This window comes from Papio anubis, chromosome 12 (assembly GCF_008728515.1).
Source record: "Papio anubis isolate 15944 chromosome 12, Panubis1.0, whole genome shotgun sequence".
Taxonomy (NCBI): domain Eukaryota; kingdom Metazoa; phylum Chordata; class Mammalia; order Primates; family Cercopithecidae; genus Papio; species Papio anubis.
Window position 1 is genome coordinate 51,151,983 of NC_044987.1, and position 288,358 is coordinate 51,440,340.

At 40.0% G+C, this 288,358-nt stretch overlaps 3 protein-coding genes, 1 non-coding gene and 1 pseudogene across 8 annotated transcripts; 2 read left to right on the forward strand and 3 right to left on the reverse strand.

Annotated features, from left to right (window-relative positions):
* Positions 1 to 25,098: 25,098 nt before the first annotated feature.
* On the reverse strand, positions 25,099 to 58,725 carry DDIAS (DNA damage induced apoptosis suppressor). Of its 2 annotated transcripts, none has more exons than XM_009187014.3 (5): positions 58,639 to 58,725; positions 45,407 to 45,535; positions 30,829 to 30,990; positions 29,792 to 29,909; positions 25,099 to 28,047 (listed from the first exon to the last, which is right to left on the reverse strand). In XM_009187014.3, exons 2-5 carry the CDS (start codon positions 45,517 to 45,519, stop codon positions 25,426 to 25,428), a joined length of 3,015 nt encoding a protein of 1,004 aa, XP_009185278.1. In that variant the 5' UTR covers positions 45,520 to 45,535; positions 58,639 to 58,725; the 3' UTR covers positions 25,099 to 25,425. The 2 variants fall into 2 exon arrangements, with proteins under 2 accessions (XP_009185278.1, XP_021782053.1); XM_021926361.1 differs by lacking the exon at positions 58,639 to 58,725 and adding an exon at positions 46,862 to 46,960.
* Positions 58,725 to 141,108, forward strand: PRCP (prolylcarboxypeptidase). Of its 4 annotated transcripts, none has more exons than XM_009187016.4 (9): positions 58,725 to 58,867; positions 105,750 to 105,890; positions 112,286 to 112,387; positions 115,104 to 115,285; positions 115,538 to 115,695; positions 116,378 to 116,547; positions 126,203 to 126,367; positions 127,059 to 127,246; positions 140,353 to 141,108. In XM_009187016.4, the coding sequence occupies exons 3-9, from the start codon at positions 112,292 to 112,294 to the stop codon at positions 140,567 to 140,569; spliced, it is 1,176 nt and encodes a 391-aa protein (XP_009185280.1). In that variant the 5' UTR covers positions 58,725 to 58,867; positions 105,750 to 105,890; positions 112,286 to 112,291; the 3' UTR covers positions 140,570 to 141,108. The 4 variants fall into 4 exon arrangements, with proteins under 4 accessions (XP_009185280.1, XP_009185279.1, XP_003910532.1 ...); XM_009187015.2 differs by lacking the exon at positions 58,725 to 58,867 and adding an exon at positions 59,619 to 59,793; XM_003910483.3 differs by lacking the exon at positions 58,725 to 58,867 and adding an exon at positions 59,846 to 60,207.
* On the reverse strand, positions 121,598 to 121,698 carry LOC116269933. Its single transcript, XR_004177739.1, has one exon. It is a non-coding gene; the product is annotated as a small nucleolar RNA U13 (small nucleolar RNA).
* LOC103877776 lies at positions 129,600 to 130,098 on the reverse strand (annotated as a pseudogene).
* A 95,372-nt stretch (positions 141,109 to 236,480) lies between the features above and the next one.
* On the forward strand, positions 236,481 to 238,476 carry FAM181B (family with sequence similarity 181 member B). The gene has a single exon (XM_003910482.4). The coding sequence runs from the start codon at positions 236,759 to 236,761 to the stop codon at positions 238,040 to 238,042; it is 1,284 nt and encodes a 427-aa protein (XP_003910531.3). The 5' UTR covers positions 236,481 to 236,758; the 3' UTR covers positions 238,043 to 238,476.
* Positions 238,477 to 288,358: the final 49,882 nt, after the last annotated feature.

Below are 288,358 nucleotides of genomic sequence, written 5' to 3' on the forward strand. Positions count from 1 at the left end.
TCATTTCCACTCCAATCCTTGCCTCTCACCCTCTGCCTTGAGCGTGCATTTCAGAGTTGAATGTCCTAGATTAAGAGTACAGGAGGTCATGGAACATGATAGAGTTAACAGGATGACAAAGGTGTCAAACCTTTGACCTTGGGCTCTCTAGCATAGTGTTCTTTAGTTGATTGAACACAGACAATCTGTAACCCTTTCTGCCACTATTATTTAATATTTATAAAGTATTGAGCTTTGAAAACCATCTGCTATAATTTTATGTTATTGTCCTGTGGCAGCTTATCTGCAGTTGGTAAGAGGCTCTTAATTTTGCTATTTTACCACCTTCACTAAAAGGATATGTTTGCAGAAATTTCTTTTCTAAATTTGCATGTGTCATGGTTTTTAAGCGTTCTATTATTAATATTAGTTTGAGCCACATGGAATTGGTATTCTTGTAAGTCAAAACCAGCCAGATATTGGCAATTTTATATCATTCTCATATGATCTTGTAAGTCATAGCAGCAAAGACTGGCAGGCAAATGCCACTAGCTGTAGAAAAAAATTAAAACTCTTAAGTTTTTTCATTCTGCTTTGTTTTTACCACTAAGGGAATTTAGACAAGTTAGTTCGCCTTGCACGTTGGTTTTTCCACTAGTTAAATGGGACAAATTGCAAACTTGCATAGAATTTTAAAATGCTCATTCATATAAAAATCATTACAGATCACTGAAGAAAAACATAAATACAGTTTATTCCTAAAATATCAAAATGTTTAGATCATTGTGCTTCTCACATGGGCAGTGTAATGATACAGATACACAATTCTTTGGCAAATTGGAAATCAGTATTTTAAAAACCATTGAGGATCAGTATTATTAATTGACTCGATTATTCCATGTCTGTTACCTGGCAGACTATAATTGACATATACTGTCTATATACCTCAAAATGTATCTGTAACTGAGAGATGAAACCTGGAGCTATAGTTAAACCATAACCACATGGGTGTACTTTCGGCCAGGTGCTCACATCTGAATATTTCAAGACCTGTAGTACATTTCAGGAACTGAAATACCTTATTTCTATTACTTGCAAGAAACCACATGTTTAATAATATAAGACATCTTATCTGTATTTTCATGCCTGGACTTTATTCTGGCCATAGAATGGTTGCATTTTCACATCTAGATCAAAATAAGCTTGAAGACACAGTCTTTCTGACTTTGTTCTTAGAGATGAACCCACAAGAATTAACAACTGTATGAGGCCTAACATTCTACAAAGTTTACTGATGCTCATATTTATATTTAATCTTCATTGTAACCCTGTGAAGTACTTTCAGTTCCTGAAGTACAAGGCATACAGATTTTGAGGCAAGGCAAAGATTAAGACGCTGCTTTGAACATGGAAATATTCTGGGCAAAAGGAATGAAGAGTACAAAGGCTTTAGGCCAAAGAACCTATATTACTTTGGACAAGTTATTTAACCTGTTTTCACCTCGGTTTCCTCATTTATTAAATGAGGATCTCAATGCTTGTCTTCATTTATTTGTCAGTTACCTGTCATGTGCCAGGTAGTGTTCTAGTCACTGGAACTACAGCAGTGAACAAAATTTTAAAAAGGTACTTTTGTGGAATTTGCATCATAGCATGGGAGGGGTAGAAAATAAAGAAATGTGTAGTGCATCAAGTGGTGATCATTACTATGAAGAAAATAAGGCCAGGCATGGTGGCTCACACCTATAATCCCAGCATTTTTGGAGGCCAAGGTAGGCCGATTGCTTGGGCCCAGGAGTTCGAGACCAGCTTGGGCAACATGGTGAAATCCCTTCTATACAAAATACAAAAAATTAGATGGCATGCTGGTGTACACCTGCAGTCCCAGCTACTCAGGAGGCTGAGGTGGAAGGATCGCTTCAGGAGGAGGTCTAGGCTGCAGTGAGCTGTGATCGTGCCATGGCACTCCAGCCTAAGTGAGGGTAAGAAAGAATAAACAAACCAGGGAAAGGCCATGATGGTGGAGTGTTGCTAATTTATGTAGGGTGGTCAAGGGAAGGCTTCATTGATAATGTGTCATTTGAAAATAGACCTGAAAGAAGTGAGGGAGGGAATAGTATACACATCTTGAGGAAATGTGTTCTAGGCAGAGGGAACAGAATGTGCACAGGCATTAAGGCAAAAGAATTCCTGGATCTCTAGGAGCATCAGTGATTCTGGTATGGGTGAAATAAAATCAATGAGTAGGGGCAAGGATAGATGAGATTTGAGAGGGATACTGGCATAGATCACAGCACCTTGGAGGCCATTGCAAGGACTTTGGTTTTCACTTAGAGTAAAATGGCAGCCCTTGGAGGGTTTTGAGTAGAAGAGCAATTTGGATTTATATTTTAGCATGGTCACTCTGCTGTCCTGTGAGGATAGATTATAAAGGGCCAAAGGCAGAAGAAATGAAACCATCTAGGGAGACTGCTGCTACAATGCAGGTGAGGAAAGGTGACTTGTACTATAGGAGTAAGTGTGGAGATTGTAGAAAGTGCTCATGATCCTGGCTATATCTTATTTAACTTTGTATTATATTACAGAAAATGTCAACATAAATAAAAGCAAAATAGTGTAATGATACTTTATGTACACATAATTATCAACTCATGGTCAATTTTATTCTATCTATATTCCCTCCATTTTCTCCATTCTGTACTATTTTGAAGCAAGGCCCATACATCATACAATTTGTTTCTTAATTTTTAAATTTCAATTTAATTTAATAACTTTTTTTTAGAGATGGGGGTCTTGCTTTGTTGCCCAGGCTGGTCTAGAACTCCTGGCTTCAAGCAATCCTCCCACCTTGGTCTCCAAAAGTGCTGGGATTAAAAATGTGAGCCCCTGCACCTGGCTCATCACACGATTTCATCCAGAAATATTTCAGTATATATCATTAAAGGACAAGAGTTTTAAAAACAACCATAATATCATTATTGTATCTGAAAAGTTTTGAATATATCTTTGATATCCTCAAGCATGGATTCTGCATTTTTAAAAAAGATAGAACCTATAGGTCTATTTATTTATTTTTTTTTTAGAAACAGGATGTCTCTCTGTTGCCCAGGTTGGAATGCGGTGGTGCAATCACAGCTCACTGCAGCCCTGAACTCCTACGCTCAAGCAATTCTGCTACCTCAGCCTCCTGAAGTGCTGGGATTACAGACATGAGGTACTGTGCCAGGCCTGGGCTTATTTTTTTCTAAGATAATGCTAATAATTTGGACACTGACAGCTGTTTTACTAATCAATGTGTCATTAAGAGCAGAATTATTTGGCTTTAGAAAATCGTGCAAGGACAGCACTTTGGGAGGCCGAGACGGGCGGATCACGAGGTCAGGAGATCAAGACCATCCTGGCTAACACGGTGAAACCCCGTCTCTACTAAAAAATACAAAAAACTAGCCGGGCGAAGTGGCGGGCGCCTGTGGTCCCAGCTACTCGGGAGGCTGAGGCAGGAGAATGGCGTAAACCCGGGAGGCGGAGCTTGCAGTGAGCTCAGATCCGGCCACTGCACTCCAGCCCGGGCGACAGAGCCAGACTCCCTCTCAAAAAAAAAAAAAAAAAAGAAAAAGAAAATCGTGCAAGGCAAAAACAAAAACAAACACCCAACCATGTGGTGGCTGGGCACAGTGGCACATGCCTGTCATCTCAGCATTTTGGGAGGCCGAGGCAGGCGGATCTCTTGAGCCCAGGAGTTTGAAACCAGCCTGGGTCACATGGTGGAACTCCATTTCTTAAAAAAAAAAACAAAAAAACAAAAAAAAGAGCCTGGCATGGTGGTGTGCGCCTATTGTCCCAGCTACTCAAGAGGCTGTGGTGGGAGGATCACTTGAGCCTGGGAAGTCAAGGCTGCAGTGAACTGTGATTGCACTACTGCACTACAGCCTGGGCAATAGAGTGAAATTGTCTCAAAAACAACAACAAAAAACACATGGTGAGGGCTAGGCATGGTGGCGTGTGCCTATAATCCCAGCACTTTGGGAGGCCGAGTCGGGAGGGTCACTTGAGACCAAGAGTTCAAGACCAGAAGACCAGACTGGGCTACATAGTGGGGCCCCATCTCTACAAAATAAAAAACCCCACAACTTTTTAATTAACCAGGAATGGCAGCATGTGCCTGTAGTCCCAGCTACTTGGAAGGCTAAGGTAGGAGGATCACTTGAGCCCAGAAGTTTTTACCTGTAGTGAGCTATGATTGTGCTACTGTGCTTCAACCTGAGCAACAGAGCAAGATCCTATCTCGAAAACAAAATGTGGTGGAATGTTGGTTAGGATTATTTGGCTATATATAATTTTTGAAACCTGAGACAACAAAATACGGTTTTTGTTTGTTTGCTTGTTTTTTGTCATCATGTGAAAGTCTAGAGGTTGGTAGCCTGGGACTAGTATTGTGGTTTCATGATATTGTCCACTCAACATTTCCATTTTTATCTCTCTGGCCAGGACTTGGCCTGCAAGGGAGCATGGAAAATATATTCTTTCAATAGGGAATAATGCTACCCTAAGTAAAATAGGTGTTTTTTACAGAGAAGGAAGCAGAGAATGAATATTTGAGTAGGCAGTTAACAATTTTTGCCTTAACATTTGTGGGAAGAACATGGTTTTATAGACAAGACTGAATTCTAATTCGACCATATACTGATTGTGACCTTGAACAAGTTATTTTGCCTCTGTCCCTCAGTTTTTTCTCCTGTAAGATTGAGCTAATACCACTGACCATGCAGTGTTCAGAGGATTAAATGAAATGATACAGGGCATTCCCAGTGTGTGCAGTGGAAGTGGGAAGCCTGTAGGGTATGGTCCAGCTGTGCCGCACAGAGGCACGCAGCACCAGCGAACAGTTATAAAGTAAATTCTTACTTAAACTTCAGCTAGCCATTCAAATTGATGTTTAAAATGACAGAATTTCTGCCCAGCCACTGAGTGTCAATATTTGTACATGCAAAATCATCTTTAGGGGTGGGCAAGATGGCTGACTAGACACAGCTAGGTGGAACAGCTCCCACTGAGGGACTGAGATGACTGGCATGCTCCTAACAGATCTTCAGAGGGAAGGCACCAAGAGTGAACTTTGGGAAGACACAGAAGCTGAGCTGAAGGAGGAGAATGGTGGGAACCCTGCATGGTCTACTGTGCACTGGAACTTGTTCCTGGCCCACAATGGCTCCAGAGGAATGGGTGAGTTGAATTGATAAGGAGCAACTCACACCCTCACTACAGGCCTCTGGAACCCTGGCAGGAGGAGACCCCTCAACCACCATGGACACTTGAGTTGGCAGAAAGAGCTGCTTAGAGAGGTAGTAGGAGCAGCAAGCCAGCTGATGTGGAGCCCAGAGAGTTTAGTGCCAGATGGTCTGTAGCAGAGGACATCCAGGGACACCCATTCCCCTAGGCTTAACTTTTTCTCACAGGAGACTTTATCTCTAGGGAGACTGTTGGACCTGATCTCTGCAGGGTTGTCTTGTTTATCAGATGTGGCTGGTCTGACCTGAGCACCCCTTGGTCTGTTGACCTCTCCTGAGGCCTTAGACTGGCCATACCTACTTATAGGGCATTCTCAGGTGCCCTGGGGGCCTGCACCATAGCTTCTGCACTGGCAGACTGTGCCTGACCAGTGGAGATCCCCAGCAGGGCAGCCCCCATGGCCATGCACCACTGGTGCCAACACTAAAATTCAGAAAACGCAGAGAACCCTAGTAAGATACTTTACAAGAAGATCATTCTGAAGACACATAATCATCAGATTCTTCAGGGTCAAAATAAAAGAAAATAATGTTAAAGGCAGATAGAGAGAAAGGCCAAGTCACCCACAAAAGGAAGCCCATCAGACTAAGAGTGGAACTCTCAGCAGAAACCCTACAAGCCAGAAGAGATTAGGGGCCAATATTTGACCATCTTAAGGAAAAGATATTTAACCCAAAATTTCCTATCTGGCCATACTAAGCTTCATAAGCAAAGGAGAAAGAAGTTCCTTTTCAGTCAAGCAAATGCCAAGGGAATTTGTTACTACTAGACTTGCCTTGCAAGAGCTCCTTAAGTAAGCACTAGATATGGAAAGGAAAGAACCTTACCAGCCACTACAAAAACACAATGAAGTACACAGACCAGTGACCCTATAAAGCAACCTCATAAACAAGTCTGCAAAATAACCAGCTAGCATCATGATGCCAAGATCAAATCCACATATTTCAATACTAACTTTGAATGTAAATGGGCTAAATGCCCCAGTTAAAAGGCACAGAGTGGCAAGCTAGATAATGAACCAAGACCCATTGCTGTGCTGTCTTCAAGAGATGCATCTCACATGCAATGATGCACATTATAGGGATGGAGAAAAATCTACTAAGCAAATGAAAAACAGAAAAAAGCAGGGGTTGCAATCCTAGTTTCTCACAAAACAGACTTTAAACCAACAAAGATCAAAGATTGTATCACGTCCTTTGCAGGAACATGGATGGAGCTGGAGGCCATTATACTTAACAAACTAATTCAGGAACAGTAAACCAAATATGGCATGTTCCCACTTGTAAGTGGGAGCTAAATGATAAGAACACATGGACTCACAGAGGTTAACAACACATACTGGGGCCTATTGGAGGATGGAAGGTGGGAGGAGGGAGAGGATCAGGAAAAATAACTGATGGATATTAGGCTTAATACCTGGGTGACAAAATAATCTGTACAGCAAACCCCCATGACACAAGTTTACCTATGTAAAGAACCTGCACATGTGACCCTGAACTTAAAATAAAAGTTAAATTAAAAAAATACAGGGTAAATGCCATAGCGTCTGGAACATGATAGACATACAGTAAATGATGAGTAATATTACATGTATAAAATAAAACATTAATTATCTAGCAGGCCATTGAGAGATGGTGTCTAGTTAATTAGCCCAAATGGCTACTCAGTTACAGGTTTAATATTAGAGTCACCATATCCACTTTCCCTGTGTTATATAAGAAAGAAATACTCTAAGATAAAGGAAGAGTTATAACATATTGTCAATGGCATTTATCAACTCTAATTAACTTAATCATGTCCATTCAGCTTGTTTGAATTAATATTTGTTCAAATGCTTTCGATCAATCTGCCTTCATCTGTTACCAGCCAAACTGAAAATCCTGAGACAAGTTATCTCTTTAAGGCCTGCTGAAATATAGCTATTTTGCCAAACATACAATACCCTAAGCTTAGATCTTGAAAAGGGTGATAAACACTTCTCTAGCAACTGCTGGTTATGGGGCCTCTGTTTAGACATCTTGAGTAATTTTTTTTTCATGATTATTTTGGTTGGTTGATTTTGCAATTATTGAAGTCATAATCAATAACAAGTATATACAGCACCTGGATCTGCTTACAGGCACTGTTGTATCTATTAACCCAGCTCTGAGCCCTTGCAGTTACTTTCACCAAATGAAAGGCTGCTGGTCAGCCCTGTGTTTTACAATATCATGTTATCATTTCCCACTCAAGGCAGGCAAGGGAGGGACAAACACTTGTCTTGGCACAGCTGATGCCTCTAGTTAGCAGAAAATGCTTCAGACTGTGAAGAAGCTGTGCGGAAGGGCCAAGTGGTCATGCACTTTGGCTTGGCACATAAAGGGAACTGCAGGAAATAAACTGGGTCCTATTAGAGGAAAGGTGTGATATTTTTACAGGTGAATTTATGTTTCTCTCTTGGAGGCAACTTTCTTTAATCACATCACAAATTACTTTAGGCTGAAAAGCAAGTGGTGGATCAGAGAAAACCATTGCAGAATACCTAACCTATGCTTGACCTTAAGTTATTCAAGTAGTGGCAGACATTGATCAACAGGAAGGAAGGTGTTTCACAGAGAAATGCCTAGATTGAGAGATGAGGGTTCATGCAGCATTCTCCTTTACAAGAAAAAAAAAAAAAAACCCATCAAAAAGTGGGTGAAGGATATGAACAGACACTTCTCAAAAGAAGACATTTATGCAGCCAACAGACATACGAAAAAATGGTCATCATGACTGGTTATCAGATAAATGCAAATCGAAACCACAATGAGATACTGTCTCATGTCAGTTAGAATGGTGATCATTAAAAAGTCAGGAAACAACAGATGCTGGAGAGGATGTGGAGAAATAGGAATGCTTTTACACTGTTGGTGGGAGTGTACATTAGTTCAACCACTGTGGAAGACAGTGTGGTGATTCCTCAAGGATCTAGAACTAGAAATGCCATTTGACCCAGCAATCCCATTACTGGGTATATGCCCAAAGGATTATAAATCATTCTATTATAAAGACACACGCACACGTGTGTTTATTGCGGCACTACTCACAATAGCAAAGGCTTGGAACCAATTGAAATGTCCATCAATAATAGACTGGATAAAGAAAATGTGGCACATATACACCATGGAATACTATGCAGCCATAAAAAAGGATGAGTTTGTGTCCTTTGCAGGGACATGGATGAAGCTGGAAACCATCATTGTCAGCAAAATACCACAAAAACAGAAAATCAAACACCACATGTTCTCACTCATAAGTGGGAGTTGAAAAATGAGAACACATGGACACATAGAGGGGAACATCATACAGTGGGTCCTGTTAGGGGGTGGGGGCCTGGGGGAGGAATAGCATTAGGAGAAATACCTAATGTAAACGACGAGTTGATGGGTGCAGCAAACCAACATGGCTCATGTATACATATGTAACAAACCTGTACATTGTGCACATGTACCCTAGAGCTTAAAGTATGATAATAATTTAAAAAAGAAAAAAATAGAAACCTGCCAAGACTTTAATTACTAGAATTGTCATACACAAGTATAAAACAGCTATGTTTACTTTGCTTAAAGCAGTAACAGATAAACTTGAAAATGTCTGCATGAAATAGCAAACTTTAAGATACAGCAGATTTGAAAAAGAATATATCCAACTTTTAGAAATAAAATATATAATTTTTAAAATATACACAATGAAAAATCAAATATATAGAAATTACATATATAATTTCTTTTGAAAAAGAGATTTGCTCTGTTGCCCAGGCTGGAGGACAGTGGCGCAATCTTAACTCACTGCAACTTCTGCCTCCTAGGCTCAAGTCATCCTCCCACCTCAGCCTCTCATGTAGTTGGGACCACAGGCATGCATCTCCATGCCTAGCTAATTTTTGTATTTTTTGTAGAGACTGGGTTTCACCATTTTGCCCAGGCTAGTCTGAAGCTCCTGGGGTCAAGCAATCCACCTGCCTCAGCCCCCCAAACTGCTGGGATTACAGGCATGAGCCAATGCACCTGACCTAAGACATATAATTTTACATATAAAATAAAAAATACAAGAAAATATTTAAAACAAAAACTCAATGTATAGGTAGAAAAGTAAATTAGACATACCTGAAGAGATGAAAAGAAATCACATAGAATGAAGCATAAACAGATATAAAGATGAAAAATATCAAGGGAATGCTAAAGAGACATGAAAGATAGAGTGAAAACGTATAATATTTACTTGTAATTCTAGAATGAGAGAAAAGAGAGAATGGGGTAGATGCAATATTTTTAAAGATTATGGATAAGAATTTTTCAGAATTGATGAAAGGTGCTAATCTACAAATTCAGTAAACAATGAATTTCAAGAAAGATGAATGAAAAGAAATCCATATCACAACACTTGATTAGTAGAACTAAGGAACACTAAAAAAAATTCAGCTCACTTTCAAAAGCAAAAAGCAGTTAGATAGAAAGCTGGCTTCCTAACAGCAATGAGAGTCAGAGGACAGGGGATTGGCATTGTGGTTGGAAAGAAGATAACTCCCAACCTAGACTTCCGCATCCAGATAAAATATATTTTAAGACTGAAGGCCAAATAAAAATATTTTCAGACAAATGAATAAGCAAGCAAGCAAAGAAACAAAAATTGAGTTTGTCACTAAGAGAACTTCAACAAAAGAAATTCTAAAAGATATATTTCAGGCCAAAGGAAAATGATATAAGGTCTGAAATGAAAGATACATTAAAGAGTAAAGAAAATAGTAAATATGTGGGTAAATCTAAAAGAGAGAAAAAGAAAAATGGTAGAAATTGGTATTCTTTGAAGCTAAAAAAATATAGAATTACATGACAAACATAATTCAAGAGAAGAGTAAATGGAATAAAATAATTTAAGGTCTTTGGGAAAAGACTGTAAGTATTGATTAGCTTTATACCTTGATAAGCTAAGTTTACATGTTGTAATTCCTAAGGTAAAACCAAAAGAAATAGCATTTGACTTTTCAACCTAGGAGAAAAACCAATAATAAATAATAAAAGTAACAGAAAAAGAAAAGAAGAAAGAAGAAACATTGAATAGGCAGGACAAATAGAAAATATGAAATAAGGCTGGGCGCGGTGGCTCATGCCTGTAATCCCAGCACTTTGGGAGGCCGAGGCGGGCGGATCACGAGGTCAGGAGATCGAGACCATCCTGGCTAACATGGTGAAACCCCGTCTCTACTAAAAATACAAAGAAGTTTAGCCGGGCATGGTGGTGGGTGCCTGTAGTCCCAGCTACTCTTGAGGCTGAGGTAGAAGAATGGCGTGAACCCGGGAGGCGGAGCTTGCAGTGAACCGAGATCGCGCCACTGTACTCCAGCCTGGGTGACAGAGCGAGACTCTGTGTCAAAAAAAAAAAAAAAAAATGAAATAAGATAATAAACATAAACACAAATATATTTTAATTATTACATTGTTAATGGACTAAATGTTCCAGTTAGAGGACAAAGATTGTCAAACTGGACAATAAAACAAAGCCCAACTATAGGTTTACAAAATAAACATTGAAGACATAAAGATATAGAAAGATTGAAAAAAGAGTAGTGGGACCTCTTACAAACACTAACTAAAATAAAGCACTTTCTCCTCTCTGAAGTCCATAAAAACCCTGTACTCAGTCCTCTAGTACAGTCATAATAATTAGATTTTAGGACAAAAAGCATTAGTAGTGATGGAAAAGAACTTTTATGATGAAATCAGGAAGACATAAGATTGAATCTGTGCCTAATAATATAACCTCAAAATAAATTAAAATGGACAGAACTAAAAGGATAAATAAACACATTCACAGTCATAGAGAGAGAGTTTATTTGATGTGTGTGTGTGTGTGTTTGCAGAACAATTGTTGCCTAGAGACGGAGATTTTAACATCTTTCAGTAATTGATAGAACAAGGGGAAAAATCAGTACAGACATAGATGATTTGAACAGTATAATTAATATATCTAACATATGCCAAAAAAATACTCTGGCCATAATGTAATTTAGGTACAAAGCGTTCCCAAAAACATAACTAGAAAAAAATCCTTTCTGTTTAGAAATTAAGAAACACATTTTTAAATAATTCATGTGTCAAAGAAACCACAGGAAAATTATAAAACATTTTGAACTGAATGAAAATAAACAAATTAACATACAAGTTTGGTCTCAGAAAAAAATTTCGATAGAAGACAGACTTTGGATTAAACAGCCTACAGGTGGTAACTGTAAATAAGCAGATGAATTCAACCAGCGAGTACTTGTAGAAAAAGGCCAATTCTAGAACATTAAAAGGCACCATCTTTTACTTCTCTTTCTTTAAAATTGATGCATAATAGATGTACTTTTTTGGGCAACATGTGGCAATTTAATACATTCATATAATTTGTAAAGATCAAATTAATATACTTGGGATATCCATCACCTTAAATATTTGTCTTTTCTTTATGCTAGAACAATTCCAATCCTTCTCTTCTAGCTGTTTTGAAATATACAATGGATTACTATAAACTATAGTCACTCTGCTGATCTAACACTAGGTCTTACTTCTTCTATCAAGCTGTATATTTGTACCCATTAACTAACTTCTATTCATCCTCCTTCCCCCTTACCCCTCTCAGCCTCTGGTAACCACCAATCTATTCTCCATTTTCATGAGATCCACTTTTTAAGCTATTACATATGGATGAGATATTTGTCTTTCTGTGCTTGGGTTATTTCACTGAACATAATGGCCTTCAATTCCATCCATGTTGCTGCAAATGACATCATTTCATTCTTTTTTTTATAGCTGAATAGTAGTCCATTATGTATATGTACCACATTTTCTTTATCCATTCATCCATTGATGGGCCCTTAGGTTCATTCCATATTTTGGCTACCGTGAATAGTGCTGCAAACATGGGAGTGCAGATGTCTTTTGGACACACTGATTTCTTATTTATTTATTTATTTTTGGCTATATAGCAAGTAGTGGTATTGCTGGATCATATGGTAGTTGTATTTTCAGTTTTTTGAGGCACCTCTATAGTGTTCTCCATAGCTGTGGTACTGATTTACATTCCCACCAACAGTGTATGAGGGCTCCCCTTTCTCCAGATCCTTGCTGGCACCTGTTATTGCCTGTCTTTTAGATAAAAGCCATTTTAACTGGGGTGAGCTATCTCCTTATAGTTTTAATTTGCATTTCTCTAAGATTAGTGATGTTGAGCATGTTTTCATATACCTGTTAGCCATTTATAGGTCTTCTTTTGAGTAGTCTACTCAGATCTTTTGCCTTTTTTTTTTTTTTTTTTTTTTTTGCTGAGTTGTTTGAGCTCCTTATATAATCTGATTACTAATCCCTTGTCAGATGGGTAGTTTGCAAAAATTTTTTTCCTATTCTGTGGATTGTCTCTTCACTTTGTTAATTGTTTTTTTGTTTTTGTTTTTGTTTTGCTCTGTGGAAGCTTTTCAGCTTGATGTAATCCCATTAATCTATTTTTGCTTTGGCTGCCTGTGATTTTGAGGTCTTACCCCAAAAATCTTTGCCAAGACCAATTTTCTGGAGCATTTCTCCAATGTTTTCTTCTAGTATTTTCATAGTTTGAGGTCTTAAGTTTATGTCTTTAATCCATTTTTATATTTTTGTGGTATGGTGAGAAATTAGGTGTCTAATTTCTTTCTTCTGCATCTGTTATCCAGTTTTCCCAGCACCATATATTGATGAGACTGCCCTTTTCCAATTGTATGTTCTTGGTGTCTTTGTTGAAAATGAGCTACTGTAAATGCATAGATTTATATCTGGATTCTCTATTCTGTTCTATTGGTCTACATGTCTGTTTTTATGTCAGTACTGATGACAGTGGTGGCCTGTCTAGAGTGACCACTGCCATGACACTGGCTGCAGTGAGGGAGGCACGGCTGGAGCTGCATGCTCCATGGAGCTGCAGGAGCTGGGAATAGGCAGAAGCCCCACCCACTTCTGAGTTGACAGGGCAGGAGCTTCATGCTCCCAGGGTGCAGCTGCAGCTGCCCAGCTGTAGCTATGGACCCAGGCATCCCTGTGCTTTTGGGGGCTAGAAGCAGGCAGGAACCCTGCCCTCCCAGGTGCAGCTGCAGCCACCCAAACTGCAGCTGTGCACCTGGGCATCCCTGTGCTCTTGGGGGCCCAGGAAAGTCCCCCTGTCCCTGAAAGCTCAGAAATCCTGCTTCTGCTGCCTGGCCTCTCCCTGCTCCTGGTGCCTGCTCAAATTTTGGAGCAAAGTTAAAGCTAAGCCCAGGGGCTGTCATAACCCAGCTGGGTATTTGCATACTTGGGGCAGTGCCGACCTGCTAGCTCCCTGCCACCTTGGCCCCCTCTGGACTTTGGGCACCAATGAGCATGGGAGGGAGGCTGAGGGGGAGCTGAGGGCAGCTCAGCACTGATTTGCAGGTACCCCCTGGCCTGAACAGCCTGGGTGCCATGAACAGTGGCAGGAGGCAGACAGGGCCTGGGGCAGAAAGGGATGGGTCCCCAGTGAAGCCTCACTTTCGAGCTGGGGAAGGCCTGAAGCCTGGGGGTCAGGCTGCCAGTCCCACAGACCAAAGTGGGAACTTACGGTGCTTTTTCCAGACCTTCCCATGGCCGCCTATGGACTATTCAGCATGCACTTTCTCCTCTCTGAAGTCCATAAAATCCCTGTAGTCAGCAGCCTCAGGGAGATGACAGGATGACTAGTCACAGAGAGGAGTTACCCACCCCGGGGGCTCCTCTCTGCTGACAGCTGAAGACTCGTCAGGACAACCAGCTGTAGAGAGGAGCTATGATAAGGTTTGGTTGTGTCCCCACCCAAATCTCATCTTGAATTGTAGCTCTCATACTGTGGGAAGGACCCAGTGGGAGATTAGTGAATCATACTGTTTTTGTGGCAACATACTGTTTTTGTGGCAGTGAATACGTCTCATGAGATCTGATGGTTTTATAAGGGGAAACCCCTTTCACTTGGCTCTCATTCTGTCTTGCCACCACCATCTTCCCACCATGATTGTGAGGCCTCCCCAGCCACGTGGAACTGTGAGTCCATTAAACCTATTTTTTCTTTATAAATTACTTTATAAATTACTCAGTCTGGGGTATGTCTTTATCAGTAATGTGAGAACAGATGAATACAGTAAGTTGGTACTGGGAGTGGGGTGCTGCTGTAAAGATATCCCAAAATGTGGAAGCGACTTTGGAACTGGGTAACAGGCAGAGGTTGGAACAGTTTGGAGGGCTCAGAAGAAGACAGGAAAATGTGGGAAAGTTTGGAACCTCCTAGAGACTTGTTGAATGGCTTTGTCCAAAATGCTGATAATGATATAGACAATGAAATCCAGGCTGGGGTGGTCTCAGACAGAGATGAGGAACTTTTTGGGAACTGGAGTAGAGGTGACTCTTGCTATGTTTTAGCAAAGAGACTGGCAGCATTTTGCCCCTGCCCTAGAGATTTGTGGAACTTTGAACTTGAGAGAGATGATTTAGGGTATCTGGAAGAATAAATTTCTAAGCAGCAAAGCACTCAAGTGGTGATTTGGGTGTTGTTAAAAGCATTCAGTTTTAAAAGAGAAACAAAGCATAGAAGTTCAGAAAATTTGCAGCCTGACAATGCGATAGAAAAGAAAAACCCATTTTCTGAGGATAAAGTCAAGCTGGCTCCAGAAATTTGCAAAATTAACAAGGAGCCAAATGTTAATCCCCAAGACAATGGGAAAAATATCTCTAAGGCATGTCCGAGGTCTTCACGGCAGCCCCTCCCATCACAGAATCGGAGGCCTAGGAGGGAAAAAATAGTTTTGTGGACAGTGCCCTGTGTTACAGCTACTCTAGCCATGGCTAAAAGTGATGAAGGTACAGCTTGGGCCATGGCTTCAGACAGTGCAAACCCCAAGCCTTGGCAGCTTCCATGTGGTGTTGAGCCTGTGGGTGCACAGAAGTCATAATCGTGGTTTGAGAACTTCCACTTAAATTTCAGAGGATGTATGGAAACGCTTGGATGTCCAGGCCAGAGGTGTGCTGCAGGGTGGAGCCCTCATGGGGAACCTCTGCTACGGCAGTGCAGAAGGGAAATGTGGGGTTGAAGTCCCCACACAGAGTCCTCACTGGGGCACTTCCTAGTGGAGCTGTGAGAAGAGGGCTACCATCCTCCAGACCCCAGAATTGTGGATCCACCAATAGCTTGCACTGTGTGCCTGGAAGGGTCACAGACACTCAGCACAAGCCTGTGAAAGCAGCCAGGAGGCCTGCTGTACCCTGAAAAGCCACAGGGGTGGAGCTGCTCAACACCATGGAACCCACCTCTTGCATTAGCATGACCTGAATGTGAGACATGGAGTCAAAGGTGATCATTTCAGAGCTTTAAGATTTGACTGCCCCATTGAATTTTGGACTTGCATGGGGCCTGTAGCCCTTTGTTTTTGCCAATTTCTCCCATTTGGAATGGCTGTATTTACCCAATGCCTGTACTCTCATTGTATCTAGGAAGTAACATGCTTTGGGATTTTATAGGCTCATAGGTGGAAGGGACTTGCCTTGTCTCAGATCAAACTTTGGACTATGGACTTTTAGATTAATGCTGAAATGAGTTAAGACTTTGGGGTACTGTTGGGAAGGTATGATTGGTTTCGAAATGTGATAACATGAGATTTGGAAAGGGCCAGGTATGGAATGATATGGTTTGGGTGTGTCCCCACCCAAATGTCATCTTTAATTGTATCTCCCAGAATTCCCACATATTGTGGGAGGGACTTGGTGGGAGATAATTGAATAATGGGGGCAGTTTCCCCATACTGTTCTCTCATGGTTTTATAAGGGAAAATCCCTTTCACCTGACTCTCATTCTGTCTTGCTGCTGCCATGTAAGACATGCCTTTAGCCTTCCACCATGATTGTGAGGCCTCCCCAGCCATGTGGAACTGTGATTCCATTAAATCTCTTTTTCTGTATAAATTACCCAGTCTTGGGTATGCCTTTATCAGCAGTGTGAGAACAGACTAACATAGCTACCCACTCCAGGATCTCCTCTCTGCTGAGAGCTGAGCAGACGTTGGGGCAACCAATTGCAGAGAGGAACTACCCATTCCAGGGTCTCCTCTCTGCTGAGAGCCGAACACTCATCAGGACACCATGGCTGTGGAGAGAAGCTATCTACTGTGAGTCACTTCTGGGCTGTTCTATCACTCAGTAAAGCTCCTATTCACCTTGCCCACCCTCTGCTTGTCTGTGTACCTTGTTCTTCCTGGGCGCAGGACAAGAACTCAGGACCCACCAAATGGCGGGGATGAAAGAGCTCTAACACAAACAGGGCTGATACATGCCCTTTGCTCAGCATATTGCAGGCATCAAAAAGGAAAGAAAAGCTGCAGCCCTTTGGGGATCCCAGACCTAGTAGCTCCTTCAACCAGGGCTGTGACATCCTCTTTGGGGCTCTGCGGTTCCTGGCATCTCCAAGCTTCTGGGCCCCACCACATTCCCCAATGTCAGCTGTGGAAGTAGCTTGTGGGATGCCTGGTCCAGCCACAGCCTTGCAGGGAGCTGGTGCTTTTGCTGGTTCCTGGAGCTGCCCATCCTGCTGCAGTTAGCATGCCTGGCTGTGCGCAGTGGCTGGACCTCATGCTCACTCGCTCACTCACACAGCCCCTGCTGCTCCTTTCACCCTTGACAGGCATGGGATCCAGGCTGGGTAGCGTGAACCAAGTGCAGTCTGCCAAGCTGAGTGGGCCCAGTGGGCCTGAGAAAAACTCTGGTAAAGGCACCATTGGCCACAGAGGTTTCTGGTTGGTGAAGCAACACCCCAAGGATCCCATACGAGTACCATGCTGATTTGGTTACTATAGCTTTGCAGTAAATTTTGAAGTCAGGAAGTGTGATAAGCTGAAAAGTTTTTTTTTTTTTTTTTTTTTTTGGTTCAGTATTGCTTTGGCTATTTGGGGTCTTCCATGGTTCCATATAAATTTTAGGATTTTTTTTCTATTTCTTTGAAGAATGTCATTGGTATTTTGATAGGGATTGCATTGAATCTGTAAATTGCATTGGGCAGTATTGTCAGTTTAACAACATTAATTCTTCCAACCCATGAGCATGGAATATCTTTCCTTTTTTTTGTGGTCTCTTCAATTTTTTTCATCAATGTTTTATAGTTTTCCTTGTATGGATTGTTAGCTTCTTTGTTTAAATTGATTCCTAGGTATTTTCTATTCCTTGTAGCTACTGTAAAAGGGATTGCTTTCTTGATTTCTATTTCAGATTGTTTGCTCTTGACATACATAAATCCTATTGATTTTTGTATATTGATTTTGTATCCTGCAACTTTACTGAATGTTTATCAGCTCGAATAGTTGTTGTTTTTTTTTTTTTTTTTTTTTTGGTAAGTCTTTAGGTTTTATTTCTTTCTGTTGCCTTAGTGTTGTGGTCAGGACTTCCAGTACTATGTTGAGTGAAAATGGTGAAAATTGGCATCCTCTTCTTGTTATAGACTTTAGAGGAAAGGCCTTTACTTTTCCCCCTTTTAGTACAATGTTAGCTGTGGGTTTGTCATATGTGGCCTTTATTTTGAGGTATGTTCCTTCTATACTCAGTTTGATGAGGATTTTTTTTATCATAAAGGACATGAATTTTATCAAATGCTTTTTGACATCTATTGAAATAATCATGGTTTTTGTTCTTGGTTCTATTAATGTGATGTGTTATGTTTATTGATTTGTGTATATTGAGCCATACTTAAATCCCTGTGATAAATTCTACTTGAATGGTGAATGATCTTTCAAATGTGGTGAATGATCTTTCAAATGTATTCTTAAATTAGGTTTGCTAGTATTTTGTTGAGGAGTTTTGCATCTATGTTCATCAGTGATATTGGCCTGGAGTTTTATCTTTGTGTCCTTATCTGGTTTGGTATTGGGGTAACACTGGCCTTGTAGAATGACTTTGGAAGTATTTCCTTTTCTTCAATCTTTATTTTTTTTGAAGAGTTTGAGTAGAATTTGTATTTGTTCTTTTTAAAATGCTTGGTAGAATTCAGCAATGAAGCTCTTGGTTCTGGGCTTTTCTTTGATGGTAGACTTTTTATTACAGCTTTGATCTCATTACTTTTTATTGGTTTGTTGAGGTTTTCTATTTTTTCATGACTCAGTCTTGGTAGGTTATATATGTCCAGGAATTTACCCATTTCTTCTTGGTTTTTCAGTTTGTTAGTGTGTAGTTGTTCATAATAGTCTGATCCTCTGTATTTCTGTGGTCTCCGTTGTCTTCTGTTTCTAATATTATTTGTCTGGTTCTTCTTTCTCTCTCTTTTTTGTTGTTAGTGATATGATATGGATCCATGTCCCACCAAATCTCATGTTGAATTGTAATCTCCAGTATTGGAGATAGGGACTGCTGGAAGGTGATTGGATCATGGGGGTGGATCCTTCATGAGTGGTTTACCAGCATCCGCTTGGTGCTGTTCTCATGATGGTGAGTTATCATGAGATCTGGTTGTTTAAAAGTGTGTAGCACTCCTGCCCCCTACTCTTGCTCCTGCTTCCACCGTGTCTGCCTTCTGCCATAAGCAAAAGCTCCCTAAGGCCTCCCTAGAAGCAGATGCTGCCATGCTTCCTGTAAAGTCTGAGAACCATGAGCCAATTAAGCCTCTTTTCTTACAAATTACCCAGGCTCAGGTATTTCTTTACAGCAGTGTAAGAACGGACTAATACAATTAGTCTAGCTAAAGGTTTGTCAGTTTTGTTTCTTTTCAACAAACCAATTTTTTTTCATTGATCTTTTGGGCTTTCTTTAAGTCTCAATTTCATTTATTTCTGCTCTGATCTTTATTATTTCTTTCTTCTACTAATTTCGGGTTTGTTCTTGCTTTCCTAGTTCCTTGAGGTACATCATTGGGTCATTTATTTGAAGTCTTTTGACTTTTTTTTATACAGGTGTTTATTGCTATGAACTTTTTAGTACTGCTTTTGCTATGTCCCATAGATTTTCATATATTGTATACCCACTTCCATTTGTTTAAAAAAATTTTTAAGTTTCTTTCTTCTTTTTTTTTTTTTTTTTGAGACAGAGTCTTACTCTATTGCCCAGGATGGAGTGCAATGGCATGATCTTGGCTCGCTGCAACCTCTGCCTCCCGGGTCCAAGCAATTCTCCTGCCTCAGCCTCCTGAGTAGCTGGGATTACAGGCATGTGCCACCACACCTGGCTAATTTTTGTATTTTTAGTAGAGACAACGTTTCACCGTGTTGGCCAGGCTGGTCTTGAACTCCTGACCTCGTGATCTGCCCACCTTGGTCTCCCAAAGTGCTGGGAAATTACAGGCATGAGCCACCATGCCTGGCCTAAAGCTTCTTTCTTAATTTCTTTATTGACCTGTTGGCTGTTCAGGAGAATGTTTAATTTCCATGGAAATTAATTTTGTAAAGTTTCTGAGGTTCCTCTGATACTGGTTTCTTGTTTTATTCCATAGTGGTGAGAAAAGATACTTAATATGGTTTTTACCTTCTTTTGAATTTGTTCAGACTTGTTTTGTGGCTTAAGATATGGTCTGTTCTTGAAAATGTTTTATGTGATGTTGAAAAGTATGTGTATTCTGCAGCACCTGGGTGAAATGTTCAGTATGTGTCAGATAGGCCTTATTAGGTGTTTTCTGTCTAGATGATCTGTTCATTCCTGAGAATGGGGCATTAAAGTCCTCTACTATTATTATTTTTAGAGACAGGGTTTCACTCTGTTGCCCAGGCTGGAGTGCAGTGGTGTGGTAGCTCACAGTAACCGTGAACTCCAGTGGTAGCTCATTGTAACCATGAACTCCTGGGCTCAAGTGATCCTCCCACCTTATCCTACAGGTGCACACCACCATGCCCAGCTAACTTTTACAATTTTTTTGTGGAGATGGGGTCTTCTTATGTTGACCAGGCTGGTCATGAACTCCTGGCTTCAGGTGATCCTCTACTTCAGCCTCCCAAAGCACTGAGATTGTAGGCATAAGCCACTGTGCCCAGCCCCCTACTATTATTGCATTACAGTTTATCTTTCCTTTAGCTGTATTAGTGTTTGCTTTATATACTTGAAAGTTCTGGTGTTGGGTGCATACATATTTTTAAAGGTTATATCCTCTGGCTGAATTGACCTATTCATTGTTTTATAGTGACTTTTTTGGGTCTCTTTTCACATTCCTTGATTTGTATTCTATTTTATCTGATGTAAATACAGCTACTCTTGTTCTTTTTTTGGCTTTCAGTTGCATGGAATATCTTTTTCCACCCATTCACTTTTAATCTACATATGTCTTTATAGGTGAAGTGGGTTTCCTGTAGTTAGCCCTTGTTTCTCTATCCATTCACTCTATAAGAGGCACCATCATTGGACTGGGCATGGCAGCTTGGCCCTCTAATCCTGGCATGTTGGGAGGTTGCGGTGGGAGGCTTACTTGAGCCCAGGAGTTCGAGAGCAGCCTAGACAACATAGGGAGACCCTGGCTCCAACAAAATATTTTTAAAATTGGCCAGGAACGGTGGCTCATGCCTGTAATCTCAGCACTTTGGGTGGCCGAGGCGGGGAGATCACTTGAGCTCAGGAGTTTGAGACCAGCCTGGGCAATACAGTGAGACTCTGTCTCTACAAATAATAAAAAAAAATTAGTTGGGTATGGTGGTGCACGCTTGTAGTCCCAGCTACTCAAGAGGCTGAGGTGGGAGGATTGCTTGAGCCGGGGAGGTGGAGGTTGCAGTAAGCCAGGACCGCACCACTGCACTCCAGCCTGGGTAACAGAGCGAGATCCTGCCTAAAAAAAAAGAGGCACTATTTTTTTAAAACAGGCAAATAAGGAGGCACAAAAGGACAATAAGGAGGGATGATAAGAAAGTACCTCTGAGGCCTGGGTGAGTGGGGATCCTGTCACAGCCCCTACGCTTCAGGGAGACTAAGGCTTTGGAATGCCTCCCTCAAGGTTCCTTCTAAATGCTTTAGCGCCTGGTAGAGGTGCACCCTGAGCCTGGACCTGGTCCCATGTGGGAGCTAGTTGCCAGAAGTGCCTCCCTTGAAATTTTCTAAGTCTCACTTTTGTGCTTGTGACAGTGCCATTTAACCAACCCTCTACATCGTGTTTGGTGTGTACCAAATGTCCTGAGGAGCTTGGGACTTGCACCTATGAAATCAAACCTGGGTCTTAAGAGAATGGGTCATTCCCATTGGCTGAGGCAAGAGTGCTTTCATAAGATAGTACAAGATTGGGTTGCCAGAATGGTGCTGACATATTTTTAGGTGACTCTCATATTCATTTAGGTGACTCTCACAAGTTCAGGGTTGTGGCTACCAAAGGTCACCACTGGTCCTCGGGACTGAGTTGTGTGTGTAGGCCCATGCAGTGGGTCTCCCTGGTCTGCGAGGGTAGTGGCAGCTGTTATTTACCCTGCCTGCCTCCAGCCACTGACACCAGGAAGGTTACCTTTCCCACTTCTGCAGGCCATGCCTATCTCCTCTGAGGCCTTTAAGACTGTTGGTCCCCAATGCCAGTGGGCAATTCCAATCAATGTCCTCTCATTTCCAATTGATAGTTACACTGTGCTTTCCAGATCAGGCATTAAGCCATACTGATGGAGGAATAGACATTCTTTGCACAAATGGAACCGCTCTTCTTGCTCCAACCACGGAGCAAGGATAGGCTCTTGCCTATCCTTCCAGGGTGCAGCCAACATTGAAAGAGATCACAGTATAGGAATGCAGTAACTGCAGCCTAAAATGTTCAAAAGACTGCATGGTTGGAAAGCAATATTTAGTCCAAATGGTAAATAGGACCAAAAAATGGATTGTTATTTATTTTCCTGTACACTCTGGGTAGGATTTGCTTGCTTTTCGGTAATCGCCAGTGAAGTACGGTAACAACCTTTGAGAGATCATTGGAAACCAGTATTCACAGTAGCACAACGAATGCTGCATCATAAAGGAGGAAGTAGCATTAAACAAATGACATTAGGGAACTGCTGAGGCAAGATCTATACAGCTCAACACAAAACAGTTTCTGAAGTCATGACATTGTAAATCCTAACAGCATCATTACTCTTTTATCACAGAGGGAGATAAGAAATTAGCCAGGAATAGCACATCTGACAAAAAGAACACAGACTATTTCCTAGTCCCAAAGACTAGGGAAGAGTCTAGAAAGAATTAAGAATCTTTGTATGAACTGATTGGACAATAAATATGCACCAGTTTTTTTGAGACAGGGTCACCCAGGCTGCAATGCAGTGGCACAATCTCAGTTCACTGCAAGCTGCACCTCCTGGGTGCACCTTAGCCTCCCAAGTAGCTGGGACTACAGGCTGTGCCACTACACTTGGCTACTTTTTTGTAGAGGTGAGATTTTGCCATGTTGCCCAGGCTGGTCTTGAATTCCTAGACTCAAGGAAGCCTCCTGCCTTGGCCTCCCAAAGTGCTGGGATTACAGGCACAAGCTACTGGGTTTGGCTGATTGTTCTTTTCATAGGAAAAATAAACATTCTTGAGTCTGTAGTGATAGAAGGAAAAGCAAACTCATTTACCATCACTGACTCTTTATTCTTAAAAATGAAAAATAGGCCGGGCGCGGTGGCTCAAGCTTGTAATTCCAGCACTTTGGGAGGCTGAGACGGGAGGATCACGAGGTCAGTAGATCGAGACCATCCTGGCTAACACGGTGAAACCCCGTCTCTACTAAAAAAAATACAAGGAACTAGCTGGGCGAGGTGGCGGGCGCCTGTAGTCCCAGCTACTCGGGAAGCTGAGGCAGGAGAATGGCGTAAACCCGGGAGGCGGAGCTTGCAGTGAGCTGAGATCCGGCCACTGCACTCCAGCCTGGGCGACAGAGCGAGACTCCGTCTCAAAAAAAAAAAAAAAAGAAAAAAAAGAAAAATAAAGTATATTTAACATCGAGATCTGGTGGGCAACATTTTAACCAAGCAATCTAACTTAGCATTACTAGTAGTGGAATAACTTGATATTGTGTCTCCTCGTGTTACAACATAAAGTACACAACATGAGCCATGCAATATCCCTGCCAAAACCTGAATCGCATCTAGTCTTTAGGCCTAATTTTCAGGAAATGTGGGGACTGGGGTGGGGTAGAGGAACAAGGTACTGATAGTATAAGGAAGCAAACATACCAGTCAAGAATGTGGGACATTCTACAGAACACTGGTTTGATTTTTTTTCTCATAAAGTTACTATTATGTGAAATAAGAGGTGAGGTTCTAGAAAAAGAGACAAGCAAACACTGTGGATGAACCATGATGAAATTCTGGTTAAATAACAATTATAATTTGGGGACAAGTAGAAAAAATTGATTATGGGCTGAATATTAGATGATATTGGGGAATTACTGTTATTTTTCCTTGGTGTGATGACACTGTGGCTATGTAGAAAGAAGCTTTTAAGAAAATTTACACTGAAGAATTTAGGGGTGAAATGTCCTGTCTGCAGCTTTTAAAATGGTTTAGCAAAGCAAAACTGTATCTATATAGACACACAGAAACCAAACACACACACACAAGGCAAAATCTTTAAAATGACTGAATCTAAATGGTATGTACAGATACCGTATCATTGTGCTATTCTTTCAACTTTTTTTTTTTTTTTTGAGACAGAGCCTTGATCTGTCGCCCAGGCTGGAGTGGAGTGGCGCAATCTTGACTCACTGCAACTTCCGCCTCCAGGGTTCAAGTGATTCTCGTGTCTCAGCTTCCTGGGTAGCTGGGATTACAGGCATGCACCACTATGCCTGGCTAATTTTTGTATTTTTAGTAGAGACAGAATTTCACCATGTTGGCCAGGTTGGTCTTGAACTACTGACCTTAGGTAATTTGCCCACCTCGGCCTCCCAAAGTGTTGGGATTACAGGCGTGAGACACCACGTCTGGCTGCTTTCAACTTTTCTGTTTGCAAATTTTCAAAATAAAAAATTGGAGAGAGGGGAAGACAGGTAAAAATATAGGGGGAATATTTGGTATAAGACTTCAAAGATGGGTGTAATAGATCAATAGTCTAAATGGAAAGATTAGCACTTAGATGGTGTGTATCATTTTCTGAGACTAGAGGAGTACAGGTAGTCATGTGGGTAGGTATGGGTGTGGGAATTTGAGAAAATATCAAGTGATCTCAATATTCTTCAAGAGACAGGAGGCAAGGAGAGTAGCAGTTGCTTTGTGGCATGAAGAAAGTATTGTTTTGGAATGGTTGCTGTGGGGAATGGCAAAGGAAGCTGACCAGGGATATGCGAAAGATTTCACAGGGTGCAGCAGAGCTGCTGCTAAGACTTGAGTGTCTGAAAATTGCTTCTCATTTTTGTTCCTATTAGCATACCAAGCTTAGCGCCTATCATAGAACCCACCAGATTCTAATTGCCTGATTACTCCAATAGATCATGAGTTTGAGGGAAGGAGCTTGATTTTTATCTTCAGTTTCCAGCACTAAGCACAGCCCTTGGCATGTAGAGTAGGCATTCAATGTATACATATTAAATAAAATAGCAAGAGTTTCACACATAACTTGTAAATCTTTTTTTTTTTTTTTTTTTTTAAACGTTTCTTCTTACCCTCAGCTCACTGATGGGTTAGCTGCTTTTCTTCCATGCTCCCACAGCAACATAAATGTTTGTCATGCCCATTACAAACCCATATCATTGCATTTTCTGCACTGTATGAAATTACCTGTTTATCTGTCTGTCTTCTCCAGCAGACTAAAATATTTTGAGATCAGTGATCTTGTAGCTTTCTATCCCAAACTCAGCACACTTATTGGCCTATAATATAACAGGCATTTTCTGGTCTGAGCTGAACAATTAAAAAAGATTAAGTTTTGGTTTGCAAAGGCTTTATTTCTGGATGTATAGGTGATTTTAACAAATATTAATACTTTCAAAAACAATCTTAACAATATTATTAAAGTAAAATAAACAGTATAAGATAAAGTGCTCAATTACCTAATCATAGTATTCTAGATAAAACCTGGGGAAAACAATGGCTTTATATTTTAAAAGGCACAGTAGCACCCAGCACAGTCCTCTTTTTCAATTTGCTTCTCTCCAAGTGTTCAAAATGTAAGGAATGCTTTCCATACCCCTGAAGGCAAACATTTCCAAACAGATTTAAAAGTTCAGGAATTGGGTTCAGGTGACTTTTTGTTAAAACAATTCAGGTGACCAAGCACTTTGAGTATCACACACTGAAGGTGGGCCTTTTTCTGAAAATGGAAGGCAACATTCTAAACAAGAATCAGGTCCAAGAATAGGGTGCAGCTGAGGTGCTGCTAAGACTTGAATGTCTGGACATTTGGAAATCCAGCCTGAACTTTTACAGTTATATTTAGGAGTTTTCTCTTTCATAACAACTGCTGTAAGCATATTCTTTAATTTCTTCTTAATTAAACCTTTATTGGTTCCTTGTCTAATATGTTTCAGTTTCTTTCTTGGTAACTCTTGATCAGGGAAATGATGGGCAGCAAGGCATTTCCCTAGACCTATGACTTGGAATCCAAGCATATCTGAAGGAAATATTTTTTGTGTGGTAGGAGGGACCCATTCATCACTATCAGTTTCATGGCACTCAGCAAAAGGAGAGGGATTGAAAACTTCTGGTTGTGAAATACCAGATACAATAGGGCTTCTGATTTTCTGGCTAGGTGTTTTTATATTTTTTGGACAGCTTGGGCTAGCTTGCTGTTTGTCATTTTCCGGGAAAATCCTTATTTTTTCATAGTTAGCATCAAGATCTGAATAAAATACAGGTTTTTTAAAAGCTCTGTTTATCCCATGAATTCTTGTTTGGTGGAATCCTGAAATTGGAGTTGACTGTGAACATGGAACAAAGTCTTGACTATTTTCAACATTATATTCTGAATCTGATTGAAATTGAGGTGTTGGAGAGCATGTTCTTGAACGCCTAGAGCCAGAAATGCTTTGCAAGGATAATTTTTGTGAAGGCTGGATGAAGTCTTCAGAAAGTGATCTCAGTGAAAAATCAGACTCCGAAGGATGACTTTCTGCCAAAGACGTTCCCTGTTGTAACAAAATTTCCTGTGATTTTTTGGTAATCTCTGTTGCAATGTCCATTTCTTTAGCAATATCATCAAAGAGATCAGCAGAGGCATCATAGCTACCTTCATAACCAATAGAATAGCTCTGCGTTAAGTTGTTATTGATATGTCCCCAAGGCATTTCTTTCAATGTATTTGTACTTCTATTTGGACTATTGCAAAGAGTTTCTAAAGGATATGTAAGTTTCCTGCAGATTGTAAAACTGTCATCTTGGTTCTTGGACCACCTATAATATTGTTTATTTTCTAATTTGCAAAGATCAGAGACATCATTGTACTTCCTAGAACATAGAGTTGTCAACTTTTCATTCATTACTGAAAGTGATTTTTCTCCACATCCATTCAAATATTTGTTATTTAGACTAAAATGGTCACTCTCTGAAGTACTGGGCCTAAACAGAATTTCATCCCTGGGTGGTGAGATTCTGATAGTCTTCTTAAGAGTAACTATTGTTTCTGAATCTTTTGAAGATGAAAACAGAGCTGACAGGCAAGGATTTGGTAGAAAATACTCTGACATACCTCTTCCACTATGATTTACAGAGACAGCCTCTACTTTGTTATCTGGTTGTGACTCCTTTTCAACACTAGGACTTAGATTTACTTTACAGTTGAAAAGGAAGTCATCTTTGCTACAGTTTGCTTTGACTATTGCTTGTGATGATCTTAAAGCTATAGGTGGTGTATGCAGGGCTCCAGTAGTTCTCTGGGGAGTCACAGATAACCTGCTGTGGTCTGCATGAAATGTATCAATGTCGTTATCTACATGATGCTTCCTACTACTGACATCTGCCTGGGTTATAGCAATCTCACTTTCAAGAACTGCCAGAAACTTGTTCAAGCTTTCAGAGAATGGCAGATCATCCCAAATTTGAGGGTCGCCATCCTGGGAATTGCTGGCTGTCACTTCAAGTCTGACTAACGAAGGTGGACAACATGTAGACCTCTTTTGAAGGCTAGTGGGGGTATCTATACCATGATGCTGGAAACATGGTGGCTCATGCTGGGACCTATTTTTAATTTCCACTGCACTGTGGAAGGATTTTGTATTACTTGACTCAAGGGGCTCTCGCATTTCCAAAGAGAATAAATTAGAGTCATTAACTCCAATTTCATGATGACTGCTGTGAACTGCACTCAGCTCCTTAGCTTGTAAGCCAAGTTCTTTACCCAACTTTTCTGCTGTACTCTTTTTATCCATATATGAAACAAGGCTCCATGAATGCTGAATGGGATCATGGCAGCTACTGGAACCAGTGGCCTCTGCAATGGAGATGGAATTTCTGTTCTGCTGAAGAGTACCAAAGGCCTTACTTTGTTCTGAAGCTGAAAAATCATCATTATCTGTTAGCTTTGAAACAATGGAAGTGAACTCAAGTGATGGCTGCCAGAATTTTGAAAAAGTATCCTTGCTGCAGGACTTGAAAAAATAAGAAGTGCTGTCAGAAGTATATATGCTGCTGAGATCACTATTTGAGTGATCTAAAGAAAGTAAGTGATTGTTAGGTGCGTGAGAGTCACACTGAAGTTTCCTGAAATTAAAAGTCTGCAAAAGTTGACAGAAGTAGTCAATGACAGTAAAGCCTGCAACACCTGGGTCCGGTAGAACAATCTGGCAAGCCACTAGTGATCTGGCTTTTCTTTTGTGGTCAGAGCATTGCTGTAAGAAGTTACTGGCATCTGCACCTTGTCCAGGGTGGCTTTCAAAATTCTGTGAAAGAAGTAAAGAAATTTAAGTAAGAATAAAATTGTCTTCCTTTTACTTAAAACATGAAACAGAGATTTAGCCAGGCACAGTGGTTCATGCCTGTAATCCCAGCACTTTGAGAGGCCGAGGCAGGCAGATCACTTGAGCCTTAGGAATTTGAGACCAGACTGGGCAACATGGTAAAACCCCGTCTCCACAAAAAAATACCCCCACAAAAATTAGCTGGGCATGGTGGTGTATGCCATGCTACTCAGGAGGCGGAGGTGGCAGGATCTCCAGAGCCTAGGGAGGTCAAGGCTGCAGTGAGCCATGATCTTGCTACTGCACTCCACCCTGGGTGACAGAGTGCGACCCTGTCTCAAAAATAAAATAAACAAACAGATTTAAAAGGTTAAAACAGACACAACTATTACCCCCACCCCCCAATTCCAATTCTGATTCTGTTAGAGTTATAGGCAAAGTAGCGTATGTAAGAGAATATAAACCTTAGAGTAAAGAGCTTGTTTAAACTGATTTGAAGAAATCCTAGTTCCAGCATTTACTAATAGTGTTGAGACTGGACAATTTATTTAACCTCTCGGGGTCTTAGTTTTCTCATTTATAAAATAAAAATAAAAATGCAGATTACTGTTTAGTAATAAAATGGAAAACTGCACAGTGCCTAGAAAATAGTAGTGGCTCAATAAATGGCAACGATCATAGTTCTCATTAAATAAGGAAAGAGAGGAAGGGAGAGGAGGGGAAAAAAGGGGAGGGGGAAGAAGAAGAGAGGAGAGAAAAGGATTGTCTATGATTTTCACAAAGTAAAGCTCTGTAGCCGCTGATTCTACTTTCCCTTTGGATTTTTCTCACTCTTCTGTTGTGGAGTGCTCTATTTCCTCTTTTAAAACCCTGATTTCAGTGTGGAAAAAAATGTCTCTTTGTTCCCTTTAGCATAGATGAGACAGAAAACTGTTACTCCTTCAAAGTCAATACATTTTTTAACTTCTTCTACAGTCACTTTTATAATTATTTAAGACCATATTTCTTAATCTAGTTTTAGTATTCCTATCAATACTCAGATAATTTGCCTTCAGTGTTCCATTATTCTCTTTTTATAGATGACAGAATTAAAAAGCTAGAGAATCGATGGAAGTTTTACTATATAATTTGAACAAAATCTGGAGGGCAAAATAAATACTAACAACCAAAAACAAATATCTAACATTTCTTTTTTTTTTTTTTTTGAGACGGAGTCTTGCTCTGCCGCCCACACTGGAGCGCAGTGGCCGGATCTCAGCTCACTGCAAGCTCCGCCTCCCGGGTTTACGCCATTCTCCTGCCTCAGCCTCCCGAGTAGCTGGGACTACAGGCGCCCGCCACCTCGCCCAGCTAGTATTTTTTTGTACTATTTAGTAGAGACGAGGTTTCACCGTGTTAGCCAGGATGGTCTCGATCTCCTGACCTCGTGATCCGCCCGTCTCCGCCTCCCAAAGTGCTGGGATTACAGGCTTGAGCCACCGCGATATAATAAATGTATATTTTTAAGCTCTGAAAGCATTTGAAGTAGGCTCCCCTGACTTTTGAAAGAGGAAGTTGTTACACATGGTGTTTTAACAGACCACCTATAGGCTATTTTTAAGTAGTTTAAAGTGTTTCCACAGGCCTTCACATTTATAGAACTCCTAACAACTATTTAGAAAATTCACATAATTCATTATAATGGAAATGTTAACAGATTATTAAAAAGAAAGTTAGTCTCAATTACCGTCACTCCAAAAATAAAGCTTTGTCCAACAAAGCAAGTTTCAACTGCTTTAGTTAATAGATTCTGAGTTGTATCATTGTCGAGTGTTTCTGGAATTTTATTAGGATCCTGAATGTACCTTGATTGGGAAAAAAAAAAAAAATGTGAAGAAATAAACTTTGAAATTTTAACTTGCCATAAAGTCAGAGACACGATTAATTTGAAAATGCAGCATGAATCTTTTATAGAGGAAAAAAAAGTGACTTTAAGAGTCAGGCAGTTTGTTCTCTCTAGTTTCTCACAGCACAGAAAAACCAAGAAAACCAATTGATCAAGTGTGAGTAAAGTAGTTACCTGACTAACCATCAGGCCCAGCAATAATTATAGGGAAAAATAAAAGTGGCAGTGCAAATAGTGGTGGGATCTCTAGTCCTTCACTTCAAAGCAGGAAAAAGTCTTCCCTTTTCTCTGATAATCCTGGTTGTGGTCCCTTTATTGTCTCAAGCACAAAAACGTGGACATAGATTTCTTGTAAGTGATTAGGGGAGGAGGGCAGAAGATTGAAGGGGAAGAAAAGCTTTAATTGTTTATCCTTATATTCTCAGGACAATGTCATAAAGGGTCAAACTATGCAAATAAAGTTGCAATACAGATAAAAAAATAACAAAACTTCAATTTCTGATATGCAAATATTCCCTCAAATAGATTCTCCTGCCTTAGGGGGAACTTAACTGTTTGAATGCTAACCTCAATTTGGATAATCCTTCAATCTGAAATTATGTTACTTTCTTAGCCTCTATTTCTGTAACTTGGATTAGAGATTTATAATTTAATATTGTAATTACAGATTAATTACCCTAAATAAAAGGAGACTGTTTTAACATCATCATAATATGTATTCAGGGAATAAACATCTTTCTTACTTGCTTGTCCTTTAAAGGAATTGACGATCTGGGGTTGAATGATCATCTTTTTACAAAAATGCATATTGCCTTATAAACTTGTATCTTCAAATTCTAAGGGCAGTCAGGAAAAAAGGATGTTTTAAGTATTCTTACCTGTACAAACCAGAGGCAGTAAGACCAAAAAATGTATCTAAGCAACTTCCAAATACAGTAATAACAGACAATTTGTTTGATTCTGCAACTTTTAAGGAAAGTTTGTATCTGTAATTGGCATTTCCAGATTCACCAGTACAGCCACATTTCGGACACTTAGACCTAGAAAAGTGGTGGGAAAAAGTGTGGAGATGTTCATTAAATGTTTTTCATATGATGAAAACTCCAGAAGAGTAAAAATTTAAAATAATATTTTGTGTATAAACGCTCCTACACAACTCAAATTCTTCTTAAACTCTTTCAGATCAACTTCTTTTAAATTTCTCTATTCAGAATAGTCAGCTTTACTGATTTAAATTAAATAGCCCCAAGTTGATAGAAATACATACCAAATTGATAGAAAACTAAAGGAGAACTGTGCATGAAAGAGAGGACAAAAAGGCCGGGCGCGGTGGCTCATGCCTGTAATTCCAGCACTTTGGGAGGCCGAGGTGGGTGGATCATGAGGATAGGAGATTTAGACCATCCTGGCTAACACGGTAAAACCCCGTCTCTACTAAAAATACAAAAAAATTAGCCAGGCGTGGTGGTGGGCGCCTGTAATCCCAGCTACTCAGGAGGCTGAGGCAGAAGAATGATGTGAACCTGGGAGGCGGATCTTGCAGTGAGCCAAGATCGCACCACTGCACTCCAGCCTGGGGAACAGTTCCACTCCATCTCAAAAAAAAAAAAAAAAAAAGAGAGAGGACAAACAATAAATAATCTCAAAATATTTAATATCTATTTATACACAAAGCACTTAATTGCATTTTTCTCACCATAATGAAAATTACTTTCTTTAATTCATTAGAATATGTTGATAACTTACCAGATTATAAAACTGGATATGAAAACCATGCAATTTAACTTGTTTTTTTAAAGACAATATGTAATGGTGGCTAAAGGCTTTCTAGTAGAAAAAGTACACATCTACATGGCAGTGTAACTCTATTGCCATGTACTCATTGTCTGACAGTTACTAAATTCTTGAGTTCCTCATCTATAAAGTCCAGGGCTGAAGAAGGATTAAAATAGACAAATAAAGGGTCTAGTGCAAATACTGTGAAATTAGTGTTAGTCTGCTTCGCCCTCATAATTATATTAAGTATTGTGATAATTACTGTCACTTGTACTGTTTCCTTCTTTTCTAGTTTGTAATGTATTATAACTCTGCTTTCTATCTTTCATGTTAATTTCCACCCCCTCAGTTATGTTAACTTTATTTAATAGACAGAATAGTCTAAAAATTTTTTTGAAATACAACAAGCACCTAAAAACATTTTACGGTAATGGCTAATACTAGAATTTTGTTTTTTCTTCAGGTTGCTAAAGATCTTAAAAAAGAGTGGCAAAAGGCAAACAGAAAGCAAGGTGAAAGATGGTTGTATAAATTTGATTGTTGCCAGATAGCCACTAGGGGGAGTCTAAAATCTGTAGCTCTCAATGTGACTCACCATTATTAGATCTGTGCTATGATTCTTCTGCCATACTGAGGATGGATCTATACCAACCCATTCATATAATCCTACACAAATCTGCTGGAGTTTGTGCTGTAGGTTAGCCATAGAATGAATTAAAGGTAATTGACTCACTAGGGGAAAAAACTCCATTAGTACCAAACTCTAGTGAAATGAACTGTTTAAAATATTTATTGGAATTTCTTTAAAGGCTATGCAATAATAACGCATACATGTCTAATGTAAAATTCCTAGCAAAACTTAGACTAATTAATATGCATTAGCATTAAGCTTACAAATGTTTTCAACATACATTATTTCATTTTTATAGGTAAAATTTACAAATAGAGAAATTAGTTTGAATTTTTATCTGAGATGACAAAGTTGGTAAATATATGACCCAAACCCAAGGCTGCGAACTCATATCATGAAGTTCTGATATTATGATATGATAACAGTGGGACCAAATGGTTAAAATAAAGAATTGCTTGCAATGACAATATCAATAATAGCCTCAAAAGACTATGTCTATTAGTGTTAATGCATTTACATATTAAACTATATATTTTTTTATAAAGTACATATGTATAATGAAGATATTTATTTATATAGTTTCCTTTCATCCTTTTAGGAACGATGCTGGATTGAAATAAATGTTAGTGGGATGTAATATAGATTAGAGCTTCTCAAACATTAATATGTATACAAATCATCCAGAGACCTTGTTAAAATGAAGATTCTGATTCAGGAAGTCTGGGATGAGGCCCAAGATCCTGCATTTTTAATAAGCTCCCAGGTGATGCTGATGCAGATGTACCTTAGGCCATACTTCGAGAAACAAGGACATAGACAACATATTCACATCACTGTCCCCTAACTCCTAGAGGCACCCCTATTTCTAAAATGTCATTTGATACAGAATAGCAGTTTTCAAACTTTCTGATTTCGCACTCCTTTATACTCTTAAAAAATTATAGAGAATATCAAAGAGCTTTTGTTTATGTGAATAATAGCTATCTTTTTTTATTCAAAAATATTTACTTGGGCCAGGTGTGATGGCTCACACCTGTAATCCCAGCACTTTGGGAGGCTGTGGCGGGCAGACTGCTCAAGCTCAGGAGCTCGAGTCCAGTCTGGGAAACATGGCAAAACTGCGTCTCTACAAAAAATACAAAAATTAACGAGCGTGGTGGCATGCGCCTGTAGCCCCAGCTACTTGGGATTGCTTGAGCTAAGGAGGCAGAGGTTGTGGTGAGCTGAGATTGTGCCACTGAACTCCAGTCTGGAGGTGAGAGTGTCAGACCTTGTCTCAAAAAAATAAAATAAAATAAAATAAAATAAAATAATTTACTTGCCAAAGATTGAATATATTCAAGGTATACAACATGACGATTTGAAATATGTATACACTGTATAATGATTACCATAGTCAATTTTTTTTTTTTTTTTTCTGAGACAGAGTCTTGCTATTGGTCAGGCTGGAGTGCAGTGGTGTGATCTCGGCTCACTGCAGCCTCCGCCTCTTGGGTTCAAGTGATTCTCCTGCCTCAGCCTCCCGAGTAGCTGAGACTACAGGCGCCCGCCACCACACCCAGCTAATTTTTTGTATTTTTAGTAGAGACAGGGTTTCACCGTGTTAGCCAGGATGGTCTCACTCTCCTGACCTCATGATCTGCCTGCCTCAGCCTCCCAAAGTGCTGGGATTTTGGGAGTGAGCCACTGCACCCGGCTACTATAGTCAAATTATTTAACACATCATACATTACCACTCATGCTGTACATTAGATCCACAGAACTTGTTCATCTTGTATCTGTCTATATTTCTTTTTTGGTTTGTTTTGAGACAGGGTCTCACTCTGCTGCCCAGGCTGGAGTGCAGTGGTACTATCATGGCTTACTGTAACCTCAAACTCCTGGGCTCAAGAGATCCTCCTGCCTCAGTCTTCTGAGTAGCTGGGACCACAGGCACATGCCACCATGTGTGGCTAATTTAAAATTTTTTTTAGAGATGGGGGGGTCTCACTGTGTTGCCCAGACTACTCTTGAACTCCTAGGCTTAAGTGATTCTCTTGTCTCAGCCTCCCAGAGTGTTGGGATTACAGGCGTGAGCCATCACACCTGGCCTCTATTTATATTTCTCATGAAATGAGAAATTAAATGAAAGTGAGAAATTAAAACTGAGAAATCAAAAAAATATTAATTCATTAAAAACAGACCCATTACATGGTTAACACAGAAAACATACTTTTATGAAAAAGTTACGTTTTTCAAATTTTAAAAATTAGTAAGAAGAGACCAGCATTTTTTCACATTTTGCAAATCTCTTTAATGTCTGGTTTCATAAAAAGACAGCTGGATTCTCATATCTGCTTCTCTGCTCAATCTGTTGTGATAGTACATGTTATGTAGCCTCTGGGAAACTCCATTATGCACTCATGAGAGACTGAGAGTGAAAAGGCAAATAATGCCTTAGAATTACGAAAACAGATTTGAGTTCAAGGAGCCTCTGAAAGGATCTATCTGAAATAATGGCTGTAATTTGCTATCTTTTTTGTTTGATCCCAGTTAAAACACTGAGTTTCATTTGTTTATTTTTTATTTTTATTCATTTTTGAGACAGGGTCTTGCTTTGTTGCCCAGGCTGGAGTGCAATGGTATGATCTCAGCTCACTGCAGCCTTGACCCCTCAGGCTCAAGTGATCCTCCCACCTCAGAATCCTGAGCAGCTGGGACTACAGGCACATGCCATGATGTCTGGTTAATTTTGTTTATTTTTGGTAGAGGAAAGGTCTCACTATGTTGACTAGGCTGGTCTCAAAATCCTGGACTCAAGCCTATCTTGGCCTCCCAAAGTGCTGGGATTATAGTTGTGAGACACTGAGCCCAGCCTAATTTTAATTTTTTTTTTTTTTGTAGAGATGGGGTCTCACTACATTGCCCAGACTGGTCTCAAACTCCTGGACTCAAGCAATCCTCCCATCTTGGCCTCCCAAATGCTGGGATTACAGGCATGAGCTACTACGCCCAGCCTGATTTATTTTTCTAGTGTCCTGATATTTAGCCCAGATGTAGAAGAACTGGATTAATGTTTTCTTAGTCTTGAAAACCTTAAAAAATCAGATGAAAGCAATGGACTCACTCTCTCCCCCCAAAAAAACATATATGAACACAATATTCTACATATTTTAGGGACTGGAGGAGTCATACACACCTATAATGTATCCACAGATTCCAGTTTAAGAATATCCTGACTATATGATTATATAATATCCTTTTCCAAGTTTATAGACCCAGATTAAATATACACAAAGTAATGAGACATATTTTAAAAAACATATCTCTTAATGCTTCCACATATCACTTCTCCCACAAAATAAGAAAACTATGATCTATATGTGTGAAATTAAATTTGACTTGCTTAAGTAAATGATATAAGCTCTTTGGGTACTTGGGAATGGGGGAGAGGATAGTAGTCTCTGAGCGATGAGTCCTATTTTAAGACAGGAAAAAAAAGTTATTAGTGTTAGAGACGGATTTCTAGGCTAAAAGGGATTATGGGTCCCATTAGTCACCCAGAAGGGCAATTTCTCTCTGTTTGGGCTGGATGGATAGCTTGCCTGGATAAACAAATCCCTTCTCCAGCTTATAATTTTGGGGAGAGTATAGACATACACTGTTGTGTGTGTATGTGTAGTTACTGCTTCTCATGAAGGACCGAACTAACTTTGTACACTTTTTTTTATAGATGTATGTCTATGTTTGTATATTTATATAATGACACCCCCTTTTGAATGAAATTTAACTTGGAACACTAATATAAGTATGAGAATAGAGATCTTGTTGAAACTAACCTGGGGGCCTGGAGTCCTTCCTACTACTCAGCACTACGCACTATTACTACTCTAATCCCATCTCCCTCCAGAAGCACTTCCATGGAGCGCCAAGGCTCTGCAGAATACCTATAGATTGAAAACTACTTTCAATCTACTGATCTTATCTTGGAGGTTAAGAAAAGAAAAAAGTTAATTCCATAAAGCACAAAATACTTATTATGATTACAGTCACTAAAAATTTCAGGTTCGAAGAAAATATTTAGGGAGGCCTCTCTGTTCTTCAGCATCTCTAAGATCTTCTGCAAAGGCAAGAGCATGGAACTCCTCTGTCATATACTTGCTGTGCTATAGCAATGGGGAAATGAACATGAAGAATTTCTATTTCCTATGTTGGCGTACAACTGATTTCAAGTAAGAAAAGGGGAAAGCAAAAACAACAGTAGAAAAGATAAGTACCAGGATTTAGATCATCATGGCGAATGGGAGGCAGGATTAGATTGCAGCCCAACTCGGACGGACAGAGCAGCATGTAGGGGCTCGCGTCATGAATTTTAGCTCCAGAACAACTGCAAGAACAAACAGGAATCCCAAGAGGACCCACAGACCCTCTGAAGGAAGTGGACTGCTCCTGCAGGACCTGGGAGACACCCCAAATACTGCGTGGTATTCGTGGCTGAGAGACCCATAGACAATTCACATCACAGGACTCTGTGCAGACAAACCCTGAGTCCCACCCTGGAGCCAGATAGACTTGCTGGATGGCTAGACCCAGAAAAGAGACAATCACTGCAGCTCGGCTCACAGGAAGCCACATCCATAGGAAAAGGCGGAGAGTATTACATCAAGGAAACATCCTGTGGGACAAAAGAATCTGAACAACAGCCTTCAGCCCTAGACTTTGCCTCTGACAGAGCCTACCCAAATGAGAAGGAACCAGAAAACCAACTCTGGTAATATGACAAAACAAGGCTCTTTAACACCTCCAAAAAAAAAAAATCACACTAGCTCACCAGCAATGGATCCAAACCAATAAGAAATCCATGATTTACCTGAAAAAGAATTCAGCGAGGCACCAGAGAAAAGCGAAGCCCAGTGGAAGGAAATCCAAAAAACAATACAAGAATCGAAGGGAGAAACATTCAAGGAAATAGAGAGCATAAAGAAAAACAATAAAAACTTGAGGAAACATTGGACACACTTACAGAAATGCAAAATGCTCTGGAAAGTCTCAGCAATAGAATTGAACAAGCAGAAGAAAGAAATTCAGAGCTTGGGGCTGGTCGCGGTGGCTCAAGCCTGTAATCCCAGCACTTTGAGAGGCCGAGACGGGCGGATCACAAGGTCATGAGATCGAGACCATCCTGGCTAACACGGTGAAACCCCGTCTCTACTAAAAAGTACAAAAAACTAGCCGGGCGAGGTGGTGGGCGCCTGTAGTCCCAGCTACTCGGGAGGCTGAGGCAGGAGAATGGCATAAACCCGGGAGGCGGAGCTTGCAGTGAGCTGAGATCCGGCCACTGCACTCCAGCCTGGGCGACAGAGCAAGACTCCGTCTCAAAAAAAAAAAAAAAAAAAAAAAAGAAATTCAGAGCTTGAAGACGAGGTCTTCGAATTAACCCAATCCAACAAACACAAAGACAAAGGAATAAGAAATTACGAACTAAGCCTCCAAGAAGTCTGGGATTATGTTAAACAGCCAAACCTAAGAATAATCAGTGTTCCTGAGGAAGGAGAGAAATCTAAAAGTTTAGAAAACATATTTGGGTGAATAATTGAGGAAAACTTCCCTGGCTTTGCTAGAGACCTAGGCATCTAAATATAAGAAGCACAAGAGCATCTGGGAAATTCATCACAAAAAGATCATCACCTAGGCACACTGTCATCAGGTTATCTAAAGTAAAGACAAAGGAAAGAATCTTTAAGAGTTGTGAGACAGAAGCACCAGGTAATCTGTAAAGGAAAACCTATCAGATTAATAGCAGATTTCTCAGCAGAAACCCTGCAAGCTAGAAGGGATAAGGGTCCTATCTTAAGCCTCCTCAAACAAAGCAATTATCAGCCAAGAATTTTGTACCCAGTGAAACTAAACATCATATGCGAAGGAAACATAACAATCTTTCTCAGACAAACAAATGCTGAGAGAATTTGCTACTACCAAGCCACCATCACAAGAACTGCTAGGCCGGGCACAGTGGCTCACGCCTGTAATCCTAGCCCTTTGGAAGGCCGAGGTGGGTGGATCATCTGAGGTCAGGAGTTTGAGACCAGCCTGGCCAACATGGCAAAACCTCACCTCTACTAAAAATATAAAAATTAGCCAGATGTCGTGGCGGGTGCCTGTAATCCCAGCTACTCGGGAGGCTGAGATAGGAGAATTGCCTGACCCCGGGGGACGGAGGGTGCAATGAGCCGAGATTGCGTCATTTCACTCCAGCCCAGGCAAAGAGCGAAACTCTGTCTCAAAAAAAAAAAAAAAGAAAAAGAAAAACTGTGAAAAGGAGCTCTAAATCTTGAAACAAATCCTGAAAACACATCAAAAACAGAATCTCTTTAAAGCATAAATCATGAGGGGCCTATAAAACAAAAATACAATTTAAAAAGCAAAAACAAAAAAAACCCAAGATACACAGGCAACAAATACCACGATGAATGCAATGCTACCTCAAATCTTAATACTAACATGGAATGTAAATGGCATAAATGTTCCACTTAAAAGATAAAGAATAGCAGAATGGATAAGAACTCACCAACCAACTATCTGCTGCCTTCAGAAGACTCACCTAACACATAAGGACTCACATAAACTTCAAGTAAAGGAGTGGAAAAAGGCAGTTCATGCAAATGGACACCAAAAGCAAGCAGGGGTAGCTATTTTTATATCAGACAAAAACAAACTTTAAAGCAACAGCAGTTAAAAGAGACAAAGGACATTATATAATGATAAAAGGCATTGTCCAACAGAAAAATATCACAATCCTAAACATTTATGCACCTAACACTGGAGCTCCCAAATTTATAAAACAATTACTAATAGACTTAAGAAATGAGATAGACAGCAACACAATAATAGTGGAGGACTTCAATACTACACTGATAGCACTAGACAGGTCATCAAGATAGAAAGTCAACAAAGAAAAAATGGATTTAAACTATGCCTTGGAACAAATGAACTTAACAGATATATACAGAACATTTCATCCAACAACTGCAGATTACACATTCTATTCAACAGCACATGGAACTTTCTCCAAGATAGACCATATGATAGGCCACAAAATGAGCCTCAATAAATTTAAGAAAATTGAAATCATATCAAGTACTCTCTCAGGCCACAGTGGAATAAACTGGAAATCAACTCCAAAAGGAACCTTTCAAAAACCATGCCAATACACAGAAATTAAATAACCTGCTCCTGAATGATCATTGGATCAAAAATGAAATCAAGATGGAAATTAAAAAATTCTTCTAACTGAATGGCAATAATGACACAACCTATCAAAACCTCTGGGATACAGCAAAGGCAATGCTAAAAGGAAGTTTATAGTCCCAAATGCCTACATCAAATAGACTGAAAGAACACAAACTGACATTCTAAGGTCACACCTCAAGGAACTAGAGAAACAAGAACAAACCAAACCGAAACCCAGCAGAAGAAAGGAAATAACCAAGATTAAAGCAGAACTAAATGAAATTGAAACAAAAACAAATACAAAAGATATATGAAACCAAAAGCTGGCTCTTTGAAAAGATAAATAAAGTTGATAGACAATTAGCAAGATTAACCAAGAATAGAGAAAATCCAAATAACCTCATTAAGAAACAAAACGGGAGATATTACAACTGACACCACTGAGATACAAAAGATCATTCAAGACTACTATAAACACCTTTACACAAGCTAGAAAACCTAGAAGAGATGGATAAATTCCTGGAAAAATACAACCCTTCTAGCTTAAATCAGGAAGAATCAGATACCCTGAACAGACCAATAATAAGCAGCAAGACTGAAATGGCAATTAAAAAATTACCAACAAAAGGCTGGGCGCGGTGCCTCATGCCTGTAATCCCAGCACTTTGGGAGGCTGAGGTGGGTGGATCACGAGGTCAGGAGATCGAGACCATCCTGGCTGACACTGTGAAATCCTGTCTCTACTAAAAATACAAAAACAAAATTAGCCGGGCATGGTGGCGGGCACCTGTAGTACCAGCTACTCAGGAGGCTGAGGCGGGAGAATGGCAAGGGAGGTGGAGCTTGCAGTGAGCCGAGATCGTGCCACTGCACTCCAGCCTGGGCGACAGAGTGAGACTCCGTCTCAAAAAAAAAAAAAAAAAAAATTACCAACAAAAAAAAGTCCAGGACCAGATGGATTCACAGCAGAATTCTACCAGACATTCAAAGAATTGGTACCAATCCTTTTGACGCTATTCCACGAGATAAAGAGGGAATCCTCCCTAATTCATTCTATGAAGGCAGCATCACCCTAATACCCAAATCAGGAAAGGACATAAGCAAAAAAGAAAACTACTGCCCGATATCCTTGATGAACACAGACGCTAAAATTCTTAACAAAATACTAGTTAACTGAATCAAACAACATATCAAAAAGATAATCCACCATGATTAAGTGGGTTTCATACCAGGGATGCAGGGACAGTTTAGCATACATAAGTCAATAAATTTGATATACCACATAAACAGAATTTTAAAAACGAAAATCACATGATCATCTAAATAGATGCAGAAAAAGCATTCAACAAAAGCCAGCATCCCTTTATGATTAAAACTCTTAGCAAAAGTGGCATACAAGGGACATACCTCAATGTAATAAAAGCCATCTATAACAAACCCACAGCAAACATAACAATGAACGGGGAAAAATGGAAAGCATTCCCTCTGAGAACTGGAACGAGACAAGGATGCTCACTCTCACCATTCTTCTTCAACATACTACTGGAAGTCCTAGCCAATGCAATCAGACAAGAGAAAGAAAGAAAGGGCATCTAAATCAGTAAAGAGGAAGTCAAACTGTCACTGTTTGCTGACGATATGATTGTTTACCTTGAAAACCCTGAAGAGTCCTCCAGAAAGCTGCTAGAACTGATAAAAGAATTCAGCAAAGTTTCTGGATACAAGATTAATGTACACAAATCAGCAGCTCTTCTATACACCAACAGCGACCAAGCAGAGAGTCAAATCAAGAATTTAACTCCTTTTACAATAGCTGCAAAAAAACAAAAACAAAGACAAAAAACCAGACAAATAAACAAATTTAGGAATATACCTAACCAAGGAGGCAAAAGACCTCTACAAGAAAAACTGCAAAACACTGCTGAAAGAAATCATGGACAGCACAAACGAATGGAAACACATCCCAGCTTGTGGATAGGTAGAATCAATATTGTGAAAATGACCATGCTGCCAAAAGCAATCTACAAATTCAGTGCAATTCCTACCACCACTATTCTTCAAAGAATTAGAAAAAAACAATTTTAAAATGCATATGGAACCAAGACATAGCCGGCATAGCCAAAGAAAGACTAAGCAAAAAGAACAAACCTGGAGGCATCACATTACCTGATTTCAAACTATACTATAAGGCCATAGTCACCAAAACACCATGGTACTGGTATAAAAATAGGCACACAGGCCAATGGAACAGAATAGAGAACCCAGAAATAAACTCAAATACTTACAGCCAACTGATCTTTGACAAAGCAAACAATAGTGGGGAAAGGACACCCTTTTCAACAAATGGTGCTGGGATCATTGGTTAGCCACATGTAGGAGAATGAACCTTATACAAAAGCAACTCAAGATGGATTAAGGACTTAAATCTAAGACCTGAAACTATAGAAATTCCAGAAGATAACATTCTAAAAACCCTTCTAGACACTGGCATATCCAAAAGCAAACGCAATAAAAACAAAGATAAATAGCTGGGACTTAATTAAACTAAAGAGCTTTTGCATGGCCAAAGAACAGTCAGCAGAGTAAACAGACAACCCACAGAGTGGGAGAAAATCTTCACAATCTATACGTCTGACAAAGGACTAATATCCAGAATCTACAATGAACTCAAACAAATCAGTAAGAAAAAAACAAACAATCCCATCAAACAGTGGGCTAAGGACATAAATAGACAATTCTCAAATGGCCAACAAAACATGAAAAAATGCTCAACATCACTAATGACCAGGGAAATGCAAATCAAAATCACAATGCAATACTGCCTATTCCTGCAAGAATGGCCATAATCAAAAAATCAAAAAACAGTAGATGCTGGTGTGGATGCAGCAATCAGGGAACACTTCTACATTGCTGGCAGAAATGTAAACTAGTACAGCCACTATGGCAAACACTGTGGAGATTCCTTAAAGAACTAAAAGTAGAACTATCATTTGATCCAGCAATCCCATTACTGGGTATCTACCCAGAGGAAAATAAGTCATTATGTGAAGAAGATACTTGCACATGCATGTTTATAGCAGCACAGTTCAGAATTGCAAAATCGTGGAACCAACCCAAATGTCCATCAATCAATGAGTAGATAAAGAAACTGTGGGGTGTGTGTGTGTGTGTGTGTGTGTGTGTGTGTGTATATATGATGAACTACTACTCAGTCATAAAAAGGAATGAATTAATGGCATTTGCAGTGACCTGGATGAGACTAGACACTATTATTCTAAATGAAGTAACTCAGGAATGGAAAACCAAACACCATATGTTCTCACTGATATGTGGGAGCTACGCTATGAGGACACAAAAGCATAAGAATGATACAATGGACTTTGGGGACTTGGGGGAAAGGGTGGGAGGGGGTGAGGGATAAAAGACTACAAATAGGGTGCAGTGTATACTGCTCGGGTGATGGGTGCACCAAAATCTCACAAAGCACCACTGAAGAACTTACTCATGTAGCCAAATACCACCTGTACCCCAATAACCTATGGGGAAAAAAAGATAAGCACCAGAAATTATGGATATAGTTTAAAAAAATTTTTGTGTCAATGTAGTATATGCAGAAAACAGGTTATATTTCCATGGACTATGTTTCCACAGGCAAGGACTATGTGCAAGGACTCTCCAAAAGAGTCCCGTCACAAGTCCGTTCCCAGGGCATTTTAAGCTCTAAGAAAGAGAGAGGAAGATGTCATTCTGAATACAAATTTCGCTGCCAATTTGGAAGTAATATGGTGATTATGAAGATAGACAGAATTCAGATTGTGTAGGCTTGAATATGTTTCTGCCCCTAACTAGCTGGCTGTGTGATGATTTGCGGTAGGTTACTTAACTTTTCCAAGCTTCAGTTGTCTCCTTTAAAGGCTGGCATTAACAACAGCATTCACTTCATAGGGCTGTTGTATTAAAAGATATAATGCCCACAAAGCTCCTAGCACAGTGCCTACTGTACAGTAAACACTCACTAATGTTATCTATTGGTATTACCAGTCTAAATAAGTAACAATGGCATTATTGTTCAACCTAAATTTTTGTTGCAGATTATCTTTAAAATAAATGACTGGAAAGACTTTTAAAAATATTTTATATCTATATATTACTGATAATGTATCAGACAATGTTCTAGGCATGTTATGTATATTAACCTATTTGATCCTTACAAGAACCTTATGAGGCAGATATCACTTTCCCCATTTTGAGGCTCAGATAATTACAGTGACTTGCCCAAGGCCACACAGCTGTAACGGCAGGGTTGTGATTTGAATCCAGGCAGTCAGCTCCAGAGAATTATGCTTTTAATCATGATAACATACTGCAATAAGGTAAAGTATACTTATAATAGATTATAATAATAATAGCTACCACTTTGGAAATTCTAATATGTTATGTATTCTACTAGAACATTTCTGTGCATTATCTCTAATTTACAATGATCCCATATTGTGGGTACCATGATCCCACCTTACAAATGAGTAATTAGACTCACAGAAGTTAAATATCTTGCCCTAGGTCACATAGTTAATGAGAGCCAGAGCCTACATGCAACTCTGTTGTGTTCTCTGAAGCTTGAAATTGTTCCATTACAGTAAGTCCTCATTTAACGTTAGTGATAGGTTCTTGGATACTATGACTTTAAGCAAAACTACTTATAGCAGGTTCTCAAATAACATCATTATAATGTTGATGAGAAAAAAATCTGTTTCACTATACATCATTTTGCTTAAAGTTGCGGTGTCTTAGAATCCGACAACATTAAGTAAGGACTGTATACCACACTGCTTCTAAGTATAGATTCTGATGAAAGGCAAATAGCCCATGGGTTTTAGTTGTTTCAAATGACAGGCAGGAACCTGAAAATGGGTGACCCTAAGACAATCTAAACACTATCATGCTATCACTTATTCATTCATCTAACGAACACTTGTTGAACATTTTCTATGAACTAAGCCTGAAGATGGATGCCAAGGATTTAATGATGAATAACACAAACAGGGTCTTTCTCTCAGAGTTTACAAACGAGTACTTGAGAGACTGGCTTAATAAAGGAACAGTGTGATAACTACTTCAAGGATTACTTAGAGTCTAGATATGAGTTAGAACTGCCCATCTCCCTTTGTGCCTCCCCATTCAATGCTAACTAGACAAAAAGACTAGTTAAGAATATTGCTGGCACACTACTCTTTCTTACATAGTTCTAGCTACTTACTAGTAATTCTCATCCTCTCTTCCATGCAGAGAGACAGTGTTCTGGAGAAACTTCAAACCTAACCTCTCATTTCTACTCTATAAAGATCAGAGGAGGACCTTAGGCTCTCAGGTATAGTTGGCTTGCATCTGAGCACATAATAAAGAATTATATGCCAAACACCTTTCTAGTTGCTAAAGGATAGAAATTACTATAACATAGTCCCTGGTCTCAAGGAGTTTATTTATTTACATTATAAACTATTCTAAGGATCATGCAAAAATAAACAAACAATAAACAAAAGCCTCCTGTATTATTCCCGGGGATATCCCAGAAATGGGTTAAGTTTTGTACCCAGTATTGGGACTTACTGAGAAGTTATTTTTCTTCAATGAGGCAAGCATTTAGCAAAGGACTTGACAGTAACTTAAAACTTTTCTCTAGTAATAGATGATTAGCAGTAAAATCTGTTCTGGGATTTACAGAAGAACCAACTCCTGAGAGTTGTCCTGGTTTGGTAAATCTGGTCCTTGCCCTTGAGCCATAGGAAATCTACAGTGTGCACTTGTATTTCCTCTCTCACCCGTACAGACTTTACTTTTACCTTTTGGAGACCAGGATTATCCTAGAGAAGCACTTCTGACATGATGGATATATAAAACTCGAATTCTGGAGAGCAAGTACTGAGGCTAGAAGAAATTTTCTTCTTCTATTCATGTGTTCACACCGTGGCCTGCAAAACAAAATAGCCATTGGGATGACTGGCAAATCTTTCATTACAGTGCAAATTCATTTCTTAGGAAAATCACAACCTCTATTGCAAAGCTAATAGATGTCATGTGTTTCACTTTCAAAGTGAAGGTAGTGTCAATGTATTGGAAAATTAATTCTTTTTCTACTTAAAATATTAACAGGAAGAAAATCAGATTTAAAACAGTGTGGTTTAAGCAAATTCTTGTATCCTGTTTCTTAATAAATGCTCTATCCCAGTAATTCAGGAAAGATATCATTTAGCTTCTTCACAGCTTTACAAGAAGATACAAAACTTGTGTCTGCCATCAATACAAAGGAAACTACAGGTTGAGCATCTTGAATCTGAAAGTCCAAAACCCAAAATCTGAAATGTTTTGAGTGCCACCATGATGGCACAAATCAAAATTCCACATGTAAGTACTTAACACAAACTTTGTTTCATGCACTAAATTATTAAAATAATTGTGGCTGCGCGGTGGCTCATGCCTATAATCCCAGCACTTTGGGAGGCCGAGGCGGGTGGATCACTGGAGGTCAGGAGTTCGAGACCAGCCTGGCCAACATGTTTTCTCTACGAAAAATAAAAAAATTAGCCGGGCATGGTGGTGAGTGCCTGTAATCCCAGCTACTCAGGAGGTTGCAGCAGGAGAATTGCTTGAACCTAGGAGGCGGAGGTTGCAGTGAGCCGAGATTGCATCATGGCACTCCAGCCTGTGCGACAAGAGCAAAACTCCATCTTAAAAAAAAAAAAAAAAGTATTGTATAAAATTACCTTCAGGCTATGTGTAAAAGATGTATATAAAACATAAACAAATTTTATGTTTAGACTTGGGTCTCATTCCTGTATCTCATTAATTGTATGCAAATATTAAAAAATGCAAAATTCACAAGACTTCTGGACCCAAACATTTCAGATAAGGTATATTCAATCTGTACACGAACTTACATGAATCTTTTAAAGAACCTAAATTGGTGGAAATGGTTCTTTTTTAGCTGAAATATCGTTTTATTAGATTCCAGTGTGCTCATTTTATACATCTTGAAGAGAAAAGAAGACTTCAGATTTTGTAAACAGAAAAAGTAAAATGTTACATGTCAAACGATAGCTCAAAGTGTTTTAATATCCTTGTATAAAACACACCAAGAAGGCCAAGGGTGGTGGCTCATGTCTGCAATCTCAGCACTTTGGGAGATTGAGGTGGGGGGATCACTTGAGCCCAGGAGTTTGAGACCAGCCTGGGAAACATAGGGAGACACTGTCTCTACAAAAAATATAAGAGAATTAGCTGAGTGTGGTGGCACATACCTGTAGTACCAGCTGCTTGGGAGGCTAAGGCAGGAGGATCAAGGCCATAGTGAGCTATGATGATGCTATGGCACTCCAGCCTGGGTGACAGAGCAAGACCCTATCTCCAAATAAACAAACAAAAAAATCAGAGGAGTAAAATAATAAAATACAGACATACCTCATTTTATTATGCTTCACTTTATTAAGCTTCACAGATATTGCATTTCTTTTTTTTTTTTTTTTTTTTTTTTACAAATTGAAGGTTTATGGTAACCCTGTCTCAAGCAAGTCAATTTTTCCAGCGGCATGTGCTCACTTTCCACCTGTCACATTTTGGTAATTCTCACAATATTTCAAAAGTTTTCATTTTTATTGTATCTGATGGTGACTTGTGATCAGTGATCTTTGATGCTACTACTGTAATTGTTTTGGGGCACTACAAACTGCACCTGTATAAGACGAATTTAATCTATAAATGTGTATCCGACTGCCCCACCGTCTCTCTCCCTCTTGTTGGGTCTCCCTATTCTGAGATACAACAATATTGAAATTAGGCCAATTATTAACCCTACAATGACCTCTAAGTGTTTAGGTGAAAGGAAGAGTCACATGTCTCTCACTTTAAAACAAAAGACAGAAATAAAAATTAAGGTTAGTGAGGAAAGCATGTTGATAGCCGAGATAGACCAAAAGTTAGGTTTCTTGTGCCAAACAGCCAAGTTGGGAATGCAAAGGAAATGTTACTGAAGGAAATTAAAAGTGCTACTCCAGTGAACACATAAGTAAGAATGTAAAATAGCCTTTTTGTTGATATGGAGAAAATTTTAGTGGTCTGGATAGAAGATCAAACGAGCCACAACGTTCCCTTAAATGAAAGCCTAATCCAGAGTAATAATCTAATGCTCTTCAATTCTATGAAGGCTGAGAGAGGTGAGGAAGCTGCAGAAAAAAATGCTTGAAGCTAGCAGAGGCTGGCTCTTGAAGTTTAGGAAAAGAAGCCATCTCCAAAACATAAAACATAACTTGCTGCAAGGTAAAGCAGCAAGCGCTGATGTAGAAGCTGCAGAAAGTTATCCAAAAGATCTAGCTAAGATAACTAGATCTTAACTAGTTGATGATGGCGGCTACACTAAACAACAGATTTTAAATGTAGACACAACAGCCTTATATGGGAGGAAAATGACATCTAGGACTTTCATAGCTAGAGAAGTCAGCGCCTGGCTTCAAGGCTTGTCAGCACCTGGCTGCAAGGCTTCAAAGAACAGGCTAACTCTCTTGTTAGGGGCAAATGCAGCTGGTGACCTGATATTGATGCCAGTGCTCATTTGCCATTCCAAAAATCCTGCAGCCCTTAAGGATTATGCTGAATCTACCCTGCTTGTGCTCTAGAAATGGAAGAATAAAGCCTGGATGACAGCACATCTGTTTATAGCATGATTTACTGAATATTTTAAGCCCACTGTTGAGACCTATTGCTCAGAAAAAAAGATTTCTTTCAAAATATTAATGCTCATTGACAACGCACCTGGTCACCCAAGAGCTCTGATGGAGATGCACAAGGAGACTGATATTATTTTCATGCCTATTAACACATCCATTCTCTACCCATGGATCAAGGAGTCATTTTGACTTTCAAGTCTTATTATTTCAGAAATACATTTCCTAAGGCCATAGCTGCCATAGATAATGCTTCTTCTGATGGATCTGGGCAAAGTAAGTTGAAAATCTTCTGGAAAGGTTTCACTATGCTAGATGCTAATAAGAACATTCATGATTTATGGGAGGAAGTCAAAATATCAACACTAATTGGAGTTTGGAAGAAGCTGATTCCAGTCCTCATGGATGACTTTGAGGGGTTCAAGCTTTCAATGGAGGAAGTGACTATAGATGTGGTGGAACAGCAAGAAATCTAGAATTAAAAAGTGGAGCCTGAAGATGTGACTTAATTGCTGCAATCTCATGATAAGGCATGAACTTATGAGGAGTTGCTTTTTATGGATAAACAAGAGAGTAGTTTCTTGATATGGAACCTACTCCTGGTGAGGGTGCTGTGAACATTGTTGAAATGACAACAAAGGATTTAGAATATTCCATAAGCTTAGTTGATAAGCAGTGGCAGGGTTTGAGAAGACTGACTCCAATTCTGAAAGAAGTTCTACTGTGGTTAAAACGCTATCAAACAGCACTACATGGTATAGAAAACTCTTTTGTGAAAGGAAGAGTCAATGCAGCAAACTTCAATGTTGTCTTATTTTAAGAAATTGCCTCTGCAACCCCAACCTTCAGCAACCACCACCCCAAGCAGTCAGCAACCATCAACACTGAGGCAAGACCCTCCACCACAAAAAATTATGACTCATTGAAGGCTCAGATGATCATTAACATTTTTCAATAATAAAGTGTTTTTAAATTAAGATATGTATTTTTTAGACATAATGCTATCGCATACTTATAGTATAGTGTAAACATAACTTTTATTAATATATGCACTGGGAAACCAAAAAATTTGTGACTCACTTTACTGCAATATTTGCTTTATTGCAGGGGTCAGAAACCCAACCCACAATATCTCCGAGGTATGCCTGTAGCGATGTTCTCTTTATACTTTCTTTTTAAAAATTCAGCCTGGGCAACATGGTGAGACCTCATCTCTCCAAAAAACAAAAAAAAGGTTAGTCGGGCATGGTGGTATGAGCTTGGGGTCCCTGCTACTTGGGAGGCTGAGCTGGGAGGATCGCTTGAGCCCAGGAGGTGAAGACTGCAGTGAGCTGTATTCATGGCATTGCACTCCAGTCTGAGTGACATAGTGAGACTTTTCCTCAAAAAAAAGAAAAAGAAAAAAAGAAAAAAAAAATTAAAAGGTTGATATGTGGCAGAGTGTGGTGGCTCACGCTTATAATCCCAGCACTTTGGGAGGCCAAGGTGGGCACATCAACTGAGGTCAAGAGTTTGAGCCAGCCTCGCCAAAATGGTGAAACCCCGTTTCTACCAAAAATATAAAAAATTAGCCCGGTGTGGTGGTGTGCACCTGTAATCCCAGCTACTCAGGAGGCTGAGGCAGAATTGCTTGAACCTGGGAGGCGGAGGTTGTAGTGAGCCAAGATCATGCCACTGCACTCCAGCCTGGGCGATAGATCTCTTTGAGGCTCTGTCTCAAAAAAAAAAAAAAAAAGGTTGGTTGGTTTACTAATTTTTTAAATGGATTAGCTTATTTATAACATAAAATACATGCCTTACAACAAAGGTCTTTGTAACTGTTTGAGATAAAGCTGTATTAAGAAACTTTCATTTTTAAGCACATGGCAAAAACTTTCAATTCTGAAATGGGTGATACTGTTTTTGACACTGGCATCAGCAAACTGACAAAGTGGAGGTCACTCGTTTTAAAAGAGTAGAATCTTTTTGGTATAGTACTCCATAAAGATGATCACAAACATAGAAATGTGGTGACTATGTAAGGGAGATGTTAAAGTGATACTAATCCTGTTAGTCAATCAAAATAACATGTCTATAAAAATAAAATCTTGCCACCTAAGATAATAAGATGGAAATTTGCAAAGATGAAAGATAAATAATTTACATAAGTCACTGATCTGTATAAATTAAAGCGAGCGTAGAAAAGAGAAGGCTAATCCTAATTTTTTGCTATCCTTGTTGGGATTCTTAGGTATACATTAGTAAGGTTCTGCCAAAAGCCGATTATGTATTCCTAGATTTGGTTATCACCTTAGGCTACATGGCAATCTCAAAGGACACGGTAGGGTAGGGAATATAGGATACAAATGAAAGGCAGAAAGAAAGGTCAAAGAAAAGTGCCATTATGAATGCTAAAATCTCAAATTCCTTGCCATTGCAACTGTCAAAAGACAAAATTACAACAATTTTGCGAAAGATCTTAATTGGCTTTATTTATGATTCTGTCAGAGGTGTTTGAACAAAAGCAACTCCATCTTGTCTAGAGGGCGGGAAGCTGAGACACACTGGGCTGAATTCCCAGACGCTTAAGGCATTCTAAGTCATAGGATGAGATATGAGGTCGACACAAAATACAGGTTATAAAGACCTTGCCGGTAAAACAGGTTGCAGTAAAGAAGCCAGCTAAAACCCACCAAAACCAAGATGGTGACGAGGGTGACCTCTGGTTGTCCTCATTGCTACACAGCCACCAGCGCCATGACAGTTCACAAACACCATGGCAACATCAGGAAGTTACCATATATGGTCTAAAAGGAGGAGGCACAAATAATCCCATCTTGTTTAGCATACCATCAAGAAATAACCATAAAAATGGGCAGCCAGCAGCCCTCGGGACTGTTCTATGTCTTTTATTCCTTTACTTTCCTAGTAAACTTGCTCTCACTTTATGGACTCGCCCTGAATTCTTTCTTGCGCGAGATTGAAGAACCCTCTCTGGGGGTCTGGATTGGGACCTCTTTCCTGTAACAGTTCTAGAATCGGGAAATACTTTATTCCATAAAATACAGTAAGTGTCCCAAGGGGCAGAACAGAGAAGTTTGGTTTTATAGACAGAGAAGGGCTGAAGAAAGTAGAAACAAAGAACAAAAAGCAGCTTAGTCATTTCAGAGGTACTTTCCTCCTAAAGTGGGAACAGAGGGACAGAAAAATACAGGAATAATTGGTTGACATAAGCCTACTTTTTGTTGTAAGCATCAAAGGCAGAGCGAACTTCATTGTCATGACAACTGAAACTGGCATGTGTGGGAAATTTGGTTATTTCTCTCTACTGAGTTCTAGGAAGATCAGATAACAATGTAGTTTTGATTTGGTGAGGTGGAACTTTAAGTATAAATGTCTCTATTTTGATTTTTAGTCAGGTCTACTGGGGCCTAGTGCACGAGCTTAGTCCAAAACAAAGGCCTCCTATAACTTTTAGTTAACACAACAATGGTGTAATGTCAACAAGGGCATCATCCCTCCACATTCTAAAATCCAATTTAGCGTAGGGTTTAGTATAGAGGTATACCTACCTGTGAGTTAGAGGAGCTAAAATAGCATAAAGCTCACTCCTGAACATGCTGTCTCTTACCTGCTTAAAATCCTGTTATTTAGAATGAAGCCTCAATATCTCACAATGGTCTGTGCAGCCCTGGGTTAGCTAGATCTTGCCAATCCCTGACCTCACTTAATACCACTCTCCTTCTTAATCACTGTATTTCAAGCCATGCTGGCCTTCTTTCTGCTCCTCAAGCATACCAAACAATTCCCTTCTCAGGCTTTTGTGCTTACTGTTCTCTTTGGCTAGGATATTCTTCCCTTAGGTCTTGGAATAGTCGTCCTTCAATCTATAACTCTGTTATCCCCTCAGAGAGCCCCACTTTAGCTCAAGTAGAATCCTCCTTCCTCTTAGTTTCTATGGCATCACCTGTTTTATCCTTCATGGTACTAATCGTGCTGGATAGTCATCCTGTATATGTCTTTGCTTACTTATTTTTGTTCGTTCTACCCATCACTAGCCTAAGTTTCATAAAGATGGGGACCTAGTCTACCCTGTTTTCTACTGTAACCCCAGTGCTTAGAACAGTGCTCAGCACACAGTAAGTTCACAATAAATATTTATTGAATAGGGCCAGGTGTGGTGGATCAGGCCTATAATTCCAGCACTTTGGGAGGCCAAGCTGGGAGGATTGCTTGAGCCCACCAGTTTGAGACCAGCCTGGGCAACACGGTAAGAACTCTGCAAGTAATAAAAAATATTAGCTGGGCATGGTGGTGCACTCTTGTATTCCAGCTACTCAGGAGGCGGAGGTGGGAGGGTCACTTGAGCCTGGGAGATTGAGGCTGCAGTGCACAGTGATTGTGCCACTGCACTCCAGCCTGAGCAACAGAGACTAGTCTTAAAACAAAATTTATTGCATGAATGAAGAACTATAAGCAGAATTTTGCAATTCAAGAAAATTTTTATAACAGAGTAGGCATATGCCATATGATACCATAATTTTCTTCCTATTTCATTTGAAGTTCCCCTAAAAAATCTTTCTTTATTAACAAAGAGAATGGCTTTTCTTTTTTTCTACACCATATACTATTGTACCTCTGTAGTCCTACCATTTGTTTTGTCTATTGTAGTGTATTGTCTATTTGGTTTTATTCTCCCTAATGCCTATTCTCTTAACTTTCTTTTTGCTCTTTATGTGCTAGTAATTTATGCCAAGGGAAACAATCTGAGTTGTGTTCCTTGCTTCCCCACTCCCACAGTATGTTTCACATTTCTATGCCTTTGTTTTTTTCCATTCTTCTCTTTAAAATGCTCTTTCATTCTCCTGGTAATGCTTATTCTTCTTTAAGATCCTTCTTAGAAGTCTTCTTTTCTAGAACGTTTTCCCAGAAGTTAAATTACTCTTTAATTCATCACATGCCACATTATATTAAATTTATCTGTTCAATATGGTTTGTTTTTCCTGGACCCAGAGTAAGATCTTAGAAGGACTATCTGTTTATATCTTCAGTGCCAAGCTCAGAAATTGTTAATCTGAACTTCAGATATTAATCTTCTTCATGAGTTGCAGTTCCTCTTCCTAAGCCACAATTTTGTCACTTAGCGTTAAAAACACAATTTTACCAAATCATAAAATTATCTTATATTTGTATACGAAGTACACAGACTAGTTTCATATATAGTACCTTATTTAATACTTATTTTAATCATTACTTATGTCTTCTCCTCACTTCTAATATTTTTACTTGTGTTCATATTGTGAGCAGAGACTATTTTCTTTAGGGCTCTAAAACAGAATTATATATGGTACCACAACAATATGGGCATTCATCAAATCATATTCTTTACACAATTGCTATTCAAACTTTAGGAAATGGAATAAACTTGTAATATGACTCGTACACTGGGCTAAGTGAAAATAACATACTGTCTGTCCTAAAAAAATTTGTTAACTGGGCAGACAACTCATCAATAAGTGAAAAACTTAAATAAGCAGGAAATTTTGGATTCATTTCTAAATTAATTGTGCCAGCACTTATTACTATACTTTTAAAGGAAGGTTGGTTACATTGTTTTTATTTAAGGGTTTATTGCCCTCTAGTGGATCAAATGAGTAAGTCTAAAAATCTATAAAAACAGCAAATTTGAGAACTGTAATGAAAGGGGTCATTAGTATTTTTACTATTTGTATTTCACCTGGTGAACCCCAGAAATTGGCGAAAAGGCTTCCCATTTATTGTCTGTTGGACAATAACAGAATAAGATTCTTTCAGACAGTTAATATTAATTAATTTCCTTTGGTGTTTTCATAGTATTTCCTTCATACTTGCCACCTAGTTTATTATTGTATTTATTTATTTATTTATTTGCCTAGGCTCTGGGGTGTTTTTAGAGTTTGTTTTATTTTTCTGTCTCTCTCTACTGCATGACTTGCAGTATAGTGGATGCATGTCTGATGAATAATTGAATGAAACACCAGGAATAAGTAAACACTAAAATTAGGAAGACAGGATGACACACTTGGGAACAATTTCATATGTGGTATCTTTTGGAGTTTATCTTTCTTCTAATATTTATTGGGAAGGATGGTGATATCGTATTACATTTCTTTCAGCTCCATCACAGCAAACCATATCCCAATTTAATATGCTAACATATTTATTTATTCATCAGTTATTAATTGTGCAGCTGCTAAATGCTGGGGGGAAGAGCGTGACTGATGGACAAACAGACAAGGTCCCTACCTAGTCAGTAGACTTACTGTCTAGTGTAAAAGACAGACATTAAATAATCACACAAAAAATTTACCTGCAATTCTGGCAAATTCTATTTCGGAAATGCATAGTGCCATGAGAAGATATAACAGGGGGACTAATTTAGTTTTTGATGGGAGGAATGGGGAAAGAGAAGAGGATACTTAGGAAAATACATAATCTTATTTTTAAAAAGTATTTTCTCAGGGTAGTAGTGTTAAGAGCGATTTTTATTTCCTTTATATATTTAAGATATTTTCTAAGTGTATGGCTTTCATAATTAGAAAAAATCAATAAATACAATAAAAATACTGGAGAGGGACATTAGCAATAATATACAAAGAAAAGCTTGCTTTCTTTAAATCTCTCACACATAAAAGTAGAAATAAGGAGGGTAGAAAGGGACAAAAGTATAAGTGTTGGGGCAGAACTAATTAAGGCCTCAGTTGGCCTTTGTTTTGAAAGCCCAGGGATAACCCAGGTCAATGTCCAGGAATGAAGGCTCTGATAGACTTATGCTTATTAAAATATGTGGGGTCCATGTGGACACACTATAGTACATATCTAATTTACCATGGAATATTCTGGAATACTTTCTCTCCTTTTAGACAAGCCATTATGGGGAGCTGAACCGTAATCCAAAGATGTTTTACTAATTTACCATGAAAAATTACCATCACAGGGAAGGGACATATCAGAAGCCTGTATTTAAATATTTGGTATAACTACATATTATACTCAAATTACAAACAGAAAGTTGCTTGAAGAAGAGCTGTGTGGTGAATCGACTATTTAATGGAATCAAGCTAATGCCTGATGCATCTTTCATTCTAGAGATGATTTTTTCAGTGGTACCAGATATATAAACTCACTGATTACAACCTCTGCATCCCATTTTCATACTAGACAAGTATTTCTCAACCTTTATCATACATCAAAATCACCCAGAAGGCTTGATAAAACAGATTGCTGGACTCCAACTCCAGAGTTTGATTCAGTAAGTCTGGGATAAGTGTCTGAGAATCTGCATTTTCATAAGTTCCCAGGTAATGGCCAAATTGTCCACACTGGAAAACCAGTAGCTTAGTCATTGAGACTATCTCATGGTGAATAACACTTGTGATAAATATGGTTATAGTTAAATTCCCAAGGCCTGACAGCATCTCAGTCTCGTTTAAATTATTTTGCAATTCTTTGCTCTAATCCATTATTTGGTGACCTTTCAGCTTAACTACTTCATAATCAAGTTCTCAGAAGGCATCTTAATCATTTATGGAAAACTGTGCCCATACATGCACATACCAACACAACTTTTTTTCTTCTTTGGGCTAGACTAGAAGATCTAGAATAACTGGGTTAGATTAGAAAATCTAAACTAAATCTTATTCTATGTTAGATCCTAGAGAAAAAGTTCAGTGAAGTATTTAGTGTAAATTGGCATCTGGGGATGGGGCTGAAGAGAACATAAAAGTATAAGATATGAATCCTATCTTAAAGTTCATAATCCAGTTTGAGTTCATTTGACTGCTTTACAGTTTGCAAAGTGCTTTTGCATCATTATCTGATCCACTTAGAGAAGTTAAATAACGAATTAAAGAATAGGAATTAGGAGAAATCAGGTCTGGAACTCATGCCTTCTGATGAGTAGCTTACTAGTCTTTCTAGTACATCACTCTCTTTGTTCAAGCTTCACACTTGAAAGAAACTATGTGTATTTGCTTCAAGACTGTGCCCAAAGGATGAAATTACTCCTTTAAAAAACTAGTCTTAGTTCTAATGGCATAAAGAAAAGAAAGTATGACTAACTTTTCTCCCTTTCTTCATTCCTCTCCAAACTGTTCTTGCCTTGCATGAAAATCTTTGTCACCTTGTAATTATCCAATTTTCTATTTCATAATTTACAGGCCAAGAGGCCTCAGTTATGGGAAGGGTGGCTATTTTGAACTGTTTTCTTAACACTATCTAATGGTTTCCTCCAAGGGCACATACTTGTTTAATTTTTCTAAAGGCAGTCATAATTAGTCTCTAAAACATAATTTAGTGACATTAACACGAAAACTCTAGAAAAGTAAGAGAGGCAGGCAGGACAGTGAAAATTAAGTAAGCAAAAAAACAAAGAGACAAAACCCAGTGAAAGGAGAAATACTGATGAAAAATACTTTAAAAACATGAACCAGGAAAATTTTAGTACAATACGGTTTTTCCGTTGACTGTCATTTATGGGATATTTATTACAGGGATGGAGAAGGTAATAGGGTTAAAGAGAGAAAAAACAGGCTCTTGTGTTCAAGGAATTTATAATCTATTGGCTAAGACAGACAATATATAACTATCAACGAAATAATATATGCAAGCTCCAGACTTCTATACCTTAACTGCTTACCTGAGAGCCAACTGTATTTGATGTCTCATAGGGATCTCACAGTTTAATAGTTAAAAAACCTGAATTCTTAGTTTCCTCTCAAACCTCTTTTTTTGCAATTTTGCTCCATCTCAGTAAATGGTACCACTCACTAACCAGTAACTCAGGCCAGTACCTGGGAGTCATTTGTCATTCCTCCCTTTCTTTCACATCCCACATCACACTCATCAGAAGGTACTTGAATTTACTTCCATACTTAGAAACCATCATTCACCTTTCCCTTATATATTCTGCTATCATCTTAATCCAAACCACCATTATCTCCAGTTTATAGTGCTGGATTAACCTCCTTATCATGATTCGGTCTCTGCCCATCTTTCCAGATTCATCTCATACAACTGTCCTTTCTGAATATATTCCAGCAATACTGGTCTTTCCTTAGATTCTTGAACATTAACATGTCAAGCTCTTTCCTGCCTCAGGACCTTTGCACAACCTGTTCACTCTGTTTAGAATGTTGTTCTTTTCCTCTCTTGCACAGTTGGATCATGCTCATCTTTTAGGCATCAATATCAACTCCTCGGAAAGGTCTTACACCAGTCTAATTCACATAGTTTCCTTGTAAATTCTCCTTAATTCTATCCATACAAGGTAAGTTCCATTAGAACAGGAATCTACCTTGTTCATCATCGGATCTCAGTACCTAGCAGTTCTTGGCACAGACCAAAGCAGCACTTAACTATCTGCAGAATAAACAAATAATTACTTGTTGCTCTGTGATCCAGTCTTGTGGGGTCAGGAAAGGGTTTCTGATTTAAAAGGCTTTGCAAACTGGGTAAGAATTAGCCAGGTCACGGACAGGGTCAGAAGACGGTTTGGGGTGAGAAAGAGGATAGTACACTTCAGGAACACAGAAGACATTCTATATGGCTGGAGCGGTGGAAAACCACTGGGGCTGAAGAGGCAGGCAAAAGTCAGACAGGAAAGAGCCTGTAAGCCATGTTAAAGAGTTTGGGCTTAAACCTGAGGGCAAATAGGAGGGACTGAAAGGTTTTCAATGGGGAGTGCCTCCAGCAATTATCTTTATCAGCCCAGCAATGTGGAGACTGGACTGGAATGTGGCAAGATTGAAAGCAGGAGAACCAGCTGGGGCAGGTGGGGGTACTGCCACAGCTATGTAGCAGTCATAGGGTCGAACCAAAATAATGTCAGTAAAAAACGGAGAGACGTGAACAGATCTGAGATATTCAAGAGGCTGTTAGGGACTGGCTGGATGCGAAAAGGAAGAAAACTTTCAAGTTCTGGTTTAAGCACCTGGCTCAGTTAAAGTATGTTCCCTCTAAGCCATGATACCAGTTTGGCAGATCCCCTTTCAGCACGTACTACTCTGCACAGTGGCCCGCTGAATACGTATTTGCACATCACAGAAGCAAGAGTCGCGCCTTTTCCACTCTATCTCTGATTCTAAAAGCTCACTCGGAGTCTAGCTCGATGCCACTGTAAGCGTTCAATAAACGTTCGTTAGGTGATTGCAACTGCACTGAGTCTAAAATAAAATAACTGACGTTTATATCTTTTACCCTCATGTCCGCCCATTTACAGAGAATAACTCGTGAAAAAACAAGTGCCGGGCTCTGGGTGGGTCTCATTCATAATGAAGTTAAGAGCCTCCTTGGGAGTCTCCGGCCCTTAGGCTTCCCGAGAACCCCTTTACCCAGCTCACCTGAGGGAGAAGACCAGTAGCGGGCCCAGGCGACACACAGTAACTCAGACCGGCCGGATCAGTAGTTCGCCGGGAGCCTTCCAATCGAATCTCCCGCGTCCTTTTCCGCCGGAAGTAACGCTTTGGCTGGGTTCACTCAGAGCCAATCAGAAGAAAGCGCCGCAGAGGGTGGCGCTTAGCCAAGAAATCCTACAAGCTTGTGGGAACGACCATTTTCTTCAAACTGCGGGTAGAGTCGGTGGATCAGTAGTACAGTCCGTAAAGTTGGTTTTGGCTGCGCTGAGCCTCCTGGGCGTAGGGATCCCCGGAAAGTGTGGAGCAGGCCTGGGCGACCTGGGGTCTGGCGGGGTGACTGAAAGAGGGAATGGAAGCCGGATGAAGAGGGTTGAGGGAGCTTTGGAAGCCAGACCCGGCGCTGTCCTAGGGGCTAGCACTACCCAGGGGCGGAGAGGGGAAGGGGGCTTTGGCAGGATGCAGGAGGGAGGTGGAGCGCGGAGTGGGTTTTCGGGTGCCGAAGAAGAAAGGGGGCGTTACTTGAAAGAAGGGACCGGGACCTGGCGGGATTTAGGGACGATGTGGACCCGGGGCGACCTCTGTAATGGATGGGTTGTGCAAGCAACACAGTTTTGGGGTTACCAAAGAACGGAGTATCATAGGGAGTGGTTAGGCTCCATGATGGAGGTGGGTGCAAGGAGCACAGTCTTTGGAGCTGGACCCAGCGGTCTGCGACGACGTGCTCCGCTTACTGCTGAGTGATCTAGTGCAAGTTCCCGCACCTCTCTGAGCCTCCGTTTCCACATCTGTAGATGGGAATAACAATCGAATACGACGCACAAGATTGCTGTGACGATTGAGTTAGAGGAGATGATGCCTGTGCCTCCCTGCCTCCTGATATACTGGCCTGTAGTGAACCTTCAATAAATTGTCATGGAAGCTGTTATTGCCTTTATGTGGGATTTGCGGAGGGCAGGAGGTGTAGCAATGGAATTGAGGCAGCCAGGGCAGAGTTTGGCGGTGATTATAATGGTGGGGATATAGGGTGACCTGAAGGACAGGTGGGCTTCGGGGGTGCTATAGATAAAGCATGGCTACAGCGATGAGGTAGGAAGAGGCCCTAGCATGATAAAGCAGACTTGGGATGTGACCGCAATGAAGGTGAGTGCTAAGAAGCAGACGGCACGAGAGTAAAGTGGAGTGGAGGCGGTGCCCTCGGGGATGGGGGCGGAGTGGCTGTGGTGACCTGGTTTGGGCGGTGTCTGAGGAGCTGACTGGCTTTGGGTTTCCCCCGGGAGGAGCCGTTTTGCGGCGGGCGGAGCTGCAGACTGGGCAGGGCTTAGCCCGTGCGCTGCTGCTGGCCTCCTTTTCGCCCTCCCACCCGCACTGCAGCCGCCAGCCTGAGCCATGGGCCGCCGAGCCCTCCTGCTCCTGCTTCTGTCTTTTCTGGCGCCCTGGGCCACCAAGGCCCTCCGGCCGGCCTTAAGGGCCCTCGGCAGCCTACACTTGCCAACAAACCCCACATCCCTCCCGGCTGTAGCCAAGAACTATTCGGTTCTCTACTTCCAACAGAAGGTAAGGGGGAGTGGGGGCTTCGCCGTCCCCGGCCCAACCGCCGGGAACCCTCAGAGCCCGGGCAACGGAGCCCACCTCGAAATTCACACCCCTTGATGCCTGGGATCTCTTCGGTCTTGGGCTCATGTCTTCCAGAAGGTGGTCTCAAATCCCAGTTTTGTTTAATTTTTCTCCTCCCATTACCAATAATTTGGTAGTAGTTCTGGCTCCGTACTCTTTATTCAGGCTGTTCTGCAATTGGACACGGCAGTCACTTCAACTCCGCCTGCTCCCATAGGGTGCCCCAATCCGAACTCCCTTGACCTTCCCTCAAATTCAAATTATTAAATACCAGCTCTGCTACCTAGTCTGCGGTGATAGTCATCCTTTGCCCCAAGGCAGCCCTAAATACAAATTCTAGTATCTTTACCTATTAGATAATATTGGATAGTTATCCATCCTAAAAACCAGCCTCTCATAAGGGGTCAGCTCAGAGCTGATTTTGTAGCCCTATTATTAAGAATTGTTGAAATCCCTATTCCCCATAAGACTGAACGTGTGTAGCCTATGGTTGTAAAAGGAGTTGTAGGAGCTTGTGGTGGGGTTGGGGATTGGCCTTTCTATGGTTTGTAACATCATTTTAGAGCTTTTTAGGCTTGATGCCTTTGTGCTTGGCTACAGCATGAGGCATTCCCCCACAGGTCTTGATGGAAAAGTACATCCTCTGTGAAATGACGAGGAATCCTTACAGTTCAGCATTTCTGAAAGCCTGTGTAAAAATAGGAAAAGATTTGGAAAGAGTTGGGATTAGAAAGAGTGCAAGGGTCTGAAGCTTGGCTTTAGGAGTCAGGTAGAACCAGATTCTACCCTGCTAGCTCTATGACCTTGGGCAGGTTACAGTACTTCTCTGAGCCTAGTTTCTTGATCTCTTGGGGTTTGTGGTGATGGTTAAGTGAGAGCAGATAACGTATTCCTAGCAGAGTATCTGGCCTCAAGTAGGCACTCATATAATATGTGGTTATAGACCTACGTGAAATTTTGTTGTTGTTGATTGTATAGAGACAAGGCTCACTATGTTGCCCAGGCTAGTCTTAAACTTGTGGACTCAATAATCCTTCTGCATCAGCCTCCCAAAGTGTTGGGATTACAGGCTTGAGCCACTGAGCCCAGCCCTTATATGAATTTTGAATGGGAATTTGTGGTAGAGGGATGTCATAGACTTCCAGAATAACTTAGAAATAATTTAAAATTTTTTTTTATTTTTAAAAATAGAGATGGGGTTTTGCCATGTTGCCTAGGCTGGTCTTGAACTCCTGGGCTCAAGCGATGTCCCAAAGGGCTGGGATTGCAGGCGTGTGCCACTGTGTGCAGCCAAGAAACAATTTTTAACTCAGACATTTGAGTTCAAGTTTATGAGGAAGATAAAACATTTTAATTTTACCAGGGATACCAGGAAATAGTCTTTTTTCTCAGGCAACTCCCTTAAATTAATTCTCTAGGCATAATTCCCTCATTTGTAAATTGGGAGGGTTGGGACAAAGACCAATGTGTTTCACACTTTACTGAGGAAAATTAAGGGCTCTTTGGGGAGCTGTTTCAGAGGGAAAGTGGGTGAAGGCTGAAGTGGAGGCCAAATTAGGTGCTCCAATACCCCCCTCTTGGATCTCTTTCAGCTTTTATCTGTTTTATATGCTGGGATTTTATATACAACTATTTGCAGAGCTCAACTGCTAAAGTAAAATGGGGAGAGGACTATTGGAATGGAAGATCTCTAAAATCCCATTGGGATCGATGAAAAAGAGAACTATCAGCAGAAAAGGAGAGAGTGAAAGAGTGAAAGGGTGGAAGGGAACAAATTATTTGTTAGTACCTTAGTTCCTACTTTATGTTCCTTTATTGTAGATTCCTTTCTTGGCCACTACACTCCTTAGAAATACAATTCAAACACCTTGGCATGGGAATCCATTGTTCCTTACTATGAAACCCTAGCTGGTCGTTCCAACTTTACATTCTGCCATAATCCCCCATCCCAGCTCCCACTTTTAGCAACCTAACAGACTCAGATGACTTTTACTGTGTCAGAAATTCTGTCTGGAATAACATCCCTCTTCTCCACTATTTAAACTCATACTTCTATTCCTGCAGAAATGTCACCTCTTCTGTGAATCTGACTTTTTTAAGGCAATTTATTTGGTCTTTTTTCATCCTGCTCATTTCTATATTGTACGTGTCCCTCTAGCTAGTTAGTACTCTACAATACCTAGAAGAGCCTATAAAAAAGTATAAAACACAAAATAGCTGTTGAGAGAGTGAATGCATGATTATCCAAAAAGAACCTAAACAAAGGCTACCATCATTTAATTGTCACAAATCATTTTTTATTTTTCTTTTTATCTTTTACTTTAGTTCTTTATTAATTATTTTTTCCTCCTTTTTCAAAGCCTTCAAATATTGATTTAGGTAGGAATATTTGATTTCTTTTACCTGAAATAACTGAATTAGGAGACCAGAGAAAGGATAGTACATCACTTGGGCACATCAAGGCTCTGGGTACATGTGTAGTATGTGTGGTATCAGTGTCATAAAGGGCTCTCTGGAATGTGTGGCTTGTGGTTACAGTGTTGCATGCTTATTACCGTGTACCTCCCACCTGAGTCCCTCAGGCTAGAATGTGAGTCCCGAATCACACATTTTAGTGTGTGATATAGTCAAGAGGGAGAATGGGTCCTTGTCAGGCCATCATTTTTCTCAGTGGTAAAATTGGGAGCAATATCTATTATATTGTCAGGGTGTGTGTCTGTGTGTTTCTCTCTCTACAAGAGAGATTTTTATTAAGGAATTGGCTCATGCAGTTGTGGAGGCTTAGTAAGTCCAAAATCTTCAGGGAAGGTTGGTAGGCTGGAAACCCAGGGGAGAGTTTGCAGTTTGGATGCACAGGCATTCTGCTGGCAGAATTTCTTGTTGCTTAGGAGAAGTCAGTCTTTTTTTTTCTTTGAGTTGGAGTTTTGCTCTGTTGCCCAGGCTGGGGTGCAGTGGCGAGATCTCGGCTCACTGCAGCCTCTGCCTCCCGGGTTCAAGCAATTCTCCTGCCTTAGCCTCCCGAGTAGCTAGGATTACAGGTGCTTGCCACCACGGCTGGCTAATTTTTGCAGTTTTAAAAATACAGACAGGGTTTTACCATGTTGGCCAGGCTGGTCTTGACCCTCTGACCTCAAGTGATCCACCTGCCTTGGCCTCCCAAAGTCAGGGGAAGTCAAACTTTGTTCTGTTAAAGCCTTAAACTGATTAGATAAGGCCCACTCAAATTATGGAGGGTAAAGTCCATTGATTTAAAGTCCGCTGATTTAAATGTTAATCTCATCCTCATACCTTCACTAAAACATCTAGAATGATGGTTGACCAAATAGCCGGGCACCATGGCCTATAAAGTTGGCATGTAAAATTAATCATCACATCCACCAAGGCTGTTGTCAGAGTTCAGTGTGATAACACATGAAAGCCACATGGATGGTGCATAGAACATGGTAGGAATTTAAACAACTTAATGGAACAAATGCTAGTTCCTTTACAACTCTGTCCTGAAAATTCACTCTCATCCAAATGCATGGCGATAGTGGTAAAGGCTCTTCTGAAAACTTAGTACCCCACCATTCCTATTTAACTGCTGATCATTGTTTCTGTTAGAAGTCTGTGTTTTGGCCCAGCATTGAGCTCATGGTCACTGGCTCCTGCAGCTCCTTCCTCATCTGCTATGAGGGAATCACATCAGTGGGCTAAGCTATTTAAATTTACATACGTCCTTTATAGTTCTGCTTTCAATTCCTGTTCTAGGTTCCCCTTTCCCACTTTTGTCACAGTGGTCCTGATGTCTAGTAAAATGTTATGTCTAGCTATGTTAGGCACCTTGGAAGGCCATGTTGATAAAGATCTTGTTCCTCCTTCTTTAAATTTTTCTTCCCGTTTCTCCTCTTCGTATCTGTTCATCTACTGATGGCCTTCCCCTTAGGCCTGGAGTATCCTGTCAGAAATATTATGTGAATTCAGAACCGATTTATGTGTTTGGTGATACAGAATCATTTTTAGAAGGGGACTTGGTGATCATGTAGCCTCCCCCTTAGATATGATGGATTGACCTTGATCTAAATTATAGAGCATCAGAAACTTGATAGAGCTTGAATAGGAGGGTGGTTCAAAGCACAGCTTTTAGTGTTGGGTGTGGTGGCTCACCCCTGAAATCCTAGCATTTTGAGAGGCTGGGAGGATCACATGAGGCCAGGAGCTAGCGACCAGGTTGGGCAACATAGTGAGACCCTATCTCTACAAAAAAATAAACAACAACAACAAAATTCAAAGCATATCACTTAGAGGCAAACAGGTTTGAGAACAAGTTCTGTTTCTGCTACTACCTGAGTAAGTTACTCAGAGGCAGCTCCTATTTTCATAATCAGCAAAATGGAGATAATTGTATTACCTATCCCATAAGTTTGTTGTAAAAAGAGGTGGTATGTGTAAAGTGCTTATTTAGCACAGTGCATAACACTTAGTAAACTATAAATGATAAACATTTTTATCTTGCCGTTTCCTAATGTACATGGTTTTAATTAACCCCTTCACTTTTTTTAAATCAATAGGATTAAAATAATCAATACTTTAACAGACTTGTGGCCTAGGAATTAACCTTTTTTCTTGCTTGAAATCATTCTTTTCACACAAAATTCTGTACATAAAAAGAAGCACATGAAACTATTTCAATCTTTCTTTCTATGCTATTTTAAGTGTTGATAAAGTGTTGGGGGGAAATGTGGTAATGAATTTACCCTTTCAGGTTTTTGGAAGTAGCTTCTTCTCTTGATGATAATAGTAAATCTAACACTGTCTTTCCGATAGCTGAGTTTTAAATTTCTTACTAACTAATGCTAAAATCTAAGTTCAGTAAAAATTAACTTTAAGTTTTTCACTGTCTTGTTTATATTCCTCTGTCAGCACATTGCAAGGACTTTGTGCTTTAGAGAATTTAGACTTTTAAAACATTTTCAAAGTTTGGGTTCTAGGATCAGCCCTGCCAGTAATTCACATCATACTCTTGGGCAAGTTGCTTAACCCTCTAGATCTCATTGTACTAATTTGTAAGATAAATGGATTGGATCTGCTAATCTCTGATATACCTAGTATTCTGTTCACTGAGTGCCTCCTGTTTATTGGGCACTGCATTAGGAGCAGTGGCAATGCGGGTACAAGTTTTGTTTTTTGCCAGAACATTAATTGTCTTTGGTGAATTGGACCTAAACAACTTTACTATCTTGACTTTGAATAGGACACAGACCCATAACATATAAAGTATTTTTAAATTAAAAAGTAGTCACCTCTTAAATTGCTACAATATTTATAACACTGCATAGTTGATCTATTTTATAATATAATAGAACATTGTGTTTATGATTTTGAAGTTTGCTTGGTTGTGGGTCTATTGGAGAAGAAAGGAGCATCACAGGTAAGGAGAATACCTTGATGGTAGATATTGTTTGTCTTCGTTCCTAGTGCCTTGGATGGTACTTCTTTTTACTTTTTTTTATGTGGTTCTGACAGAATATGGTACTTCTTAATAAAGATATTATGAATTGAAAAAATTGACTGTAAATTAAAATGAATAAGGAGTAAGAGATGAAAGTAAAATGACATATGTAGTGTAAATGTGTCTAATGCATTATTAATGATAATAATTTACTACAATTTATTGAAAGCTTCAAATACCCTAAATATTATCCTAAGTACCTAATAGACATTCACTTATTTAATCCCTATTACTGTTCTGTGAGGTAGATGCTATTATTCCATTTTGTAGGCAAGAGAACTATCCTTTTTGTTTATTTGTTTTTAGACAGGATCTTGCTCTGTCACTCAGGATGGAGTGCAGCCATGCGATCATAGCTCACTACAGCCTTGAACCTCTGGGCTCAAGTGATCCTTCCACTTCAGCATCCTGGGTAGCTGGGACTACAGGTGTACACCGCAATGCCTGGCTAATTTTTGAATCTTTTTGTAGAGATGGGATCTCGTTATGTTGCCCAGGCTGGTCTTGAACTCTTGTTCTCAAGCTGTCCTCCTAGCTTGGTGTCCCAAAGTGCTAGGATTACAGGCATGTGCCATCAAATTCAGTGAGCAAGAGAACTATCATATAGAGAGGTTAAATTATTTTACTGAGCTATACTGCTTATCTGTACCATTTTGTTTTTCTGAAATTAAACTCTGATGAATTTCTAGTTCTGAAATGAATGTCATTACCTTGCTTGCATTATCCAGGATAGGTTAGGTTTTGCTGCTATAGTAAAATGTATGAATTTTGGTCACTTAACCTAACAAAGTATATGAACCTTACTGTCATAAACTTCCAATTGAATGAGCAGGGGCTGTGCTCCTGCTTTCACTCAGGGACTAAGTGGTTGTTCAGGGTTTCCTTTTTAGCAGATGCTTTCATGAACATTTAACAGTGGAAAAAGAACATGGAAGATCTCATATAAATGCTCCAAAATGGAAATTAAATTACTTATGTCACTTCTCACAATTCCTTGGCTAGAACTGGTTAAATGACTGTACCCAATCACAGGATAAGGAGACAAAAAGTCTTGGCTTTGTAGTGCCTAGACAGACAGGACTAATGACTACCATACTCAATCAGTCACTTACCCACCCACCTACCCACCCACCCACCTACCTACTCAGTGCTGATCCGGTATCTTTTATATGTCAGGCACTGGGCTAGGTCCTGGCCAGGCAGAGATGACTATATCCTGAAGGAGCTCAAATTGTACCTGTTGACCATTCCAATCGCATATACTCCAACTTATATCTAGCACTGAAGATTTTGTAATGTCTTAGCATTCATCTGACTCCAACACACAGATTGCTTCAAGAAATAGCCCTGAAGTGAGGTGAATTTTTAAAATGTTTTCTTGCTTAACTTATCATCATTATAATAGTTTACTGACCTGTTGTGTATATACATTAAAGCACATGATAAAAAGGAACTTATTTATTAATACCATCATTCAGTAATTAAAAATAATTATTTTGCCTATCTTTATTATAATAAAAGAAACAAAATTGATTTAGAGATTTTTGTAATCTTAAGTGTGCTTTGGTAAGTGTGCCAATCCAGCATCTTTTATATGTCAGGCACTGGGCTAGGTCCTGGCCAGGCAGAGATGACTATATCCTGAAGGAGCTCAAATTGTACTTGTTGACCATTCCAGTTGCATATACTCAAACTTACATCTAGCACTGAAAATTTTGGTAAGGGTTGAGTAATTGTTAATTGAAAAGAATAATTCTATGTTGAAAATTTTTATTATGTATTTAAAATCTGTTTAAAAATATGTATGTAATTGGATAATTTATAATTATAATTTTGTAAAAATATTTTTTCTTTCTGGTTCATAATTTAAAAAATCCTAGGTATTGTTTATGAGAAGTGAATGAATGAGCATTTATTGATTATCTACTCTGAGCTCAATATTATGCTAAACTCTTTTACATCTTTTTAAAATTATGATTAATATAATTGCTTTTTGAAATAGATGGTTTAATTGAAGCTCATAGAGGTTAAGTGTCTTAATTAAGCTATTAAACAACAATATTGTGAGTCACGTTTTTGTCTGTTACTTTCAAGATCTATAATCTTCATTGACATCATGATGCCTCTGTAATCTAAGCAGTAGTAACAAAACTGATATCTCTGTGTCCACTTATTAGTTCATATTCAGCCTTTACAGCAATCCTGTGAGGTGTATATCCTTACAGAAATATCAAAGGAAGAAACATCCAAAAATACCCATTTGTAAATATCCTGGTTTTTCAGTCCCAAACTGTAAATAACTTGTGGTATGTCTGTAAAATGGAATATTGTTAGCCCAAAAAATTATGGTCTTAAAGTATTTTGACAATGTGATAAAATGTTTATGCATTAATAATAAATGAAAAAAGCAAAATAGAAAATGAATGTTCAATGTGTGTCTAAATTCATTTACCAAATTTTTTATTAGGTGCCTACTATATTCGAGGCATTGGGGAAAGAGCATTCTAGGCATGGGGAAAAACATTCTAGGCACAGGAAATGTCTAGGCAGGGAAGATCAAGTGCAAAAACCCTGAGGTAGGTGTGCGCCCAGTGGGAGGAACTGTAGGGAGGACGGTATGTCTGGAGGGACATGCCCAAGGGAGAAAGTAATAGAGGAGCACAGAAAGGAGGTTCAGGGAGCCAGATAATGCGAGGACATCTGGGCCATTGTAAGGAATTTGGCCACAAATCAGAATGAGATGAGAAGCCTTTGGAGCTTTAGGGGCAGAAGAATGACATACTCTGATTAATAAGTCTTAAGAAACTTATGAAACTTTGGCTATTGTGTTGAGACTAGACTATGGAGGAGAAAGGGGGAAAACAGAAAGACCAGGTTGTTGGAAAAGTTCAGATTAGAGACGATGGTGGTTTGGATTAGTGTGGTAGCGGTGGAGGCTGAGAAGTGCTCAGATTCTGGATATTTTTGAAGGTGTAGCTGAGGTGTAGTTGATGAAGTAGATGTAGGGTGTGAGATAAAGAGTCGAAGATGACTCCAAGGTTTTTGTCCTGAGCAGTTAGAAGGTTGGAGTTGTCATTTACTAAGATGGGGAAGGCTGCAGAAGGAGTAGGTTTGGGGAAGCAAGGAGAAGAGGAACTTGGTTTCAGAAATGATACTGAATGAAGAATTTAAAAAAAAGGTGGGGCAAGTAATATAAATTTGAAGCTGTCAGTATACAGATGATATGTAAAACCATGAGATTGAAGAGAGCAACAAAGGAGTTAATGAAGATGGTCTTTTCTTTTAAAGGTGATCTTCTCAACACTGCATATTTAGAAGTCAGGGAAATGGGGAACCAGTTAAGGAGACTGAGAAGGAACAGTTGGAGGAGGAAAACCAGGAGGCTATGATACCCTGATTACTTAATGAAGAGAGCATTTCAATAAGAAGGTAACCAATAGTGCCTAAATAAATGACTGGGAATTGGCCACTTGATTTAGCAATGTGGAGGTTATGGTGACCTTGACAGCAATTTCCTTGGAGGGTGGGTGGAGGCGAAAGCCTCATTGGAGTGCATGCAAGAGAGAGTGGGAGAAGCTGTATTGAGACCACGGGTGTGGTAATCTTTTGAGGAATTTTGCTGCGAAGGGGAGCAGAAATATGGTGTGGTAGATGGAGGGGAAGAGGGTTCCCATTTTTAAGATGGGAGAAATAATGGAATGTATGCTAAGGGAAATGAGCCGAGAGAGTGAGAAAGTGATGGAACAAGAAAGAATTGCTAGTGGGAGATCTTAGGCAAGAGGAAATGGGATCTAGTTGAAAAAACAAGAGCATGAACAGTTTGACCATAGTCAAACTGGGTTAGGCACATCATATATGCACAGATGAAGGTAAGAAAGTGGTATGGTAGTGAGAGCTTGTGTGCTGTTTTTCAGAATGCTTCTCTTTTCCCAGTGAAATAAGATGGAAGGTCATCAGCCGAGAATGAGAAAGGGAGAGAACAAAAATGCTCCTCTAGCAGAGAAGGAAAGTAAATGCACTAGGGACATACGGTTTGATTGCAGGGCAGCTTTTGTAACTTTGTAAGGCCATTTGATGTAACTGTCATGTAAGTTAGTAAGGCCATTTGATGTGGCTGTATGTTTCTCTAGCTACATTCAGTTTCTTGGGTATGGTTGTGGAGTTGGTGAATTTCACTTTTGCCAAGTGGAGAACAAGGTGAGAGAGGCCTGGATAGTGAGAATTGCATGCAAGGGAGTGATTAAAGCCCCTTGTTGTAGCCCCTGTTACTGCCTCCCCTGACAGCTAGAAGAGTAAACCAGTTGGTCCTCCTAGCTTCCTGCAGTTCCCCCTCCAGTACAGCTCCCATGGGTTGTCACATAAATCACCTCTCCTCCAGTTGAATCACTGTTCTGTTCAGAAACTGCAACAACTTTTTATTGTTTGCTTTATTAAGAACAAAATACTGTAGCATTTAAGGCCTTTCAATCTATGGCCCTAACTGCCTTTCCATTTTGCTAATCTATTCACCACATATGCCCATTTCTTTCCTGTCTATGAGTTAATCCACATTGTTCCCTTTGCCTGGAATCTCTCTCTCTCCCATGGGTCTTACCTCTTTTATCAACCCCATTCCATTTTTTAACCCCTGCCTCTAACACTGCCTCCTTCAGGAGCTGTTTTTTTTTTTTTTTCTTCTGCTTCTGCTGCTCCTGCTGCTGCGTCGTCTTTGGCTGCTTCTGCAGCTTCCTCTGCTGCTTCTGCCTCTGCTTATGCCTCTGCCTCCTCCAGGAGCTGGCGTCATTCTCCTTCTCCTTCTCCTCCTCCTCCTCCTTCTTCTTCTCACTTCCTCTTCTTTCTTTCTCTTCCTCTCCGTCCTTCCTCCTTCCCTCCTCCTCCCTCTCCTTCTTCCTCTTTTTTTTTTTTTTTGAGACAGAGTCTTGCTCTGTCACCCAGGCTGCAGTGCAGTGGTGTGATCATAGCTCATTGCAGACTTGGCCTGAAACTCCTGGGCTCAGGTGAACCTTCTGCCTCAGGCTCTTGAGTAGCTGAGACTAAAGGCATGTGCCACCATGCCTGGCTATTTTTTTTTTTTTTTTTTAAAGAAATGGGGTCTTGCTATGTTGCCCAGGCTGGTCTTGAACTTCCGGCCTCAAGTGATCTTTCCACCTCTACCTCACAAAGTGTTGGGATTACAGGTGGGAGCCACTGCATCCAGCCCGTTTTTAAATCTCCTGGACAGTGTATGATAGGTCAAATCTTTTTTTTATACTTTTATGGCACAGGTCTTATTCTAGCCTTGTGTTATATATCATCTTTTATACTCCTCTCTTATTCTACATTTAAAGCAGGAATCCTGTCTTGTAAACATCCATACTTCTCCATAGCACATGTGACATTGTTTTTCCTAGAGTATTGTTTTCACAAATCTGATTAATCTCTGTCTTTCCCCCTCCTTCTCTCCCACTTTTCTACGCACTGAGGTAAGGAAGGTATGTGTATATGGAGGAGGGGAAGGGTAAGGAAACTTGAATCCTAGCTGTCTCACATCCTTTGGAGAACACGATAGAATGTCAGATAAAGACAGACCTACCTGTTTTAATTTTCTTATTTTGGTGGTCTGGAAGCTGTGGCTAGAAGTTTGTGCTTTTCCTTCTTCCAACATATATACAGAGACAGGATTAAGGGAGGGAATGCTGCCTATCTTGCTTTTTCTTTGTTTTGTGTATGGGTGAGGGCTGGGATGAAGAATGAACACAATGAGAAAAATGTTCCTTACAGGCCACTTTTGTGGTAATTGTGTACCACCTGTATTTATTATTAGAGTATTACAGTTAGCTTTTTATGATTTCGGTTTTTCATTTGCAAATGGAAGCCACTTAACTGTGTATATTTGTAAATCCTTACTTTTATGGCATACATGTTAGTTCAAGTTGCCCTGTGGTGCTGCGGCTGGAGAGAAGCAGCAGCTGTGTCTCTGTCAAGCCCACGATGCTATCTTCCCTGCTGCTCATGTTGTGCAGATTGCCCATATGGGTTAGGAGAAAACAGATTTGTTAAAGGCAGATTTCCTTGGAAGCTTTCTCTGAGCAGCCCTGCAATTTTGGTTGTATGATATGTATGGGCAGAAAGGTGCAATACTTTTTCTCACCCATCATAAGGGTCATAGTCAACATTCCTATAATAAAATACAGGTTAACAAGAGAAAAGCATAACAAGTTTATTTAAGCACAATTTTATGTGACATGGGAGTCTTCAGAAATGAAGACCCAAAAAACTCAGGGAAAAATCTTCATTTTTAGGCTTACGTTTGATGAAGAATGGACAGTCCTGTAGAAATGTGATGGAACAAAAAGGGAATGATCCTAGTGGTAATAGTCTGAATGGGGAAACTCAGCAAGGTCTATCTGTTCTGATTCTTCTTGGTCTCTCTGTGTGGCATTCTTTCTCCCTGGATGTAGTGTCAGACCCCTTTTGGAATGAAGGTCTTAAGATCAACTATGAGACAAGGTAGGTCAGATAATTTCTTTTTAGCTAGCTCTTACACAGAAAGGAAGGGGAAGGTTAAATTTAATATTTCTAGGCTTCATGACTGGCTTTCGGGAAGAAGGGTCCTAGTTTCCATTACCTGCCTTGGTGGAGAAAGAGGAGCAGGAGAGAGAAAGACAGAAGAGGGCCAGAAGAAGACTGCTTCTGAGACTCTTCCAGTGTTCTTCAGTTCAAAGTACTCCCAAGGAACAATACTTTGATAACAATGAAGTATCACCCTATGATAGTTGACATAATATCAATACTTTGGGGTATTGTTTTCTGAGCCCCAACACATAACAATGAAGTATTACTCTATGATAGTTGATATAACAGTTACACAGTGAAACAGCACAGTCATACATTCATTTAAAAATATTTGTTGAACTCTTCCTTTGTGCCATACTCCGAGTTAATAGCTAGGGATAAATGGAAAGCAAACATAGGCCTCATGCGGCTTACAGTTTATTGAGAAAGAAGATAGTCATAAGTAATTATAAGTGTGATGTATGCTTTAAGTAATTATAAGTGAGATGTCTATAATGAGGTCCTGAGTCTGGAGTATTAGGGAATCCTGTAGATGGCAATGATGTTAAAAGAGACCATAAAGATGATTAGGAGTGAACTAGAAGAAGGGAGATGATAAAGATTTCTGTCAAGGTAGAAGGTATATCATGTACAAGATCCTAAGGTAGGAAAGACCAGGCTGTGTTGGAGGAACTGAAAAGAGATCAGTAAGACCGAGATGGGGGCGTCAAAGATGATGACCTTGGAGGTGGGCTTCCAACACTGTGAGGTCAGTATTGTCATTATGTTCATTTACATACACGCGGTGTGGATATTCCTTCTCTGCAGCTTTCATTGACTTTAAGAGCATAGCTTGGTGTTGAGATGGTGTGGGATAGAACACAGTTGATCAGAGTATGGTTGTTTTGTATTCATCTTGTGATGGCACTGAATAAATGCACGTTTATCTTTTACCCTGTAGGGAGTTACTACAATTTTATAGAGGAAAAAGGGCTCAGAGGCTGAAGTGATTTATGCATGATTGCATAGCTGATAAGTGATAGAGCCAGGATTTAAACCTGTCTCTGTCAACATCACAGCCCTTGTACCATGTTGCCTCTATATTTCAGAAATAGAAGGTTTTACAGTTCATGGCTTATATTTAATTCATGTAGTTCAACCAAGCGTGATGGTTCACACCTGTAATTACAGCACTTTGAGAGGCTGAACTAGGAGGATAACTTGAGACCAGGAGTTTGAGACTAGCATGAGGAAGAAAGCAAGACCCTGTCTTTAAAAAAAATACAAAAATTAGCCAGGCATGGTGGTGTGCACCTGTGGTCTCAGCTACTTGGGAGGCTGGGGCAGGAGGATCACTTGAGCTTTGGAGGTCAAGGCTGCAGTGAGCTGATTGCACCACTATACTCCAGCATGGGCGACAGAAGGAGACCCTGTCAAAAAATTTAAGAATTAAAAAAATTCAGGTAGTTCATGGCTGATTTAGAGATATTAACCCATATTAGACAGTAATAAAGTTGAAGAATAAGCAGAATTTTAATTCTTCTAATACCGGGTTGGGTAATTTTGGACAGCAAAAATATAATGGAGATTTCAATTATACAGAACTTTCTTCTGACTTTGACTTTGTGTTACAGAAAGAAGAGGTTTAAATTAATGGGAACTATGTTAGCATCAGAAGGGACTATGAAAACTTCTAAAATAACACTATGAGTTATTTTGGGTAGCTCTATAAATTCATTGAGTAAAGGATGTTAAGAGACCTCCATTGACTATCACAAAAAGGTCCTATTCAAGGGAATAAAGGAGGATGCATCATTGGTGAGGCAGGAGTGAAGTCACTACTATCGAACTTTGTCTCCTGAAGCTTGGTGCTCAGTCCATGAGCAAATTATCCATTTTAAGCTTTCCCAACAGTTTGTGTATGAAATTTGGTTTGGAATAAGTTGTAGAGTTTGTGTAAAAGTCTCTAATTCAAGCTGCTGGACTGGTCACTGACATGTATTCATCTTTCACTCTTGGAAGAGTGGAAGGTCCTTGCATGTCCCTCTCTTGCATTCTGCTTTTGAAAGTCTACCAGCTCTTAGATTAGGGAGTCAAATCTAGTAAACTGTACCTAAGCATTTTATTTTCTTTAAAAGCCTGGAGACTGGTCTTATTTTTAGCATGTTGTTTAGAATAAAAATATATTATTCTATTTAATAAAGTATATAATTTAAAGGGATATTAGACTGAAAATTTAAGCTAGTCTCCTTAACCACATTTATGAGAAGACTGGCTGTTTGGACCATGATTGTAGTTGTATTATTCTGCCATCTAAGGGGAAATAAATAGTCCCTTGAGAAGTGGATTTATAATCTTCAGTAATATGGAACAATGAAAGTGATGTCACACATTATTTAAAAAATAAAATATCCAAAGCACTCATGTTATATTTCTGCAATATGTACCATTCCTCATAGCTCAGTTATTTATACAATGATAAATGTATATATGAAGGGGTGGCCTGCCCCTCCACACCTGTGGGCGTTTCTCATCAGGTGTGAAATGAGAAACTTGAGAAAAGAAAGAGACACAGAGACAAAGTATAGAGAAAGAAAAGTGGGCCCCAGGGACTGGCGCTCAGCATACGGAGGACCTGCGTCAGCACCGGTCACTGAGTTCCCTCAGTATTTATTGATCATTGTCTTTACCATCTCAGAGATGGGGAAGTGGCAGGACAATAGGGTCATAGTAGGGAGAAGGTCAGCAAGAAGACATATGAATAAAGATCTCTGTGTCATGAATAAGTTTAAGGAAAAGTGCTGTGCTTTGATGTACATATATGCAAACATCTCCATAAACATTTTCAGTGCATAAAGAGCTGAATTGCCGCTAGCATGTCCCACCTCCCTCTCCTATCTCAGTAAATAGAACATACAATCGGGTTTTACACCAAGACATTCCATTGCCCAGAGATGGGCAGGAGACAGATGCCTTCCTCTATCTCAACTGCAAAGAAGCCTTCCTTCCTCTTTTACTAATCCTCCTCAGCACAGACCCTTTAGGGGTGTCGGGCTAGGGGATGATCAGGTCTTTCCTTTCCCACGAGGCCATATTTCAGACTATCACATGGGGAGAAACCTTGGACAATACCTAGCTTTCCTAGGCAGAGGTCTCTGTGGCCTTCCGCAGTGTTTGTGTCCCTGGATACTTGAGATTAGAGAATGGTGATGACTTTTATTTATTTATTTATTTTTTATTATTATTATACTTTAAGTTCTAGAGTACATGTGCATAACATGCAGGTTTGTTACATATGTATACTTGTGCCATGTTGCTGTGCTGCACCCATCAACTCGTCAGCACCCAACTATAACAAGCATACTGCCTTCAGGCACTTGTTTAACAAAGCACATGCTGCACAGCCCTGAATCCATTAAACCTTGAGTAGACACAGCACATGTCTCTTCAAGGACAGGGTTGGGGGTAGGGTTACAGATTAACAGCATGTCAAGGCAGAGGAATTCTTAGTACAGAATGAAATGGAGTCTCTTATGTCTACTTCTTTCAACATAGACAAAGTAACAGTCTGATCTCTCTTTTCCCCACAGTATTAAATATATATTACACATGTCACAGCATTGGTGACTGTAACTGAACAGAAAGGAAAAAGAAAAGCATGTCATTTACCAGGCTACATCATATTTGGTGTATAAGAGGTTCTTACTGTCACCAAGACACTACCCTGTTTCTGTTATCTGTTCTAAGATAGCCGCCATTAAAAAAGTAATTTTACTTTGCAAGTCATAGTTTCTTAAGTGACCACTCAGAACAAATTGCTGAAGTTTTATATCATATTTTTTCTTTCACATGACAATATTGGGCACTGATGACATACATTGTTTGAACTGGGAGGTGTGTGCTAGTAATACCTTGCAAAATATATTAGTAATAAATCAAGCCCTTACTTCTTGCAGGCCCTTGCTGGGCACTTGCACATATGTATTTTCCAACTAAATCATTACAAGACTCCTCTGGTAGGTGTTAATTTTTTCATTCTGCATTTGAGAAAGGAAGCCCAAAGCCATGAGCTTGGTTAAGTAGCTAATAAATGGCCAAGATGGCACCGAAAGTTAGATCTGTCTGCAAATTCCCTTCTCTTCCCACTACATCAGAACATTTGTGATCTTCAGAAGGAGGAAAAACAGGGTTTTAAAAGGTGTCCTTGGTACAGATTAAATTTTATTAGTGCAAAAGTTTGTGTGTTTATGTGCTTAAGACTTGATACAACTGGATTTTTTGTAGTTGTTGTTGAGACAGGGTCTCACTGTGTCTCCCAGGTGGGAGTGCAGTGGTGTGATCATGGCCCACTGCAGCCTCGACGTCCCGGGCTCAATCAATTCTCCCATCTCAGCTTCCTGAGTAGTTTCACTCCAGGTATGCCCATCATGCCTGGCTAATTTTTGTATTTTTTTCTAGAGATGAGGTTTCTACAGGTTGCCCAGTTGGTCTCAAATTTCTGGGCTCAAGTGATCCTCCTATCTCAGCTTTCCAAAGTTCTGGGATTACAGGCCTGAGCCACCGTTCCCAGCACGAATGACATTTTTGATAAGTTTTCCTGATGGCATATGACCAGCATGTTTGGCCGGCATCATTGTGATTGAATAACCTAATTTAAACCAGGAACTACAACCCAAACAATGGCTGTGATTCAGCAGATAGGAAAGTAAGGAAGTACTTGTTATCATTTGTCAGTGAATTTATATTTTTATGCAGTTTGAACTGTGGGTCACGCTGCAGACACTGTCCTTTAAAACTGTCGGAAATCTCTGCCTCTTCCTGAGCACTGATGGCCTCTTCCTTTGAGGGAGCAGCTCATACAACAATTTTGGAAAGCAGCGGTGATGACTCCCTTCTCCTTGGCGTTGAGTGGTTCCTTCCTCTTGAACAATTGGCTCTAGATGACAGTGACCAGTGCAGACTAAAACAGGCTGTTGGTTTGCCTTTTTATGTAGTCTAATTTCTAAAAAACAACAATCCTTTAAAAGAGGTGGGAATTTATACTTACCAACCGCCTTTCTGTGATTTCATTAAGCAACCTTGGGTCACACTTATCTGTGCATCTGAGAGGCCTGCAGCAGCACCAAGTCTCATCTTTGCTTACGCACATCTAACAAGTGCAGTCAACACTGATGTTGTGAATTTATTTTTACGTGCTTTAGTTTTAAATTCCAAACTGACTGACCCCTGCCTCCCAGGATATCTTGAATGCCCATCCCTTGCTTAGCTAGTGTAGGCTTAGACAATGCAAATATATTTTAGGATCAACCTTTAAAAACATCATCAGATAAATAAATCTGCCAGAAAAACTCTAATATTTATTATTTATTGTGATTTATTATTGACACTGTGTGCCAGACATTATACATTCGTCATCTCATTATTTTGTACACAGTATATTGAGTTGTGGCTTACATAGTGCTGCTATCTGTCAACTTGGAATGGTTTGTCTTCCTCCTTTCTCTCCCTAGCAAACTCCTGTTCATCTTTCACTGCTCAGGTCTTGTATCACCTTTTCTTGTTAGGAACTGCTTTGCCTCCCTTCCATGGGCTAGGTAACTGACTACTTTCCTCTTTGTGCCTCTTACTGCACTTTATAGCTACTTCGATGCTGCTACTCTGGATTGCATTGCTTTATTTATATGTTGGTATCCTGTTGGGACTGTGAGCAGCCTGAGTGCTGGGACTACACCCATCAGTGTATCTCAGTGTGTGCTTTCGTCAGCTCTTCAGACAAATAACTGGCTCAAGCTCAAGTTATTCTTCTATCATTAGTACTTGGTTTTGTCAATAGTCTGCCAGTGTTGTACTACCAATATGGCATAGACACTGGCCAGTCAGAACAGAAGCTAGTCATGGAGTTGAGGCCTTTTGAAGTACCATGGTTCTTTAGGTCTGGAGATCTAAAAAAGGGTCTGGGGCAGTAGGGCAGAGTATGTGTGTGTGTGTGTGTGTGTGTGTGTGTATGGGGGTGTTGCACAGGTAGTTTTTCTCCAACTCGTATGAAATATTTCAGTATTTTAATAACTGGCTCAATATCAGCTTTGGTCCTCCCAGGTAGTGAGTGCCTAAAGAATGGGATTCGGCCTGTACTGCTTAGTGTCCCTAATATGGATATCTCAATGCAACTTAGGTGTCCAAAACAGGTTAAACTTCTACAGCAAATGTTAATGTTATTACATAATACTTCTTTTTAAAATTTCTCCAAATTTTTCCCATTACTGTTAATGGTACAACAGTTGACCCTGGAACAATGTGGGTTTGAACTGCACGTGTCCACTTATACACATTTTTATTTTTAATACATCTCTTCTGTCTCCCCTTTAATCTCCTTCACTTCGTCTGCCTCTGCCACCCCTGAGACAGCAAGACCAACCCCTCCTCTTTCTCCTCCTCCTGTTCAGCCTTCTCAAAGTGAAGATGAGGATAAAGACCTTTATGATGATCCACTTCCACTTTAATGAATAATAAATATATTTTCTCTGCCTTAAGATTTTCTTAATAACATTTTTACCTAGCTTATTTTATTGTAAGAGTACAGAATATAATACATATACAAAATATGTGTTAATTGACTTTATGTTATCTGTAAGGCTTCTGGTCAATAGTATGCTCTACTAAGTTTTTGGAAGTCAAAGGATATAGGCAGGTTTTTGACTGTTTGTAGGTTGTGGAGGGTGGGTCAGTGCCCCTAATCACCCCATTGTTCAAGGGTCAGTTGTACTCTCCTGTTCACATGGGATAGAAAACTTTGGAATTTTCTGGTTCTCTCACCTTCACATTCAAACCAAAATCCAGTCAGTAGCCAAGACCTTTCCAAGATTCCTTCCTAGTTTCTGCCCCCTCTTTGCTTTCCCAGGGTTACCAGTTTGTACCATATAATTCCAGGCTAACTTATTATAATACCCCTTCAGTCCCTCTGTTCTTTTAGCTTCAGTCCAGGCCAGCTGGCACCATGGTTTTTTTCTCCTCTCCTTTTGTCCAATCCAGGCTTTACAGGGCCCTGCGTAAACCCCACATCTTCAGAGAAACCTTCCTCTGCTGACTCAGCCCAGCAGGGGCTGTCCTACCCCCAGGTGCCCTAGTACTTACTGTCTGTAGCACACATTTGGATGTTAACTGTGCTCTACTTTGTGAGACTGCCTGAACTGTAATTACATCTTCAAATGACATTGAATAGGTGGTTGTCTCTCAAGTAGAGAACACACACTGCTGTTAAGTGAGAATTAAGACACTCACCGGGGCATAATGGTTCAGGCCACTTAGATTTTTAAGATTTCTTAATAGAAATAATTTCAAATTCTGTAGCTTGGTTGCTGAATAGCATGAAATTTTGTTAAAAGAAAAATACTATGACCCACTAAATGAATTCGTAACCTACAAATGGATCACAACCTCCATTTTATAAAACCCTGATCTAGACCACAAAGGCCTTAAAAAGAAGAATGTTTCTCTCATAATGGAAAGGTAAGACCTGGAAGCAAAAGCCTTTACTATGAGTATAAAGTATTGCAAGAGAGGCATAAAGTATGCAGGTTTAGAGGAGGCAAAATTGCACGGTGAAAATGACTTCCTATTGTAGGAAGATGATTCTGTTTGTGGGAGAAGGGACTTGGCAGTGGCTTAGCAGTTTATAGATTTTCCCTTGAAAATTAAGTCATTCATTGCAGAGGGTTTTTTTTTTTTTTTGCCTCCATAAGGGCAGATGGGAAAAACACGCATTTCCTCCTCTCTAGTTTTCCTTAGGCTTTTATTTATTCACCATTTTGTTTTCCTTCTCAATAGTTTTGCTCTTGCCTAATAGCAGGGCTTGGTAAGATTTTCTGATTTGGACTGTGTTTCTAAACACTAAAATGAGCAAAGTGAGGAGGTTCCAAGATGGCCAAATAGGAACAACTCCAGTCTACAGCTCCCAGCGTAAGTGATGCAGAAGATGGATAATTTCTGCATTTCCAACTGAGGTACCAGGTTCATCTCACTGGGGCTTGTCAGACAGTGGGTGCAGCCCATGGAGCAGGCCTTACCCGGGAAGTGCAAAGGGTTGGGGAATTCCCTTTCCTAGCCAAGGGAAGCCATGACAGATGGTACCTGGAAAATTGGGACACTCCCACCCTAATACTGGGCTTTTCCAACAGTCTTAGCAAACGGTACACCAGGAGATTATATCCTGTGCCTGGCTCGGAGGGTCCCACGCCCACAGAGCCTTGCTCACTGCTAGCACAGCAGTCTGAGATCGAACTGCAAGGTGCCAGCGAGGTGGGGGGAGGGGCGTCCACCATTGCTGAGGCTTGAGTAGGTAAACAAAGTGACCAGGAAACTTGAACTGGGTGGAGCCCACCGCAGCTCAAGGAGGCCTGCCTGCCTCTGTAGACTCCACCTCTTGGGGCAGGGCATAGCTGAACAAAAGGCAGCAGAAACTTCTGCAGACTTAAACATCCCTGTCTGACAGCTTTGAAGAGAGTAGTGGTTCTCCCAGCATGGAGTTTGAGATCTGAGAATAGACAGAATGCCTCCTCAAGTGGGTCCCTGACCCGAGTAGCCTAACTGGGAGACACCTCCCAGTAGGGACCAACTGACATCTCATACAACTGGGTGCCCCTTTGAGATGAAGCTTCCAGAGGAAGGATCAGGCAGCAACATTTTCTGTTCTGCAATATTTGCTGTACTGCAGCCTCTGCAGCCTCAGGCAAACAGGGTCTGGAGTGGACCTCCAGCAAACTGCAACAGACCTGCAGCTGAGGGTCCTGACTGTTAGAAGGAAAACTAACAAACAGAAAGGACATCCACACCAAAACCCCATCTGTACGTCACCATCATCAAAGACCAAAGGTAGATAAAGCCACAAAGATGGGGAGAAACCAGAGCAGAAAAGCTGAAAATTCTAAAAATCAGAGTGCCTCTTCTGATCCAAAGGAATGCAGCTCCTTGCCAGCAATGGAACAAAACTGGATGGAGAATGACTTTGACAAGTTGAGAGAAGAAGGCTTCAGATGATGGGTAATAACAAAATTCTCTGAGCTAAAGGAGGATGTTCAAACCCATTGCAAAGAAGCTGAAAACCTTGAAAAAAGATTAGATGAATGGCTAACTAGGATAAACAGCATAGAGAAGACCTGAAATGACCTGATGGAGCTGAAAACGATGGCACAAGAACTATGTGACACATGCACAAGCTTCAGCAGCCGAGTCGATCAAGTGGAAGAAAGGGCATCAGTGATCGAAGATCAAATGAATGGAATGAAGTGAGAAGTTTAGAGAAAAAAGAGTAGAAAGAAGTGAACAAAGCCTCCAAGAAATAGGGGACTACGTGAAAAGACCAAATCTATGTCTGATTGGTGTACCTGAAAGTGATGGGGAGAATGGGACCAAGTTGGAAAACACTCTTCAGGATATTATCCAGGAGAACTTCTCCAACCTAGCAAGGCAGGCCAACATTCAAATTCAGGAAATACAGAGAACACCACAAAGATACTCTTCGAGAAGAGCAACTCCAAGACACATACTTGTCAGATTCACCAAAGTTGAAATGAAGGAAAAAGTATTAAGGGCAGCAAGAGAGAAAGGTTGGGTAACCCACAAAGGGAAGCCCATCAGACTAACAGCGGATCTCTCAGCAGAAACCCTGCAAGAGTGGGGGCCAATATTCAACATTCTTAAAGAAAAGAATTTTCAACCCAGAATTTCATATCCAGTGAAACTAAGCTTCATAAGTGAAGGAGAAATAAAATCCTTTACAGACAGGCAAATGCTGAGAGATTTTGTCACCACCAGGCCTGCCTTACAGGAGCTCCTAAAGGAAGCACTAAACATGGAAAGGAACAACTGGACCCGCAACTGCAGAAACATGCCAAATTGTAAAGACCATCGATGCTAGGAAGAAACTACATCAACTAATGAGCAAAATAACCAGCTAATATCATAAAGACAGGATCAAATTCAAACTTAACAATATTAACCTTAAATGTAAATGGGCTAAATGCTCCAATTAAAATACACAGACTGGCAAATTGGATAAAGAGTCAAGACCCATCAGTCTGCTGTATTCAGGACACCCATGTCACGTGCAGAGGCACACATAGGTTCAAAAGAAAGGAATGGAGGAAGATCTACCAAGCAAATGGAAAACAAAACAAAAAAAAGCTGGGGTTGCAATCCTAGTCTCTAATAAAACAGACTTTAAACCAACAAAGATCAAAAGAGACAAGGCCATTACATAATGGTAAAGGGATCAATTCAACAAGAAGAGCTAACTGTCCTAAATATATATGCACCCAATACCGGAGAACCCAGATTCATAAAGTAAGTCCTTAGGGACCTACAAGGAGACTTAGACTCCCACACAATAATAACGGGAGACTTTAACACCCCACTGTCAACATTAGACAGATCAACGAGACAGGAAGTTAACAAGGATATCCAGGAATTGAACTCAGCTCTGCACCAAGCGCACCTAAGACATCTACAGAACTCTCCACCACAAATCAACAGAATATACATTCTTTTCAGCACCACATCACACTTATTCCAAAACTGACTACATAACTGGAAGTAAAGCACTCCTCAGCAAATGTAAAAGAACAGAAATTATAGCAAACTGTCTCTCAGACCACAGTGCAATCAAACTAGAGCTCAGGATTAAGAAACTCACTCAGAACTGCTCAACTACATGGAAACTGAAAAACCTGCTCCTGAATGACTCCTGGGTACATAACGAAGTGAAGGCAGAAATAAAGATGTTCTTTGAAACCAATGAGAACAAAGACACAACATACCAGAATCTCTGGGACACAGGCCAAAGCAGTGTTTAGAGGGAAATTTATAGCACTAAATGTCCACAAGAGAAAGCAGGAAAGATCCAAAAATGACACCCTAACATCACAATTAAAAGAACTAGAGAAGCAAAAGCAAACACCTTCAGAAGCTAGCAGAAGGCAAGAAATAAGTAAGATCAGAGCAGAACTGAAGGAGATAGGGACACAAAAAACCCTTCAAAAAATCAATGAATCCAGGAGCTGGTTTTTTGAAAAGATCAACAAAATTGATAGACCACTAGCAAGATTAATAAAGAAGAAAATAGAGAAGAATCAAATAGATGCCATAAAAAATGATAAAGTGGATATCACCACCGATCCCACAGAAATGCAAACTACCATCAGAGAATACTATAAACACCTCTACGCAAATAAACTAGAAAATGTGGAAGAAATGGATAAATTCCTGGACACATACACCCTCCCAAGAGTAAACCAGGAAGAAGTTGAATCCCTGAATTGACCAATAACAGCTCTGAAATTGAGGCAATAGTTAATAGCCTACCAGCCGAAAAAGTCAAGGACCAGACGGATTCACAGCCGAATTCTACCAGAGGTACAAAGAGGAGCCGGTACCATTACTTCTGAAACTATTCCAATCAATAAAAGAAGAGGGAATCCTCCCTAACTCATTTTATGAGGCCAGCATCATCCTGATATCAAAGCCTGGCAGAGACACACACAAAAAAGAGAATTTAAGACCAATATTCCTGATGAACCTCGATGCAAAAATCCTGAATAAAATACTGGCAAACCAAATCCAGCAGCACATCAAAAAGCTTATCCACCACGATCAAGTTGGCTTCGTCCCTGGGATGCAAGGCTGGTTCAACATATGCAAATCAATAAACGTAATCCAACATATAAACAGAACCAAAGACAAAAACCACATGATTATCTCAATAGATGGAGAAAAGGCCTTCAACAAAATTCAACAGCCCTTCATGATAAAAATTCTCAATAAACTAGGTATTGATGGGACATGTCTCAAGATAATAAGAGCTATTTATGACAAACCCACAGCCAATATCGTACTGAATGGGCAAAAACCGGAGGCATTCCCTTTGAAAACTGGCACAAGACAGGGGTGCACTCTCTCACCACTCCCATTCAACATAGTGTTGGAATTTCTGGCCAGGGCAATCAGGCAGGAGAAAGAAATAAAAGATATTCAGTTAGGAAAAGAGGAAGTCAAATTGTCCCTGTTTGCAGATTGTATATTTAGAAAACCCAATTGTCTCAGCCCAAAATCTCCTTAAGCTGATAAACAACTTCAGCAAAGTCTCAGGATACAAAATCAGTGTGCAAAAATCACAAACATTCATATACACCAATAACAGACAAACAGAGAGCCAAATCATGAGTGAACTTCCATTCACAATTGCTTCAAAAAGAATAAAACACCTACGACTTCAACTTACAAGGGATGTGAAGGACCTCTTCAGGGAGAACTACAAACCACTGCTCAATGAAATAAAAGAGGACACAAACAAATGGAAGAACATTCCATGCTCATCGATAGGAAGAATCAATATTGTGAAAATGGCCACACTGCCCAAGGTAATTTATAGATTCAATGCCATCCCCATCAAGCTACCAATGACTTTCTTCACAGAATTGGAAAATACTACTTTAAAGTTCATATGGAACCAAAAAAGAGCCTGCATTGCCAAGACAATCCTAAGCCAAAAGAACAAAGCTGGAGGCATCATGCTACCTGACTTCCAACTATACTACAAGGCTACAGTAATCAAAACAGCATGGTACTTGTACCAAAATAGAGATATAGACCAATGGAATAGAACAGAGCCCTCAGAAATAATACCACACATCTACAACCATCTGATCTTTGATAAACCTGAGAAAAACAAACAATGGGGAAAGGATTCCCTATTTAATAAATGGTGCTGGGAAAATTGGGTAGCCATATGTAGAAAGGTGAAACTAGATCCCTTCCTTACACCTTATACAAAAATTAATTCAAGATGGATTAAAGATTTAAATGTTAGCCATAAAACCATAAAAACCCTAGAAGAAAACCTAGGCAATACTATTCAGGATATAGGCATGGCCAAGGACTTCATGACTAAAACACTAAAAGCAATGGCAACAAAAGCCAAAATAGACAAATGGGATCTAATTAAACTAAAGACCTTCTGCACGGCAAAAGAAACTGCCATCAGAGTGAACAGGCACCGTATAGAATGGGAGAAAATTTTTGCAATCTAACTGTCTGACAAAGGGCTAATAATCAGAATCTACAAAGAACTTAAACAAATTTACAAGAAAAAAATCAAAAAACCCCATCAAAAAGTGGGCAAGGGATATGAACAGACATTTCTTAAAAGAAGATTTTTTTTTTTTTTGAGGCAGAGTCTTGCTCTTTCGCCAGGCTGCAGTGCAGTGGCATGATCTCGCTCACTGCAAGCTCTGCCTCCTGGGTGCACACCATTCTCCTGCCTCAGCCTCCCTAGTAGCTGGGACTACAGGCACCTGCCACCACGCCTGGCTGATTTTTTGTATTTTTTTAGTAGAGACGTGGTTTCACTGTGTTAGCCAGGATGGTCTCGATCTCCTGACCTTGTGATCCACCTGCCTCAGCCTCCCAAAGTGCTGGGATTACAGGCGTGAGCCACCACGCCTGGCCAAGAAGACATTTATGCAGCCAACAGACACATTAAAAAATGCTCGTCATCACTGGCTCTCAGAGAAATGCAAATCAAAACCACAATGAGATACCATCTTACATGAGTTAGAATCACAATCATTAAAAAGTCAGGAAACAACAGGTACTGGAGAGGATGTGGAGAAATAGGAACACTTTTACACTGTTGGTGGGACTGTAAACTAGTTCAACCATTGTGGAAGACAGTGTGGTGATTCCTCAAGGATCTAGAACTAGAAATACCATTTGACCCAGCCATCCCATTACTGGGTATATACCCAAAGGATTATAAATCATGCTACTATAAAGACACAGGCACACGTATGTTTATTGTGGCACTATTCACAATAGCAAAGACTTGGAACCAAACCAAATGTCCATCAATGATAGACTGGATTAAGAAAATGTGGCACATATACACCATGGAATTCTACGCAGCCATAAAAAAGGATGAGTTCATGTCCTTTGTAGGGACATGGATGAAGCTGGAAACCATAATTCTGAGCAAACCATCATCGCAAGGACAGAAAACCAAACACCACATATTCTCACTCATAGGTGGGAACTGAACAATGAGAACACTTGGACATGGGGTGTGGAACATCACACACCCAGGCCTGTCGTGGGGTGGGGGGAGGGGGAGGGATAGCATTAGGAGATATAACTAATGTAAATGACGAGATAACGGGTGCAGCACACCAACATGGCTCATGTATACATGTGTAACCTGCATGTTGTGCACATGTGCCCTAGAAGTTAAAGTATAATAATAATAAAAAAAAGAGCAAAGTGAGATAACATAAAGGAGATTTATCTTTTCTTTAATATTCATCCATTTTGGGATGATCAAAAAAGAACAATTTAAAAATAGGGAGTTCTAGAAGGTACTAGGCTATGGGATGAAAACACCATCACTTGCAAATGGTTATAATTATCTTTTAATTGTAGGCTGCTAACATTATGGTTTTAAAGGGAAGGAATGTCCTGTAGTAAATAGTAGTGGCAGATTATAATTATTACCCCTGAGTCAGTTTCTCTCCAAATGTGCTGCTTGGTTTTCCACTGATTATTTTTTTTCTTAGTGAAATGAGCCTTTGTGGTAAATCTTTTCTCAGTTATATTCTTTGTGGCAATTTTCCCTTGTAGAAGATCCTTTATTTAAAGGCTGTATGAAATTGTTTTTATTGCTTAAATCAGGACAGAATTGTACCTGTGGAAAATGGATCATCAAACAGCTTTTTACATTCTTCAGGGTCACATGCTGTATTAGTCTGTTTTCATGCAGCTGATAAAGAACATACCTGAGACTAGGAAGAAAAGGGGGTTTAATTGGACTTACAGTTCCACATGGCTGGGGAGGCCACAGAATCGTGGTGGGACGTGAAAGGCACTTCTTACATGGGGGCAGCAAGAGAAAATGGGGAAGAAGCAAAAGTGGAAATCCCTGATAAACCCATCAGATCTCTTGAGACTTATTCACTATCATGAGAATAGCACGGTAAACAACCCCCATGATTCAATTACCTCCCCATGGGTCCCTCCCACAACATGTAGGAATTCTGGGAGATACAATTCAAGTTGAGATTTGAGTGGGGACACAGCCAAACCATATCATACCACCCCGGCCCCACCAAATTTCATGTCCTCACATTTCAAAAACAATCATGCCTTCCTAGCAATCCCCCAAAGTTTTAACTCATTTCAGCATTAACCCAAAAGTCCACAGTCCAAAGTCTCATCTGAGACAAGGCAAGTCCTTTCTGCTTATGAGCCTATAAAATCAAAAGCAAGTTAGTTACTTCCTAGATACAATGTATGTTCAGGTATTGGGTAAATACAGCCATTCCAAATGGGAGAAATTGGCCAAAACAAAGGGGTTACAGGCCCCATGCAAGTCTGAAATCCAGCAGGCAGTCAAATTTTAAAGGTCCAAATTATCTCCTTTGACTCCAGGTCTCACATCCAGGTCACACTGATGCAAGAGGTGGGTTCCCATGGTCTTAGGCAGCTCCACCCCTGTGGCTTTGCAGGTTACAGCCTCCCTCCCAGCTGCTTTCAGTGGCTGGCATTGAGTGTCTGTGGCTTTTCCAGGCTCACAGTACAAGCTGTCGATGGGTCTACTATTATGGGGTCTGGAGGATGGTGGCCCTCATCTCACAGCTCTACTAGGCATTGCCCCAGTAGAGACTCTTGTGTTGGAGCTCTGACCTCACATTCCCTTCCAGACTGTCCTAGCAGAGGTTCTCCATGAGGGCTCAATCCCTGCAGCAAACTTTTGCCTGGGCATCCAGGCATTTCCATACATCTTCTGAAATCTAGACAGAGGTTCCCAAACCTCAATTCTTGACTTCTATGCACCTGCAGGCTCAACACCATGTGGAAGCTGCTAAGGCTTGGGGCTCCCACCCTCTGAAGTCACAGCCTGAACTCTATGTTGGCCCCTTTAAGCCATGGCTAGAGTGGCTGGGACATGGGGCACCCAGTCCCTAGGCTGCACACAGCATGGGGACCCTGGGCTCAGCCCATGAAACCACTTTTTCCTCCTGGGGCTCCAGGCCTGTGATGGGAGGGGCTGCCCTGCGGTCTCTGACATGGCCTGGAGACATTTTCCCCATGGCCTTGGGGATTAACATCAGGCTCCTTGCTACTTATGCAAATTTCTGCAGTCAGCTTGAATTTCTCCTTAGAAAGTAGGTTTTTCTTTTCTACTGCATCATCAGGCTACAAATTTTCTGAACTTTTATGCTGTTTCCCTTTTAAAATGGAATGTTTTAACAGCACCCAAGTCACATTTTGAATACTTTGCTGCTTAGAAATTTCTTCCGCCAGATGCCCTAAATCATCTCTCTCAAGTTCAAAGCTCCACAAATCTCTAGGGTGGAGCAAAATGCCACCAGTCTCTTGCTAAAACATAACAAGAGTCACCCTTGCTTCAGTTCCCAACAAGTTCCTCATCTCCATCTGAGAGTACCTCAGCCTGGACCTTGTTGTTCATATCACTATCAACATTTTTGTCAGAGCCACTGAACAAGTCTCTAGGAGGTTCCAAACTTTTCCACATTTTCCTGTCTTATCCTCAGCCCTCCAAACTGTTCCAACCTCTGTCTGTTACCCAGTTCCAAAGTTGCTTTCACATTTTCAGGTATCCTTTCAGCAATGCCCCACTCTACTCGTACCAATTTACTGTATTAGTTCGTTTTCATGCAACTGATTGAGACATACCCAAGACTGGGAAGAAGAAGAGGTTTAATTGGACTTACAGATCTACAGGGCTGGGGGCCCTCAGAATCATGGCAGGAGGTGAAAGGCACTTCTTACAAGGTGGTGGCAAGAGAAAATGAGGAAGAAGCAAAAGTGGAAACCCTTGATAAACCTATCAGATCTTGTGAGACTTATTCACTATCATGAGACTAGCACAAGAAAGACTGGCCCCCATGATTCAATAACCTCCCCCTGGGTGTCTCCCACAACACGTGGGAATTCTAGGAGATACAATTGAAGTTGAGATTTGGGTGGGGACATAGCAAAACCATATCACGTGCCAAATGTAAAAATACACATATGGTTGTAATATGCTTTTGTGTGTTTTTTGTTTAATACCACAATATAAAATTGTTGTTGGTTATCAGTCATTGGGATTATTTTTTCAGTCTTTGCTGTGGTCAGGGGCTTGTACACACACCACCTTGAATCCTTGCAACCTTGTAAGTAAGTTATTAGTTTTCCCTTTTATAGATGAAGCAACTGAGGTACTGAGATATGAAAGAGTTTTCTGGAAATCACCTAGCTGGAAAGTGGCACAGTCAGCATTTCAACGTGGAACTTTCAGGTTATAGAGCTGGGCTGTTTTCACTGTGCTGAGCCAACCTTCAAAACAGTGATAGCACAGTGTGGTGGTGACTGTTCTGGAAGCTGTCATAGAATCAGAGAAAGAGCATTCTCCTTTGGGCTTGGGGTTGTCCTAGAAAACTCTGCAGAGGGGGCAGCACTTGAATGAACATTTTGAGGATGAAGTAGTAGTTTTTTTTTGTAATGATGCGAGACAGGAAGGCATTCCGGGCAGGAGGAAATCCATGTAAAGAAGCCTGGAGACTTGAGAAAGCATATGTCCAGAGCATTTCTGGAATATGAAGTGGGAGAGGGCCATGTGGTAGAAGATGAAGCTGGAAAAGAGGGGAGCAGGGTGCCATGATGGACATTATCAGCTTCTCTGAGCTTGCCTTCACTATGGCCTTGTGTACCACTGGTTAGTTGGGTGGTGTCTCCTCTTTGCTGCCGTAACAATCACCTTGTTCTCACCCACATTCATAATGTGCATTCCTTGTGTGGAAATAATTTCTTTGCTTGCTTGTCTCCTCTGGTAGACTGTGGCCTCCTTGAGAGCAAAAAATAAGGCTTTTATCCTTGTATCCAGTGTAGCCAGGCACACAGAGTAAGCACTCAGGAAATGGTGGGACAGTGAAAGAGCCTTGTCTTTGCTGAGGAGTCTCAGTATTAATTATAGTCGCCTATGTGTTTACAACTTTTCTACTTTTCAAGGTTGAGTTGGATTTGAACTGGATAATTGTAGTATCTGTTCACATTTCCTGAGGCTAACACACCTCTGATAGAAAGAAAACAGTCTTGCTGGTAGCCCCACAGGCCTAGAGCAGAGTTAACTGGTGTAGTCTAAGTTCGGGTGAGGTCACTCAGTCTTCAGGTGTCACATCACACATCTCACTTCTCCCAGTTCAACTCAGGAGTCATTGATGTAGCAAGGCCTGTGCACATTGTGCTTTGTGCTTTGTGGGTACAGAGATTAGCCAGAAAGGGAGAGGCAGTAGGGCATGGGGGGGAAAACACAGCCTCTCTACTCCATAGGGTTCCTCTGAAGAACAGTTGAGATTATTTACCTATAGCCCTAGTTCAGCCCTTACACTATTCACAGGGGCAGGAGGAAATAACATACGTGGTGTGTTCAATAGATTCTAACTTTTTTTATCTGGGTTTTTTACAGTTTTACAGTTTATAGTAGTATGAAGGTTATAAGACATGCATGTATAAATAACTACAGTGCAAGGCTACATTTGAAAAGATTATAATATATCTAAAATACCCTGAAAGCACGAAGAAGGCAGGAATGCTTCATGAAGGGAGTGGCGTTGAATAGAACCCCCAGGACCTTTCACAGGGTAGACAGCTGTGTGGATTAAAGGCTTAACTATTGCCTGCTCCAAGACTTCTTTTCTGACCACTCTATTAAAAGTCGATCTGCCTCTGTTATTCTCTATCAAAATAAAACCTGTACAACTAGTTTCCTTTTCTTCTTTTTTTTTTTTTTTGAAACAGGATCTCACTCTGTTGCCCAGGCTGGAGCCCAGTGGCGTGATCACAGCTCATTGCAGCCGCGACCTCCTGGGCTCAGGTGATCTTCCCACTTCATCCTCCTGAGTGCCTAGTAGCACAGGTGCATGCCATTATGCCATGCTAATTTTTATATTTTTTGAAGAGACGGGGTTTTGCCACGTTTCCCAGGCTGGTCTCGAACTCCTTGGCTCAAGTGATCTGCCAGCCTTGGCCTCCCAAAGTCCTGGGATCACAGGTGTGAGCCACCACACCCAGGTAAAACCTGTACAATTAGTTTCTAAGTTCTTATTTGTGTGTTTGCTTGTTTGTTTTCTGTTTCTTGTTGTCTGTCACCAGACTATAAGCTCTGTGAGGGCAGTGACCATATCTAGCTTGTTCACTGTTGTAACTCTAGTACTTATCCCATGGTAGGCACTCAAGAAATACTTACACATCCTACCAGCTCTGGGAAGTTGTTGATTATCTGGTGATGTGGTGGCAAAACCACCTGAAAGTAATCAAAGGAAGCCACTTGGTTACATTTGAACTTGCTGTTATTGTTCTGAGCTTTTTGGTTTCTGCTGAGGATATCCTTTTCCCTTCCTTTATCTTTTTTACAGCGCCATTATCATTTAGACCGGATGAATGTGCAAAACAATGAGTAGTCTGTAGAGTGTGTCTTTAAGATAATGATAAAAAGTCCCTGGAGGACATTTTATAGTGATATCAGGACTGCAAATTTGATGTTGGAGTTTCCAGGAGGAAAAAACTTAGACATTACTTTCCTCAGCTGCTTCCTTTTGTGGATGCTATTCATGTGGGGATTTTGTAAAGTTTAATTTTCCAGAGTGCTTTAATATCATGTATTTTTCAATGTGATAAAAAAAATATTTTAAAGCAGTCTCTGAAAAGAGGTTGTAAGTTTTCTGTTTCAGTGGTTCTCACGGTATCATTCACAGAAGATTCTCCATGGAGGAGGAAGAGTTGTATTTTAGCATTATGTTGTAATACTATGTTTGTATGTGCTTTTTATTTTTAAAAAATGTAGTTTATTAATTCATCAGAGGTAACCAGTGAAGATTGTGGCTGGTTGATGTCTTTTATCTCACCAGGGTGGAACAGGACCGAAACGTTTGAGAACAATTAGTTTATTACCTTCTATCAATTTCTTTAATAGGTTTTGGAGAAAAGGGTAGCAATAGAATATGCTTTATTGACTTCTATTAAATGCTGGGGGGAGCCTGATGGCCTTGGAACTCTTTTGCTAATTTAGTGGGCTGTTTAGTGTTTACAATGCCCATAGTCAGGACCAGTGCAGAATCTGTTATACATGGGCTATGGTGGTGACTACAACTGTTCAAAAGACTTCCTTTTGTTGATTGTTGTTAAACGAATACTGCTGATGTCATATATTGAGTCCTTCTTCACTGAGATCTTTCTTGGGTGTATTACGACTTTGGAGAGTAAACATTATTATATATGTTGAATATGTAGCAATTTAAGAGCGACCTACCTTGGCTTGAAGCCTGACTTGTTCTCATAATCATGTGCCATGTGAACCTTTCAATAGCCTTCTGCTTTCTTCTCACTTTCTTTCTTTTTTCTTTTTAAAAAATTTCCTCTAGGCCATCTTCCACAGAACAGGTAAACTGATCTTTTTTTTTTTTTTTTTTAAATCAGAATAAGTTTTAAAACTCTTGAAGGCTTCGTATTGCCCTTAAGTTCAGACTTTCAGACTCCCTATCATAGCCCGCTTAGCTCTAAGCCTCATCCACTACCATTCTCTGTCTTGTTCACCACTGGTCTTATTGTTTCCACATTAAGCTCTTTCTGGCCTCTAGCTCTTTGTATTTTCTGTTTCTTCTTTCTAGAGTTCTTTCCTTGTCTGCCTCCTTCAGGCTTCAGTTCCATTGCCACCTCCATAGAGAGACCTTCTGTATTAGTTGCTTTGGGCTGCAGAGTATCACAAACTATGAGGCTTAAAACAACAGAAATTTATCCTCTCACTTCCAGAGACCCGAAGTCCAAAGTCAGGGTGTCAGCAGGATTAGTTACTTCTTGGGGACTCCGAGGGAGAGCCTGGTCCGGGCTCCGAGGAAGAGTCTGGTCTGTGTCCTCTGCTAAGCTTCTGCTGGCTGTTGGCAGTCCTTGGCATTCTTTTGCTGGAAGCTGCTTGATTCCAATCTCTGCTTCCATTGTCACGTGGGCCATCTTGCTTTTGTGCATCTGTGTCTTAATATGGCATTCTTCTCTCTGTGCCTCTTTGTCTCTTCTTTTCTTACAAGAACACCAGTCATATTGGATTAAGGGCCCACCCCTCTCCAGCATGACCTCATCTTAACTAATGACATCTGCAATGATCCTATTTCTAAATAAAGTCACATTCTGAGGTTCTAGGAAGGACATAAATTTTGGGGGGATGCTATTCAACCCAGTATACCTACATGACTTTCAATTAAAAGTAGGCTGTGTTATTGGAGCTATACAGTAGTCCTCCCTTCTTCATGGGGGATAAGTTCCAAGACCCCCAGTGGATGCCAGAGACGTTGGTTAGTACTGAACACTATATATACTATGTTTTTTTCCTATACATACATACCTATGATAAAGTTTTATTTATAAATTAGGCACAATAAGAGATTAATAAGAGATTCATTTTAATGAATAATAAACAATTATGACACATTATGGGAACACGCAGTCTCTTTCTCTCTCTCAAAATATCTTGTTGTACTGTACTCACCTATTTTCTGACGATGGTTGACCACGGGTAATTGAAACTGCAGAAAGCAAAACCATGGATAAGGTCTATAAACACACTCACTGGTTATTTATTCCTGGCAAGTGATGAGCAAGGCACTTTATTAGACCACATGTTACATATTGTACTCAGCTCTGGGCACACCATCTGTAAGAGGGAATGTTAATTAATCCAGAGTGTGAGCAGGGTTAGGAGGACTTTAGAATATAGTGTTATATGGGAAATAGTAAGAACTGGGGTTGCTCAGTTGGAGAACAGAAGATTTGTGAGGTCATCACAGCTCTTTGCAGGAGAGGTAGTATGCAAGAGTGAATTGTGAGTTACATAGATCACAGGTCTGAACTCCTGTTCATGAGAAATGTGATTTTTGCCCTTTTTTGGAGGTTGAAGGGTCTTTGTCCTTTTACATTATACTATCAGATACCAGCCTCTATCTCTCAGAAGATGTGATGTAGTTATATCAGTGGTATCAGGAGAACATTTTGCATGTAGAGAAGAAACATTCAGAACAGGCCAGGTGCAATGGCTTATGCCTATAATCCCAGCACTTTGGGAGGCCCAGGCGGGTGGATCACTTGAGGTCAGGAGTTCAAGACCAGCCTGGGCAACATGGCAAAACCCCGTGTCTACTAAAAATACAAAAAGTAGCTGGGCATGGCAGGGCACACCCATAGTCCCAGCTACTCGGGAGGCTGAGGCAGGAGAATCACTTGAACCCAGGAGGTGAAGGTTGCAGGAGCCAAATCATGCCACGGCACTCCAGCCTGGGTGACAGAGTCAGATTCTGTCTCAAAAAGAAAAAAAAGAAAAAGATTTAGAACAGTAGATTATAAAGGAAGAAAAACAGTAACACATCATCTTATGTTTAGCAAAACAGAAGAATATAAACTTGTAAGGCCTTGATGATATGCAGCCTTACATTATTTTTATAAGATTATTATCGAAATGCTTATATATCATATATATGAGTTCTGGCAAGATTATTTACTCCTTAAAATAGAATAAATACAGCATAGTTTAGATTACCTTGCAAATCAGCTAACAGATTATGGCAGCATTTGTCTGTGGTGGACAGGACCTCATAGCTCTGGGTATATTCAGGCTGCATGAAGACAGGAATGACCTTAATTCTCTTGCCCCCTGTCCTCTCTCACAACCCCTTTATGACATTCTCATCCTGGTTTTATCCAACCATCAAACTTCTCTGCTTCTGCTCCTGGGTTGTGAATATCTGCTAAGCAAGCCCATACATAGGCAGATTATTGTGCCTACCAATTCAGTCTCTAACCTCAGGAACTTTATGGAGTCTTAGGCATCAGTTTTTTCTTCCATGCTGCACTTTTACCTGTCTTTAAATCATTGCCATCCTGGGCTCTCTTTTACTATCTCTTTTAATAGATTACCTTGTCTCTTTACTTCATTGACTAAAAACTAAGGTGTTATATGACAGGCATTTTAACTAGAACCCTTTTAGTTTCCTCACTCGATAATTAGAAAGATAACTCCTGCATCCATCTGTTTCCCAGTGGAGAAGCGGTTCCTTGTTCGGCCCAAGTCAGATTCTTCTGTTGGTGCTATTGACCCCATTCCCTCCTTGGGATCTGGCTGCATCACATATCCCTCACTTACTTATAGTCTCAACTATTCCCTCCAGTTACTTTTTGTCCTAGGGCATTACACCTCTCCCCTGTTTCTTCCTTAAAACTCTGTTGTTGGAAACACATATTTTACACATTGATCAAATCAACATTTTGCAGCACATGTGGGTTCACCAAACACTAGTATGCTGCTGAACGAGCTACTATGTTGTACATTTTACAGAAAGCTGTTTCTCAGGTAAAGTTATTGTGTCCTGGCTGACAGCCATGACTTTAAAGTCCTTTCCAGTCTTAAAAACTTTAACTTATAACCCTGTCACCAAGATTAATTATGTTTTAGGTAATATACTTTGGTAAAATGCTGATTAGCCCTTCTCTTGCACCCCCTGCAAAGATGGCCTTCTGTCTGTATTATTTGTAGTTATTTATAACTGTTTCTCCACCCAGCAGTAGGCATGCATTTCCTACTTCCTCAGCAGACCAAACTGTTGTGCATTGCCCTTAGATTTAAGGCTTGGGTTCTCCCTTAGGCATGTGATTTGCCATGGGGCAAAAGGCACATCCAATTACAGTGTTGTGCAACTCTTCCAAAGCTGGGAACAGACCCACCCAATAAATGAACCTGCACAAACTTGACCTTCTTCGGAACTTTGCTTTCCATTCTCAGTTTTGTTTGTATACCAACTGTACAGCCACGATACATGCATGCATTCATTTACTCTCTATATATTCACTGGTCTTCTACTACATGCCAGGCTTTATTCCAGTCACTGGACAAAACAGAAAAAAGTCCCTGCCTAGTTGAGTCTATTTCCAATGGATGTTTTTCATTCACTGTTGGTTTAGAGAAACAATCTTGGATTTCAGCTAGGTTTCTTTCCTCCCTTTCTCCCTCCCTTCCTCTCTTTCTTCCTTCTTTCCTTCCTCCTTTCCCTTCCCTTCTCTTTCTTCTGTCTCTCTATACTGCTTTTTTTCTTTCCTTCCTTCCTTTCTTCCTTCTTTCTCTTCTTCTTTTTCCTTCTTCTCTTCTTCTTCTTCTTTTTCTTTCTTCTTCTTCTTTTTTTGAGATGGGGTCTCGCTCTGTCACCCAGGCTGGAGTGCAGTGGCATGATCATAGTTCACTGTAACCTCAAACTTCTGGGCTCAAGGGATCCTCTGATCTCAGCATCCTGAGTAGCTAGGACTACAGGCATGTACCACCACACCCAGCTAATATTTTTATTTTTTGTAGAGACAGGGTCTTGCTATGTTGCCCAGGCTGGTCTTGAACTCCTGGGCTCAAGTGATCCTACTGCCTTGGCCTCCTGAAGTATTGGAATTACAGGTGTGAGCCAGTGAGCCTGGCCTAGGTTTTTCTTTTTCCTTTTTTTTTTTTTTTTTTTTTTTTGAGACAGAGTCTTGCTCTGTCACCCAAGTGGGAATGCAGTGGTGTGATCTTGGCTTACTGCAACCTCTGCCTCCCAGGTTCAAGTGATTCTCAGGCCTCAGACTCCCAAGTAGCTGGGATTATAGGCATGCATCAGCACACCCGGCTAATTTTTTTGTGTTTTTATAGAGAAGAGGTTTTGCATGTTGGCCAGGCTGGTCTCAAACTCCTGGCCTCAATTTGATCCTCCCACCTCAGCCTCCCAAAGCGCTGGGATTACAGGTGTGAGCCACCGTGGCATCCAGTGAGTCTAATCTCATCTCCCATGTCTTCCCCTCATAAACGTCTTGCCATAAAACAGCAGCCCCTAATTTATGCTCATTCTGTATAGCTCATCATAGCACATGTTTTTCTTCCTTTGCTTGAAATGCTCTTTTGTACCTGAAAAAAAAAATTCTTCTCTGTGTCAAAGTTCAGCTCAGATATTACTTCCTTGGTGCAGCCCTCTGTAATTTCCACGGGCAGAGTGGTGGCTTTGGCTTCTGAGCTCCCACAGTGCTTTGTATACAGAACTTAACCACACCACTGCTTGGTTGTTTACTAGCACATGAATCATTTCTCTTAGATTCCCCAGAACTTGAGAAATGGAATTGTATCTTAGTTTTTTTTCTTAATACCTGCCTTTTAGTGAGTACTCAATAAGTATTTTTAAATGAAAGAAAAATTTAATATTAATGTGATTTAGTGCAATATAATTTACATATGACTATATAGTGAAATAGAAATATAAACATGTACCTTGTAAAATAATATATATCTTCAATGAGATTTTAAATGTTTATCAATGTGCTTTTGAATTATCTTATTATACATACAGAACAATGCATTATCCTAACTCCAGAATCCTCTTATTTTCTTTTACAGTCACTTTTCCCCTGCAATGGTAACCAATATCCTGGTTTCTGACAGCACAGATTTTGAATCCTGACTTTAAAAAGAAGGGAGATGATTGCTATGTTTCAATTATGTGAACATATATTTATTTAGAAAAGAAAGATTCAAAATAACTGGCATCTCCTTGTCTGTTTTTTATCCAAGAGTTTGGACTTGAGATCTAAGTTCCCTTTCTGTCCTAAGATTTTACGAAACTTAATTTAAAACATAACGAACCAAGTGTGGTGGTGTGCGCCTTTAGTTCCAGCCACTCTTGAGCCTAGGAAGGAGGATCGCCTGAGCCCAGGAGTTCGAGGCTGCAGTGAGCTGTGATCGGACCACTCCACTTTGCCTGGGCCACAGAGGGAGACCCCGTCTCTTAAAGAACAAACAAAAAACCCCTAATGGGCTTTCCGACTTTACTACTTATATAAGGGCGCCCTCTAGTGGTGTAACATTTCCTACAATTTATATGCAGTACTTGATTACAGCAGCACTTTTTCTCTAATTTGGGAGCTTGAGCTGTGGCCAGCTAATTCTCTTAGTACAAAGCTTCCTGAGCCATGGGAAGGCATTGATTATGTGGTACTTTCACAGAGCTGTTTGGCCAACAGATAGAATCTCCCTCTAATGAAACACTTAACTGTTATTTGATACAACATGCTATTTCTTGATTTACTGGAGCATTTTAGGTATTCTCAAGGGCAGGATATTTTCACCTCTGTTTTAGCAGTAAAGCAAAGAGTGTTTTGGTTTCACAGCATTTTGATGACTTAGCGATTCCGCCTCTGGGGCACAGAGTTCTTGGTTTGAGGAAGGAAAGGTTATTAAGCACTGCAAAATTTTTCGAGAGGGTGTTTTCCCTCCCCATTTGGTTACCGAGCACATTTTTTTTTCCACGTAGATAGATGCTGTTGTGATATTTATTTATACCATTATTGAATTTATAATAGTTTCTCATATTTTCTCAAGCACTGGTTACTAATATATAACACATCTATGATAATTTTAACATTAACAAGGGAACCTCATAATCAGAAACACAAGAACCACTTACTTAGAAGGTTTGAACTGCATCAATTGAACAATTATCTATGGCTGGGCACAGTGGTTCATGCCTGTAATCCCAGCACTTTGGGAGGCTGAGGCAGGCGGATCACTTGAGGTCAGGAGTTCGAGACCAGCCTGGCCAACATAGTGAAACCCTGTCTCTGCTAAACATACAAAAATTAGCCGGGTGTGGTGGTGGACACCTGTAATCCCAGCCACTAGTGAGGCTGAGGCAGGAGAATTACTTGAACCCAGGAGGCGGGGGTTGCAGAGAGCTGAGATCACGCCACTGCACTCCAGCCTGGACGACAGAGCAAGACTCTGGCTCAAAAAATAAAATAAAATAAAAACAATTATCTATAAAGTATCTGCCATGTACAAGGGCACTGCGGTAGCTATTGTGTTTTTGCCTTTCAAACTATCTGAGTATAGGAGGCTGGGGCACCAAATTTTCCCCATGATGGATTCTCCCATTATCATTTATTTTCTTCCCTTTCTCATTTACCATTTTCTCTTTAAATAAATTTATTTCTAAGAGTCTCATTTTTAAGATTAGAGGCATGTTAGGAAAAAAAAAGCATAAGAGTCAGGGAATGCAGTTCTCTCTCCTGGTTAACACTTATAGAAGGGCGTGTAAAGAGGAGCAGTGTCTTATTACGTACAAAGATGATTGCCTTTGAAAGATATCTCGGCAAGGACTTCCACCCTTTTTGTTAAGATGGAAGCTCGACCCGTTAAGGTTGGCAATGACGAGAGCATCTTTGTGGGAAGGGAGGACAGTTCCTTCTTGGACTCATCTCCCTCTTGGAGGGACTTGTTAGCATTTCCTTTGCCACCACCACACTTTCTGGGGGATACTGTTTCCCCTTTAATTCTTTAAGTCAAATTTAATCTCCAGTACTTTCTGGTATCCTCATTGTATGGATGAGTAAAGCTAGAATATTTAAGCAGGGTTTTTGAAAGGCCTTGACATAATAAAGAAGAAATAAACCAGGAGTCATCCAAGAGCCAGAGATCTGAATCATAGGATGTGGCTTGCTCTCTGATCTTGTCCTAGCTCTAGGGTGCCCATGTGTGAGGGACAACTTAGTAGGAACCCACTCCTAGACATCCATCCTTCTCCAACTGTAGATCTAGGGCTTGTCTAAACTCCACCTTCCTGCTACCTTTTAGTCCTTCTTTGGGAACCTGTGTTCTTCTAACATAAAGGTGTCTATCCTTTCAGGGGATATCAAGCATGCCCAGAAAGTTGTCAGTCTCCATTTAAGAACTCTAATGGAATGTAACCCCACAATCCCCAAATTAATATAGGACACACACGTCAAATGGGAGAAAGAAGGTCTTATTTTATTTTAGCATCTCTGCATTAGAGTTGAAAACCAGAGCACGTGAAAAACTCCTTTAAGGTGCTTTGATTTATTGGAGGCATTAGTTAATTTTTTTGGTCATGTATATCTCTGGGTATACTTTTTGTATGTTGAGTAAAATTTTAGTTAACTGTTATTAGACATCTGGGTGCCTGAATGAATCCAACTGCATACTGAATTTTCTAAAACCGAAGGCTGCCGAGAAGGAGCCAATGTGATTTTGGTTTTATCAGTGCCTAATGGAGTTAGCAATAGTAGTGTAGTAACAATTATTGTCAGGTCAGTGAAAAGACCAACATTCTACATATTCTGCAATGTAACTGTTAGTAAATGGCTGGGAGATTTGTCCTTCTTTTTGCAAATTTAGGAGAAAGATACTCACTGCGAGTGTCCCCTACTGAGGGTTGAAGTTTAAAGTCAGCTTTATCTGCATTAGCATGTTATAATGCAATGAGTATAAAGATCTGGGTTTTCTTGGGATTGGGTAGGGGTTAAAAGCACCTGAAAAGAATTACATTTGATTCCTAATTATTAGTTACATTCCCTTGGGCAAGCTATCTGACCTCTCTGAGCATCAGCCTTCTTATTTTAAAACTGGGTGATGAAAGTGCCCCAGACGGTAACTGCCGAGATGGTGAAGGGGTATGTGTAAAGCAACAGCGCTGTGGCAGACACGTGGTAGGTGCTCTGTGTTATTCCCTCCCATCCCCACCTCTTCCACACATGCTGTCCCCAAGTTGCCAGCAAAACTAACAGATGTAATGTTGCTACTGATTTTTCTGTATGCGAACTTTATTCTTGAATGGTTTTAAAGTCCAAATAATTACTTTTGTATAATAAACATCATTTGAAGAATGGTCTCTTTTCTTCTTGCCTACCCATTCTCACAGATCTATTTCTCCTCCATATGGTAAAGTGGGGAAGCATGTTTTGAAATTTCTTGAACCATAAAAAAAAATTTTAAAAAAGAAGAAAATGAAATTTCTTGAGCCATATGCTAGAAAGAACTGCTGTGCATGACTAGAGAGGTTTGTTTCCTTTCTGAAGCCATACTGTGTTGTCTTTACAGTGCTATTATTTATTTTAATTGGCTCAATAAACCAAATTGCAAAAATAAAGTTCTAGCTCTGCCTCTACCTTGTGACCATGGCCAAGTCACGTGACCTCGTTGAGCCTAATTTCTTCAGTTGAGAAACACAGATGGAATAGTTTCTAAGGCCCTTGTCACCTTTTCGTGTTGTGATTCATAAAATCTTTATTCAGGAGCCCAGAACAGGAAGTGGCATGTGGGTCCCACTTCTCAACAGCAGAGGGCATACTGCCCCTAGTGTGCCTGGCCATTAGGTATTGAAAACTATCTAGTTATCTAGCCAGAAGTTGATATCCTTGATGATAGGAAGGAGCCAAGGAAAATCTGTAAATTCATGTTGTGCAAAGGACATTTCACTACATATTTCCAGTTGTTTAGTACCTAGGTGAAGCACTCAAAAAATGGGAGATTTTGACATTCTAAGGTCCTGTAATTCTGTGAAGAACTTAATCTGTCTCCCATCTAAGTACTCTGTGCTTAGGATTGGTGTGCAGATGGGATGGAGAGAACTAACATCTTTTAAGCATGTATATATCAGGAACTACGCCTAGTACTTTAGGTACATTTTCCCTATCCTCACAGCAATCCTTTGAATTATACGTGGTTATCCTTATTTTATACAGGAAGACACTAAGGTTCAGAGAGGTTAAGTGATTTGCTTGAGGCTTCACAGTTAGAAGAGATTCAAGTTCAGGTCTGTTAACTCCCAAGTCTGCTTTCTTGCCAGGGTTCCTCTCTCTTTTCCCCAGTCTTAACAATCAAGACTATTGCTAGGAGCAGGAGTACCTTGGGCACGGCCACACAAGGGAATTTGGCCTTCTCTGGTTCTGAAGTTCTTGTGGCCCTTGTGATTCTAGATGGAAGTGTTTCTCTGGCAAGAACTTTTTATCAGTTATATTTAGCATGACATACACAGACACCCATGTTTTCAAATTTGAAAATTTTAGACTGGATTATTAATGTTTTTCTTTGTGGGACGCTTTTAAAGGCTACAGCAATATCTCAGTTTACATGAAGACTCAGTTCTGTAGTCAGTGGGTGAGGTGAAAATCATTAGGGCAAAATTATCTTCAAGAATCTCATGGGAAGGCGTCTTGTTAGAGAGCCATGAGCTTCCTTTCTTTAAGTCCAACACAGTCAGTTTTTCCTCCCCTGTTGAAACCTGCTGAGCTTCAAAAGGTGATCCTGTGGTGGTTTCTCATATTGAGTTTTAAATGATACAGTTAGCTTATATTTGGGGGTATGTTCAGTGGTAATTCAAATCTTTAGACACCAGAGTCTCATTCAGCATGGTGAGATGCTTACAGTATTTTAGCTATTCTAAAACCTAGAACGAGAGAAGGAATAACAAATTAATGTCTTATTTTGGTGCTTATGCTAACTCAGTCGTTTTCAAAACTTTACAGAATCACCTGTAGGGCTTGTTAAAGCACAGTTTACTGGGTTTTACCCCCACGGTTTCTGTGATTGCATTTCCAACAAGTTCCCAGGTGAAGCTGATACTGCTGGTCCGGGGACCTCACATGGAGAACTACTGTACTAACTGAATGGAAGCAGGTGGAATCACTTGTCCGTCTTCCTTTCACTGTCTGTCTGCCTTTCTTGCCCTTTCATTTTTAGGCTGAGTGGATATAGTTGAGTTAGTTTAAGTTAAATTCAGGGACTGTAGCTCAGCCAACTCTTTATCCCACTGCTTAGCTTAGTACTTGGCCCAGAATAGGAGTTCAATAGATTCTTGTTGAGTGAAAGATTGAGTAAATTAACATGTATAATGGAAGAGTTTATAGCACATGGACATCATTATTACATACCTAGTCCATCAAAACTGCTTATTTTCCTGAAAAGTAGACAGTCTTTAGATCAGAACATTATGTTTTAGGACTACATATGGTGATGATCATAGATACCAGGAAGTATGCAGTTAGGTAAAGTTTTGAGACACTTGCGTTTTGGAACCTGTGGTGTGAATGGTAACTGTGTATGTAGATAGAGCTGGGTGCAGGATGTCTCATCTGTTTTAGAATGACCTAGGCAAGTCTTACAGGGTTTACAGTCTGGTTTAGGTCAGAACTAAGCACTGTTCCTGGGAGACTGGAGCAGCACTGGAACAGCATATGTCTGATCCAGACTTGGTGCTGCATTCTCATTTCTGTCCTTCCAAAGCACTGAGGAATTCAGCCCCCATGATGCTAAAGGCTCAGTGAGACTGTACTGCAGGGTAACTCTGTAAATTCAGACAGTTGTACATGAATCTTACCATGTTGTAGTATTTGATAATTACATTTTAAATATTAAGTTAAAAAATCTCAAAGGGTAAAAAAAATCTCAAAAATATATTTAAAGTTCAGTTTAAGAAATCATTTTCTTATGTAGCCAAAACAATATGATCATTTTTGACAAAATCAACGAGTCTTTAGTACAAATTGAGTATTTGTTCTCTGAAATGCTTAGGACCAGAAGCATTTCAGATTTTGGATTTTTTTTTTGATTATGTAATAGTCATATTATAGTTACTGATTGAATATAACTAATCTGAAAATCCAAAATTTGAAATGCTCTAATGAGCCTTTCCCTTGAGTATCATGTTGGTGCTCAAAAGTTTCAGATTTGGAGCATTTGGATTTTGGAGTTTTGGATTAGGGATGCTCAACCTGTATCATTAATAACTAGTCCGTATTAAAATTACACATTTGTCCCTACATCTTTATTTAATATTGTTTGTTCAAACTAGGATCCAATCCAGGGTCATGTATTATGTCTGGTTATTATGTTCCTTAAAATTCATTTAATCTAAAATAGTGCTTTCTCATGATATTGCCTTGTCAATTGTCTTGTAAAATGTCCTGCCTTCAGTATCTGTTGTCCGTTTAAAGTATCTTCAACTTGCTCTTTTACCTTTATATTTCCTGGAACCTGGAAATTAGATCTAAAGTCTGGATTAAGATAAAATGGAACATTTTTGGCAGGAACACATCATAGGTGATATGGGCTTCAAGTTGTGCCACATGAGGAGATACATAATCCTTGCCTGCTCTACCATTGATGATGCTAACAAAATTGATTACTAGATTAAAGTGATGACAGCCTGATCCTTCCATTGTAGTTATGTTTTCCCCTTGTGACAAGAGAGTATTCTCTATGGTATTACTTTGATACTATATGAATGTTCATTTTCATATTATCCGTTTTCCTAATGCTTTTAACACCAATTGGTAATTCTTACCTGAATCAGTAAATTTACAGAACTGTCATTATTCTAACTCTGTCATTCCTTCTACATTAGCTGACATTTGACTAAACACAGCTCTTCTTTATTAACTGGGACTATTCGCTGCCATCAAATACAGTTCTGTTGGACAGGCAGGTTAAATGTTGAATTTTTTACTTTTTAATTCCCAATTTCAAAGTAAGGAGTTGATTTAATAGAGAACTTCAATGGTGGCAAATGAACTTTTTCCTTTCTTTCCTTTTTAAAAATATTTTTGTGGATGAATGGAGTTTCATGAATTGAATGTTTCAATTAACTACAGTGATTATTCTCTTTATGTTTAATTTTTTTTTTACATTCAATTTATTAAAATGATTGCCAGTGATAGTCCCTTGTAGTTGGTTCCTACGTTCTTTAAATGTAACTCTCCATTAATTCTGAGCACTTTCTTGCTTCCTTGCACAGCAAAATGCATAGGCTTATCTTGCAGCTTTCTTGTCTCAAATGTCACTCAGCCACTTCACTAATAAGCCCTAGTTTCTTTTGGTGGGAATGGTATAGACATGAAAATCTTATAACTTAGAATGTCTGTGGTGTGCTGGGATGACAAGGTTTATGGACCTTTTCAGTAGTCTACTTAGTTCATGAATTTTTAATATTGAAACTGTGTATAATGAAAATTCAGATAGTAGGGGAAAACTGTATTTTGAAAAATAATAGGATGTATTATATACTTAAAAATTGTTAAGGGAGTAGATTTTAGGTGTTCTTACCACAGAAAATGATAAATATGTGAGGTAATGCTTATGTTAATTAGCTCAATTTGGCCATTCTACAGTGTATACATATTTCAGAACATCATGTTATATACACCATATGTAAAATTTTATTTGCCAATTAAAAAATGCATTAAAAATTAAAAAAGGGTTCACATTGTATTAACGATTCAATTTTAACATTATGTTTTTAAGTAGCTACTTGACTTTATAATTGTATTTTTTCTTTCACATTGAAAATCTTGACTACCAATAGCAAACATTGCTTTATTTTATAATACAAAGAAAATGATTTCAAAATAATATTATCAATATTACTATTAATAATAAAACAATGAAGTTTAAAATTTCTTCTGATTATTTTTGTAGTATAGATTGATTTTAATGGAAGAATTAATTACCTTTGTGTTGATCTCATTTTATTACTTTCCTTTGAAATATGTTTTGTTTATTTTGTTTTTATCACAGGTTGATCATTTTGGATTTAATACTGTGAAAACTTTTAATCAGCGGTACCTAGTAGCTGATAAATACTGGAAGAAAAATGGTGGATCGATACTTTTCTACACTGGTAATGAAGGGGACATCATCTGGTTTTGTAATAACACGGTATGTGCAGATTCATGAAATTCCAGTGCTCAATTTGACTTTTATTATGATAACTTGGAAGAAATGTTTTGCAGTATATATGACCAAGCATTACTGTTCTTAATTGTAAAGTTCTATTAAAAATAACAAAAAAATGAACTCACTAATAATAGAAAAATAGCAAAAGTACATGAATAGAAAGTTCATAAAAGAATTAAATACAGATATCCAATAAGTCTGCATATTCAGCCTTCAAGAATTACAAATGAAAAGGATAATGTACAATTTTTGGATAATTGAATTATTTTATTTTATTTTTCATAGACTGCCTGAACATCCCAGAGAATTGAATTTTGCAAGTTTTTTGTTTTTTGTTTTGCTTTGTTTTGTTTTTAAAATCTCAACTTATTTCTAGAGTGAACAAGGATATAAGGGAAACAGGGATAAGAATGTTACTGTGTACAGTTTATTTTGATTATGGTCTCTAGAAGGTGAAAGCAAGGGCAGGAATTTTTCTATGTTTAGTGTTATATTGTCAGTGTCCAGGACATATAGAAGATGATAAACATCTGTTAAATGAATGAATGAATAAAACCTAAACAAAGCCAATGCAAATGAGAAAAAAATATACAAATAAGGATGGGAAAAGGTAAAGTTGTAGCTACATTTTAGTTTAGCTTTCCTGTTCTACCATTTTCTTTTATTTGTGAGGGTTAAAAATAGTATATAGCCTGTTAGCTTGCTTCCCTGACTATATTTTCTATCGCCTTTTATAATGCTGAAATCCATGAACAAAACTTAATTTCAAAAGATATGTGAAAGGAAGAAATGCCCCTTTTCAACGTGTCAGTGCTGTGACGAGAAAATGTCAACTTTTTACCAAAAAACTAGTTGTGAACTACCTTAAAGTGGGGAATGAATTATGTCTTATCCCCAATGCCAACATCTGGCATGATGCTTGGTATCAGGAGGTCTCAGTAAATGTTTGTTGAACTGGTATATGAATTTAAAGTAAAGATATGAACCCAATTACGTTGTTATTGCATTTCTTATTTCTGATTATTTCCTTAGGAATGTTAAGAATCTAAGTAAGTTAGTTGAAATAAAATAATTCCCAGAGACATGAGATCCTAGGATACCTATTTCTTTTAGATCAGTGGCAAGTGAAATCAGGACCTCCTTTCCATCAGATTCCCGTTCTGTTATTCTGTGAAATAACAGAGGCTGCCTTGTCTCTTTTCTCCTTTTGGTGTGACTTTCGTTTTATGTGAAGGCCATAGGGTAACTTCTCCTCTCCAGTGATTTTTCCAGTTTCCATTCTCTTTTATTATAGGTAGGTAGCGGTTCCTGCCTTCACTAGGCACTACTCTGACAGACACTGTGGCAGAACTTAAGGTTTGCTGGGGTATCTCTGTTCTCAGAAGTGGTGGAAAGGAAGAGATATTCAGTGTAGGAACAGTTCCAAAGAACTGACTAGAGGCAGATCATAGAGGAGCAGATCCTGGCCCATCCCCAGGCCCAGAGACCTTCCTTTACATACCAAAACGTTCCAGTGCACATTGACTTCTGGACATTAATTTGTTCAGAGGCAGCAATCACACAGTGGTCAAGAGTGAAGGCTTCAGCCAGACTGGCAAGGTTTGAATGCTGATTTTGCCACTTTGCTGTGTGACTTTGGGTAAGTTTCTTGTTCTGTGCCTCAGTTGTCTCATCTGTTAAATGGATACAGTAATAATATTTCATGGAGTTGTGTAAAGACTTAAAAGAAGATTAAGGGACTTGCAAGCACATAATGTTAAAAGATGTTGATATATTACATGAACCACTTTTGAAAAATAAGAATACTCCTGAAATGGATCACTTATTACTTTTTGAACTAGTTCAATGAAGTTGCCTCCTCTCAAAGCCTGAAGTCAACTGCACAGAGGTCTGGACATTTTAATGGATGATCTTTACTCTTAAGATACTCATGGTCTGGTGTGTGTGTGACCTACATGTAAGCAAAATTTGCGGCACAGTACCAGGGACATATACCTAGCACAGTGGTGTTGAGAAGGGGGAATGATCAGCACTGCCAAGGTGGGGCCGGCAGAGGTGGGCATGCTTGAGCTGGGTGTTTGCAGGATTTGTAGTTAAATGGCAGGGGATGAGTAGATTCTTAAGAGAGAAAGTGGAGGTTATTGAAACCATCACAAATATCTGGTTAAATTCTCTATTCTTACATGTGTATAACTCTTCTAATTGTTCATTTATTGATCAAAACAAACAAAAACACTTGAGGTTCTTAGTCTTTGTTAGGCAGCAGGAACTCACTAAATAGCAACAGTGTGCACTAGGATTGACAAATAGTTTTAATCTGTGCTAAATCTAAATCTAATCCTTTGATGTTGATTACCTAGAATGCTTTGTTGAGAAAAGATTCTGAGGCCACAACTGAGTAAGTGAAAAAATGAAATGATTGGCTAATGACCAGATATAGATGATTCTAGCAAGGAGATCTAACAGTTCTTGATGATGGTGCTCTGGAGGCAGACACCTATGTTTGAATCATGGCTCTGCTGCTTACTAGCTGTGTGAATGTTGAAGGTTATTTAAACTCTTGTGCCTCAATGCTCTTGTCTATAAAATGGGGTTAATCAAAGTGCCTATTTCGGAGATTGCTGTAATATTTAAGTGAATTAATACATATAAAATGCTTAGAACAGTGCCTGACACGTTATAAACACTGAGTTATTTTAGCCATTGTGAGCTACTATTTATTTTCTAATAAATAAGATTAATTGAAAACCCTTAGGGAGTTTAGTATGCTTGTTTGTTTTGTTTTCTCTTTTATGTTGTCAATGCCTGTGAGTAGACAGCTGCTTTCGATATCTTTAGCTCTTTCCTAGAAGATTTGGCAAACAGTGCAATTTGAAGATCATTTTTTTTTTAAAGTTGAAGTTACTTTTTATTTTTATTTAATTCGTTTTCTCTCCATTGTAGTTTTTTTTTTCCTTGACTTTTATTTTAGGTTTAGGGGGTACATGTGCAGGTTTGTTAACTTGGGTAAATTGTGTGTGCTGAGATTTGGTGTATGAATGATCCCATCACCTAGGTAGTAAGCATAGTACCTGATATGTAGTTGTTGAATTCATGCTCCACACCCACACCCCCTGCGCTGTTAGCCCCCAGCCCCTCTAGTAGTCATGCAGTGTCTATTGTTCCCATCTTTGTGGCCATGTTTATTCAGTGTTTAGCTCCTGCTTGTAAGTGAGAACATGCAGTGTTTGGTTTTCTGTTGCTCTATTAGGTCACTTAGGATAATGACTTCCAGCTACATCCATGTTACTGCAAAGGATATGATTTTGTTCTTTTTAATGGCTATGTAGTATTCTGTGGTGTATATAGACCACATTGTCTTTATCCAGTCCACTGTTGAAGGGTATCTAGGTTGATTCTGTGTCTTTGATATTGCAAACAGTGCTAAGATGAACATGCAAGTGCATGTGTCTTTTTGGTAGAATGGTTTATTTTAAATTTTTATTTATTTTTTAATTTTATTTTTTGTAGAGAAAAGGATTTCACTATGTTGCCCAGGCTGGTCTCGAACTCCTGGACTCAAGTGATCCACCTGCCTTGGCCTCCCAAAGTGCTGGGATTACATGCATGAGCCACCACACCTGGCCTATTTTTCTTCAGGTAGTGAGGATTGGTGGGCTGAGTGATAGTTCTATTTACCCAGTAGTGAGGATTGGTGGGCTGAGTGATAGTTCTATTTCAAGTTCTTTGGGAAATCTCCAAACTGCTTTCCATAGTGGCTGAACTAATTTATATCCTACTAACAGTTTGTAAGCGTTCCCTTTTCTCCACAACCTCACCAATATCTTGTTATTTTTTGACTCTTTTTAAATAATAGCCATTCTAACTGGTATGAGATGGTATCTCATTGTGGTTTTATTTGCATTTCTCTGATGATTAATGATGTTGAGCATTTGTTCATGTTTGTTGGCCTTGTGTATGTCTTCTTTTGAAAAGTGTATGTTCATGTCTTTTGCCCACTTTTTAATGGGGTTATTTGTTTTTTCTTGTAAATTTATTGATTTTATTATTCTTTTTTTTGAGACGGAGTCTCGCTCTGTCGCCCAGGCTGGAGTGCAGTGGCCGGATCTCGGCTCACTGCAAGCTCCGCTTCCCGGGTTCACGCCATTCTCCTGCCTCAGCCTCCGAGTAGCTGGGACTACAGGCGCCGGCCACCACGCCTGGCTAATTTTTTTGCATTTTTAGTAGAGACAGGGTTTCACCGTGTTAGCCAGAATGGTCTCAATCTCCTGACCTCGTGATCCGCCTGCCTCAGCTTCCCGAAGTGCTGGGATTACAGGCATGAGACACCACGCCCGGCCCTTTGATTGTAAATTTAAGTTCCTTATAGATTCTAGACATTAGGCCTTTGTCAGATGCATAGTTTGCAAATATTTTCTCTTATTCTGTAGGTTTTCTGTTTACCCTGTTGATAGTGTCCTTTGCCGTGCAGGAGCTCTTTAGTTTAATTAGGTCCCACTTGTCAGTTTTTGGTTTTGTTGCAGTTGCTTTTTGGGACTTAGTCATAAATTCTTTGCCAAGGCTGATGTCCAGAATGGTATTTCCTAGGTTTTCTTCTAGGGCTTTTGGGCTTTTTATAGTTTCCAGTTTTATATTTAAGTCTTTTATCCATCTTGAGTTGATTTTTGTATATGGTGAAAGGAAGGGGTCCAGTTTCAATCTTCTGCATATGGCTTGCCAGTTATCCAAGCACCATTTTATTGAATAGGGAGTCCTTTTCCCATTGCTTGTTATTGTTGACTTTATTTAAGATCAGGTGGTTGCAGGTGTGTGGCTTTATTTCTGGATTCTCTATCCTGTTACATTGGTCTGCATGCCTATTTTTGTACTAGTACCTGATGTTTTGGTTATTGTAGCCTTGCAGTATAGTTTGAAGTCAGGTAGTGTGATGCCTCTGGCTTCGTTTTTCTTGCTGAGGATTGCTTTGGCGATTCAAGTTTTTGTTGTTGTTGTATATGGATTTCAAGAGTTTATTTATTTTTTTTCCTAACTCCGTGAAAAATGTTGGTAGTTTGATAGCAATAGTATTGAATCTGTAAATTACTTTGGGGAGTATAGCCATTTTAACAATTTTGATTCTTCCTATGTATGAACATGGAATGTCTTTCCATTTGTTTGTGTTGTCTCTGATGCCTTTCAGCAGTGGTTTGTAATTCTCATTGTAGAGATGTTTCACTTCCTTGGTTAGCTGTATTCCTGGATATTTCATTCTTTTTATGGCTATTGTAAATGGGATTGTGTTTTTGATTTGGCTGTTAGCTTGATTGTTATTGGTGTATAGACATGCTACTGATTTTTATACACTGAATTTGATACTGAAACTTTACTGAAGTTGTTTTGTCACTTCTAGAAGCCTTTTGGCGGAGTCTGTGGGGGTTTTCTAGGTGCAGCATCATCTCATCTGTGAAAAAAGATAGTTTGATGTCCTCTTTTCCTCTTTGGGTGCCTTTTATTTCTTTCTCTTGCCTGATTGCACTGGCTAGAACTTCCAGTCCTATGTTGAATAGGAGTGCTAAGACAGAGCATCCTTGCCTTGTCTTAGTTCTCAAGGGGAATGCTTCCAGCTTTCGCCCATTCAGTATGGGTTTGTTGTAAATGGCTCTTCTTGTGTTGCGGTATGTTCCTTCAATACCTAGTTTATTGAGAATTTTTACCATGAAGGAATGTTGAATTTTATCGAAGGCCTTTTCTGCATCTATTGAGATGATCACATGGTTTTTATTTTTTAATTCTGTTTATGTGGTGAATTCCATTTATTGATTTGTGTATGTTGAACCAACCTTGCATCCAGGAATAAAGCCTATATGATTCTGGTAAATTAACTTCTTGATGCTGCTGGATTTTTGTTTGCTAGTTTTTGGTTGAGGGTTTTTACATCTATTTTCATCAGGGATATTGGCCTGAAGTTTTCTTGTTTCATTGTGTCCCTGCCAGGTTTTGTATCATAATGATGCTAGCTTCATAGAATGAGTTAGGGAAGAGTCCCTCCTCCTTATTTAAAAATAATTTCAGTAGGATTTGTACTGGCTCTTTGTACATGAAGACCATTTTAGACATAATGTTGATTCTAGGGCTAGAGTGTCAGGATAAAAAGACATGGATGACTAGCGGATGAGCAACTTGGGATTATTTTTAATTGTTTCACTCATAAAGTGTGAGATTGATATGCAACAATAAGACAGCAATTATGTCATTTATTTGTAGCACAAACATAAATTGTGCAACTTTTTAGAGTGCTCTTTTTAGTCTGGCTTAACATGTATTTCATATGGTTTGCCAAACGGTTCAGTGACTTTCACATCCTGATTTTATCCTGTGATTTTGTAAACTCTTCTTAGGGGTTCATGTGGGATGTGGCTGAGGAACTAAAAGCTATGTTGGTGTTTGCTGAACATCGATACTATGGAGAGTCTCTCCCCTTTGGTGACAACTCATTCAAGGTAAAGATACTTTTTACTTTTAAGTTACAAGTTTTTTCTTTTCAATTTAGAATAGTTTCTAAATTACATGTCCCACTGTGAGACAACTTTAATTTGAAATGCCTGAAAGCTCAATAGTTTATATTTAGTAGTTTCTTTTTAGATACAATTTGAACAGATTGAGGTTTTTTTTTAGCCATTTTATTATAATTCTTAATGTTAATCAGTTTTTAACTTGGTGTGCCTCAGGAAGTTAAATTTTACTCTGTGGCTGCAGAGACAGTACAAGGAACTTTTTACTATTTCAAAAATATCAGTAAACAATTCCGCTTTATAAATTGTACACTTAAATTATTGAGCCTGCCACTGGAAAAAATACAATGAGCATAACAAATTTATCTGATGTTTTTAATAAAATAAAATCAATAAAATAAGGACAAATAAGCTGTATGATGCATTAAGGTCAACTGGCCCGTTGGATTCCCTTTGAACGTTTCCTGTTCTCACAGGAGCTTTGGCCTTTGTCACAGACTCTCTACCTAATAAACCAGGACACTTTTTCTTCAACGGAGTCATTCATGTACTTCTACCCTTGTGACTTTGGCTACATTAATTTGCCACATGTACTATTATTTACTTAATGTTTTTCTTTAACCAACTCACTTTTTAAACTTAGCATTATCTTAACCAAGGGCTCTATGTACTGGTTATTCTTTCCAAATTACACTAAAATAAAGCAATAAATGTTCCATTAAAAGTGTTTGTATGCTTCCTAAGACCACCAGTATATACAAATGCTTTTGGGAACTCTCAGCTGTAAGGACTTGGGGCCAGTCCTTTACTAGGCTGCCTGTTTTGAAAGGAGTTTTTTATTTTTAAAAGGGAGGTTTTACTATCTCATATTATAAATAAATGCATGAGTAAAAACAAGTAAAAGTGTTGTGCTATAAATAGAAAGTGGGATAATTTGCTGGTATTTGTTGGGCTGTATGGGAAATTCATTCTTTAGCTTGATATTTTGCATAAATATCTGATTAGGGGACTTGACAGGTCCTGAAACCTTGGGAAGCAGTTAGCTTGTTGTAGACAGAAACATAACTTCTTCTCCTAGGTTTCTGTGATTGATACTGTGTTAGCAAAATGGAGCCAGGGGCTCTTTTTGATATACGTCTTTCCCTTTGTGTGCTCACAGAATATGTCAGTAGCATGAGGGATATTACAGATATTATGCAGGAGTAGAAAAAAAAATGCACTCAACTGTACAGAGTGCCATAAAAACTAGAAGTAAAGGATAGTGACAGACAGGGAGAGAGTAGGTAAGAAGGCATATATCTTGGAAGAGGGGGGAAAGCTAAAGGAGTAGGAGGCATATATAGGAGATAGGAATGATGGGATCTGTGTGATTCAGTAATATGCCAGATGACGGAAGGAATCAGAATGGTGAGACCAAAGCATGAAAGTCAAACAGGGTAGCCTAATAGAGGTATGTAGCTGTATTAGTTATCTGTTGCTATGTAAAGATGTACCTCAAACCTCATGGCTTAAAACAGCAATAAATATCTATTACTTTATAGTTCCCATGGGTGAAGAATTAGGAGTGGTTTAGCTAGGTGGTTCTGCTTCAGGGGGTCTCATGAGGTTAGGATGTCAGCTGATGCTGCAGTCATCTGAAGGCTTGACTGGGGCTGGAGAGCCTTTCTACTCATATGGAGGATCACTCACATAAGAGATAAAACTGGTACTGGATGTTGAAAAGAGGCTGCAGTTAAGGGCCTACTTGAGTTCATTACAAGGCAACTAATTTCCCTCAAAGTTGGCAGTGCAGGAGAGCAAGGTGGAAGCTGCAGTGTTTTTTTAATGACCTAACCTTCATAGTCACGTATCATTATTTCTGCCCCATTCTATTAATTAGAAGGAAGTCATTAAATCCCATCCAAATTCAAAGGGAGTGGAATTAAGCTTCACCTTTTAAAGGAAGGAGTGTCAAAAATTTGCAGACATATTTTAAAAGACCTTCTTAGCCTTCTCAGCTCAGCAGGACACTAAGCTTCACCTTCTGCAATAGGGAAATTGTCTTCATGTAGAGAGCAGGACGATTATGAAACTTAACATTATGAGTTTTCCTTTTCTCAAAGATCAGTGTCTTGTGTTGCCTGTTTTCCAGTACCTGAAAATAGTTTTTTTCTTTCCAATTTTATAGTTGTTTAAAATAGGTAGGCTACTTTGTTTCAGTTGTTGATATGGCCGAGGTCATACATAATCTTTCCGATAAAAAAGGGTGAGTTTTATTTTTACTGGTGATTCTTCCCTCAATTGTCCACTAGATTTAGTTTATATTTGCCTATGTGGTAGACATTTTAAATGTGCCAAGATTTAAAACAAAAGTTATAACAGTTATCTATTAAACTTAGTTTATATTCTATCATATTTGCTATTAAATTTTACCTACAATTCGTTCTATTGTTTCTACAACCTTAAACAAAGTCTTTGGTAAATAGCATTTAATAGAAATTACACTTGCATGCGAAGTACATTATGTTCTTCCACAAACTTAAAATAATTTTCCAGAGTTTAAATCCGCACAGCTATTGCTTTGACTAGGCGTTTTAGTACAATTGCCTAGAAATTCTATTTGGAGAAAAGCTTATCTGACACTGACTCTCTTCTGGATCCATGCTATTCCTAAGCTGCTATTATGTGCACATTTATACCCATGTTCTTTGTTATTTTTCTTTAGGATTCCAGACACTTGAATTTTCTGACATCAGAACAAGCTCTGGCTGATTTTGCAGAGTTAATCAAACACTTGAAAAGAACAATCCCAGGAGCTGAAAATCAACCTGTCATTGCTATAGGAGGCTCCTATGGTGGCATGCTTGCAGCCTGGTTTAGGATGAAATATCCTCATATGGCAGTTGGGTAAGTGCATTTATACCAGACATGAGTGTTTCTTAATGATTATCAAGGCAAACGTAGAGATTCATGTTAGATAAAACATGTTCCATTCTATTATACTGAGATTTCTGGCTTCTGTCTCATTAACAGCTGTGTTATTTTTCTGACTATTTTTATTATAAGTTTCAACTTTAAAACTTGATTTAGATGACATATATATATATATATATTTTTTTTTTTTTTCTTTCTTCCTTCTTTGATTTTCTTGTCATTTAGAGCTCTTGCAGCTTCTGCCCCTATCTGGCAGTTTGAGGATTTAGTACCTTGTGGTGTATTTATGAAGATTGTAACTACAGATTTTAGGAAAAGTGGTCCATATTGTTCAGAGAGCATCCGCAGGTCCTGGGATGCCATTAATCGACTCTCAAATACTGGTAAGCTTTAATTAAGAGAATGGAATTGTGTGTTTATTTAGCCTTTCATTTGTTAAATTCAGTAGTTGTCACTTTTTAAGTAAACATTTTATTAAAGTATAATGTACATACAGAAAATTATGCAAATCAAAATGCATAGCTTGATGAATTTTCACAAAACAAGGACACAGTGTAATTAGCATTTAAATCAATAAAGGGCATTGCCAGCATCTCAGAAATCTCCTTGTGCCTTTTCAGTCACGACCTCCATACCTGCCCAGCAAAAACATCCTCACTTCTAGAACCATAGGTTAATTTTTACTTGTTCTTAAATGTTTTAGTAATTGGAATTACATAGCATGTCTTTTTTTGTGTCTACTGTCTTTTGCTCAGCACTGTTTGATAGATACATCCATTTGTCTTACTTAGTTGTAGTTTATATATTCTTGTTCTATGGTGTTCCTATTTATTCATTTTAGTAGTATCTTAAAAAGGGAGAATAATTCTGCATACTAATTCTGGTAAACTCTATGAGGATAGGCAACTTGTCTGTCATGGGATTCTCCAGTTGCTCTAAAAATATCCTGGGAGAAGGGGTATAAAAGATTGAGTTTTCTAAAATACTGTGTGAAGAATACATTATCTGTAAAGCCATCTGTTGACCAGTACTTTTTAGATTCCAACAATGTGATTCTATTCCCAGGCAGTGGTTTGCAGTGGCTTACTGGAGCCCTTCACTTATGCAGCCCATTAACTTCTCAGGACATCCAACATTTGAAAGACTGGATCTCTGAAACCTGGGTGAATCTGGCAATGGTGGACTATCCTTATGCATCTAACTTTTTACAGCCTTTGCCTGCTTGGCCTATTAAGGTAATAGGAAAATGTCCTCTCATAATTTTTAATAACATACTTCTCTTTTTTTTTTAATGTGTATACTCTGACTTTCTGCATCAGAGAAAGTCCCAGTGACAAAGGGGCTCTGGAGTTGGTCAAACTTGAGCTGGAATCCTGGGTTCTGCTACTTTCTGATTATGTGGGCTTGGACATGTTACCTAGCTTTTTTGAGCCTCAATTTCCTCATTTGAAAAATGGAGATAAAATTCATTGATTATAGAGTTGTATGAATTAGAAATAATACCAAAAGTTGCTGTTAATGGAATAATTACTATGTGCCAAATCCTAGGCTGTATACTTTGCCTGTGCAATTTATTTAATCTCTGTGATACGTGTGTAACTTCCATCTATGTAATACCTGGTTGATGCTTAATAAATGGCAGTCATTATGATAGTACTATGATCTAGTCAGCTGCGAAAGCATTGTAAGTGCTGCCCACAGTGTGAAGAGTGACCCCTATGCATCACAGTAGAGTGGAAAGAACATCAAATTAGACTCTGAAAGTGAGGTTTTGGTCCAGAACTGCCGCTTCACTTACCACCTGTGTGATCCTGGGCAAGGTGCTTTTCTCTCCTCATCCTCTGTCTTCCTCTGTGGAATGGAATAACAGCACTTACATACCAAATAGGATTGTGCTGAGAATCAAATAAAATGTTGGATGTGAAACACTTTGGAAATATAAGGACACATTACAGTATAAATTTTAAGGTTCTTTTCATGGCAAAATTCTTTATTGTGTATGTTCATTTTAAGCATTTCTTTGTAAAGAACATTCCTCTTAGTTTTAAAAACAAAGGCTGGCCAACTTGATGGTTAAATTTAGAGAATATAACTGACTCTTCAGCTAGAATGAGTGTTGGAAGTGAAAATAGAATTGGTGATATAGATTCGGGTTTCAAATTCCCTTTTAATTTAACCACCGCTTTGAATTATTACATGTATACCTTGCTTAAAATTTTGTAACTAAAACAAGTTCACTTGCTATTATTTTTCTTAATTTAAAAAGTAGAATGACCAGTGAGTGTCTTGCATATAGTAGGCTGGAGGTAAATATATATTGAATTAGATTGAATTTTGATAATACAAAGTTGTTGAAAAGAGCAGATCATGTTTTATGTTAGAAAACCTAAATCAAATCCAGCACTTTGGGAGGTGGAAGTGGGAGGATTGCTTGAGGCTAGAAGTTTGAGACCCACCTGGGCAACATAGTGAGACCTCATCTCTACTAAAAATCAGAAAAATTAGCAGGGCATAGTGGTGCCTGCCTGTAGTTCCAGCTACTTGGAAGGCTCAGGCAGGATGATTGCTTGGGGCTGCAGTGAGCTGTGATCATGCCACTGTACTCCAGCCTGGGTGACAGAGCTGGATCCTGCCTCAAAAAAAGAAAAGTGAAAAAAAGAAAACCTGGATCAAAATGACAAGGAAAAACGAAATCTAAACTAGTTCATCTTCATAAACATCTATGTGCTAATAATGCCTTATCTGTCCATATTATTTACTATCTACAAAGCACTTTCATGTATGCTGTCTCAATTCTTATAAAAGTACTGTATAGAAAAAGAGGTATAATCCAAGATTTTTGGAGAGGAAATTAAAGCTCAACTAAGAGGTGGTAGAAGTAGGATTTGAACTTGGGTCTTCACTGTTCCGAGCCTGTGCTCATCTACTGCATTGCACTGGATTAGGAGGAAACTTGACTGAGGGTTGAGGGGGCCATTGCTCACAGTGAGACATCTATCAGATTTAACTCGATATCTATCTGTGTACAAGGTGAGAATTACATTTGCATCTTTATTCTCACTTGAAGAATGAATGAGTTGTCAGATGATAAAAACATATGGGGAATTCTCTCATTATTTAGAACAGAGGTTGACAAACTTTCTCCATTTAAAGGGCTATATTTTTAGGCTTTGCAAGCCGTATGGTTTCTGTCACAATTACTCAACTCTGCCGCTGTAGCATGAAAGTAGCCATAGATAATAAATAAGCAAATGAGGATGGCTGTCTCCAATAATAACTTATTTATAAAAATAGGCAGTGGGCTGGATTTGGCCTGGGAGTTGTACTTTCCCAACCGCTTATCTAGAAAAAGGCTGGAGAAATATAGCTGTTTAATGTTAGTTGGTGTAGCACAATTTGGAATAGTGAGCAGTCTAACTGGTTTTCTCCCTACCTCTTTAATGTTCATTCTGGGATATTTTGCTGTTCAGTCTTACATGTGAATAAATATTTTATCCTTTGTTCTTCTAAATAATTACTCAAAACCAGCAGAGTATACCTCAAATATTTTATCATCTATTTTTGATTTACTGCAATCCTTTTATCCTTTATATATATGCAATATAAAAGTTTATTTTTAAGGTAAGATATCTTTAGGTCTTTCCCTCACAATCACGCTTTACTTCTTTTATCCAGGATTAATTCTTGTCATTCTCTTCAGTTATTTCTTACTGACATTATCCTTTCTTTTGACAGATCAAGGAATTCTTTATTGCTTGTATTTATGATTCTGTTTCCAGCCTGCACCCCCACCAGAAGTAATCTTATCTCTTGCCCCTTGCTTGAGAAATTCCATTGCCTCTGTTTCCAATTTCATCCTATAGTTAGTTACCCATCTGATTTTCAGAATTTTTCCACTACGTCTCCCTCCCAAACTTGTAGCTTCAGATCACTTTCTTTCACTGTTCATTCTATTTCTCCTTTTTTGACCCCCTCTGTGTTCTCCCAACCCACTAATCCCTGGAACACTACCCAGTTGGGGACCGCTCTTTCACTTGGATAGTTCCATTTAACCAGAACTCCTCCTCCCTCTGATACACTTCCTCCTTTTTAAAGGGCTGACAAACAGGCGTCCTTTTCTGAGTCTGTAACTCAGGCTTAGGATGGTGAGATAATATGTAACAGTTGGGTTATGAAAAAAAGCAGGTGATTTCCAATTCTCTCTGGGACCTTGTACAGTTCTGAAGGATCCATGGGCAGCGACTAAATGCCATTTTCCGTGTCAATTCAAGTATCGTTCCTTTTAATTTGTCTTTGGGCTTTGCACACTCAGACTCCATTTGCTTTTGTTTACTGTTAACAGAAGCTGCAACATTCATGCAGAAATAATCATGGACTTGGCTGGTAGAACACAAGGAAGAAGAGAAAAGAGAAACAGAAAACCCCTCTGTCATTTGACTGTTCTGTCAGCATGAAAACTACTAGGTCTCTTCTTAGCTTAAAGAGCAATTTTAAAGGATGCTGTCATTTGTTAATTTTGGAATCACATTTCAGCTGATAGCTTCTCAAATATTTCAGCGTAGGCTTCTGTGAATGTAGATAGATATAGTGAAATAATGACATAAGATGGAAAAATCTCTTCCGTTTGTCTTGGTGTTTGGTAATGTATGCGACCTCTCTGGGTGGTTTAAGCGGTTTAGGTGCATTCTATGAAAAGGGAGCTTTTAATGACAAAACTAATGTGATTATCTGAGTGAGTGTGAGAGGGGTATTGAAGCCTTAGAGAAAGAAAATCTGTTAGAAAAGCTGAATGTATCTGCTTAATCCTTTCTCTAATGTGGATGGACCATGCTCTGAGAGGAGATTGGTCTTTTTTTTTTTTTTTTTCCCCCAACTTGTCTTCTTTCCTTCCTCTGTTAAAAATTTTTCTTTGACCCTCTTTTCCTTCTCTTATTTAAATGTGTACTGTCATAGGTAGGAACACTTAAAACTTTTAAACAAATCATTATCTTTACTTTGTCTGGTGTATGTGGGATTAAAGGGCAGAACGGAAATATTTGGTTGCAGATATGATTAGTTTGGTACTAAGGTTGCATGAATGTTCTATTTTCTCAACTATTTCTATACACTTTAAAACTGGAATGAGTAAAATGGACTTTCTAATGTTCTTTCTGTTTCCTGAATGTTCATCTTTATTCCAGGAAATGCCTCGTATCACTCTACTATTTTACAGTTTTTTTTTTTTTTTACTATTACATACTTTTAAGGTTTTATGATTTCATATTGCCACAAAATTCATTCTAAGTTTTTGCCAAAACAAATAAACCTAGAAAAATATGAAGATGATCTAAGAATTAGAAAAATTGTTTTAAAAAGTTAAGCATGAGACAGCAGGTATATTTAAGCATTGTATGTGTTGTTATTTTTCTTTCAGCTTTTAGTTGAATATGTGTAATATAGTTACAGTGGTTGGAAGCTCCAGAGAGTCTGCATTTGTGTTTTTTTCTTTTCTTTCTTTCTTTTATTTTATTTTATTCCATTTTATTCTATTTTATTATTTTATTTTTTGAGAAGGAGTCTCGCTCTGTCTCCCAGGCTGGAGTGCAATGGCACGATCTTGGCTCACTGCAACCTTTGCCTCCCAGGTTCAAGTGATTCTCCTGCCTTAGCCTCCCGAGTAGCTGGGATCACAGGCGCCCACCACTGTGCCCAATTTCTGTATTTTTAGTAGATACGGTGTTTCACTCTGTTGGCCAGGCTGGTTTCGAACTCCTGATCTCAGGTCATCCACCCGCCTCGGCCTCCCAAAGTGCTGGGATTACAGGCGTGAGCCACCGCACTTGGCCTCTTTCTTTCTTTTATTTATTTATTTTTTTAAGAGAGAAGGTCTCATTCTGTCACCAAGGCTGGAGTGCAATGGCAAGATTATAGCTCACTGCAGCCTCGAACTCCTGGGCTCAAGGGATCCTCCCACTTAAGCCTCCTCAGTAACTGGGATTACTGTATTTGAATCCCAGTTCTGCCACTTCCTTGCTGTGTGGTTTTGGGCAAGTTTCTTAACCTCTCTGTGCTGTAGTTTCCTCATTTACAAAATGTGTATAATAACAATTGTAATGCTTATTAGGGTTGTTATAAGTATTTCATAGCATCTGGTGTAAAGTAAAAGCACTAAATTGATGCTAGTTATAAGTAATAACAATAGCTATTTTTATTATGTAATATTGGGAAACCAGATGATTATACCAGGACTCTGTGGTCAACATCTTGATTGAGACCTATATTCATAGTACTTTTTTTTTTCGCCCACATCAGATAGGTAATGTGCCGACAGCATAACCAGGTTTGAGGGCGGTCCATTTCACACGTGAGCATGAAAACCCAAACATATGCTTTCTACATTCATAGTTTTAAAATTGTATTTCTGTAGCCAGACCTCTGAGCTTGTTTTTTCTTCTGTGAAATGGGAATGATCATTATATGGTGCTCTCTGGGTTACTGTGAGGAAAGAACCTACCCTCAAAGAATATATGAGTTGTATGAGCAACCTCAGTCCCAGCTGTTCACGTTTCAGTGCATTTACAGTGTGTGTAGGAATGACACGCCTTATGTAGAAATTGTTTAGAAGAAGCCGTTTGCTAGGGCTCACAAAATAAATTGAAAGTATAGTTCAGGGGTACCTGGGTGTTGAGTATTTTGGACAGAGATGGTTGGCCAAGACTCTTTCCTTGTTGTCTGATTATATCACAGCCTCTATGTAAACAATCAACAGGCCAAGTGCTTGCTTTTATCACGTGGGTAATATCTGCAAATTATCAGGGTTAAGCTAAAGTATTATATGAGGTTGAGACAAAATTGTTGATATTTGACTGTTTTTGATTTATACATGTGAGAATTTCATATGGTTCAATTTAATATTTATGTATTTTGTGCATCCTACAGTTCTTTGATAAAAGTATGTGAATATCTCCTTTTAAAGCACTCGTCTTTTTTTTTTTTTTTTTTTTTTAAGAGATGGAGTCTTGCTCTGTCACCCAAGCTAGAGTGCAGTGGTGTGATCATAGCACTGGAGCCTAGACCTACTGACTGAAGCAATTCTCTCACCTCAGCTTCCTGAGTAGCTGGGACTACAGGCATGTGTCATCATGCCTGGCTAATTTTTTGATGTTTTGTAAAGATGAGGTCCTGATATATTGCCCAGGCTGGTCTTGCACTCCTGGCCTCAAGCGATCCTACTGCCTGGGCCTCCCAAAGTGGTGGGATTACAGGCATGAACCACTGTGCCTGGCCTTGAGTTACTATAGTCTTTAAATAAGCATGCGAATAGTGCCGAGGTCTTGCTAATATGACTTCAGTATTTTTTTGAAACTTCATTCACTGTGCTACCAAAATTGTTAAGGAAGTGCAAAGAGATATTAGAGATTCTGTTTTTTAATGCTAGAGGATGATGCTTGGACTCACAAAATCTTTGAGTTAGAAAGGAACTTCAGAGTTACCTAAAATAAAATTTCCATAGTAAATTCACAAATATTTTGCAAAAAAATTTTAAGTGACATTTTTCAGGCTTTCTGTCTAGCATACTAGTAGAATTAAAAATCAGCACTTCCTTTCTATAAGGCAGTTTGACATGATGTACCAAGGGCCTTAAAAATATTGATCTCTTTTGAGCCAGTAATTTAAGAATATATCTCAAGAAAACAATTAAGAATATATGTAAAGATTTAGCCCCAAGGATATTTATTGTAGCCTTATTTGTAATGATGAAAGGTTGGGAATGACCCAGTTTTAGGGTTGCTTCAGCTGTTTTTCAGCTCCCCATCCCGATTGCTGTCTTCTAGATTTTCTAATGTTGATCGGTGCCCTTCATAACTTGTATACAAAGCTGGATCCAGTACTCCAAGGGTGATCTGACCTCACAGAACACAGTGCCTCGGGAGTGCCCTTAATCTGGACTTGGAATCCCATCATACAGAGGCCAAGTCTCTGACCATGGTGTTCTCTCTGTGTAACTGGGGCTGCTGAAACCCAAGTATTGTCAGCCAGTGCCGGTCTCCAGCCATGCTTGTGTCTTTTAAGAAGTGACAGTAACTGCTATTTGTGGAGATGGCTATTCATAGGGACTCCTTTTCTTTGCCTGACAGAGGCCCAGTGTTCTAAGCTCTAAGAGGGGCTCTGATGCCAGCATGTGAGTCACACTCACTCGCTACTGTTCTTTTCCAGAGTTTTGGGCCACTTGTTGCTCCACATCACTACCTCCTCTCCCCCTGCCCAGCTTGCATTGTCACCCTGCCCTATCTACCATGCTGTGCTTGTACATAAGGTGCTTCTCTGCATTCCGTGTGTCTACTTTGTACTTTTGTGCTGCATTTTGAAAGAGCTGAATCGGCTGTTGGTGTCCAGGTTCAGGAAAGAATGCTGATCAACTTTTGGCAGTAGATGGTTTAATATATCTTATGATTGTTTCTTGATTTCCATATTGTCTTGAGTTATATCTTATTGGCATATTTCCTAGGAATGTTTTCTGAGAAAAGTGCTATGCAAATGTTAGGTATTTTTTGACTTACCATGAAAAATCAAGAGTTGTCAGAATAATAAAACACTGTTTTGACTTTTAATTTTTCGTCAGTTTGCATTTCCTTATTGCTTTAGTCTTCATAGGTTTGTGAAGCTCTCAGTTTAGCTCAATTCTGTCTCTTCATGTACATCCTAAACCCTGGTATTCCTTATTCTTATGACCTCACAGTTACTTTGTAAGGGTACATGCAATTATTTGAACATCTTAATTTCTGACTTTTCTCACATTCAGCAGTTCTAAAAACTTTTGGCAATGATGCACACTCCGTCTTCCTTTGGAAAGTCATATTACATTTGAGCATGTTAAAGGTTCTGAGAAATCCTCTGAAATTATATAATAATAACAACCAGTCAGGAAAACTGTTCACATTTGCTAATATACAGTTTCTCAAAACTATTGGACTAGGAAACATTTTTCCACAAAGTACCAATTAACATTCCATGGAAATATTGTTGTGCAGAATATACCTGGGAGAGGCATTGAATTTTCCTGAAAATTCATTTTCTCGTTTACAATTTTCCTTTTTTTCTTTTTTTCACTGGCAGCTGGTGCCAGGCAGAACTGTGATGAAGGGCTGGGTTTGGTTGCATCCTTTCTCAATACCCTCCTTTCCTGACTGGGAGCATGCCCCAGCCCAGGCCTTGTTACGCCTGCTGCCCAGAATCTCTCTCCCTGAGGTGGGGTAACTGGGCTCCTTTCCTGGCTTCTTCTCTGGACTAGTCTCTTTTTTGTCAGGACTAGTCTATTATATATATAATCTTTTCCATATGAAATGGGAAAGGACCAGGTTACTGAATTCATGTCAGAGTCAATAGAGATTCAAGCTTACCGGGTTTTCCTTGCCACTGGGGCTATTTGTGGTTTTTCAGGTGGACACTTCCTAAGCTATGTGGCATAATGGATAAGATGAATATTTCATAACCAGAGACAGCTGGGGACAAATCTAGGCCCTATTATTTACTAACTGAGTGACCTTGAAGATGACTTAACCTAAGAATCAGGGTTTTTTTTCCTGTAAAATAATGGACAATCATCTACCTGATAGGATTACATGGTGTATTGGTTGGAAACCCAGGGCTTAATAATTACTAGCTGTTGTTGTTGTTAGTATTATTCAGCTATGATTCCATTGCCTGTTATTTTTCTCCAACATTTTATTATGAAAAATTTTAAACATATGGAAAGTTAAAATAATTGGATAGTGAACACTCATAAACCTAACATCTAAATTCAATAAATAATATTTTATTATATTTGATTTGTCACATATATATTCACCTATCCATCACTTCATGTATCTTTTATCTTATTTTAAAATGAATTTTAAAGTAAATTGCAGACATCTTCCTCTTAAATACTTCAGCTTTATTATCATTAATGAGAGTTCAATATTTGTGTATGGTTCTTTCGGTGGTGGAGGGGTAAAATCTAGATACCATGAAATGCACAAATTATATCATTTTTCATGTAACCCTATTAAGGTATAGAATATTTCTGTGCCCGAGAAAGTTTGCACTGGCTCTGTTTAGTCAGTCCTCACCTTTACTCCTAACCCTGAATATTGTCTGATTTTTATAGCTAGGATTCCAGGCATGTTTTGTAGGATAGTGATAGGAATATTTGGGAGCTGGGGAGTTGCAGCATATGCTTTTTATCACACCATGGATGCTGGACCTTGGTATAGTTTTTCCATATGAGATTTTATAAATTTTGCATTTTTATAAAAGTATAGTAATTCATTCAGCAAACATTTACTTACCAGATACCTTGCTAAGTATTGAGGGAGACATTCTGGAATCAAGTGAGTGAAGTAGAGCATTACAGAGGCTCTAATAAAAATAGGTACAGGGTATAATGGAGGCACCAAGAAGGGAGAGGTTGAGTTCTTCCCAACTCGGAAACATAGGCAAGGATAGCCTTGAAAAGAGGAGGTGATATTTGAGCTGAGTGTTGTAAAAGATGAGTTGGTGTTTGAAGGCATTAGTGGAGTGGGAGAGGAGTTGGAAAACAGTGTTTTAGGGTGAGCAAGGGCAAAGGGGAAGAAGGAGCCTGTGTGGTGGGGAATGGTTTTCCTAGGCTGGAGCAAAGGCAGCAAAGAGGAAGCTAAGATGGTAGATGCAAATGACTTTGGTTTATTTTTATAGCCTAGGGAGTAATTGAAGATATTTAGTCATTTATGGAGGGGATTAAACTCAAGAGAGAAATTGTTAAACAATGCAGTTAGTAGCTTAAGAATATTTTATGATCAGATCAAAATCATATTTCTTCTTTGTGTTATTAAACTGTAATTTTATATTCATATTCTGACTCTTTCCCCATTTATCTTTCTAAAATGACAGGTAGTGTGCCAGTATTTGAAAAATCCCAATGTATCTGATTCACTACTGCTGCAGAATATTTTCCAAGCTCTGAATGTATATTACAATTATTCGGGCCAGGTGAAATGCCTGAATATTTCAGAGACAGCAACTAGCAGTCTGGGAACACTGGGTTGGAGCTATCAGGTAAATATGTATAATTTCCCCAAGTGGAACTTACTTTTCACTGATACAGCTGTGCTGTAAAGAAAAAATCAGGGTACACAAGATTTTGTCACCTAACCTGGATCCAGTTTTGGCTTCTGTTACTTTATGCTGTGATACTATGGACAAGTTTGCTTGTTCATTCATTTGTTCATTTAATAATCACCAAATATATATTGAGTTCTTACCATGCATCAGGCACTCCTCTAGGTTTCAAAGATACAAAGATAAATAGTACATGATCAAATATAGTATAGTGAAAAAATAAGTAATTAGTATTTCAATAGATCTTGATAAGTCCTACAAAGGAAGCATTTTATAGACATATAAGAGAAAGAGAGTCTAATTTGTCCTTCATCTGCACAATAAGACAGTAATAATAATAATACTTTCCTTCCAGAGTTGTTTTGAGGGTTAAATATGATAATAAATGTGAAATCAAGCAGTTTGCAGTGAAGGGATATAATCCTGACTTCCGTGGCTTCTTGACCAAGTCTTTTTAAGAATAATGAGAGATTATATGGCACAGAAGTAAAGAACGGGGTTTTGAAGTGGCCTTGCCTGAGTTCAAACCCTGCCTTTACTACTTACCAACATTATGACTTTGTATTATTTATTTAACCTCTTTTTGCCTCATTTTTCTAATTGGATTCTCTCTTGGTTTGCTTTTTAGGCCTGCACAGAAGTAGTCATGCCGTTTTGTACTAATGGTGTCGATGACATGTTTGAACCTCACTCATGGAACTTAAAGGAACTTTCTGATGAGTGTTTTGAACAGTGGGGTGTGAGACCAAGGCCCTCCTGGATCACTACTATGTATGGAGGCAAAAACATCAGTTCACACACAAACATTGTTTTCAGGTGAGTTTTTACTGTCCAAAGATAAACTTCAGTTGGTGGAACATTTGTAGAATATCTGAAAAAATAGAACCAGGAAAATCCTGGACAATAGAACAATATAGAATACAACAGTGGTACCGTCATGTTTTCCTATGCCTTGAAAGATAGGATGCTGAGAAGAGATAGAATTTTTTGCTCTATTACCAATGTGCTTTATTAAAGTCTTAAAAATCAACAGCAACAAAATTTTTAAAATATTAAAAACAAACTCTCCAGCACAAAATAAAGCATCATCCGCTGTTCTCAATTTGTCTTATTATTGTTATGTTGTTGTTGATGATAATAAAAAATTTCAGTATTCAACACTTTTGAAGTGCCCACTTCATTCTGTTCCAAGTACTAAATGAGGCACTTTAAATAAATTACCTGGTTAAATCCTCACAACAGCCCTGTGAAGTAGTTCTTCTAGGCCCTTTTTCACTGTGAAGGAAACTGAAAGTTGCTGTGTTCAATCACTTGCCAAAGCTCATCCAGCTTTGTTTTAGTTACTAAGTGATAAAGCCAGCTTTCTATTATGACCTGACTACAAATTCCATGTTTGTTTTTCTACATTACACTGCTCCTTAAGAAGTCACATAGTTGCCACTGGTTCACATCAGAGTTAATTGAGCAGACTCTATGTGTATCTGACTGGGCCTTCAAAATTTCCATGTTTTGAGTTGAACATTAGGTTGTCAGCTATTAAAATAGCAACGAGTTATTCAAGAATTTCCCCAAGTCTATATAGAAATAGGAGATACCACTACATACCTGTTAACCAGAGCTATTTTTTAAATTGTAAATGTCATTCTTTTACAAGTTCTTTTATTTGTTTTAATTTTTACTCTTTGAAAAAAATCTGTTAAAACTTTATCTTGCATTTTACAGAAGTCTATGAATGATTTTTAAAAGGTACCTCCTTACCCCATATCACGTTTCTCTGACAGTTGTTAAAGTAGGCAATGAGTATATTACCAGCTTGAGCATCGGCATCTTGCAAGGATTTCAGACCAACCAACCACTCACCAAAGAACTTGGCAGCTTTTTAATCTTGTTTTTAATACAATGGTAGGTCCACTCTGATGGCATACTTATCCAGCCAAATCTCTACAACACACTGCAAAATCAGTGATTAGCAAATTGGTTAGCTTTGGCATGCAGCTGTGCTTATTTGCCCATGACAGCCTGGTGTTGATACTGGCAACAGAACATTGAGAAGGACAACTTTCGCACTATAAGAAACAGAGTCGGGTACCCTTCTGTGGGATTGTGTCTGGTGATCAGCATGTGTGACATCACCTTGACAATTCCTTGATGTATCAAGGGCTAGTTTCCTCCAGCCCTTTTATGAGGCACTACTCTGTTCATAAGGGTGGAGCCTCATAACTGAAATGACATATTCCTTGATGTATCTCCTCAAGACATTTTCTGTTTCTGTTGGAATCTCCCTTTGATTACAAGTTGGTTATTACCATCTATAGAACCACTTGTACCCAATTCAGCCAACAAAAATGCAAGGAGGCTGGGTGCAGTGACTCACTCCTGTAATCCCAGCACTTTGGGAGGCCAAGGCAAATGGCTTACTTGAGCCCAGGAGTTCGAGAACAGTCTGGGCAACATGGTGAACCCCATCTCTAGAAAATATATAAAAATTAGTTGGCATGGTGGCACGAGCCTGCAGTCTCAGCTACTCGGGAGGCTGAGGTGGGAGGATGGCTTGAGCCCAGGAGGTGGAGGTTATAGTGAGCTGAGATTGCACCACTACACTCTAGCCTGGGCAATAGAGCCAGATATTGTCTCAAAAAACAAAAACAAAAACAAAAAAAACCAAGAAACATAAAAACAAAACAAAATAATTAAAAAAAATGCAAGGAAATGTTTGGGCTGATTATGTAATAGTTTACAGATATCCATAAAGTTGACGAAAGGAGTTTTCTTCGTTCCTACTTGGATGACCTGTGGAGGTTTCATGGTGAATTTCCTTTTCTTTCAAGCAACTGTATCTGGATTCTTTCCCCTTATGATGTTGAATACATGATCCAGCAGCTCCTCATATGTGCAGTCTCTTTCTGAGCCTACCTTGCAGGGCCTATCTGATTACTGAATGAGACAGCATCGTCTTTTTGCTGTCTTCATCTTCTAGAGCTGTATCTTTTTTTTTTTTTTTTTTTGAGACAGAGTCTTGCTCTGTCACTCAGGCTGGAGTGCAGTGGCACGATCTTGGCTCACTGCAACCTCCGCCTCCTAGGTTCACACCATTCTCCTGCCTCAGCCTCCCAAATTACTCCCAAGTAATTTTTTGTATGTTTAGTAGAGACAGGGTTTCAACCATGTTAGCCAGGATGGTCTCGATCTCCTGACCTCGTGAGCCGCGTGACTCGGCCTCCCAAAGTGCTGGGATTACAGGCATGAGCCACCACTTCCGGCTAGAGCTATGTCTTTAGTATTCCATCCTCATCTGGGAACTTGACATTCTTCTTTTTATTGCCAAGCATAATGTCAAGGTCCTCCTCTGGTTCATCTGGTTCTTGAACATCACTTTCAATCTTAAGATCCTTTACAACTTCTTCAGCTTTATCAATATCAAATATCCTTTTTTTTTTCCTCCTTTTTCTTCTGAATAAAGAAATTCAGGTCATCTAGAACATCAGAAATGTCTTTTTTCCTACTGTCATCTTCATTGGCTTCTACATCTTTGTCCTCAGCTGGCTCCGGTTCCTCTTCTTGGGCTAGTTTTTCTCTGTTTGTGTATCCCCTTCCTCATCTAACATAAAGGGTTTTTTCTTTTTCTTCTTGCTCATAGTAGGATCAAAAACTGTCTCATCCCCAGACATGGCTGTGGCTCAAGTGGGCTCAGCACATGGGAACTCGGACAGGTCAGCCCCAGGCCCCTGGCAGCATTGCTGCTCCTGCCAGTACCTCTCCGACCACTGTACTCTACAAATTCTTTTAAATAAGAGTCAAATTTGGCCTTTGGCATGTAGTCAAAAGTTTTTAGGGATGAGGAGAGCTGTTTGCCTGTACGTTGACTCTGAGTTTAGGCTGGTAGCACTGCCCACTTTGCAAAAAAAGGTCTCTGACTCATTAGACTCATTCTATTTTCTCTTTTAATTTTTAATTTTTGTTTTTATTTTAAGTTCTGGGGTACATGTGCAGGATGTGCAGGTTTGTTACCTAGGTAAACGTGTGCCATGGTGGTTTGCTGCACCTATCAACCCATCACCTAGATATTAAATCCAGCATGCATTAGCTATTTTTCTTTTTCTTTTGAGATGGAGTTTTGCTCTTTTTCTGCAGGCTGGAGTGCAATGGCACAATTTTGGCTCACTGCAACCTCCGCCTCCTGGGTTCAAGCTATTCTTGCCTCAGCTTCTCAAGTAGCTGGGACTACAGCTCACCTGGCTAATTTTTGTATTTTTAGTAGAGATGGAGTTTCACCATGTTGGCCAGGCTGGTCCCAAACTCCTGACCTCAGGTGATCCACCCGCCTCGGCCTCCCAAAGTGCTGAGATTACAGGTGTGAGCCACTGCACCCGGCCTTAGCTATTTTTCTTAATGCTCTCTTTCCCCAACTCCATCCACTGACAGGCCCCAGTGTGTGTTTTTTCCCTCCCTGTATCTGTGTGTTCTTGTTGTTCAGCTCCCACTTAAAAATGAGAACACGCAGTGTTTGGTTTTCCGTTCCTGCGTTAGCTTGCTGAAGATAATGGCTTCCAGCTCCATCCATGTCCCTGGAAAGGACATGATCTCATTCCTTGTTATGGCTACATAGTATTCCACCCAGCAGTATACCTTTCCCCAAATATAAGGCAAGACACTTTAATGGAAAACTTAAAACTGCTTTTTGTTTAATTTCCCTCCGTTGTGTTCCTTGTTCTCAAAAGGATTCTTCAAAACTATACTCTTCAGCTCAGTCTTACAAAATGATAGTTAAGCAAATAAGTCTGCTTAGGATGTTTAAGGAAACTGTGCCAAATTTAGGTTATTTGAAATCAGGAAAACTTGAAAGAACTGAGAGGGTTGAAAAAGACCTAAACATAAGCCTTTGAGTTTGTCTTAGTCCACTAGTGCTGCTATAGCAAAAAACCTGAGAGAGGGTAATATATAAACAGCACAAATGTATTGCTCACAGTCATGGAGGCTGAGAAGCCCAAGATGAGGATGCTGGCAGGTTTGGTGTCTGGTGAGGGCCCAGTCTTCGCTTTCAAGATGGCACCTTAAGGCAGCATCCTCACATGGCAGGAGGTGGAAGGCCAAAAGGGACCTAAGCTAGTTTTCTCCAGCCCTTTTGTAAGTATTTTAGTTATCCATTGCTTTTTTATGTTATCTTTCTCAGACTGTCAAAATGATAATAATAATAATCATCATCATCACCATCATTATCATCATTGGAGAAGGGGGCATATTTTGTGAGAAAAGTCAGTGGGTAGGAATTAGAGCTCCACGTAAGAAACTTTTAGCTCAGTGTAAGAAAGGACTTTCAGGAAGAGCTGTTCAAAGGTAGAGTGAGCTGTCTTGAGTAAAATTTCGTAAGCTTTTTTGATTCTCAGTTTTATCCTTTGTGAAGTGAGAATAATAATACCACTCACCCCATAAAGTTGTTGTGGTGCATCAAAAGAGCTCATCAAAGTACTTGGCTCAGATCTGGCAAATATCTACACTCAAAATATATTTGTTGAATGAATAAATGAAAGTACACTCTTCACCTTGCCCTTTATGTTCTAGCCACAGGGAACTGTATACTTATCTCTGAATGTCCTTTCTCATCCTCTTTTTCCTTTTTCCTTAAGTCACATACCTTCTCCAAGAAATATTCCGTAAGGGAGGATAGGTTTCTACCTCCCCCTTACGTACCGCTTATCACTCCATGTGGTGGTTATTTGTTTGTGTTTCTATCTGCCCCATGAGATTGTGAATTTATCACTGGCAGGAACTTCATCTTAACCATCTCTGTATCTTTAGCATTTGCTACAGTGACTAGCACATAATGAATGCCCAGTAAATATGCCTGTTGTTGATAAGGATGATGAATGAAATACACAGCTCAGGAAGGCTTCAGAAGCATGTGAAAGTTTAAAGGCAAGACTGTGTAAAGATGCTGGTTTATCTTTTTGCAGTGGCAAGTCTACTTTTACAAAGAAATCTTTTTCTATAGTTTGCTAGGTATGAGAAATACAATGCAAAAATTTTTAAGTTATTAAAAAATTCAAAATTCTCCTACTTTTCTGAAGAAAGAGCACTCCCAAAGTAAAGGAACAGCCACAGGTGTGTCTGTTCTGTGTACTTCATGGCCACTAGCTATAAAATGTTTCTGGTTGCTGAGTAAGAAGGTGTCCAAGCATAGGCATGGGCAAAGACTTCATGACTAAAACACCAAAAGCAATGGCAGCAAAAGCCAAAATTGACAAATGGGGTCTAATTAAACTAAAGACTTCTGCACAGCAAAATAAATTATCATCAGAGTGAACAGGCAACCTACAGAATAGGAGAAAATTTTTGCAATCTGTCCATCTGACAAAGAGCTAATATCTAGACTCTACAAGGAACTTAAACAAATTTACAAGAAAACAACAACCCCATCAGGAAGTGGGCAAAGACAATTCTCAAAAGAAGACACTTATGTGGCCAAGAAACATGAAAAAAGCTCATCATCACTGATGATTAGAGAAATGCAACTCAAAACCACAGTGAGATACCATCTCATGCCAGTTGGAATGGCAATTATTAAAAAGTCAGGAAACAACCGATACTGGAGAGGGTATGGAGAAATAGGAACGATTTTACACTGTTGGTGGGTATATAAATTAGTTCAACCATTGTGGAAGACAGTGCGGCAATTCCTCAAGGATCTAGAGCCAGAAATACCATTTAACCCAGCAATCCCATTCCTGGGTATATACTCAAAGGATTATAAATCATTCTACTATAAAGACACATGCACACGTATGTTTATTGCAGCACTATTCACAATAGCAAAGACTTGGAACCAACCCAAATGCCCATCAATGATCGACTGGATAAGGAAAATGTGGCACATATACACCATGGAATACTATGCGCCATAAAAAAGGATGAGTTCATGTCCTTTGCAGGGCCATGGATGAAACTGGAAACCATCATTCTCAGCAAACTAACACAGGAACAGAAAATCAGACACTGCATGTTCTCACTCATAAGTGTGAGTTGAACAATGAGAACACATGGACTCAGGGAGGGAAACATCACACACTGGGATCTGTCAGTGGGGCAGGGATTGGGGAGGGAGAGCATTAGGAGAAAATACCTAATGTAGATGATGGGTTGATGGGTGCAGCAAACCACCGTGGCACCTGTATACCTATGTAACAGACTTGCACATTCTGCACATGTATCCCAGAACTTAAAGTATAGTTAAAAAAAAAAAAGAAAAAAAAGAAAGTGTCCAAAGAGCCCTGTGGAAAGTATCTTAATCTTCATTTCCAGGTTTCTCTCCTTAGTCTGCCTCACACGAATCCAAGTGTGATTGCTTTTCTGGTTGGGAAGTTTAATCTTTAATTGTTGGATTGGAGATTTTTCAGTTAAGGCTTTGAAGTCAGGTAGACCTTGATGCCATTTTTCTTCTTCCCTGAATTAGCTGCATGACTTTGCGCAAATTGCCAATTCATATTACTTAGGAATAATAATGAGTACCTAACAGGGTTATTTCAAGGAACAAATTATTGTGGAAATAAGCAACAGAGATTTTGTCTGTTTTCTTCACTGTGGAGTCCCGTGCCTGGTCGGTGCCTGATATATAGTAGGCACTCAGTAAACATTTGTTTACCTGTTAATAGTCTCATTACAGCAATTCTTTTTTTATTCCACAATTGTTTTTTGAGGGGAGGTTTATTTTCTTTCCCAACTTGTAGACATAATTTTACCAACAGTCATTCTCAGTTATTTTAGTATAAATCCAAAAGGGAGTCCCTGAGGAGCTGGTTAGTTTAACATCATTTCTCAGGCAAATTAATTGTTGCCAGTGACTAAGTGAAGCTCCCTGTTGGGGAAATTTTACCCAGGCATCTAGATCCTCTCATGAATGCCAGTTTTTTTTTTTTTTTTTTTTTGTAGATTTCCCAATGACTGGTTTAGCTTTCACACATCTAGGACCAAGAAATTCAAGTCCATGTGCATCTTAGGTCTCTCAGCAACTCCAAACACTGTTGCTAAGCCACTAGGCTATTTCAGATGACCTTTTAAATCAAATGCAGTTTGCTTATTATGTGGCTGTTGGGATAGCTTTTTTGTTTTGCAAATAATGGAGAGTTTCCTATCTGGGTTGGGCTTGTCAATTTGGAATAATGACAAAGGCGATTTATTAATTTAAGAGAACCCAACTCCTTATGTAGTTTACTTTAAAAGTTTACCTGGTAGTTGAAAACTGAGGCTTCTATTTAACATGAGTTTTTCTTTTTGTTTTTAATAAAACCAAAAAGTACACTTCTGGAGTGTAGGTTTTTTTTTTTTTTTTTTTTTTTCCAAGGATGATGTTAAGTTGCAATTGAACAGAGGACAATTTTTATTTTATTTTATTTTTTTGAAACAGAGTCTTGCTCTGTTATCCAGGCTGGATTGCAGTGGCATGATCTCAGCTCACTGCAGCCTCTACCTCCCGGGTTCAAGCCATTCTCCTGCCTCAGCCTCCTAAGTAGTTGGGACTGCATGCATGCGCCACCACGCCTGGCTAATTTTTGTATTTTTAGTAGAGGCAGGGTTCCACCATGTTGGGCAGGCTGATCTCAAACTCCTGACCTCAAGTGATCCATCCATCTTGGTCTCCCGAAGTGCTGGGATTACAGGTGTGAGCCACCATGCCTGGCCAGGACAGGCAATTTTAAATTGTATTTCAAACACACATATACTTAATGTACCTAATTTTTTTTCTCATATAATTTGTACATTTACATTTTCATGATTTATTTACTTCTTGGTGGTGGTAATACTTATTATGCTTACAGAATATGGTAATAACTATAATGACATCACACGTTCGTGTAGTAGTTTATTTATTTTCACATATATTATTTGACTTGGGCCTCACAATAGTTCTGTCTGAGAAGGGTATTATCTTTCTTAAAAAACATTTTTTTTCTATAATCCACATGAGAATTGAGGTTCACAGGGGTCAGTAACTTACCCAAAGTCATGCAGCTAGTAAAAATGTACAACTTAGATCTACTGAATGAATTCATTGTTCTTTCCACTATTAACACACAGCTGAAGGTCAGTCTCTTTATATTTGTATTAATCATTTATATGAACTTTTCTTTCCCACGTAAAAAGTACCAAAGTGATTTACAGCATGTTTATGAACTTGCATATGTGTATTTATAGATGTCTATGATGGGCATCCAGTATGTGGCCACAGCCAACTAGACACTTTTTAAGTTCATTCAGTAAATTTTTTGGGCCTCCTATTGTGAGCCAGGTCTGCTTCTAGGAACTTGGAGATGTAGAAATAAACAATATGGACAAAAATCTCTGCTGTCATGGAGTTCTAGTTTGAGAGCTAGGAAATGAAACAAGATAGAACTTATAAATATGTTAGAAGGATATAAGTGACAAGGAGAAAAAAGTAAACCAGGAAGGGGACTGTAAAATGTCATAGGGAGGGAAAACAGTTGAAATACTTTATTAGAGTGACCAGGGAAGACTTCATCAAGGAGTGACTTTTAAAAAATGATATAGAGGAAGTAAAGGAGCTAGCCATGAAGTTGGTGGAGTAACAGGATTAACTGAAGGCAAAGGCCTTGAAAGAGAAGTGTCCCCAGCCTATTCTTCAGGTGGAGTAAGGTCAGTGTGGCTGGAGTGGGTTTAATACGTGAGAGAGTAATAGGAGGTGAAATCAGGGAGGGAGCAGAGGGCCCGAATTATGTGGAAACTTGTTGGTTCTAGTAAGGACTTAGGTTTTTACTGTGAATGAGATGGGAAAACTTGGAGCTTTTTGAGAAAAGGAATGACATTATCTGGTTCAGGTTTTAACAGGATCAAGTTGGCAGCTCTATTGATATTAAATTGCAGGGAGACAAGGGTAGAGGCAGGAAGGTCAGTTAAAAGGCTATTGTAGTAACTCAGGCTAGAGATAATGGTGACTTAGATTAGAGTTGTGCAGTGGAGGTAATGCAAAATGGTCAGATTATGGATATATTTGAAGATATAGATGACAGGATTTGTTGACAGATTGTGTGTTAAACAATGAGAAAATTAAAGAGTGAAACCAAAAAGATTAAAGAGTGACATCAAACTTTTTGACCTGAACAATGAAAAGGATAGACTTCCCATTGACAGAGATTGGGGAAGATGGCAGGAGGAGCTGGTTGGCATTTGGGAAGCATCAGGAACTGCCAAGTGTCTAATTTGACTTCCATGTAAAAATGTGAAGTTCACATTTGAACTTTGGTTCTGAAGTTTAGGGGAACAATCCTGGCTAGATACATTATTTGGTAGTCATCTATATATAGGTTGTACTTATAGTTGAGAAATTTTTTGATGATTATGCAAATTATGGGAATAATTTCATGTCTTTGATAATGTGAGCTTGAAGACTTTTTATTTCAGGCTTGTTGTAAACAATACCAGCAAAATGGAGTTTGTATTAAACAAGTATCAGGACACACATAAAAATGTCCTGTAAGTGATTTCAAGTGGTATGTAGTATAGATATGCCAAGAGGTACCATTCGAGGGGAAAGTGATCTAATACATGCCATGGGCAGAATACTCAGATCCAGGTAGTTCAGTGACAGTTTTCCCTGGGGAATCTGTTTCCATGAGATTAGGTAGATGAAAGGCAGACCTGGGACTAGAAGCAAAGTATGTCTGATCCCAAAGCTTATGCTCTTCTTACTTTGCAGCACACAAGAGAGCGTGAGCTGTCGACTTTCAACAGCAGTCACGGTTCCACTGAATTGCAACGTAGTATAAAATTAAGCATTGGACTAGGGTTTTTAGAGCTGTGTTTGAATCTCAGATTTGCTAAGTCAAATGATTTTGGCAAGCCTTTTAAATTCTCTGGGCATTAGTTTTCTCTTTTATAAAAGAATTGTAATTAAACCTACTTCATAGGGTTGTTACAATGAACACGTGAAAGGCTTTGTAAACACGAATGCAATCTATGCATAATATGTTATACTAGGGAAAAATTTGATTTAAATAGTATCAAGAATAAAATGCTTTGGAATAAATTTAACAAAAGAAGTGCAAGATGTATACATTGGAAACAAATTAAAAATTGCTTCCTTTAAATGGAAAGACCTCTCATGTTTATGTATTAGAAGAATTAATACTATTAAGGTGACTATTACTCCTCAAGTTGATCCACAGATTCAATGTGATCTCTATCGAATTTCCAGCTGGCCTTTTTTTTTAAAAAAAAATTAGAAATTGACAAGCTGATCCTGAAATTCATATAGGAATATATGGGACCCAGAATAGCCAAAATAATCTTGAAAAGGAAGAATGAACTTGAAGAACTCACACTTCCTGATTTCCAACTTACTACAAAGCTACAGTCAATACAGTGTGATACTGGCATAAGGATAGACATATAGACAAGTGGAAGAGAATCAAGTGTCCAGAAGTCAAACCTTACATGTATGGCTTATTGATTTTCAACAAAAGTAGCAAGACAATTCATTGAGAAAAGAAGTTTTTTCAACAAATGATGATGGGAAAACTGGAGATTCGCATGCAGAAGAATGAGGTTGGCTCCCTATTTCATACCATAACAAGAAAAATCAACTCAGAATAGATCAAAGGCTTAAATGTAAGGGCTAAAATGATAAATCTTATAAAGGAAAACATAGGAATAAATCTTCATGACTGTGGGTTAGACAGCAGTTTCTTGGTTACCATACCAAAAACACAAACAATGAGAAAAAATAGATAAATCAACTTCATGAAAATGAAAAACTTGTGCTGCAAATGATACTATCAAGAAAGTTAGAAGATAGTCTACAGAATGGGAGAAAATATTTGCAAGTCATATATTTAATAAGGGACTTGTATCCAGAATAGGTAAGGCTTTATAAACAATACCAGCAAAACGGAGTTTGCATTAAACAAATATCAGAACACACATAAAAATGTTCTGTAAGTTATTTCAAGTGGTATGTGGATAAAGATATGCCAAGAGGTGCCATACAAGGGAAAAGTGATCTAATGTTTGCAATGGGCTGAGTACTTAGATCCAGGTATTTCAGTGCCAGTTTTTTCCCTTAGGAATCTGTTTCCATGAGATTAGGTAGATGAGAGGCAGACCTGAGACTGGAACCAAAGTGTGTCTGATCCCAAAGCTCATGCTTTTCTTACTCTGCAACACACAAGTTAAGAGAGTGTGAGCTCTCAGTCAAAAATAAAAAGATACATAACTCTAGTTAAAAAATGAGCAAAGATATGACTGGACATTTTCCCAAAGAAGATATAAAAATGGCCAATCAGCACATAAGATGTTTAAACACCATCAGTCTCTTGGGAAATGCAAATTAAAACCATAGTGAAATATCGTTTAATACTTACTAGCCTAGGATGTCTAAAATAGACAGATAATAATAAGTGTTGAAGATGTAGAGAAAGTGGAACCCTCAAATGTTGCTACTGGGAATATAAAATGGTGTAGCCCCTTTGGAAAGTAGTCTGGCAGCTAATCAATAGGCTGTTACCATATGTCCTAGAAATTCCTAAGTATATGCCTAAGAGAAGTGAAATCATACATCCACACAAAAACTTGTATGTGAATGTTCAAAGGAGCAATACTCATTAGCCAAAAAGTGCAAACAATACAAATGTGCATCAAATGATGAAGAGATAAATAAAATATGATGTATTCATACAATGAAATATTATTTGGCAATGAAAAGGAACATGTACTGATTCATGCCGCAACATGGGTGAAACTTGAAAACATTACACTGGGTGAAAGAGACCTGTTCCAAAAGACCACCTACTATTTAATTCCATTTGTATGAAATGTCCAGAATAGGCAAATCTATAGATTCAGAAAATAGACTTATGGTTTCCTGGGGCTGAGAGCAAGGCAGGAAGGTGGGGAATGACTGCTAATGAGTATCGGTTTCTATTTGGGGTGATGAAAATGTTCTAAAATGGATTGTGGTGCTGGTTGCACAACTCTGAGTATACTAAAAACCATTGAATTGTGTATTTTAAATAGACAAATTCTGTGGTAGATGAATTATATCTCAACAAAACTATTCAGAAATATTATTAGGGATGCTGTCTGTGGTTGTATTGGATTTTTTACTCAGTTAAACTAAATACTCAGTTTTAGTGACTGATTATCTTTACATTATTCTGAATTGTGTTGTGTGAACCAGTCGACACTAATAACCTAGTAGCATTTCCTTAACTTTAAAGCTAATGTAAAATGAAGATTTTTGTGTAATGCCCAAATTTTTGGATTCCAGATCCCGGTGACATTTTTCAGATCTACTATCCTGTTTCCCAAAGTACTGTACTGTATTGGATAAAAAATGCAGCCTCCTCCTTTCCTCCCTCCCTCCCTCCCTCCCTTTCTTCTTTCCTCCCTCCCTCCCTCCCTTTCTTCTTTCCTCCCTTTCTCCCTTCCTCCCTTCCTTAAGAAAATGGGGTTTCACCATGTTTCCCAGGCTAGTTGGGCTCAAGTGATTCACCATCTTGGCCTCCAAAGAGCAAAGATTACAGGCATGAGCCACTGTGCTCGGCCTGTTATCTCCATTTTACAGATGAGGAAACTGAGTCAGGTAACTTGTATTATATAACTTTTGAATGATGAAATCAGGATTGAAATTCAGGTTTCTAAATTTCATATCCCAGTACAATCTAGGTTGATTTATGGGAACACCTCCTTCAATCATCTCTGGTTCCTTTTTTTTTTTTTTTTGCACCTGATTGCAGGAATATTGCAAAACTCCAGTATGAATCATCTCTCCATATGATAAATTAGGTCCTCAGATCAAATCCCCCAGGTTACAAGTTTATAATTTTAGGTGTTAAACATATAATAGGTTTCTCCTAGCTTATCTCTCAGTATGAAAAACTAACACCTTTATTTTTTCTTCTGTTTTTTACTTGCAGCAATGGTGAACTAGACCCCTGGTCAGGAGGTGGAGTAACTAAGGATATCACAGACACTCTGGTTGCAGTCACCATCTCAGAGGGGGCCCACCACTTAGATCTGCGTGCCAAGAATGCCTTAGATCCCACATCTGTGCTGTTAGCCCGTGCCTTGGAAGTCAGACATATGAAGAATTGGATCAGAGATTTCTATGACCGTGCAGGAAAGCAGCACTGAGAAACTTTTGATTGTTTTCAGTTTCTTCTTTTATGTTCTCACCACCACATTCCCATTCACTTTGGTTTTCTACATGTAATTACCTTCTCTTGTGTATCATTAGATTTGATGGGCCAAGGTTGAGATAGAATAGAGGGTAATGACGGTAAGAGCAACTGTCCCATGAATGTGATTTCCTGGGTTCTCACTGTCTTTGCACCATGTCTAGGAAGAATCTTCTTGATAACTCTCCCACACCATCAGTGGCCTTCAAAACTGGAGCAGAGCTCCTGATTGCTTTTCATAAGAGGGAGAGTTACTTTCTTTGTATCTCTGCAAGCAGAGATTTCTTTTTGGCTTTGAGGTTGAAGTCTCTTTAGCCCATTTGTAAGTCCCCATCCCTACCCTACACAAAGTAAAAGCAGAAGATAGATTAAAAAATGATGTAATTGCAGCTGGTAGGATGTCTGGTGCCAATCCAGGAAGTGAGAGCCATTTCTTTTGTACTGGATTTAATGACTTTGAACTGTGCTGTAAATAAAGAATACAGCTGGACCTTATACCTGTGTGTTGCTTCTGAAGCTCACTCCGGCTCCGGCTGTTGGGAATGCTGTGTGCACAGGGCTTAGCTGGTTTTGGAAAGTCCTTTAATTTTTTCTCTTCCACTTGGCAGCTTTTCTTAGTTCTGGGATGTTGGCCACTGTGGTACTGCCAGTAAGAAATCTGGCCTTTTTCTGCTCCATTTCTCTTTGTTTCTAAGGTCAGTTTTGTGGTAATTTGGTTGAATTCTGCCAGTTTAGGAAAATGACTCTGTTTTGTCTTTTTAAATCTGAGCAAGCTTTATGCTGTAGTCACTAATTATATTTCAGTAAGAAGCCTTTAAAAATTGATGAATCAGCTGTTCCCAAAGTAGAATATAGTAATATTTAGCTTTTAAATTTTTTAAATTTTATTTTCTGATAGTTGTTACTGCTGTCATTAAAACCAGAAGTGTTAGACACTAACAGGCAGGTGCACGAGAACTTTTCTGTATGACTTCCAAAAGACAAGCTGACTAATTCATGCAGGCAGCATATTTGACATTAATAAATGGCCAAGCCATTCCTATTTCCAAGGGGTTGGCTTCTTTCAAGCAGTTCTTACACTGAGACCTTTCTTCAGAAGGGCTTTTCTAGGATAACAAATAGGGTTGGATCAAAACCTTTCAGGGACACAGAGAGACAGAGAGACTAACAGTTTCTACTCTGTTGAAAGATTTCTTCCTCCTTGTTTCTTTTCATTTTCTCTCAATAATTTTTTTTTCTTCACACTGCCTTGGGAACATTTTCTGCTTTTAAAAAACTGTACCTTGAGCTTGATCATTTTTAAGGCACTTTTTTTTTTTTTTTTTTTTTTTAAGTACAGATATAGAGTTCGTTCTTGGGATGGAAGGCTGAAATATTTCCTTTACTTTCCCTGGCATCTGGGAGATACAGGAAAATCTTTGTCTTATTTTGGAAGGCTTTAGTTCTCATTGTAATGAGTTGTCTATCAAAGCATTTGGTTACCATTTTTGTTTCAGCATCAGAGAACAATCTCTTTGGGTGGGAATTTAAGGGCCAAAACAATACTGGGTTTTTTTCTTTGTCAACTAAGAAATTATGTAATGCAGGGTTTATGGGCTTAATAGAGGATATTCTTACAATTTATTTTACAATTTTAGGGTTTTTTCCTTGTGTCAAATCTTTAAAATACTTTGCCATTTTATTTAATATTGATTGTTTAGATGAGTTACATTATTCTGAAGAAACAAACTGCAAAAAATAGAATTTTTTGGCAAGCATAATTGTATCCTATTACTGTACGCATTTTAGGGATATAGATAGCAGCCTTAATTGAAGTGAGTACAGTTATAATATGCTAAAGTTTAATTTTAAAATGAAAAAGAATTGGAGTGTCAGATAAGCCTCATTATTTAAAGCATCCCTCTAATAAAACTGCACTTTTTACCGACAGGGAAAGAGAGACATGGAGACTTGAGTGCTTTCTATTTTTATTTTTTTCAGCTCCCAAGAGCTTAGAAAGAATTTCTCCTAAAGAAATTTAGGAAAACCTTCTTAGGGAATCTGTAGCCCCAAGAGGTTATCCAGAGGAGCCAGTGTCTAAGCCAGCATCGTAGAGGGCGAAGGCCCCTGAGATATCCAGTTCAACTGCATCATTTTGTAAGGGATAGAATTGTAGCCTAGAGAGAAGGAACTTGTCTAAGGCCTCACAACTCCTTTTTGGCAAAATTGCGACAGAACTGGGGCTCCTTTTTGGCAGATTTTGTTTGTTTGCTTCATTTTACTCGCACAGTTTTATTTTTGTTTGGATTCAAGCAACAAAAGCCCACAAAACCAGCTTAAGGAAAAGAAATTTTTTGAAACTGCAAGATCAGCTCCAGGACTTGGGTTACTAGGAATCATGGGGAACTAGAACTGGGGTCTGGAAGGTCGTTAAAAATCAGTACTGCTGTGTTCTGTTTCACTTTCAACAGAGGTGACCTATTGTCAGACTGGTTTGGATTTGTTCGTCAGATGTCTACAGTTTGGTAGGCAGTCTAAAGCGTGCATCAGAATTACCCAAAAGGGCTTGTAAAAATGCTGATTCCTGAGCCCCGTCCCAGAGTTTCTAATGTGTCTTGGGATGGATCTTGGGAAGTTGCATTTCTAACAAGTTCCCAGGTGATGCTGGAGCATCCCACTTTGAGAGCCCCTAGTTGAAAGAATCCGGAATTTGAATTTGAATTCAGTTCATCTCACTTCTGTCATCCTGCCTGACTCATTTGAGTGTGGGAGCCCTGCCTAGTGCATCTCTTCCCATGACTGCTTTATTCTCCCCCTACAGACCAGCTTCCTTTTCTGTACTCACAAGGCCCATAAGGACTTCTTAGAATGGTGTCTTCAACCCCCTGAGGGAGCAATGCTTCACAAATGCACAACTCTCAGGTGGTTAGGGAAGGACAGGGCCATGAAAACATGGTTACAAAAGTGTACTTCTTAGGACTGGGGAAGCAGTTCAGGCAACTCAATCACACGACATCTATCACACAGTGTTTCTTGGAGCACAGGTATCCAACAAAATGCCAATAACTTGTGTAGTAGAAAGACCTATACCCATAGTTGAACAAGTGTGGAAAATAATGGGACAAATGAAGTTGAATAGTTGCTTTGTTTATCTGTAAATACTATGTGACTCTCTGAAATGGTGATGAGAATACAACTCTTTCTTTTCTTTTTTTTTGGAGACGGAGTCTCGCTCTGTTGCCCAGGCTGGGGTGCAGTGGTGTGATCTCTGCTCACTGCAAGCCCCGCCTCCCGGGTTCACGCCATTCTCCTGCCTCAGCCCCCAGAGTAGCTGGGACTGCAGGCACCCGCCACCACGCCCGGCTAATTTATTATTTTTTTTTTTAGTACAGACGTGGTTTCACCATGTTAGCAAGGATGGTCTCGATCTCCTGACCTCGTGATCCACCCGCCTCTGCCTCCCAAAGTGTTGGGATTATGGGCGTGAGCCACTGTGCCTGGCCAACTTTTTCTATTCTTAACAGAGCATCTCCTAGGCATAAGGCATTGGTCTAAAACCTGAAAAATGCAATGGTGAAAAAGCAAACACTGCACCTAATTTAATAAGGTTTATGTTCTGGTGGGAGAAAGACACGAAATGTCAATTATACAGTGAATTGGTACAACTATAAATGTTATGAAGAGTTGAGGCTATTAGGACATTAATTGCAATTTAATAGGAAAATAGAGATTAATTGCTAAATGTTCTAATCTAATGGCCTCGACTCGTCATAACACTAAATGTTAAATGTTTAGCATTTAGACAATGTGAGGTAGTCTGGGGGAATAGCAGTGTCTTTTTGATATGCTACATTTTACCTGTGATCTAAATGATGAATGGGAGCTATACTAGGAAGAGGAGTGCAGAAAATGACATGTGCAAAAGCCCTGAGTGTAGCATATTCAAGGAACTTGAAGAAGGCCACTGCAATGGGAAGGCAAACAACCACAGAGAATGTGACGTAAGATGAATATGAAGACATGGACAGGGGGAATGCTCATTCAAGTAGAATTATACAGATGAAAAACCTTTGATGGGCTTTAATCGGGGGAGTGATACGAACAGATTTTCATTTAAAAGGACTACTCTGGCTATAGAGTAGAGTATGCATTGTAGGGTACAAGCAAGTAAGGTAGGAGACCCCAGTCACAGTTGTCAAGTTAAGAGAAGAAGGTAGGTTTGACTAGAGTGGTAGAGATGGAGACAAGGAGAAGTGGAAAAATTGGAGAAAGATTTAGTAAGTCAATGGAATTTGACTCAATCTGTGCTGGAGAGTCATGGTGAGTAGATGCCAATCAAAGCATGGGCTCAAGGAGCTGGTGTTTGGGAAACATACTTCAGGAGCTCATTGTGTAGTGTCCTTACCCTGATACTTTTTAAAGAAATACCCAAACATCCTAATTCTTCTACATATGACTCCACTGATCCAAGACACCACTTGAGCCCCACTACAGCCTTTCCTTAAATTAATTCTCTGGACTCATTTCCCATTTTTACTGCCACCCTTCACTTTCCTAATAACCCTGCACTTTGGCTATATCAAACTTCTCATCATTCTGAAATACTGCTCTTCTGTTTAAAATTCCTTTCTCAAGCACCAACCTCCAATATGTTTTTTACTGGAAAACTACTGTGCATCATTTAAAGCCCAGAACAATTTGATTACCTTCCCTCTGAAGTCTTTCCTAGCTTTCCTAAAGGAAGTAATTCCTTGTCTGTGCTCTCACAGAACCAGGTTTACACTTAGTGTGTGAGCCTGAATGTAAACTCCACCAAGGTGGGGATTGTCTGTCTTCTTTTGCAGCACTGTAAACAGTACCTGACCACCTCTAATTTGGTATACATATCCTAAGTTATAATACTTTGCTTAGTGTTCTCATCCTGTTTTTAGGAAAGCCAACCTCTCTGAAGACAAGGACTATGTCTTATTCCTTCTAATAATCAGCATCTAGCACAGGTCCTGGCAGCCAGGACTCAGTAGGCCCTCCATACATTTATATTTAATGAATACATTTTAGGGCAGAAAGGTCAAGATTTCTGTTGATCTCTTTGTATAGCCATGTACCTTTCAGAGCTCTGATGTGCCCATGTGACCTCGTGCCCTTGGCTTCCCTGGATTTTGGAAAGGGGATCTCCAGTACTTAGTACCTCTGGAACTTGGACTTTCTGATTTACCCTCAGTTGAACTGCATGTGCCCGGCTCCCTCTTCCACTCTATCAAGCAGGAACTCTCTGTCAAGGTAGTTGCATGTAATTTTGCCTTGATGTTAGATGGGAACAGAACATTGAACACAGCCATTCAAGGAGTCAAAGAACGAGTTGGGGCTCAGCATGGTAGCTTACACCTATAACCCCAGCACTTTGGAAGGCTGAGGCGGGAGGATCATTTGAGCCCAGGAGTTCCAGACCAGCCTGGGCAATATCGTGTATTGCCTTGCAAAAAATTTCTTTAAAAAAATTAGTTGAGCATGGTGGTGCATGCCTGTAGTCCCAGCTACCCAAGAGGCTGAAGTGGGAGGATCACTTGAGTCTGGGAGGTCAAGGCTGCTGTGGGCCATGATCATGCCACTGCACTCCAGCCTGGGTGACAGAGAGAGACCCTGTCTCAAAAAAAAAAAAAAAAAAAAAAAGGATGCGGGGGATTGGTGCCAATAAACTTTGCTACCTTTAATAATGGGAGTGGAAAGATAGAATCTTCCAACAGCAGACCTGGAAAGCAATCTTGGGATCATTTAGCTCTATGTGTTTGTTTAATGTGGCTAACATCTTTAACAAGAAACTCAAATGTGAAAGTTACTTGCCCAAGGTTGAGGTATTGCTTCTCACAAGAGGGCATTAGCTGCAGGGGTCTGCCCACAGACCCTGGCCTAAACAACGGATGAATAAAAAGTACATTGACACACAGATATTCTTTTTTGCCAGTCCTGCTGAGTGTCCGACTGCCTGCACACCAAGAGAGGTTTGTCACTGTGGCCGGCCTGAGCAGTTTGCACTCCAGGCATTTATTTAGTTTACAATTAACAACAGAAGCTTTGAGTCCACACACTTGTGGATAATTAACATGGTTAAGAGAGTAGTTCTACGAATGATTAAAGCTCAGGTACCACAGTTTAAAGTAAATACCATTAGGGGGCAATATTCCTGGTAGAACTCCCCCTGGAGAGGGCCATCTGGCTGAAAGGTTAGTTAATGGAGGTAGGGTAAACAGACTTAACTGGGGAAGCCTCTATTGTCCGTAGTATTTACCCTATGACCTAATGCTCTAAGGTAAGAACTGGCTGCCTTCAGCCTGTTCAACTATTAGAAGCTATGTAACCTTTCGGCCTTCCAAAAAGGTTTGTGACTATTCCCTATAACTTTCCCTAATATTTCCCTTTAATATTTCTGCCACCATCCTGAGTGAATCCCAACACAAGGTCATACAGCTCAACATGTTTATTATTCATTTATTTTTGTCACACCTTGTTCTGAAAGGATTTCAGGTGATCTAAAGATATACATTGAGGCTGGGCATGGTGGCTCACACCTGTAATCCCAGCACTTTGGGAGGCTGAGGCGGGAGGATCATGAGGTCAGGAGATCAAGACCATTCTGGCTCACATGGTGAAGCCCCATCTCTACTAAAAATACAAAAAATTAAGCAGGCATAGTGGCATGTGCCTGTAGTCCCAGCTACTCGGGAGGCTGAGGCAGGAGAATTGCTTGAACCTTGGAGGTGGAGGTTGCAGTGAGCCGAGATCGCGCCACTGCACTCCAGCCTGGGTGACAGAGCAAGACTCCATCTAAACTATATATATATATATATTATATATATATTATATATATACACACACATTGAACACAGCACAAGTGGGACATAAGAGATTTAAAAGGGTTAGAGATGTAAAATGGATCTAGGAATGGAAACCATAAAGCGGGATTTAGCAATTGGATTCCACAGAATGCTATTAAGGCCAGATGTTAGCAGGTGTTACATAAAAAAGGGATACCATGAGCAAAAGTATTTGAACGTGGAACATGGTTGAAACAAGTTTAAACAGATTATCTTTATTACCAAATCTCTCAAACCTTTAATACGCTGTAAACATTGTGAATCAATAAAATACTTTCCAAAACTAAGGTTTTTTTTCCAAAACTTATTTGATCCCTTTTTCATGTAACATTTCACGCATTGTGAATCAACAAGAATGTGACATTTCTCAAATTTATTTGATCTGAAACTCCTTTTTAAATGCAACATTTGAGAAACTAGTGCTCTGTTGAACACGTGTTGGGAAATACTGCCATAGAAGTCTATATATTTTCTGAAGATGAGGGCTAAGAAAATCTGGCTCTAAGCTTTCTAGCAGAAAACAAAAATGAAAGCAGTTTACTCTATGCAGCAGATAAAAACAGACCAAGTAATCTGCAGAAGCCCATGCAGGAACTTACTGGAAGGACCTCAGAAATGGGAAAAGTATGAGTGAGTGATCTAATCTCTCTTCATATATTTATAGATTTCATTGTCTTCATACTTGTACAACCTTTCATTATAGATGAAAGTCATAACACCAGAGTATAACAATTATTTTACAGTGAACAAAGGAACTATATTATAGGTATACACATTTTTGCTAATCTGATTTAATTTAGAAATAGATTATAGTATTTGGAGAAACATTTGCAGCCAAAATTTTGCTAAATAAATGTCTCTTAGCCAGTTTAAATGTCTTAGTAGATAGTTGAACAGGGGAAGGAATAATGTGTGGTAACACAAATGAAGCAGATTTGAAAATGAGCTCAGACACCAAATATACTCTCATCCTACTTGGCTTAGAGGTGAACTAGGCTCCTCAGCCTTGGGAGGCAGAGTCAAGACAAGCAACCAGGAGCTTCTTCCCTACAGAGAGGTTGGCATCTGTTATTAAATTACCTCTGTTCATTTGGGGGAGTGGTGTTAACTGTTATCTGTGTTTTGTAACTCCTAAAATGTAGAGGTACAAAGGAAGGTTAAAAAAAACCATCCATCAATAACTCCAAGATACTAAACTCTAAATGAAGCTGTGTGCTAAGGAGATATAGGATAATAGAAGCAAGATGGCCGAATAGGAACAGCTCCAGTCTCCAGCTCCCAGCACCAGTGACACAGAATACGGGTGATTTCTGCATTTTCAACTGAGGTACTGGGTTCATCTCACTACAGAGTGCCGGACAATCAGTGCTGGTCAGCTGCTGCAGCCCGACCAGCGAGAGCTGAAGCAGGGCGAGGCATCGCCTCACCTGGGAAGCGCAAGGGGGAAGGGAATCCCTTTTCCTAGCCAGTGGAAATGAGACACACAACACCTGGAAAATTGGGTAACTCCCACCCCAATACTGCACTTTACCAATGGTCTTAGCAAATGGCACACTAGGAGATTATATCCCACACCTGGCTGGGAGGGTCCCACGCCGGTGGAGCCTCCCTCATTGCTAGCACAGCAGTCTGCGATCTAACGGCAAGGCAGCAGCGAGGCTGGGAGAGGGGCACCCACCATTGCTGAGGCTTAAGTAGGTAAACAAAGCCACTGGGAAGCTCGAACTGGGTGGAGCCCACAGCAGCTCAAGGAGGCCTGCCTGTCTCTGTAGACTCCACCTCTGGGGACAGGGCACAGCTAAACAAACAAAAAAAAGCAGCAGAAACCTCTGCAGATGCAAACGACCCTGTGTGACAGCTTTGAAGAGAGCAGTGGATCTCCCAACATGGAGGTTGAGATCTGAGAACGGACAGACTGCCTGCTCAAGTGGGTCCCTGACCCCTGAGTAGCCTAACTGGGAGACATCCCCCACTAGGGGCGGACCGACACCCCACACCTCACATGGCAGGGTACACCCTTGAGACGAAGCTTCCAAAGCAAGAATCAGACAGGTACACTCGCTGTTCAGCAATATTCTATCTTCGGCAGCCTCTGCTGCTGATACCCAGGCAAACAGGGTCTGGAGTGGACCTCAAGCAATCTCCAACAGACCTACAGCTGAGGGTCCTGACTGTTAGAAGGAAAACTAACAAACAGGAAGGACACCCACACCAAAACCCCATCAGTACGTCACCATCATCAAAGACCAAAGGCAGATAAAACCACAAAGATGGGGAAAAAGCAGGGCAGAAAAGCTGGAAATTCAAAAAATAAGAGCGCATCTCCCCCTCCAAAGGAACGCAACTCATCGCCAGCAATGGATCAAAGCTGGATGGAGAATGACTTTGATGAGTTGAGAGAAGAAGGCATCAGTCCATCAAACTTCTCAGAGCTAAAGGAGGAATTACATACCCAGCGCAAAGAAACTAAAAATCTTGAAAAAAGAATGGAAGAATGGATAACTAGAATAATCAATGCAGAGAAGGCCATAAACGAACTGACAGAGATTAAAACCATGACACGAGAAATACGTGACAAATGCGCAAGCTTCAGTAACTGACTCGATCAACTGGAAGAAAGAATATCAGCGATTGAGGATCAAATGAATGAAATGAAGCAAGAAGAGAAGTCTAAAGAAAAAAGAGGAAAAAGAAATGAACAAAGCTTTCAAGAAGTATGGGATTATGTGAAAAGACCAAATCTACGTCTGATTGGGGTGCCTGAAAGTGACGGGGAAAATGGAACCAAGTTGGAAAACACTTTTCAGGATATCATCCAGGAGAACTTCCCCAACCTAGTAAGGCAGGCCAACATTCAAATTCAGGAAATACAGAGAACGCTACAAAGATACTCCTCGAGAAGAGAAACTCCAAGACACATAATTGTCAGACATATAATTGTCATATTCACCAAAGTTGAAATGAAGGAAAAACTGTTAAGGGCAGCCTGAGAGAAACGTTGGGTTACCCACAAAGGGAAGCCCATCAGACTAACAGCAGATCTCTCGGCAGAAACTCTACAAGCCAGAAGACAGTGGGGGCCAATATTCAATATTCTTAAAGAAAAGACTTTTCAACCCAGAATTTCATATCCAGCCAAACTAAGTTTCATAAGTGAAGGAGAAATAAAATCCTTTACAGATAAGCAAATGCTTAGAGATTTTGTCACCACCAGGCCTGCCTTACAAGAGACCCTGAAGGAAGCACTAAACATGGAAAGGAACAACCGGTACCAGCCATTGCAAAAACATGCCAAAATGTAAAGACCATCGATGCTAGGAAGAAACTGTGTCAACTAACGAGCAAAATAACCAGTTAATATCATAATGACAGGATCAAGTTCACACATAACAATATTAATCTTAAATGTAAATGGACTAAATGGTCCAATTAAAAGACACAGACTGGCAAACTGGATAAAGAGTCAAGACCCATCAGTTTGCTGTATTCAGGAGACGCATCTCACATGCAGAGACACACATAGGCTCAAAATAAAGGGATGGAGGAAGATCTACCAAGCAAATGGAAAACAAAAAAAAGCAGGGGTTGCAATCCTAGTCTCTGCATGATCTTTGATCTTTGATCTTTGATGAACCATCAAAGATCAAAAGAGACAAAGAAGGCCATTACATAATGGTAAAGGGATCAATTCATCAGGAAGAGCTAACTATCCTAAATATATATGCACCCAATACAGGAGCACCTAGATTCATAAAGCAAGTCCTTAGAGACTTACAAAGATACTTAGACTCCCATACAATAATAGTGGGAGACTTCCACACCCCACTGTCAACATTAGACAGATCAACGAGACAGAAAGTTAACAAGGATATCCAGGAATTGAACTCATCTCTGCAGCAAGCAGACCTAACAGACATCTACAGAGCTCTCCACCCCAAATCAACAGAATATACATTCTTCTCAGCACCACATCACACTTATTCCAAAATTGACCACATAATTGGAAGCAAAGCACTCCTTAGCAAATGTACAAGAACAGAAATTATAACAAACTGTCTCTCAGACCACAGTGCAATCAAACTAGAACTCAGGACTAAGAAACTCAATCAAAACCGCTCAACTACATGGAAACTGAACAACCTGCTCCTGAATGACTACTGGGTACATCACGAAATGAAGGCAGAAATAAAGATGTTCTTTGAAACCAATGAGAACAAAGATACAACATACTAGAATTTCTGGGACACATTTAAAGCAGTGTGTAGAGGGAAATTTATAGCACTAAATGACCACAAGAGAAAGCTGGAAAGATCTAAAATTGACACTCTAGCGTCACAATTAAAAGAACTAGAGAAGCAAGAGCAAACACATTCAAAAACTAGCAGAAGGCAAGAAATAAGTAAGATCAGAGCCGAACTGAAGGAGACAGAGACACAAAAAGCCCTCCAAAAAATCAATGAATCCAGGAGTTGGTTTTTTGAAAAGATCAACAAAATTGATAGACCGATAGCAAGACTAATAAAGAAGAAAAGAGAGAAGAATCAAATAGACGCAATAAAAATGATAAAGGGGATATCATCACTGACCCCACAGAAATACAAACTACCATCAGAGAATACTATAAACACCTCTATGCAAATAAACTAGAAAATCTAGAAGAAATGGATAATTTTCTGGATACTTACACTCTCCCAAGACTAAACCAGGAAGAAGTTGAATCCCTGAATAGACCAATAGCAGGCTCTGAAATTGAGGCAATAATTAATAGCCTACCAACCAAAAAAAGTCCAGGACCAGATGGATTCACAGCCGAATTCTACCAGAGGTACAAGGAGGAGCTGGTACCATTCCTTCTGAAACTATTCCAATCAATAGAAAAAGAGGGAATCCTCCCTAACTCATTTTATGAGGCCAACATCATCCTGATACCAAAGCCTGGCAGAGACACAACAAAAAAAGAGAATTTTAGACCAATATCCCTGATGAACATCGATGCAAAAATCCTCAATAAAATACTGGCAAACCGAATCCAGTAGCACATCAAAAACTTTATCCACCATGATTAAGTGGGCTTCATCCCTGGGATGCAAATCAGTAAACGTAATCCAGCATATAAACAGAACCAAAGACAAAAACCACATGATTATCTCAATAGATGCAGAAAAGGCCTTTGACAAAATTCAACAGTCCTTCATGCTAAAAACTCTCAATAAATTCGGTATTGATGGAATGTATCTCAAAATAATAAGAGCTATTTATGACAAACCCACAGCCAATATCATACTGAATGGGCAAAAACTGGAAGCATTCCCTTTGAAAATTGGCACAAGACAGGGATGCCCTCTCTCGCCACTCCTATTCAACGTAGTGTTGGAAGTTCTGGCTAGGGCAATCAGGCAAGAGAAAGAAATCAAGGGTATTCAGTTAGGAAAAGAAGAAGTCAAATTGTCCCTGTTTGCAGATGACATGATTGTATATTTAGAAAACCCCATCATCTCAGCCCAAAATCTCTTTAAGCTGATAAGCAACTTCAGCAAAGTCTCAGGATACAAAATTAATGTGCAAAAATCACAAGCATTCTTATACACCAGTAACAGACAAACAGAGAGCCAAATCATGAATGAACTTCCATTCACAATTGCTTCAAAGAGAATAAAATACCTAGGAATCCAACTTACAAGGGATGTGAAGGACCTCTTCAAGGAGAACTACAAACCACTGGTCAGTGAAATAAAAGAGGACACAAACAAATGGAAGAACATACCATGCTCATGGATAGGAAGAATCAATATCGTGAAAATGGCCATACTGCCCAAGGTAATTGATAGATTCAATGCCATCCCCATCAAGCTACTAATGACTTTCTTCACAGAATTGGAAAAAACTGCTTTAAAGTTCTTATGGAACCAAAGAAGAACCCACATTGCGAAGACAATCCTAAGTCAAAAGAACAAAGCTGGAGGCATCACGCTACCTGACTTCAAACTATACTACAAGGCTACAGTAACCAAAACAGCATGGTACTGGTACCAAAACAGAGATATAGACCAACGGAACAGAACAGAGTCCTCAGAAATAATACCACACATCTACAGCCATCTGATCTTTGACAAACCTGAGAAAACAAGAAATGGGGAAAGAATTCCCTATTTAATAAATGGTGCTGGCAAAAATTGGCTAGCCATAAGTAGAAAGCTGAAACTGGATCCTTTCCTTACTCCTTATACAAAAATTAATTCAAGATGGATTAGAGACTTAAATGTTAGACCTAATACCATAAAAACCCTAGAAGAAAACCTAGATAATACCATTCAGGACATAGGCATGGGCAAGGACTTCATGTCTAAAACACCAAAAGCAACGGCAACAAAGGCCAAAATTGACAAATGGGATCTAATTAAACTAAAGAGCTTCTGCACAGCAAAAGAAACTACCATCAGAGTGAACAGGCAACCTACAGAATGGGAGAAAATTTTTGCCATCTACTCATCTGACAAAGGGCTAATATCCACAACCTACAAAGAACTCAAACAAATTTACAAGAAAAAAGCAAACAACCCCATCAAAAAGTGGGCAAGGGATATGAACAGACATTTCTCAAAAGAAGACATGCATACAGCCAACAGACACATGAAAAAATGCTCGTCGTCACTGGCCATCAGAGAAATGCAAATCAAAACCACAATGAGATACCATCTCACACCAGTTAGAATGGCAATCATCAAAAAGTCAGGAAACAACAGGTGCTGGAGAGGTTGTGGAGAAATAGGAACACTTTTATACTCTTGGTGGGATTGTAAACTAGTTCAACCATTATGGAAAACAGTATGGCGATTCCTCAAGAATCTAGAACTAGAAGTACCATATGACCCAGCCATCCCATTACTGGGTATATACCCAAAGGATTATAAATCATGCTGCTATAAAGACACATGCACACGTATGTTTATTGCAGCACTATTCACAATAGCAAAGACTTGGAATCAACCCAAATGGCCATCAGTGACAGACTGGATTAAGAAAATGTGGCACATATACACCATGGAATACTATGCAGCCATAAAAAAGGATGAGTTTGTGTCCTTTGCAGGGACATGGATGCAGCTGGAAACCATCATTCTCAGCAAACTATCGCAAGAACAGAAAACCAAACACCGCATGTTCTCACTCATAGGTGGGAACTGAACAATGAGATCACTTGGACTCGCGAAGGGGAACATCACACACCAGGGCCTATTATGGGGAGGGGAGATGGGGGAGGGATTGCATTGGGAGTTACACCTGATGTAAAAGATGGGTGCTGACGAGTTGATGGGTGCAGCACACCAACATGGCACAGGTATACATATGTAACAAACCTGCACGTTATGCACATGTACCCTAGAACTTAAAGTATAATAATAATAAAAAAAATTTAAAAAAAATAAAGAAGACATTTCTTCCCCCGCCCCCCAAAAAAAGAAAAGAAAATGCCATGACGCTGAGAATGTGCAGTAAGTGTCCTTGAATAAGTTTACGGAAGTGGAAGAAGCCAGATTATTTGATAAATGGCCTCTCATCATCAAATAACTATCAGATTATTACTATTTCAGAAGTCTCCTTTACAGTTAACAGAAGACATTTTATATGTTACCATATGATGTCAGTTCATTTGGTCAATCTACCTCCCTTCAAAATGGAAGTAAAATATAAATCAGTAAAACATCCATCTGCTTTACCTTTAAGGAGCTTACATTCAGATCTACCATCTCTTTTGTCTCCTTTTCTGATGCTACAGAGCCCTCACCTGCAGGAATTTGTTCTTTAGGTCTAAAACAGTGGTTCTCAACTTGTAGCAATTTTGCCTCCTAGAGGAGAGCTGGCAATGCTAGAGATGGTTTTAGTTGTCGCAGCTGGGGTGGGGGTGTGCCAGTGACATCCCTGATACAGACCAGGGATGATGCTGAACATCTTACAATACACAAGACAGCTCCCGCATAACAAAGAATTAACTGGCCCCAAATGGCAATAGTGTTGATATTAACTGAGTCCAACCTAAAATTTTCCCATCATAAGTTTTACCCTGCATACGAAATGAAAAACTGATTATTAACTCAATAACCTTACACTTTATCCTCTAAACAGCACAATAGCACAATGTCTAGTGTAGACATTAATTACAAATTTAATAAACTTTATTTTGGGGACTGATTCCAGAGATACTTCCTCTTTTCTGGACCAAATAACCCCAATTCTTTGGATTGTTTGTTTACTTATCACTGATTCACTCAAACATTTATTCAATGGCAACTTTGTGCAGGTATAGTGGGAAGGAGTTCAACTGTTTAAAGGTAAAGCTCAGTGTTCTCAAGGAGCTCAAGGCTCCTGGGGAAAGAGTCACAATGTCAGATGAGTACATATATTGGGCTAAGAATCTGTGTTGCATTTAGGATGCTGTGGGAGTGTGAATGCAGATGTGATGAACTCATCCTAAAGTTCTGAGGAAGGCTTTAAAGGAGAAGTAACATTCAAACTGCGATTAGAGGGAGGAGAGTTTGCAGCATGGTTGGGGACTTGAGGGAAAGACAGTAAAAGCACTATTCATTGAGAAGAAGTTGTTAAGCACTCATTATATGCCAGTGGTTAGGCACCACATGTTACTGTGAAAAAACAAAACAAACCCCAAAACACGTAGCTTCTATCATGGGGCCTATTTAAAAAAGAAATGAATAAAATCTCCTCTTTAATGCTTGAATCATACTTTATAGACCTCAGAACTCTTCTGCTTACCTTTTCTCATTTTAGTCCCACAAACACCCTGAGTGGGAGGAGAAATACATATTGTCTCAATTTTATAAATGAGGACCACGAGGCAAGATAAACGAAGTGACTCCCTTCTCTCCCCAACCGTCACCACAGATCTAGTAAGTGGTAGTTGCCTGATTCCAAGTCCTGTGCTTTTCTACTGTTTTTCAGTTTCAAATGCAATTTCCTGTGGCAGAGAGGCAAGCACACTCCTTTCTACCCCCTCCTTGCCCTCGCTGTCTTCATCTCTTTCTAAGCTGTTTTCTGCCAGCCTCAATGCTGAAGTCGTTTTCCAGTCTTCCCAGTTCTGATTGCAGAGGGACTATCCAGGGAAGGAAGGAATGAGGGTTGCTGTGCAGCCACTGACCATCTGCAAAATCATTTCTACCTTCATTTCCCAAATTTTTTGAGGAAAAAGGAAAACTGAGATGTGGGACAGAAAATCCCTTTTGTTTGTCTTGGTGTTTGATAATGTATGCAACCTCTCTGGGTGGTTTAAGCGGTTTAGGTACTTTCTATAAAAGGGATCTTTTAATGACAAAACTAATGTGATTATCTGAGTGAGTGTGAGAGGCGTATTCAAGGCTTAAAGAAAATCTGTTAGAATAGCTGAATGTATCTGCTTAATCCTTTCTCTAATGTGGCTGAACAATGCTCTGGGAAGCCATTGGTCCGTTCTTTCTTCTAGTAAATGCCTGCCTCCAGAGGTAGGGACTGTTTGCAGCTTTTGATACCCGTATGCTTCACCTTCTCAGCTGCACAAAAGCACAGGAAAAGCTGAAGGAGTTCGAAGCACAGACAGAAAGCAATGTCCACTCTGAATGCTGAGGGCTAAACGTATAGCACATGGCATGCTAGCTCCAGGGAATCCTGAGAAGCAAGGACTGTGGTCACCATTGGTATGGCATCTCAGAGAAGGGTCCCCTTCCCAGCACTTGCTTTCATTAGGTGCTGGGTGTCAGATCACTTATTGATGTTTAAAATAAAATCTTACACCTGAGTTTTAAGAGTGACCAGCCTGATCAACATGGTGAAACCCTGTCTGTACTGAAAAATACAAAATTAGCTGGGCACGGTGGTACATGCCTATAATCCCAGCTACTTGGGAGGCTGAGGCAGGAGAATTGCTTGAACCCGGGAGGTGGAGGTTGCAGTGAGCCGAGATCGCGCCATTGCACTTCAGCCTAGGCAACAAGAGCAAAATTCCATCTCAAAAAAAAAAAAAGAGTGGCTTAGCTATTTTTCTTTGGGGGGAGGTGGGCAAGAGAAACATAAGAGGGAATAAAAGTGATACAGGTTTGAGTTCTGCAACCTCCTCTGTAACTTTGGGCCAAAATTAAATTCTTCTGGTCCTCTGCTGTCTCATTTGTGAACTACTGATAATAATGCTTACCATATTAATTCATGTGAGAATCGAAATGAAAATGGGAACATGAACATAAAAGTGTCCCACCAATCTGGAATATTATCACATAACATGTTGCACACTTGTAATTTTTTATTTTAAAGTTTTAAATCTTGTTCTTTGAAGAATACTCTTCTAGATGTATAATTTAATTTAGCTCCATAAAGCATTTATTGACTACTTACGTGCTGGGTGTTATGCACAGTTCTGGAGATACAGATAGGAGTGAGTAAGTCTCTGACTTTTAAGAAGTTCACAATGTTGTAGGGAGGCAGACATGTAAGGTGCAGCTAAAAACTTTGTATTAGAAATGATTAATTCTAACTTGGGAAAATTAATAATAGCTAAACCTCATATAGTGCATATTACTTGCTTGGAGGTGAGCCAAATCCTTTGCTTGAGTGACCTCATTCAATCCCAACAGCCCCAGGAGGTAGGAACTACTATCATCCCATTCACAGATGAGGAAACTGAGGCTCAGTCAGATCAAGTCAGTCACATTCCCATAGTATCACAGCGGGCACGTGGTGGGCCGAATTAGAGTCCCGGGTCTGCTTGACTTCCCATTCCGAACTCTTTCCCATTGTTTGGTGCTCTGTCCCAAGTTAAAAGAGACTTCCTGGAAGATGTGGCCATAGGTCGGTTTCAACACAGAATTGGAAGTTTGCTAGGTACACAGAGGAGTAAGGGCATTCTGAGCAGAGGGAACGGCACAGGTGAAAGCACCTTGGCCAGGAAAGCATTTGTGCAGACAGGAACTGGAAGCAGTTAGTAGTAGAGTGGGAACAGGTTAGAGGAATAAGCAGGGGCACAACTGTGATCTCCCTTATGGCCCTTTGGTGAAAAAATAAAAATGATTTATATTTTAATTAATTATTTTGCTTATATATCCCGTCTGTCAAAAAGATTTTGCAGCAAAGTGGGATCTGTTGTTACCTTTATGGTACGGGGTTACAAAAGATACTTCAGATTTTAGAATCAGAAAACTTTAAGGATGGAATGCACTTAAAAGATCAAATTCATTCTATGCAAGAGGAAATCAAAACTGAATGCGTGTAAATGTCTCAATCAAGGTTACAAACGAGAATATTTGCATTTTTTTAGATGAATTATGGTGTTAAAGTAAATATTAAGTGAGAATTACAGAATTATCTTCAGATGCATTTATAGAAATTGGTGAGTTGAAAAGCGGGAGAGATGCAATTGATAATTCCAGAAAGTGAGAAGGAAGTTCTGCTGAAGCTGTAGGTTTCCCATTGAGAACGCTTGTGACAACTCTTTGGAGAATGCTGCTGGGTGTCTAAGTGGGTGCCTTGGCTAGGTAAAAGCTGGGAATCAGGTCTGCCTGGAAGGTAGAATTTATTGTTATCTTTCTATGTCTATTTATTAATTTTCATTGGCTACTTAAATGGGGGCCTGGTACAGATGTGGCCTGGTTCTTGTTCTCACCAAGCTCATGATCTGAAAGATATAACAGACAAGAAAACAGGTAATTGCAACAAACTGGGATTAGTCACATAATATGGAATAGGATGCTTTGGGAGCCCACAGGAGTGAGCAACCAAATGGGTTAGGGAAAGCTTCCTGGGGAGAGTAATGTCTAAAGAAAGACTTGAAAGATGAGTGAAAGTGGGGTAAAAGGGAGAACAAATAGTGCTCTAGGCAAAGGAAACAGTTTGTGCAAATGCCCCAAGAAGACCACAGCATTTGGGAAAATTAGCTTGAATGCACTTTCCCATTTGATAGTCCCGGCATGGAGTGTGTAAGTTGGGAGTGACACGAGAGTTTTTTCTCTACCTTTTCCTTCTCCAGTACGCAAATATATATATATATATATATATATATATACACACACACACACACACACACACACACACACACACACATATATATATATGCGCAGTTTATTAGAGAATGTCACAACTCTGATAAAAAAGATTGAAATGCATTTGGGAATGACACAGAGAGCAGGTGCTGACATGCTGGGACACACTAAATGATTGCACAAAACAAAAACTCCAATATTCCTCTTTCCCATGTCACTACAGCCATCCCACTGACCTGAGAACCAGTCTCCCCAAAGTGACTACTTCTCACCCTAAGAGGGAAAACAAAAAGGCATGAAATCAATGCTCTGAATGTAAACTAGAGAGAGTACAGCAGGAGGGGAGAGCAATAAAGTGAGCAGGCCTGAGTGATGGTGGTAGCCAGCTGGATTCTCAGGTCACAGAGTAATTTACTGACTGGTCCTAGGCCACTGGCTAATTATCCAGACAGCCCTGATCCTGGTGCGAAGCCTCCTGTTGCTCATGTTATTAATACCAGCAGCAACCAGCGGGCTTTGGTGGGAGCAGAGGGGCAGACCGAGTTGTCAGACTGCTGAGCGAATGCTGGGGCACCTGCCTGGGGCCTCTGAATTGGACCTCATCAGGAAAACTGACCCAGCGACAGCATTCAGCTCTTGGCTCAGCCACTGCATGGGCCCCCAGGGAGACGCTCCCCAAGGATGGCTGAGAGCTTGGGCAGACGAAGAAGTCACCCAACTCCTGGAGTTTGACCAGCTTGTGTCAAAGAACCTCTGCCCGTTTCCCCCTTGGAGTTGACTGGAAAGTAATTTTGAAGCCTCCCCAGAATAACTTAATACCCATGGAGTAATGTCAAACACTACTCTTTGACACGGCGTGGGAATTCCGCTTCACTGCACTCAGATGGGGCCAGGGAAGGTTATGGTGTTTGTTTTAGGGTTTAATAATTTGGGAGATTGACCTTAGGTTACCCTGAAGGGATTTCAGGGGCCAGTTGGGATGGAGGTGGAGTTGTCTTGTCTCACATACCCCACTTTAAATTATGATAACATATGTAAAGTGACTAGCACATGGTAGACATTTTCAATCAATGTAAGTGCACTGCTCTCTTTCCCCTATAACTTTAGCCAGTAAACGCACTCCATCTGACTGATCTTTCCTCTTTTCCCTCTAGGACAGTGGTTCTCAACCAGGAGCAATTTTGCTTCATAGGTGACATTGCAATGCTGGGAGACTATTTTGGTTGTCACGACTGGGGGCAGTGGGATGTTCCTGGCATTTGGTGGAAGAAGCCAGGGATGCTGCTAAAAATCCTGCAATGCACAGAACAACTCTCCACAACAAAGAATTATCAAGTCCAAATATCAGTAGTGCTGAGGTTGAGAAATCCTACTCTAGGAGATTCTGTACACTGTAGCCTGAGTAATCCCTGTAAATACAAATTTTGTCATTTGCTTGCTTAAAAAAACCCAAATGGTCTAGTTATCATAAATAATGCACTCCAAATTATTTACTCAATACAGAGCACCTGTCCTGTGGCAGGCACTGGGTTATGGTGTGAGATTGCACAAGTACATCGATATAGACCCCGACCTTGAAGAGATGGTTACAAAACGCTGGCTTCCCGTCATCTCCAGGGTAAAGTCCAATCAACTGAGGGTAGAGATGGGGTGTAGAAGAATGAAAAATAAGAACTTTGTTTTAGGACATGAGGAGCTAGTTTGGTGGTGGGCCATCCAGGTAGATTGGGCAGAAAGGACAAGAGCCAGTACATTAGATGTGGAAGAACTTTCTACACCAAAAAGGGGGGAATATGTGTGTTTCTAATTTCAGTAAATAGAACTCCAGCTTTGCAGGTTCCAAGCCAGGAACCCATGCTTTCTTCTTGACCCTTTTCTCTTTCTTAGGCTCTCTATTCTGAATACCATGAAGGAATTATGCCCCAATGGTGTAAGGTATCCATTGTGTAAAAGTATCCAATGGTGTGAAGTATACATTGTGTGAAATATACCCAATGGTGTAAAGTATCCCTTATTTTACACCATTGTGTGTGTAATGGATTAACATCTCACCATTGCATTTAGAAATGGTATTAACTATATACCATTGTTAGGATAATTTTTTAAAAAGTTATTCATGATATTTTTTGTAGAATTTAATTTTCTCAAGAGACCCTTACTGAGACAGACTGCCAAACATTGTGTCTCTATGGCTCGTGTTTTAATTGAACTCTTAACGTTATTATCTTTAAAATATCTTTTTTCTTTTCTTTTTAAAAATAACAATCCCTCATGATTACCATTTGTTTTGAGACAAGGCCTGTCTCTGTAGCCCAGGCTGGAGTGCAGTGGTGCCATTACAGCTCACTGTAAAGCTTCATTAAAAAAGTTTGAAACACCTGAAAACTTCCAAAAAAGTTACATACACAGATTTTTAAAACTTAAACACTTGAGAGTAAGCTGCTGACATAATGTCCCATTGCCTCCAAATACTTTAGTGCACAATTCTGACAATTCTCCATAACAACAATATATCATCAAAATCAGGAAATTAATATTGGCATATTATTAACATCCAATCCTCAGATCCCATTAGTTACCCTAATTGCTCCAATAATATGCTTTATAGCCAGAAGTTATAGTTCAGAATCAAGCCTCGAATTTAGTTATTATCACTCCTTCAATGTGGACCAATTTCTCAGACTTTCCTAAATTTTCATGACCTTGAAACTCTTGACAATTACTGGCCAGTTATTTCGTAGAATGTCTTTCTGTTTGGGTCTGCATAAAATTTCCTCATGGTTAGATTCAGGTTATGCATCTCTAGCAGGAATGATGCTGTGTTTTCACAGCATCTTGCTAGATAATGCATGATTTCAATTTGTCCTGCTACCAATGATGTTTACTTTAATCATTTGATTATCTCTGCCAGGATTATCCAGTTAAATTTACTCATGTTTAACTTTGTAATAAATAAGTATTTTATAGGTAGGGAATTTGAAAATATGTAAATAATGTGTTTCCCTTTGAACTTCTCATTTATTCATTTATTTATTTTATTCAATGGGTTATACTTTGTTACTATTTTTATTTTGCTTCTCAAATTTTCTTTGATTTGGTCAGTAGGAACCCCTTTAAGCTGAATTCTCTGTCCTTTTGACATGGTTCCATCATTCTCCGAGCCCTCCTGTGTTTTTTAGCACAAGATATTCTAGGCTTATCTTGTAATTTCTGCACCCCAGCCCTGAAATCAGCCATTTATCCAAGGAGCCCTGGTTTCTTTCACTAGAGAGTGGTATTTTAGAAATCACACATTGGTACGAATTGTACTCATAGCTAGTGAAGTGTTGCTGATCTCAGACCCTCTCAGGGGACAGAGTTAGGAACGATCTCTATCTTTCCATAGTGATCTATCTATCTATCTATCTATCTATCTATCTATCTATCTATGTATTTCTACATCTATCACTATTTATTGAAAACCACGATGCTTCCAATTTCAGTCCAGTGTCACAGGGTTCCTGCTAGTTTTTTCAATTCCTTTCCATAATTGTAATTCTCTTTTCTAACAATGAGAAACCAGCTCTCAATATCCTTAATATATTTACTTATTTGATCAGTCTCCCCATATGTAACCAATCTTCCATCAATGACACCATCCTTTCTTAGCATGTATTACTTCTCACTCTACTTGGGTGGAAGCCTCCTGTATTAATCTGTTTGGGCTGCTATAACAAAATGCATAGACTGGGTAGCTAATAAACAACAAAAATTTATTTCTCACAGTACTAGTGACTGAAAAATCCAGTGACTGGTCAGGACCCAGCCTTCTTATTAATAAATGGTGCCTTTTAGCTGTATCCTCACATGGTATAAGAAAAGTGGCTCACGACTGTAATCCCAGCACTTTGGTAGGCTGAGGCGGGTGGATCATGAGGTCAGGAGATCGAGACCATCCTGGCTAACATGATGAAACCCTGTCTCTACTAAAAATACAAAAAATTAGCCGGGCGTGGTGGCGGGTGCCTGTAGTCCCAGCTACTTGGGAGGCTGAGGCAGGAGAATAGCGTGAACCCGGGAGGTGGAGCTTGCAGTGAGCCGAGATTGTGCTGCTGCACTCCAGCCTGGGCTACAGAGTAAGACTCCGTCTCAAAAAAAAAAAAAAGAAAAGAAAAAGAAAGAAAGAAAACTCTCTGGGGCCTCTTTTATAAGGGCTCTAATCTCAATTATGAATGCTCTGCGCTTATGGCCTGATTACCTCCCAAAGACCCCACCTGTCAGTATCATCACCTTAGGGGTTAGGATTTCAACATATGAATTTTGAGGGAGACACAAATATTCAGACCATAGCTCTCCTTCCCCTAATGGACCCTCTTCTCACCCTGCTAGGGCTCATATGGGGTTGACCTCCACCCAACACCACACCTTCTCACTCTGATCAGGCTCCAGTACCTCATGCCAGCTTTCGTGGATGGCCTCCTCTTCCTAGTCCTCGAACCTCTGCACCAAGCAGCCTTCCTATGCAGCCAGACCGCTTCTCACCCTACTTGAGCTCTGATACTCAGCACGGCGCTCACCCTGATGTAGAAGCCCTTCTCATCCTGTTTAGACAGCATCCATCCGAAACTCTTTTTGTTTCCAAATAAAAAAAATTTTTTTTATTTCTTATTTTTTTGAGACAGAGTCTTACTGTGTCGCCCAGGCTGGAGTGCAGTGGTGACATTGTTATCTATGGCAGGCATCTGATTTACCGGCAGCGAATCCATATGGATCTGCAGCAGCCTCAAGTCTTGCCTCCTCAGAATAAAGAATTCGATTGAGGGGCATACGGCAGAAGAAGAGACTAAGGCAAGTTTCAGAGCAGGACTGAAAGTTTATTAAAAAGCTTTAGAGCAGGTATGAAAAAAAAGTGAAGTACAGTTAAAAGAGGGCAAAGCTGGCATCTTAAAGGACAAGTGCGGGGTTTGACCTTTTGACTTGGAGTTTTATATGTTGGCATGCTTCCAGGGTCTTGCATCCCTCCTGCTCTGATTCTTTCCTTGAGGTGGGCTGTCCGCATGTGCAGGGGCCTGCCGGCGTTTGGGAGGGACCACATGCACAGTGTGTTTACTGGAGTTACGCGCATGCTCACTTCAGACATTCTTCCCTGACCAGCCGAATGTTCCTAGAAGGTCATATACCAGTTAAAGTCTGCCATTTTGCCTCTTAGTGCGCATGTGTGAGCCCACTTACCCAACTCCTGAAATCTTATCAGCAAGCTACACCAGTTCCGGGTTTTTTCTATCTATAGGGAGCCTGCCTTTCCCTGGTGCTGGCTGCGACCAGTTATTGTTTTAGAGAGACAGTTAACAACCTCCTGACCATCACCTGATGTTCCTCTAATTTTCCTGGAGTTGGGGGACTCTCTCCTGCCCTGTTTATGTCTAACTAGCTACCTGTTGTAACCTTATCAAAGCTCACTGCAGCCTGGACCTCCTGGGCTCAAGCAATCCTCCCACCATAGCCTTCCAAAGTGCTGGATTACAGGCGTGAGCCACCATGGCTAGACCATATGACACTGTACACAAGGCCTCTCCTCTGTAGGGATGACCTCCTCACCCTCTTCTGACTCGGATACCTCACACCAGGCTGCTACCACATATGGATGTCCTCCTCATCCCCTGTGGGCTCAGATTTCGGGTGATGGAGTGCCCTGCTGTACAGACACCCTCTTTACCCTGCCTGGATTCCAGCATCCCACTCTGTGTCACTCTGGGTCCCCTCTCTGACTGCAGACCTGGCTTGGTGCCACCTAATGTCTTGGCACTGAATTGTAAGGGAAGGGAAGGGAAGGGAAGGAGAAAATGAAGAGAGTTATACTAACTTTTAATATTTTTAAAGCAAGTTCTCTTACTATTTTTACTTATAAAATTTTTTTGGCTGTTTTTACTTTTTTTGATTGCTTTAAAATCATTTTTGGAGACAAAAATCCATTGAAATTCTAGTTGCAATTGCATTGGAAAGGACTGAAATTGTTATGTTGTGAATGAAATCTTATACTGAAACTTGGTAAGCTTCTCTGCTTAGTTTTTGTTTTATATTTTTCTATGAGATTTTATGGTTTTCCATTATACAGATTTTATACTTTTCTTGTTAAATTTATTCTTAGATGTTTTATGAATACAAGTGGAAATTTTCTCCTATTTTCCTTTCTAATGGATTATTGTCACAAGGAGACAAGCTACTGATTTTTGTATGTATGCCTCCTTCTTTACTGAAAATCTCCTGATCATCTTGACCTTTGAATACTGATATGTGGCAGGACTCAGTCCTTATACTTCTCTTTGCAGTCTATACTTATTCTCTATATTATCCATCATTCTCCTGGCCTTAATATCATATATATACATACATATAAAAATATATATGTATGTGTGTATATATGTATATGTATACTGTGTGTGTATATATATACATACACATGTATATACATATATACACACACATACAGTATATATAATGTAAAAATATATATGTATGTATATATATTGATTCTTATGTCTAGACTGTATTCCAGACACATATTTCAAACTGTCTACCCGATCTCTCCATTTGAATGGCTAATAGACATCTCACACTCAGGGTCCCCAAACTGGACTCCTGAATCTGTTTCTCCAAACCTGCTCCCCATGCTGTCTTCCCATGTCAATAAATGACAGTTTTGTTCTTCCAGATTCCTAGTCTTAGACTTCCAGAAGTCTTAGAATAATTCTTGAATTCTTTCTTTTGCATTCTGCATCCAATCTGACAGAATCCTGGCAGCTCCACCTTAAAATACATCTCACTGCCTTCTCTGCTATCACCTTTCCCTATACATATTTTTCCTTCAATGCCTTATCACTAATAATCAATATATTTTACTTATTTATTTTGTTTACTCTTTGTTTCCCATCAGCAGTACAGTGAAAGCTCTATAGGGGCAGGGATGTATTTCTGTTTTGTTCATGTCTGTATCCTCAGCTCCTAAAACAATTTCTGGAACACAGTGTGTACTTATTAAATATGTATTGAATATGTTTGGTATGTTGTATTCTACTGTCTTGACAAATGCTAATAATATGTTTTAAAGAGTCCTTTGGATTTTCTAAGTGTCACTTATACATAATGATAGCATTGTCTCTCCTTTTTAAACATTATACAGATTTTATATTTCTCTTATCTCCTTGTATTAGCCTAAAGCCTTCCAAAACAATGCTCGGTGATAGTGGTGATAGCAGTCAACATTTTTGGTTCTTGATTACAATGAAAATGTCTTCAGTATTTATCTGCTTAATGGGATATATGGTTTTGTTTTTGGTTACTTTATCAAATTTAAGCAGTTAATTTTTTGAGTTAAAAAGATGCCAATGCTTGCTGAATTAACAAATACCTTTCCAGCATTCTGAGAATACCTGTGTGTAGATGGTGGGGATGGATGGTTGTTTTCTTCTTTGCCTACTATCACACAGACCTTATGGTTGCTTTCCTTCCTTCTTGCCTATGTCATCCTAGGTGTGCCACATATTTATTTTTCCCTTTAATTTCCCTCAAAGCATCATCAAGAAAAGTTATGTCTGTCATACTTTCAATAAAGGTTTGTGTAACAAAAGGGGTTATAGCATGTGCATGTAACAACTGACAGCTATCACTGATGTAAATATCAACAGACTGTTTCTTGCTCTATGGATTTCTGGCTAGAAATATTTTCCAGCTCACTGTCATGCTTTCTGGCATCATTGCTCTTCTACTCTCCCCCTAACCTCCTAGTTTTTAGCCTCCTTCTTGTACATTCCTGCTACTTATACACAGTTACTCAATTCTCTCTGTATTTTTACTTTCTCTTTTCTGCCATAACTTGCATTAAGTGTATAATTGTTGTAGTTTATTCAGCATCTAGAAATTTCTTAAAGTACATAGTCTATCATGCTGTAAGCAATTTATGTCTCTGTTTTTGTCTCTTAAATTCTTACAATATTTCTTTACTGAGTTATACATTACAGTCAGTAAAATGCACAATCTGAAGGGAATAGGTCAGTACTTTTAAAAATATAGATATAAACTTATGTGACCATCATCCAGATTAGAACATTTTCATGGCTCCAGAAAGTTTCCTTATGCCTCTTTCTGGGTGATGCCGCCCCCTTCCAGAGGTAACCACTATATTGATTTCCATTACCATAGATCTGTTTTGCTTGTTATTGAACTTCACATAAATGGAATTACACAGAATGCGCTTTTGTTTCTAGTTTATTTTGCTCAACATAACAGTTTTGAGATCCCTCGTTGTTTTCACATGTTAGTAGTTTATATTATTGAGTAGGTATCATTCAATACTAAACAAAATACTAGCACATTGTATCCAACAGCAGATCAAAAAGATAATACACTATGGTCAAGTGGGTTTTATTCCAGGGATGCAAGGTTGGTTCAACATACATAAATCAATAAATGTGATTCACCACATAAACAGAATTAAAAACAAAAACCATATGATCATATTGATAGATGCAGAAAAAGCATTAAAAAAATCCAGCATCCTTTCATGATAAAAACGGTTACCAAACTAGCATAGAAGAAATATACATCAAAATAATAAAGGCCACATATGACAAACCCATGTTCCTACTGAACAGAGAAAAGTTGAGAGCATTCCCCCTAAGAACTGGAACAAGACAAAGATGCTTACTTTCACCACTTGTATTCAACCTAGTACTAGAAATCCCAGCTAGAGCAATCAGGCAAGAGAAAGAAATGAAAAGCATCCGAATTGGAAAAGAGGAAGTCAAATTATCTCTGTTACCTGATGATGTAATCTTACACCTATAAAATCTTACAGACCCCTCCAAAAGATTCCTAGATTTTATAAGTAACTTTGCTGAAGTTTCAGGATACAAAAATCAAACTACAAAAATTAGTAGCATTTCTATACATCAACGATGATAAAGCTGAGAACCAAATCAAGAATGTAATCTCATTTACAGTAGCTATGAAAAATATGTAGGAATACATTTAACCAAGTAGTTGAAAGATCTGTACAAGGAGAACTACAAAACACTGATGAAAGAAATCATATATGACAAAAACAAATGGAAAAACATCCCATGCTCATGGACGATCTCCTCCAAACTATTTTTTTCTGATTTCTCTTCTTCCTTTTTGACAGAATACAAAGGGGAGAAACCTTCCTATTTTGAGTATCTCCATTCTTCCCCTGTCGGCCTTTACAAATTTTGAACTATTTAACAATATTGATTGAATGAATCAAATCTTGATTGGAAGAATAAAAAATCTTCCAACAATAACAAAAAAAGCCCAAGACCAGAGAGGTTCAGAGTTGAATCCTTTTTTTTCCCATATAATTTGTGCACACCTCTTATAGGCTTTGTAACATCACAATGTGATTATGTGTTTTTTATGTTTGTTGTTCTCACTGGGCAGGGATACTGACCCCCTCTGCCTTTCTAAACTATCATTTATTGATTATCTTCTATGTCCCAGGTACTGCCTAAGAATTTAACCTAAGGAATCTTATTTCATCGCTTCTTCAGCAACATCTGGAAATAGGTATTATGATCTCCACTTTAGAGGTGAGGATAGAGAGAGCACAGATTTGAAGTGACTTGCTGAGTTGTGAGTTGGTTGTTTACCTCTTTATATTCTGCATCAGCCAGCCTCGGGACCAGGCATGTGGCAGATGTTCAATGTTGAGTTACAACCAATGTTATGAAGGTAAACCTCAGTGCAGACACCATCTATTCTAGGAATCCTCTGTAGACTAGTTCTGCGGATATTGCCTCCTCTTTGTTGCACGTGAGCCTGGAACAGTCCTCTATTATCACACTTCTCACACTGCTGTTGATCAAGTCAGTTTTCTAAGTGTGTGGAGTGGACTATATGGATTTTGTATATATGTATCTTCTGGCAGGAGGGGGAGCTTGGACTGCCGAACTGGCTCTGGAGAAATGCTCCCAGAGTACCCAGGACTGAGGCAGTTAATTTGCCCCAGTGGTGAGGAGGAAATTTCTTGTAAAAGCTAGCTCCCCTCAGAACAAAGTGGCCTTTTATTTTTTAGCTTTGGAATGGAGCCTAGCTGTCCATGGAAACAAAGAGAGGAGAGAATCACTGAACCAGTCTTGCACATAAAAAACTGACCATGCCTGTCTTTGAAGTCTCCTTTATGTCATTTAGAAAACTTTGGATTATAGGGGTGTTTTTTCCTCCTTTTCTTCCTCAGTTCCTCACCCACCCCAATTTTTTTTTTCAGAGAAAAGAGAGAACTGGGTATAAGAGAACCTTTCTTTGAAACAGGGCAGAAGTCATTAATTAAGGTTCCCATTCATTCCTGCTGACACTTGCTCATCAATCAGATTTCCTCTTAGCATTCTGATGACCTTGCTGACCTGGGTCCTCCATACTGTCTGCCAGACAGAATTGAGACTCAGACCACACACCAGAACTGAGGGAGTGGGCTCTGACTCTCGGCTTCCTGAGATGGAGGAGAAAGGGTCTGGGGACAAAGCTGGCTGGTCCTGAGCTCTTCTGACTGAGGTGAAGGTGAATAAAGAAGACATTTTCTTTGCGGAAGCAAGTGTTGCTTACTTCACACAAGCAGTGATCTATAGCTGCCCTTCTCTTTTTCCCCAGAACCTAGAGCCAGCCATGGAGCTTGGAGCCCAGCCAGCTGAACCCAGGAAACGAGGCTAGCAATTTCTCTCTGCCAACTCAGCGCCGCTGAAAGAAGTTAACAGTTCTAGTCTTCTCTCAGAAAAGTACAGGAAACTGTTCTGGAGATGGGGGTGGCATCTGGGACTAGTCAGCCTAAGGTGTGGGACTTTTACTTCATTACTTGTTCATTTATTCATTCATTAAATACACATTTACCTGGCAGCCACTATGTACTAGGCAAATTTTACATTATGTATAGTTTATCACAATTAAAAAAAAGAATTAAAAAATTATGTGTGTAGATAAACTTGGAAACACAAAAAACACTTGCTACATTATTGGGGGTAGTAAGGTTGTTGGTAAATTTCTTCTACATGTCTGGTGCTAGAAAGTATTTGCAAAGCATAAAAACCTTAAAGAAAAAAATGGGCAAAAAAATTAAATAGATTTTTCTAGAAAAAATATATATACACAAATTGTTAACAAATGCATGAAAAGGTACTCAATGTCATTAGTCATTAGGAAAATGCAAATCAAAATCACAACACACTACTTCAAACACACAAGATGGCTATGATAAAAGAAACAACAAAAAGTGGAAAATAGCATATGCTAGCAAAGGTGGGGGAAAATCAAAACTTTCATGCATGACTGGTGGGAATATATTAATAAAATGGTGCAACTGCTTTGGAAATACAGAAAAGGGGAAGAGATTTTCTGGAATGATGCCTTTTTAACTAAGGGAGTGGGGACGGCATCTCATGTACAAGTGGACAAGTTGGCCTGAGGTAGGAGTAAAGACAATCCATTCACAGTAACGAGAAGGAAGGAGGCGAATGTGGGCACAGACAAATGCATTAGGTCAAATGTCATGATGCAAATTCTGAAAGTTCTATATGACTGTTTCTACTTCCTCAGTGAAGAAAGTGGAGAGTGAATGGATCCGGAAGATGATTCCTGAGCAGTTATAAGGGCCTGCTTGAGCTTAAAGTCATGGACTTAAAGTCAGACCAGTCAGCATGGTTGTGTGTTGATCTTCAGCCAGGTTCAGCTGCTCAGGTGCAGACTGAAAATGAACAGGTGAATCTCACTGAGGTTGGAGCTTTTCAACAAAACTATAATGAAGCAAGAAAGAGAAAATACAGTTGAAGAGAAAAATTATGATGATGAGAATACACTCTAAGCTAGATTTGGAGGGGAGGGGAGTGAAGCCTCTACAGGTACTGATAGTGGTGAAAAGGAGTGGTATCTGTAGATTGGAGGTCTCTGTGGGGTCAAAAACTTGCTGGAATTGGGACACTCAAACTGGAAAGATAAGAGGGGGGATAATCAGAGAGTGGGATGCTTGAATCTCGAATTAGATAAAACTTGCAAGTATTGGTAATAATAAAGTGCAGGACATGACCATGGGAATGAACGGCTAGACGAGGGTGTGAGACAATGGAGGAGACGAGGTCAATGAATACATAAGCCAGGATACAGGGAGGAAGAACTGCATGATTATTTAAATTATGTCTCAGTGAAATTATTGATTTAAACTAAATGAGAGCAAAAGTGAGATATAATCTTCAAGAAACAAAGGAGCATGACTTAGAGGCCAGTAGAAGACAGCAATGAAGTGGGAAGAGGGGACTGCATAGCCTGGTGATGTGATTAAAAGCAGAGCGTTAGGGCAGAGGGGTGAAGTGGTCCACAGGCATCAAGATGGGCAAGGAAAACTTTTACGCCCACCAGGGCTCTGTGTGTCACGAGTTTGGAGATAAAACAGCAACCACTTGAGAGGGTTTCTGGAGAAGCAGTGGCCTCCTGGAAGAGTCAGATTTCTGTTAGAACAAGAAGACCAAGGGAGAGTACAAGATTGAAGATGTATAGGATTTGCTGATGACTGGCTCTGATTTCCAGGAGGATATAGCGGAAGGGTTTCCTCAGACATCTCCCCAGGTAGATGGCATCAGAAAAGTGGATATAGCAAGCCAAATGGGGATGAGAGCCCAGAGGACAACGAAGCTCCACACTCCTTTTGGTGTCTGACTTAAGCAAATGTAAAGGGCATATGAGATTAACCCTGATGGTCTCGAGGCACGTAGGGGTGTAAGCTGTGAGTGCTGGAGGGACAGGAAGGAGAGAGTGAGGGTCCTGTCAGGAGCACAGATCTCAAGAGAGGGGTGGTCTTTTCTGGATCAACCCAAACTCTGAGGCACTCTTCTCACTTATATGGCACAAGGTGTTCTGAGGCTTTCTCCTGACTCAATTGGTGGATGTTTCTGGTGAAACTGGGCTGCAGTGACTTGTTTAAAACCATCTATTGACATTTATTCCAGACCTGCTTTGGCTCCCCTTATGAACTGGGATGTTGGAAAGTAGCCTGGCAGGCTCACTCCTAAATTTGGCCTTTAAAATTGTAAATAACTCAGTGTGGTTGAAGATAATCACGGGATTACTAATAGATCATTCGTGGCAGATGTAAGTCATTCAGGATATCCTTGATTCTGGGATGTCTGGCAAAGCACTGGGAGTAAGATGTCGTTGAATCTTAGTGTGCTCTTTGGGCCAGATCTGCTAGTGGTGTATCCTATGCACTTTTCTAAAAGTGTACTGGGCATCATACTTACCAGACTATCCAGATTATTTTTTAATATATTATAAATCTTGCTGCTTTGCAGCTCTTCACTCAATGACTCAATGTCGTCATCTGCCACTGCAAGGGTAGATACCACCATAAGCAAAAGGTCCATTACTCAGAACTCAGCTTCACCCCTGAATTCTTTCATGAATTTCTAGTTAAACAACGGTTTTGAGATCAGGCATTTATGACAGAAAAGATTGATTTTTTTTCCTTTTTTCTATTTTTTTGAGATGGTGTTATTGCTCTGTTGCCAATGCTGATCTCAAAGTCCCATATTCAAGCAGTGTTCCTGCCTCAGCCTACCACGTAGCTACAGGGATGCACCAATCTGCCCGGCAAAGATTGATTTTTTTTAAGTCTTAAGCTATCCTTACATACTAAAAGCATTGTTTGAACTTCTATTTATTTATTTTTGAATTTTTCAACATGTTCACTTAAATGTAGCTAGTGATTTTCAGTTTTTGTTTTGTTTTGAGACAGGATCTAGCTCTGTCACCCAGGCTGGAGTGCAGTGATGCAATCACAGCTCTCTGCAGCCTTGACCTTCTGGGCTCAAGAGATCCTCCTACTTCAGCCTCCTGAGTAGTTGGGACTACAGGCACGTGCTACCACACACAGCTAATTTTTTATTTTTTGTGGAGACAGGTTCTCACTATGTTGACCTGGCTGGTCTGGAACTCCTGGGCTCAAGCAATCCTCCTGATTGGCTTCCCAAAGTGGTGGGATTACAGGCATGAGTCACTGCACTGGCCTGGACTTTTTGATTACAATCTATGGTAACAAATATATTTTTCGTTATCACTCAACACACACACACAGACAGACATACACACATTCATGTAAAATTGTAATAAAAATTTCAGGAAATAGCATTGCCCTTACTTCAGGAGATGCCCTCTGATTGATACTTTTTATTGTGTTTTAGATTTTGTTTCTAAAAATCTGGTTTTGACCCACTAAATTTATTTTATGACACATTAGTAAAGTATAATTTTAAAAATTGCTATAAACCATAATACAAGGAATGTTCAGGGTTCGTAGGAAAAGGCTCTGACTCATGATAAATGCCTTGAGAAATCCCACCTCTTCTGGCATTGTTAATCTTGGAAGGAGAAGAGAGAGCATGGTAGGGTAAGACAGACAAAACACCAGCGTCCTCATTTCCCCCTCTTTTTAGGGTCTAACTTTGAGGTATGTGTGTGTGTTTGTGTGAGGGATGTGTATGTGTGTGTGTGTGTTTATGTGTGTGCACTGTGGAAGTCTTCAGAGAGGCATAAGACAACTGAAGGCATTAGAAATACCGGCCTGGGTCCAGGGCTTAGGGACACAGCAAGCCTCTAGAAGAAGTTGTGCATTCCAGTTGGCACTGAGCCTAAGCTGAGGCAGAAGCTGTACAGGGCAGCAGTGGCTGAGAAGTGGCCTAGATAGATAGTGTACGATAGTACTGCTGATTCCCCTGGTCTATGCAGGACACACAGGGAATTCAAAAGTTCCTGCTTGGTTTGGTGATGGGGCTCAGATATGCCAAGGAGATGCGCGGACTAGCCCAGCTGGGCTTGAGATAAAGAAAAGATCACATAGAGGCCAGGTGCAGTGGCTCACACCTGTAACCTCAGCACTTTGGGAGACAGAGGCAAGTGGATCACTTGAGGCTAGCCAGCCCGGCCAACATAGCAAAACTTTGTCTCTACTAAAAATACAAAAATTAACTGGGCATGGTGGCATACGCCTATAATCCCAGCTACTCAGGTGGCTGAGGCAGGAGTACCACTTGAACCTGGGAGGCAGAGGCTGCAGTGAGCTGAGACTGTGCCACTGTACTCCAGCCTGGGTGACAGAGCAAGATGCTGTCTCAAAAAAAAAAAAAAAAAAAAAAAAAGAAGAAGGAAATAAAGATCACAAAGATCACATAGGAGTTTTGCAACCCAGCTAAATGACTAGTACTAAGAATTTCAAAAGCAGTAGATACAGTATGATAGCCTTAAAAGACACGATGGAATCAGCAACGCCTCATCGTGTACCAGTCTAGAGGCCAAATGAGAGTACAACATAAGGAACTTTATGGAGAAATGTGAGGACCCTCCTCTTCAACTGCCGCAAGTCCAGGTAAGCTCCTCCTCACTGAGCCAAATGCCATTTCTAGGTGGATCAGAAGAAGGGAGAGAAAGTCAAAAGAGCACTGACCCCAAAGACACCAACATACACAAAAGAGACTGTTAGACACGAAGAGAAAGAGACACCATGAATTGAAAAATGTGTCTTCTGTCTCCTGTAACTTTTGAGGAGAATTGGAGCAATTAAAGAAAATATGAAACAGTAGTTTGTTAAATTGCACCCTCATTACAGGAGTACTAATTTCAAGATATTTTGTCTTAGTGACCTGGACAAGCATGATCGTGCTCATCTTTACGTACCAACTGGGAAGTTTAGACAGCTTACCGATCACCCCAGCTCAGAAAGTATGTGCCATTAGCCTGATATCACCGATGAGGGTGCACAAACAAAAACATAAAGTAATGTGCCCAAGGCTGCATAGCTGGTAATTGCTTATCTGTCTTCAGGCCTCTGTGATTTTCTCTGCACCTTGCAGTCTTCTCCGGTGATCTAATCAGGCCGTTGTCCCAGGCAGCATGGCAACTGGCAGTCACCGATTCCTTCGCTTTGTCCTAGGTCATAGATAGGACAAAACAGAAACAGGCAGATGATGATTTGATAAATATACTCAGAACCAGACTCTAGAGAGCCTTTAGATGCTCTTAATACTCACTTATGTTTAATGCTTCATAGTTCACAAAACTTGTCACATTTCTTAGTTGATCTTTATGAAAATGTCGAAGCAGATGTTCCTATTATTCTTTCTCCATAGAGGAAGGAGCCAGGTCTTAGGAGGCCCAGGTAAGTTTCTGAAAGGCACAGTGAAGGAATGGAACATAGACCCTCAGCCAGATCCTTTTACTCCTAGAGAAACGCACATCCACAAACTCTGCTGCCCTATTTAGGTCAAGGATAGGAAGATACTGACAAAATGTTCTGTTATATTCCTGTCTTCTTCTCTGCAAGTGGGCTACAGGCCCCTTGGCTCTCCCTCACATCCCCCTTCTTTGACTGGTGCTTGTCTTTGTGTGTCTGGCTGTGCTGTTCAGGACAAGTGGAGTCTGAATTTTTGACAGGTGATAAATGGCTATGGTTTCATTTTCCTCCCTCCAGTCTGAGGGTTGGCAAGCACTGCAGCTGGGAAGCAGCTGCCCAGAGCTGGGGCGTGGTGGGAGAGGAGCCTCTGGAGGATGCCTGGCTACAGGCTGATGCGGTTACACAGGCTCCTGCCTCCACAGCCTTTGAAAGAAAGTCCTGCATGAACTCAGACCTGTCTTACCATCTGGTTAGGTATCTTTTCCTCTCTGGTTTTGAGGAGTCAAGAGGTAGTTAAGGGATAAAGGACAAATGTTTCCCTGGTGACTAGACACCTATCTTGGAGGCCTGAATAAACTGGCTTCCACAAAAATGAAGAAAACAAAAAGCTCTAAATGAATTGTAAACAGAAGAACTGATGTGTCTCTTATCAGTCTGCTGCCTGTAGACTTTAGCTGAGAGATAATCACCATGGTTAGTGAGGATCCTGGAAGCCAGTTGTTATTCATTCCTAACTGTGTTCTCCCACCATTGTTTTGGCATAATAAAACCCCAAAGAATAGAAAATCCCCAGTGCTCTGCAGCATCGTGGCTTCTCTTTATGAACCAAAACCTCCTCATCCTTTTCCCAGCTCTCCTCATCTGCTTGCACCCCCACCCCCACCAAGTGCACAGGACAAGGAGGGGGCTGAGCAGGTGGCATTCTGGACCTCACACCTTCACTTCCATCAGAAGAGCTCTGCTCTCATCTGTTTTACGAAATGACCTACTGGGCACCATTTACTCATAAGGTTTCCTCTGTGGAAAGGTGAAAACTGCCTGCTGTCAGATATTCACTATCTTTAGCTACAAGACAGGATTGGGGAAGAGGTTGAGGTGGGTGGATTCAGGCTTCCTGCTCTCCACTTATTGTATAAGTAGGCACAAATAATTGTTGGTGCTTGCCGTCTGTTTTTCCCTCCAACTGTGACACAAGAAGGAAGGCGAGGAAGCCCTGGCACATCCCGTGTGTTCAGGTGTCTGAAACCTAACTAGCTGCCTTTTCTTGATCAGTCTAGTGTCTCACGTCCTCCTGCCTCGGCCTCCTGAGTAGATGAGACTACAGGCTTGCACCACTACACCTGGCTAGCATTTTATTATTTGCAGAGACAGAGTCTTGCTATGTTGCCCAGGCTGGTCTTGAACTCCTGGTCTCAAGTGATCCTCTTGCCTCTGCCCCACAAAATGGTGGGATTATAGGCATGAGCCACCATGCCTGGCCCTTTGCTAGATCTTGATGGATACATTCTAGGAAGTTTCCTGCCTGAATTCTTACTAGGAGGAGATAAACAGGAATGTGAACACTTAAGGAAAGCCCAGAGGAAATAGTAAAATCTCTATTAGGATTGAGAGATTGGGCTATGCATAGAATTATTAGCAGGCACTGGGCCAAGTGCTGGAACCCAGAGGTAATCAAGACCCAGTCTTTGCCTTCATGGTGCTCACAGGCCAAGTGCCCTTCACGGAAGAGAAGGCAACTTCCAAAGCAAATAGTTCCAATACAGTTTGCTCAGTGTTGTAATAGACTGCATATCAAAATCCATAGGAAGGAGAGAGTAATTGCTGAATGGTAAGCTTCATGAAGGTAAACATCCTGTCTATCTTATTCACTACTATTTACCTAGGACCTCGCAGGGTGCTGGGATGTAATAGCTATTTATATATATTTGTTAAATAGAATTGATTCATTTACTCCAGGTATATCAAATGGTTTGACTCATTGATGTGATTATTCATTCATTTATTTAGTCATTTATCCACTCCTTAAATAGTATTAGCTATTCATATGTAGTAAGCAACTTACTGTCATTTAATTTGAATATAAAGTTATACTCAAATAATAGTAGGGGAATTTTGATTAAATTCAAGTAAAAAAGTAATGGCCTTGGACAAACCTTAGGGAACAGCTGACAAGTAATGAGAACACCTACCCTTTAATGCACAACCATAGTGTGCCAGGTTTCTCAGAAGGTGAATAGTATTCTGTTTCTTATGCAGATTGAAAAAGTTTACAGAGCTGGCATAACTTACCCAGCTCATATAATGGGACTTAAACCGAGGTCTCTGCCAGACTCCAAGTCATTCCCTTGGAGTCAGGCGGGATCATTCCCTACTCTACTCTGCCTCTGCCACAGGGCATGAAACTTTAAAGTCAGGCCCTGGAGAAGTGACTGGGGCTGGGCACAGGGAGGGCCCATGTTGGAGGAATGAAGCTCTCTGTAGAGGAGACCTGACCTCTGACCTCTCGGGGGGATAGCCAAGAATTTGATTTAATCCAGACTGGTATCAGGTGGCCAGCAGTTTTATCTGGGAACCAGAACCACTTATGATACAGCAGCAAGCGTTCTTGGCAGTGATGATACTTAGACAATAGGGAATTGGGGTAAGGCAGGGACAGGATTTGAAGTAGGATTAGAGCTAGCATCAAATTGGGATGTGATGGTGAGAGAATTGGGATGGAGCAGAAACTCCTCAGCAAAGGTTGGGAGGGACTTAGGACCCAGATCAAGCAGGCTGGGTTCAAAGAACTAAAGTAAACCAGGAAATTGCTGAACTAAATTAAAAGTTGCTTTTTAGGGGACAGCTCTCATTTTATCCTTTCGTCGATGTATTAACAACATTGCCGCCGTGTGGTGCAGTATAAAGAATTTTGGACTTCAGGCACCTTTACCCATAGTTGCTGGCTCTGAAGGTTTCATCAGGTGACCTAATCTCCCTGGATTTCATTTTCCTCATCTTAAGTGAGAGGACTTTGACACTTGCTTCGCTCTGTGGTTCTGAGGATCATATGAGAGAGTTTGTGAAGTAGCACACTGTTAGGATGCTGAGGCTTTGTAACCACTGAAGTCGTATTCTTATGTTCTGTGTCTCTCATAAACCAGGGCTTGAAACTATGTGAGTGGATGCTGGTTTTGAAGGCAGAGCTGGTGGAATGGTCCATGTCAGTGATTGTAGGGCAATGGGGGCATCGATTAAAAATGGACCTTTTTAAGGCAGGGAGTGGTGGGGCTTTATTGAAAGTAACAAGAAATGCTCATAAAACAGCTCTTTATGCAGAGAGGAGCCAGTTTTTGCCTTGTTGCTAAGGTCCCGATTGTTTCCTGGCTGTGTTTTGTGTGTCTGTGTCAGGCCATTCTGTGCGCTCCTTTCAGGAAGTTGGTGATATTGGCCTGCAGATAATTAGATCAGTGTCATCACTTTCACTGTCCCCCTTTTTATTCTGCTGGGACAATTTGCATGAAAATAGAAGTGGGTGATATTCCTTTCCCATTAATAAGGCTCAGCCTCTTACTTGGGGGCTATCCACATATAGGGGATTTGGAAAAAAGAATCCCAAATCTCTATATAAGTGATCCTTTTTTTTAAAAAAAAAAGGCCTTAAAGACCCAAATGTTCAGCCCAACCATCCCCTTCCCAACCTGTCCTTTAAAAAAGATTTCCTCATAATATAGGTCTTCATCTGGGATGCAGATTTTTCAAGAGAAATGTTTAGTAGGCCTGTATTCTGCAGTGAAATTTACTCTGATGTTAATAAATATATATTAGTTTTTACAGGTCTTCCCTCAGCTTACAGCTTATCAAAGAGCTAGACCCATTAGAAATCTTACTTTGCAACACTGAAGTTTGGGAGGAAGATTCACGTATTTGTCGTTAATTTGCTATAAAGCAGTGGAGATGCAGTAGAAAGGATAGGTTTAGGCATCAATCAGAACTAGATTTAAATATTTGCTCCACCATCTACTAGTGGTATGACCTCAATAACCCTGTTTTCTCATCCATAAAATGGTGACAACAAACTTACCTTGCTATTTTCATTTTCATATACAAATATGTGAATGATATATAAAAGGCCTAACAACGCAAGAGGCACGTATTAATTGCTTGTTGGATTTTTTTTTGCTTCTTTTTTTTTTTTTTTTTTTTGAGACGAAGTCTTGCTCTGTCACCCAGGCTGGAGTGCAGCGGCAAGATCTCGGCTCCCTGCAAACTCCACCTCCTGAGTTCATGCCATTCTCCTGCCTCAGCCTCCCGAGTAGCTGGGACTACAGGCACCCATCACCACATCTGGCTAATTTTTTGTATTTTTAGTAGAGATGGGGTTTCACCTTGTTGGCCGGGCTGGTCTCGAACTCCTGACCTCGTGATCCTCCTGCCTTGGCCTCCCAAAGTGCTGGGATTACAGGTGTGAGCCACTGCGCCTGGCCTATTTTTGCTTCTTGTTCCTTTGTAGTCTTCCCTCTCTCATATTTCTTAGTAATTAATGGAGAGATGATATCATTCAGGCACAAGACTTCCTGGATCAATGGATTTTTACACTAACTGCTTCTAGCACATGTGAAATCATTGACATAGGGTAGTTTGTTTTTGATGTAGATCAAAAGGCAGACGTTAGCTTTGTTTTTCGTCTATTAAATGTAAGACATTTTCCTCCAGAAAGTGCTCCCATCCAGAAAATTCTCTCATCCAGAAAATTTTATGGGCAATTTTTTTTCAAAAGGAGTATAAGAGAAGTGTGGAGAGGGTAGAGGAGGAGGAGGAGGGGAAAGAGAGGCTTTTTTTTTTTTTATGATTACTTTTCCAGTGCTAAGAAAAAGAAAGTTTTCTGAGTTATTTAAGAAGCTACGTTCATTTTTAGGCCAGGATAGATATTTGAGATGTTAATTTACGTCATTTCTCTCTATATCTTCCCCACTTTCTTCCCCGCTTTGAGCAGGTAGCTAGTCTTTATGCTCCTTTGCCCCAGCATTTGTGGTAAGATAGAGAGTAGGGGCTACCCACATCTTCCTTTCCTGACTTTTCTCCACCAAAAGTCCAAGCCTGCTGAAGAAATCTTGCTGGATGTCCTAAGGGGTAGAAGTGAGGGATAGTGCCCTTTGAGAAGCACCAAGCAAGAGACTGGGCAGGGGATGAAGATTTGTGAGTCCCTTGAGTGATGACGCTTTCTTTGCTCTTTCGCGGTACCACCCAGGAGATGTAGAACTTTAGTGGCATCACTAACTCTGCCCAAGGTTCCCACGCTATAATTAATTTTAGAAAGTAGCTAACATTTACACCTGCTATAATTCATTTATTTCTCACATAAACTCTATGGGTTAAGTATTATCATTCTCCTCATTTTATAGATTAGAAAACTGAGGTTCAGCTAGGCAGAGACAGAATTTAAACCTGGGGGATTTGGATTTGGTCCCTGAACCTATTTTTCTAACCATATTTTTCTGTAATTCTGTACCTCTGGGCCAGAGCTGGCCTGCAGATTATGTAAGACTGCATATCAGCAAGAATGACCTATGACCAAGCATGTCCCAAAGTCTTGATGCCATGTAAGACATGGGGAAGGGGTAACCCCAAGAGTGGTTGAGATGTAACTTCCTGTCTATAGAGTTGGATGGAAACCTTAGTGTTGAAGTGAAAATGATTAAAAATAAAATTTAAAATGTGTATGTTTTTTCTTTGTTGTTGTTTATACATTGATATTCTTATCTGCTAAAAACTTTGATAAAATTTGGCAAAGGAGTGTAAAAAAGTATATAATGTCATCTAAAATATTAACATTAATAACTTGCATTTATTGAGTGCTTATATGCCATGAGACATAATATATATTTTTTTAAAAGTATATAGATTTTGGAGATACAAGTGCAGTTTTGTTTCATGGATATATTGCATAGTGGTGAAGTCTGGGCTCTTAGTGTAGCCATTACCTGAATAGTGCACACTGTACCCATCAAGTAATTTCTCATCTCTCACCCCCTCCCACTCTTCTCAGTCTCCAGTGTCTATTATTCCATGTGTATGAATTATTTCACTCCCACTTATAACTCCAGTGTCTATGCCCACGTGTATGAATTATTTCACTTCCACTTATAACTAAGAACATGCAGTGTCTCATTTTCTGTTTCTGAGTTATTTCACATAAGATAATTGCCTCCAGTTCCATCCATGTTGCTGCAAAAGACATGATTTTGTTCTTCTTATGGTTGAGTAGTATTCAATTGCATGTGTGTGTGTGTGTGTGTGTGTGTGTGTGTATACACCACATTTTAAAAATCCAATCATCCACTGATGGATACTTGAATTGATTCCATATCTTTGCTATTGTGAATAGTACTGAGATAAACATACATACGCAGGCATCTTTTTAATATAATGATTTCTTTTCCCTTGTGCAGATACCCAGTAGTGGTATCACTGGATCAAATGGTAGTTCTATTTTTAGTTCTCTTAGAAATCTCCATATTGTTTTCCATAGAAGTTGTACTAATTTATTTAATCCTGTGGCCTTATGTGGACAGGATTAAGGTCCTAGGGAAATTAAATAACTAGTCCAAGCACAGACCATCACTAAGTTGTGGCGTTAGGATTCAGATCTAGGATAATGTGATTTGAAAGCTATTGCTCTTTTCCAGTACGAAGCATCTGATGCTTCCACACTACCGCCACTAAGTAGAAACATCCTCAATGAAATAATACAGGTTTAATTTATGATCATATTAAAAAGTGCATACATCGGCCGGGCGCGGTGGCTCACGCCTGTAATCCCAACACTTCAGGAGGCCGAGGCGGGTGGATCACGAGGCCAGGAGATCAAGATCATCCTGGCTAACACGGTGAAACCCCGTCTTTACTACAAATACAAAAAATTAGCCCGGCGAGGTGGCGGTGGCTGTAGTCCCAGCTACTCGGGAGGCTGAGGCAGGAGAATGGCATGAACCTGGGAGGCGGAGCTTGCAGTGAGCCGAGATCGCGCCACTGCACTCCAGCCCGGGAGACAGAGCGAGACGCCGGCACACACACATACACAAAAAGTGAATACACCATAAAATACGTAGTTCAATTGCAGAAATACTAGGAAAATCCAATATTAGTAAATATAATAATAAAATCATCACATGTAAATCATCTTGATGAAAGTTAAAAAGTAATTTGAAATGAATTATATACCATGGTTAAGTGGAATTTATTCCTGGTATTCAAAACTGATTCAACATTTAAAAAATCAATTAATGTAATTTTTCACATCAACAGACTAAAGAAGAAAAATTATGTAATTTTTCAAATATAAAGAAAGCATTGGACAAAATCCAATACCCATTCATTATATACAGTCTCAGAAAACTAGGAATAGACAGAAACTTAAAGTCTGAGAACAAAATAAGGATGTCTCCCTCACCGTTCCTATTCAACACCACATTGGAAGTCCTAGCTAATGCAATAAAATGAGAAAAGAATTGAAAAGGGATATGGATTGAAAAGGAAGAAATATAACTATGTTTGTAGATGACATAATTATCTATTTGGAAAATTCTAAAGAATCAACAAAAAATCCTGGAACCTCTAAGTGATTATAGTGAGTTCGCAGGAAAAAAGATTAATATAAAAAACTCAGGCCAGGCGCAGTGGCTCAAGCCTGTAATCCCAGCACTTTGGGAGGCCAAGACGGGCGGATCACGAGGTCAGGAGATCGAGACCATCCTGGCTAACACGGTGAAACCCCGTCTCTACTAAAAAAAAATATATACAAAAATTAGCCGGGCGCGGTGGCGGGCGCCTGTAGTCCCAGCTACACGGGAGGCTGAGGCAGGAGAATGGCGTGAACCCGGGAGGCAGAGCTTGCAGTGAGCTGATATCTGGCCACTGCACTCCAGCCTGGGTGACAGAGCGAGACTCCATCTCAAAAAAAAACAAAAAACAAAAAACAAAAAACAACAAAAAAAACCTCAATTGCTTTTCTATCTAATGGCAATGAACAATTGACATTTTAAATTAAAAACACAACTTCTTTTACATTATCACTAAAAATGACATAGTTATAAACTTAACACAATATGTATAATACTTATATGAGGAAAACTATACAACTGTTAAAAAAATCAAAGAAGACATACATGAAAAGATATTCCATGTTCATGGACAGCAAGAAAATATTATTAAAATGTCAGTTCTTCCTGTATAGATTTAACATAATCCCAATCAAGATCACAGTAATTTATTTTGTAGACATTGGTAAACAGATTCTGAAGTTTATATAGAAAGGAAAAAGAACCAGAATATCCAACACAATACGGAAAAAAAAATATTGGCATTCTATGGCTTCAAGACTTACTATTGAGCCATAGTGATGAAAACATTGACAAAATAATAGACAAATAGATCAGCGGAACATAATGGAGAGCCCAGAAATAGACCCATGCAAATATAGTTCAACTGGACTTTGACAAAGGAACAAAGGCAATTCAATGGAGAAAAGGCTTTTCAATAAATGGTGCTGGAACAACTGGACATCCCCATGCCAAAAAACAAAACAAACAAAACAAAACTTAGACACAGATTTTATACCTTTCACAAAAATGAACTCAAAATGAATCATAGACCTAAACATGATACAAAAAACTATACAACTTCCAGAAGACAACATGGGAGAAAATCTAGGTGAACTTGGGTTTGATGATGACTTTTTAGATATAGTGCCAAAAGTATGATCCGTGAAAGAAGAAGTTGATAATTTAGACTTCATTAAAATTAAAGACTTCTCTGTGGAAGATAATATCAAGAAAATTTAAAGAAAAGCCACAGACTGGGAGAAGACATTTGCAGAACACATATCTGAGAAAGGACTTACACCCAAAATATACAAAACACTCTTAAAACTTAACAATATATAACCAACCCAATTGTGCTAAAACAACCCAATTACAAAGTGAGCAAAAGATATGAACTGAAGCACCTTCAAAGAGAATATACAGTTTGCAAGTAAGCATATGAACAAATGCCCAACATCATATGTTGTTATGTAATTGCAAATTAAGACACCAATGAGATACCAATACACACCTATTAGAATGGCTAAAATCCAAAACACTGACCACACGAAGTGGTGAAAATATGTAACAACAGGAATCCTCATTCATTGGTGGTGGAAATGCAAAATAGTAGAGCTATTTTGGAAGATAGTCTATCAGTTTCTAACAAAGTTAAACATAGGCTTACCATATGATTCAGCAATTTCACTTCTTGGTATTTACCCACATGAGTGGAAAATTTATCCATACAGAAATTTGCACATGAATGCTTATAGCAGTTTTATTCTTGATTGTCAAAAATTGGAAGCGACTAAGATATCCTTTAATGGGTAAATGGATAAACGTACTGTGTACAATGGAATATTATTCAGTGATAAAAGAAATGAACTATAAAACTGTAAAAAGAGATGGAGGAAACTTAAATATATATATATATATATAGCTAAGTGAAAGAAACCAATCTGAAAACCTACATACTGTATGATTCCAACTATTTGACGTTCTGGCAAAGACAAAATTACAGAGATAGTAAAAGGAACAATAGTTATGTTACCAGTTGAAGGTACTTGTTCAGGTTCTTAGTATTTTGAACAAAGAATTGGACAAAATGTGCAAACAAAGCAAGGCAGCAAAAGCAGAGATTTATTTTAAAAGAAAGTTCACTCCACAGGGTGGGGGTGGGCTCAAGCAAGTGGCTCAAGAGTGTCAGTTACAGATTTTTCTGGGGTTTAAATACCCTGTAGAGGTTTCCCATTGGTTCACTCTATGCCGATGAAATAGTGGCCCGTGACCAGTCTGATTGGTTGCAGGAGGGGACCAATCAGAGTGAAGAGTAGGCCCCCGACCAGTCTGATTGGTTATAGGAGGGGACCATTCAGAGGTATTGCCATTTTTCATCTGCCACCCAGAAAAAGGAGGGGTTGAAAAGAAAGTAGCCTCTGATATCCAGTCAGCATGAATCGGCCTTAAGTTCCCTGCCTCCAGACGTTATTCTCCTGCCTCAGTTGGTAGAGGTTTGGAGAAAAGGGACAAATAATTGTAACACAGGGCATTTTTAGGTCAGTGAGACTATCTTGTGTGATACTGGAATGGTGGATACATGGCATTAAACATTTGTCAAAATTAATAGAACTGTACAACCCAAAAAATGACCTATGGTAAACTATAAACCTTAGTTAATAATAATGAATCAATATTGGCTTATCAATTGTAACAAATAGCACAAATGCAAGATAATCGTAAGAGAAACTATGTGTGTATGGGGGAGGGTTTTCATGGGAAATCTGAGTTTCTGTACAATTTTTCTGTAAGCCTAAAACAGCTCTAAAAAATAAAGTCTATTAAAAATAGTTGTTAATAAAATTCAATATCTATTCCTGTTTAAGTGTCTTTATTTTATCAATGAAAGGATATGTTGTGAATGTGATAAATTATACTTACCGTTAGCCACCAGTCAACAATTACTCTCTCATTTCTTCTCTCCTCTTTACTATAAAATTTCCTGAAAGTGTTGGCTAAACTCACTCTCTCCACTTTTGCATCTTCTAGTCTATCCTAATTCTTCACCATCATAGTGAAACCACTCTTGTTTACCAGTAACAATTGCTGTCCTGTGTCAAAAACCGAATGGTTGATCTCAGCCAGCATCTTTCTTGACCTCTCAACAGAATGCAACAGTTTTGTCTCCATGACACTACATTCTTCTCATTTTCTCCTACCTCATTTTTTACTTATGACCAGCTTCTTTTTGTGGCTCTTTCTCTTCATTCTGAGTTTTAAATGTTGAGGTGCTATTAGACTCTTCCTTCCCTATATGATCTGATTTACTATAATGGCTTTCTTTACATAACTTTTACATATTGATGGCTCCTGAGTTTTATCTCTGACCCTGACCTCTTCTCTGAGCTCTAAACTCATGAATCCAATAATCTTCACTTTGATTCTAAGAGGCAGGTCCATCACATATAGTTTTGTGTGCACACACACACACAGACATACACATATACTTACACACATATATACATATATATGTCTCAGAATCAATATACATCTCAACATGAAAAAATATATATAACTTTGGGAGGCCAAGGCAGGAGGATTACTAGAAGCCAGCAGTTCAAAACCAGCCTTGGCAAAATAGTGAGACTCTGTCTCTGCAAAAATTTTAAAAAATATATATATATGTGTGTGTGTGTATATATATATATATATATAAAAATGTGGATGGCACTCCACTGAATCCCGTAGAGTTGTGCAACACATCATTCTTAAATTTGGTATTTTAAAATTAAACATGGCCAAAAATAACATTTTCCTCAAGTTCATTCTTACTCCAGTCTTTCCCAACTGAGTACAAGACACCATCTTCACGCCCTGTACTACAGAGGCTAGAAACTATACCTTTACTGAACTTTCTGGCCATAGGGTTCTAGGTTTGATTTAAGTTCTGACTATAAGATGCATTTACTTAAGACTTGGAAGGTCTTAATCATCTGTGATGGTGATGGCTAATGTGTTGGCCCTGGCAGACATGAGATTTGCAACCATCAGACTCTATGTTTCCCCATGAGGAACAAGAATGACATTATAGTACACCAGTCAGAGTGGGGACTAGGGAGATCAGGTGAGAAATCAAATTTTGGTGGCATGCGCCCGTAGTCCCAGCTATTTGGGAGGCTCCTGGGAGAACTGCTTGAGCCCAGGAGGTCGAGGCTGTAGTGAGCCGAGATCATCACGCCACTGCACTCCAGCCTGGGTGACAGAGGAAGACCCAGTCTCAAAACAAAAAACAAAAAACAAAAACAAACAAACAAACAAAAAGTCATCAGAGATATTGGCCTCTAGTTTTCCTTTTTTAACGTGTTTTTTTATTTTTTACATATTTTTTGAGATGGAGTCTTGCTCTGTTGCCCAGGCTGGAGTATAGTGGCACAATCTTGGCTCACTGCAACCTCCATCTCCCAGGTTCAAGTAATTCTATTGCTTCAGCTTCCTTAGTAGCCAGGACTACAGGCTCCCACTACTATGATAGGTAATTTTTGTATTTTTAGTAGAGACTGGATTTTGCCATGTTGGCCAGGCTGGTCTTGAACTCCTGACCTCTGGGAATCCACCTACTTCAGCCTCCTCAAATGCTGGGATTACAGGTGTGAGCCACTGCACCTGGCCTTTTAATGTGTTTTTGTCTGGCTTTAATAACAACATTATATTGGCCTTGCAGAATGAGTTTGGAAGTATTCCCTCTTCGTCTATTTTCAGAATAGTTTGACTAGGATTGGTGTTAGTTCTTTAAATGTTGGGTAGAATTCAGCAGTGAAATCATTGGGTCCTGGGCTTTTCTTTACTGGGAGACTTATTACAGCTTTGATGTCATTACTTGTTATTGTTCTGTTCAGGTTTTGGATTTCTTCATAGTTCAATCTTGGTACATTGTATATGTCTAGGAATTTGCCCATTTTTTCTAGATTTCCCAATGTAATGACATACAGTTGGTCATAGTAGCCATTAATGATCCTTTGAATTTCTTCAGTATCAGTTATAATGTCTCCTTTTTCATCTCTGATTTTATTTATTTCGATCTTCCCTCTTCTTTTCTTAGTCTGGCTAATGCTTTGTCAATTTTGCCTAACTTTTCAAAAAAATCATTTTTGTTTGTTTTTTGTATTGTTTTCTTCATTTCAATTTCATTTATTTCTTCTCTGATCTTTATTATTTCTTTTCTTCTACTAATTTTGTGTTTGGTTTGCTCTTGCTTTTCTAGTTATTTAAGATGTATCATTAGGCTGTTTATGTGCAGTTTTTCTTCTTTTTTGATGTGGGCACTTATAGCTATAAACATCCCTCTTAGCACTGCTTTTGCTGTATCCCACAGGTTTTGGTCTGTTGTGTTTCCATTATCATTTGTTCTAAGAAAATTTTCCATTTCCTTTTTTATTACTTCATTGGCTCACTGGTCATTCAGGAGCATGTTGTTTAATTTCCATGTATTTTTATAGTTTCCAAAATTCCTCTTGTTATTATAGCTTTATTCCATCGTGGTCAGAGAAAATGCTTAATATTATTTCAACTTTTTGAATGTTTTAAGACTTGTTTTATGACCTAACATATGGTCTATGCTTGAGGATAATCTTTGTGCTGAGGAAAAGAATCTCTATTCTGCAGCTGTTGGATGAAATGTTGTATAAATATCTATTAGGTCCATTTGGTATATAGTGCAGATAAAGTCCAGTGTTTCTTTGTTGATTTTCTGTCTGGAAGACCTCTCCAATGCTGAAAGTGGAGTGTTAGAGTCTCCAGCTATTATTATATTGGAGTCTATCTCTCTCGAGCTCTAATAATATTTGTTTTATTATATACGAGTGCTTCAGCATTGGATGCATATATATTTAAAATTGTTATATCCTCTTTAGCAATTCAGACCCCTTTATCATTATATAGTGACCTCCTTTGTCTCTTATTATAGTTTTTGTCTTGAAATCTATTTTGTCTGATATAAGTATAGCTACTTCTGTTCTTTTTTGGTTTCTATTGTCATGGAATATACTTTTCCATTCTTTTGTTTTCAGTCTGTGTATTTCTTCATAGGTGAAGTGTCTATTTTGTAGGCAACAGATTATTGAGTCTTGTTTGTTTTTAATCCATTCAGGTACTCTATGTCTTTTGACTGAAAAGTTTAGTCCATTCCATTCAATGTTGTTATTGATAAGTAAAAACGTACTTTTGCCATTCTGTTATTTGTTTTCTGGTTGTTTTGTGGTCTTCTCTTTCTTCTGTCTTTCCATCCTGTTTTCCTTTAAGTGAAGACCGTTTTCTCTGGTGTTATGATTTAATTTCTTGCTTTTTATTTTTTGTGGATTTGTTGTATGTATTTTGGTTTGAGATTACCATGAGGCTTTCAAATTCTGTCTTATAACCCATTATTTTAAGCTGATAACAACTTAATACTATTTTCATAAACAAATAAGCAGACAAGCAAAAAGGAAACTAATAAAAACTCTATGTCCTAACTTTGTCACCCTGCTTTTTAAATATTTGTGGTTTCTATTTACATCTTATTGTACTGTCTATGTCTTGAAAGCTGTTGTAAGTATTATTTTTGATTGGTTCATCATTTAGTACTTCTATTTACGATTAGTTTACACACAACAACTACAGTGTGATAATATTCTGTATTTCTGTGTACTTACTATTGCCAGTGAGTTTTGTATCTTCAGATGATTTCTTATTTTTCATTAACATCATTTTCTTTCTGATTAAGATACACTTATTAGCATTTTTTGTAGGACAGGCCTGGTGTTAATGAAATCCCTCTGCTTTTGTTTGTCAGGGAAAATCTTTATTTTTCCTTCATGTTTGAAGTATATTTTCACTGGATATACTATTGTAGGGTAAAAGTTTTCATCCTTCAGCAATTTAAATATGTCATGCCACTCTCTCCTGGTCTGTAGGGTTTCTACTGAAAGTCTGTTGTCACATGTTTTGGCACTGTATTGTATGTTATTTGTTTCTTTTCTCTTGCTTCTTTTAGGATTATTTCTTTATCTTTGACCTTTGGGAGTTTGATTATTAAATGCTTTGAGGTAGTCTTCTTTGGGTTAAATTTGCTTGGTGTTCTATAACCTTCCTGTATTTGGATATTAATATCTTTCTCAAGGTTTGGGAAGATCTCTGTTATCATCCCTTTAAATAACTTTTTACCCCTATCTCTTTCTCTATCTCCTCTTTAAGGCCAATAACTCTTAGATTTGCCCTTTTGAGGCTATTTTCTAGATCCCGTAGGTGTACTTCACTGGTTTTCATTCTTTTTTTGTGTGTCTTCTCTGACTGCGTATTTTCAAACAGCCTGTCTTCAAGCTCACTAATTCTTCTGCTTGATCATTTCTGCTATTAAAAGACTCTGACACATTCTTCAATATGTCAACTGCATTTTTCAGTTCCAGAATATCTGCTTGATTCTTTTTTATTACTTCAGTCTCTGTTAAATCTGCCTGATTGAAATCTGAATTCCTTCCCTGTGTTTTTTTGAATTTCTTTTGAGTTTACTCAAAACAGATTTTTAATTCTCTGTCTGAAGGGTCACATATCTCTGTTTCTCCAGGATTGATCCCTGCTGCCTTATTTAGTTCATATGGAGAGGTCATGTTTTTCTGTTTATCAATTATTGATACATTTAGATGTTAATCTGTGTTGGGCATTAAAGACTTAAGTATTTATTGTGGTCTTCTCAGTCTGGGCTTGTTTGTACCCATTCTTCTTGGTAAGGTTTTCCAGATATTCAAAAGGATTTGGTTGTTGTGATCCAACCTGTGACTGCTTTAGGGGGCACCACAAGTCCAGTAACTCTGGTTCCTGCAGACTTGTAGAAGTACTACTTTGATGGTCTTGGACAAGATCCAGAAGAATTCTCTGGATTACCAGGCAGAGACTCTTGTTCTCTTCTCTTACTTTCCCCAAACAGAATCTCTCTCTCTCTCTATTTTGAGCCACATGGAACTGGAAGTGGAGTGACTCAGGTATCCCTGTGGTCACCACTAATGGAACTGTGCTGGGTTAGACTTGAAGCCAGCACAATACTGGTCTTTCCCAAGGTCTGCTATCATCATTCCCTAGCTGTGGCCTATGTTTGCTCCAGGCCCTGGGGCTCTACAATCAACAGGTGGCAAAACCAGCCAGGACTGTGTTCTTCCCTTCAGGGTCGTGAGCTCTGCGGGGCTCCAGGTAGGTCCCGAGGTGCCGTCTGGGAGTGAGAGAGAGAGGTGCTATCTGGGAGTGATTAGAGTCAAAAACCTTAGAAGTCTACTTGGTGTTCTATTGTATTGCAGTTAAGCTGGCACTCAAACTACAAGACACAGTCCTTCCCACTCTTCCCTTTTCTTTCCAAAGGCAGAGCAGCCTCACCTGTAGCCACGGCCATCACAGGTGCATGGGGAGTACTGCCAGACTACCACTGATGTTCTCTTAAGGCCTGAGGGTGCTTCAGTCAGCTTGTGGTGAATGCTGCCTGGCCTAGGACTCACTCTTCAGGGCATCAGGCTCCCTTCTGGTCCAGGGCAGGTCCAGAAATGCCATCCAAGAGCCAAGTCCTGGAATTGGGGACCCCAAGAGCCCAGTTGGTGCTCTACCTCCCTGTGGCTGAGCTGGTATCCAAGACAAAGTACCCTTTACTTTTTCCTTCACTTTTCTCACATGGAAGGAATCTCACCTCATAGCCACCATAGCTGAAAATGTGCTGAGTCTCACCTGAAGCCATCAAATCTCAGAGTCTCACCCAAGGCCCTCAACATAGTACCTGGGTATTGCTACTGGTTGTTCAGGGAAAAAGGGCCCTTCAGTTAGCAGGTGATGAATGCTGCCAGGATTAGGTTCGTCCCTTCAAGGCAGTGGGTTCCCTTCTGGGCCAGTGTTTTTCAAGAAATACCATCTGGCATCTAAGGCCTGTGATGGGGGCCTCTGGACTCTGACCAGTGCTCTATCCTACTGTGGCTGAGCTGGCATCCAAAATGCAAGACAAAGCCCTTGCCACTCTTCCCTCTTCTCTCTTAAAGCAAAGGAAAGGGATCTTTTTGGAGCCATGAGCTATGCAGCCTTGGGTTAGGGGAAGAGTGATGTCAGCAGTCTCTTAGCCATCCTGGCAGGTGTCTCAGTAGGTTACATGCCCACCACCAGTCCACTGGCTCTGGGCTCAGTTCAGCCTTAGGACTCATACAGGAGTTGAAGTCCTTGTGGCCTATACTACCTTTCAAGTTTGTTTAGAGCCCCAGAACACTTAACTCACAGTGACTAGGCTTGTAGGAACTCATCTTTGGACTGCTGAGCTCAGTGATTTCTTCTTGGCTAGGGCTGGTTTAATGCTCCCTTTGTGGGTGAGCATCAGCTGAGTTTGTTCTGATTTTGTTTTCTGTTATAATAGGGCAGCTCTGAGTTCAATGTCTCAGAATTACTGCTCTCTCCTTCCCCCTAGTGCACAGAAATGTGCTCCACACCATGCCACTGCTGCTGGGTGATGGGTGAGGGGTTGGTATGGGTGATTCAAGACTGTTTTTTTTCCTTACTCTTCAGTGCCTCTTTCAGTGATATGAAGTTAAAGCCAGGTACTGTGAGTGCCCACCTGATTTTTGGTTCTTATGAAGGTGCTTGTTTTGTGTAGATAGCTGTTAAATTGGTGTCCTTATGGGGAGGATGATTGGTGGAGCCTTCTAGTCCATCATCTTGCTCCCCTAAAACTTTCATGTTTAATATTTTTAGAAATTGCCAAACTGTTTTCTGAAGTGGCTGCATCATTTTGTATTCTCACCAGAAATGTGTGAGTGTTTCAATTTCTCCACATTCATACTGACACTGTTATTGTCTTTCTTTTTCGTTTTAGCTATCCTAGAGAATATAAAGTCACATCCCATTGCTGTTTTATTTGTACCAATGAAGTTGAATATCTTTTCCTATGCTTATTGGCCATTCGTGTATATTCTTTGGAAAACTGCCTATTCAAATCACTTGCCCATTTTAAAACTCTGTTGCCTTTTTGTTGTTGAATTGTAAGACTTAGTATATATTCTGGGTACAAATATCTTTTTGGATATATGATTTTCAAATACTTTTTTCCCATTCGTGAGTTGTCTTTCTGTTTTATTGATACTATTCTTTGAAGCAAAATGTTTTAAATTTTAATGAAGCTCATTCTATTTTTTTTCCTATCTCTTGTGCTTTGGTTGTCATATCTAAGGATAGACACACAGATTAACAGAATAGAATTGAAAGTCCAGAAATAAACCATTATGTTTATGGTCAATTGATATTTGTCAAAAGTGCCAAGACAATTCAACTGGAAAAGAAAAATAAATGGTGTGGGATAACTGGATATCCACAGGCAAAAGAATAAAGTTGAGCCCCGAACTCACACCACATACAAAAATTAACTTAACTGAATAATAACTCAAAGTATAAGAGTTAAAACTAGAAAACTCTTAGAAACAGGAATAAGTATTTGTAATCATGGATAATTTTAAGGAAATTGATTTTCAGATCCTAAGCTTCATATTTTAAATTTTGGATTCCTAAAATACACCTGCTTGAGAATGTGTCTGTGTGTCCAACTACTCTTCTGGTACTTTATAAATTCTGTTAAGGTATGCTGAATTCAGGCAGATGAGAAAATAAAAGTGATATCTTGACCTTAGCCTAACACTATTCACAACTAAGAACAAACAACTATGTCATGAACCACGGTCCAGAAAAAACTTTTAATTTGAGATTAAAAAATGAAACAACACTTTATCTTTTCTTAAACTATTAATAGTTCTGCTTAGCATTAATTCCTATCATAGATGAAGTATTGGGTTTATTTTCTTCTAAGTTACTGACTTCCACTTAGAAAACAAGTACATGGCTCACTGCTTGTAATGCTGACCTTTGCAGTTGTGTAGCACCCCTTGCATGTACAATAATCACATGAGAAGCTACTGTTTTTCTTTCAGTGAAAATAATGGATAAAATAACAGTAACTTTGTTCTTTTTGTCTTTAAATATTGCTATCATTTTTATTCAGTGCATGCATTCTTTTGGAAGCTGGCCCCTTTGCAAGCAACTTCTCTCAGCATTCAAATTTGTCTCTGAATCTTTGTCATAGAGTGAGGTGGTGGGAATACTGACAATTTTTGTCTAATGATTATACCTTTTATCTGATTGTTTAAAAAGTGTATTGCCTTTGAGAGGAGTCTGGAAACAAAGCAAAGTGAGAGGCTGGTAAAAAATACCAATGCCAAACAAATCTTTAAAAACTACATTTAAATGTGAGAAATTCTTTTTAACCATTCTAAAAACTAATACCTAGGATTGTGTCATTAGCGAAAAGAAAAGGTGCTCTGAACAGCTAATGAAGTACACATTACATTATATAGGTAGGTGATGCTGATTGCTTTAAATGCAATTGGAAGGTGAGCTGAGGCTGCCAAAATCTTCAAGCTAAAATGGATCAAGTCCATGGATGAGTTTTTCATGATTGCTTTCCAATTCAGTATGTTTCATTTATTATGGTAGCTTATAGCCAATTCTCATCTCATTTCCTCATATAGAAATTTAATATTTTCTACTTCCTATTAATAAAAAATAAAAGAATTAAAAAATTCAGTGTGCCAGAATTATTAGGTTTTGAAGATACACGTGTATGCTCCAATATGGTAATGACATATGGTTTTTGAGCACTTAAAATGTGGCTGGTCTACCTTCCTTACACCATATACAAAATTAACTCCAGATGGATTAAAGACTTAAATGTAAAACTCAAACCTATAAAAACTCGGGATGACAACCTAGGCAATACCATTCAGGACACAGGCGCAGGCAAAGATTTCATGATGAAGTCACAAAAAGCAACTGCAACAAAAGCAAAATTGACAAATGGGGTCTAATTAAACTAAGGAGCTTCTGCACAGCAAAATGAACTATTAAACAGACAACCTACAGAATGGGGGAAAGTTTTTGCAAACTATGCATCTGACAAAGGTCTAATATCTATTATCTATAAGGAACTTAAACAAATTTACAAGAAAAAACAATCCCATTAAAACACAGGCAAAGGACATGAACAGACACTTTTCAAAAGAAGACATACACGTGACCAACAATCATGTGAAAAAAAGCTCAACATCACTGATCATTAGAGAAATGCAAATCAAAACCACAATGAGATACTATCTCACACCCATCAGAATAGCTACTATGAAAAAGTAAAAAAGTAACAGATGCTGGTGAGATTGTGGAAAAAAAGGAACACTTATACATTGTCGGTGGGAGTATAAATTAGTTCAACCATTATGGAAGACAGTGGGGCAATTCCTCAAAGTCCTAAAGACAGAAATACCATTCGATCCAACAATCCCATTACTAGGTACATAACCCCAAAATATAAATTGTTCTATTATTAAGACACATGTACGTGTATGTTCATTGCAGCACTATCCACAATAGCAAAGACATGGCGTCAACTTAAACGCCCATCAATAATAGACTGGACAAGGCAAATGTGGTACATATACACCATGGAATACTATGAAGCCATGAAAAAGAACGAGATCATGTCCTTTGCAGGGACATGGATGAAGTTGGAGGCCATTATCCTTAGCAAACTAATGCAGGAACAGAAAATGAAACACCACATGTTGTCGCTTATAAGTAGGAGCTAAATGATGAAAACACGTGGACACTTAGAGGGGAACAACACACCCAGGGCCTATCAGAGGGTGGAGGGTGGGAGGAGGGAGAGGATCAGGAAAAATAGCTTATGGGTACTAGGTTTAATACCTAGGTGATGAAATAGTTTGTACAACAAACCCCCATGACACAGGTTTACTTGTGTAACAAATCTGCACATGTGCCCCTGAACTTAAAAGTTAAGAAAAAAGAAAAGAAAGGAAATGTGGCTGGTCTAGATTGAAATGTGCTGTGGGTGTAAAACACAAAGGATGTTTTGAAACTTAGGACAAACAAGTAAAAATCACTATTTTTTACATTGATTTCATGCTGTGCAATTATAATATTTTTGGTATATTAATTTAAATAAAATACATTCTTAAACTTTTTTTCTGTTTCTTTTTCCTTTTAAAAATGTGGCTAGAAAACCTAAAACTACATATCTGCCTTGCATTTGCGGCTTGTATTATAACATCTGTTGTATAATGCTGATATATATGTCTGTCTTCCATTAAATGTGAGAACATGTTTGATCATATATATGTAGTCTAGAGCAGAGATCTTCAAAAGTTTGGCTTGCATATCCCTAAAGGAATTTTATTTATTTTATCTATTTATTTTCATGCAGGGACTCACTCTGCTGCCCAGGCTGGAATGCAGTGGCATGATCAAGACTATGCCTGGTGAATTTTTATTTATTTATTTTTGTAGAGATGAGGTCTCACTTTCTTGTACAGGTTTGTCTTGAATTACTTCCTGGCCTCAAGCTATCATACCCACCGTGGCCTCCCAAAGTGCTGGGATTATAAGCTGTGAGCCACCTCGCCTGGCCTCTCCCTAAAGGAATTTTAAACAGGTTCATACCCCCTCACACATTTTCAAGTTGACATCTGCCATTTTCATATACATTTAAATATTGCAAGGATTGTAGTTTTTAAAATACATTACAAATATTGACATTTTAACGAAGGAACTGTTTTATGACTTTGAAATGAATCCATGCATATTTTTATAAAACTCATGTATTTGGAAATAGCATTGGCTGGGCACGGTGGCTCATGCTAGTAATCCCAGCAGTTTGGGAGGAGGCTGAGGTGGGCAGACCACCTGAGGTCAGGAGTTCGAGACCAGCCTGGCCAAAATGGTGAAACTCAGTCTCTACTAAAAATACAAAAATTAGCTGGGCGTGATGGTGGGCGCCTGTAATCCCAGCTACTCAGGAGACTGAGGCAAGAGAATCACTTGAACCCAGGAAGCAGAGGTTGCAGTGAACCAAGACCATGCCACTGCACTCCAGCCTGGGTGACAGAGCAAGACTCTGTTTCCTAAAAAAAAAAAAAAGAAAAAAGAAACGTACTATCATCCATTTAAAAAATAAGTGAACAAGCTCTTTTTCAATATTTGAAAATTTTGTATTTATCTTTTTTCTTATTTTTTCCCACTGCCTTAAAAGAATTTTATTCTTAAGTAAAATATTGAAAGTCTCTATAGATTATCCTGTCACAGTTTTTTGCAACAAATGTGTATATTCATGTGTATGTATATTTTAAAATTTCTTGTGACTATAAAGACTATAAAGCTTCAAAGTGTCAGACCCTTTCTTTTGGCTTTATCATTTCAATTATTAACTGATCAAATTGACATAAATATTAGGTAATTTAATTAATGATTATTAAACATAAGAGATAAAATCATATTTGGAAACTCATTTCTTAATGAGATGGATGGGACGGTGGAATTCACAGTGCCTTGATTGAAGGACTTCTCACATGATCTCTTCATTTTGATGCCCTTGACATTTTACACTTCATGACAATACACTATCTTAAGATTTGAGATGAATCATCTCTATTTTTATTATTATTATATTATTATTTATTTCAAAATAATCACAAACTTACCAAAGAGTTGAGATACAATACAAAGTTTTTTTGTGGGTGTGAACCATTTGAGAGTAAGTTATGACATGATGTCTCATCACTCCCAAATACTTAAGTGTAACTTTCTTATGAGGAAGGTCATTCTTGTACATAAACGCAGTACAAGAGTTAACATTGGGAAATTAACATTGGTACATTATTACTATATATTTCTTAGATCCTATTCAAGTTACACCAGAATTTGCTCCATATCACTCTTTGCATTTAGTTGTCCTGTCTCTTTTGTCTTACTCAATTTAGAACAGTCCCTTAGTCTTTCCTTCTTTTACGACTTTGGCAATTTGAAGATTATAGGCCAGCTACTTTGTAGAATGTTCCTCGATTTGGGTTTGTCTAATATTTTCTCATGTTAGATTCAGATTATGCATTTTAGGCAGAAATATTTCAGAGACGTTTCTGTATTCTCAATACATTCTTATCTCAATCATATAAGATTTCAATCTCTTCGATGATGTTTATCTGATCACTGAAGTTGTACCCTCTGTCAAGTTACATATCCACTGTAAAGTTACTCTTATACTTTACACAAAATACATATTTGTGGGAAGGTATTTTAAAGCTCTGTAAATATTCAATTTCTTAACAAACTTTTAATTTATTCATTTATCTACGAATGTCTGTTTGGATTTATGGTATTCTATTTTATTGAACAGATTTCTGTCATTATTGTTGAGACAGAGTCTCGCTCTTGTCACCCAGCCATGCAATGGTGTGATCTCGGCTCATTGCAACCTCCGCCTCCCAGGTTCAAGTGATTCTCCTGCCTCGGCCTCGCAAGCAGCTGGGATTACAGGCGCCTGCCACCCACGCCTGGCTAATTTTTTTGTATTTTTAGTAGAGACCGGGTTTCACCATGTTGGCGAGACTGGTCTCTAACTCCTGACCTCAGGTGATCTACCTGCCTCAGCCTCCCAAAGTGTTGGGATTACAGGCGTGAGCCACCATGCTCAGCCTTATTGAATGGTTTATAATACATCATGATCATTATTTATTTTGATGCTCATGTTGTTCTCTATTTAGCCAGTGGCAACCTCCTCAAGCTGGCTTCTGAGTCCTTTGGATAAATCTTCATCTTTTTTTTTTTTTTAGCATGTCTCTTCTGGTACAAAAGGTGTTCCAGGCTCATTTTGTGCTTTCCCTTATCAGTATTAAAATCAGCCAGTTATCCAAGGAGTCAAGAACTAAGTGCCAGGTGTGCTCACTATTATTGGACTACTGCTGTTTCCAGACTCTCTTAGTGGACAGGACCAGAGAACACACATTTGTGTCTATATTTCTACACATATCTGCCTGTATTGAAAACCAAAAGTTCATAGCAAAGCCTCCAATTCTAATCCAATACCGCAGGGACTATTTTAGTTTTTTCCCCTACATTTCAATATTTATGCCTGTCTTCTCTGAAAGGGAGAATCTTGGCTCTTTTTATCCTTAATATATTTAATTTTTGATCTGTCTCCCTGCATGAAGCCAATTTCCCTTCTGTGTTTCCTATGTGAATGACCTCTTCCACCCTCTCCAACACTCTATGCTGGGCCTCCCTTCTCCATGGATGCCTACCTTACCTTGCTTGGACAAATCATGTCATTCCCCGTTCCTCATTGTGCTCTGGCTCTGACACTCCACAGTGAGCTCCACTCCAGTGAACTTCCTCCTTGCCAACATCATGCTGCCTCCCAGGCTTAACACCTCAACCTGCTTGGGCTCTGACACCTGATCATGGACCACCACAGCTCCCCTTCTTCACCCTGACCCATTGTTGCACTGCCAAGAGACTTCTACTTTGCTCTGCCTTACCTAAATGCTTTAGAAGTGAATTGTTCAGGAAGAGAAGGGAAAGGAAATAAAGAGAAAGGGAAAAGGATTAGGAAAAGGGGGAAAGAAAAAGAGAAGGGCTATGCCTTGCTTTTTAAAAAAATAAAAAGAAGACAATCATGAGAGCCTGGGACAGGAAATGAACCTCTACCATTAATTTAAGAAAGAACCCATACAGAATTTAGGATACGGATATATATCTTGTTAGAGCTACAAGTATCTGAGTACTCTTGAAGAATCTTTTCACATCCTTAGGTGTATGTAACACACTAGTTTGAAGACCACTGATACCTAAAGTAAGTGAATGAAAAACCTAAATACCTAGGAAGACACTTCCTACATCAGAATTCTGGAAAACAGGCCCCCAAACATTCTAATTACCATAATTTTTTTACCCTAACCTCTGCAAGTGTACTCCTTGCCCCTCTGTCCTTCTTTCATCCAGCTCTCCTGTCTAGAAGCATAGTGCTGTCCATCCACACCTTCTCTGTGTGCTAGAATCCACTGACTTGGCCCTTTCTTCAACTTCCTCCTCCCCCAACTTTAAAACCAACCTCCTTTATAGATGGGGGCTCCAAGAGTTCTTCCTTTGCCTTTGCTGTGGGAATAGGTCTTTAGTGATCGGTGGTACCTCTGGTTAGAGATTTTCCCCTCAGGGACTCAGGGCTTGGAGTTCTGAGGTGGGCTGGATTAGAGGACACATTGAAGTTGGAAGGAGACTTGAGCTGGGACTTTGTATGTAGCAGATCTAGGAAAGAAATCTTTAGTTTGGCAGCACGAAGTTCCACAAAGCACTATTATGAGATAAATGTTTTATCACTACCATTTTACATAATGAATCTAGAATTATTTACTGAAGTAACTTGGCCAAGATCACAAATCTAAGAGCAGATAACTAGGTAGATTTATTTCACATAAATTAATAATTAACAACTTCAATTAAACCTGAGACACTGTCTGGCAATCATACTAGGTTCCTTCAGAATGCTCCTTTACCCACTTTCCATAATGGCTTCTGACATTTTTTTCTCTCTCTTCTGTCAAGAATAAAATTAGATGAAACCAGAATTTTTTCTTTTTTTTGGGAGACTGGAGTTTCATTATTACTCAAATCAGCCTCCTTGAGCATTTGGGGATCAGATCTGAGTTTTTAAGGACAGCTTGGTGGATGGGGGGAAGCCAGTGAGCCGGGAGTGCTGACTGGTCAGGTCAGAGATGAAATCATAGGGAGTCAAAGCTATCTTCTTGTGCTGAGTCAGTTTATTGATCTGGATGGTGCCAGCTGAAAACTAGAAATTTTTAAAAAGTGTATTGTGCATACAGCAGAACAGTTCACAAACCAGGAGACCTCAAACTGAAAGTAGTAGGAAGCTCCGTTTATCAGTTACAAGTGCAGGCATAAAGTATACACGAATCAGCATATTTATCTTTATTATAATTGGCTATCATAAATCTATATTTCTCTTAGGGCAAGTAGAGCTGCATAAGCTCATTTGTCCATAGACGGTTGTTTTAATTTTTTTAAATTTGATTTTTAATTGTGCATATTTGTGTGGTACAATTTGATGTTTCCATGCATATATATGTTGTATCATAATTAAATCAGGGTACTTAGTTTACCTATCATCTCATACATTTATCATGTCTTTGTGGTAAGAACATTTAAAAGCCTCTCTTCTAGGTATTTGTAATATATAATACCTTACTGTTTACTATAGTCACTCTACTGGGCAATAGACATCAGAACTTATTCCTGCTATTGAATTGTAGCTTATACCTGTTGATCAACCTCTCCCCAACCTCTCCTCCTTTGCTCCCCTCCTCAGCCTCAGGTATCCACTGTTACACTGTTCCACTCTCTGCTCCTGTGATGTCAACTTTTATTTTTAAGATTCCACATATGAGTTAGGTAACATGGTATTCGTATTTCTGTGTCTGGCTTATTTCACGTAACATGATGTCCTTAGGTCTATCTATGTGATTGCAAATGATAAGATTTCATCCTTTTATGGCTGAATAGTATCCCATTGTGTGTATATACCAGATTTTTCTTTATCTATTCATCCATTCTTGGAGACTTATTTTGATTCTGTATCTTGGCTATTGTAAACAGTGCTGCAGTGAACATGGGAGTGCATATATCTCTTCGAAATACTGATTTCATTTCCCATACAATCCAGTAGTGTGATTGGTGAATCAGATGGTAGTTCTATTTTTAACCTAATCTTGTTTATCTCTTTATGTATTTTAAACATATATTATTTATTTTATTTGTTTTTTTATTATTTTTGATACATAATAGTTGTACATATTTATGGGGTACAGTATGATATTTCCATACACGTATGCAATGTGTAATGATCAAATCAGGGCAATTAGTATATCCATCCTCTCAAATCTTTATTTTTTCTTTGTACTGGTAATATTCAAAATCCTCTCTTCTTGCTACTTAAAAATATACTATAAATTGTTTCTTATAGTCACCCTAAGGTGCTGAAAACACTAGAACTAATTCTTTCTAACTGTAACCTTGTATCTATTAACCAACCCCTTCCCATGTCCCTACCCCTTGTCCTTCTCAGCTTTAGCAACAAGTATGCTACTCTCTACCTCTATGAGATCAACTTTTTAACCTCCCACATATGAGTAAGAACATGTGGTATTTATCTTTAGGTGCCTGACTTATTTCACATAACATAATGTCCTCCAGGTGCATCCAAGTTGCCACAAATAATTGGATTTCATTATTTCTTGTGGCTAAATAGTGTTCCATTGTGTATGTATACCATATTTTCATTATCCTTTTGTCTGTTGATGAACAATTAAGTTTTTTCCATATTTTGGTTATTGTGACTAGTGCTGCAATAAAAACACCAGGCGGCTTTCCCCTCACAGTGTAAACAAAGCTACCAGGAAGTTTGAACTAGGTGAAGCCCACCATAGCATAGCAAAGCCGCTGTAGCCAAACTGCCTCTCTAGATTCCTCCTCTCTGAGCAGGGCATCTCTGAAAGAAAAACAGCAGGCCCAGTCAGGGGTTTATAGATAAAACTCCCATCTCCCTGGGACAGAGCACCTGGGGGAAGGGGTTGCTGTGGGCACAACTTCAGCAGACTTAAATGTTCCTGCCTGCCGACTCTGAAGAGAGCAGTGGATCTCCCAGCACAGCACTCGAGCTCTGCTAAGAGACAGAAATGCCTCCTCAAGTGGGTCCCTGACCGCAATGCCTCCTGACTGGGAGACACCTCATATAGGAGAGCTCTGGCTGGTATCTGGCAGGTGGCCCTCTGTGATGAAGCTTCTAGAGGAAGGAACAGGCAGCAATCTTTGATGTTCTGTAGCTTCCGCTGGTGATACCCAGGAAAATAGGTCTGGAGTGAACCTCCAGCAAACTCCAGCAGACCTACAGCAGAGGTGTCTGACTGTTAGAAGGAAAACTAACAAACAGAAAGCAGTAGCATCAACATCAACAAAAAGGACGTCCACACAGAAACCTCATCTGAAGGTCACCAGCATCAAAGACCAAAGGTAGATAAATCCACAAAGATGAGGGAAACCAGCACAAAAAGGCTGAAAATTCCAAAAACTAGAACGTCTCTTCTCCTCCAAAGGATCACAACTCCTCATCAGCAAGGGAACAAAACTGGACAGAGAGTTAAGTTTGACGACTTGACAGAAGTAGGCTTTAGAATGTGGGTAATAACAAACTCCTCCAAGCTAAAGGAGCATATTCTAACCCAATGCAAGGAAGCTAAGAACCTTGAAAAAAGGTTAGATGAATTATTAGCTAGAATAACCACTTTAGAGAAGAACATGAATGACCTGATTGAGCTGAAAAACATAGCCTGAGAATGCTGTGAAACATACATAAGTATCAATAGCCAAATAGATGAAGCAGAAGAAAGGATATCAGAGATTGAAGATCAACTTACTGAAATAAAGTGAGAAGGCAAGATTAGAGAAAAAAGAATGAAAAGGAACAAACAAAGCCTCCAAGAAATATGGGACTATGTGAAAAGACCAAACCTATGTTTAATTGGTGTACCTGAAAGTGACGGGGAGAATGGAACCAAGTTGGAAAACACTCTGCAGGATATCATCCAGAACTTCCCCAACCTAACAGGTCAGGCCAACATTCAAATTCGGGAAATACAGAGAGCACCACAAAGATACTCCTCGAGAAGAGCAACCCCAAGTCACATAATTCTCAGATTCACTAAGGTTGAAATGAAGGAAAAAATGTTAAGGGCAGCCAGAGAGAAAGGTCAGGTTACCCACAAATGGAAGCCCATCAGACTAACAGCAGATTTCTCTGCAGAAACCCTATAGGCCACAAGAGAGTGGGGGCCAATATTCAACATTCTTAAAGAAAATAATTTTCAACCCAGAATTTCTTATGCAGCCAAACTAAGCTTCATAAGCTAAGGAGAAATAAAATCAATTCCAGACAAGCAAATGCTGAGAGATTTTGTCACTAACAGGCCTGCCTTATAAGAACTCCTGAAGGAAGCACTAAATATGGAAAGGAAAAAACAGTACCGGCCATTGCAAAAACATACCAAATGGTAAAGACCATCAACACTATGAAGAAGCTGCATCAACTAACAGGTAAAATAACCAGCTAGCATCACAATGACAGAATCAAATTCTCACATAACAATATTAACCTTAAATGTAAATGATCTAAATGCCCCAATTAAAAGACACAGACCGGCAAATTGGATAGAGTCAAGATCCATCAGTGTGCTGTATTCAGGAGATCCCTCTGATGTGCAAAGACACATATAGGCTCAAAATAAAGGGACTGAGGAATATTTACCAAGCAAATGGAAAGCAAAAACAAAACAAAACAAAACAGCAGGGATTGCAATCCTAGTCTCTGACAAAACAGACTTTAAACCAACAAATATCAAAAAAGACAAAGAAGGGCATTACATAATGGTACAGGGATCAATGCAACAAGAAGAGCTAACTATCCTAAATATATATACACCCAATACAGGAACACCCAGATTCATAAAGCAAGTTCTTAGAGACCTACAAAGAGACTTAGACTCCCACACAATAATACTGGGAGACTTTGACGCCCCACTGTCAATATTAGACAGATCAACAAGACAGAAAGTTAACAAAGATATTCAGGACTTGAAATCAGCTCTGGACCAAGCAGACTTAATAGACATCTACAGAACTCCCCACCCCAAATCAACAGAATATACATTCTTCTCAGTATCTCATCATACTTATTCTAAAATCGACCATGTAACTGGAAGTAAAACACTCCTCAGCAAATGCAAAAAAGTAGAAATCATAACAGTCTCTCAGACCACAGTGCAATCAAATTAGAACTGAAGATTAAGAAACTCACTGAAAAACACACAACTACATGGAAACTGAACAACCTGCTCCTGAATGACTACTGTTTAAATAACGAAATTAAGGCAGAAATAAAATAGTTCTTTGAAACCAATGAGAACAAAGACACAACATACCAGAATCTCTGGGACACAGGCCAAAGCAGTGTTTAGAGGGAAATTTATAGCACTAAATGCCCACATGAGAAAGTGGGGAAGATCTAAAATCGACACCCTAACATCACAATTAAAAGAACTAGAGAAGCAAGAGCAAACACATTCAAAAGCTAGCAGAAGACAAGAAATCACTAAGGTCAGAGCAGAACTGAAGGAGATAGAGACATGAAAAACCCTTCAATAAGTCAATGAATCCAGGAGCTGACTTTTTGAAAAGATTAACAAAATAGATAGACCACTAGCCAGACTAATCAAGAAGAAAAGAGAGCAGTGTTAAATAGATGCAATAAAAATGATAAAGGGGATATCACCACTGATCCCTCAGAAATACAAACTACCATCAAAGAATACTATAAACACCTATATGCAAATAAACCAGAAAATCTAGAAGAAATGGATAGATTTCTAGACACATACACCTTCCCAAGACTAAACAAGGAAAAAGTCGAATCCCTGAATAGACCAATAACAAGTTCTGAAATTGAGGCAGGAATTAATAGACTACTAACCAAAAAAAGCCCAGGACCAGATGGATTCACAGCCGAATTCTATCAGAGGTACAAAGAGGAGCTGGTACCATTCCTCCTGAAACTATTTCAAACAATAGAAAAAGAAAGACTCCTCCCTAACTCATTTTATGAGGCCAGCCTCATCCTCATACCAAAACCTGGTAGAAACCCCGTCTCTACTAAAAATACAAAAAATTAGCCAGGCGCGGTGGTGGGCGCCTGTAGTCCCAGCTACTCAGGAGGCTGAGGCAGGAGAATGGCGTGAACCCGGGAGGCGGAGCTTGCAGTGAGCCGAGATCGCGCCACTGCACTCCAGCCTGGGCGACAGCGCGAGACTCCGTCTCAAAAAAAAAAAAAAAAAAATCCTCAATAAAATACTAACAAACCAAATCCAGCAGCACATCAAAAAACCTGTCCACTACTATCAAGTCTGCTTTATCCCTGGAATGCAAGGCTGGTTCAACATATGCAAATCAATAAACACAATCCATCACATAAACAGAACCAATGACAAAAACCACGTGATTATCTCAACAGATGCAGAAAAGGTCTTCGATAAAATTTAACACCCCTTCATGCTAAAAACTCTCAATAAACTAAGTACTGATGGAATGTATCTCAAAACAGTAAGAGCTATTTATGACAAACCCACAGCCAATATCATACTGAATGGCCAAAAACGGGAAGCATTCCCTTTGAAAACCAGCACAAGACAAGGATGCCCTCTCTCACCACTCCTATTCAACGTAGTATTGGAAGTTCTGACCAGGGCAATCAGGCAAGAGAAAGAAATAAAGCGTATTCAGATAGGAAGAGAGGATGTCAAATTGTCTCTGTTTGCAGGTGACATGAGCATATATTTAGAAAACCCCATCGTCTCAGCCCAAAATCTCCTTAAGCTAGTAAGCAACTTCAGCAAAGTCTCAGGAAACAAAATCAATGTGCAAAAATCACAAGCATTCCTATACACCAATAATAGACAAACAGAGAGCCAAATTGTGAGTGAACTCCCATTCACAATTGCTACAAAAAGAATAAATTACCTAGGAATACAACTCACAAGGGATGTGAAGGAGCTCTTCAAGGAGAACTATAAACCACTGCTCAAGAAAATAAGAGAGGACACAAACAAGTGGAAAAACATTCAATGCTCATGGATAGGAAGAACCAATATTGTAAAAATGGCCATACTGCCCATAGCAATTTATAGATTCAATGCTATTCCAATCAAGCTATCACTGACATGCTTCACAGAATTGGACAAAACTACTTTAAATTTCATTTGGAACCAAAAAAGAGCTCATATTGCCAAGAAATCCTAAACAAAAAGAACAAAGCTGGAGGCATCACACTATCTGACTTCAAATTATACTACAAGGCTACAGTAGCCAAAACAGCATGGTACCAGTACCAAAACAGATATATAGACCAATGGAACAGAACAGAGGCCTCAGAAACAATGCTACATATCTACAACCATCTGATCTTTGACAAACCTGACAAAAACAAGCAATGGAGAAAGGATTCCCTATTTAATAAATGGTGCTGGGAAAACTGGCTAGCCATATGCAGAAAACTGAAACTGGACCCCTTCCTTACAATTAACTCAAGATGGATTAAAGACTTAAACCTAAGACCTAAAGCCATAAAAACCCTAGAAGAAAACCTAGGCAATACCATTCAGGATATAGGCATGGGCAAAGACTTCATGACTAAAATACCAAAAGCAATGGCAACAAAAGCCAAAATAGACAAATGGGATCTAATTAAACTAAAGAGCTTCTGCACAATAAAAGAAACTATCATCAGAATGAACAGGTAACCTACAGAATGGGAGAAAATTTTTGCAATCTATCCATCTGACAAAGGGCTAATATCCAGGATCTACAAGGAACTTAAACAAATTTACAAGATAAAAAACAACCCCATCAAAAAGTGGGCTAAGGATATGAACGTAGAATTCTCAAAAGAAGGCATTTATGCAGCCAACAAACATATGAGGAAAAGCTCATCATCACTGATCATTAGAGAAATGCAACTGAAAACCACAATGAGTTACTCAAAATCACACCAGTTAGAATGGTGATCATTAAAAAGTCAGGAAACAACAGATGCTGGAGAGGGTGGAGAAATAGAAATGCTTTTACACTGTTGGTGGAAGTATAAATTAGTTTAACCATTGTGGAAGACAGTGTGGCAATTCCTCAGGGATCTAGAACCAGAAATAATATTTGACCCAGCAATCCCATTACTGGGTATATACCCAAAGGATTATAAATCATTCTACTATAAAGACACATGCACATGTATGTGTATTGCAGCACTATTCACAATAGCAAAGACTTGGAACCAACCCAAATGCCCATCAATGTTAGACTGGATAAAGAAAATGTGGCACATATATACCATGGAAAACTATGCAGCCATAAAAAAGGATGAGTTCATGTCCTTTGCAGGGCCATGGATGAAGCTGGAAACCATCATTCTCGGCAAACTAACACGGGAACGGAAAATCAAACACCGCACGTTCTCACTCATAATTGTGAGTTGAACAATGAGAACACATGGACACAGGGAGGGGAACATCACTCACTGGGGCCTGCCAGGGTGTGGGGGGATAGGGGAGGGATAGCATTAGGAGAAATATCTAATGTGGATGATGGATTGATGGGTGCAGCAGACAACCATGGCATGTGCATACTTACGTAACAAACCTGCGTGTTCTGCACATGTAACCCAGAGCTTAAAGTATAATTAAAAAAAAAAAAAAAAAAAACTATTGCTGATTTCAATTTGTGTCTATGTTCCTGAAGGATATTGGTCTATTTTCTTGTCTTCTAATGTCTTTCTCTGGTTTTGGTATCAGGATAATTCTGGCCTCATAAAATAATTTGGGATGTGATCCTTTCTGTTTCACATTCTGAAAGCAATTACAGAATCAATGTTGTTTCTTCTTTAAATGGTGGATATAATTTAACAGTGAAATTCTGATTCTGGAGATTCCTTTTTCAGACATTTTAAAGTTATAGATTTAATTTCTGTAATGGCTATAGGGCTTTTCTTTCTTGAGTGAGTTTTGATTGTGATTTTTGAGGGCTTCATTCATTTCATCTAAATAATTGAATGTATGTGCATAGAATTGTTCGTGCTGTTTTCTTATTATCCTTTTAATGTCAGTGGAATCTGTAGATATATCCTCTCTTCCATTTCTTATATTAGTAATTTGTGTCTTCTCTCATTTTAATTTGTTAGTATTGTTAGAGGTTCATAAAGTTTCTTAATATTTTCAAGGAAACCACTTTTGGTTTCAATGACTTTTCTATTCTCCTGTTTTCTATTTTGTTGAATTTTGTTTTTATAAATACGTTTTCTTCTGCTTGTTTTGGGCTTATTTTGCTCCTATTTTTCTAGTTTTTTTTTTTTTTTTTTTTTTAAGATGGAAACTTAGATGATTGACTTGAGGACTTTCTTCTTCTTTAGAATAAGTTATTTTCTCCACAGCTCCACTCTCTCCAAAATCTATGTTCCTGGTATTTTTCCATTTCCAGGATCCCTTTTCCAGCCCTCTGCCAGCTGGGTTTTATTTATTTTGCTCTGCTATGACTGTACCCACTTCCAGGTTCAAGTGGCAGAAGAAGAGAGAGAAAAGGAAAGCAATTGAGTTTGTCCCACTGTCTTAGGAACTGGGAAGGACTAAATTCTCCCATTCTTCAAAATTTTACTTGCCTGTAAGTCCTCTACCACTGCTGCCACTCACCTTGATGCTACCATCACCCCTGCAAGACTGCTTGGGGATTGGGGCATGAGAGAATTAAAAAAAAAAAAAAAGGAAAGAAAAAAAGGGATTCCCCAATATTTTCACTGAGTAAGATGCTCCTTGAGCCAGAATAGAATAATTTTTCTAGTGCTGCCCATCCATGACACTGTTTACTTCCTATTTTCAGGCTGTGAGTCCAGTCTGGAGAATATTGGTGGTAAAAATGGTAAACGCACTGCCATTTGGTGGTATTTCAGATTCTGGTCTTCCTTAATCTACCTATTACTGTTCACTTTTCAGGGTCCTCATAGCTGCCTTGTGTATTCTGTCCAGGTTTAATAGTTACTTTCAGTAGGAGAAGCAGAGTGAAGTGTGTTTACTCCATCTTATCTGGATCTGTAAACTTCAAATGTATATTTACAAATCTGTAAACTTTTAAATGTATATATAAAAATAATTCAAATTTATTTCACAGTTTGTTAGTGTGATATACAACTTTATTTAGACAGTTGGTATGTGGGCCTTCATGTATGTGTACTCTAGCCTCAGGCCCTGCAAAAGTAGGAGCAGGCATAGTTGTGAAGATTTAATGAAAGGGAATAAGTAGAGAGAACAGTATGTGTTTGCAAAATATCTATCAGATATTGGACACCAAGGAAACAATATTTATTATCTGGTGTTTGTAATCACCTCTACAAAATACCTGGGATAAAATTCCTAATTAATGTTGGATTATCTTCAGTTCAGGGAACTCACTGCCTTCTGAGATGGCAGATCTCATGCTTAGATAGTTATGTGGTGAATTTCTATATTATATTGGTTTAAGATTTCTTTTCTTCTAGCTTTTTATTCATGGCTTCCAGCTAAAGCTTTTGCTTTTTGAAATAATAAGTCTAATCTCTTACTCAAACGAAGTACTTTAATTATTTGAAGAAAGTTGTTTCTAATTTTCCCTGGGCTAATATTCTCTTTCCATTGTCTCTCATTCCTTTCCCCCTCCACCGCTGCTTTCCTTATCTTCCCTTTCTTCTCTCCTTTCTTTTACATCAGTCACAAATATTTATTAAATCTCTACCTGTCATAGTATCTGTCAGGCACGGAGGCTACCTTCTTTCCTTTCCTCAGAAAGATTATACACTGTTTAAAATAAAGGTTTTTTTTGTTTGTTTGTTTGTTTGTTTGTTTGTTTGTTTTTTCACTCTATGCTATAAGAATGTTCTGAACCTTTTGGAAGCATCCTTTCTCTCATGGTTTAATTTTGATCATCCTCCTCCGCCCAGTCATTTTTCGTGGGCATGGGACCCTCCCAGCCAGGTGCTGGATATAATCTCCTGGTGTGCCGTTTGCTAAGACCATTGGAAAAGTGCAGTATTAGGGTGAGAGTGACCCAATTTTCCAGGTGCAATGCAGTCTATCACTTCCCTTGGCTAGGAAAGGGAATTTCCTGACCCCTTGTGCTTCCCGGGTGAGGCAGTGCCTCTCCCTGCTTCGGCTCATGCTCAGTGGGCTACACCCACTGTCCTGCACCCACTGTCCGACAAGCCCCAGTGAGATGAACCTGGTACCTCAGTTGGAAATGCAGAAATCACCTGTCTTCTGCGTTGCTCATGCTGGGAGCTGTAGACTGGAGCTGTTTCTATTCAGTCATCTTGGAACCTAGTCCTCCCAGTCATTTTTCTCTATACAAGCTATAACACACCAACAATCTCCTTAACTTGTGGCCTGACTGTAGACCAATCAATGCAGATCTGGAGAGTCCTCTTATCTCCCATTTTGTAAGGCTAAACTCTTTTGAATAGGTTGATGATTATTTATGTAGGGATAAGTCATGACTGGAAGAGTGCATTGGAATGGCTGATGCCATATGCAGAAGGTGGACTGGTCATATATGCATTTTCTAATGAGTATTCTCCCCACAGCTAAATGTCAAACTGTAATTAGGTGCACAGAATTCACACAGAATGGCATAACTATTCTAGAGTCTGGCAATTTTTAATGTAAGATGAATAAAACTTTATGTGTTGCTCTGATGCAGATGAAGACTCTGATAACCATTAGGGTAGATTTGGACATAGTCTCTCCCAGAAGTTGTCACAGGCAGTAGTTTTGCTATGAATCCAGAATTTTATGTGGTGGAGGGCCCATGATTTATACTGGTCAACTGTGACTCATTTATGGTAAATAGATGAAGGATAAAATAATACTATTTAGTGGGTCATCATATTTACTATTAAAAATGAAGACATGCATGTATGATTTTTTCAATTTTAGAGTATTTTCAAGGTGACTTTAAATTGCCTGATGCTGTCTCCTAGAAACTAAATCGGTGGCTTAGAATTCAAAAAAAGGAAGTGGGTTCTAGAAAGGGAGCATACAGTTTCTTAGGAAGGACGTTTTGCTTCTTCTATAGAGCTTTGCAACTGAAAATTTGTATTTGGATTCCAGTGACCCTGAACAATGAGGGTGGAAGTGGGTCTTTATTTTTTTCAGGCTGCTTTTCAGATTTCTCATTAAATTCCCTGTGATAAGTGGCTGTCATTTTTGATGTTAAAAACATTCTTAAAGATGAAAGCCAGAAAAGACCTTGACTAGGGTAATAAAATCTGTAATATACCCTGGAACAGACTATATAAAGATTTGAAGACAGATGAAGGACAGAGAGGCATGTTAAGAAGAATTCCCAGCTCATGGCAGCTTAGTAGAGAAAAGCTAAGATAACCACATGGTTATTTTTTTCTGCCAAAGCACAGTGGCTTTTGCTTCTTGCACATAAGAGTTGGAAATCATAGCATTTCAGCATGTATTAGTGAAAGTTCTATCTCACCATGCTACGAAATTATAACTTAGAAGAATAAGTTGAAGAGAAAATTCTTCAGAGGATTTACACTTACTTGTGAAAATCCAAAATCTAAAAGAGAGGCTACTGAGTCAGATTTCAGAGCAAAGTACTCAAATCAAATATAGCTCTGATTTGTAGTGTGAGAAGAAAGAACTAGATTTCCTCTGAGAGATATTTCTTATCCCTGACTGAAACAGTGGGGAAACTGAAAAGAATGGCCTTTGGTCCTTCAAATGTTCAAAGAATGACAGTGAAAGCCTAATCTTAAACAAAATATTTCAAAAAAAAATTTTAACAAATACTTCTTGTGGCATGTAACAGAGTTTCCTATTTCCTTCTCAAAATTAGATCATTCTTCCGTATCCTCTAAGAGCCTAAAATTCACTTTGGGATGACTCTGGTGAACAAAAAGCAAGCACTATCTGAAGCCTGTATTCTGAGCTTTTATGTCTCATTGCCTGTCACAGGGAAGCTTCCTGGACATTTTAGACTTTTTAAAAAACTGCAGTTCAATAAAAATGAAGATTTTCCTTTTAGGTCACCATTTCTTCTGGCAGACTGAGCCTAAAGTGCACTTTATTTCCCTTTAATTTAACAGCTCCAGCAGCTTTTCCAGTTAAATCGACTGTTCATTATTGAGCCCCATTTAGGAAGGGGCTGTGCAGTGCAGTTTAATGAATCCTTGGCACAAAGCTCCCTTTCAGGACTGGGAAAGAATAGGGGCTGTTCAGGCCCTGTAGGGCTGTATGTCAAAGCCAGCCCATAATGCCTGTCAGCCAAGGGCAGAAATTCCCACTGATATAAGAATGTGCAAGAAATCAACTTTCACCACCGACGAGCAGATTAAGACACGATCAGGAAATGAGACTGTAGGTTTAGAACAGTGACACCTGTTTGAAGAGAGAGATTTTCCCATCCCTTCATCACTGTGTGGTTGGAGTGGGGGCTGGGAGAAGCTGCAGCACAGCCAAGCCCTCAAAGCCCTCCAGGTCCTCTGAGAGGGGAAGCAAAGACATAGTGGGTGGGGGCATCTTTGGGCTAGACTCCATGCTAAGTGCCTTAACATGCTTTTTCTGCTTTAATCCTTACAACAAGCTATGAGGATTATTTGCATATGACAGGGGAGGAAACTGAAGCTCAGGTGCTTTCATTTCTGGTTCAAGGTTACACTGCTAATTGGCCACTAAATGGCAATGATGGGATGCAGCATAGACCTGTTTGGCTCTAGGATGTCTGTCTTTTCCAGAGCTCTGAACTGAGGTTCATCAAATAAATTGGATCCTTTAGAAATAATTGTAATTTAAACTTCTTAATTATGTGGGGTATGCATTCAATGTACATATGTTGGGCACGTGTGATATGTTGGGAATACCGGCACATGAGACATAGCATGATGGTATGAGGAGTGGCAGTTAAGGTACTGCCTTTACTGCTAGACCGGCCCAGGTTTGAATCTCAGCTCTGATAATGTTTATGTCTTTCAGACCTTGGGAAACTTCAGGGAAGTCCCTCTCACTAAGCCTTGGTTGTGCTATTCTTTTTCCCAGCACCCGCCCCCCTCCCACCCAACCCAGCCACACAGACATCAAGGACGGTGGCTACGGTTACTCTGGTATTGCTAAGTACCGTCTGAAAATTAAAATGGTCCAAAAGGTTTCTACAGAAGGGAGTCCTAGATGCCTTTGTGTTACATTAGTACCATGAGATTCTGAGTCCTCAAGGTGTGTGTGTGGATTGGTTTTCTTCCAGTATCATGGGACAGATCAAGCCTTGGAAGTACATTTTCAAAAAGGTGAAATCATGACTCTTAGGCAAATATAATATGGACCACATGTAAAAAATTGTTTAACTCATTAATTAGTCAGAGAATCACTAAAATGTTAGGACTGGTTCAAAGAATATTTAAGAAGTCAGGGGTGTGTGTGTGTGTATATATAGAGAGTATATATATACTATATATACAGAGTATATATATACACACTATATATAGAGTATATATATAGAGAATATATATATGAAATGTTAGGAAAAATTCACTGGTTACAAAGAACTGAGATATATATCTTCGTGGTCATCTGTTCCATGAACAGAAATTATTTGCATATCTACCAGACAAAACTCTTCCAAGTAACAAATAATTTTACTAAATTAAGAGCAAGTAGTGAGAAGAATGAAATACATTCCTCTAGACAATCTTTGGGTGTTCTTTCTTCCTGTACAACATTGAAAGAATGTGGGACTAAACTTTCTGCCTGATTTCCAAGTTTTGGATAATTTTTCTGGTAACCCCCATATTTTATATGTAAGTTTGGACCATCTAAAGAAAAGAAGTAATTTGTGAACATCACAGGGTTAGTGGCAAAGACAGAAGTAAAACTCAGGTCTGCTGTCTCCTCTACATGGCTGTGAAACCACGTAGCAACCCTGTTTCTTTAAGCTAACATTTCCACTAGAGACCAAAGAGTGAGAGGACTTTCACTTTTCTAAGTGTAAAGAGTGAAGGGATATGCATTTTCCAGGGCAGTTTTAAACCAGTTTCAACTAAATTCAATAAGTATATGCCAATTGATCCATGTTATTAAGGTGGAAATTAGGAATTTAACCCCAGCGTGTACTTCCTGCTAATAGCATAGGGGTGATTTGGTTCATTAGACAGGGCTCCCTGGAAACAGACCTTGAAACGGAGAGTTGTATGGGGAAGGTTGATTGAGAAGGACTCTTAAAGGATGCATATGTATGAAGTGAGGAAGTCAAGATTGGATGAAAAGAGAAACTGACTTGTCTTCAGCCTGAGTTAATCCCGTGGGAAGCTCTGGAGCTGGAATACTCTTTGGGGCTCGACTCAAGTTGAGGAAAGAGAGGTTTTGCCCTTGTATCCCTGCATCAGCCAGTCATTGGTCTACTGATGCGCCTGGGAAGGGATATGAACTTGGGTAATCCAGTTTTCTTGAGCAGAGGTCAATGCTTGGTGAGGGGGCCAGCTGTAAGCTACCAGTAGCCAGCCAGCTCAGCAGCTAGGGGACGGGTTCATCAGTCCCTAGGTGGGATCTGGGCAAAGCATCACGGTATCCACTACATTTGGCTTTTATTACAAGGATAGCTGTAATAAAAATATATCAACTTAAGGGTCGACACTAATAGATGAGTAGTGAATGTCAGGAGCACTCTGTTGAGAAGGGTTTTAGGCTCATCTGGGCTCAGTGGAAAGAGTGTGAAGATTGATAAGTGATGTCCATACAAGAGAGTGGAAAGTGAGATTACATTTCTTCTTGAATTTGAAGGTGGTGAAGGGTGACTACATCACACAGTTTGCCATGAACCATCCTGGTTTATGCCTGGGCTTCCAGGGTAATTCTAAATGATGTTACCTTGTATTCAAAAATGTCCTTCAGAAGCTCAATTTTATGGTCATCCTAACTAAGAGGTTCTTTTCTCCACACCTAGTGGAACAAGTAGCCTAGTATCTTCGGTGCATTTAGGATTTCAAAGAACATCGGCAGAGAGAATTTCCTTCAGCAACTTCTGTTTCTAACTTAGCAGCACAAAACTCCCTTTAGGCAAAGATGCAACCATTCCTGGCAATCTTTCTAGAATGGGTAAGGAGGAGGTGGAATGTGGAGATGTGAAGCAAAGTACAGGGAGAATAAAAACATTACAATCACAAAGAATTATTCTGTCACATGGTAAAGCCAAACTTTGCAGGTATAGCCATCTCTGGCCTAGCTGAAGAGGGTTGACCCTGTACTTAAAATTGGACACTCAGAAAGCGGGAAGGGAAGGTAGAGATCATCTATTTATTTTATAGATGGGATACAGTCCAAAGTTACACTCTAGGTACTTGTGGAGCGGGGATTAGGACTCTGGTTCCTTAAGCCTCCCAGGCTAATGCTTCTTCCACTGGACCAGCACTTATTTGTCTTCTGTTCTCAAAAAAGAAATTAGTAGGATCTGTAGCAGTGACAACAACATGGAGGCAGCAATTTGGCCTCAGTTAAAAGAGAAAAATTGCTCACAGACCTGGGAGGACTTGGCAGAGAAGCTGGCAAGAAAATTGCTATACGCAAGAGGATGGGGAATTATTTTTTCCTGTGTAAACAGAGCATGGCATCAGGTTGGGGGCCAGAGTTCCCTCTTGTGCCAGGAAAGTGACAAATGCTAAAAAGTGCTACCAGGAACAAGGCAATGTGCCACACACCATGGAATACAAAGATAAATACACTCCTCTGCTCAGAAATCTCCAATGGCTCACCATATAAGATCAAGTCTAAGCTCCTTTCCATCAAGCATTCAAGACACCCTTTCCAGTGTTCTCCCCCTCTGCTCCCTGCCTCCCACCTCACATTCCAAACATACAGTACTATTTAAGCTACCCAGAAATTTTTCAAGAATTTATTTTTTAAAAGCAGTTTTTGGTTTACAGCATAATTAAGACAAAAGGTTCAGAGGTTTTTCATATATTCCCAGCCTCCACACATACATAGCCTCCCCCATTTTCAACATCCCCCACCGGAGTGGTGCATTTGTTATAATTGATGAACCTGCATTAATACATCATAATTGTCCAAAGTCCATGTTCTGCATTAGGGTTCACTCTTGCTGTTGTACATTTTATAAGTTTAGACAAATTAATGACATGTATCCATCATTATGGTATCATACAGAGTATTTTTACTGCCCTAGAAAACCTCTGTGCGCCGCATTTTCATCTATCCCTGCCCTCCAATACCTAGCAACCACTGATGTTTTTATTATTTCCATAGTTTTACCTTTTCCAGAATGTCATATAGTTGGAGTCATATGGTATGCAACCTTTTCAGATTCTTTTCCTTCACTTAGTAATATGCATTTAAGATTCCTTCATGTCTTTTCATGGTTTGATACTTCATTTATTTTTAGCGATTAATATTCCATTGTCTGGTTGTACCATGGTTTATTTATCAGTTCACCAACTAAGGGACATCTTGGTTGCTTCCAAGTTTTGGCAATTATAATTAAAGTTGCTATAAACATCCATGTGCAGGTTTTTGGATGGAAATAAATTTCCAACTTTTTTGGGGTAAATATCAAGGAGACCAATTGTTCCATTGTATGGTAAGAGTGTGTTTAGTTTTGTAAGAGACCTCCACACTGTCTTCCAAAGTGGCTGTAACATTTTGCATTCCTACCAGCAATGAATGAGTTCCAGTTTCTCCATATTCTTGTTAGCATTTGGCATGGTCAGTGTTCTGGATTTTGGCCATTGTAATAAATGGGTAAGTGCTATCTCATTGTTGTTTTAATTTGTATTTCCCTGATAACATATGATGTTATGGATCGTTTCATATGCTTATTTGCCATCTGTATATCTTCTTTGGTGAGGTGTTTGTTCAAATATTTTGCTCATTTGGATTGTTCATTCTCATGTAGTGAGTTTTATAAGTTTTTTGTGTATTTTGGATAACCGTCCTTTATCAGATGTTTTCTTTTGCAAATGTTTACTCTCAAGCTATGGCTTGTTTTCTCATTCTTTTGACATTGTCTGTCACAAAACAAAAGTTTTAAATTTTAACTATGTCTAACTTACCAATTATTTTTCTTATGATCATGCCTTTAATTTTGTATCAAAAAGTTATCTTCATACCCAAGGTCATCCAGATTTTTTCCTGTGCTGTCTTCTAGGAGTCTTATACTTTGGCATTTAGTTCTGTGATTCGTTGTTATTTTTTGTAAATGGTGTAAGGTTTGTGTCTATATGCATTTTTCTGCATGTAGATGTCTAATTGTTCAGAACCATTCAGTGAAAAGACTATCTTTGCTCCATTGTATTGCCTTTGCTCCTTTGTCAAAGACCAGTTGCCTATATTTGCATGGGTCTATTTTTGAGCACTCTATACTGTTCCATTGATCTCTTTGTCTATTTTTTTCAGCTAATACCACACTGTATTAGTTACTGTAGCTCTATGTTAAGTCTTGAAGTTAGATAGTGTCAGTTTTTCAACTTTGTTATTCTTGCCCGATATTATGTTGTTACCCTGTAATTTTAAATCTCCATATTTTGGCCCACGAGGATGCTTTTTAGGATGCCCTTTTTCTTTTTTCTGTCTATAAAAACTCTCCTTATCTTTTCAGGCCCAATGTAATGGCATCTTCTTGTAGAGCTTTCTTGACATTTCTTGTACACCATGAATTATTCCTTTTTGTGTGCTCCAGTGACAATTTTCTTGTGCCTCTATAAAACACTATCCTGAGGGCAGGAAGTATATCTATGCCTGTTCTCCATGTTTAGTACACAGGGTAATTGGGATATAGTAGGCGTTCCATAAATGTCTGCTGAATGAATAAATAAATAACATGATGAATAGACCATTGGAAATACATCTATCTCTTTAGGACCAGGAGTCAATCATGTGTGTATCCTTGTTGATTAGAATGGTGCCTAGCACATGGTAAGCCCCCAGTGGATATTTAGTAAGTGACAAAGATAGACAAGTATACAAAGAGCTGATACAAGGCACACTGGGCCTGGCAATAGACGATTTGGTTTTGCAGTTAAAGCCATTTGACCCTTGGCAAGCAACCTAAACTGTTGACAGTTTAGGATTCTTCAGTAAAATGGGGACGATATTTCCTACTTGAAAGGATTATTGTAAGGATTAAATAAATAATGTATGCAAGTGCTCAGCACTGCTTCAAATGTTAGGAGGGAACTCAGTAAGTGCTTAAGTGAATGAATGGATGAATGAAGAAGTGCTATAAAAGAAATAATGGTAAAATATCAAAGGAATGTGAGGAAGAGAGATGTGACAGCCTGAATTGGTGGTAATGAGGACTTGGGAGGGCTTTTTGAAAAAAGTTAACATTTAATGTGGGCTTTACAAGCAGGATAGGATCTTCAGAAAGTGCAGTGGAACCAGTGACTCCCTGGTTCAGCCTTATAGAAATATAATCGAATATATTTTCTGCTGTCTCAAATGCTACACCCAACAAAAGTCAACTTAATAACAGTGAGGAAAGATCAAGTGTAATATAGTAAAATTAGCCACAGGCAGGGGAGTCTAATTTCAGATTCTCTTTGAATAATAGCAGTTTTGAGGAACTGGAGGAGGGGGATTGAAACATAGGTGTGGTATCGTAAGACTTGAAAGCACTCCTTTAACTAATTTCCTCCCTTGATGCGGTCAGGAAGTACTTTCCGGAAAGAACAGACAGGTTTAATGCAATTATGCAGTGTTGGCCCTCCCCAGCTTGGCGATGTGCTAGGCAACTCCAGCTGGCCTCATACAAGAGAAAGTAAACTTCAGCTGCCCCTCAGGCCATTGTTTTAGCACTCTGCAGAGTAGTGTTCCAGCGGCTGATCCGAGCTGCTTAAGCTGTTTAATTGAATGAATTCAACCTCATATAATAGGATCTAGGTCTTTAAGCATTTCTGTCTGGTGCACCGGATATTGGGCTGCTCAAGTTACCCAGCTTCAGTAAGGCCCTGGGTTTTTCTGGTGTCGATACTTGTCACATTTTGGTGCAAATCTCTGTGGGATCACAACAGCATTATGCTGTATGGACACCAGCCTTATGCTGATGATCCACACATTCATTCAACTTGAGTTTAGTGTTTCTTAGAGGGGTCAGCTATCAGGTATTTTAATGAAGTCTGGAAAAAGAGATTCCATGTAGACAGACTTTTGTAATTTTCCTCATTTCAGGAAAAGGAGAGGGCATAATCACTATTTGGAAATTGAATCTTTCAGCTCTGTCTTGGTCTCATGTGCTTGGGCCTGCAGCAGACTGGCCATGCAATGGAGCAGGCGCTGAATACATTCTCACAGAAAAGGGGGAAAGCAAAAACAACGGAAAAACAGGTTAATCTTCAGCCTTACTCTCTGTCAATCCACCCTTCATACAGACTCCAATTGAAATTTCTTTTTCTTTTTCTTATGTAGAATTTACTGACATCGACATGATATATCCTAAGTGTACAGTTCCATGAGTTTTGACAAATGCTCACGCGCCCACAGCCCAGTCAGGATATATGATATTTCCATCACTACAGAAAGCTCCCTGTGCCCACTTTCAGTCAATTCCAACCCCTGTAGGCAACCGCGATTCTGATTTCCAGCATCATAAATTAGTTTTCCGGTTCAAAATCTCATATAAATGGGATCATGCAGCACATACTCTTTTATATTTGGCTTATTTGGCCCAACATTATGTTTTCAAGATTTCAAGATTTCAAGCACCTGAATACTCTTCCATTGCATGTATCTACCACATAGAATGCACTTTCTAAAATAAAGAAGTGATCAGGCCGGGTGCAGTGGCTCACACCTGTAATCTCAGGACCTTGGGAGGCTGAGGTGGGCGGATCACCTGAGGTCAGGAGTTCAAGACCAGCCTGGCTAACATGGTGAAACCCCATTTCTACTAAAAATACAAAAAATTAGCTGGGTGTGGTGGCATGCACCTGTAATCCCAGCTACTCAGGAGGCTGAGGCAGGAGAATGGCTTGGACCCAGGAGGTGGAGGTTGCAATGAGCCGAGGTTGCGCCATTGTACTCTAGCTTGGGCAACAAGAGTGAAACTCGGTTTCAAAAAATAAAAAAAATAAAAAAAAAAGAAATGACTATGTGCTTAAAATCCCTCATTATTATCCCATTGTTTATATAATAATGCCAAATTTATTTTTTATTTTTTAATTTTTTTGTGGGTACATAGTTGATGTATATATTTGTTGGGAACAGGCTCCCCAAAATCTGGCCATAAACTGGACCCAAAACTGGCCATAAAAAAAATCTCTGCAGCACTGTGACATGTTCGTGATGGCCGTGATGCCCATGCTGGAAGGTTGTGGGTTTACCGGAATGAGGGCAAGGAACACCTGGCCCACCCAGGGCGGAAAACCGCTTAAAGGCATTCTTAAACCACAAACAATAGCATGAACGATCTGTGCCTTAAGGACGTGCTCCTGCTGCAGATAACTAGCTCAACCCATCCCTTTATTTTGGCCAATCCCTTTGTTTCCCATAAGGAATACTTTTAGTTAATCTATAATCTATAGAAACAATGCTTATCACTGGCTTGCTGTTAACAAATACATGGGTAAATCTCTGTTCGTTGCTCTCGGCTTGGAGGCTGTGAGACCCCTGATTTCCCACTCCACACCTCTATATTTCTGTGTGTGTGTCTTTAATTCCTCTAGCGCCGCTGGGTTAGGGTCTCCCTGACTGAGCTAGTCTCAGCATATATTTATGGAGTACATGAGATGTTTTGATACAGGCATGCAGTGAGTAATAATCATATCATAGAGAATGGGGTATTCATCCCCTCAAGCATTTATCCTTTGTGTTAAAACAATCCAAGTATACTGTTTTCATTATTTTAAAATGTACAATTAAATTATTACTGATTATAGTCACCCTGTTGTGCTGTCAAATAGTAGGTCTTACCATTCTTTCTAGCTATTTTTTTGTGCCCATTAAACATTTCTCCCACCCCACCACTAGCCTCCCCAGCCTCTGGTAACCATCCTTTCATTCTATCTTCATGTTGTTGCAAATGACAGGATCTCATTCTTTTTTACGGCTCAATAGGACTCCATTGTGTATATGTACCATATTTTGTTTATTCATTTATCAGTTGATGGACACTCAAGTTGTTTCCAAATATTAACTATTGTGAACAGTGCTACACCAAACATAGGAGTGCTGATATCTCTTCGATACACTGATTTCCTTTCTTTTGGGCATATACTCAGCAGTGGGATTGCTGGATCGTATGGTAGCTCAAGTTTTAGTTTTTTGAGGAACCTCCAAACTGTTGTCCATAGTAGTTGTGCTGATTTACACTCCCACCAACGGTGTACAAGGGTTCCCTTTTCTTCTCATTCTCACCAGCATTTGTTATTGCTTGTCTTTTGGATAAAGCCATTTTAACTAGGGTAAAATGATATTTTATTGTAGCTTTGATATGCATTTATCTGATGATCAATGATGTTGAGCACCTTTGCAGATGGCTGTTTGCCATTTGTATGTCTTCTTTTGAGAAATGTCTCTTCAAATATTTTGCCCATTTTTGATCAGATTATTATATTTTTTTTCTATAGAGTTGTTGGAGTGCCTTATATATTTTGGTTATGAGTCCCTTGTCTGATGGGTAGTTTACAAATGTTTTCTCCCATTCTGTGGGTTGTCTCTTCACTTTGTAAATTGTTTTCTTTGCTGTGCAGAAGTTTTTTAACTTAATGTGAACCCATTTTTCTAGTTGTGCTGTGGTTGCCTGTGCTTGTGGGGTATTACTCAAGAAATTTTTGCCCAGACCAATGTCCTGGAGATTTCCCCCAATGTTTCATTGTAGTAGTTTCATAGTTTGAAGTCTTAGATGTAAGTCTTTAGGCCGGGCATGGTGGCTCACACCTGTAATCCCAGAAGTTTGGGAGGCTGAGGAGGGCGGATCACTTGAGGTCAGAAGCTCAAGGCCAGCCTGGCCAACTCAGCAAAACCCCATCTCTACTAATAATACAAAAATTAGCCGGGCATGGTGGCACATGCTTATCATCCCAGCTATGTGGGAGTCTGAGACACGAGAATTGCTTGAACCTGGGAGTCGGAGGTTTCAGTGACCTGAGATTGCACCACTGCACATCAGCCTGGGTGACAGGGTGAAACTCTGTCTCAAAAAAAAAAAAAAAAAAAAAAGATTTAAGTCTTTAATCCATTGTAATTTGATTTTTATATGTGGCAAGAGTAGGGGTCTAGTTTCATTCCTCTGTATATGGATATCCAGTTTTCTCAGCACAATTTATTGAAAAGACTGTCTCCTCCCCGTTGTATATTCTTGGAATGTTTGTCAAAAATGAGTTCACTGTAGATGTGTGGATTTGTTTCTGAGTTCTCTATTCTGTTCCATTGGTCTATGTGTCTGTTTTTATGCCAGTGCCATGTGCTTTTGGTTACCATAGCTCTGTAGTATAACTTGGAGTCAGGTATTGTGATTCCTCCAGATTTGTTCTTTTTGCTTAGGATAGCTTTGGAATCACTCTTTTGTGACTCCATATAAATTTTAGGATAATTTTTTCCTATTTCTGTGAAGAATGTAATTATTATTTTGATAGGGATTGCATTGAATTTATAGATTGTTTTGGGTAGTATGGACATTTTAACACTATTGATTATTTCAATCCATGAACAGGGAATATCTTTGCATTTTGTGATGTCCTCTTCAATTTCTTTCATTAGTGTTTTATAGTTTTTATTATAGTGATATTTCAATGCTTTGGTTAATTCCTAGGTATTCAATTTTATTTGTGGCTACAGTAAGTGGAATAACTTTTGTGTGTGTGTGTGTGTGTGTGTGTGTGTTCTGCAAGTATTTATAATTTTTTTAACTTTTATTTTAAATTCAGGGGTACATGTGCAGGATGTGCAGGTTTGTTACATAGGTAAACTGGTGTCATAGGGGTTTGTTGTACAGATTATGCCATCACCCATGTATTAAGCCTAGTACCCATTAGTTATTTTTCCTGATTGTCTCCCTCCTCCCCACTTCTACCCTCCAATAGGCCCTAGTGTGTGTTGTTCCCCTCTATGTGTCTGTGTGTTCTCATCATTCAGTTCCCACTTATAAGTGAGAACATGTTGTATTTGGTTTTCTGTTCCTGTGTTAGTTTGCCGAGGATAATGGCCTCCAGCTCCATCCATCTGCAAAGGACATGATCTCTCTGTCTCTCTTTTTTTTTTATGGCTGCATATACTACATGGTGTATATGTACCACATTTTCTTTATGCAGTCTATCATTGATGGGCATTTAGGTTGATTCCATGTCTTATAGGGATTACATTTTAAATTTGTTTTTCATATTTTTCACTGTTGGTGTATAGAAATGCTATAGATTTTTGTATGTTAATTTTGTTCTAATAGTTTTTCACTGGAGTCTTTAGGTTTTTCCAAATGTAAGATCATGTAGTCTGCAACACGGATAATTTGACTTCTTCCTTTCCTATTTGGATGCCCTTTATTTCTCTCTCTTATCTGATTGCTCTAGCTAGGACTTCCAGTACTGTGTGGAATAAAAGTGGTGAAAGTGGGCATCCTTGTAATGTTACAGATCTTAGAGGAAAGATTTTCATATTCAGTATGTACTAGCTGTGAGTCTGTCATATATGGCTTTTATTATGTTAAGGTATGTTCCTTCTATACTCAGTTTTTTGAGGGTTTTTATTATGAAGGGATGCTGAATTTTATCAAATGCTTTTTCAGCATGAATTGTAATGATCATATGGTTTTTGTCCTTCATTCTGTTGATATGCTGTATCATATTGATTGATTTGCATATGTTGAACCATCCTTGCATCCCAGGGATAAATCCCACTTGGTCATGACGAATGGTCTTTTTAATGTATTGTTGAATTCAGTTTGTTAGTATTTTATTGAGGATTTTTCATTAATATTTATCAGAAGTATTGACCTGTAGTGTTTTTTTTTCTTTCTTTTCTTTTTTCTTTTTTTTCTTTTTTGATGTGTCTTTGTCTGGTTTTGGTGTCAGGATGATACTGAATGCCAAAAAGTTTTAGTATGGCATTCAAGCCCTTTCTTATCTGACTCTGGCCACCTCTCCTGCCTCTTCCACCCATGCAAACCATATTCTAGGGGAGCATCTCACTTTTCTGCTAATGCATTCTGTCTCCTACCCCTGTGTCTTCTGTGACCTCGCTGTGTTTTCACCTGAAATGCCCTTTCCCCTTTTTCCCCCATGGCAGTTTCCTCCCCAGCCTTTCTGTGTGAAGTTTTCTCTTATCTTTTAGCCAGATACTCCTCTGTTGTCTGTGTTGCCACAATCCCTTATACTTCTTCAGTTACAGACTGGACTTTGTGGTCTTGAAAATGAGATAATGCCTAACTTCTCTTGGCCATTGCAACATCAGAACAGTGCTGCACTCTGTGAATAGAGGATTTTAAGATGGCAAATTGATAATTTCATTGGTTGGGTTAACGAATTGGTTGTTCAGCATTATGTAGGACAGCTTTAACAGCCCACATGAAGCAGGGACTCTTCATAGCCCAGGAAAGTGCCTAGAGGAAAAAGTACGAATGGTTGCCTGACTTCTGACTCCACTTCCTTAGAGATCTAGTGTCCATCCCTGATCATCTAGGGAGCTCTTTGTCAAACTTTTACATGTGGGAATCTTTTTTTTTTAGACGACGTCTCACTCTGTCACCCAGGCTGGAGAGCAGTGGTGCGATCATAGCTCCCTTTAGCCTCAATCCTCCAGCTTCAAGCCATCCTCCCAGCTTAGCCTCCCAAGTAGTTGGGACTACAGGTGTACACCACCATGCCAGGCTATTTCTTTTCTTTCTTTTTTTTTTTTTTTTTTTTTTTAGCAGAAACTAAGTCTTGCTATGTTGCCCAGACTTGTATGGGAACCTCTTAGTGGAAACTCAGCATACATGTGGACCACCATTTTTTAAAAAAGATGTAATTCACATGCCATAAAATTCACTGTTTTCAGATGTGCAATTCAGTGGTTTTTTTTTTTTCTTTTTAGTATATTCACAAAGTTGTACAACCATTACCACTAATTCTGGAACTTTTTTTTATCAATCCTAAAAGAAATCCCATATCCATTAATATAGACCTCCAGTTTTGGGCGAAGTGAAATAAAATTAAAAAAAAAAAAAGAATCAGAATTTAGCAAGAAAAAACAGCTTTAAAAAAGTAATTAAAAATTTTATTTCACTCAGAGTAATGAAATCATATGCAGCCTTTTGCCAGGTGTATGTATCCAGATCAAAACAGAATGCTTCAGAAGTAGACTCCATAACTGAGCAATTTTTCTTCTTCTCTGCACTCTCTATTTATATTAACTTAAAAGTTCTAACTCTCAATTATAGGTTATTGGAAATGAGAGCAAATGTTTTTTGGTTCTGTTAGACAGTTCTGAATATTTGGATCAAACAAGGCATCTTGTTGATTATACACTCAACAGTCATCAAATTGATATTGATTTAATGATTATTTTATTATTATGTACATGCTTTCCACAGTTCATCTATATTTTACTGAAATCTTTTGTATAGTTTTTTGTTTTGCCTGAAATTAATAATTTTCTTGTCTTTGGGGGGTACTTAGTTTTCCACATACATTTCATTAATTCTTCCCTAAACACTTTAATAGAAGGATAGCATCTTCCTATGGAATTTGGAATGCTTTTGATTGCAGGTAGCATAATGTCCAACCTAAACAAAATAGGTTTTTAAAGAAGATTTCCTCACTTATAAACAAGTCTGTAGCTAGGGTTTTTTGTGGTTGATTAATTCAGTGGCATTACAACATCATTATGAATACAGGTGCTTTTCACATTTCTCTTTTGCCAGCCACAGCATGTTGATTTTTGTTTTCAGGCTTGACCTCTCATGATCATAAGATGACTATTATAGCTCCAAGTATCACTTCCATACACCAAAGGCAGGAAGAGGAACACTTCTTCATCCCTCTTCCTTTCCTCTCCCTTTCTTTCTTTTTTCTTATTGGTAGGTAAGGAGAGACTTTCCTAAAATTCCAAGATAGATTTAATGTCCCATTGGTTAAGACTGGACCTCATGTCCATGCTCTTGCTAAAAGGGAAGTACAATTGTCCATCATTTTCAGCCTCCACAGAAGGAGATGGACTCTGTTGTGTGAGAATAAAAATGGTATAGTTGTGGGTAAGCAACAAGAGTATCTACCACTTGCTATCATTATGATCAAATACATAAGGAAATGTGTCACTTCCATTTATTTTTCTTGGAGTCACCCCTTCCTCGAGCACTACATTCTCCTGTTCCAATTTGGACTGATTGTCACTAGGTTTGCCATATGGCTATTGTCCTGATGTTTCTCTTTATCATTGTCTGGGGAAGTCTCTTTGCTTCTTTTCCACAACAGAGCTCCTGTTTTCTGGATACCCTTTTCTTCTATTTTCTTCCTGGAGCACATTATTCAGTGGCTCCCTGAGAAAAGTTTCCTGAGAGGAAATTTCATAATCTATTGCATGTCTTAAAAATGTTATTCTGGGCCAGGTACGATGGTTCATGCCTGTAATCCCAGCACTTTGGGAGGCCGAGCCAGATGGATGACTTGAGCTCAGGAGTTCGAGACCAGCCTCTGCAACATGGCGAAACCCCTGTGCAACATGGCGAAACCCCATCTTTACAAAAATTAGCCAGACATTGTGGCGTGCTCCTGTAGTCCCAGCTACTTGGGGGTGCTAAGGCAGGAGGATCCATTAAGGTCAGGAGATAGAAGCTCTGAATTGTGTTTGCACCACTGCACTCCAGCCTGGATGACAAAGTGCGACCCTGTCTGAAAACAAACAAACAATAAATAAGCAAACAAAAATGTTATTCTACCCTCATGCTTGATTGAGTATTGGGTTTACTACAGAATTCTAAGTAAGAAATAATTTTCTCTCAGATTTTTAAGGGCATTGCCTCATTATTTTCCAAGTTCCAGTGCTGTTAATGAGAGGTATGGTATTATTCTGATTCTTTTTTAGTTTGGTTTTTTTTTTTTGAACATGATGTTTATTTCTCTCTGGAATCTTTCAGGTCTTATCTTTATTCCTTGATGTTCTAAACATTTATAATAATGTGCTTTGGCATCTTTTTTTCATTAAGTTTGCTAGGCATTCAGTGGGTTCTTTTAATTTGGAAATGCATTTTCTTCAGTTCTACAAAATTTCCATGCTTTATTTTTTTTGACAATGTTTTTCTCCTCCACTTTGTTCTTTTTTTCTGGAATTCCTACAAGGTTAATGTTGAAAATCTCTTTTGCACCAACTGAATACTTCATTTGATTTTCTTAGTCTTGCCTAATATCCTTTCTCTGCTCCAGGATCTCATCCAGGATACCACATTACATTTAGTCATCAGGTCTTAGGCTCCTCTTGGTTGTGAGAGTTTCTCAGACTTTCCATGTTTTTGATGACCTTAGTAGTGTTGAGGAGGATTGGTCAGGTATTTTGTAGAATTCCTCTACATTGGAATGTGTCTGATGTTCTCATGATTAGATGGGGGTAATAGGTTTTTGGAAAGACCAGAGAAATAAAATTTCATTTTCATCGTATACTATTAAGGATATTATCAACATAACGTTGCTATTGCTATTCATCTTGATCACCTGGCTGAATGCTGCTTGTCAGATTTCTCTACTGCAAAGTCACTCTTTTCTCTCATTTTATATAATGTACTCTTTGGAAGGAAGTCATCATGCACAGATCACATTTAAGGAGTGGGGAGTCATGATTCACCTTCTTAAGAGCAGAGTATCTAAATAAGTTACTTGAAATTTGTTTTGCATGGGAGATAGTCTATTCTCCCTCATGTATTTATTCCATCCTTTGTATTAGTATGGACACATTTATTTATTTTATATTTGGCTTATAATTCCATAGCCCATTATTTATTCTGTGGCTCAAATTTTCCCAGTTTTGGTCATTACGAGTTCTTTTAGTTGGCTCCTGTATCCCTTTGACATACCCTTATTGTTTCCTGTTTTGAGCACTTCCTTTCTTCTTTGAACCATTAGATGTTTCAGGCCCATCTTGTATATTCCCTGCCCCAGTCCAGAATCAACCAGTTATCCTAGGAGCTCTAACTCTTTTTTATTGGAGAGTGGTATTAGGAACAAACATTTGGGCATTAAGTTGTCATCCTGCTTTTAGTTTTTGTTATCTTATTGCATTTTATGTACCCTTATAAGTGGCCTAAAATTCCTTCTGAAATAAAGCAGAATAAAATACATAAATAAACAAGATTCATTTAAAAAAGTAGATCCGAAACTTAAACCCAGATATTTTCTCTCCAGATCTTATTTTCCTTTGGCATAAACCAAACCCAATATATCTCAAGAGACACAGAAAGGCAGAGACATACTTTAGAGTTTAATGTTGATTATACATTTGTCTTTTGGCTTGGCATTCAGTATCTTTAACAATTCTAGCCCAGTTAGCATTGTCTCCCACTATTTTCCTATAAACATAAACACAAACACAAGCATAGGAGTACTTATTAATTACTGAAAAAGTCATCCATATTCATTTGAAAAATTAACATTTTTGACTAAGCATGTGATAGATGTAAATAAGTGATATATGAAAAGATTCTCCTTGTAAAAACTTTTTAAAAATCCTATCTAAGGACAAATATCATTTCTAAGTCTCCATGTGGCCTATATGTCTTATCTATATACTTTGGGAAATTCTTATCTTCCTGAGAGTTGTATTCAAATGTCACATTATCCATGCCTCCTTCCCAATTTCCTTGATTGGAGTGAATTTCTCTTTCTGTTGAATCCACTATGATTCATTCACACCTTATTTTATATGGCTTTGCATTCTATTGAAGATGAGAAGGCATTGTCTATAAGATTATAAGTTTCTTGAGGATAGGATCTGACTTTATGCATCTCTGTGTTCTCCCCAAATTATTTTCACTTCCCGACACATAATCTGTACTTAATAAATGTTTATTAAGTAAATGAAAGGAGAAATAAAATATAAATTAGTGTATACCTTATTTTCAGAACTACACCAATAGTATAAAAGGAGCAACAGACTAGGAGTTAGTAAATCTTGGTTTTACATTGAAATTATTAATTGTAGCACTATCTGTAATATAAAAGGTCTGTAAAACCTCCAAGTAAGTTAATCAAAACAGGACTAGTTGAATAAACTATAGTAGATCCATTCAGTGGAATACTACACACTGTAAAAAAAAAAAAAAAAAAAAAAAGGAAGGAAGATATATTGTTAAGTGAAAAGAACAAGTTATAGGAAAGTATGTATAATGAAAATATGACTGTGTTAACGAATCATAGGCCTGAACCCAAACAAAACAAAACAACGATGATTAACTCTAGGAGGTAGGGAGAAAATTGTGGAGGGAACTGTGGTAGAAGTTAGCCCTTCCTGAATATATCTTGTGGCATAGTTTTGACTTTGAAACCATGTAAACTGTAGAAAAATTATAAAACAAAATTAAAGATTTATATTTTTAAAGTAATTTTCATAAAAAGCAAAGTAAAACAAGTGAATCTGATTGTGCATTGAAGGGGTGGCATAATCAGAGATAATTTTTTTTTTTTTTGATGGAATCTTGCTTTGTCGCCCAGGCTGGAGTGCAGTGGCACAATCTCAGCTCACTGCAGCCTCTGCTTCCCAGGTTCAAGCGATTCTCCTGCCTCAGCCTCCTGAGTAGCTGGGACTATAGGCGTGCGCAGCCACTCCCAGCTAATTTTTTATTTTTTTAGTAGAGACAGGGTTTCACTATGTTGGCCAGGCAGGTCTCGAACTCTTGACCTCATGATCCACCCGCCTCGGCCTCCCAAAGTGCTGGGGTTACAGGCGTGAGCCACAATGCTCGGCCAACCAGAGATAGTTTTTTAAAGTGAGTTTGAAACATAGTAATTGGACTGTTCATCCCTATTGGAATAGGTTTTGAAGACAAAAAATGGGAATGACCAAGAAAAAGGAATTAAACTGTTTGTAGTAGTTGTGTTGTTTGTAAGAATATTAGCATTGTTATTCCAAAACTATTGCACATATTGTAGCATGTATAAAAAACAGCATAAAAAAGAACATGAATCTGATCAAGCCTCTACATCTATTTCTCATTTACAGGAAACACATAGACCATAGAAACATGTTAAGTGGCATCATAGAGACAGATGCAACCAACCAAGTCCAGAATGTGGGAAGGTTGACAAGACAAAGATGCAGTTTCTTCAACAAACAAATCACAAAGAAAACAAAGCAGTGTGTGTATATAGCTATAGATTAAAAGAGATTTAAGAGACATATCAAACAAATTCTTTGTCGTTTCATCCATTAAGGAGTATTCTTATTTCTCTTACCTTATAAGGTAATTATAAGGAATTCTTATTTCCCTTCATTTGAATCTGAGCTGGCCTAAATGACTTGCCTGACTAATAGAAAGTCATGAAAGCAACATTCTGGGGATTCTTGGGCTAGGTCATAAGAAGCCTGGCAGGTGCCATATGGGCCTCTTACAGCACTGATTCTGGGATTCCTGAGGCTCCACATAAGAAGTCTGAGTACTCTTAGACCAACATACTGGAGAGCCCAGTATATGCAGGCGCAGGTGCAGTCATGTGAATGATGCCATGTTGAATCCTCCAGGCCAGTCATTGCCAACGTCACATGAACCAGGAGGATCACCTAGCCAGCTCTTGCTCAAATTACTTACCCATATTATTGTGAGATATAATAAAATGGTTGTTGATTTAAGTCACTAAGTTTTGGAGTAATTTGTTATATAACTATAGATAACCAGAATAACATCTAATATTTTAAGACATAAATTAAAATCCAGTGTTAGTAGAATCTGGTTTGCAGGGGAAAACGATAAGAAAGAAAACAAGGGACATTTTTGAGGGTGCACAGTTTGTAAGGTAACACTGTATTGTGATAATAATGATACTTTATAAATCGTGCAGTAAAATTTAGGAATTAATTTGCTTTATTTGAGATTTTAAAAATAATGAATGACAGGAAATTGGTTTGGGAAGAGAGAGAAAAACAGATGCATAATTATTTCTTTCATTATGAACGTGCATTCCTGACATCTCTGAGGGCTAAGATTGTCCTGCAGGGAATATGATTAAAGTTACAAAAGAGGAAAACAAAATAAGTAAGTCAGCTTTTGATCCTGCTGCTATATTTACCCACAAGAAAGGAGGCAGCTCTCAGGTGGGCTTTTGTCTAAGTAATGTCCTGAAATCCAAGTGTAAAAGAACAATATGAAATCTCAATTCTCCCAAACGGTTTGGGGCGAGTTCAGCCCTTGAGCCCCTGGGGGACTTGGTTCCCAAGGAGACTAATCCCACTTGCACAGCATTAAGCGTCACTGGGGTGAAAGAGCTCTAGTTTGGAGTTCTGCAGAGAGCCCCTACTGCAGGCTGGAGCCGGGTCCCTCTGCTCTGTAGGAAGTGAAATGTATTGATGTCAAAGCCACTCAGATGAATGTGCTCACTCAGGGAGTAGGAGGAGGGACTGATGGGCTTGGCAAGAGCTGGCCACTAACTTTACTGAAACCAATTTTATTCCAGATAGAGCTCTTCCCCAAAGGAAAGGAGATCAAGGGAAAAAGCAGCCAAGGCCCTGAGGCTGGGTCTATATGTACAATTTCATTGGACAGTGGAAGCTCTAAGGATTTATTTTGGTCTCAGGTATAGAATTACTTCAAGCAGAAGCTGCTCTTTGTTGCCCTATTGCCTAAATTCTTCCATAAACACCACTGATTTCATTTAGCCATGCCTCTGCCCAGGCTGTTCTCTCTGCCAGAGATATTGTGTGTTTGCTTTAGTCAGATATATCATTTAAGTCTTAGCTCAAATGCTACATGTCTATGCAGGCTTCTCCAACTCCTGTGGGCACACTTGAGGGTCCTTTTACTTCCATTGAGACATGTATCACATTATATTACAATGGTTTGTTTGCATGTTTGTCTTTCCACCCAAAGGGTAGAAATCATGGCTTCTTATCTCTGTATCCCCTGTACTAGCATAGTGCTGAGCACATTGTGGGTGTCAATATCTTTCTGTTGGAAAAAAATCAGTGACTGGATGAATATTTATTTGTAAGGATCGATTTTGTGAATCAGGTTATAGAACTTCTAAGCCATGAATTTCTTATATTTGTATATAGAGCTCCATGGTTTACAAAAGCTTTAATTTCCATTATCTTATTGATTTTCACAACAGCCCTACAAAATAGGATACATTATTATTCCCCATTTATAGATGGGAACATCGAGGTCCTGAAGGTTAAGTGACTTTTCCATAGGCAGTCAGATAATAAAGGCAGGACTGGACTCCAGTATCAGTCTCCGGCTCCAGTTTTAGCACGCTCTCTCCTACATTTCATTGTCTTTTTGTAAGTTTCTACAACCCCCAAGTATAGCTGCTCTCTTGCATTTGAAAATAGTCACTCACTTTGCTGAGGGAAAGGACAAATGATGCTGGTTTCATAGGCTAATGTGTTGGTAAGGAATGAGTGGGGCCTAAGGAATCAAGAACATGGACATTTGTTGAACTGCTATTTTGGGTCAGGTGCTTTTATATATACTGTCTCACAACAACCTTGAGGAGTTGAGATTATCTCCATTGTGCAGATTAGAAAAGTAAGATTCAGAGGCATTACTTGCCTGTTACATCATGTAATTCTCACCCTGAGAACAATTATGACCAGTCCCTTTTTTCAGATAAGGAGCTTGAGACTTTGGAAGATGAACTGACTTGTCTAAGCAGTTCAATAGCAATAGGCAGGGCCAGAATTTGATCCTGGCTTCATCTAACTTCAAATCAACTTTGATGTGCAGAACTCCAATGGAAATGAAGAGAGACTTTTACATATGAACCTTTTCATATTCCATTTATTTCGAATATGATTTTAGGATTTAGATAACTCTGGCGATTAAGAGTTTTTTCAAACTAAGATATCAATTAAATGTAGAGTACTGTGCAATTGGTGTCCAAGGACTTGTAAGACAGTTGCTCAGTTGACATAAGGTGAAACAACAACAACAACAACAACAACAACAAAACCAGTTAGTGCTATTGGCTGCCAGACCTGGAAGCCTATGGAATGGCCCTGTTGGAAAGGGGAAGGGCAGTGCTGACATCCACATCTGGAGGGTAAGAAGCACAAATCAGTGACAGGTCTGCACAATTTTCTGAATGTGAATGCCACCAAGAGTAAAACAGACAGTTCAGTCATGGAGGACAAAATGTTGTGTGTAACTCAAATGAAAAGTCCATGATAACTGAGCCAACTCGAATTTAAAATAAAAAGTTTGGCTCAGCTATGTGGGTTTGGGAAGTGGCTACTTCATCTTCTAAATGAAAAATGTTCATCTGGCCTTTTTTCTTTTTCTTTTTAATTATACTTTAAGTTCTAGGGTACACGTGCACAACATGCAGGTTTGTTACACCCATGGTGTGCTGCACCCATTAACTGGTCATTTACATTAGGTATATCTCCTAATGCTATCTCTCCCCCTCCTCACCCCACGACAGGCCCCGGTGTGTGATGTTCCCCACCCTGTGTCCAAGTGTTCTCATTGTTCAATTCCACCTATGAGTGAGAACATGCGGTGTTTGGTTTTCTGTCCTTGCAATAGTTTGCTTAGAATGATGGTTTCCAGCTTCATCCATGTCCCTACAAAGGACATGAACTCATCCTTTTTTATGGCTGCATAGTATTCCATGATGCATATGTGCCACATTTTCTTAATCCAGTCTATCATTGATGGACATTTAGTTTGGTTCCAAGTCTTTGCTATTGTGAATAGTGTCACAATAAACATATGTGTGCATGTATCTTTATAGCAGCATGATTTATAATCCTTTGGGTATATACCCAGTAATGGGATGGCTGGGTCAAATGGTATTTCTAGTTCTAGATCCTTGAGGAATCGCCACACTGTCTTCCACAACGGGTGAATGAGTTTACAGTCCCACCAACAGTGTAAAAGTGTTCCTATTTCTCCACATCCTCTCCAGCACCTGTTGTTTCCTGATTTTTTAATGATCGCCATTCTAACTGGTGTGAGATGGTATCTCACTGTGGTTTTGATTTGCATGTCTCTGATGGCCCATCTGGCCTTTTTTCTTTGGTAAGGCTGTGCCCTCATGGTGTTCAAAAATGGTTTCACTACATCTACAAAAGGAGGCTTAATGAAAAGAGTTTTGAAAGAGATGGTCTATTTCTCTCCTACACAAGCTCCGCATCTAAACTAGAGTAACTTATTTAGAGAACACTATGACGCACACAGTGTTTTCATAGACACAGTCCCCAACTGATGATGGGTCAACTTTATGATTTTCCAACTTTACAAAGGATTGATCAGTGTATTACATGTATTTCAACCTACAATATTTTCAACTTATGATGGGTTTATCAGGATGTTGCTCCATCATAAATCGAGAAGCATCTGTGATCTCACTTAATGCTCATGTACACCCTGTGATCCAGAAGACACATAAGGGAATATGGTCACCTTTTTGTGTTTCAGAGAAGTAAGGGTGAATACTCATCCAGGCTATGGAATAATGTATCATTTAAACATCACAGTTGCCCTGTGGGGAGGGCAACTTTACCTGCTTTTAACATGAGTAAGCTAAACAGAGAGTACGCTGGTTTGTCTAAAGCCATGAACTCAGCAGAGCAAGGATTTCAACCTAAGTCAAGAGGCTTTTGAGTAGTGGCTAAGACCAGAATCCAACCCTTTTCTGAATTTCTTATGAAAATGACCTTATTGCTCATTTTCTCTATCTATCCCAAAAGGATTGCCCAGGTGAAATTAGTTTTAAGTGAACTTCAAGATGATTCTCGAAATGCAACGAAAATTTCAGGATAACCTAAATGGTATGACAGGTAGGGGAGAGGTTCCAATCCGTGTTTTGTTCTAACATGCTGAGAGTTTTATACACACACGGTGTTCTCAAGCAACAGGGGACTTAGCCAGATTGACTCCTTTCTCCATTGCCTCCCGCTATGTATTAATAAAAGATGGGCCACTGCTGGCCTCAATTTACTGTTAGCCAATTGTTACTCATAACAATCAAGCGGTAAACAGTCAAGAAGAAAGAGCACTGGGCTTGAGAATCCTGGGAAAACTCAGGTTAGAACCTTAGGATCAGGTCTAGAGCTTTAAGAAATACTCATTTTCCTCCCCCATCTTACAGATGAGAAAGGCAAGGGCAAGAGAGGACGCAAGCATTGTCAGGGGCTTAGGAATGGCTTTGGAGTCAGACTGGGCTAGATCTGACCTTGGCCAACTCACTGAACCTCCCTGAGACGCAGTGTCCACATTTGTTGAATGGTGATAACATGTAATTCACAGGGCTGTTGTTCAAGGATTAAATGAGATAATAGATGGACAGCGCCTGGCAGAAGCAAGCGCCCAGAAGCTGGTAGGTGTTGTTATACAGCTGGACTGAAACCCCACGTCTCTAGACTCCTGCCTTCTTGCCTCAGGAAAGGCACCACCGCAAGTACCTGCAGAAGCATATCAAGCCCTGCAGCGGCCTCACGGGCATGAGCTGGAGTTTGAGGACCAGCTATCTCTTCCTAACCCCTTGCGGTTGGAGGAGTCAAAAGAAACGCCGCGGAGCAAAGGGAAACGAAGGGGTTAAGGCGTTGAGCTTGAGAAAGCTCAGAAAACTAAAGCGACCCCCCGCCCCTCCAAGCCAGGCTAAGTAAGCCCCTCCCCTGCACCACCGGGGCGGTCGCCGCGCGCTCCCTCCCTCCGCCCCTTGCTTACAAGACCTAATGAGCTCCCCTGGGAGGCCGCGCAGCAAGCCAGGCCCGGAGCTGGTAGGCTGCGCCGCGCGCGCCGCGCCGGGGCGGGAGCCGGGCCTGGGCGGCGGGCAGGAGCCGGCGGGGGCGCACGGGTAGCGCTGCGGACAGCCCGGGAGCCGCGGCGATGGCGGTGCAGGCGGCGCTCCTCAGCACGCACCCTTTCGTGCCCTTCGGCTTCGGGGGCTCCCCGGACGGGCTAGGGGGCGCCTTCGGAGCCCTGGACAAGGGCTGCTGTTTCGAGGACGATGAGACCGGGGCTCCGGCGGGCGCGCTGCTGTCGGGAGCCGAAGGAGGGGACGTGCGCGAGGCCACCCGCGATCTACTCAGCTTCATTGACTCGGCGTCCAGCAACATCAAGCTGGCGCTGGACAAGCCGGGCAAGTCGAAGCGGAAGGTGAACCACCGCAAGTACCTGCAGAAGCAGATCAAGCGCTGCAGCGGCCTCATGGGCGCCGTGCCCCCCGGCCCGCCCTCCCCGAGCGCCGCTGACACGCCCGCCAAACGGCCGCTGGCCGCCCCTAGCGCCCCGACAGTCGCGGCCCCGGCCCACGGCAAGGCTGTCCCCCGGCGGGAGGCGTCTCAGGCCGCGGCGGCCGCCAGCTTGCAAAGTCGAAGTCTGGCCGCGCTCTTCGACTCGCTACGCCATGTCCCCGGGGGTGCCGAGCCGGCGGGGGGTGCGGTGGCTGCACCGGTGCCCGGGCTAGGAGGTGCGGGCACTGGGGGCGCCGGAGGGGACGCGGCCGGCCCCGCGGGGGCCACGGCGGTCCCAGGGGCCAGGAAGGTCCCACTGCGGGCCCGCAATCTGCCTCCGTCCTTCTTCACGGAGCCGTCCCGGGCAGGCGGCGGCGGGTGTGGCCCGTCGGGGCCGGACGTGAGCTTGGGCGACCTGGAGAAGGGCGCGGAGGCCGTGGAGTTCTTTGAGCTGCTGGGGCCCGACTACGGCGCCGGCACCGAGGCGGCCGTCTTGCTGGCCGCTGAGCCTCTCGACGTGTTCCCCGCCGGAGCCTCCGTACTGCGGGGACCCCCGGAGCTGGAGTCCGGCCTCTTTGACCCGGCGCCCGCAGTGGTGGGAAACCTACTGTACCCCGAGCCCTGGAGCGTCCCGGGCTGCCCCCCGACCAAAAAGCCCCCCCTGACTGCCCCCCGCGGCGGCTTGACCTTGAACGAGCCCTTGCGCCCGCTGTACCCCGCCGCTGCGGACTCTCCCGGTGGGGAGGACGGTCCGGGCCATTTGGCCTCTTTCTCCCCTTTCTTTCCAGACTGCGCCCTGCCCCCGCCGCCGCCGCCGCCCCATCAGGTGTCCTATGATTACAGCGCGGGCTACAGCCGCAACGCTTATTCCAGCCTTTGGAGACCCGACGCGGTTTGGGAAGGGGCGCCGGGGGAGGAGGGGGCGCACCGGGACTGACTTGGAGGCACCCTTCCCTCCATTAGAGACGGCTGTGGAGAGCGCCGCGCCTCCATGGGTTTCTCCTAAATCTAAAGAACGGTGGAAAATACACATGGAGATGAAACCGGATTTTAAAAAATTCAGTTAATAAAAGCAACTTCAGAAAAAAGAGATGAAGAGGAGTTGGGGATTGTTTAATCACAACCTCACGTGTTAAAACAAAACCAAACACGTTGGTAGGTTCTTACTGGACCAGAGGAGCCAAGAAACCAAGACGGTATGGGGTGGGGAACGGCAGAAGGGGCAAGAGCTGGCTTCTGTAGCCACCTGTCTTTTCTATTTTTCAGCGAAGGTCAGTGTGTTTAGTGTAATTGCCCCTTCTAAACAGTGTCCTAGTCCCTCCCTTCCCTCTCCTTGAGTGCATTTTGAATTAAAGCGTATATTGAAAAGAATGGAGCGGAGACTTATTGATTTGGGTGTTTTCTTACAGGACGGTTTTTCATCTGGTCCCTTAGCTTTGTTAGGTGAGCCTGTGGCTGAGGCCGGAGGCCGGTGGTCCGCTGCTGACCTCCTTTGCTGGTCCTTGGGTAGGGTTCTCTTCTGTCACACTTTAACGTGTTTTTTTTTTTTTTTCCTGCCCGCTTCTTGCTTCCATCTCCTTCCACCCTTATCAGTCCCAGTGCTTACTTTCCTTCTTTCTTTGCCTGGCCTCTCATTGCTCTATTTCTTTCGGCCAGCTTTTCTTGCTCATCTCTTTTGTAGGAGACTTAAATTTGGCAAACCTGGGTTCCATTTCTCTCCTGTCTTTCCCCCATTTTCCAGCCACTTTGGGAGGGAGAGATTGGGCAAATTGTAACCTCTTTGTATCAGTTTCCTGATCTAAGAGGGTGAGGACGGTAATGTTCTTCTACTCCACAGCTGGTTGGGTAGCTCAGGGGGAAATAAAGTGTCTTGAGGCTGTGGCGGTGCTTAATTGGTTCTGCTGTGTGTACACAAATGGTTTCTACACATGGAAACAGAGTTGTGAGTCCTATGCTGGGGTTTTTTTTTTTGTTTTTTTTTGTTTTTTGCCTATCTACTTGCCTGGTGATTGCCCTTTCCCTTACAAGCTGTACACCCTCTTTACCATCCCTCCTTCTCTCCTTCCACAGCTCCCCCTCCACCTCTGTTGGTTTCTGCCTTGCTGTGTGTCCTCAGTCCTTATACCCACACCGTCCCCACGGAAGGACACAGAGAAGGATGTGAAGTTTCCAAAGGAGTCTCTATTCCCTGAATAGCAGGTTTGATGAATGGAATCTGAAGGGACTCTGCAGGGAGGAGTATGATCTGTTGTCCGAGGAAGATTTGGGGAAAAAGAAATATTTTTACCAGTCATGAATGTGGCAGAGAGGACACATGGCACCATCAGGATGGTTAAGGGGTGGGGAGGAAAGACTGGTGGGAAGTGAGCAGCTGGAGGGAAAAGAGGAACCCTTGGTGCTGTAGACCTGCCGAGAGAAAGGCATGAAGAGAGCAACGCCCAGAAAATCTGAGCGAAAGGCTCAGATGATGCTGCAAAGGAGAGCTGCTTGGCTTCAAGGCACCCAGGATTGATTGCAGGAATACCTGGATGTGAGTTAGTCGAAAACCGAGTGTTACTGCAATAGATGTAAAAATCCAGATTCATGGTTGCACACATCAAAAGTCTTGTGATATTTTCAGAAAAGAATTTCTGGAAAAAAATGAGTATTAACCAATGGTGGATGCAACTTTAAATGCTATCACCAAGTCACTTTCTTCTGAATAAAGCCTTTCTTAAGAAAGCACCACAGGAAATACAGCAGGGAGTACTGTTAATGGTGATAAGAACTTTTGCAACTCCAGAAAGCTAATGTCTATTGAATCTCTTCCAAAGTGGTGAAAGGTGATTAATTCCATTGTGCTAACAGAATATTACTTAATAATGATTTAATTTTTCTAAACTATTGTGAACACAATCCAGGATACACTTGCATGGTAGGAAAACATTAATAACCCTGTGACTGTTACTAAGACTATAGTGTCATTGTAATGTTTCTTTCTTAATTTTCCTCTCCATTCTTACCTAGTGTAGTAAAATAAGTTATCTCTCCCCTACTGTTTTGCTTGCTATACCTTTCATTAATGATAATATCAACATTGTGTGTTTTGGCATCCCAGGCATTTAAGCTAAGCACTAACTCACTGAGCCTCTTAATATTGCCATGAGGTAGGTGCTTGATATGGTTTGGCTCTGTGTCCCTACCCAAATATCATCTCTAATTCTAATTGCCACATGTCGAGGGAGGTCCTGGTGGGAGGTGATTGGATCATGGGGGCGGTTTCCCCATGCTGTTCTTGTTCTGATGAACAAGAACCCAGTGAGGGAGTTCTCATGAGATCTGATGGTTATAAAGTGTGGCACTTCCTTGCTATCTCTCTCTCCTGCCACCATGTAAGACATGCCTTGCTGCTGCTTCACCTTCTGCCATGATTGTAAGTTTCCTGAGGCCTCCCCAGCCATGTGGAACTGTGAGTCAATTAAACCTCCTTCATTTATAAATTACCCAGTCTCAGGTAGTATCATTATAGCAGTGTGAGAACAGACTAATACAGTACTGTTATTATCCCTATTTGAAACCTGAGGCTCAGGTAAGATAAATAACTTGTCAACAGCAAGTAGTGGATCCAAGATCCAGACATACCAGTGTCCTAATCCCAAGACCTGCCTGTTTCTTACCAGGCTCTGCTGTGCTTTGTACATGTGTGTAGTTCCCAGTTCCCTGTATTATGCTAGTGGCAGATTTTTTCAAGCTCGGTACTATTGACATTTTGGGTGTCATAATTCTTTGCTGTGGGAGCTATCCTGTGCATTGTAGAATGTGTAGCAGCATCCCTGGCCTCTACCCACTTGAAGTCAGTAGCACTGCCTTAGTTGTGACAATAGAAAAATATCCCCATTACCTCGTGTCTCCCTGGGAGGCAAAATTTCTGCCAGTTGAGAACCACTATGCTAGAGAAATGTATATATAAAGTGTCTGCAGGGTGCCTGGCACTTTCATATACATGATTTCCTTTGATTCCTACAGAGGCCTGTGCTTCGTTGTCATTATCTTCATTGTTACAGGTGACAAATAAGAAAGGCCAAGGGAAGGGGCTAAATCAACTTAGGTGCATCTCATCTCTGCTGATTTACCAGCAGTGAACCAGTAACTTAACCAAATTTGAAGCATCGTTTACCCATTGGAAAAACTGGATAACAGTCTATCACAAAGTATTATTGTGATTTGGCATAGGGTATACATAAATATCCTCTAAGAGGAAGGGGACAGTACCTAGTAGCAGACAGCCAAGGCTTGGCATTATGTCAAGGTTCCAATCCATCCTGTTACTCAGGCCCCTATGTAGCCCTATTCCTCCCCACTTGCCTTCCAGTCTGGGCACATAATGTGTCTGACATGCCACTTACTGTAGTACAGTAAGTAGTGCCCATTAGTAATCGTTTTGCTAAGGACTGAACTTACTGTTTCCTCTGTTATATCAATTTCTGCTGAAGCCTGTTATAATTTTTTTAATCTCTTGCTTAGCCACATCCCTGACCATAGAGGATTCTTTTTTTTTTTTTTAGGCGGTGTCTCACTCTGTCACCCAGGCTGGAGTGCAGTGGCGTGATCTCAGCTCACTGCAACCTCCACCTCCCAGGTTCAAGCAATTCTCCTGCCTCAGCCTCCTGAGTAGCTGGGATTACAGGCACCCACTGCCACGCTCGGCTAAGTTTTGTATTTTTAGTAGAGACGGGGTTTCACCATGTTGGCCTGGCTGGTCTTGAACTCCTGACCTCAATTGATCTGCCTGCCTCCGCCTCCCAAAGTGCTGGGATTGCAGGCATGAGCCATCATGCCTGGCCGAGAATTCTTTTTAAGTGCAATGGTAGGTATTTTTCAAGACTAGAAATATGCTGTAATATGCATGTAGTTGCATGGCTTTGGACAGGCTGGGTATCCTAACCTGGTAATAGTAATTATACTTGCATGCCTCATAGTCATGATCCTCCATCTCAGCTGGGTGTTCCTTGGTACCTGGAATGTGTTTTAGTGTCTTTCTGTATCCTTCTCATGTCCCAAACCTTTGCCTATCTCCATTCAAGCCTCCACCCTATCCCTTCTCTCACTCCCAGGTCCCGACAAGATGGAGACCATGTGTTGTGACACCCCTCCATTTCCCACCCCACTTTTCCACACAATTTCTCTCTCCAGCAAGCAGGACCTTCTCTTGCCCTCATGGCTCAGGATCCTGCCCCTCCTGCCTCATGAGGACAAGCTGTTGCTCCATCTTCTCCTTATTAGCCATATCTTCAGCCTCATTCCTGCTCCCCACTTTTTTCTCTCATGCTAGAAGTAAACTTTTAGAGTAATTTTTGAAAGAAAGAACAAAAGCTCTCTCAGCCCTATTTCCCTCCCTATGTATTTCTCTGTCATCTTCTCAGAAGAGTCAACTCTCTGAAAAAGAAGCTACACTTTTTGCTTCTACCTCACCTGCTATGTAAACCTTAACTATTCTGAGTCTTAGGGTGACCAACCATTGCAGTTTGCTTGAGACTGTTCCAGTTTTAGCATTGAAGTTCCACATAACAAGAAATTAGTTATGTGGAACCATCCTTCCCATTGCTCACTGAGGTAACATTTCTAAAAAGCAGTTCTGGTGTTTTCACTTCTTTGGTTAAAATCCTTCAATGGCTCCCTGTTACGTCTAGGGTAAAGACTTTGCTTAGAAATGTGGCTTTTGCCAGCCTGTTTTTTCTCATGTACCACTCTCCTAATAGTATCTGTGTTCCAGAAATTTTGTAGTAATTGTAGGTGCTTTAATGCTCAATACCCATGTTACCTTAGTTCTAGGCAAATGCCATCTCTGCCCTACCATTTCCCAGGAATTTCTCTCATGGAAGCTTCAATTACCAAACACGGGGTCTTCAGCCTTCAGTTTTGTTGTTTACTTCTACGCCACATTTAAACAGTTGGGCTCTGTCTTCCTAAAACTCTCCTCTTTGGGTTTTTGGTATCTCATTTTCTTTTAGTTTTCCTCCTAACTTCCTGGCCATGCCTTCTTCCTCATTGGTGTGACCTTATACGTTGGTGTGACCCAGGGTTCCCTCACTTCTGTCCTGTATTCTTTGCCCTCCATACATTCTTTCTGGGTGTTAGTGTCTTTTCCCAAGGCATTAGTTATTCTTAATGTTTCGATGACCCTCAAATCTATACCTGCAACCTTGGCTTCTTTCTTCTGTCCCAGACCCATTACTTGCCTATTTCCTAGATAGAGTCTCTTGGGGGCTCATACACTCCTCAAACTTTGTGCCCAAAATCGAACACATGCACAGACTGATTAGCCACAGTCAACCTCACCATACTCTTTTAGCCTGTCCCATTCTGTTCAAATAGCTACCAAGACCTATTTCATATTACCTTCTATGCCAGTGTGTTTTAAATATTTTATCCATGACCTTCAGAAAAACTTCACTGGACATTATGTGTCAATATATTAATAACCATATATATATAAATCAATATTCAGACAAACATCCCCATATTGAATAGTGGAAATATTATTATATTATAATCTATATTAATATTCAATTATGTTTTGATATATAATTGAAAAATTTTTACAGAGCCCAGATTCTTTCTAAGAAGCTATATGTTACACTGATAGTTTCTGTTCTATTTCTTAATAAAACCTGACTATTATTCATTAAATTGATTTCATGGCTTACTGATAGGTTGGGTCTGCAGTTTGAAAGACACTGTTCTAAGCAACTCTCATCTGTCTCCTCTACTCCTTTACAATGCCACTTCCTTAGTTTGGGCCTTCATCACCCCTCACCTAATCAAGTACCATGATTGCCTAATGACCTCCTGTCTCTAGGCTCACAATCCTCTCAACCATCCTTCCCATTGCTACTGAGGTAATATTTCTAAAAAGCAATTCTGGTGTCTTCACTTCTTTGGTTAAAATCCTTCAATGGCTCCCTGTTACGACTAGGGTAAAGACTTTGCCTAGAAATGTGGCTTTTGCCAGCCTCTTTTTTTCTCATGCACCACTCTCCTAATAGTGCCTGTGTTCCAGAAATTTTGTACTAATTGTAGGTGCTTTAATGCTCAATACCCATGCTACCTTCATAAATTCACTCCTGTTCTACTTATGCCTGGAATGGACTCCTAGACTTTCTCTGCTTGCTAATTTTTACTGAGCCTCTCATTCTTAGCCCAAGTGTCACCTGCTTTTTTAAGCTCCCGGAATCAATTAAGCACCTTTACTTTGGAATCTTCTATCGTTCTAAAAGACCCCAGGCTCTGATAGCAGTTAATCACACTGTTATAGTAGTCATTTGTTAGTCCTCTGCCTCCTATACCGGAGGCAAGTACTTGCCTCTGCTTTCTTATCACTTTTTGGAATCTGGCAATAGTAATGTGTAACCCATAATGACGGGATGAATTTTACGGAACTTTAGAATTAAATAAGGGACTTTCCACTCACGTTGTCACTTGAGCTTCACCCCAAATGTCAAATGGTCATATAATCATATGCTCCCATTTGTTAAGGACCTATTATACAAAGAGACCCCTTTTTGTGTGGGAACCTTAATTGCAGCAGGAATTATGTATATGGCAAAAATAACCATACCAGCATTTTTATCAAGCCAAAGGGCAGAGTTATTTTTCTTGAAGCAGCGCATGTTATGGAAAGCATAGAGGATGTTGGTGACATGCTTTGATCATTTGTTCTGCCCATAAAGTGTGATCAGAATGTTCCTCTGTGAGAGGAACCACTAGAAGCCCTTCCCTCAGTGAATCTAAAATTGAGTTGGGCAGTTAAGATACAGATATATGAAATGTTCAGTGTCAATATGGGAGTAAAGAAACAATATAAAGCACTTCGGGAGGCCGACGCGAGTGGATCACTTGAGATGAGGAGTTTGAGAGCAGCCTGGCCAACAAGACGAAACCCCATCTCTACTAAAAATGCAAAAATTATCTGGGCGTGGTGGCACGTGCCTGTAATTCCAGCTACTTGGGAGGCTGAGACATGAGAATCGCTTGAACCTGGGAGGCGGAGGTTGCAGTGAATCCCACTGTACTCCAGCATGTGTGACACAGTGAGACTCTGTCTCAAAAAAGAAAAAAAAAAAAAGAAACTGTAAGAAAATAATCCAAGAGATGTCACAAAATACTAGAGAGTCTAGAGAGTTTAATTGCTAAATGAATGGCATGGGCATCTTTCTTTCCACTTTCAAAAGGTGATGATTCTAGAAACATTTAAGTTGAAAAAAATCATATTTATTTTTCCATAGATTGTGATGATAGTGAGAGATAGAATGAATGAATGAATATGTGGCTACGTTCCTGGCACAGGGCTCAAGATCCATTTATTACCTCTAATAAATGTTGTGGGTTGAATTGTGGGCCCCCCCCCAAAGATAGATGAGGTCTTAACTCCCAGTATCTCACAATATGACCTTATTTGGAAATGGGGTCTTTACAGAGGTAATCAAGTTAAAATGAAGTCAGTAGGGTGGGCGATAATCCAATATGATTGGCATCCTTATAGACAGGGAAAATTTAGACACATACACAAAGGGAAGACAGTGTGAAGACACACAGGGAGAAGACAGCCATGTGACTGGGGTAATGCATCTACAAGCCAAGGTATGCCCAGGATTGCTGGCGACCACCTGAAGCTGGAAAAGCCAAGGAAGGAATTGCCTCTAGAGCTCTCAGAGAACTGTTGGTCCTGCTGACACCTTGATTTTGGACTTCTTGTCTCTAGACCTGTGAGACAGCAAATTTATATTATTGTAAGCCACTCAGTTTTTGTGTTCTTATAGCAGTCCTATGCAATTAAAAATACAACAAATAGTGACGATCAACACAAATACAAATTAATCCTATTTATTATGCCACACAAGGCTTCTTGTGCTTAAAAAGGACCTATGTAACCTTAATCACATTTGTTTTATTTTAGAGAATACTGGGAAAGGGGCTCTGTACAGATGTAACAAAACCTCTAAAAGCTGCCGGCAATTTGAGGGGTGGACTCTTGGCAGCAAGAATGCTGGAGAGCCAAATGAGCAATTCCATTCCTGCCCAGGCTTAGGTAATAATGAGGCACATCTGGCAGAGTTTGAATCTAGCTACTTGTTAAGCTCTCTGAGGCTACTGTCGAACCTTATCACGTCCAACTCCACTCAGCTGCAAATACTCAGCACCTGGCCAGTAAGAGCCTGTCCTAACAGTGCATGGGGAATCTGTTCCTCATTAAGAGGTGAGTCTAAAGGCCACCTTGGTATCCAGCGGTGGTCGGGGGAAAGCTGGCAAGCAACTGTGTGCTCGAGATGGTGCAATTTTCCCCTTCACCCTTTATGTGAGCTGTGTATGACACGGCTACTGCCTTGGTTTCCGGTAGGTTCACCTGAATCTGGAGCTCTCCTGGGATCACTTAGCTGGGGCCTGGAACCCTTCTTCTTCCCTAGGGTTCAAACTTGTGAGTGCAGGCACTGTGTGCCTCCTGTTTACTATTGTACCCCCAGGGACTACTCGTGTCTGACATGCAGGAACTAAAATATTTGTCACATGAATGGACAGTTGTCTTTGCTATCGGCAAGATCCTGTCCTTTCTTGCTGCCAAATTCACTGTGAACTCAGGATACTGCTGCAAGGGAATCAAACATGCCTTGGAACTAGAGTACTGCCTCTCACGTGATTCCCTTTCATGGGGTCTAACAACTCTGAGTGCCTCCCCTGCCCCTCCCCTTTGCAAATGCATGTTCCAGTCCAGCTTAAAACAGGCCCAAGTCCCACTTGCCTCTAGGACCTTGTGACTAATTAGCTTTTCAGGCTCCCAGCCTTAATCATATCTTTAGTCTTGTTTGGGTTTCTTTATAACATCCACCTCACAAAAGACCCCATCTTTCATTTCTCAGAAGGAGTATTTGTTAAAGTCAGAAATTGCTGGCATTGTTAAAAACACACAAAATTAGCTACATGAGTCATGGTTCTATTTGTTTGGCAACAGTATAAAACTAACATTATTTTTCTCAAGGTAGGAAATAGTAATAAAGAAATGTCAGCCTATCTTAATGGAAAGACCTCTCAACAAAACTAAATAATCTGTGTGCCCACATGCCATTTCCATCACGCTTGTGTGGCCAAGGCCGCTGGGTTATGGCATGTGAAGTCAGAGTGCATTCTCTGGTGGAAGCAGGGACTGGAAGAATGCATAGAATTTGGTGAACAACTTGGACAGAGGAGGCATTTCTGGTGAGGGAAACTGCCTGGGTGAGGGAATTCATTTATAAAACATTAATTTAATTGTTTATTCAAATAACTTTATAGAGCTTCTCTTTTGTGCCCATCATGCATAAGGTGTGAAGATGCAGAGATGAACATAATACAGGTCCTAACTTTGAGTGGTACCTAACTTTGTGGGACAGAGAGACAACCAACATATAATTATAGCACTGTGTGATACATGCTGGACTCAGGGCATAAATTAGGTCCTAGGGGAACAAGGAGAAGCTCATAACTCTGTGAGATGCTCCAATGAGTGATGCTATCTTTCCTTCATTTCACACGTTTTTATTAAGCCAGGTATGGTGCTAAGTGCTGGGGATATCACAATTGGAAAGATGGGCAAGGAAATGGACATGGTGTGTGATAAAAGTACAAGAGAGTGGGCATATGTGCTATGGGGAAAGGACTAATAGGCATTTGCAGAAATTTGACATGGTCCAGGGTTGGCAAATATATGGCAGGAACTACTCCTTACTCCTGTAGTCATGCCAGACATTGTTAATTCAACAGGGCACTCTTGCCTTCAGAGCATGAATTCAGTTCTATTTACTACCATATGCCTAGGTTAAAACCCGTTTTCCATCTGGCATTTATTTAGTCAGTGCCATAAAACAGATCCAATGCTTGAGGATTGACTCACACTGTCCAAATTCAGAAGAGATTACAGTTTATAAACTGTAAGTCCTCTTGCTAACATACGGTGAGAAACATAATCAGTTCACTCCTGACCAGGAAAGACCCTAGGATCTACCTAAACAGATGGCATGCAAATGAGAATAGCATGCAGTGAGCAGGGACTTGGAACAGGAGAGGTAGTATAACTTGTGCAAACAACTCAACAATCTGGGGGCAGCTATGACTAGGTTTCTTTTACGTTCATATAACTGCTCAAGCACCTACCTGCCTTTTTTGTATAGAGCCTTGGTATCTCTCCCTACAGTCTTCCCCTCTCCTCAGTGTATGCCATAACCCTAGAGGTTTATCCAGTCTAAAAGATAAGTCCAAACAGGGGATTCAGGTTGGCTTTGTTATTCAAGTGAGTCTAGGACTGGTGTCTGATAAATCTGCTACTGTCATTGTTTGTCATGCACCAGAGGATTGTACAGATCATCACTGTGCAAGCATGCATGGCCAAGGAGATGAGTGGAAACTAGAGTCCAGCTCATGCTTGCTCTAGTGTCACCAAGCTGTGCATCCAAGGAAGGGGAAGGCTTTCTGAAAACAAATTTGCACAAAGACACTATAAAGCTGGTGGTGGCCCTGAGAGTTACCACTGAAAACTGGTGGTTACCCAGAACAGACTTGGTGGTGCCAGCAGCTCCCATTTGCTGCAGAGGCCCCATGTGCATTGTGGGAAGATGATCTCCTCCTTTGGGGCTAGGCCCTGGGAGCACTGGGTCAGGGCTGGTTTTGGCACCTGTGCCTCTGGGACCCAGCACCTTCAGCACTTCTCTTCTTTGTCTGCGATATACTTGGGTCATCAGTTTTTTTCTTTTAAATCCTTTCCCTTGATCATGGGGCTCCTTGACTCTAAGGGAGACCCTGTCAGTGTTCACAATTTACTTCCTGTTCCTGCCTATATGATTCTAGCTGGTAAATTTTCTTACTAAACGAAAGCTCTCTACTGTCTAGTAGTGGCTGCTGTTGGTGGGTCCTGGCAACATTGGAAAAGAGGTTTGAAGGTTGGGGGTATCTTTGGCGTCATCGGAGTGAGACAGAGCTTACTGTTAATTGCTGCTTTTCCCTTTTAGCTGTATGCCTTTGGGCAAATTACTAAACCAGAGCTTTAACTTCCTCTCTTGCAAGATGGCAATAATGATATGGCACAGGGTTGTGGGTGTGTTAGGTGTCATATGTAAAGCCTCCAACATTATACAAAGACCCTCTTTCAATGGTAGTTATAAGAAGCCTCAGTAGAGAGCTGAAAAAGAGCCTTGAACTTCCTGGTCCCTCCTTTGCATCCAATGAGGAAGAGCTCTGGGTGCCCTGGGATTTTCGTCTCAGGATTTAAAAGGTGCTGGAACCACTGGCATTGAAAACATCCTACCCCTCCACAATGACCCGGAATCCGTGACTAACTGGCCCCTTCAGATGAGCTGGTTTGTAAAGGAGCAATGACAGAGTGAGCCTTTACCCCAGAAGACAAAACAATACCCCACACAAAGGACTCGCAGCAGCCTGGCAGGAATGGTGCATCTTCCCAGCATGTTTGGAGTGTCTGGTTCTTCTCCTGGAGGGGATCGGGCCTCCCTCCGAGGACCCAGTGGTGGGTGGTCAGCTTTGTGCTATGTGAGTGCCAGGGCCCCCAAGATCTGGGTGCAGAGTGCTGCTCAGAATCCGATCTCTTAATCAATTTTGCCCATAGCAACAGGATTTCAATGCGTGGCAGGGGATAAAGTGGCCCAGAGGAACTCAGGACATATTTGAACAGTAGCCCAGAACTTGGATGGAATCTGAATCACATTGGCACAGGTCTGGGTCATGGGTTGCTGCAGAACATCGTAAGAAAAGCCATTCTTGTCCACACAATGGCATGAGAAAACAGGAAGCCCTGCAGCATGACTTTATTATCCTTTTCCTGAGCAGGGCCACCGTTCAGCTGGGAGGACCTTACCTTTGTTCCTACCCGTTCCTACAGGTTACACACCAACTGCTGAGAGTAAGTTGAATGACAGTAAAAGGTAGTGAAACAACACCACAACAGCAACAGCTACAACAGCCACCTTGGACCTGGAATTGGCACAGAGGTCACTGGCCCAGCCTGAACCGGTTTAAATTTCACTTCTGCCTTTTCTTACTGATGCCATTTGGTAGACTTACTATACCTTTCCAAGCATCAGTTTTCTCATCTGGAAAGTGGGAATAACAATATTCCCTGCTTTTCAGGGTTGGTGTGAGAATTAGAAATCAGGTAGGTAGCTACTGCTGAGAGCAGGCATATGGCAGGCTCCCAGGTACTGGTAGATACTGTTATTTCTAAGACCTGGATGTAACCAATGCTGATGCTCACTAGTGCTATATAGGACAGTCACATCATCATTTCTGAGTATCAGTGTTCGTTCTCATCTCTAGAATGGGGACACATGATGTTTCCACATTGTGGTTGTGAAGATGAACTGCAATACAAACAGCCTCCAGCATAGCATTTGCCAGCGCAAGGCCTTAGTAAATGTCAGTAGGATCTGAAAATCCAATGGTTGGAGAATAAAATCTCCCCTTTAGCTATGAATTTATTTCCGTTTCGTCTGGAGTCTGAGGCAGATCCAAGTCCTGTTATTTATTTAGCTGTATTTGACTCTGTGTGTAATACTTGTAGCTGACTTTTAAGTCACTTTGATATTTCCTCTGAGTGAGATTTTCATTTTCCTTATGCCAAGAGGCAGGTTTCAAACAGAAAAGCAAACCGTGGACTTCTAGTGCTGCATCTTATTTTGGAGAATAGAATTGTCCTCAGTCCTGCCTGTGCATCTGAATCTCCTGGGGCAAGAGAAGGGCTTGAAAAACAGCCCAGTACTGCCCCAGACTCACAGATGTGACTGATGCAGCTGGGCCTGGGGTGAGTGCAGTTGGAAGCCACTGCTCTGTCCAGATGCTTCTCGCAGAGGTGCCAAGGACTGGCCACACATTCTCTTACCTGCTTGCTCCTCAGTCTCCGTGAATGCCTTTATGTTTCTATTCTCTTTATTCACATAGTTGACAAAATGTACAACGAAAGCATGCAAAAGGCAGAGCTGATCTTGACATTGGCTAAAATTATGGTTTTATGTTTAAAGAAACTATAAAAGAGAGAAAAGAAGACTTTTCTAAATTTAAAAAGAATTTAAATATTTATACTTTGTATGTGACCATAAGTGGAGAGAATTGGCCCTTTTGTTCCAGAAAAGTAACTGGTGTTAAGACTGAAAAGCTAATTTTAACGGAGAAATCTGGAAAGGAGAGTTATAGCATGAATGCTGCCAAGATGAACAGATTGCTCCAACCTCACTAGATTTTAGCTTTTTTTCCCCGTCTGCAGAATGAAGATAGTGATGGCAATAGTTGTCTTGCTTTCATAGGCTGTAGTGAGGAATGAGGAAGCCAAAGCATTGGCAGTGTTTTATAAAATGCAAAGCATGAAACAATGAAAAGGATAACTTGCCTCATGACCTTACTGGGCAAGTTATTTGACATTTTAGTCCCTTAGTTCCCCATCTGCAAAGTGGGACCCATAATGCCTAATGCTGACCTCACTGGGATGTTATGGGAACAAAAGTAGAGGGTGTTTGTAAAGGCACTTGGAAAAGCAGGACACCCGTATTAAATTAAAGTAGCAGTATATTCTCCATTTAACAGATGAGAAAACAGGTACTGTGAGGTTACATTCCACTGAGCATTCTGAGCAGAGCTGCTCATCTGGCCAAGCCTTCTGGGCTCAGTGTCTCTGCTTCCAATGGACTTCCTCATGCTCTGTTTAACAGCACTGACTTCTCTTTTATCTTGGTTGCCAATCTTCCCGAAGTGGAGGCAGGCCCAGGTCCATTCTTTGCGTGAGGCTAGGAAGAATAGGGCCATTTATATCTCTGCTCCGATGACTGGAAAATCCTTTCAAACTGCTTGACTGAAAAGCACCTCAGAGCAAAAACTTGGGGAATCCAAAGGCCTAAAGAGCCATCTAGTGGTGGCACATACAAACGATGCTGGCTTTTGCCAGTAGCTTCATTGGAATAGAGATAATGGAAAGGGATTTTATTTTTTCCTCTCCTAAATTTGTGCCTGCCCTGGCAACCACAGAAAAGGATTGATGTAAGGCTTGTAACCCTGGACTTCAGAGTGATATTGGAGGAAAACTGGGAACCTCTACAGACTTGAGCTGCTACAAAGCCTTGGTTTCCTTTCTCAGCTCCTGGCTTGCAGCTAGTTGTGTCCATGTGACTGAGACTTTTTTTTTTTTTGAGACGGAGTCTCACTCTTGTCGCCCAGGCTGGCGTGCAGTGTCATAATCTCGGCTCACTGCAACCTCCGCCTCCCAGCTTCCAGCGATTCTCCTGCCGCAGCCTCCTGAGTAGCTGGGATTACAGGCACCTGCCACCATGCCTGGCTTATTATTCGTATTTTTAGTAGAGACAGGGTTTCACCGCATTGGCCAGGCTGGTCTTGAACTCCTGATCTCAAGTGAGTCTCCCGCCTCCACCTCCCAAAGTGCTGGGATTACCACACCCTGCCTGTGACTGAGTCTTAGGTAATGGAATGTGAGCGGAAGTGACACACATCACTTGTGAGTCTGGTCCCTAGAACTCTCTACATAGAAATCTCCAAGCCATTTCTCCTTTTGTGGTGTGATGCAGATGAGCACAGCAGTTTTGGAATTCATGTGTTGAAGATGGAACCACAAGATGCAAGGAATCTGGGTCTTCAAGTCACCTTGGAGGAGAGCTACCTGTCCATGAGGAACTCCTCTTTTGGACTTTTCATAGCAAGAAGTAAACCTCTAAGTGTCTTTGAGTTATTATGCATCTTTGTGTTTGTTAGTTTGTCATAGCAGTTAGGGTTACCTTAACGAATATAGTTGTGGTTAATCAAGTGAACAATGAAAATCAGAGACAGATTTACCATGAAGCCAATGAAGCTCTAGCTTCAGGGATCTTCATTTGCGTAGGCCCTTTCCAAGGTCCAAGGTGTGGATGTGAGGAAGTGGCAGCGGGCCGGGCGGGGGGGGCGCTGTGGAAGGGGACTCCCCTGGCAATGTGTTCTTATGGTTATGTTTTGTGAAATTTGCAAAAGTAAGATATTTTCAACTGCATGAAATTGGTCAGGAGTGCTGCCTCTTTCCTTGTCAACTTCCCCTCCATCACATTTTACTCTGTGTTGGGTGGTGTTGGGGAAGCATGGACATTTTGGGGACCCAGCTAAGGGAAGCTGAGTGGGGATACAATTAGTCTGAGTGTAGTTGTTGCATTGTCGTGGTTTTCTGTCTCTTTCATGTGGAGTTATTGCTAACTGTTCTGGTATAAGAATGATTTCCAGGAATAATACTATGCCCACTGTGCAGCTGTGAAAACACGATGCAAGGTCAGAGGTTGTACTGTAATAGAGTCTGTTCGGGGTGCCTGGTTCAGGGAAAATGTGAGCAGAGGGGAGAAACAAGGCTTGAAATGTGTGTGGAGTCAGAAACTAGTCTATAGAAATTTCTTCTAATCCATTCTGATGTGTAAAACTGTAAGCAGAGAATTTAGTGCTTATTGATGCTTTGTCAAAATTGAATTTCATTCCTGTCAGGACACACTTGGTAATTTTTAAAAGCATATACAATTTTAAACATACTTTATATTTTCTCTGTTTTGTTTTCATGGGAACAGCTTAGTTGATAAAGCTTGAATACAGCATTTAAATTGAATTTCCAAAAGACATTATGGAATGTTTTAATTAGAAAAATGAGAAATTATGGATTTTTGATTTGGACCTTCTTTGACACTTTAAATTTAGCTATTAAAGAACAGAGAGAAAATTCAGATAAAAGTAATGGAATATTAAAGAAAAGCAATTAATAAGAGATAAAAATAAGAAAAGATCTGACTTTAAGAAGTGAGTTGTAACAAAAAATTCTTCACATCGTCCCCAGCACAGTAATTCATTAAAGGAAAAGATAAATTGCAAATAGAAATAATTAGTAGGCTCTTGGATTACTTGGTAATCCATTTACTGAAGAGGAGTAAATCATATGCACACGTCAGAAGTGATTTCAATTTCTTGCTGATTTGGTGCAAAATTCGTATCTATAATGCTCACAATACGTCACTATGGCAAGAACATCAACAACAAACTAGTTAATGAGTGTAATCAACTCAAGAATGATTTAAGACTAGCCACTGCATAAGAAAATTTGAAATACAGTGAAATCTTACTGTTCAAATATGAAAGAATTGATAGAGTTCTTCCCACATATAACAACCATTCTAAAAATTTATATGGCACAGCCAATTACAAATTGTGAAGCTGAGGAACACTTTCTTAAACTATTAATCACCCATGCTAAAGGAAAAACACATAATTTAAAAAATCAATCACTCATGCTAAAGGTAAGAGAATTTTATATTCTCTCTATTGAAAATATTATACAACCATTGTCATCATATGAAGAGGCAGTTACAGGCAACATAGCCAAAAGTCCAGGAGAAAAAGCATTTTAAGAGCAGTTAATTAATAAAAATACAATTGTGCACTGCATAACACTTCAGTTAGTGTCAGACTGCATCTAGGACAGTGGTCCCATAAGATTATAATGTTGTATTTTTACTGTACTTTTCTATGTTTAGATATACAAATACCATGCTGTTACAATTGCCTACAGTGTTCAGTATAGTAACATGTTGTACAGATTTGTTGCCTAGGATCAAAAGGTTAGACCCTATGGCCTAGGAACGTAGTAGGATATACCAACTAGGTTTATGTAGTACACTCTATGTTTGCAGAATGACAAAATCACCTAAAGACACATTTCTCAAAATGTATGCCTGTTGTTAAGTGACACGTGACTGTATTTACTTTTCAGTATTTTGAACTTTGTGATATTTATGGCATCTGATAGATTTTATATGGCATCTGATAGATTTGTTACATTTTAATTTTAAACTAGTATTTAGTTTTGTAATTAATTTGGTATTTTTTTTTTTTTTTTTTTTGAGACGGAGTCTCGCTTTGTTGCCCAGGCTGGAGTGCAGTGGCCAGATCTCAGCTCACTGCAAGCTCTGCCTCCCGGGTTTACGCCATTCTCCTGCCTCAGCCTCCCGAGTAGCTGGGACTACAGGCACCCGCCACCTCACCCGGCTAGATTTTTGTATTTTTTAGTAGAGACGGGGTTTCACCGTGTTAGCCAGGATGGTCTTGATCTCCTGACCTCGTGATCCACCCGTCTCGGCCTCCCAAAGTGCTGGGATTACAGGCTTGAGCCACCGTGCCCGGCCAATTTTGTATTCTTGTTGTAGTCATTTCTTGAGCACACCCCTAAAATAGAGTAAACTTCATGTTCACAAAATCCAAGTTTACTCTTGGGACTGGAACATATCCATGGCTCGCAGTGAGGCTGAAGTTTCTTGGGAGACTAACTTCAGTGTCCTGATCAACGGGCGGCCCTGGCAGGAGGATGGAGGGCAGGAGAAAACAGTTTGATTTGCCCATTTCCCTGCCTCCCCGGCACTGGTTTCTAATTCTGGCAACAGTTGTGTCCCCTTTGGTTGTACAATGGTGTTTTATTGCTGCCTAACAAATCACATTTAGTGGCCTAAAACAACACTCACGTATTAGTTCACAGTTCTGTAGGTTAGAAGCCCTGGTGGGCTCAACTGGGTTCTCTGCTCCGGGCCTCAGAGGCCTGGAATCAGGGTATTTGTAGAGCTGGTTCTTATCTGGAGGCTCACATGGAGGTGAGGATCTACTTCCACGTTCATTCAGGCTGCAGGAATGCAGTTCTTGCGGTGGTCAGACTGAGATTTGCATTTGTTGGTTGGCTGTCAGCTGGAAGGAAGCTCCACACTGCTTCTGGAAGCTGCCTGCATTCCTTCCCACGTGGCCCTCTCTTCATCTTCAGTGGACCAGAAACATCACATCAAGTCTGTCTCACAATACGAATCTTTCTGTCATCTCCTCCCGCTTTCCTCTTCTGTTACCAGCTGGAGAACGTTGTTTGCTTTTAAGTGCTCGTGTGATTTGAGTGATGTACTTGGATAATCTCCCTTTTTTGTAAAGGCCATTAGTGAGATATAAGGCATAACACAATGACAGAAGGATTCCTCATCACAATCAAAGGGTGGGGATCCGGGTTTTGACTCCTGGGGACATTCTCAGGAATTCCGCCTGCTGCAGGCTGTGGTTCCTGTTTGGTAGCTTAGCAGTTCCAGCTCTGTCCAGGGTCTCTAACACTGCTTCTTCCCTGGCTCCCTCATCCCTGGGCGTGGTAAATGCGTCTTGCTGTTTCTAGGGCCTGGGTCTTCGCCATCCCTCATTGGTTCCCTTACCTCTGCCCACACATCTGTAAGTAGTATTTTTTGTGTGAAACTCTCTTTGGTTTCTCCCTTGGAGCATGTCATCCATTTTTGGCTAAGACTCTGACCGATAGAGCTGGGAAAACACGTTTTGGTGAGAAGCCATAATTTTGTGTTCTCTTTATCCCTTGAAGAGATGTTAGATCTTAGGCCTGGGGCACTCACAAGGGAAAATAAGGAATTTTGCATCCATGGCCGGTGAGATTGAGAACGTATTGTTTCAAAGGTGCTGAGAATGGAATGTGGTAATTATATCAGACAGCATGATTCAGACAGCACTGGGTGTGGGCTCAGATTTCTTATGTTCAAAACCTGACTCCTTCATTTATCAGCTGTATGGACTTGGACAAGATGCTTAACCTCCATAAGTTTTAGTTTCCTCATCTGAAAAAGAGGGATATTAAGGATATTTCCCTTATTGGTGGACTAAATCCATGCAAAGCACTTCGCAGAGACTGGTGCATAGTAGGCACATAGTCAATGACGTTGTTGTTGTTGATATTATTTGATATTGAGGGCTACTTTGATGAAGTTGCTCTCTCACTGATTTGCCAGTACCAGGCTTGGTTAAAACAAAATTAGCCTGTTTCATCTTTAAGCTGTTTGCTCTTTCCTATTGTTGCTCTCTGTTCTGATCATTATATAGAGATCTGAAATTCTGCTATAACAAAGCGATATTTTTTATTTCTTTCACTCTTCCGTTTTTACTTATTTTTGAGGATATAGAAACACTTACTTACTTAAATCCAATGCAATATGCGGTGGGGCCCACCCTGGATGTTTGTACATGTTTTAAAGCAAATTATGATAGGAAGAGAAAATACTCAAAGATTACAAAGGAAGCTTACTACCTCCCTTGCTTTTCCTAATTTATGATTCAGAGAAGCCCCCACTCTATGAGGAGAGTTCCCACTAAGTGAGTAGTTTTGCCAGTCTAAGACTGATAAAAGCCTTTAGGATCCCTGACTAGCAGCATCAGTATCACCAGGGAATTTGATAAAAATGCAAATTTTGGAGCCCACCCAGGATCTAACATAGAAATTCCGAGAGTGGACCCAGCAATTTGTCTTTTAGTATGCCCTCCGGGTGATTCAGATGAACCCAGAGTTTGTGAACCCCAGCATTGACACGGGATTCAGCCTTGCTTCAATGTATTAAACTACCTTGCCCTTGGGAAAAATCAAATGCTATAACCTGTCCACCTTACCCATCTGGCCACTCTTACATTCTCCTTCAAATGCTCCATTCACAAAACCTTCTCTTCTTTTTTAGGTTGGAACTTCAATGCAGAGGGTTGAAGTGATCATATCATTTGAAGGTACATTATCATCACTGGTCTCTGCAAGTCTCTTTTCTTTTATGTATGTATACATATATTCATCTGTTCATTAATTTATTAATTCCACTTTCATTCCTCATTCTCCACCCCACCGTATGTGTTTAATATGTATCTTCTTGGTATGTATTCTTGTAAAATGCATATTGTTTTGTGTACATGTGTTTTTATTCATATAAGTGGTCCTGTGTTATATACCTTGTTTCATCCTTTCTTTCCACCATTCATCACCATATTTTAAAGACCCATTTGAGTTGCTCTGTGCTCACCTTGTATACTACCTCTGACTGCTCTACTCCAAGGTAGACACCTACTATGTTTTACCCAGTGGACACCCAGATTGCCTCCAATTCCCTGTCTCTGCAAACGATACTGTGATGAACTTCCAGCCCGAGGAACAGCAGCCTGAACTAGTCTGAGGAGGCACAGCTATCTGCTAACATAGAGGGTCTCGCTCAACAGAAGTCTGTTTGCTCAGGGGGTCTGAGAAACTTCCTAAAAAACTTCTATCCTGAGGGAAAAAGATGCCAAGCTGAATAAACTTGGCCCAGCAAGGAGGACTTGGTAGTGTCTTCTCTTTCAGTTTGTCTCCTCATGCAGTTCCCACTGGTTCTGGGTCTATGTTGCTTGGAAAGAAAGCAGTGGGTGGGAAGAGGAGAGAGGCTGTGGACCTCACATGCTAGTTGCCTGGCTTTGTTCCTGAGCACAGGTGAGATATGTTCTGGAGATTCTTAGAAAGACTCTGCAGTTACTTTGCAGGAATTGAGTTTACATATAAAGATAGAAGAGAGAAAGTGTGGAATTTGGATTTTGACTGTTACTGTGACCCCATCCTCACTCACAAACAGGGTTTGAAGCTTAGGACAATACAAGATCCATGCAAAGAACTAGAAGGCTGGAGCGGTTGTAAACTCTGGGTTATCACACAATATACCAGACGCTGAGTTGGTGTCAATATTATGTGGCAGAGCTTGTGCTTCTCTCACAATCTGGAAGGGGATACACAGAACTCTAGTGCAAGGCTGACCTTGGACATGGATTATATTAGGGGATTCAGTCCCTAGTGAGATGGTTTTGCAACACTAGGAGGATAAATTGAGATCTATGTTTATCAATATGGCTTAATCATGGCAGAAAAGACCCAGTAAAAGTTGCTGTATGTGCCTGGGCTAGAATGATTAAGAAATGAATCATTGCAACCATCTGCCCATTAAAAAGTAGGACAGAGGATGCTTGATATGTCTTTATTTTTGCCCCAGGACTGTGATCTCCATGTAGTTTTCAGAGAAACAATTCCGTTCTGGAATATACTTCAATGGACTTTTAATTCCCTAATTAAATCACTCTTCTGGATTATACAAATACATGTTCTAGGATAAAATGTTTTGTGAGATTTTCCTTTAATAAATCCCACTGCGATCTAACTGAAGCCTAATTAGCCTGTTTAATTGGCATGTTCTATGAGAGAAGGCTCAAGCCAACTGCTGATACTAGAGCTTCCTCACTCTGCTAAGAGCTTCAGTCCCTGGTTTTTGGCAGTTTTTATTTACCCAGACAGATGGTGGATGGACCCGTTATCCCAGTGACTTGTGTAATTAGAAGAAGAGGAAAAAAATCAATATTCTTGTTCAAAGATTGACCTGAATCTCTACCTGGCATTTACTTCATTCTTGCTAAAAGCAATAATATTAATTAGCTCCCCAGAAAGTGACTTTATGAATTAAATGAGTTTTGTTACCATATTTGTAGCCACCATGATATAACTTGGGGTCATTCATGCAAAGCTTAATTTGCATAAAAGTGTGGATGTCTGTGGGACATCTTAGGCTGTGGGACACCAAGTCTACTTATCTCAGGCCCCATTCATATAGCAGTTCCCTGTCAAATCATCTTTGACCTCCACTATAAGGCACACTATAAGGGGTAATATGGTGTAGTGAAAAGATTCTGTGTTTTAAAATGGCACTTACATTTGTATCCCATTTCCACCAATAGTTAGCTTTGTGTTGTGCAAGTTCCTTAGCTTTTCTGAACCTCAGTCTCCTGAGCTACATGAAAGAGATAAAACAGGCCAGGCACGGTGGCTCACACCTGTAATCCCAGCACTTTGGGAGGCCGAGGCAGGTGGATCACCTGAGGTCAGGAGTTTGAGACCAGCCTGGCCAACATGGCGAAACCCCGTCTCTAGTAAAAATACAAAAGTTAGCCAGGTGTGTAATCCCTGTAGTCCTAGCTACTTGGGAGGCTGAGGCAGGAGAATGACTTGAACCTGGGAAGTGGAGACTGCAGTGAGCCGAGATTGTGCCACTGCACTGCAGCCTGGGTGACAGAGTGAGACCCTATCTCAAAAAAAAAAAAAAAAAAAGAGAGAGAGAGAATGATAAAATATTATAAACAGTGTTATTGCGAGGATAAATTCGGATATGCTAGATAATGAGTATCAGATATGAATTGTAGAAAACGCCACAATTTCATCTGTGCTCTTCTAAGCACATGACCTAAACCTCTGCCGAGCATTTACTTCATTCTGTCTTGTATTACAATCAATTTTAAAATTAGTTTGTGTAGGCTAGATTATGGTAACAAAAGGATTCATGTATCTAATGGTTCAACACAGATAGAAGTTTATTTTTTGCTCTTATAGCAGTTCGGAGGTCCATGGAAGAGTATCTGTTCTGTGCAACAAAATAAGATACAGCTGAGAAAGTTAACATTATAAGGCACATAAAGATTTCTTCAATAAACAAAGGGAATTAAGCAAATACTAAATTAGGGTGTTATTTTCCCGCTCAAGTCTTTTATTTCAGATGGCCTCAAGGTAGCTACTCTCATGTTGAGAGAGAGAGAGAGAGAAAATGAATCACGGGGACTAGTAAGGAAAGACATAAAACAGACTTCAGTACTGCGTCTAGCAAAGGGACTAGATTGTAGTAACATGCGCATGGAAATGAAAGCAAATCATTTCCCGTCCATTTGGGCATTTGCCTGTCTCTTGTTAGAAAGCAAGTTCTTTGAGAGCAAAGATTTTGCTTAATATTTTCTGCCTCTTCCTTTATAGTACCTGACATTATAAATGTTGAATTGAAGTTAATTGAGACTTTTGTATCCTTCGAATGAGGAATGAGGAATATATTATGTATAAATATTGGAGACTTAAATGGCAGTGTCTGGACACGCAAGGAGGGAGGGGTAACTACAATAACCTCAAGGCTGGTGAAATGAAATGTATCAAAGTAGAATTTCAGAGTGCTGCATCCAAGGAGGAGTGCTGCTTATTAAATGTGCCCACAGAAATTATTCTGCTACCTATATATTCACATATACCTCTAAAGAGGGCAGGTTACGTTAGATGGCAAGACCTTTGTTCTTTTAGTGGCTTGTTGACTTTGGTGCTATAGTTTTGGATGTAGGGCTGAGGGTGATATGGTTTGGATGTTTGTCCTCTCCAAATCTCATGTTGAAATGTGATTCCCAATGTTGGAAGTGGGGCCTGGTGGGGGGTGATTGGATCATGGGGGTGGATCCCTCACGAATGGCTGAGCACCAACTCCTTGATGATAAGTGAGTTCTCACTCAGTTTCTTCACCCAAGATCTGGTTGTTTAAAAGAGTCTGGGACCTCCTGCATCTCCTCTCTCGCTCCCGCTCTTGCCATATGATGTATCTGTTTCTGCATCAGCCATGAGTAAAAGCTTCCTGAGGCAGATGTTAGTGCCATGCTTGAATAGCCTGCAGAACCATGAGCCAATTAAACCTCTTTTCTCTAAATTACTCAGCCTTAAGTATTTCTTTATAGCAATGTAAAAATGGCTTAACACCTGGGGCAGAAAAATATGGAGTTCTGGGATTGGGGAAGTGGGAACAACTGGCAGGATGAGGTAAGGAGCAAAGAAGACAAGAGGGAGAAGTTTGAACTGGAGAAGCTGGAAGCACGCAGGCAAAGGGTCAGGAAGGCCCCTGGTGCAGAGCCTGAGGAAGGGTGAGAGATGATTCCTACTGGAAGCTGCTTCTGTGAGTAAAATCTTCCGCTGAGATAATCAGCTTACATATGCACACGTGGTGGGAGGCATTCTTGTAGAGCTTAATGGAGAGAAAAGGTTCACATCTGGAGAAAATGGTGGAAACCAGAGAGAGATGTGCAAAAGCAGGTATCTAGAACACAGAGGAGATGAGGAGAAAAATACCCACCTCTCACTTCCTCATACTCAAGGGCTTTGTGATTTTGCAGCTCTTGGCATTGAAGTCATTGGCCTAGATCTCCAAGGGCTGGTAGATCTAGATGATTTCTTTTCCTCTGAGGAGAAGGTGGCCAGGATTTGAATCTCAGACATTGCTTGCTGTGACTGTATTCACTCCTATGTTCTGGAAGGTGAAGGGACAGTCTTAGTTACCACATGGGCTGTTGTCCCTACATTTCTTGGTGGGTGTTACTGCAGTTGGGCTGAAACACCTGTAAGTGTTGAGGTCATTTTTTTTTTTAAACCCAGACTAGAGGCCAGTCTGAGCAGCTTGCCTTGTGCTTCCTTCCTTCTTGCCCCTGCCATGTTGCCGTCTTGGAAGGACCTAAGCTATATCAGACACAGGGCCTTCATATCATACCAGCTGCCTGGAAAACTGATAGGAATAGAACTAGAGGTAGATGGATAGATAGATAAAACTCAGAACATAAAGAGGTGCAGAAGAGGGCAAGAAAGGACTTACGCAGTCCCTTCAGACACAATCTCTTAGCCTGGTGGCCTAATTTTATGTCCTAAAGTCTCCATTATGCCCTTGTGCCCATTTGGGAGCTCTTCCTCCTCTTTGAGAGGGTGACAGGTGGGGATTGTGGGCAGAAAGTCTTGAGCTGTGCCAGTATGTTAACCCTCGTGCCACGTTCCACGTGATGGGATTAGGAGGCCCCTTTTTGGCTTGGACCCCCATTTAAAAATTTCTTTTTCATCAAAATAAGCAATTCACAGCCCCTCCCAAGGCTTGAGTGTGCTTACAACACAGAGTTCACAGAGTAGAGAGGGTAAGAAGGCCATGGTCACCCCATGCTCGGGTTTCTCAGGAGTCTTTGTGTCCCTGTGCCATTGTCCTTAGCATTCTGAATTGTAATTTTTCAGTGTACGTGGGCGACTCCACTAGTTTGTGAGCTTCCCAATGACAGGTGTGCACATTATCCATCTTTCTATCCCGCTTTGGCAAGTTGAACAAAGTTTGTCAAATGGATTCTCATTTTAGTGGGTGTGTCGGGAAACACACACAGGGCAGAGTAGAGCAGAAACTTTAGTCAGAATCAACAGAAAACAGGAATCAGCAAGGGCGCATAAAACAAGACAAAATGTGGATTTGAAGTACGGCATAGGGTGGTTGTCACCTTAGTGGTCTGGGTCCAGGACTCACCCAGCACACCAGGTGCCAGGCATAAGGAGGCAAGAGCAACTTCAGAGCCTACTTGCAGGAGGGGAGAGGGTCGCACGCTGCCAAGTTTCTCAGGTTTAACTTAGGAACTGGTAGTGTTTAAACCTGTCGTTTGAGGGTCCTCTCTGACTACAGCTGAACAGGGCAGAGAAAAATAAACACTTGTCATTTGTTGGGTTCTTACTAGGTGCTAGGATTTTTTTTTCTTTTTTTAAGACAAGGTCTAACAGCTGCAGCTCACTGCAGCTTTGACCTCCTGGGTACAAGTGATCCTCCCACATCAGCTTCCCAAGTTGCTAGGACTACAGGTACATGCCACCATGCCTGACTAATTTTTATATTTTTTGCAGAGATGAGGTTTTGCTGTGTTGCTCAGGCTGGTCTCGAACTCCTGGGCTCAAACCATCTGCTCACCTGGGCCTCCCAAAGTGCTAGGATTACAGGCATGAGCCACCTCATCCAGCCAATTCTAGGAATTCTTGTATCATTGATTCTTAAAGCAACTTTACAATAAAGTATTACTATCACTATTGTATAGATGAGTAAACTGGGTTCAAAAAGTTTAAGTCACTTGTCTAAGGACTCCTAGATAAGAAAGAATTGAGACTCAAGTTCAGAATATTTTATTTCTTATACATATATTTGTACTTATCATCCAAGTATTTATTATATACCTACAATGTGTTCAAAATTGTGCCACATGCTAGGGGATACAACAGTCTTCAAAACATAGTCCCTATTTTTATAGAGCTTACAGCTTAGATGGTGAGAATATAGGCGGAAAGAAGACAGCTAAACTCATAGGGGCCAAGGAGGCAGGGAGCTGGGTGACTCCTTCAGTCACCACTCTTTCATTTGCACCCATATGCATTTTTGATGTTGTGATATTCTGGCACCTACGCTAGGTCCTGGGGATGCTCTGGGAGCATCAGATATGGTCCCCACCCACTCTCATGCAGCTGTCAGCCTACAAGGGACACTCATTAATCCAATGATCACAGAAATATTTAATTTTGATCTGTAATAAATGCTGTGAATGTTACTTAAAACTGAAGAGAGGTGAATGACTGAATTTCAGGTATTATGAAAGGCTAGCTTGAGAGAGTTAATTGCAGACAGAAGCTTTTGGGACCTACTGAATCACTTCCAAGTAGGCAGCTTCTTTTTTTGCTACACAATATTCGGTGTGCAAATGTTTAGACAAATGGCATTGCGGATAGAACTCACTTTTGAAGTCAGGTCAAATTTTGATTCTGTTTCTCAGTAGCTGGATCACACTGGGTAAGTAACTTAGCCTCTCTCTGCCTCAGTGTTAAAGGGTTAAGTGGGATTGATGATATTGATGATGCCTGTAGGTCATTTCTCCGGTTGGCCTTGAACTGACCTGGTTTAACCTCCTTTCTTGCATGAAGTTCTCAAGAATAGTTGTGGATGTGCAGGGGATGTAACATCCTAAAATAAGGAGAAACTGGCTGGAAAAGCCCAGGCTCTGTTCTAGTCCTGCCTAGAACAGGCTGTCCTTCAACACATTAGCCCAGAGAATCATGTTATGCCTGGGGTGCAAAACCCAGGGCAAACTGCTTTCTGGGCTTCCTCAGCTGTGGTGGATGTGGAGCACGTGCAGATGAGACTCCATCCACCCCAGGCAGATTTCCTGAGCCTTGAGGAACAAGGGTTAGGAAATGAATCCTAGGTTTCTATGGTCCCTTGCTGTCCCCTCATGTAACTTGTAGATGTGAGTGTTTTGTCTTGCTGAACTCAGGCAAGTAGTACAAGTGCAGCCCAAGATGAAGTGGGCTGAAGTGGTAAACAATGCACAGAGAAACTGCCTCACAATTATGATAATGATAACTAACATTTATTGAGGCCTTAGTGTGTGGTTGGCAATGTCCTGAGTATATGCACTCATTTAACAGGATTGCTGTGAGGGTTAAATCGGATAATGTATTTCAAGTTTGCAGCCCAGTCTATGGCACAAAGCAGGAGTCTGAAAATAGCAGCATAACAGTGATGCACCAAGGGTGCATGTTGGAAGTGGTTTACTGCATGTGTAAGCAATAAAGGAATGGTTTTCTGTATGGAATTCAGAAACAGTAATAAAGCTGTCTAGAAATTGATCTGACTTTTATTATCACCATAAATGAGCAATTCTGTACAATGTCAATTACAAATACCTATCTCTTAAAAAAAAAAAAAGACTTACCATAGGTACTGTGGCATTTGAATAATTTTTTTTGACGTGTGAATTTATGAGATACAGGTGTAATTTTGTTATATGGATATGTCATGTAGTGGTGAAGTCTGGGTTTTTAGTGTCTCCATCACCACAATAACATACATTGTACTCATCAATTAATTTCTCATATTCCATTCCCCTTCCACTCTTTCACCCAAGTCTCCAATGTCTATCATCGCACACTCTACATCTATGTGTACACATTATTTAGCTCCCACTTATAAGTAAGTAGATGTGGTATTTGTCTTTCTGTGTCTGACTTGTTTCACTTAAGATAATGGCATCTAGTTCCATCCATGTTGCTGCAAGAAACGATTTCATTCTTTTTATATGGCCGAACTGTATTCCATTGTGCATCTATACTACATTTTCTTTATCTAAACATCCATTGATGGACACAGGTTGATTCTATATCTTTGCTATTATGAATAGCACATGAGCTGCAATAAACATGTGAGTGCATTAATATATGCAGACATATTTGTTTTATACTAACATGTTTTTGTTATTTATCTTTTATTAAAATTTGTAATTTACATGGAAGTTAAGCTGGAGACCTCCCAGTTATTCAGGCAGCCTCTGACACGCGTAGACTCAGCTACATATGTGTGTTTGAAGGGTACATTCATAATCGTGTGGAATTATTCCAGCTCCTTTTGGGCACAGTTTCCTGTGTCCCCAGTCCCTGTGGTACTATATGTTTATGCATTTAAACAGTAGTTTCAAAATAAATATTGATAGCACAATGATTTAAATGTGAAGAAACAGAACTTGAGTTATTTCAATTCTATCATTCTCTATGCAAATCATTCTTAGAACACTGCTTCTCTCGGAAGCATTTCTTAATTTGTTTACTACTCCCTCCTTAAAAAATACGTAGTGAATGTAGTCAAAAAATGTTAACGTATTATTTCTTTCCTTTTCTACTTTAACATTTTTTTCAGTTTTTATTTTTATTATCATGAATAATACTCACAGTATAAAAAATTTCACTGCTTGCTTACCTTGTCTGATTATCCATTAAATACCCTCTAGAATTTAATTTATTATTTGCTTTATTTCATGGTTATTACTGAAAATAAATTTATTTTATTGAGGAGGGAGGTATTAAAAATGATCCCCACCAGGTATCAAATATGCTAGATACGGTCTATTAATATTATTCCATTCACTATTCTTATTTCATAGGTCAGTTAAGAGAAGCTTCATTATCTTGGTTAGATAAACTTGTCAATAAAGTACTATTGTTCTGGGCTTCACTGCTTCAGTTTCACTTTGGAAAAAGATTGACAGGGGGATGAGGCATGACTCATTGACTTTCCTGAGACCGCAGAAAAGATTACTGAAACCCAGGCAATTAGTGGCTAAAAGACAGATCATTTATTCTAAAAGCACCAATCACAGGAGCAAGAGGGTGTGACAAAATGCATGAAGGCCTATAAACCTCTCGCCTGGGGTGAAGAAAGCAAGGGTGATCATTGAATCGAAGAGCTGGAGAGACAGGGGAACAATTCCCAGCTAGCACCTAAAACTGCCTCCTGGATAAAATCTTTTTGAGAGGCGTCCTGGGTAAGAGAGCATGTACTGCCTCTTCCACATTCAATTTAGGGTAACCATTCTTACTGATGACTTGACTATGTGATGGCAGTGGGCTGGGTTGTTCAAGTTTTCATTGGGCAAGTTTGCATTGAGCAGTTACTACTCCAATTTACCTTTAATCTCTTCTTCCATTTATTGAGTGTCTCCGATGTGCAGGCACTGAGCTAGGAGGGGCTTTCACATGTGCCCTTTTGGGAAACTTGTGAGGTGGAATTAAGAGATGGCAATGTGTGAAGAGGCTGGCCTATGGAGTTCCATAAGCCTAGGATCAAATACAAGCTCTGCCACTTCCCAGCAGAGGGACCTTGGGCAGGTTACTTAACCTCTCTGAACCTCCACTTCCTCATTTGTAAAAGGAGAATAAATGATAACTGCCCTGTTAAGTAGTTGAGAGAAGTAAGGTGAAGTGTAAAGTAAAGCCCAAGCATAGCATCCGAGACACACAGGCCATCAAATGGCTACTATTATATCTCCTGTTGCAAATGAAGAAGGCCCAGAGAGGCGAGTGACCTGTTTAGAGTGTAACAAAACCAGCTCCTTCTACTTTACTTATCGGTTTCTTATTAGAGTGCACTCTGCTATGGTTGTTCCTTGGGGGCTTGGCAAAGCCACACTTCTTTTGTTAGTTGGGGTCTCTCCCAAAGGGTGGTGCTGATAGTGGCTGATTCCTACCTGAAATTGCTCTTAGTTGCTGTGGTGATGAAAAGCAACTAAAACCAAGAAAGGGTTATGAAATATTGCCTTGAGAAAAGTTTTCTCCCTCTCTATCTTAAGTAAATGTGTTCAAAATGTACTCTTTGAATCCAGTGGGAAACTTCCATACCTCTTTTTCCCATGAATGGCAGGTCATATGACATGGATACAGTCTAAGATTATGTGGTTCAGTTGTTATTCAAATAGGGTTTTGGTATATTAGCTGATTTACCTTTTTAAATTGTAGTCACCCTTGTCTTGATCTGACAGGATTAAGAGTTACATATGGACTAGTTTGGGCTTTAGATTACAGAAATGCAGAATTTGGTCTTCTGTTTCTTTTTCTCTTTTTTAAAAAAATTTATTTTAGGTTCAGGGGGTACACATGTGTGTTCCTTACATGTTTGCTTCTTTAATACATGCAGGCTCAATAAATGCTCCTTCAATAGAATGAACAGGGATGCTTTCCCCAGCAGAGGTGGTGTTGCAGAAGTAGATTCTGAGGTGGTTATTCAGCTGTGCCTTTAGGATTGACACCTAATGAAGAGAGAGACTACAGGTAGGATTAGCCAGAGAGAGAAACTGAGCAACAACACAGGCCCAATATCAGCCCCAGCCCACCTTGTGGGAAGATCTGGAGCCAGAATGGCCCTTCAGAGGTCTCGAGTTGGGCTAAGATGGTCAAGCGTCTACACTACCGCCTCAGTCAGTCGTTGTTATGTGGGTCACTCTGGGGAGGGCGTTACCTTGGGAGAGGCAGCTTTCTGTAGTAGAGGCAATTTGTTAACAGCCGAAGTCTTTCCACATGTGCACTCCCAGCAGCAGGCAACAAGTCCTTCACTGAAGTGAATTGCAAGCAATGCACACTGTGCCTGCCATGCCTTGGTATTGTAAGGGGCTGGGGTTTTAAAACAATGTGTTTGTATTTGTGTGATTATTAACACTCATTAGACTGGACAAAGGAGACTGACCCCCCACCCTGTTTGCGTGGTTCAATTTGGATGGCATAATGGCCTTTGAACAAAAGGTGGCGCTGTAGGGTCGGTTTTGAGGTGCTTTGACGCAGCTAGGAATTGCGGCAGAACGAGAGTAGTACCACTTGATTTTCTTTATAAAGAACCATAGGAAAGAAGATGAGATGCTATTTTCAAGGTGTTTTTTCCCTGACACTGACATACTTGGAAGAGGTGAGATCCAAGGGCTGTGTGTGTGTGCGCGCACACACATATGCATGTACACATGTGAGTACGTGTTGGCAGTGACAAAGGGGGTGGGAGATGGAAGACTTATTGTTTCCTCCTTCGCTCACTCCTTTTCTTCTTTCCTTCAGAAAATACCTTAGTTCTAGCTCCTAGGTTTTTAGCTCTGGGCTGTTCACCAGGGTAACAGAAATGAGCAATATCTGGACTTCTCTTTAGGAAGCTTTGATGGAACAGGGAAATGGCACCTGTATGTGCCTCATAAAATAAAAGCTTCATGGGTGCTTCATTTCTAAGTCAGAGATTAGAGAGTGATCAGGGGAGGCTGGAGAGAAGTTAAAACCAAGGTTTGAATGGTGATACTGAGCTCTCCATTCAAGAGGCGACTGTAGCACAGGGGCTGGGTCCAGGGTTTGGGGTTACGTCCCTGGGCCTATTTCTGACCCTACTATTCAGCTGTGTGCACTTAGGCAAATGACTTAATCACTCTGTGCTTTAAAATGGCCTCAGTTGGAAAAGGGGATCTTCCGATTCCTAATTACAGGGCTGTTGTGAGGATTAATTGAGAGCTAATAAATATAAAGAGTTAAGATTAGTATATTGCATATGATAGGGTTTAATAAGTACCAGCTATTATTTTTAATATTCTCTATTATTAGTTTCAAAACATTCTTGGGCGTATACATTGTGCTAGGTCCTATGCTAGTTGCCTGAAAAACGAAGATGAACACAGCACCCTCATGGAGTTAAAGAGGACAAGTGCATGTAGTAGACAATTAAAACAAGGAGTGAAGCCCTAGGACTGAGATCCAGGCAGGGTGTATGGGAGCAGGTGGAGGGGCACCAAAGTCACCTTCGACGGGGAGGGGTGTTGGTGAGGAACCTGGGGAAAGCTTCCTGGCTGAGGTGCTTCTTCAACTGAGCCACTACATGATGAGTAGGGGTTCAACATCAGAGGGTGAGAGAGGATGGCAGGATGAGAGCAATCCATGCAGAGGGTGCAGAAAGGAAGCTAGTACCAGACACTGGTGAGCAGGCAATGACTAACAGTTCGGCATTGCCAAAGTATACAGTTCTAGTGTGAAGTAGCAAGGGTTTGGGGTGGGGAGGGTCATGGCTGATAGGAAGTCACTGAAGGTTTTAAACAGGGTAGTGCATCCAGTGACCATACCTGGTACCCGGTGGGGCTTAAATGTTAATGGATGAATGAATAAAAGCTGAGTAGAATTTTAGCATATGAGTGTAGGGAGTATTGGTGAGATTAGGCCTAAGGCGGAAGATTGCATCAGTCCAAGTCTACTGACTTGCTCTAAGCGTGCACGCGCACACACACACACAATGTATATTGTAAAGGTAATGTATGCTCATTATAAAAATAGTCAAATAGTACAGAAAGCCATATAGTGAGAAGGTAAAAGTTTTCTTTGCATTCATTCCTTCAGTTCCTTGGAGGTAACTAGTATTAAGAGTTTTCTTGGGTATCTTTCCAGACAGATGTAGGCATACACACCTGCACAGAAAAACACAGAACAGTGTGATGCTTAGATGCAAGGATCTGGAGCCAGCCTGCCTGGGTTCCAATGATAACTCTTAGTCTCTGCTATTACAGCTTTATGAGCTTATCCTAGTTACATAACCTCCCTACACCGTGGTTTTTCTATGTGTAAAGTGAACACCTACCCCGCAGGGTTGTTATGAGGATCAGATGAGTTATGTATAAAGGATTTACAGCTCCTGGCATATAGTCTTTGTTACTTTTATAGATAATCTCTTTTCTAGGATAACACAACTGAGTCAAAATAAAAAATATAGATAATCTCTTAAAATGATAAAATAACATATTTTAATAGTGCTTTGCACTGTGCTTTTTCTCACATACTAAAGAATCTTTCACATCTTTCCACATCAGTAAACATAAATTTACCTCATTGCTTTTAATGCTGCAAGGCACTGTATGGGATGCATATACTATAACTTATTTAATCACTCTCATATTTATGGAAACTTAGGTTGTTTCCATTTTTTCACTCTTACAAACAATGCCACAATGGCTATCTTTGTAAGGTAAATACCTACAAATCACATCGCTGGTATAAGGGAACCCTACCATAGGATATCTATTTTCTTCTTCAATGGAAGCAGCTGCCAACCGATACTACCCTGAACAAGCACATGTTGAGGGACACATCTTAAATCTGTACATGTGTACCAGGCTGTGATCCTATCCTGGATGAAAGGTGCCATGGAGTCACTGGGAAGTTCAGGGGAGGGGTTAGGCCAATGGACGTAAGAAGCTCATCTGGAGGCAGGGAGTTCTACCTCTCCCACCTTTCCTTCCTGCACTCATTTTCTCCCTGAGATTCAGAGTTTAGGAGAGGTTTTGGGGTGGATGTTGATGGCCTTGTCTATCTTATCTATGGCCTAATGAATTTCTAGAACCCAGCCCTCTTACAACTCTCTTGCTGTCATGGGAAGTAGCTCTGAGAGAGCTGAGAGAACAGCAGAGTCTGTGACAGTCAGATGAATGGCTCTGGTTTGGCTGTAACACTCACAGATTTTAAAAGAACCATAGGTCACTGGAAAGGGTCCCACACCAACCACTCTGGCAGGGACCAGGTCTATTACCATACTTGGGACACTGCCTCCCCTACCTCTGAGCCTTCCTGGGTCATGTTTCCACAAGTACCAGAAGTCCCACCACCCACCATTCCCAGCCTGTGAAGGGCAGACTCTGGACCTGCACCTTTGCCACTGTGAAGCAGCCTCCAGACCTGTCTATGGAAGTGGAGTGGCTGTATGAAGAAATGTAAGTTTTGACCTCAAAGACCCAGTGTGATGAGAAGCCCTCTTCATTGAGGTGACTCTTGGATATGGACATTTCACGCTCTTGAAGAATGCCAATCACTGAAATAGGGATCATAAGGGCAACAGGAGCAGTGGGACAAGATTCATCTGAGGAGCATTCCAGAACTAGATTTCAACCTGATTGGAGCTGTGGTAAATGAGAAACACTGGAGGAACAGACACATCCCATTTTAGTTCTCTTTTTGCTGGAAGCTGTGAGCAGGGCTGGCGCCCACCCTCACCTTCTGACTGTGGAGCCCTTGGACTTTCAGAAAGCTGGGACAGGGCTTCAGGAAAGAGATTCTGGACCTCCACATGAGACCATGTGTATTAGTTCCTTTGTGTTTCTGCAACACTATAACAACATACCTGTGACTAGGTCATTTGGTAAAAACAGAAATTTATTTCCCTGACAGTTCTAGAGGCTAGGAAGTCCAGGATCAAGGCACCAGCAGGTTTGGTGTCTAGTGGGGGCCCTGGTCTCTGCTTCCAAGATGTCACCTTGAAAGCTGCATCCTCATATGGCAGAAGGACAGGAGACAGCAAACCTATTCTCCCAAAGCCCTTTTATAAGGGGACTAATCTCATCCCAAGGGCTTTGCTCTCATGACTTAATCACTTCCTAAAGGCTCTACCTGTTAATACTATCACAATGGTGATTAAGTTTCAGCATATGAATTTTGGGGAACACATTCAGACCATAGCAGTATGTATATTTAGAAACAAAAAAGATGCTGGTATTTGCACTTTGAATTGGGGTAGGAGATGTTCCCAAATTCTTCTTTTAAAACTTGGACCAATTTTTACTCCCACAGTGTATGCAAGTACCTATTTCCCCTTATCTTTGACAACAGTGAATTTCATTAAACTTTAAATATTCTGCCAAACTGACAGGGATATAAAGTGCTATCCCAATTTCTATTTAATTTGTATTTTCTCAATTGTGAACATAATCAAACATATTAAAATCTATGTATGAGACATTAGCATTTCTATTGGGTGGTATGGCTTTTCCTTAAGATTTGGAAAAGCTCATTTGATAAGCAAGAAAATTAGCCCTTTGTCTAGCAGATGTATAGCCAATATTCTCCTAAGTCCTTTGTGTCTTTTAACTTGTTTTCTTGTGTGCGAGTATAAACATTTTATGTCGTCAGATTTATCAGTCATTTCCTTTAGGACTTCTGGGGTTTATACCATGCTTAGAAAGGTATTTCCCACTCCAATACTATAAAATTATTGACCTATTATTTTCTGGTATTTCTGTGATTTTATTTCTTTAGTATTTTTTAAAAACAAATTAAAAAACAATTCCTGAAATAATATTTATTTGTTTAAAACAGAAAAGGATAAGGAAGAAAACAAACAAACAAAATCCGCCTATTATCCTAACACCCAGAAAATCTCTATGTTAGCAGAGGTTAGCACAATTAAGAAAAGATTATACATGCATAAGATTTTTAAAAGTAAACAATATAGAATGTAAATATTAAACGATATCTCTCTTTCTCACCCACACGGTATTCTACCATCCCTCTCTCAAGAGGTTTACCTATCACCAATTTCTCATATTTTTTTCAAAGAAAAAAATTTAAATTTATAGCATATATACTTTGAAAAAATGTATACACTATACTGTTACTCTACATCTTTCCTTAAAAGTAAAATTAATGATTAACAATAAAACTAATAATTATTAAAAATAAAATTAATAATCATTAAACAATTAGTAGTTACACCTTTTAATTAATCTGGAGTTTATTTTGGCACAGAAAGTGAGGTAGGGATCTAGCTTAATTTCCTTTTGTAAAGTGGTCAGCCAGTTATTCCAACACTATTTATTGACTAAGTTTGTCTTTTCCCTGTTGACTTCAAATGTCTTCTTTTTTTTTATGTATCAAAAGGTGTCACTCTCTTAGGAGATCTGGGTATTGTCCCCAGCTCTGCCACGAATTTCAGTGTGATCTTTGAAAAGCTCTATCCTCTTGGGGCTTTAGTTTACTCCTGTGTAAAATGAAGGATTGGGAGAGTTAGTGTTTCAGTTTCCTTCTAGTCGTTATGCTGTATGTTGATACCAAAACTCCACTGTGATTTCAGATCCTCCTCCCTCTTGGATTGTTTTCAACCCATTGTCACGATGGGCTCACCTAGCACCCAGTGCCTGGGGGCAGTTTCCAGGGCTGTGTCTGCATCACTTTTTAAAACTGTCTTTTTCTTCACAAAATCATTATGCTGGAACCTTGCCACTTAAGCCCTCTCTTACGAGCTACATGAATTCTTGTGTGGCCTGTCACAGTGAGCTAGAAGGCACAAAAAGGGTCTTAATAAGTGGTTCTTAACTTGGATCTCTGGGACCTCTGAGGGGATGGCGTATTATGAAGACAGTAATGGAAGGTGTTCTTTTAACCCTTGAAAAGCTTTATGAAAATTGGGACCCAGCGACTAGTTTCAACATTGCCATCTTTGATTTGGGTCACAAGTCTATCTACACAAAGAGCTCACACTGATGGTTCATGCTGGTCAGGGAAGAAGTGAACAAATATTTGCTGAGTTTTGTATGTTCTGTATACAGTCACTGATTTAATTTGGTCCCAGACCTTGCCAGATCAGTACAGTTATCTCCATTTTGAAGGTGTGAGTAGTAACTTGCCCTAGGCTACCCGGGTCAGTAGGTTTTAAACTCTAGGATTTAAATTCAGGTCCGCACCGCAAAGCTTTTGCCCTGTACTTCCCAAACTCCAGCTCCCCAGTGGGGTAAATCTGACTGGAATGTATTCTTGGATAATTTTTAAAAAGGGGTAATGCTCCCCGCCACCGCCCAGACTATGACGGCTTTGGTGCTGGGATTAGAGCAGTTGTGGTGGCACACAGTTCCCATCAGGTGGCACTGTGAGTTCAGCAATGGAGTCAACTTTCCCTGCAGCATCACCCGGAGCCCACAGGCACCTCTGGGGACCTGGCTGTAGATTCACCCTCTCCTAGCAGATGGAGTTTGCCTGTGTATTTACTCTGAATTCCGCCAGGCGGGGCACAGCTGTGTTGTTTCTCTTTGGGTTAAAGAGGGCCCTAGGTAGTTCCTCTTCTTTTATGACCTGCAGCTGGCACAGGATCTGTCTCCCTGGCAAATAGGTGGCCCAAGATGGGGTTCCTGTGCTACTGGGTGGTTGCACCTCCAGTTTTAAAAGGTGGTGGACTTCAAATTGTAGGAAGATCCTTCTGCCACAGCTTTTGCTGTGGTGCAAACAGGAGCATTTACTAAATATGGATTGGAAGGGCCTACTGGAAAGAGCGGAGTGAATTTAAACCAAGAAACTGCTGTGTTAAGGTTAAGCAGCAAAGAGGAAACAGTATAAGAGAAGGGAAGTATCATTCATTGAGTGCCTACTCTGTTCTGGGCACTGGGAGGGGAGCTTTCCCCATATTATCTTATTTAGTCCTCACAATAATTCTGTGAGTTAGCTACTATTACTTCCCCATTTTATAGATGAAAAACTAAGCTTTGGATAGATGAAAGGATTTGACCAAAGTCACAAAGCAAGTTAGCTTTGGAGACAGTATTCTGTCCCAGTCCAAGACCCCAGGACCAGATCTCAAAGACCTGGAAGGAAGGAATAAGTAGAGATTTAAAATCTGTCATTTAATTCTGTAGCTAGCATGAACCTTTCTTTTACTTTCTCAAAACTTTGGTTCTTTAAAGTGTTTGAGAGACTCTTTGTAAAAGAGGCATAGGCTGTATTATCACCTTGTTATAGATTAGGAAACAGACTCAGAGGGGTTATACAACTTGCTCAAGGTCACACTCAGTGGTAAGTGGCAGCCAGAATTCAAATAAAAATCTATGTGATCAGAACACTTGTTCTTTTAAAAATGCAAATGAAGGCCAGGCACGGTGGCTCACGCCTGTAATTCCAGCACTTTGGGAGGTGAAGGCGGGTGAATCGCTTGAGGCCAGGAGTTCGAGATGAGCCTGGCCAACAATGGTGAAACCCTGTCTCTATTAAAAATACAAAAAGTTAGCCAGGAAATGGTGGTTCATGCCTGTAATCCCAGCTGCTTAGGAGTCTGAGGCCTGAGAATTGCTTGAACCTGGGAGGCAGCGGTGGAAGTGAGCCAAGATCATGCCACTGCACTCCAGCCTGGGCAACAGAATGAGATTGTCTCAAAATAAATAAATAAATAAATAAATAAATAAATAAATAAATAAAAATAAAAAAGAAAAAGAAAAAGAAAAAGCAAATGTAGTAATTGTAACATAAGCATTCATTCATTCATTCATTTATGTAACCAGGCAGTATCTAATCACCAGGTATGGAAGCAGTTACTTTTACTTAAGATTAGTTCTATCTATTCTTTAGTCCAGCAGGTTCATGCTTGTATCATCCATCCCAGCACAGTACCCTGCCATCATAGATGGCCAATAAAGGCTTATTGAATTGAATTAAATGGAATTGAACTGATTAGATGCAACTGGAGACTTAAAGTGGTCGAGCTCTTAGAATTTTCCTTTCCAAGTCCCCTGAAACCAAATTATTGAAACTATTTGATTTAATTCAATATGGCCAGCACTTGTTGAGTGCCTGCCATTTAGTTCCTTTATTATTTAGCTAATTTTGGCCACGCCTCCCAGCCTATTGCCCAAATCAGATTGTATACTGAAATATAAAGCTACATTAAAGTCTAAAGTAAAGGCAGGAGCCTATGAGCCTCATACTGCTGGAAGGTAGAAGAGGAAAAGCTGAAACTTTAGGCTATGGGAAGGTAGCATTTTGTTTACAAAAAGAAAGAGGTATTTGAAGTTTGGTTATCCTGTTAACTATCTGTGTGAACCTGAATAGGCAACAAAACATTTATAAACATCTGTTTCCTTTTTTGTAAGATGCGTTCCTCATCTTATTGGATTATGACCAACATAAGCTCCTTGAGGGCACAGTCTGAGTATTTAGGGTGATATTTTTAGTCCCTGACAGAAGGCCTGATACATAGTAGGTGCTCAGTGAGTATTAAAAAAAGGAAAACTGTTCTTTGAAGTAGGTAAAGCCAATTCAGTTATTCTAATTTTATAGCCAGGGAATGATCTTCCTAATTGGCAGGGGTGAGGGCAAGAGATGGGCTTGAGTTAGACTTTGTAGGATAGGTAGTGTTTAATTAGGCAGAAGTGAGGATGGAGAGCATTTCAAGGTGAGGAAGTCACTGCAGCAAGGCGTGAAATGTGTAGGACAAGCTCAGAGTACATGAACACTCTGAAGAAGGTACATGTTGGAGAGGAGTGAGACAGCATGTGAAGAGGTATGCGGATGTATTAATAAGTTATAAAAGGCCTATCTATTCTCTGCCCTTGGAGGCTTACAACATTTTCTCCATTGCCTCCAGCAGATTCTAGGGCAGTGCTTAGCCGGTGGGTGTTAATGAGGCTTCCTGTGGCTGCGTTTGGTAAGGAGTTGTATATCAAACATAGTGATGAGTTTGCATTTCAAGCCACTGTCTAGGACTCTCAAGAAGAACTCTTTTGGGGCTCTTTGTTTATTGCTATTGTCCAAATGTGCCCCCTTCCCTAAATTCATATGTTGAAATTTAATGGCCAATGTGATAGTTTTAAGAGGTGATTAATTCATGAAGCCCTCATAAATGGGATTAGCAACCTTATAAAAGGGCTGGAGGAAACTGACTAGGTCCCTTTTGTCCGTTTTGTCTCTTCTACTATGTGAAAACTCAGTGTTAAAGGCACCTTTGGAAGCAGGGACAAGGCTATTACAAGACACAGTACCTGCCAGAGCCTTAATCCTGAACTTCCAGCTTCTAGAACTGTGAGAATGTATTTCTATTGTTTAAAAATTACCAAGTCTTAGATTTTGTTATAGCAGCACAGGCAGACCAAAACAACTACAATAAGAATGAAAGAAGTTATTTATCCCCTGAATGATCAGTGGAGATAGGTCTATTATCCTTCTTTCAGGATAAAACAGACTCTTTATTCCTTTACTACACAAGAGCAAATTCAAGGCCATGATCCACTTGTCCAAATGGAGGGGCTTGCCCAGTCATTCGACATTCTCTGGACCAAAGCATATTACCTGAAATTATTTCCTGATGCCCTCTTTTCTTGCATAACCATGCCAGGAGAGCAAGCTACCTTTGAGTGACTACAGCCTTGCATTTCCAGTTATCTCCACTGCTTCTGGGAAATCTCCTTGATTGGGTATGTAAACACAATTCCACCAAGTACCCAGGTCAGTACCGGCATGCTTTCCTCTTTGTCCTTAGTCAACCCAAAGAACTCATTCTGTAGTGGGAATCACTTGATGGTCCCCCCATAACAGGCCATTCAGGTCCATTTGACAGTGCTGGTGGCATACCCTTTAATGCAAACTAACCATTCAAACATCTAAAGATTTCCCTGGCTTGGAGACATATGACAGCCACCCTGGAGGCAGTCCAGTTCTAGTTTTGTGTACTCATACACTTGCTCCTGCTGATGTTTTCTTCAGGCCCCTGTTACATATGCCATATACTATGGTCTTTATGTGTTTCCCCAAATTCACGTGTTGGGCACTTAATCTCCAACTGTGTTGGGAGGTGGCACATAATGGGAGGTATTTAGGTCACGAGGGCTGTCATGAATGGATTCATGCTGCTATAAAAAGACTTTACAGGAGCAGGTTTACTCTCTTCTGCTCTTCTGCCATGAAAGGATACAGCGTTCATCCCTCTTTAACCCATCTGTCCTTTCTGCAATGTGAAGACACAACCAGAAGGCCCTCGCAAGATGCCAGTGCCTTGATCGTGGGCTTCCCAGCCTCCAGAACTGTGAGAAAGCCAATTTTTGTTTTTAATAAATTATCCAGCCTCAGGTATTCTGTAATAGCAGCACAAAACAGACTGGAATGAGTGAACCCACACCACTTTTTCATTCATGAGTGAATGCCACTTTTACATGGTACATCGTAACTCACATTGCTAATGGTATATGGTGTTAACTATGAAAAGAATTGTTGAGAATGATGTAAAAGCATAGGAGTACCATGGAGCCTGTACAGTTGTACAGTGAGGTGTGTTTGGGCTGCAGAGCTGAATAGTGTAGTAAAAAGTGCCTCAGTAGAAAGATGTTGTTAACTGCTTTACACATTTATAGGTAAAGCCGGAGGACTGGGGGAGGGGGAAACCTAGTTTTCTATGTAACAAAGAACCTTTTGGTTGAAGAAATAACCCTGAGAATCCTTCCAAGTTTAGTTAGGGGGTTTGTGAACCACTCTTGTTATCAGTGGAAACTTTATTATTATTCTTTCTAGTTGAACTAGTTTATTGTAAAGACTTCAGGGAATGAGGAGGAAAGGGTTGTCCCTGGTCATTGGAAACCAATGGTTTGTCTTCTCTTAAAAAATCACATGCATATTCTGGTTCAGAAGTACTAAATTCCCTCCACTGGGCCACAAATTATCCCTGATTCTCACAACTTTGCAGCTCAACTCTTTTTTTTTTTTGAGATGGAGTCTCGCTCTGTTGCCCAGGCTGGAGAGCAGTGGCACAATCTTGGCTCTCTGCAAGCTCTGCTTCCCGGGTTCACACCATTCTCCTGCCTCAGCCTCCAGAGTAGCTGGGACTACAGGCACTTGCCACCATGCCTGGCTAATTTTTTTGTACTTTTAGTAGAGACAGGGTTTCACCGTGTTAGCCAGGATGGTCTTGATCTCCTGACCTCATGATCCGCCTGCCTCAGCCTCCCAAAGTGCTGGGATTACAGGCGTGAGACACCGCGCCTGGCCTGGAGCTCAACTCTTAAGTCATTTCATTCTCATTGTCTTGGGCTACACACCACAGGATGGGGTTTGGGTATATGCTTGGCCACTTGCTAGCTGTGTGGTCTTGGATAAACCATCACTCTGAATCTGTTTTCTCATCAGTAAAATATCTCACTCTTGGGGCTTCTGTAAAGATCAAATAAAACAACAAATGTCAATGCTCTTTGCAGACTCCAAGGCACTTTACAAGAGTTTGCTATCATTATTATTGCTACCTGCAAAATTCTAGGGAACCTGATGGTACATAAATGGCACTGTTTGGCATACCCTGCAGCAGCTGCTCCAGTTCTGTTTACTGCACATGGGTGAACAGTTTACTCCAAGGGAATATTTTACTCATTACAGGGTTGTAACTGCTACAAATAGCACAGGGTGCCTCCCACCTAATGTAGAACACAGGCTACGCCATCCCAAGAGCCAGCCAGATGCCAGATGCCACACTATGTGTGCAATAGAGAGCAGCCGAACCTGCTGTCTTGTAAAAATGAAATGGCAGGTATCTAATGTGATTAAGGCTTGGAGGAACAAGCCTGATTCAGTGACATGTTGTTCTGAATCCCACTACAGACATTCTTGGACAGCAAACTCCATTTTTCACCTGATTGCCCATATGAGTTTTCCTAAATTTGGCTGCGCCTTTGATTTGCTCTTCATTTTAAGCAATATGCTGTAGTGGAATGAGCTTGTGCTTTGGAGAGACAATTTCGGGTTCAAATCCCAGCTCTGCTTATTAAGAGCTGAACGGCCTTTGGTGAGTTACTATAACTTTTTGAGCCTTGGATTTCTCACCTATAAAATAAGGATAATAGTACCTACCATGAAGGGTTTCTAGGGTGATTAAGTAAGATAATGTATATAAGCACCCGGTCTAGTACCAACTGAGTTGTACATATGTGTCAACTGTCTAACAAATGGCCAATGAGCAATTTGCAACCCACCTGACTCCAGGGTTGGATCCCTTTGTGACTTCTTGTTAAGCATGTTCTAGTGCTTTTCAATCTTCAATGTGCCTACAAAGCAGCTGAAGTCCTTGTTAAAATGCAGGTCCAGATCCAGTAGGTCTGGGGTGGGGCTTGAGATTCTGCATTTCTAACAAGCTCCCAGGTGCTGCTGCCGCCACCACCCAGGGGACATACTTTGAGTAGTGACACTCTTTAAGTGCACCCAGAATGTCTAACCCAACTGGCCAAGAGGCCCCAACCACCTGTTTTCTACTGTTTTTGCTTAATTCAGAAGTTTGCAATCCCTAGTTGTTTAACTCTCTCTGAATCAATTCTAAAAATACAGATTCCTGAATCCACCCGAGGAGATTCTATTTCTGTAGGTAAAGGATGTGGCTTAGAATCTACATTTTAAAAAGGCACCCTAGATGATCCTGCTGGGAACTAGCTATAAAAAAACTGCGGCCAGGTGTCAGGCCAGCATGTTGAGATCCATTCGTCATTATACAGTATTTGAAGCTAAACATGACTCATGTATAATCCTGAGAGTTACATCATGAAATGGGCACCATGAAGGTGTAAAATATTTATATGCCTACACATACATGAAATTTTGATCATGTGGCCACTAACAGGAAAACTTGGCTGCTCCTGACTTTCACTTTATAGGTCAGCAATGTACAGTGTTTAAGTGCTTAGACTTTGGTGTCAGATAGATCAGGGCTTACATCCTGGCTCTACATCTGAAAAGGTGTGACTTTAGATAAGTCACTTAACCATGCAAGCAACAGTTTCCTCATCTGTGAAGTGCAGATAACATTACCTGTTTCATAGGTTTGTGGTGAGGATTATCAAGACAGATAATTCTGTTCTCAGTCTTTCTCACATCAAGTGACAGCAACTCTATCTTTCCAACTTCTCAGGCCAGAAGTCTTACAATCATCTTTGAATCCTCTTTTTCCCGTATGTCCCACATTCAACCCATTGGCAAATTCTGTTGGCTTTACTTTCAAAATAAACACAGAATCCAACTTCTTACCAACTCCTCTGCTGCCCTCTTGGTTCAAGCCATTGTTGTTATTTTTGTCATGGCTTCCAAACTGATTTCCCTGCTTCTACCCTAGCCCCACCATAGTTTGTTCTCAACACATTAACCAGAATGATTGTATTAAAAAGCAGGCGAGATGATGTCACCTCTCTGATCAAACTCTCCAACAGCTCCCCATTTTTCTCAGAATACAAACCAAAATGGTGTTTACAAAGTCCTGTACAATCAGATTTACTGTTACATCTCTGACCTCATTCCTGATTACTCTCTCTTCTTCTTTTTTTTTTTTTTTGAGACAGAGTCTTACTCTGTTGCCCAGGCTGGAGTGCAGTGGCCAGATCTCAGCTCACTGCAAGCTCCGCTTCCTGGGTTCATGCCATTCTCCTGCCTCAGCCTCCCGAGTAGCTGGGACTATAGGCGCCCGCCACCACGCCTGGCTAATTTTTTTTTTATTTTTGGTAGAGACGGGGTTTCACCATGTTAGCCAGAATGGTCTTGATCTCCTGACCTCATGATCCACCCCCTTCGGCCTCCCAAAATGCTGGGATTACAGGCGTGAGCCACCGCACCTGGCCTACTCTCTCTTCTTCACTCTGTTCCAGACACAAAAACATCATCAATTTTTGACAAACATTTCAAGAAAACTCCAACCTTTAGTTGTTTGCCCTGGACTCATTCCCTCTGCCTGAGGCGTTCTTCCCCCAGATATCTGCATGACCAATTCCTTTCTCCTCCAAGACTTTGCTCCTCCAGACCACCCTATTTAAAAATTTTCCTGTCCCATTCCTGTCCCCAGAACTTTCTTTACTCTACTTTTATTTTTTCCCCATCATTTTCTTACACACTATAATTATGTTTGCTATTCATTGTCTTGCTCCAGAAGAATGTCGGCTCCAAAAGGGCAGGGAATTGTTTCCTCTGCTGATATAATCTATGTACTTAGCATGCACCAGCATTTGTTACATAGGATGCTTAATACACATCTTTTAAAAGTAAGTGAATTATGCATGTAAAGTACTAATCACAGTGCCTGGCACATAGACAGTATTGAGTAAGTGGTAGTTTATATTATTTTTGCAACACCTGAAAAGCTATTTCTGTCTTGGTTGTCCCAGCCTAAAGCTCTGCATAGCACATATTTGCCTCTCAGTGAGTTTATGCCTCACCATAGCCCTGTGAGATGAGTGAGACTGAGATCCCTCTGTATTCTGTCAGGGATAAGCAACAAAACTCACAGGTGCTAAGTGATTCATACAACTAGTGTGCTATAGAACCAGGACTGAATAGATTCCAGGTCTCTCAGTTCTGAGCCCAGTGCTCTTTCTATGCTGCCATGGAAATTAGAAAGGAGAGATGACTTCTTAACACCAAGTTCTTAACTTCCTCAAGCCCAGCTTATGTGTTAATCAAACACCCAAAGTGCTGATGTGCACAGGTGCCAAGATAATGTCAATAGTCTAACACGAGTCTCATTTATCTGCATTACCTTGAAACAAAAGAGATCTGTAAATGTGGCAGACATTGAATTGAATGACAAGATCAATTACAAGAACTTTCACACAATGGATTAAAAAAAATACTGATTCCCCAGAGTGTGTAAATGTCTTGTTTTTTGCTGTTGTTTGGATAAAAGACAGTCAGTTTAGGGTAATGCCAAGCTCTACTTAAAATGTACTGGAAATTTAAAAAATGAAAAGAAAAACCCGCTTATAATTCCGTCACCCTTACAAATGAATAGTTGTTATTTCAATGCTCCCTTCCACACTTTGCTTATATGCATATGGTATTTTTGCATAGTACAGACATTTTTCTTTTTAAATTTAGTATACTGTGAACTTTTTATCTTTATCTAGTGTTTAGAAATATATTTTACAAGTTACATAATATACCATCTGGTTGATATACCACAGTTCATTTAACAATTCCCCTATTGTTGGATTTGTAGGTTATTTTCAATGTTTCACTGTATAAACGGCATTGTAATGAATGTCTTTGTATATATAGCTTTTCCTTTAGGTATTTCCCCTCTTCCTATAGCAATTCTCAAGAGTGATACTACTAATTTTTAAAAAGTCTTTTGTGACTCAATAAATATGGTTCCTTTTTTGCTCCTCTTTACGGCCTTAGGTGATTTTATCAAGTAGCTAATACATATTTTATAGACAGGAAGTTAGAAAACGATTGATCACTATTCCTTGCTTGTTAATTTTCTCATCGACATCAATCTATGATACCTACATTCCTGAGATGATACTGTTGGAATTGTTTTATTCAGTGGGAATTGACTCAGTAAATAAGGAGGTTTCTTTTTTCAGAGATGCTATTGTCTGATTGTTTGTGTCCTATCAAAATTCAGATGTTGAAATCCTAATGCCCAAGGTGATGGTATTAGGAGGCCTTTGGGAGGTAATTAAGTCATGAGGGAGGAGTCCTCATGACTGGGATTAATACCCTTATAAAAGATTCAACAGAGGGCTAGCTAGGCCCTTCAACCATGTGAGAATAAAGTGGGAAGGCATTGCTGTCTATGAAACAAGAAATGGCTGTCACCAGACACCAAATTGCTGGTGACTTGGTCTGAGACTTTCTAATCCCCAGAACTATAAGAAATACATTTCCTTTGTTTATAAACTAACCACTCTATGATATTTTGTTGTAATGGCCCAAACAGGCTACAGAAATACTATGTTAGGCGGGGCACAGTGGCTCATTCTTGTAATCCCAGCACTTTGGGAGACTGAGGTGGGCAGATCACTTGAGGTCAGGAGTTCAAGACCAGCCTGGCCATCATGGTGAAACCCCATCTCTACTAAAAATACAAAAATTAGCTAGATGTGGTGGTGTGTGCCTGTAGTCCCAGCTACTCCAGAGGCTGAGGCAGGAGAATTGCTTGAACCCAGGAGGCAGAGGTTGCAGTGAGCAGAGATTGCCCCACTATACTCCAGTTTGGGTGACAGAGTGAGACTCTGTCTCAAAAATAAATAAGTAAATAAACAAAAATACTACGTTGTCTTCCTTCAGACATCCAAAGTTTGGTTTAGAGTCCCTTTAGTCAGCCTTTGCTTGGGAAGAGGCCTAGACTTGGAGTCAGAAAACTTGGATTTAAATCTTAGCTATGCTATTTATAAAAAACATTTTGTAAAATTCTTCATGTATCAAGGTGTGTTAGTTCATTCTCATACTGCTATAAAGATATTACCTTGAGATAGGGTGATTTATAAAGAAAAGAAGTTTAATTGACTCACAGTTCTGCAAGGCTAGGAGGTCTCAGGAAACTTACAATCATGGTGGAAGGTGAAGGGGAAGCAAGGCATGTCTTACATGGTGGCAGGAGAAAGAGGGAGAGAGAGAGAGAGAGAGAGAAGGGGGAAGCTCCAGACACTTATCAAATGATCGCATCTTATGAGAACTCATTATCATGAGAATAGCAAAGGGGAAATTTGCCCTATGATCCAATCACCTCCCACCAGGTCCCTCCCTCCACACATAGGGATTACAATTGGAGAGGAGATTTGAGCAGGGACACAGAGCTAAATCATATCAAAAGGTGTTATAATCTTTTTACTGTGGAGAAAGAAGCAAAAATCGAATGATCCAAAATTGACTCTCAAATTCCATAAGCGTCTTCCGAGTGTTTGAATCTCTGCTTTGGCTTTTGTGCCTAACTCATTAGAAAGGTGTATCTTGTGGTGTATGTGAGATTGTGTGTCTTCTATTGAGTTGATTGTATGCAGTGGAAAAATAGATCTGGATTTGACTCTAGCTCCATTATTTACAAACTGGATGAATGAGGGGGAAATTTGCCAACCTTTCTGAAATGGGGATAATAACAGGATTAAGGGAGGAAATAAAAGAGGCAGTATATGTCAAACATCTAGTAGAGTGCTTGGCATTTGGGCACCAGTAGTGTAAGTTCTTCTGTCGCTTCCACCTCGATGCTTTATGGAACGTTAATAGGTATTTTCACAGATGATTCAAGGCAGTAAGATTGTATCATAGCATCAATGTGTTTTAGTTTGGTTTCTATAAAATATTTAGGTATTTTAAGCAGAATTTTCTTATTTCAAGGGCATATTGAATTATTTCTGGAGATAGACTGGCTCGGTTGGCTATTTTCAGCCAGTCATAGCCAACATTTAAGCTATTTATTTCAGTATATTTGCTATACAGTGTGTATTTCCTGTTGGTCCAGATAGAATGGATTTATTTTCAAGTCAAGATGAATGCTTAAGCCCAGAGCTGAGAGTTTGGATGCAGAAGTGTAGGTATTAGTAGTTTAAGAACATAAATACTGCCACAACTTGTCCATGAGATGGAAAGTAATAACTTCTCTCATCCACTGCAATCCTATCTAAAAAAAATCTTTGTTTTACTATTGAAAAATATAAAAATTCTTTCTATTTCTGTATCACACTACACTTTTATATAATAGGTTCACATGGATTACCCTAGCCAAATCTTACTCCCCTGAGGGATTCAGATTCAAAAAGCATTTATTATTAAACATCCACTATGTGTTAGATTTCGGGGCACTTTCACACAACTTTTTTATGTAGTCTTCACTTTCAGTACTTAATGAAGGAAAAGTAATTGGAAAGGGGAACTTTTGAGAACCGGTACTGAAACCCAGATCTTAAATTCCCAGTTCAGTTGGTGTCTTTTTTGTAATAATCTTGTTCCTCAAGGAGACGATGTGATGCTATGGAAAGAGCACCAGCCTGCATCAGGGGACTGCGTTGTAATTTCAGCGAATGGCTCATGGTGGGCTTTTGGGGAGTCATGCACCCTCTGGGAGTTAGTGAGGCATGATGACCTCTTTGGTCTCTCTGTGCCCTGACAGTTCATGTGTCTATGGAACACACTCTTATAATGGGAATAATACAGGAAATATTAATAAATTTTTATAGGCAGATAGAAAGTGTAAGGAGTCATTGGTAAGACTTTTCCTTTTAAAAGAGACAGCTCCTGAAACATGTTTTTTCTAATAGAAAAGTGATTTGAAAAGCCAGGCCAGCAAGCTTTGATATGCAAATGCCAGCAATTAGAAACTGGGTTCATCCAACATGGTGATTCCCACCCTCTTCTCTTTGACACCATGTGTGGCCGCGGTGTCATGGCCACCTGCAGATGACTCCATGTGTGCATGACATCATGGCGACCTGCACTGGCCTATTAAAAGGCTAGAGTGGGGCCAGGGGCGGTGGCTCACGCCTGTAATTCCAGCACTTTTGGAGGTCGAGGCGGGCGGATCACAGGTCAGGAGATTGAGACTATCCTGGCTAACAAGGCGAAACCCCGTCTCTACTAAAAATACAGGAAAAAAAAAATTAGCTGGGCATGGTGGTGGGCGCCTGTAGTCCCACCTAGTCGGGAGACTGAGGCAGGAGAATGGTGTGAACCCAGGAGGCTGAGCTTGCAGTGAGCCGAGATTGTGCCACTGCACTCCAGCGTGGGCAACAGAGAGAGACCCCATTTCAAAAAAAAAAGGCTAGAGTGGGAGGTCCAGGTTTTTTGTAGGCTACATGAATGACACAGCTGGTCAAACCAATCCCCTGGGCTTATGCAAATCAGCCACTGCCTCCTTCCAATATAACTGACTACTTTTCCAGGGCACACAGGGTGTTTCTCCACTTGGAGCCCCATCCCCCAACTCCCCGTACAGGGGGAGACTTTCTTCTTGTTTCTTGACCATTAAACTTTCTGCTTCTTAAAACCACTCCACCTGTGTCCATGTTGTTTATCTAACTGGCACAAGACAAAGGACCCTGGTGTTTCTCCATTCATTGGCGCCATATCATTTTGGTGCATTGGCCAGGAATCCAAAGTACAACATTCACTTGGAGTGGTGAGTATGGAGTGAACATCAACCTCAAATCTGTCTTTTAATCTCAAGGCTCTCTTCCAGCTATCCTGTCACCAAATTTCTCTCTTTCTCTTTCCTCTCTCTCTCTCTTTCCCCCTCCCCCGCGGCGCACCCCCCTCGGCTTTTGTCTGGCGAGCCCATGGTATTTCTAACCCAACAGTACCACCTAGTGGAAATAGAAATCCTCTTCATAAGACACATGGCTGGTTCTCTGCAGTAAATTGTAGTTTCACAACTTTTCCTTGTTGTGCTTTTTTTACTGGAAACTAGGCATTATGCTACTTCTGTGAACGGGAGAGCTCTGCTTTCAACAGTTAGGAGTTAAATGTTTTCCACAGCCAAATTTTAGTCTTAATATTGTCCCATCAGCAGGAAAACAGCCATTTGATTCCTATGCTCTTTTAAGGCACCTATTTCGTCTCCAATTAAGACAGTACTTAATTAGTAAGACGACTTTAAGTCTGGAAGTTAACTGAAACCATTTTTCTAAGGGTAGATGCTTTAGCATGGGCCATAATAGCAGGCAATCTAGCAAATTTCCTCCATTAAGGGAGCCTTGCCTTTTATATAGTCTTTCCCAAGATCCATGTTTTTTCTTTGCGGGGGGAGGCACACAGGTCACATAGGTCTAGGAGGTCAAAGGGAAATAATAGGCAGAGGACTAGGACTACTTGGGTAAGCATGACTAGGCCTCAAAAGTCTAGTCCCTCTGGTGTCATGGCTTGGAGGGTCATACCTATAGCAATGGGTAGTGCATTTAACAGGGTGCTAGGACCCAGGAATCAGAGAGGGGAAATAGTTGGGGGGATGCTCCCACTGTTTTCTTCTCCACCCTGGGTCACATATGAAAGGGAAGGAGACTAAAGGGATGCCTTCTCTCACTTCTCTTTCTGGATGGGTAACAGATTGTCTTCAGCAGACACTCCCTTGGAATGTATTTTAAAGCACTGGCACTCTTTCGACCCTGAGTCTTTGGAGAAAAAGCACCTCATATTCTATTGCAGAAGGGCATGGCCTTC

What these genes read in the sequence shown, in the direction of transcription:
- DDIAS (XM_009187014.3), bottom strand. Translation starts at nt 45,519, where the DNA reads ATGAATAGAAGAAGAAAATTTCTTCTAGCCTCAGTACTTGCTCTCCAG. An exon ending in ATAATCCTGGTCTCCAAAAG is followed by an intron (nt 30,991 to 45,406) that starts GTAAAAGTAAAG and finishes CCACTTTTCTAG; the next exon opens with GTCTAAGTGTCCGAAATGTG. An exon ending in GCTTTATTTTTGGAGTGACG is followed by an intron (nt 28,048 to 29,791) that starts GTAATTGAGACT and finishes CTTCTTTCACAG; the next exon opens with AATTTTGAAAGCCACCCTGG.
- PRCP (XM_003910483.3), top strand. Translation starts at nt 60,040, where the DNA reads ATGGGCCGCCGAGCCCTCCTGCTCCTGCTTCTGTCTTTTCTGGCGCCC. An exon ending in TTCTCTACTTCCAACAGAAG is followed by an intron (nt 60,208 to 105,749) that starts GTAAGGGGGAGT and finishes TTTTTATCACAG; the next exon opens with GTTGATCATTTTGGATTTAA. An exon ending in TTGGTGACAACTCATTCAAG is followed by an intron (nt 112,388 to 115,103) that starts GTAAAGATACTT and finishes ATTTTTCTTTAG; the next exon opens with GATTCCAGACACTTGAATTT.
- FAM181B (XM_003910482.4), top strand. Translation starts at nt 236,759, where the DNA reads ATGGCGGTGCAGGCGGCGCTCCTCAGCACGCACCCTTTCGTGCCCTTC.